Consider the following 283,407-nt stretch of genomic DNA (forward strand, 5'->3'; position numbering starts at 1 on the left):
TTTTTCTTTAAGAAAATTATGAAGATTTGTTGTAGCACTGGAGAAAAGTAATACAATGTATGCAATAATGTTACACAGACATCATAATCGTAGATGTGGTCTTATTGAAACCCTCCCACAAAAATCATTACAATACTCAAATGAGATGTTGCCAAGAACAAATCCCTAAATCCTTGGAGTTACAGGTGTAACATTGGCATCAATTCACATATCAACCGAGGTTTCAAAGCATCAATGAACCCTGTGACTCATTTGATGAGTCCAAATTATATACAATATATCACCCACCAAATATCCAAAACAAAACTAATTGCTTTTATTCAGCTATAGATAAAACACTGAGGATGTTTGTTTGCTTTGTGGGGAAACTTTCAGGCCTGTGTAGACCAGATCCACTTCCCCAGCAATCGAAATTCAGATACTCGGTTAAAATGCGACAGGACTTACTGTACGTCACTAACATCCACTGAACGAAACAGCATAGGAAATTCAAAAACAACGGATAAATTAATTTGACTCATACAAAGACTACCTTGGAATTAGAGGATTATACTTCCTCTGGACTGAAAAGATTGGTCCTAAACTCTTGCCCTGTCACAGTCTGCTTCCCAGTTCCCTTCAGCCCTTGTCTCCTGTCTCCGCTCACTTCTCCCAAGCCATGTTCTCCCTTTCATCTCCCCAGATCTGCCATTATCCATCCGTCCATCATTTGTCCTCAGACATTTTTCCTGTCTACAATTCCACTTTCTCACCTGTTCCACAACTGCAACCACCTGATCGTACCTCCTCACTCACACACCTGTTCCCAGGTCCCTCGTTACCCCAGATTGTATTTAAACCTGCCTTTTTCACCAGTTACTGGTCAGTTTATCTGCTTATGTTCCCTCGTGTTTCCAAGTTTACCTGCTACCTGCGTATAGAATCCTGTTGTCTGTTCATGCGTGCTTGCCTGTCAACTCACCTGCTTGTTTATCCACCTGTCTGCCTATAAACCTGTTTACTTGCATTGTAGCTCCTTCATTGCGTCAGCCTGTCTGAGTCTACATTTGGGTCCTCCCAGCCTGTGCTGTTGTCAGCAAATTTGTGACAAGCTTAATGTTAGAATAGTAGCGGAGACATTTTTCATCTGTCTGTACATTGAACAATGGTTCCTCCATTGGTGCTTTTTTATGTTACATATTAGAATCAGCAGCTCAAGTGTTATATATGATTTTTGTTTCCAACAAAAGCATTGGTTTTCTCCATGTAGTTGTGTTTTTGTTGGGCATGTCGTTCTAGTTAATTCATGGTCTCCAAAATTGTAAATCTGAGACATCAATGATGAATAAATGTGTATAAAACACGTGTACTCACATCAAACTGCAAACAAATAAATTCTCTTGAAAAACCTGCTCATCCTGTTTTGGGAGAACAGTATGTCATCTATACTGTACTACAAATCCATACAGGTGTGGCCCCCAAGATAATTACGCTACATTAGCGGACGATCCCAGCTGGACAAGCACTTGGCCCACCCTTGGCTTGCTAAATGAGAATATGGTGTATGATACCAACCATCGCACTTCTGTGTACTCACAAATTCACAACCTTAAACTAAAAAGGTAATTTATTAAGTGATACAACATATTTAAATCAAATCATATAGCACACAAATTAATAAATGAGTGATAATAAAACCACATGTCCAGCAAATACCAGTTGTCCAGTCGCTGACAAATTGGCGTAGGCTTTTCACTGATGATAAGATGTGCAGTTGATAACCTTCACTGTAAAACTTTAGTCACTCAATATTAGGAGGTAAAGTGCATTGTAGTAAATAAAATTGATTTTACTCAAATGTGTCTTTATCAAGCTGCTGTCGTAGCTGGATTTTGACTGCTTTGCTAATTATGCCTCCACCTAATCACTAAATAATTTCAGAAAGAAATTTTAGTGAAGTCAGAATGACCCAGCCATCAATGGACACACAGTTGTTTAACCTTGAAAAGCTAATTCATTATATTAAACCCAGTGTGATTTAGAAATTCATGTGTACATCTCATAAAGCCTAACTGACTTACTGTTATTCACTATAGTATTAAGATGGAACTTACTAATTCACTCAAGAAACATCAACATTTCTCTAAGAGTATTACTGCTACTATCACCATTAAAGATAGAATTTTTTCTTATGAATGACTTTACCTAATGTTGTGACATTATATTACTCCCAAGTGCATACGTCAAAGGTAATAGTTCTAATGCTAAGTACTAGGGACTGAGACAGGATAAACGAAGCAAGTTGTCAGCAACATACGTATTAATTCTGCATTTAAATACACAGTTTAATTGTTTTCTAATTAATTTTCAACAAAACAAAAATAATACATTTTTAGTTCTCCTGATAGAAACTGTGTTTGTTTAATGACCTCTTGGTTTATGGTACTTTGATATTACTACTACTACTACTACTTGATCTATGTTCCAACCCTTACCAATAGTCATGAACTTCAGGTAGTGATCTAAAGAATGAAATTGTGATTACAAGCAGCCGAAATGAGTTTCCTCTTATGGTTCAGTCGAAAGGAGCCGGTTGAGGATGTTCGGGCTTCTGATCAGGATGCTTCCTGGGTGCCTTTCATTAAAGGTTTTCCAGGCACGTCCAACTGATAGGAGGCCCTGAGGTAGATCCAGAACATGCTGGAGAGATTATGTATCTCATCTGGCCTGGGAACACCTCGGGGTCCCCCAAAAGGAACTGGAAAACGTTACCGGGGAGAGGGATGTCTGGACTACCTTGTTTAACCTGCTGCCACCATGACTGGACTCTGGATAAGTGGCAGGAATGGAGGGATGCAGGGAAAACAAAATATCAATCTACAACTTCAGTTTCAGAGACAAAATCAAGTCTGGTTACAAATCATAGATGATCAAAATGCTGCTGATTTTCATCATAGGCAAACACCAGCATAAAGCAAAAGTTACATTTTTACCTTGGAGTTACTCAGTACTGACCATGCAGAGTGCCCAAACATTTGTTTCTGGCCCCTTTCCTTTTTTGTTATTTTGAGAATGTGAAAGATGGAAATAAAAAAATAATCTTGCTTAAAATATTAAAGAAATGTTTCATCTTTAACTTTATGCCTTTTGGAAATCAGGTCATCACACTTAACTATTCACAGTAACAGAAATTCTGAGAAGGGGTGCCCAATCTTTTTCATGCCACTGTACTGTAAATAAGAGCAAGAGAAGGAGGGACTCTTTCAGTTAAAAAGATTAAGACAATAAGAGGAACGACTTCAGTCACAACAACCTAATGACTGCAGCTATTACTGACAACAAAAACATTTCTGTCAACACTGCGTCTGCTTTTAATAGCTCAGGGGTTACACATGTGGGTTGAGACAGAGATTCACCGTGACTGTATAATCAACCTGCTCATTCAGTCGGTGACCAATCTGCAAAAATCAATATTTCTGGATGTTGGGATTGTAATACAACACACTGACTGTGAAATGTCACATTTGAGTATTTTTTTCTTTAAGAAAATTATGAAGATTTGTTGTAGCACTGGAGAAAAGTAATACAATGTATGCAATAATGTTACACAGACATCATAATCGTAGATGTGGTCTTATTGAAACCCTCCCACAAAAATCATTACAATACTCAAATGAGATGTTGCCAAGAACAAATCCCTAAATCCTTGGAGTTACAGGTGTAGCATTGGCATCAATTCAGATATCAACCGAGGTTTCAAAGCATCAATGAACCCTGTGACTCATTTGATGAGTCCAAATTATATACAATAAATCACCCACCAAATATCCAAAACAAAACTAATTGCTTTTATTCAGCTATAGATAAAACACTGAGGATGTTTGTTTGCTTTGTGGGGAAACTTTCAGGCCTGTGTAGACCAGATCCACTTCCCCAGCAATCGAAATTCAGATACTCGGTTAAAGTGCGACAGGACTTACTGTACGTCACTAACATCCGCTGAACGAAACAGCATAGGAAATTCAAAAACAACGGATAAATTAATTTGACTCATACAAAGACTACCTTGGAATTAGAGGATTATACTTCCTCTGGACTGAAAAGATTGGTCCTAAACTCTTGCCCTGTCACAGTCTGCTTCCCAGTTCCCTTCAGCCCTTGTCTCCTGTCTCCGCTCACTTCTCCCAAGCCATGTTCTCCGTTTCATCTCCCCAGATCTGCCATTATCCATCCGTCCATCATCTGTCCTCAGACATTTTTCCTGTCTACAATTCCACTTTCTCACCTGTTCCACAACTGCAACCACCTGATCTTACCTCCTCACTCACACACCTGTTCCCAGGTCCCTCGTTACCCAAGATTGTATTTAAACCTGCCTTTTTCACCAGTTACTGGTCAGTTTATCTGCTTATGTTCCCTTGTGTTTCCAAGTTTACCTGCTACCTGCGTATAGAATCCTGTTGTCTGTTCATGCGTGCTTGCCTGTCAACTCACCTGCTTGTTTATCCACCTGTCTGCCTATAAACCTGTTTACTTGCATTGTAGCTCCTTCATTGCGTCAGCCTGTCTGAGTCTACATTTGGGTCCTCCCAGCCTGTGCTGTTGTCAGCAAATTTGTGACAAGCTTAATGTTAGAATAGTAGCGGAGACATTTTTCATCTGTCTGTACATTGAACAATGGTTCCTCCATTGGTGCTTTTTTATGTTACATATTAGAATCAGCAGCTCAAGTGTTATATATGATTTTTGTTTCCAACAAAAGCATTGGTTTTCTCCATGTAGTTGTGTTTTTGTTGGGCATGTCGTTCTAGTTAATTCATGGTCTCCAAAATTGTAAATCTGAGACATCAATGATGAATAAATGTGTATAAAACACGTGTACTCACATCAACCTGCAAACAAATAAATTCTCTTGAAAAACCTGCTCATCCTGTTTACGGAGAACAGTATGTCATCTATACTGTACTACAAATCTTTACAGTTGTGGCCCCCAAGATAATTACGCTACATTCCCAGCTGGACAAGCACTTGGCCCACCCTTGGCTTGCTAAATGAGAATATGGTGTATGATACCAACCATCGCATTGCTGTGTACTCACAAATTCACAACCTTAAACTAAAAAGGTAATTTATTAAGTGATACAACATATTTAAATCAAATCATATAGCACACAAATTAATAAATGAGTGATAATAAAACCACATGTCCAGCAAATACCAGTTGTCCAGTCGCTGACAAATTGGCGTAGGCTTTTCACTGATGGTAAGATGTGCAGTTGATAACCTTCACTGTAAAACTTTAGTCACTCAATATTAGGAGGTAAAGTGCATTGTAGTAAATAAAATTGATTTTATTCAAATGTGTCTTTATCAAGCTGCTGTAGCAGCTGGATTTTGACTGCTTTTCTAATTATGCCTCCACCTAATCACTAAACAATTTCAGAAAGAAATTTTAGTGAAGTCAGAATGACCCAGCCATCAATGGACACACAGTTGTTTAACCTTGAAAAGCTAATTCATTATATTAAACCCAGTGTGATTTAGACATTCATGTGTACATCTTATAAAGCCTAACTGACTTACTGTTATTCACTATAGTATTAAGATGGAACTTACTAATTCACTCAAGAAACATCAACATTTCTCTAAGAGTATTACTGCTACTATCACCATTAAAGATAGAATTTTTTCTTATGAATGACTTTACCTAATGTTGTGAAATTATATTACTCCCCACTGCATACGTCAAAGGTGATAGTTCTAATGCTAAGTACTAGGGACTGGGACAGGATGAATGAAGCAAAAGCTCAAGAAGCAGAAATCAGATGGCTTCAAGTAAAAGTTGACAGCAACACAGTTTTATTGTTTTCTAACTAATCTTAAAAAATAACTAAATAAATGTTTAGAAACTGTGTTTGTTTAATGACATCTTGGTTTTTGGTACTTTGATTTTAAATTATTTAACAGCTGCCCTACTGTACTTGCCCCCAAGAAAATCATAATCATTGGTCCATTTCTAGAGGATTAACTGAATTTAACAGCTGTATATATCTGGTCAGCTATGTAACTTCTGTTTCATTTAAAATATTACAATCAATATGGTATAAATTCATCGAGAACAAAAGGGAAAACAAAGTCAGTTAATTGTACTATCCCACTAAAATCGATCTCTTTGCAATTTAATTCGCAGCAGACTTTCAGTCATACTGGACCATGGGGTGGTCCTTCCAGGGAGGCAGGCTGGAGAGTTTCTCTTCAGTGGCTGTTTCAATGGGCCAGCCCCAGGACTTGAAGAATCCACACAGGTTCATCCCTACAGTCTGGGAGAACTTATTGGCATACAGGTTCATCTTTTCCATGTTGTCTCTGGGAAAGTTGCTCATCTCATGGTAGGCAGCAAACACCTTCTTAAAGGCATCCCAGCCAAACTTCTCCTGGAGCTACGTGGTACGGAGAAAATGGTAGAAGGAAATGGTAAAAAAAATAAATAATAAATAAAAAAATAAAGAGGAGTGTTTTCTCACCATTTTTTTTCCAAAATTTTTGTTGTCTGGTGTGTAATGAGCAATAAAGCTTCACTGGGTCGAATTGAGTTAGAGACTTTCAGTCTTATTTGCCTTTGGGGGGGTGTGATTTTGTCTAAAAGGTGACTCCAGTTTGACCCAAGCGTAATGCGTCTACAGGGTGTAATATAGAGTAATTCTCTCTTACCTGCATATATGTCTCCAGGGCCACCCACATTGACCAGTTGCTGAGTTTCTTGCCCCCCTTAGCATACTCCTCTGCTCGTTTTTTTCGACTTTCTAAAGTCATAGCTGGGTGAGCCTGCATTGAACAAGACGATTTGGAAAATATATAATCCCAATGAAAAGCTAAATACTTCTCTCAAGAAAGAATAAAAAAAGAGTTGTTGTCTTCTATGACGTCAATTGATATAAAAATGTGTCATAATACACCTTAAGACTTGGCTTTTCTAGCCACTCCTCTAAAAAAAACAAAACTGATTTACTCCACCTGTGCCCTGTTGATCCCGAGCACCTCCTCATGCACATACACTGACCACAGGTTGCATGTGCACTCTGTGGTGTGTGGTGGGAACTCCCAGCAGCTTCTCTGCTGGTTGTGTCCCAGTTCATGAATGGGGCCCCACAGGCCTGTACTCCTAGCACTGTCAATGCTGACTAGATCAGCCGATGTCGACTTGTGTGTCATGATAGGATAACCTGCATGCATCCAACCTGAGCACAGGAAAATCAGTTTTATAGCAGTGCTCTTTAGGGTTTCATAGCTATTATAGAGAAACACTGTAGGACTTCACAGTGTAATGCAAGTGCATGCATTCAGAGCAAAATACACATGTCTATGACACATATTAGCATGTGCCCTTACAAAACACCTTAAACAATTTAAAAAAACCCTAGAAAAAATTGACTGATGCCCCTGAGAGTTCTGCTCATTTATTCTCAGTATATTGTATATAGCATGCACAACATTCTAAACGCAGCGGTTAGAACCGAGCGGTGCCCCCTTTTGTGTGGAGTTAACATGGAAATGCAGGATGGGTGAATTGGTGAACTCTAAATTGCCTGGAGATGTGAATGTGAGTGTGATTGGTTGTCTATATGTGTTAGCTCTGTGATAGACTGGCAACCTGTCCATGCCCCTCACCCAGCATGAGTTGTGACAGGCTCCACCTCCCAGGGATTCTCAACAAAATAAGCAAATAAGAAACAGGCATTTACAGTATCAAACCCAAATACACTGATCAGCCACAACATTAAAACCAGTTACTGGTTTTAATGTTTTGGCCGAATGGTGCTTTATTGGCATTAACATTTCAAAAACGCTGTTGAAAAAATTAAATCTATCCAAAAAAAGAACAATAAATAAACACCAAGATCGATACACATGTATGTATTAATTATACATTTACACTCTATTGTATGCATGTGTGTGTTCAGGTCATTCACTGTCCCTCAGGTTTTGGCATGTTGATATATATAGGGTAGCAAGATATGCCCTGTCTAATTCTCCTAGGAGGATTTTTATTTTGAGATGTCATTTAGCTCACTGAAATTTGGAATTATAGAATTTAATTGATTAAAGTACATGTTCCTTATTTCATTGAACGATTTACATTTTAGGAGGAAGTGCATCTCTGTCTCAACCTCACCTTTTGCACAGTTACCACATGTTCAGTTTTCTTTCGCCATGATTTTTTTGGCTGAATTTCTATGTGTAATATATTACACATAAAATTCAGCCAAAACATTGAAACCCATAACTGGTTTTAACGTCGTGGCTCATCAGTGTATACATACCATGGGAAATCTGCACATCTGCTACAATGCGTTCTTTGCGGGGAAATTTGGGTGGTATGACTGCCAGGTCAGCAATGCCCCTCATGATGGCATCCCAGTGCGCAGCTAACTCGTCAGGGCGCTCCAGGTCTCGCACAAAATCTGATGGTACAGTGAGGATGATGTTGTCAAACTCCAACTCTGCCCAGGGTGAGGGAGCAGTGCGTAGTAAGGACCAGTCAGCTGCTTTTGTCACGTCTGAAGAAAACAAAGGGATGGGAATATTCAAAATTGAGCTTTGAATTATCACATTATTATTATGTAAATGCCCCATGCTAGGAAGAGTACAAACCTGTCTTGTCAAGAACTAAATGTCAAAGAAAACATCTGTACAATGACTGTGTTTTTTGAATAGCTAGACTGCTGAAAAACGTACTAAGTACTAGGTCCATACAAATGTAAATCTACTGTTTGCTGGGTCTTTGTGTGAGGTATCAGTTCATTAGATTTAAATGGACATCTGCTCAACTGAAATTATTAAATTTGAATTATCCCAGCACACAAGTGATGTTTGATAAGAACTAATGAGATATAATGCATTAGATTTTAAACAAGATGTTCTTGCTATATATTTCCCTGAATCCCAAAACAACCCTACTTATCTCATACTATATTGGCCAAAAATCCCCAAACATCTTCCTTTAATCCCATGGGGACACACAAACACACATCAGCAAACACATACCACAGTTCCACCCACCGCACACTTACCAGATTTATAATATGGTGCAGGTACAGCAATCTGCACTACGACCTCTGCCTCCCCCACTTGTGTTTTGGGTGGGGCCACCAGGTAGATGAGTCCCCCCCAGAGGTTCCACACCTGCATCATCTCTGAGGTTATGGGAAATTGTTCATGAACACACGGTGCTCTTTTTAACTCTGCAGCATTGAGTTTGTCTGTTTGACAGCCTATCTGGATCTGAGGAAGACATGGAATTTGTGTTAATCCCCTGGGCTGTGGTCAAATAGTCTTTTTTGTTCAAGAAACTTCCTAACTGACTGTAATGACCCGGAAGTATCTAAGTGGCAGCCATGTTAAGAGCTGGTTGAATTCCCTAAATGTTAAGGAAAGGAGCTTCAGTGCTTCCTTTCTTATCAAAAGGAGAGGAGATAATGCCGTCCCACAATTCCTTGCGGCAGCAACATTTAAAGAGACCCATGTCAATGACATCTGCTGTCCTATAACTACTTAGCCTACTGTAAGTGCAGTTGGAGTCTCTTAGTGCCACGGTTGTCTTTTCCTAAGTCCTTATGAATTCTCCTTCACACCTTTTCTTGATCTCATGACGTCTCCCATCAAGGTCAAGGGAAAGTGGTTAGGAATGGAGACAGGATGTAATTTTTTGACCACAGCCACGGACAATGGAGTAGTAACAGTTGTCATGACTCCTGCCCCTGTTCTGTTGATATTGGCCACTCTGCCCCTGTCTGCTGCCATGTTTCTATCAAGCCAGCAGATGTCCCCAGACTTTCCCTCCTGTCCCAGTCACCTGACTCCCTCCACCAACTTTCGCACCTGGTCATCATTCCCAATCACCAGACCTGCTTCTCCCACCTACACACCTGTTCCCATTTTCCCTCATCAGCTCCCCTGCGTATATACTAGTTAACTGCCTTTGTGTCTTGTCAGATCTTCTGCCTTTGTTTTGCTCATGTTCCTGTTGGTTTCCTAGTGTACCTGCTACCTGTGTTTATTTCCCTGTTGTCTGCACCTGGATTCCTGTCTGCTATCTTGTCCACTGGTCTGACTGTAAGCCCGTTTTCACTTAGTAAAAGTTACTTCAATCATCCAGCCTGCCTCTGTAAGTCTGAATTTGGGTCCTTTCTTGTGTTCTTGGCTTCAGCCTTGACAACTATATTCTTTGATATGTGGTTGCTAATAGCTATTACCAGTCCTACTGCATAGGAAGCACACAGCTACTTAATGGGATATGTATTACTGATTTTTGCTCTTTTTGTTTGTTTGTAAAAATCTAAAACCCTTAACTTCATGTTCAGCCTTCTACCTACTTTTATCAACTGTATCACACTTGAACTCAATAACCCTAATATTTTATTTGATTTTTGGATTGTACCTTCCATCCATTGTTGATGATCTCTGCTGGTATGGCCATGTAGGTCTTCATCCCAGGAGAAAGGTAGAGACCTGTACTGATCAACTCCTCCCCTCCTAAGAGAGAGAGACACACACACACACACAGCAGCTTTACATCCCTACAAGACATATTTCACCTTTCTCCTTAAGAGTGAGGTGTGTACATACAGTATTATATACAAGTTGAACTCATAGCAAGTTCATATATTTGTTCAAAACAAGGTCTGACCTGCTGTGTTAACATTGATCTTGATTCTGTGATTGTAGACAACTGGCATCAAGGGGTTATCCCTGATGAGGTAGGGCAAGAGGGCATCAGGATCTGGGCAAACCTTATATAACTCAGACCCCACACTGAGGAGTAGATGGTCTTTGGGACTCTTCACAGGACAGCTGTCACACACCTTTTTTAAAAAAAAAAAAAAAAAAAAAAATTAATGATGAATATTATAAAAGATGTTCTAACACATCTGACTCGCTGATAGCTGCAGTATAATGATATACGACATCTAGGATCTACAGTGTAATGCTTTGGCACAGCTGATTATCACAAGAAAACATCAGCCAAAAAAAAGCTTTGTGCTGCTCTATTGGAATATTTTATAAAGAGTTCATTTTTATTTTGTACACACACCTGTGGCATGCCCGACCTCATTAAGATGTCAGCGAGGGTGGACACAACCTGTTTATAGGAGAAGCAGTCATGAGCCTTCATGTTCAAGTAGGAGCAGCAGTCCCTGCCCAGCTTTTTAAGACATTCCTCCTCGTGCTTCGTAAGTTCTTCACCCACGGTTACATGGCCAGCAAAGCGGCGTAGAAGGTGGCGGAAGTGGTAGGTGTCTTTAATGGCCTGGCTGGGTACAGGGGCCTTGTATAAACCCCCTGTGATTGTTGATCCCAACAGGCTCAAGCCCATTTGGTTCAAGATCTTGTTCCCTGAAAGACATTGGAGCAAACCTGACTTGAACTACTGTGTTAGAGTATATTGTTGAAACTATTTTGGTTAGGGTTGGATTGATATGAGTTATAAAAACACTAGTACCAATATTTTTGGTTTGAAGCCCAAGATAACCCAAATCTGTTTCTGATATTCAGCAGCTTTTAGATTTAAGTTTCTGCCGGTCTGTTACAAATACAAAGCCGTAGCCTACTAATAAGAATTAAATGTTCTTTGGCAACATCACAACACCTCTTCTGCCTCTGAATATTTTATTGTATCTGCAAGTCTTGTCATTCTCCACTTGTCCTCATGATGTCCTCAGTGTCTGTCTGACTTCCTCACCAGCTGAAGTTCATATGATTAATTACACTCCCTAGCGTAACTGCTGTACATGTACAGTACCTTACCACAAATCACTATCTGCCTATTTACTGTATACTTTCCATATCCATGTCTTATCTGTCAGTATTTCTTTCTGTCAGTTGTCAGCCACAATGTTTTATTTTCAGTTTAGCTATGCATCTTTAAGTCTGCTTTTGTAATTCTACATCAGCTCTGCCCATAGAAAAAGTTCTGGCCTAAGTGACATCAACCGATCCCATCTAACCTGATGTGGTAGAGGTGACTGCAGGCCATTTTTTTAGAATGACTTTGTAGCAACTGAGGTAAAGTTTGTGAGAAAAGTGATTACCTTTGCAAAGAAAACATGAAAACATTCTACTTAAGGTAAAACTTTTTTACATATCCTGTTTTTGATCATTTACCACCATTGTCCATTTTTGCGAGGGGGGGGGGCATCTTGGCCGCTGCCTGTTTTTCTGGTTGGTAGTCTTTTCTGCAACTATGTTGAACCAACACTTTGAAGCTTTTCCCTGGCTCTGTTCTGCAGCAATTCAGCCCCCCTTGCATTGTTGTGAGGATCCTTTCTCTCTACCCAGATGTTCTCTGAACCCACCGTTTCTTCAAGTTCAGTTTACACTGGTTTCTTGGTGGGTCTGCTGCTGTCGGCTATTGGCTTGTCATTTTCAAGGGTTTAGCCTCTTCTCAAATGTATTCTGCTTCCATTCAACTGCCACTGTCGCATGAAATTATCCAGCCATCAACTGCTCCAGCGGCCCTACCTTTGGCCCCTCCTTCTACAGCCACTGAACCACCAACTCAGCTGATGCACTCTTTACAGTGCCAACATCAGATTAAGGGAGGCTGTGTCTGACAATTTCTGTAACTTTCCAACAGGGTTTGAACTTCTCTCACAAGCTCTCTTTTTCATGTTACAACAGTTTGTGACACTTCGTGCAACAGTATGAATGCCTTCAGGAGAGACTGTCTGTCTGAAAATGCGCACATTGTTCCCATATTTAAATGATATCATGCACCCCCTCTTTATCACGACTGGCCCTGCCTTCAAATGTGGGTGTTCAGATCAGATATAACATAATGTACAAGCATCATGTTCGAGCATAACCTGACCCTTAGTTAGGAAGCCTGCCAGCCCTGCAGGACCCCGAGACAGCAGACTCTCCTGTATCTGTCTCTAGTCCCCCTGTTGATTCTACCTGCCCTCCTGTCTGTCTCTGCAGTAATTCAGTCCCTTGGATTCTTGAAGGCACATGTCCCTGTTTTTCTAAGGCAGTCCAGCAGCTCAGTCTCCCTAATCACCTGCAGGCAAATTTTTCTTTTTTTAGTTTGCCGGTACCTGATTTCCCTGTGCTTCATTTGTATGTACAGTACCTCTATGGAGTATTTTTTTTTGGAGCCTGGCCAATCCTGTTTTCTGAGAATTCCTGAGCTACATTGACCTATTCGCTGGGGTATGTTTGTCCCGAGCAATATCTGTCTGATGCTAAGCCTATTTTTTTTTCTTAGATCTCTGCTGTTGCAAATTTACAATTTTTTTTTTTTTTAGAATTACTCATCTATATTTTAAACCCCATACCCTTCCTCCACCCTTGTTCCTGTGCACTATCCTCGACTCCATATTGTGTTTAGGACTTCAATTGGGTCTCTCACTTAGCTATGTGGAATTCAATGTATGGGGATGTATTTGTAATAGTCTCGATTTGTGTCTTATATAAGTCATCACTTAGTACATTATCACACCACCTTGTGCATTTAGAGAGGAGTATGTGGAATATGCTTAGAATGCATCATGTTATATTATAATGAACTGGGCAGGTAATGCATCATCATACCTGAGAAATCTGTCATTGGGTTTTGCCCACCATGTGTCTGTGCCCAGTACCAGGCATGCCCACCAATCAGCAGGCCTCCTCCCGCTGCTACAAAGTCTTGGATTTCCTCCACATGGTCACCGCTGTATGCTGTACACACAAATACACTCAGGTCTTTTCTGAAGTCTGTCTTCTCACACTTGAACCCTGACTTGCTGAGAACTTTGAGGGCGTGATCAGGAACTACCCCAACTACCCCCTGCCGGCCTTCATCCAACCAGTGAATGACATTGTTCCAAAATGGAGCCAGTGTCTGTAACGAATGGAAAAATGGAATGGAAAAACAGACAGTAGTTAATCATGTAAAACAATTTGGCAAATCATCACACTATTTTATTACACTACATTATTTACACACTCTTGACAGCCAACCTATGGAGTTCAGATGTTTATATGTTACAAAATAAATATGGAAAGTAATCATATCTGCTGTCTAAATGAGATCATACTTGCTATAAATCATCATTTCATACCTAGACTATATGACCTAATTCTCATTATGTGCTCAAATTAACTTGTGAAGGCAGAAATTCTAAGACCAATCATTAATGTAGACCTCTACCTCGCGTCCAAGAAGTCCTTCATGAGTCACCACAATGACCCGTCCCTGCCCATAGTAGGTTCCTGCAAGGAACACCCGTCCATCTTCTGTGGTCCCAATGGGAAAGGCTAGCGGGCCGTGGACCAGAGCCTCAGAAGCCAATAAATTACCCTGGAGGTCAAACTCTGAAACCCCCTGGAGTAAGAACTCCAAGTCATCCTCAAAATCCTTACCAATTCTGTATTTGAAAGGAGGAAGAGTAGAGGGAAAGAGAGATGCCAAGAATGAGATATACAGTGTATTAAGCGTATTATAGAATTATAGTAATAAATAAATTAGTCACAATTTTTAGTCTTTTTTTAAATTCTCAATTACAATTTTTAAGGGGCCGGTTTTGCTTCAGTATGATGGAGTCTAATAAAAAGATGTAAGTACATGCATATGTTAACTGACAAAAAATTCTTCAAATTATTTTTTTTAGATGGTGACATGCACTAAAAGCTTGAATCTAACTGAGAAAAGTGCAGTTATATGGTTTGCATCTTCACAAACAATTGTTCTGAAAAACAGCCATAATATAGAGTTATGTTATTTTAATAGTAATTAAAATATAATTTATCATTAACAGTTTATTATTAATATAATTTCTTACATTTAATAAACAATACATTCTCTGAATAATTGAATCAAATGGCTTCAGTGATAAAATGAAAATTTTAGTATTAATATGTCATATACAGGATGGCCAAATGTGTGGAAAGGTTTTCATATTAAAGTTGCCACTGAGCGAAGTGGAACCTTTCTAGATGTGCAATAAAAGAGAAGTATAGTATACACTCACACTACAGCCATCCAGGAGGATGGGATCTGAGGATACACAGGCAGGCACTCGGCCTCACCCTGATGCTCAGAGAAGTAGATCCCTGCCACACCAGACACCTTATTCCCTTCAAACTGAAGCAGCGTGTTCTCTTTAGGGTGATGTGCAGCCCAGCTCCATGCCTGACCTGCTATTAACACTCCTCCTCCAGCTTTCAGAAATGCCACCAGGTCCTTTGGGTCTGCACCTACGCTGTAGGCATCTGTCACATACACACCGACCCCCAGACTGTCACCAAAGGCCTCCACAACATTGGCTTGGAAGCTGGATTTGCTGAGGTTATCAACAACTGCCTTGACGTTCTTGTGGACCCCCACAGACAGGTTGTCAGATCCATCTCCTCTCAGCCAGGTCAGAGCGTTCTCTACCAGAGCAGGGAAGGCGGTGAGGTAGCCCTCATGACCCAGGACCACAATCCTTCCACGGCCATACAGAGAGGCAGCCATCAGGACTTGGCCTTGGCTATTCATTGCTAAAGGAAAGGCATGGTCTCCAGTCAGCACCAGGTTGCTGGGAACACAGGAGCCGCGGAGGTCCAGCTCTTTCATGCCTCTCATCAGCGACATGTAGGTCCCTTCATGGTGGTGTTGGATGGGCTGGTTGGACATGCTGAGAATGATTGATGTTCTGAAGATTGATGAAGACAGTGGAGGGCAGGAAGGCAGAAAATGGTGTTGACTCAGATGTAAGTTGTTTAGGTTAAACAGTTACACATAGATGTCTGTCATTTCAGTCAGGCTGTCCTATGGAAAAAGGAGAGAAAGAAAAAACAAGTACCACGGATGGCTTATACATTACACTTATGAAAATCAAGTTAAAACAAGAAAATGTCAATCACCAACTGGATCCGGGACAAAAAGATTATCAGCAACTCTCCACATGATTTCAACAAGACCCCAAACTTTGCAGTATTTACTACAACCAAAGAATACCTAAAAGCAGTGAATATTATTTACCTGAAAGTGAAGTTGTCTTTATGCTTGTATTATTAGAATTAGTTTTCCAGACAGGCACTCCACCAAGAACATTAGGACAGGACAGATGAGAGAATATAAATGAGAGCAGGAACAAGAGTAAGTATTTAAGAGAAATAACAAAAAGAGGAGGGACAACAGGCCAATAATGGCAGCCGAGATCAAACATCAATGCATAGTTTGAATGCCAACACCCCTCTGTCAGCATTCTCAGTGTTTGAATATTTCACTATTTACACATGCAGTATTGGATGGAGGTACACCCTGGCTGAGAGAGTATAGGGAAGCTGCTTTTCCTATTGGTGTAAGTCAACATTTTGGCTGTAAATAAATAATAAACCAATCAGCACATCTGTGTTTTTGTTTCTTAAAGAAACTTGTGTTGACTATTTTACAGAAGTCTTAGAGAATCTGTGTTTTCAGTCTGTATTTTAGTCTGGTTTGGAAAGTTTAACTTGGGTGACAAGTGTTTGGGTATTAGTTGTAAGTCAGAGGGAAAGAAAACATAAATTACACGAAAATGTGACAAAAACAGCATCTTTACGGTAAAACAAATAATGAGATCTGTCAAAAAAATGATCACTGCCAGCAGAGGAGTGTATCCCAAATGTGCATTTCTGTCAGTGTATGATGACATATACATTTTAATCTGGCTACATCAAAGAGAACCTACAAATTATCAGATGAGTCGTACCATATGCTGAAGAAAAAAGCTGACTTGACCTATAAGTCAGAATTAATTGGCAGCAATTTTGATAATCAGTTAACTGTTTCAAAGCTTTTGTATATTGCATGTCATTTTTATCTGAATATATTTGTTTTGGACAGTAGGTCGGACAAATCAACACATTTAAAAAAGTCGCCTTGGGCTCTCAGAACTTGTAATGTGCACTTTTCACTTTTTTCTTTAACAGTGAATTATTAATCAATAAATGTGATCCCCCGTGTCTGTTTGTCTGTTTGTGTGCTTGTTTGTTTATTTGTCACTAGAATTACTCAAAAACTACCGGACCGCTCTGCATCGAAACAGAGCAGATCTGGATCATTAACTATGAATTTGAATTTTTTCCTCTGAAGTCTGGTGTATGCTGTTTGACACTGGCCTTGGCAGAGGTCTGCGCTCTACTGAACACATTTTCTGGTTTAAAAAGTGAATCTATTAGTCAACAATGATGTAACCTCAAACGCTACAGCCATATAGTTCAAGTGTATCATATTCTACTGTTATAAACGATGATGGTGAAAATAGAAAAAAACATGGGAAAAAACATTTAATTTTTATATATTTTAACAGTATAGTAAAAGGGAAAGATAACAAATAGGTAATTTCCTCCTTATTCAACGAAGCAGATGCACAGAGAAGCATTTAGCCCAAACCAGGTAAGGACATAGCTGCGAAATGTATCATCTTGTCCTGTTTCCCCTAGTGCCTCGATCTTACTTTTCCTCTTTGGCTCTTTTTTTGCCTGACTGGGTGAGGCAGGACATACGTAGGTGTTTCACCCACTTACAGTTCTGTGGTCCGTTCAAAACCGAAACCATTTAAATGTACATGAAATAACGTCTTACTACCAAAAACTCATTGAATAAAAACAACTACTTTACCAGGTGGACGTCCGTTGAATTAGACGAATCCAGAAATCGAAAGTTGTAACACTGAGCTGGGTTCCCTTACATATGGACTCCTGGATAAGTGGGAGCGGAACCTTCAAGCGGAGCAGGTTGCTCGACGAACGTATTTTTCAAATGGACCGCGGGTACAGCGCAAAACCAAGTCCCCGCTAGTTTATTTTAGTGCTCTTGAACAACCAACTCAGATACAAAGAAGCTGAGGACAAAGTAGTAACTTATTTATAACACACGCAGACACTGACGTGTGAAGACTGTTCTACTTTTTATGTCCCGGTTCATTGGTTTATGAAACGAGTCGTTCACAAGCACACCGCTGGGCTGAAAGCAGAGTTGTCTCGCTGCGGTTGCTCACTGCTCAGATGTCGTGCACGCTGGTTGGCGCCTCTGGAGCTCGGGTCCCTCTGGAGGATGGACGAGCTGTGATTCTGGGCCGGGGTCCGGTCACAGGGGTCACCGACAAGAAATGCTCCAGGCACCAGGGTGAGGAAGCGTTCAACATACTGTTCTGCGTTATCTTAGTACAACGCATCTTAAAGCTGCTCAATAGTTTGGGGAAAACAGCTGTAATTCATAAGTCAGAGAGTTAGTTAATTGTACAAAATTATGTTACTGGGTTTTGTCTCCTTAGCATGACACAAGACACGCCACGAGGAGCATAAGTTACTTATCCATTTCCAATAATAAACAATAAACAAACAAACAAACAAACCAAGCCCCCTCCAGAACTGACTGGGATTCAGTCGAATCATTTGTAGATGGCACTTTGGACTCTGGGAAAATGTGATTGACATTGTTTTCGCTGTTTTCTGACATTTTATCAACCAAACAGTGTTATGTCAAGATAATAATCATAATAATCGAGAAAATAATCAGCAGATTAATCTATAATGAAAATAATTGATAGTTGCAGCGCTATAGATGTAATTTCCTACAATTTAGCAATAGTCATAAAAAGGTGACAGAATGATCAGTAATACCTTTGTAGGCCACAGTGGTTGTATATGTACTAAGCTGCCAGTTTCTTAGGTACACCTAGCTAACACTAATGCAGTCTAATACATCAGTCCTGCAATAATGCAGGGCGAGAGGGATCAAATAAATCCATCAACTGTATGGTCATTTTGGAGGATGTAATTTGTTGGACTGGTAAACAGTGTGGCATTAATACAGAGAGGTGTGTCTGTTATTTATCCTATCCTCTTTGATATACACTTGTCTATAAGTATTTGGACATTGACACAGTTTTTGTAATTTCGCCTCTTTACACCACCACAATGGATTTGAAACAAAGCCATCAGAATGTGACTGATTTGTAGACTTACAGCTTTAATTCAAGAGGTTTAACAAAAATATCACATTAACTGTTTAGGAATTACAGCCATTTTTATCCATAATCCCTGCTTGCTGCTTGTCTGTGGGTCATTTTGCCCTCAGTTTTGTCTTCAGTAAGTGAAAAACGTGCTCAGGTGGGTTGAGGTCAGGTGACTGACTTGGCCATTGGAGAATATTCCATTTCTTTGCCTTGTAAAGCTCCTGGGCTGCTTTCGCAGTATGCCTTGGGTCATTATCCATCTGTACTGTGAAGCATTGTCCTATCAGTTTTCCAGCATTTGGCTTAAATTGAGCAGATAGTACAGCCCTTTACACTTTCAAATCCATCCTGCGGCTTCTATCAGCAGCCACATCATCAATGAACACCAGTGACCCAGTTCCATTGGCAGCCATACATGCCCATGCCATAACACTGCCTCCACCATGTTTGACAGATGATGGGGTTTGCTTTGGATCATGAGTTGTTCCTTTCCTTCTCCATACTCTTCTCTTCCCATCATTCTGGTACAAGTTCATCTTGGTTTCATCTGTCCAGAGAATCTTGGTCCAGAACTGGGCAGGTTTTTTTAGATGTTTTCTGCCAAAGTCTAATCCAGCCTTTCTGTTCTTGAGTGTTACAAGTGGTTTGTACCTTGTGGTAAACCCTCTGTATTTACATTCATGAAGGCATCTGTTGATTGTGGACTTGGACAATGATACACATACCTGCTCGAGAGTGTTCTTGACCTGCTTAGATGTTATGAAGGGTTTTTCTTTGCCCAGGAAAGAATCATCCACTTTAGTTGTCCTCCGTGGTCTTCCAGCCCTTTTGGTGTTGCTGAACTCACCAGTGCACTCCTTCTTTTTAAGATTTTACCCAATTTTCAATTTGGCCACTCCTAAAGTTCCTGCTATCTCTCTGATAGGTTTGTTTTGTTTTTTCAGCCTAACGATGGCCTCCTTCATTTGCAGCAACACCTCTTTGGACCGCCTATTAAGAATTCCCAGGATCAGCCACCAAATACAAATTCAACACTTGGAATCAACTCCAGACCTTTCATCTGCTTAACTTGTCATTAAATAATGAGGGAACAGGCCATGAAACCGATGGTCAGTCAACTGTCCAATTAATTTTGAGCCCCTGAAAATGAGGGACTATGGATAAAAATGGCTGTAATTCCTAATCAGTTGATGTGATATTTTTGTTAAACCACTTGAATTAAAACTGAAAGTCTACACTTCAATCACATCTGGATGGCTTTGTTTCAAATCAAGGCATGATTACGAACATTGTGTCAATGTCCAAATACTTATGGACCTGACTGTAAAAGGTGTGTAAATAAAAAAAAGTTATTTTCCCGATTAATCGTGTAGTCTATAAAATGTGAGAAAATATTGAAAAAAGTCGGTTGTGATTTACAAAAGCATAAGACGACATTTTGAAACTTCATGTCTTGTCCAACCAGCCGCCCAAAGCCCAAATGTTTTCAGTTCGCTATAACAGAAGACCAGGAAAACCAGTGATTATCCACATTTGAGAAGCTGGAACCAGTGATACTTAAAAAAAAAAAATTAATTAAAATATAAATTGGCTTTCAAAATTGTTGCAGATTAATTCTCTGATGATCAGTTAATCCATTTCCTTAAATAATCGTTTCAGCTCTAAATGAATATCGAAATGTGTGTGTCTGTGAGCATTTGTTCTTGATGGCATTAATATTTGTGTTTCCTCCAGTGAAGGCGGTGGCTTGCTATGCAGACCAGGATGTGGTCGTCACTCAGGTATGAAAACAAACAGTTAAGCACAGCCCAGTATCATTGTTTGTGTCAGTGCCAAACTACTACCAGAAGACACCACAGGAGATTTAATACTTGGCACCACACAATCAAATATCAGTGCTGTCATTATGTCCGTAAAACTGATGTCAGCACTCTTTTCTCTTTACTGCCTACACCCACCCAGGTTGTCATACAACCCATAAACTAACTGTATAAATGCTAAAGTACAGTGTTCATACATGTCTTTTTTTTCCTCCATAGCTGGGTCCCAATCCCAGTTTCCTGGATGGTGAGAAGCTGGGCAGGGGCCAGTCTGGGAAACTCAGCCATGGAGGCACTCTCTACCTGGTTAACCAGGACCATCCATTTAAACTGCACTACTCTCTGAGCTCCAATGGTGCAGCCTCCAGCACTGCACAGAAAGGGCTGAAAGCCAACGATAAGACAAAAGGAGGAAGGAACGTGAAAGAAAAAGAGGCACACTCGAGTCCAACACCTAAACGCAGTATAAAGGATTTCTTTTCTACCTCCCCGATGAAGGTAACACATTTGGCACTGTTTGGTTATTGAGTTAAAATCTATTTGTTGTATTATTTTATGTATCGTATTTGTTCATTCCTGTAATGTTACAACAAAGATGACATTTATCAATTGAAGCCTGACAGTGTATTTTATATTTTTCTGTTTAGTCATCTAAAAGACGACTGAGCCCGGAGAGGGGTCATCCTGAGGTGAAGCGCCAAAGGATGGAAGAAGAGGCCTCAGGTCGATGGAGGAAGGAAGAAGAGGAAGATGAGGAGGAGAGACTGGTAGAGGATAAGCTCAAGCAGCTGCAGGAGTTAGCTGAGAAGTCTATGGCAGAGAAGAGTAACAGCACCCAGCCTTCATCGTCATCATCATCATTATCATCATCATCAAAGGCCTGTCTAAAGAGCAGTTGGCAGCAGATAGGCAACCTGATGTTTTATACCGCTGCTGGAGTCAGAGGGAGTGACAAGGTGGGAACAATTTCAGTGGAACAGCTAATGAAGATTGTCTTTATCCAACTATCTTTGTTTTTTTTCCAATTACATGGCATTGTCATAGACAAATAAAAGCTACAGCTATGACTCCAGCTTATTTAATTGTGATGATTTGCTGCTTTTCTCTGTTTTTAAATCAGTATAATCTGAATATCTTTGTGTTTTGTACTGTTGGTTGTACAAAACAGTAAAATGCAATAAACATGAGCTCTGGGACACTGTAGAAGGCATTTCTGATATTTTATATATCAAACACTTCATTTTTCGAGAAAATAATCAGCAGCCTCATTTTCTGCTGCTAAACGTCAGTGATTTATCATTCTTTGCTCTTGTTAACTTTTTCAGTAATCACAAAAGTGCCGTGTAGGGCTCTACTGACATCACCTTACATGATTTCTGAGAGATGAAGTTCAAGGATTTCAAACAGTGATATTTTCCCCTTTTGGAAGTTTGACTTACAAGTTATTAAGCTGGTGAGATCATGCAGAATATGTGAAGATGTCTGAATATTTCCCCTTCTCTTCCACACCCCCAGATTGCTGGGTTTGACATAGATGGCTGCATCATTACCACCAGGTCTGGGAAAGTCTTTCCCACTGCACCTGATGACTGGAAGTATGTCTACACTCCTGAACGTTCCCTTTAAAATTGTTTGCTATTGCTAAGACGTGTGATAAAAGACTGTTAGTGGTTTATGTAGATTATATCTCATATCTACATGATTTGTCGTAATTACCAGGATTCTGTATCCAGAGATTCAGCCCAGGCTGGCCACTTTGCTCAGAAAAGGATATAAGGTGAGTAGGAGTAACACAACAGCTGTTAATAATATTTAGTTAACTTTGCAAGATTAAAGCCGGTGAAATATTATTGAATTTTGTGTTCTCTGGCAGTGTTTGCCAGTGAATTTCCCCAGTCTACCCTTGCTCTGTCATCGTAGGTGGTGTTCTTCACCAACCAGATGGGCATCGCTAAAGGCAAACTGAGACCAGAAGTCTTCAAGTCGAAAGTGGAGGACATCCTCGCCACGCTGCAGTTACCTGTGCAGGTTTGCTATGTTGCAGATTGACTCTTACCATTTAAGTAGATATTGAATGTAAAGCACATATTTGCATCCCGTCCGTCCTGTGTTTCAGGTGTTTGTAGCAACCGGTCCTGGTATCTACAGGAAACCAGTTATGGGAATGTGGAATCACCTGTGTGAGAAGGTCGAGATACTGGGACACACACCCATAGTATTTAAGAACCACCTCATATTCAGTATTTGCAGTGAGGCAAACTGTACAAATTATGAATTACCCTAATACAACTGAGTCAGAGAAACCGGTCTTTTATCATTCCTCATAACATTGTTTACTTTTGTACCGGCATGTTTGATTATAAACAGCCTATTTTTGTTTTAACTGAACATGTCTTTTTTTTCTGCTCAGGCAAATGATGGTGTCACTGTTGACAAAACAGAGAGTTTTTATGTAGGAGGTGAGTACACTTGATAAAACCAGCCCATACTTACAGGTAGCTACTGTATGTGTGCTCAATTATATAATCTGATATCACAGATGCAAATAATGCATGTTGACGTACAATAAAAACCAAACTTTTAACTCACTCTTTGTTCAATCCTTTTTCCCTTAACCCAAAAAATGAACTCAGATCTTAACTCTGATCAGTCCCTAAAATTCTAAACCTCAATGTTAGACCTAACCCAAACGCTAAACCTCTAACCCCAAGTCCAGATATGATTTAGCACAGGCTCCCCGCTCGGCTCTCTTGAGTCTTGGCAGGGTTCCGGATGGGGTTCCGGGTTGGGGTTAGGAGGGCCATCCTCCCACCCTCTTAATAAATAACAGAGAGAGAAACAAAGAAAACAAAGAATGTCACTCATCCGTGGACAGACTCCCTCCCGAATGGTCTGGGATTGACACAGGACCTGCAATGAACCAGTGCCCTCCTTAGGCCTTCGGCGCAGCTGATAGCAAGATCTCCCTAGGACTAAAAACTTAAGGCTAAACTAACAACAATATATATATATATATATATATATATATATATATATATTAATGCCATCAAAAACAAATGCTCACAGACACACTCATTACTGTATAAATGTAATATTAGTTAATATAATTTTTACTATTATATTGTATATAATTATTATAATATTATTATACTACTATCATTATTTTATTCTGTTATTATTATAATGACACTGTTACTACACCATATATTCTTTATCATGATAATATCAACACTGTCTTTTTCTACTGCTCCCTCCACACATGCTGTATTCAGTACTCCACACGCTAACCTGTCCAGGATCACTAAACAGTGATACAAATCACTGCCTCTCATACAAACATCCAAACACACACACACACACACACACACACACACACACACACAGACACACACAGACATACACAGACATACACAGACACATACACACACAGATTCCCCACACATAACCTTATTAATCTAATCTCTACTCCCTGACTCCTATCATATCCTCAGATACAGTACATCATTTTAACTGCTTTGTGTTATTTTCTGTATCTTCTTTATCTTCTTTGTCATTATTTGTCTTCTTTGTCATCATATATATTTTTTATTTATATAGTTTTTAATGTTCTGTCACACTATTTAAAAAAAAAAAAATTAGAATGAACCTCTTTGAAGTGCAGAAAAGCAACAAGAAAAACCCCATTTGGAGGCTTTTTGCTAATCTTAGTATTTCGATAAGAACATTTGATCCTCGGCTTATAACTTTACCTATGTGCACAGATGCTGCAGGTAGGCCGGAGAACTGGGCTCCAGGGAAGAAGAAGAAGGATTTCTCCTGCAGTGACCGACTGGTAAAACCTGAGATTCTTACTCTGGTTAATTTTTAACTTTTTTTTTTTTACCACTTTGTGGTAAAAACCTTCTTTAAATCTCCTGCCTCGACTTGTTGACTGTTGTGCTAATTTGTATGAAGTACGGTGTCATCTTAAATGTCATGAAATAAGTCTTAACAACGAGATGATGTTCCTTAGTGATACTTAAATGGGGACAAGGTGCACAAAACTGCTAAAATCTTAACATTATGTGTACCAGTTACTGTCTTCCTTCTCGTTTTTGTAGTTTGCTCTGAACATCGGGTTGCAGTTCCACACCCCAGAAGAATACTTTTTGGGCTGGAAGAGCGCCCCCTACAGGATGCCGGATTTTGACCCTGTCAGTTTAATGACCAATGGCTGTGTACTGTGTTTTTTAATTTAATGTATGAGAATGTGTTTGAGGGTTTTGTCTGTGTCGCCATTTTTGTATATGTTTTCTTCATCTGAATTGCTAGAGGAAGCTTGACTCCACTGCCGGGCTGTACGACCCACCATCCGCCTCCCTCACGTCCAGCAAGACGGAAGTCATCGTTGCCGTGGGTTTCCCTGCGTGTAAGTGAAAGAGGACTGTATATCACCTTTTGTTTTGCTGGTGTCTCCCCCCGCCATAACCCTTCTGATCTTGTTCATTCTTCCCTTTCTCTGCAGCGGGTAAATCCACTTTCTTCCACACCCACATCATTCCAAAAGGCTATGTGTATGTCAACAGGGTGAGTGGATCTTATATGAACAAGACTCCAGCTCCAGTTCTGCACGTGTATTTTTAGTTGTTTTTTCTTTTTTTATTTCATTTTTTCATTTACATTTTTAACTACGGAAAATAGTTGCAGCTAATGCTTTACACTGATATTTGCGTTCCTCTTCTGTTTTAAACTTTTGAATGTTGTAATAATGCTCATAATTACCAAGGTGATGAAGATAATGATCATTGGGGGATTTATATTCCATTTGGACCCTGTCCTTAAAGCCTTAAACCTGAGTGTTTTATTTCTGTGTCAGGACACACTCGGTTCATGGCAGAGCTGTGTGTCGGCATGTGAGCGTGCTCTGAAGGAGGGACGCAGTGTTGCCGTAGACAACACCAACCCAGACGCTGAGTCTCGCAAACGGTAAAGCACAGTTGTATCAGTATTTACTGTGTGGATGCATATCTGTGTGTCCTTGCATTTTTCAGTATGCATATAAGTCAGGTAAGAGCAGAGAAATGATCCATGGATGCACAAAAACTGTATCACTTATGAGATGGAAAAGGTTTTAGTCCAATAGATATTGGTCTCTCCGCCAATGTGCCAGTGGCAGGTTATCATGTAACTGTATTGGAGAATACTTGTGGCTCATGTAATCCTCTCTATAACTTTTAACCTGGCTCTAAGTAGCTGCCTAGCACTCTGAACATTAAAATAATTGATGCCCAAAAGAAGGAGAAGTCTATGGGAAGACAGCAAAGTGTTTTCAGGTAGCCGTTTCCTCAATTAGTAATGTAATTAAGAAATGGCGATTAACTGGAACGGTGGAGGTGGAAGAAAACTTTCACAGAGAACTGCTGGTAGAAATGCTAGAAAGGAAAATCAAAACCCCTGTTTGACTGCAAAAGACCTTCAGGGAGATTTAGCAGTACCTGGAGTGGTGGTGCACTGCTCTACTGTGCAGTGACACCTGCACAAATATGACCTTCATGGAAGAGTCATCAGCAGAAAACCTTTACTGCGTCCTGACCACAAAATTCAGCACCAGAGGTTTGTACAGGAACATCTAAACAAGCCTGACGCATATTGGAAACAAGCGCTGTTAACTGAAGTTAAAATTAATGAAGTTAAAATAGAACTTTTTGGCTGCAATGAGCAAAGGTGTGTATAGAGAAAAAAGGGTGCAGAAATTCATGAAGACAACACCTCTCCAACTGTTAAGGAAGAAGAATGGATTCAATTAAATACCTGCAAATTCTAGGAGCAAACATCACACTGTCTGCAAAAAAGGTGAGATTAATAATGATCCTAAACAAATCTCAAAATTCACAATGGACTACCTGAAGTGGTGCAGGCTGAAGGTTTTGCCATGGCCCTCACAGTCCCCCGACCTAAACATCATCAAAAATCTGTGGATAGATGTTAAAAGAGCAGTGCATGGAAGACAGCCCGAGAGTCTCACAGAACTAGAAGCCTCTTGCAAGGAAGAATGGGTGAAAATCCCTCAAACAAGAACTGAAAGACTCTTAGCTGCTACAAAAAGCATTTACACGTTGTGGTATTTGCCAAAGGGGGCGTTACTAAGTACTGACCGTGCAGGGATCCCAAACTTCTACTTCGGGCCTTTTTCCTTTTTTGTTATTTTAGAACTGTAAAGGAGGAAAATAAAAAATAAAATAAAACCCTGCTTATAATATTAAAGAAATGTGTCATCTGTAACTTTATGCCTTTGTAAATGAGATCATCCTTTTCTTTGTTAGCTATTCACAATAACTGAAATTTTCACCAGGGTTGCCCAAACTTCTCCATGCCAATGTATGTACTGTATAAACTACTGCTACGTGTATGAGCCTTTATTTTTCTCTGTTTGTGTAACCAATACTCCATTCCTGAACTTTCCAGATATGTGGATGTGGCCAAAGCGACAGGAGTGCCCTGTCGCTGTTTCCACTTCTCAGCCTCTCTGGAGCAAGCCAAACACAACAACAGAGTATGACTCACCTCTTCACTCAGTTTTATTCTGGCTGGTGATAACAAATGTTTTTCTTAAACCTTTTTTTAAGTACAAATACTGTTGTTCACAGTTCCGTGAAATGGCTCCATCAGACAGTAAACACGCCAAAGTCAATGACATGGTTTTCCACAGCTACAAGTAAGCTTGTTACTATATTGACTCAGTATGCTTTGAATCCTGGCAGTAACAGCTAAACATTTTAGACTTTATGGTGTCAGCTGTGGGTTTCTTTTGAATTTTCACTCAACATGACATTTTTCTGACCTTTCTAATCTTTTTCCCTTTCTGGACAGGAAACACTTTGTGGCTCCTTCTCTCTCTGAGGGATTCTCCGAGATCCTCCAGATCGACTTTGTCCCAAACTTCAAGGACATCCAATCAGAAACCTTGTTCAGACAGTTTTCTGAGGGCTGACTGGACAGCTGGCTTTCGAACACCAGCATGATTTTTTTAAATTTCAGCTCATTGACTGACCTCTGTGTAGTGCCTGTACATCCTAGCGTAAGAACATACTGTATGGCAAATGGCCGGTAATTACAAAGTAAGACCTGTGATGTTAAATAGACTTGCAGCACAGAATCAGCTCTTTCCATTCAGTTTTATAAGAAACAAGTCAACGTAACCACATGAATGTACAGGTATATTTCTGTTGTATATGTATTTGCCTCATGACCTGATTATGTGTGCATTTTACATGTTGGGTTGAGAAGGAATAAAATGGAAAAAAACAAACAGAATTACCTTAATATGTAATGTATGATTTGTTAACAGAAAAGTCTTCCTTTGCAAGTGAGTGCAACACAGCTAAAAAAAATCATTGGTCTTCCATTTGACTGTTACGTGTTGGAAAACACTTGATATAACTATCTATGATTGGTTATGATCATTCCCATGTGTGATGAAAAAAGACGTCACCAAATCCGTATGAGCTCTATTGAATTCTGCACTGTGTTATTATGGCTTAATCCAAGTGGATCACTGCAGACTGATTCTGGATCCTCTCAGTTGATCTCAGGCAGGAATTGGATCTGCTCACCCAGATGCTTTTTCAGCCATGGCATTATCTTGAAGAGATCGATGTGAAAGTCTCGAGCATCAGGAGGCGGCCTGTCACTGTTGTATCCTCTCACAGCTGAGTTGAGTGGGTCACATACATCTGTGGTGCCCCAGCTCACTACTGCCACCTGGGGATTAAAACAGGAGAAAAGACACTGTGATACTGATCACACTGTGCAGGATCAGGCTCTTTTAAATGAGGAGAATCTTTCTGACCTGAAAGTAGCGCTTTCTTTTTTGCAGAAACAGGGATCCACCAGAGTCTCCTATCCAAAAAGAGACAACATGTAACTTTACTGTGAATCCCATATTGGTCGAACTGTGGTGGCTATCAGCACAGAGTCCAGACCTTTGCAGGTGATTGCATCCTGGTATCCGGAGGTGCCCCCAGAGCAGAGGAATCGGTCAGGTATGTACTCATCCAAAGTCACATCTGTGGGCTCTGTCAGTGTTTGCCTGGCCTTCTCCACACAGCCAGGCCTCTGCAGACAGCCAAACAATACAGCGTAGTAATGTTTATATTTAAACGCACATATTTCCACCACATTCTTGAGTGTAAGCATGAAAGCAGCCTGCAGTCTGGAAAATCGCCACTCTCACCTGACTCTTTGTGTGAATATGTGTTTCTTTACGTTCCAAGTTCTTATGGATGAAAAAGGCAGCAGTCTCCTCATGATGAAGTAGTTCCTTCCCTGTAAAAACGCATTCATTTTACATTTCACATGAGAATTTATTCAGGATTTTCAGTCAGATTTTTATGTCAAACTATATTATTTAAGAGGGCCAAAATATGTCCTTGCATTCATAATATTAATGCTTTTGCTAAACAGACTCAACTGCTGTCCCAAAACAAATTCTTGCCTCATTTATTAGAGTGTAAAGGTCAAAAGGTCACATACTGTGCTCCTGACAGGTAGAGTTGATTCTTTTCATGGCTCGGCTGGCTGGTACGGTACATGGCAAGCAGATAGGTCTGTTGTATGACATGTGGCATACACACACTCAACTGTGACGCTTAGGAATATTTATGTTAGTTGTGCACATTTTTCCCTTGTCTAGGTTACACAAGGATGGAAATACAAGAATGCACACTTCCCACAGACACCTTCTCCATGACAAAAAAAATGTTTACCCTTAGGCTGGGTGAATCCCGAGTGGCTGATAGTTAAAGATTTTTTGTTGGGCTTTCTTACCTGGCCTTCCAGGATAGAGGGATACTCCTGTTCACCTTCACCAGAGCTACATCGTAGTCATAGAACTCAGATACATTTCTGTGTTTAAGTGAGTTGACGTTATAATTGGGGTGCATGATCACCGTGTTTGACCTCGCCGTGCCATCACCTGGGAAGCAAAGAAGCAGCCCCTTGTTTCAACATAAAAGGTTGTGATGTTAACAATATTAACAGGAAGAACTTTAAAACTTAATTTAGAGCTGCCATATTCTACACTGTAGTGTTGTGTATAAGTGAGCTGAGGAAGGCATGCTAGAAAAGTGCGCCTTTGGTGCATTTGTGATTGAGATTTAAACATCCAAAACAATGCAACAATGCAATCAACACTGCTTCAAACATTTAACGGCCCCAACACATCAAATTTTCATAAGCCCCCCCTTTCCACTTCCCTCTTTCTCCCATTAACTCTATTTTTCTTTCCATGAATCTCAGTCTCCAAAAATATTTTCCCATACTGACACTGACCATGTTCTATGTCCACTTGGTAGGGGACTTTGTCTGTGCTCGCTCTGGCAAAGCAGTGAGCGGCTGTCAGCACCCAGTTCTGGCTCACGATGGATCCAAAACACGACTTCTTAGGCCCCCACTCAGACTGTAAGGGAGGAAGGTGTTACCTGTGTGTGAAAATCCCCTCTGAATATCAAACGGATTATGATTTTAGTGACTGAGTGTGTGCAAAGCTCTTACTGCTTTCAGAGTGACGTGCCAGGGCTTGGTGTAGACTCGTGTCCCACCCTTCTCCTGTTCCTTGGAGACGTCCTCCTGAGCTACCCCACACATTGTCACACTTTTGTCACCTGCATCATGAAACATGTTAAACTTCCATAACTGAAATGTTAGAATTAGCTTTTAATAAGCAATAAATGTGAAAAATACTGATAATTTTTGTGTTTTAATGTTTATGTTGAAAAAATGTTTTGGCTACCTAAGATTCTAAAAAAAAAAAACACTGATTGTCTTTTTTTTGTCTTTTGTGTTCTCCAATTTTAATTTTGTACCGACAAATTGGCAGCTGCAAACAGAGAACACCTCGGCAGTTGATGAAGGTTTTGTACCTTAGAGTTCAGAGCAATCTCTTACTTACTAATGATGCTGTTGAACACCTCTCCCAGTGTTTTGAAGTCTTTCAGAACAAAGAAATGCTGCTCGCCACGTTTCTTTGAGGCTAAGGAGTTCAACTCATCTTTGTTCACTTGGTCCCCCACACCAAATACATAGACATCTGAAAACCAACACACAAATACACTGATAATGAATACATGTACAGCACATAGGCAAGCATGTCAACACACATTAAACACATAAGAAAGAAATACATATATATATATATATATATATATATATATATATATATATATATATATATATATAACTATTGATTAAATTGTCTTTTTTGTTTGTTCGTGGTTTTTGCACGATACCTAGCAATGTCTCATCTGTGTGATCTTTGAGTGTGGTGCTGTAGCCCAGCAGGTGCCGGATCTGGGCCAGAGTGAACTGAGGCTTGGTGCCTGTGTTGGAGTAACCTGCAGGCAGAATTCCCAAAAGAAATATTAATAATATCAATAGAGCTCTAATGGTTTGTTAAAGGTTTTTTACGAGCTGGAAATGCTCGACAGATGCTTCTGAGCATGAGTTTGTGAAACACTTTCTAAGTCTTTACCGTCTGTTTCTATGATGATGATGTTCTGAGTCTCATTAAAGTGGTTCTTGGCACTGTTTTGCTTCAAGAAGCTGATCACCTCACTGACACGGAGCAGTGCAGAGTGGAGATTGGTGCCTGTCTTTTGCCCGTGGCCTGCAGATGAACAAATACAAAAGACTGAATGATTGAAACATAAATTGATCAGTAATTCAATTAACTGTTGAACACATTGGTGTGTCATTGTTGTCTACTTCAGGCCTTAATGATTGAATACTGTAATGGAATTCAAGAATAAAAAGAAGAGTCGTACTATGGTAGTCGAAATCCATCAGATTCCATATGACATCCTCGGTGCTACTACTTATATCTGTGTCTCTGATGTCTACAATGTCTTTAGCTTCACTGGCAAATGACAACACATGGAACTTCAACTGTACCTCGTAGCTGTCCAACTACAAAGTAAATGAAGAAGACATGTTTCACACCCATTGATGGAAGATGACAGGAAAACTAGTAGACCCATGTGAATTATTTTTTTGTTTGTTTTTAAATCTCTGCCTTTTACCCACATCTCTTGTTGAAATGTCAGATCAAACCTATCAAATCTTGTTAAATCAAACTGAGCTCATTTGGTACAGACCTTTCTGATAAGAGCAATGGTGGCATTCCTGGATAGTTCAAAGTCCTGCTTTTTGATGCTTCCTGATGTGTCCAGTAAAATGTAGATATTCATACGACTGCCATCAGCCACATGGATGGTTCGGCCAAAGGATGTTCTTGCAGCTATCACACAAACACAAAGTAAACATTTTTTTTATGCAGCTGAGTTCAACTGGTTGTTCTGTGTCTTTGTTTAACAAGTTTATGTACATGCACATCAAATTTCATGTTGTTTGTGCAGCAACATTCACAAAACTGGCAATATGGTCAAGAGAGATACAAGTTATACCCACTTTCCTTTTTGGAGTCTAATGAGACTACGTCCATGATTCCTGCAAGTGACCCTGCCATGGCTTCAGCCACAACTTCGGGGGAGTCAAAGGTATTCAGACCTGCAGTAAAGCACAAAGATAGCACGCATGAATGTTTTAGCATAATATGATTATTCACTGTGTACTTATTTGGTACTACTGTGATGGCCAGTTGCTGTAAGTGCACAGTTGGTTATAATAGTATTGGAAACTAACTGAGGTTTTGTTGTTCATATCAGATTAGTCCCCTTTTTATTTTTTTTTGGTCTTAGAAATGAATCGTCTGATGTTTTAAAGGAAAGACACGTATATCTAAAACACCTTGGCACCGTGGTGTTGAGCCGCTCCACTCCCTGTTCTCCAGGCAAACCCTTTCAGCCGACCCGAGCAGATCCAGACCAGCCTGGCACCGGTAGACCACCTTCTCTCCAGTGTTAAACCGACCTGCTGACCTCTGGGCCCCTGGTGGGATCCCTGGATCGTTACATTCGTCAGCTGCATTTAAAGACAGAAGGGGTAACAGTAGACTAAATATACAATGCTAATTAATTTTTTGAGGTACTAGCAGTTTTTAAAATGATATTTGTGTTTGCGCTATATAGAGGTGTTCAGAATAGAACCCTTTTTTGTATTAAAATATAATTTTAAAATCTGTTCATAGGGATCTTTTTTGTATTCATCAAAAGCTGCTTTACCATGTAAACCTAAGTAAGTATGAGCTTAGTCAGTGCATACTCCCTCTAAGACTCTACTATATGCTCTACTACATCTGATGAACTGGGCTCAGGGCGTTATGTAAGTGGATGCACTGATGTAAAATGGTAAATTATAGCCATATATTACACATGATTTATGCTTTATCGTGAGGAAGGTTTGTAATCGTCTCCTTCCTCACCATGGTTGTCACAGACAGGAGTGGTCCCTGTCCACTCCCCAGAGAGGGTGCAGTGCCTCTGGGCTGACCCATACAGGGTGAACCCTTCCAGGCAGGAGAAGGTCTGCGCTGTCCCAACACGGAACCACTGATTCCTGGGCCAGAAGTCGCCATGATCAAGCTGGATCTGAGCTGGACACAGAACGTCTGAGAGAGGGAGAGAGAAGGAAAGACAGAAAAGAGGATGAAGGATGAGGAGAAGCGTGGAGAACAGGAGGAGAAAATCACAGAGTGGTGTTTTGAGAGAAAACTCAGATTGCGAACAGCAGTCCTTTTGTGTACACATCATAAAGAACCCGTCGTCATCTACAACATTACCTTTGCATGTGGCCCTTGACACCGGTCTGCCATTGGCTATTCTCATGAGCGACCACTCCCCATCAGCACCACAGAGCCTGTAACTGACCGGGAAAGGGTACTGCCCCGGGCCACAGTGATAGGTAAGCACACTTCCCTCCAGACCTCCCTGTAGAGGAAACATATGGTCAGTTTTGGAGTTAAATTAAGTACCACAAAGCTTTCCAGTTAAAAGATGCTTGATTTGTTTCACTTTCTAGGGCTTCTAGTTCCTTTTATAACATGACAAGAAAGACCTTCCTAATTCAGTGTTGCCCCTCAATACACATACACTTTCCCATTCACTTGAATGTTACATCAAGACTAGTAACTGGTTTTAATGTTGTGGCTGTTGATTAATCTGATAGTTTTTTTCCTGATCAATAGATTATTGTTTGGTGAGAAATAATTGAAAATTACCCATTGTAAATTTAAAGGTTCCAAGGCAATGTCTGCAAATGACTTGTTTTTCCTGACCAACAATCCAAAAATCAAAAAGATATTCAATTGAAAATGACAGATCATAGAAAAGCAAAAAGAATGGTCGGTGATTAAATTCTTTGTCAACTGAATTAACATTTCATTGTAATAATTATTTGAAAGTAATAATTTCAGCTCTAATGTACAGCATATTATTATATATATATATATATTTTTTTTTTTTAACCTGTGAGTAGGTGACATTTCCGCCTTTGATGCTCTCTGTAGTTGAACAGTTAAGAGGCTGTGGATCTATGTACAGTTCCTCATAATAATACTCTTCCTCCTGCAGGGACACTAGAGCACAAACAATAAAAGTGTTGCATCTCTGCACACAAAAGAAGTAAACAGACTTATGCGTCAACAGAGGCATATGGCACCGATCCATATAAATTTGACATAATCGCACAAAAGCAAATGTACATAGAATTGAAATGCTCACCCTCCTGGGCAGAGATGAAGACCAGGATCCAAAGTATAGACTTGACATACATGACAAGCCACTATATGCGCTGGGTTTGTGTCTATGAGTGACAGAAAACACAGCAAGAGTGTCTGTATCGACCTGCAGTGAGCTGCTTTATTTGATGACTGATTACCCATTAACGTGGCAGCACCAAAGAGAGAAGGAGGGATTGAGCAATTCAGGACAGAACACAGATTTCAGCTGTTACTTTCATTTCTGATTGCACCAATGTTAGCTTTTTCTCTTGCTTTAGGATTCTCTGCCGTCTGATATTTCTTTGGTAACATTTTTATATCTCTTACTCAGTCAAAGCTGCTCCGAAACTTTTAAATAAAAATCTATTAGGACACTCAGCTGCTATGTCATGAGCCAGCTTTGTGTAACTAATGCAATTTCAGATCTCACAGTCTCTTCAGCACTTGTAGCCATTATTCACCCTTCCCAAACCAAAACCTCATCCCAGTCTCTTGTTGTTTTGATGCCTAATTACCCAGAATTATTTTCTAAATGACTCAAACCCTGCTGTCTTCGTGCCAATGTTATTTCTTTCAAAATGGTGCGTAGTGCTCACATCACTTGTATTTGCATTTCTGTTTTTGTGTTCCTGCTCACTAATGTCTGGGCATGCAAGCGTGCGTGTGAATAAAGCATTTTAGGAGCTTAAAAGATAATTATGGGGATTATAGAGATTTAACAGGGACCCCCACGTCCACCTCCACCCTCACCCCTTCTCCCCCTCCCTGCCAGCTCCCTCCTCCTCCTCCTTCTCGCTGCTCAGTCCTCTCAGCTGACTCGGCTTTGCTCAGAACTGTGAAGGAGTTTCTAAAACTCTTTTGTAACCACTCACACACCATCACAAAACGAGAGTAATATAAGTCAATGCTGCTTGTGCTACACTAGAAAAAAGACGAAGAAAAGCAGCAAACATGGATATTTTGATAATTGGAGTTTGAAAATTCTTTGATGTGAATTATGTTGTGTTTTTATTTTTCATTTTTATCGGGATTATGTCTATAGATGGTCAACAAAGGGCTCTACTTTGCTGGAAGACTGAAGGCTGTAAGGTTTCTACACTACAGTGGAAAAGTATAGTCTGAGCAGAAAGTGAACAATGTTAAGAAAACCAAGGAAAACATCTGCAACACTCCCCCATAGAGAAATGGCTCCCTCACAGTGTCATCCTGGATGTAATTATCACAACATCAGGCTCTTTGAGAAGAGGAGGACTGACCAGATTTCCCTGTGAGAGGGAACAACAGATAAAGATGTCTGACCTCAGCCAAGTCGCTGTGTACTCAGACTCTTCAGATATTTATAAGGTGAGTAAGGATGATAAGATGGATAATGCTGGTTAGTGAAGGTGCTGTGTTGTAAGAAAACCTTATACATTTAAGTTAAACTCCATTTAGAGCCCATTAGTGAATAACATTAATAATGTTAAAGGTTCCTTCTCTTGACAGTGCATTGATTTTTGGTATAAATGATGCATTAAAGTATATTAAAAAAAAAAATAGCTTAATGCACCATTTCAAACCGTATGGGCCTGGAACCCTGCTATGCCAGTTGTACTTGTGTAGACTTAACAGTCAAGGCTGGATTACCGCAAGGGCCTAGAGCCCCATACCCCAAGAGACCCCAAAAGTCACTTGAATTTTTTTTTTGGCCACTGTGGCCAAAAGCAGCACTTACATGACCATAGCACAGATACTTCTCTTTTGCTTTAAAGCGTCTATAATCCATATTTTTATAATTTCAATGTATCAAAGGACTGTGTAAACAATGTGACAATGTGAAAGGGGTTACTCATAATGATGAACCTACAGCAAATTATCACCCAGATCTGCACCTCCCCTCAGCTTTATGAAGCTTTATAGTCAGTTTCCGCTCACTGTTTAGCTGTTCAGTCCATAAGTCTGATGTTTTGCTTCACTCTAACTGCTCTCATTGTGATGTTTTCAGCTGCAGCCGGCAGCTGTTTTGAGACAAAAAGCTCTGAAATCCCACTGCTTTCAGGCATCCCGCTACCAGCTCAGCACAAAACAGCAGACACAGTTAGCATCTAACTTGTGATTATAGTGGTTATAGCAACAAAACCCCCCCCAGATATTTAGTAGTAGAGAGCACAAACAGAGCTAAAATTGAGTGAATATTGGACTTATTGTCACCAGCAGGCCAAAACCATGACTCCAGACAAATGCTAATTCTGGTCCATAACTGTTGGATGTGTAAATAAGCAACTGTTTGCTAAGACGTTCACCGTAACAACTGGAACCATAAATAAAGTTAGCAGAATCACTCAGTAATGACTCACTCAGAACAATATTTAGCTGAAGTTTGCCAGTATTAGCTAACGTTAGCAATCACGAGCTACTGGTTATACCAGGCCAAGTAAAGCTGTAAAAGCAAAACCCCTGGATGTGTTCAATGAGTAAAGGTGGAGTTCATTGCTTATGAATTCAACCGCTCATTGCAAAGAGGAAGAATACAGTTATCCTTTCAAGACTTAGTTTCGCTTTTAAATCAACATTTGTACAAATCTTTTGTGAGTAAATTGATGAAGTATTCCTCTTTTTTTTAAATTGAGAGTTTGTCATTTTCATTTCCACTTTTTTCCTGTTCTGCTCCTCACAGAATGTTTTCTGCAACCCTGCCTTTGAGCTGGAAGGGGAGCGAGAGGAAAGGGTGGAGGGCTTCAGGACATCCTCATCCACCCCTGAACCAATCAAACCACCAGCAGCTAGTGAGTCAGCTAATCAGCTTGCTTTCTGTGACTGAACATGAGCTGTGTGTATATATGTATCGGATTAGTAATTTCATTGCATCACTAGAACTCTGCTGGCTTTTTCTGCAAAAGTAGTAAAGACAGACAGGTAAAACGTGGTTATAATAGTTAACTGTAGCCAAGGATTAAATGGAAAATCCACCAGTTTTACATGTCAAAATCTGGTCCACTGGTTATGGTTTGACCTATTCAGCCTAAGCCAGATCTGTCTCTCACAATCCCAACACCCTGCCCTGGCAATAAAAAAATAGTTGGAGTACCCCTTTAACTGAAAACAGTATCATAAATATGTGATTTGAATAAACACGTCAGTAAACTAGAGTTAAAAACATGATCAAATTACATTACACAATCACTGCAGTTTTTCTGGTTGCAAAACCAGACAAAGTCCAGTATTTGATTTTTAGCTTTCATTTTGATTCAATTGAAAATGTAAGAGAGGAGCAGTTGCTGACATGGTGGCAAGCTTTCTCTAATCTTTAGAGATATCACTCTAAGTCTTCTTTAATACTACATATGATGCCATTTTAACACCAGTTAGGTGTTGAATGAAAGGAGGGAAAGGAAAATAACATCTAAATTACATGCAAAAAAATAAAAACCAAGCAGAATGTTAAAACTGTGTTTATTTGTACATGTATGCATGCTCTGTCATTCAGCCCTAGGCTTGGGTCTGTTTGGGGTGTGTGTAATGCGTCTGCGGAGTCCGGGCTGTGGCTGGTGGGTGGTGTTGGTCTCTGCTGCTGCCCTGCTCCTGTTAGTGGCCCTCGGGCTGGCGCTAGCCCTCATCCTCACACGTGAGTCACTGTTGCACCTCAAATTAGTCATTACAATAACTTACAATAAATAAAGTACAGGGGTTTTTCGCAATGAGTGAGAGAATAAGTGACTTTTCTATTTAGAAAGAACCTCTTCTCTGACCAGACATCCTGTCATGTCTCCATCCTGTGTTTTTCCTTTTCTCCCTGGTTTAGAGATAAAAGGCCAGGCAGTGGAGGATCAGTTGCCGTCCACCGGCCCTCCAGACCTACTGATCGCAGGAGGTGGACAGCCCCATAATTTACCCACAATCCCTTCCAACAGAACTCAACAGGACAGTACAGCCACACCACAGCCCACAAGGATCCCCTTTTCTGAAACACGTAAGCAATTCGAAAAATATGCCCACTTACTCTCTATCATATTGTAATGTGTTATTCAAAATTTTATTTTTGAATAACAATTTTTTTACGTCTTCATCTTGAGGCCCTTTCCTTTTTGTGGAACTGAGACTAGGTATTCCTTTCTTTCTGTCAGGTTGTGGAGGTGTATTGACAGACTCAGAAGGCAGTTTCAATTCCCCAAACCACCCTGGCTCCTACCCCCCCAACTCACTGTGCGTGTGGGTTATCCGAGTCCCACCCCCCTCCTTGGTTCAGATCCATGTTTCGTTTTTGACTGTGGAGGGACCATCTCCTTGTCTGTTTGACTGGCTGGAGGTGCAGGAGCAGACAGAGCAGAGCTCTGTGGTCACCAGGTTGGTCAGACCCCAGCAAGATCCATGAATCAAACACTTTCAGGGCTTTTGTCACTTTTTGGTGGCCTGTAGATTCTTAAGTTGCACTCACTGTTACTCTTGAGAAGAATTTCATAAAGGCCTGTGAAAGTAATATGGTTCTACTATTTGACCCAGGTAGTATAAGTGTTGGAAGACTTTAATATAAAAGGAGGGGCAAAGCATGGATGTGTGTTCTGGCAAAGACACATCTGAGTGTATAAAAATGGCACACAGACCTGAAATTGAACTAAAATTAGCTTGTATGCATGTTTCCATCAGTTGATTATGGAAACTAAAGTGAAACTAATTTGTCAAAGTATCATTTTTGTACATGTTCTGCCTGAGGGAAAATTATAAGGGTTCATGTCGCTACCTCTATTTGTTGGTAGATGGCACTAAAGGTCTGTGCATGATTATAGAGTGCTTCTTGGTACTGGAGGTTTCTTGGAACGATTTCAATACATGTGAATACTTTGACCTTTTTGGTTATTTGCATTCTTGGAAAGTGTCATAACATGATCCATGAAATGGTAAAAATGTTATATAACTCCTGCTCACAAATCCTTTTAAGAATCTACAGTGCAAAGTTCAGACTCAACTGGCAACTCAAAACCTGTAATAGCAGTTAAAAAAAAAAAACCACTACTATACTAAAATAAAAAGTGTATTTATCTCCTGCAGGTTTTGTGGTAACGTAGCACCACCGACAGTCAACACAAACAGCAGCACGGTGTGGGTCACCTTCCGCTCTGATGGCAGCATCGCAGGCACCGGCTTCACAGCTCAGTACAGGGCCATACTGCCTGGACACAGTCAGTAGTCTGCACCCGGACGTACATGTACACTCTCGTGCTCGTTCTCATGTGCATTCATGTGCATCTGTGCATGTATCTATTATATGTTTGCACAGGGAGCTGCTCCAGAGAAGAGTTCATGTGTGACAGTGGCCGCTGTCTGCTGCCTGTGTCTGTGTGTGACGGTCATCCACACTGCCACGACCAAACAGATGAGGCAAACTGCAGCCATAAACACAAGGGTGGGAGACTGGAAACTAAGTTAAAAACAGAAATGTAAATTAAACACACTTGAAAAGGCCCTAGGACTCAAGAGTGAACTCATGGACACTGATTTTACTTGCAGAATGTGGCGGGCAGAAGACTGGTTTTTATGGTTACCTGTCAAGTCCAAACCACCCAAAGCCTTATCCTCACCAGCAGGTACATTCACAACCACTCTGGGCTGCTAAACACACTCTACAGTGGTTTGCTTTGTTGTCTAAGCCCAAGTTCTTCTGTTTTCCATTAGTTGTGTATATGGTATATATCCGTTGAGGAGGGTCACGTCATCACACTGAGCTTCAGGAACTTCAGCCTGGAGACTCAGGATGTGTGTGAGTTTGACTATTTGGAGGTGCACGACAGTGTCAACACTGGATCTGGAAGAGTCCTGGGAAGGTGAGACCTACCTCAACCTTGATTTTTGTTCTGTGCATGTAAGATTTTATATTTCATTTTTTGATGATATTTTCCGCCACCTGGACAGTTACTGTGCCCTCAACGATCCTTTCCTTTGATGTGTAAATCCTGTATATTGAGGGTAAATATGTGTGTCTTCCTCTGTGTGAGTTATATAACCACGATGTTCTGAAGCATCTGTTGTTTCCTCTGCCTGTCTTAGGTTTTGTGGTACCACCTTTCCGCCAGATCTGACCTCCTCTGGCCCCCACATGACTGTGGTGTTTGTGGCAGATGAGGGAGTGGCCGACAGCGGCTTCAATGCAACATACCAGGCTGTGTCTGTACTGGACAGTGAGTTTTTGCTTTTGTGAAGTTAATTCATTTTAACCGAAGTACTGCTGGTGCCCTTATTATTTCCTTTGGCTCTAATCTTTGTTTTTCATATTTCCTTCTTTTGTTTTCCTTCCTGTCTCCCTTTTTCTTCTCCTTCCCTCCTCTAATGCCTTTCTTTGGTCCTTTCTTCAAATCTTACTTCTTCTGACCATCATTCTGTCCTTTTCCCTGCTTCCTTATTTCTACATTACCCCTACATTTCTTCTTCCAAAATTGGCAGTTTACACCTGACACTTTGCTGAACTCCCTTAAACTTCTTTAGAGACCAAAATTCTTTCCTATTACTTTCTTCCTTTCCCTCTCTCCTTTACTTTGCTCTTCACAGTCTCCTTTAGCTTTCCATAACTCTCTTGTGTGTGTTTTTTTCTTTATCTAAAGGGACATGTGGTCCCAGCCAGTTTGCCTGCAGTACAGGGGAGTGCCTTCAGCCGCAGTTGTTGTGTGATGGATGGAATGACTGCCCCGACGGAGCAGATGAACAGGGCTGTGGCAACTCCACCTACCCTCCCTTCAGTGAGTCCGTGTTATCTCTGACCCCGATCACATTCCTGCTAGACTGTCACAGATACAGCAGTTCTTTTGGCTCCAAGCCAGAGTTCCACTGTTGAAATCACTCTTTAAAAAAAAACAAAAAAAAACCCTATCAGAATAAAAGTTTGTAGGATATAGATGATTTGTCACTAGCAAAAAAAAAACCAAAACAAAAAACATAAACGTTAAGGCATTGGCCTTAGATTATATCATAATTTCCTTTGTGTATTAGAGACTGTGGATTCTGATTCTCTGAATGCTTGAATGATTTCTTGTCTCCATGCCATCAGCTTCATCATGTGAGTTTATAGAGGTAGAGATGTGTCAGGGCCTCAGCTACAACCTTACCTCATTTCCAAACATCTGGCTGTCCATTGCTGATCAGAGAGAAGCTGCGACACTCCTGCGACAGTACCGAGTAAAAGCTACCTTCATAATTGATCTAATTTACCTTTATTTACTTGTTGCTGATGTATAATCTTCAAAGACTGAGCCCCTGCGCTGTCATCCAGGTGCTGATGGAGCTGGCCTGCTTTGAACCCCTGCAGGGGCTGGTGTGTGGGATGTTCCTGCCCCAGTGCAGCCCTCAGGGTGGTGTCCTCCAGCCCTGCCGCTCAGTTTGCTCTTCAGCCGAGCAGCAATGCAGCCAAGCCCTTGATCTCTTCTCCTTCAGCTGGCCCTTCAACTGCCACCTCCTGCCCGACTCACAGGACCCCATGGAGTGCTCGATGCCTTGATGCTTCGAGAGTTTTAAGTTACAGCTGTGCTGCTAGTGAGACAGATGCTCATCTCCACTCCACTATACTTCTTCGGAAAACATTTCACATCAGATTTGTAGCAGTGTTTGAAGACCAAAAAGCCTGCATTTTACAGAACGGGAGACTAATTTTCTGGACTCAGGGCAGCAAGTCCATAGCATTCGAGTGCTGTTGTAGAAAGCAGTATGACTTGTAGTATGACTGCAACCCTCACTACACATTCCTGCCCATAAAGCTTCTATTGTACATACAAAAAAAAAAAAAGTGCCACAGTAGTATTTTAAAAGAAAAGCTGTAAAGTACCAAGACGAAAATTTTTTTCAAGTTTTTGTGTGATTCACAAGCCAAATGAAACTTTTCTATCTCCCACTCCCATAGAAAATCAAACCGTTGTAAATTGTCTTTTTGCACTATTTATGGCTTTGATGTCATGTAAATCATGTAAGAACATATCTGGCCTATGAAGAAAGAATGAACAATGCAGACAAAGAATCTTTTAAATAACCTTTATTGCATTGTTCTTCAACACAACACACTATGATGTGCCTCTATTGTTATTGATACTATTATTGAGAGTGTTTATAACAGTCCAGTTATAGTGTGAGATAAAATGGGAAACAGACATGGGTTGAATCAAACTGGAAATAATCAAATCCGTTACAGCTGTGTTTCTCTCTCTCTCTGTCTCTCTCTCTCTGTCTCTCTCGTGTGGATTCCTGACATGATATGCTACACAAAGATTGATTGCACATTTCTAATAATCAAATATTTGAGTCACATTATAGGTGTGCTTTAGAATTGTAAACTATAAAGTAACACTGACTGAGCTGCTAAGGAGGAACAATGAGTTTCAGGGTATGGGCTAAAGCAACAGCGGTCAGGCCCCACACTCGATGCTTCCCGTTACGAAATACTGGGAGTGTGTATCCATACTTGTCACCAGTGCGGAAGTGTGTGTAGCCACAGTTCTGGGGGTTACACAAGTGGGACAAAGACAAGGTGAAGATCTCCTCCACCTGGGGGGAAACAGACAAAAGAAGCATATTACGTGTTTGGTTCTCAATGAACCTAACCATTAAAGAGGTGTTTTTATGGTATTTGTCCAATTAATTGTCTGTTTATGTGTACTTTTATGTTTTAGTTTAAAATTTCAGAAAAGACATCAGAGAAGAAACAGACGATAAAAGCAGCAGGCTGAACTGAAATTAGTGTTTCAGTAGATGATATGAATCCAAGTCACCCCAGAAGATTGTTTGGTGCAAACAGTGACAGTGGTGTGACTTCATACCACCAGAGAAAAAAAAAAAGAGTCTTTTTAAAACTGCAATGTATTTGTTATGGGAAAATACAGACATAAACTGTATAAAACATGACTTAATAGATACAGAACCACCTTGCCCAAAAACAGAACCTTTTTATACTTTTAGAACCCTCCCCATTCCAAGTAGATATAAAATGTAGGAATGTTTGTACCTCTCCGGGGTTTGGTTTAAAGGAAAACTCCTCTAAGGGACCAAGGTTAGCCAGCACAGGAGCAATCATCATCCCTGACTAGAGAAAGAGCCAAAAGACACAAACAGAACAAAGATTCTGTATTCAAAATGATCAAATTTAAAAAAAAAAAAAAAAAGACTGACAATTAGACAAGTATAATGTTTTTTCTCTATTTTTCAGATAAAACAATAATATAACTGTAAATAAAAATAAAATAATTGTTAGTTGCAGCACAATTTAAGACAATATAAATCATTTCAAAGCTAATGAGAACAAAATATAAAGAACAACTTTGAAATCAAAATAAACTGAACAAAATATATGCCCTACTTCTCCCACATAGAGCCATCAGTGGTGCACAACCACAATTTTACAATGCCCACCATAGATTCTTGAATACCGGCATCTGTCTGTAAAACATTCTCTGTAAAGCTTACATCCTGAAATTTTATATCGACTCATAAAATTAAAGAAGTGCATGTAAGGACAGCTCATCACTTCACCACATGGCTTAAACTCTTTCAGACAAAACAGTCTCACTCACCATGTCCCTGAGAGGCTTCAGGACGCCCCAGACCTTCTCTGTTGCCACATTTACACCCAGCTCCTCCTGGGCTTCCCTCAGTGCTGTGGCCACCACATCTCTGTCTGACGGATCACTCTTCCCTCCTGCAAAGCTAAACATAAATGGAAATAAGAACACACAGAATGTTTGTAACAGAGTTGAACCTTTTTCTAGCCTGTCACTAACCTGACATCTCCCTTGTGCCTGCCCTTCAATGTGCTGGAGCGCAGGGTGAAGAGAAATGCCGGTTGCCCCTCGACAGAGCAGAGAGAGACCAGAACGGACGCCCATCTCCCTTGGTTCTTTCCTTGGCTCTGACTTGTTGCTTTTCTCCCCTTGCCCACCTCGTAGAGCTTTAAGTTTGGCCCCAGCTTTTGCCGACACCTGTTTTCATTCTCTGGGGATAGACAGTCTCTCCAGGAATCTACCAAACGAGGGGCAGCCTGATGAATATCTCTGATTTGCTGAGGAAAGAGGCCGGAGGCTTGTGGTCTACCATAAAAGTGATTTAAAATCCGTGGCATATGTGTCGACATGCTGAAAAGTCTGACAAAGTACTGTCTGTAATATAAATGGATTTGAAGAAGGTTACATTGAGTCTTGTTGGTGAAAGCGAGTGAACCTTGACGAAAGTTCTGACGCCTTCTCCAGGGTTGAAGGCAAGTGGCGTTGGTTAGACAGTCCTGGTAAGTGCTCAAAGCTTTAGGGTGTTGACCTGAATCTTCCACTACAGTGCATTTCCAAGGATCAGACACTTCCTTGGCTTTTGCAGAGGCTGAAACCTGAGGTGTGTGATGATGGCTGGATAAAATGGCTTTGGATACGAGGTTTTGAAATGAAGCCTCCGTCAGATGATGATTATCACAACCAGAGCTAAATAAAGACAGCTGTATTGCACAGGACACACTCTCTGTGGACAATGATGACCCCTCCTTGCTTCTGCTGTCGTTCACATGTCTTGCACCCTGCCATACAGGACCAGTGTGCACAAAGAGAGCAGAGAGGTGGGACTCTTTCAATAGCAGCAATGACCTTATGGGACAAGACCAGGTCAGGATTTGAGGGCCCCTTAACATTCTATGAAAATAAACAGAAACATTCAAAGACAGACTTAAAGGCATCAGTCAATGAGGCGGATACCAGCATGTGAAGATCAGTCTATCTCACAGTTCAAGTAAACGTTAAATGCCACTGTCTCCAGCGGACGAATGATTACGTCTTGGGAAAATGTTAGCATGAGCTGGTGAACAGATGGGGTTTGTCTCTCTTGAAACTGTCAAAGTGTACGCACGCTATCTAGCCAGCTAAGGCATTAGCATAAAACTGGAAAAAAACAACGGAAAGCTAAATAATGTCCATCGTACCGCAATGCTAAAATTTAAATCCCGTGAATGGCAGGGATTCGAACATGTCGCACGCGAAGTCGGAAGTACGCCAATGACCGAGATTCAAATGTAAAATGTAATTTGAAAGCGGAAAACACTCACCTTGAAAGTTGGATCAACGGAAGCTCTCTCGCTCCGCTAGCCGGCTGCCCCTAGTCAATATGGCGCAGAGTAGCTTCATGCTCGTCATTGTTGCCCTCACTGCGCATTGATGACGCCAAAATTCCTGTTTCACAACTCTTCCATTCAGCTTGTTGTTACTGCAAATAAATAGAGGGTGGGGGTGAGGTCGAATATTAACATTATTCACTGATACATTATTCAGGAAAAGTAGCCATTGTTTTAAATTTACTTCGCTAGTCACGCCCTCAGGTGAAAAACCAGTTTAGCCTTCTTTTGACTCTGCCTTAACCAGGTCTATTTCCTTTACTGGTAGACTAAACCAAATTATCATTACAGTTTTAGTTGATAAAGAGCCTAACATCACCATCTTGATCAAATTCTGAACATTATATGATTCCTTTGTTGGTTATTAGTTCATTTTTGCATTGACATAAAGTTACCATTTGTTCATGAGGCCTAACATTTCTGATTTGACCAACTGGGAAGCACCTATGACATAACAGAAAAACTCCTCACCCCACCTGTTTTACCAGCCCCACCCTGAACCCAGGTTGCTTCAGTTTTTAAGCAGCATGTGATTCACGTGAACTGGCATTTCAAACTTGCCGTTTGTGTGCTTTTCCTACTTCTTTAGCCTGAACAGGGAATCTTCTGGTTATCCATCTATATCCAGGTCTGACCTCTGGGAAAACTGACTCACCTTCTCTCCTGCAATCCAGAAGCATATGGCCTCTGCCTGGACCGAGGAGGAAACCTTTGTCTGCTCAGTATGCCTGGACACCCTGAAGGACCCAACCACTCTACCCTGTGGACATTCATACTGCTTGGAATGTATCAAGAGCCACTGGGACAAGAAAAACAGCAAGGGTCAGTACAGCTGCCCCCAGTGTAGACAGGTCTTCAACCCTCGGCCCCCGCTGGCTAAGAGCACTGTCCTTGTGGAGGCTCTGGAAAAACTGAGAACCAACAGCCTCAAGCAAAGCTCCTCCACAGCTGCCTCCTCAGCCCCACCATCGATGCCTGTCTACCTGAAGGTCCTACCAGATACAGGGCCGCAGCAGGGCAGCGTGAACCCTCAGCTTCCCACAGTGGGCCCCAGACCCTGCCCTAAACACAACCGACCCCTGGACCTGTTTTGCCACGAAGACAAGGAGTGTGTTTGTGAGGTGTGTTGCCAGCACGGACACAAGGGACATCATGTACTCACGCCACAGGACGAGAGGAAGGAGAGACAGGTGTGTAATGGAAAAGGACAATTATCACCAGGATGCTCTTTTGTAGTTTTTTTCTCTCATGCGGGTCTTGGTGTATAAGATGAGGTGCAACTTAATCTAAAACTCTGTTTTCACAAGTTTAGCATTTCCAAAATGTAGCAGAACTTGAAGCACTGGTAAAACAACTGTCTTAAGTGTGTATTGCTGTCACATGTGTGGAAGGGTTCCTCCTCTTCTTTAAGGGGATTTTCTGCCCAACAGATTTTGTGGTGTCACAAATTACAATGTACTGTCTTGGGCTATTACTGCCCTCAAGGGTGTGTGGCCTCTTTCGTATACTAAGCAATGGATTGATTTTGTGTGTGTGTGTGTGTGTGTGTGTGTGTGTGTAGAAAGAGCTTGTTCAGATGCAGACAGAGGTACAGAAGAGAATTCAGAAGACTGAAAAGAAGCTTAAGGAGCTCCCACCTGTTGCTCGCCAACACAAGGTAAGTGACAATTATAAAGGTTTGGTGTAGAAACCTTTGTGCTAAGTCACCATTTCTGATATGTTGCTTGTAGATCTATTTATGACATACATGTCTACCTTCTTTGTACCCTCTTTTCATCTTTTCCACATCTTATTTGATCCTTGTCTTCCTCTCTCTTTACCCCCAGGCCCTGGTCAAGGCTGTAGAGCAAGAGAGCACAGATCTATTTTCAGAGCTAGCCAAGACAGTGAGTCTAACAGGCACCCAGACTGGTGAGCTCCTCAGCACCCATGAGACCTCCTTAGGCAGCCAGGTTGAGGGGCAGATCCACAGACTGGAGCAGGAAGTGGTACAGCTCCGCTGGAAGAGTGAAGAGCTGAGCAGAATAGCCGACATACAGGACCATGTATGCTTCTTGAAGGTAATGAGTGTGAAGCAGGGTGTTGCTGGAAATTGATTCCATTCGAATCTCACAGGATAAATAAAGGATAAGCTTCAAAATCAAGAAAATGAGAACTGCTGCTGTTTTTGTATTTTAATTCTTAATGTCATTTGTTCTCAAGAGTTTCCTAACCATGGAGCCGCTGGGTCAGAAGGGTGCCACAGGAGAGTCAGTGCTGAGTCATGAGGAAGCTTTGGTAGCCTCTATCCGCTCAGCCATGAAGGAGCTACAAATGTCAATACAGGACCTCTGCAAAGCCAGCCTGGCCAAGATCGTCTCATTAGGTCAGTGTTCTTCTCTTCTCTTCTCTTCTCTTCTCTTCTCCTGTTCAGACATTCAAGACTTGTCTTTTCTTTTGTAGTGAATCATGACCTTGTGGCTTCAACACCCAATGATGCAGTAGCAGGCGCTACAGCAGCTGCTAACTGTGCTCAGGCCAATACGCAAAACACAGGTACAGAAACTTAAAATCATCCAGTGTTTATTTTATTAACTATATACTGAAGAAAAGGAGACACCCAGACGGGTTTCTCACAACTTATCCACTCTACTCTGTAGTGTATGAAATGACAACGGAGCTTCCACCGTTGCCACCACCACAACCCCAAGGTAAGTTACTTTCGAAAACTAATATACAGTACAATCTGTCTGTGGCTGTTAAAACAAATGCTCTTGAATAAAAACTTTTACATGTGGCTTCATCTGTTTTGCTTCATCTGTTCGTACTTTTTTCCCCAGGGCATGAGTCTTCATTCAAATATCCAGCTTTATATCCTGCATGTCCTCAAGGTAAGAACAAGAAAGCCTGCCACACTACACGAAGAAGTTTCTCTGATATTAGATGTCATGTAGTTGAGATTTCTTTGGTTTACCTGTTCCCTTTGTTGCCTCTCTCCCCATCTTGCTGGACATGAAGCTTCAGCCCCGCCTCCACCCCTCCCTCTTCCTCGACCTCAAGGTAAATACAAAAGCTTTAGAGACTGCCCGCACATATTAATAAACTACTTTACCTTGTAGAAAAAGAGAGTGTGCTGTAGATGAGTTTTGATCCCTGATTTGATATACTCGTTTTTGTTGTTTTGTTTTTTTGCTCTTAGAACCTCCTGTAACAATGGTTGGACATGGGAATCCAGAGCCGTCTAGAGAAGAATTGTTTAAATGTGAGTCCACCATTCTCCACAATATGAAACAGAATAGGGACCACAGTGTCAAAGCCCTCAGGGGTTTCAGAGTATTCACTATAGTACATCCTCTCCCTTCAGTTCGCTTTGAACCCACCTTGGACCCTAACACGGTGTATCGCCACGTGCAGCTGTCAGATGGAGGTCAAAAGGCCACAATGCGGTCTGAAAACCTGAACCCACCAGACAATCCTGAACGCTTCCACTTCTGGAGACAGGTTCTCTGCAGAGAAGCCCTGGCTGGGAGCCCTTACTACTGGGAGGTGGAGTGGACTGGCCAGAAGGTGGATCTTTAGATATCAGTGGGGAAATGGGTGATTTCAGATATAGAGATATGCTTCATACAGTAAATTAATGGAAATCAGTTGTGTAAAAATACACTAAATGGTCTTCTGATTGTAACGTCCCATTTACCCAAATTACAACTTAATGGTTATGAAACCATTCCATGTGCAATCTGAGAGCAAAATAGAAGTGCAACAACAATAAGCAGTCTGTCCAAAGAAAGCCCCAGTATTATATCTCTCAGCACTTTGCTTGAATGGGTATGAAAATGCTCATTATTTTTGTTTTTTTACACATTTTCACCAAAAAAAGACTCATCCGTTTCAACTGATTTTGACCTTGATTTCACATCCTGTTTTTAATATTCAAAATAAACATTGATATACATTCCCTCATATTTAATTTTAGCCATGCTAGCAGTGGGGTTCTAGAACTGGCAATGCTGGTTAGTCCACCACTTTGGTTATCATTTCAACAACTACTGGATGGATTTTCATGAAATTTTGTGCAGACATTCATGGTTCCTGGATTCATGGATGAACATTACAGACTTTGGTGATCCCCTGACATTTCCTCCAGCACCATCATAATTTATAGTTCATATTTGTGGATTTGAGTAAAATGTCTAAACAAATATCTGAGGGATTGCTATTAAATTTGGCACGCACATTTGTGTTACCCTAAGGATATTGTCCTTCAGAAATCCCCTAACATTTCATCTAGCACCATCATTGGGTCAAAATTTTAATTTGTCTGATGTTGTGTTTAGTCTTAATTAGCCAATATTAGCATTTTTAACAAACTAAATTAAGATAGTAAACACTAACTGCAAAACATTAACACATTAGCATTGTCATTGTGCACGTTAGCATGCTGACTTTAGCATTTAACAACTGCAACGCCATGCCTAAGCACACCTTTGCATAGCCACTACCATGACTGTTGACACTTAGTCCTGTTAAATTAAAACCTAAAAATAATGATCCCTTGGTATAAGACTTGGAAAACAAGTCTTAAACCAAGTCTTTTCACTGACATCTGTTTAAATGTTATTTGTAGGTACTGAAGAAGAATTTTTACGCACACACACACACACACACACACACACACTGCCATTTGCAGCCACCAGGACTGGCTTCCTTGCCTAATATAGTATTCTCTGTCCCACCATGCAGATCACCATTGGCGTGGCCTACAAGGAGATGGAACGTAAAGGTTCTGATGACAAAAGCCGTTTGGGCCACAATCCGCTGTCCTGGAGCTTGTACTGGTCCGGGACTGGCTTCTCCTTCTGGCACAATGGGCAGGAAAAACTCCTCGGTTCACCTAAGGCCAAACGGATTGGCGTCTATCTGGACCAACATGTAGGGATTCTGGCCTTTTACCGCATCACCAAAAACCAGGCTGACCTCATCCATCGGCACCTGACCCAGTTCACTGGCCCACTGTACCCAGGTTTCAGGTTCTGGGCAGGAGCAGGGACCACACTGACTGTTTGCAAGTTGGATTAAGTTTCATATGAATGATGGGCTGTTGTTTTTGGATATAACCTGCTTGTCTGGTTTTGAGCATTCGACACTGAAATTCTGATGAGGAAGTAAACGTCTTCTTGCTCTGGGCATACAGAACTGTTCAGGAATGTCTGGTTTTCATAATATTTTTTTTCACCAACTTTTATTGATCTGATGTAAATCTTCTAAAAATGACTTTGTAACTTAATAAAAGAGTACTAAACACACATTTCCTCATACACCTTTTTAAAACATATTTCTTTAAATGACCGTTAACATCTCATGAGTATCATGGGGCAGTTTTGAATGTTGGTTCAAATAGCCCTAAGTATCTATTTTGTTAGTATGTATATCATAGGCTACTACAAATTCTGTGAGCTTACTTCTTCCTTCTCATATGACTAAAGGAATAACCAAAGTCCTGCTGATCTTATCTTTGAGCCCGACACCTCAGTGACCTGGATGCTTTTTAAGCCCCTCTCCATTCTTAAGTTAACTGTAGTATCTTTAGTATTCCCACATGGATATGGAAATAACTATTTGACCTTCATAGGTTTTTTTTTTTTGTCCACCCATTCCTTTCACTGGACACAGGTATGATGTTATTCATAAACCTGCAATGACAAGTCATGATTTGTGTTCAACCAAAAATTTATATTGACTCATACTGTATTCCTTAACCCCTTACTCTCTTGGAGAAAATGTTTTTGTGAGTCTTTTCTCTTTTATTCCAAACATTCATAAGCTTTGCTTCGCTTTGTGCTAGTTATCACAAGTAATTTAACACTATTCACAGTTGGACAATGAAACTCTCATTTTCCACATGGTGGCAACAGCTTGTTGTGTCCTACCCTGATTGAAAAAGTTGGGAAAATTTAGAAATATATAACGAACACTGGGTTTCTGGGTGCAAAATATCCACCTTGAATTTGAGGTTAAAAAAATTAATCTGGTATAGAACACGACTGTAATTTCAGCGGTAAATATGTAATGGATTGATGTGATGGACACAAACCTCAATCTCAGCTCATACAACTCTACTTTAAAACAGGTTTAGGTGAGCAAAACTGCACAGTATTTTGAGCACTGCAAACTGACGGACCACTCAATCTTTGATGCACAGTAAAGCTTTTCATGCCTTCATAAACACAGTAAAAAGACTATCTTTGCGTGCTGGTGGGAACGCTGACCCACGTGGACAACTTGCCTGAGAGGATAGGTGATACCTGACCTACATCTACAACACAAAGCCTTGGAGGGTGTGTGTGTGTGTGTATGTGGGTGAGTGTCTGTGAAGCCCCCACTTAGAAAGAAACGAGTTAAGGTATACAGGGGTATAGGTTTGCAGGTATGAGGGCAAAAAGGGTGGACTGTAGAGGAAACAGGGAGGAGCTACTTGAAAGCCAGAATAGAACTGATGGGAAACACACATATATATATACATATAGCAGTGACTGTTGACTCCATATCAGTCTATCACACCTTCTGAAGACCTCATCAGCTGCCAACATAACCATGCGAGGTAAGACTAGATATAATTAGAAAAACTTTGCAACAGTCATCAAGTTGCAAATAGAGGCAATGCCTGTAAAGTAGGGAAATGGATGAAAATCTTGAGATGCATGTAAAGATGTAAGAGTAAAAATATATCTGTTCTCACAAGAGTCAATGTTATTAATCTTTCTGGGTCTTGTGCTACACGCCTTTTCTCTTCTTCTCCCAGCTGTTGTACTGCTGTTTCTGCTGGAATCAGCATTGGTTCAAGCCGTTGACTATTCCTGGAGTGGACCTGGCAAGAACCCAGAAAATGGAGGTGTCGATCCCAACACAGAAAATGGTGAGATTTTTACTAAACTAAGTCGAGTCAGAGGACCAAGAGGACACGCAATGTGTCCGTACATAATCTGATCTGAAAAGCTTCAACCTGCAAATGTGTATGTGTTTGTGTTCAGTGTGCGTGACAGACCAGGCCTCATGTGGCTGCTGTCTGATGCAGCAACATATACACAGGATGAAGATGTTCTTTAACATGAGCCTCAATGAGCTGGAGAAGGAACTCACAAAAGCAAAGACCGTCCTCAACAATGTCAGAGGTGAGACCAGTGCATGAGTTACATTATATAACGCATTTAAGGGGCTTTTCCCATTGCACCTTCATAACATGTCTATTTCTTTTCCACTGCACATCAAGCCAGCCGAAGCGCCTTCTCTGTGGCTCTAACCAGTGACAGCAATTTGAACTGCTTTGGCCCCTTCCGTGATGACAAGCTCATCGTCTACAAACACGTTTTCATCAACCTGGGAGACGGCTACAGTGTGGACACTGGTATCTTCACTGTTCCCCGCTCTGGTGTCTACAGCCTCGCCCTCACTGTCTACAGTGATGCTGGTTCTCCTGGTAACAGCCTGGCTGCCTGCGCCAGTCTGCAGATTAATGGCCGGTTGGTGGCAGGACCCAGAGAAAAAAATATGCAAGACCAAGAGGACAGTGCCACTATTGTTGTGGCTCTCCACCTGAAGGCTGGGGACCAGGTGGCTGTCAACCTACCCATCGGATGTTTCCTCTGCGATGACAACAGCCACTATAACACTTTCACTGGTTTCCTGCTGTATGCTACTGACTAAGTTAGGGAAATGTAGCTGCTCTGGATTTTTGCCAAATGTTACCATACTGACAAGGTTTGAATCTGCTAGCAGACATCTTTCAAAGGTGGCAGTTGTGCCATGTATCCCCTAATTTATCTCATCTTTTGTACTCTTAGCCATCCCAACATAATGCTCTCATATTCATATCAAGTGTTTTATTTCATCATAAACTACTATCCCCCTATGCTCAGTATAATCTTTTGACAAAAGCAAGGTTTTAATCCAAGTCCAAGTGCCTTTGAAGCCTATTCAAACATAAAAAATCAAATTTCAAAATGTTGTATGCCTGCGTTCCTATTGTCCATGTCCTGACCTTCCTTACACCTGATTAATGTCCTACAGATTATTTTGTTCTTTGTTCTTGTAACTGTAAATCTTCCACTGACTGATTTTGTGTAATGGAAATTGTGATGGAAATATGTGGTCTGAAAAATTACAATATAATAAATCAGGATTTTGAAAAAAAAAAAAAATACCAGCATTATGAGGTATTTTTTTAAATCTCCACAATTTGAGAGTTAAAAGAGTACTCTATTGATTTAGCATTACACTCCTATAGCATTGTTGGAGTCATGATGGACAGTTTAATAAGAGGATAAAAATAAATGCAGCAAAACAAGAGATATCATCTTTTTATTCCATGCATTCTTCATTCTTGACAAAACCCTATTCCTGCATTACCAGAATGCAACTCAACCACCAACAGTTCAGTTGGAGATTTGGGGGTTTTATGCTAGTAGCATCTAATGTAGCTTCAAGCAGAGATGAGGAGTGGGCTTTAAGGGTCTGGTAAGCTCACTTCTTTCTAACTCCACATCTCCATATATTTTTCATTTTCAGATTTGTAGTCTTTCTGGTTTTGGGTAAAACATCTCAACAACAATTGGATGGATTTCTATGACAGTGTGCACAGATATTCATGTTCAAGATGAATTGTAATAACCTTTTTTGATCCCTAACTGTTCATCTAGCACTGTCATCAGATCAAAATGTAATTTTGTCCAATAATTTAGTTTATGATCAAATACCTGCAAATCAGATGACATTCACATCAGCTGCACTTTGTGTTTAGTGCTAATTAGCAAATGTTAGCATGCTAACATGCTAAACTAAGAGGGTGACCATGGTAAACATAATGCATTCCGAGCATAAGTGGGCATGTTAGCATTCTGATATTAGCATTTAGCTAAGAGCATTGTTAACGAAATACAGCCTCACAGAGCTGCTAGCATGGCTGTAGACTCTTAGTCTCATTTGATCATAATAAATGAGACACTAATAAGTATGTCTCGTCATTAAATGGAGCAGACACAGCACTGACTACTGTGGGCCTCCTTTCATTATGCATCCTGCAGATCTGGCTGAGATCTGGCTCCACACTCTCAGAGAGTTTTTTTTTTTTATTTCAAGAAGGAGAGTATGTTCTTATGAAACCTTGGACCAGGTGGTTGGACTGGGTGGTCGGATCAGACACAGTGCACAGCTAAGAAATCATCTATACCACCTATAAAAAATAGTTTAAGCTATGCAGCTCTATGAACCATAATGCTTGGCTGCTGATGAGAACACTGAGGTCCATATAAAGTGCACCTCATCTCTGTTGATAGATGATACCTAGGTGGCATCAGTAACAAAGCGCTGGAGGGTGTGTGTCTGCTTGTGTGTGAATTTTAGAAAATGAGAACTCCAAGTGATGAAGAAATGCATCTGCAGTTATAAAGTTATAAAGGCTAATGGGGCAGACAATAAATCAAAACAAGGAGGAGCGATGTTAAAAGAGGAGGAATAAAACTGAGAGGTTACAAGGGAAGGGCTCCTAGAAAAATATAATCCACTACTCTTCTCTTTTCATCACTCTACGTACCTTCGGTCTTTGTGAAGCTTTCATTATTTACCAGCATCAACATGAGAGGTGAGATTAGATACAAGTTGCACTTACAGTTGCATAATACTCAGGAAGAAGATAGTTGGAGCTTCATAGACAACTTGGACTCCAGAATGACTTTTCAACAGAAAAGTCAGGCATAATAGAAGTAGTTCAGGTTAGAAATGTCCTGACTGAAGGTTGCTTATCAGTGATTGATGTCAAAATCTTTTACAATGCGGTAAGATAAAATGGTTGAAGATAATTGCCTGAGCAAAGGAAAGGCAACTAATGCAAAGCTTTTTTCTGGGTTTAGTGGTCTATAGCTTTGCTCTTATCCCCCCAGTTATTGTATTGCTGTTTCTGCTCCATGCATCTTTTGGTGGGGATATGCGATATACCTGGGACGGACCTGTCCACACAAGACTGCAAGCAGACCCCGATATAAGTGCTGGTGAAAGATTGTTAATTGTCAATGTATAGTCAGTGTGTCTGCACACACTCTTATCTGCAACCTAATGTGTTAATGTGTGTGCTGAAGAACTGTACAAGGACCTGACAAAATCAAAGACAGCCCTCAACAATATTAGGGGTGAGTGAAACATCCATGAGTCACACCAAACCAAGAGACAGTGCAGAACATTATCAACGTATCTTAAATAACAAGACAGATTCATTACTTATACCTCTCACCTGAGTGTTTCTTCCCTGCTTTTCCAGCCAGTTGCAACGCCGTCTCCCTCGCTCTAACCAATGACAAAATTTTCGGCTGTTATGGCCCCTTCACCAATGACAAGCTCATCGTCTACAAAAATGTCCTCATCGACCTGGGTGGCAGCTACAATGTGCAGACAGGTGTCTTCGCTGTTCCCCGCTCTGGTGTTTACAGCCTTACCGTCACCATCTACGCCACTGTTACTTCTCGTAGGAACGTGGCCACCTGCACTAACCTGCAGGTTAACGACCAAGCGGTGGCGACACTCCTCGAACAAAATGGCCAGGATGTAGAAGACAGCACCAGTTTCGTTGTGGCCTTGCAGCTGAAGGCTGGGGACCAGGTGGCTGTCAACCTGCTCAAAGGATGTTTTGTCTGTGATAGCAACAGCCGCTATAACACTTTCACTGGCTTCCTGCTGTATGCTACTGACTAAGTTAGCGAAGTGTAGCTGCTCTGGGCTTTGTACTAGCCAGTGCCCTGTACTTACAAGGTTCAAGCTTGCTAGATGAAATCTTGCTGTGATGACAGTCATGACTTGTAGACCCTAGTCTCTGTTTGCTTTTATGTACTGTCACCCATCCCAACATAATGCTCTCATTCTTTTATTTTGTCCTGAGATCATGTCCCATCAGTTATCAATATTACCTCTTGAGAGAGGCCAGGTTTTTAATCCATTTTATCTGGATTCAACCCATGCTTTGTGTGAGCTTGCAAACTTTAAAAAACTGCTTTTATGTCTTTTTCATGTTAAGCATCAAGTATCTTGTTTGTAATAGCTGTTGATCTTTAACTTATTGAAATGATGTGATGTAAATTGTGAAAAAAATTCTGCGTTTGAAACTTACCAAAAAAAATAAACCAGACTTTTGAAGAAACTAGCTGGCATTGCAAATTGTTTCCATCCCCATCAAAGAAAAAATGAATGTGCAAAAGTGATGTCTACATTAAACACATTGTTGTTGACAAAATTGGATGAAAAAATAAGCTACTGGTTAATATGACTTTAACATTTCTGAATTGCTATTTTTAGGAGCCAAATCTTTTTCAGTCACATGAAAAAAAGATTTTATTGAAGCCCCTTAGTTACGCTGTGTCACTTCCTTTCTCATAGACCATGAAGATTCATTTAAATGAATGCCATGTGTATCACAACACAGATGAAATAGAGTCCATAATAAATCAAGTGTGACTACAGTAAGACATGGTTTAAAATATTTATTTAAAGGCTACTGCCCAACAGTATATTGTAGACTTTTTCTGTACTTAATTCTGGACATCCCATATCTGTAATGAAAGCAGTGAAGAAGACCGTGTCAGGGTCAAGTGAGATATGACCTATAACATATCTACAGATTTCCACTTTTTCTTAAGTCATATTAAATATGCTCTCTTCATTATTTAACACAGCAACAGGATCTAGTAAGATGAGTGCGCTCAACCTTTATATCACTTTGGATACATTGGATACATATAAAATGACAGCATAGCCAACTGAGACAATGAAGCTATTTTTTGACTTTTTTACACGTCCAGAAAGAATCATTAGCACAGAATTAAAAAATCAATCTAACGATTAAGAAACTCTTCAAAGTGTATCCTTGTCTGTTAATGAGACTACACAGACACCTCTCCCCAGACAACAGATGATACCCAGTCTGCATCAACAGCACAAAGCCCTGGAGGATTTGTGGTTGTCTGCTTGTGTGTGATATTAGAAAGTGAGAGCACCAGGTGATGACGATAAAATATCCCCAGTTAAACACTTAAAAAGGCGAATTGGGCAGATGATTTAAAAAAAAACAAAACAAGGAGGAGCGATGTCAGAAGAGGAGGAATAAAACTGAGAGGTAACAAGGGAGGAGCACTGAGAAAATATATATCCTTGAAAATTCCTCTCCTGATCAGTCTATCACACTTTCCATCCTTCTGAAGCTGTCATCATTTAACATCAACATGAAAGGTGAGACTGAATACATTTAGAGAGGTAGCAATGGTTCAGATATATAACAATACAGAATAATACGTATCTAATGCAAAGCTCTTTCTGGTGGTACTTGCCTTTGCCCCCCCCCCCCCCCCCCCAGCTATTCTATTGCTGTGTCTACTGCATGCAGGTTTTGCTAATTTTACTAATCCCTGGGATGGACCTGGCCGGGCAGCACCAGATCCGGACCCCAACGCAGGCAGTGGTGAGGAATTGTGGGTACATAATCAGTGTGTGTGTATACGTTCTTATCTGCAAGTGTATTTATGTGCGTTTGTGCTCAGCGTGTCTCACGGACCAGGGTTCTTGTGGCTGCTGTCTGATCCTGCAAGAGGTGAACAGGCTGAAGACATACTTTAACACGACCCTGGCTAAGCTGGAGGAGGAATACTTACTAACAAAGCAAGGTCTCCGTAATATTGAAGGTGAGTGACACAAAGCAGGAAAGAGTGCAGATGACAAAAGCATCTGAAAGAATGCACACACACTTTCGACTTTTCTTAATGTTAATGAGACAACACTGATCTACTTTCTGCATTGTCTTCTCTTCTCCCCTCTGCACCTCCAGCCAGCCGCACTGCCTTCTCTGTCGCTCTATTCAGTGATGATCGTTTTAAGTGCTATGGCCCCTTCAGTGTCAACAGCAACATCATCTACAAACATGTCTTCCTTAACCTGGGTGGTAGCTACAGTGTGGACACTGGTTTCTTCACTGTTCCCCGCTCCGGTGTCTACACCCTTACCATTACCGTCTACAGTGACGCTGGTTCTCCTGGCAACCCCTTGGCTGCCTGTGCCAGTCTGCAGGTTAACGGCCAAGTGGTGGTCGCATCCCGCGATCAAAGTAAAGATGACCAGGAGGACAGTGCCACTATTGCTACAGTCATGCAACTGAAGGCTGGGGACCAGGTGGCTGTCAACCTGCCCAGAGGCTGTTTCCTCTGCGATGACAACAGCCACTATAACACTTTCAGCGCCTTTATGCTTTATGTTACTGAATAAGTTAGGGAGGTGTAACACGCTGGTTTGCGTACCAACCTTTTCCATACTAACAAGGTTAGATGAAATGCTGCTAGCTGAAATCTTTCTGTGGTGCCCTCATCTCCTCTCAATCTGCCCTTTTTGAGTAAAGCCAGCTCTTAAATCACATCACATCTGGATTCAGCCCATGCAATTTGAAAGTTTAAAAACCTCAAGGCATAAGTATCTTTGTTCTGGAACAGCTTATATTTTTCTTGCTGAAATGTTGTTATGTAATGTTTGAGAGAAATACGCTAAACATGCATCCAACTCTAAAAGTCACAAGAAAAAATAAATCAGGATTTTAAACAGAGTAGTTGATATTGTTTCGACTGTAAAGATATATGATGTCTACATTGAAGAAATTGTTGACGAAATTAAAGTATTGAAATCTTACCCTTACTTTGCTGTCTATTTTTGATATAGTTTTAAGGTCTTGGATTGAAATGACCTACTTATGGTATTAAATTGGAATTTTAGTTAATAACACACATGAATATATTTAAATCAAGCACTTTATTTACAGTTTTGGTTACTCTGTGTATGAACCCTTCTTACAGATCACCATGAGGTGAAATTAAAATGATTTCACCAGCCAGGTGAAGTAGAGTCCATACTAAAGTGTAGATTACAATACAATACATATAATGAGATACATAGAGCATGTTAACGTTCAGTTCAGCAGTAATTTTAATGCCTTTTACACCACATGCTCACCACATTAAAAACACTGTAGACAACATTGTCTATAGTATTTGTGAAACACTCTGAGAGAGGTGTAGTGTTAATATGATCTTTTTTTTTTAAGTTTGAAAGTTTTTGGTGACGTTTTGTTGTAATCAGTTGTCACTTCAGCAAGTGAATTTGTTTATCCAAAAATATAATTATAGTGCCAGTTTGGATACCAGATCCTAACATAGTATGTTACGCCCCAGGTGTTTTGTAGCTTCCAAAGAGGGAAATAACTAGAAAATTGGTCCAGAGAGGCTCATCAGCCAAAGAGTGCAAAGGGACAACAGTTCTAGACACTTAAGCTTTATGTGTGCACATCCGAAAACATTTTAACCCCAATTCTCTGGAGACCCTGGGCCCTCTTAACAGCTCAAAAAAATTACTTAAGAGAATTGCGTTTAAATCTTATTTTGAACCAATGACATATCTCAGAAGTCAGTGACAGAAAATTATACATCATAATTGTTTGGGGTCTCAAAGACCCCAGCTATAACACATGGTTATAACAATGGATTTTCCTTGCTCTACATCTTTGGTTTGTGTTGACAGTGCTACACCACCAGAATCCCACATAAGTCTGTCAAGATTTCTGTTTACAAAAAAATTTTTCAGAAGAGATCTAGCAGAGAGACAAATTTCTTCAGGGTCAATAAGAGCCCAAAACATAAGTAATGTCACTATGTAGAAAAAATACTGAACATTTTGTGTGTGAATGACATTTTGGCAAACACAAGGAATGTATATTTCTTCATGCATAGCTCATATAACTGACGTATGATTAGGTGTAATAACCCAAACACCTTCATTAAATGTTCAAGCTCAGTTTGTGTCAAAGACAGAGATTACAATTTATCGACTTTTCTACATATTGTGATTAAATAAGGTCAGAAAAATTAACAAAAAACATAATTCAAAAGAATGGTTGCTTTTGCATTTGTTATCACTGTTTTTACACATACACCATCAGGATTTGAAAAACCCCAAACAATGAGAAAGGAAGTAATTTTCCTTATAGGAAGAGCTCAATCCTCCGAGAGCGATCTTTAATTAGTAAGATACTTTCCCGACTGGCTTCATCACACTGAATTGAACCCTGGAACATCTTCATCCCTATATCAGTGATATGACGACCACTCTTTTATTTTTACTATTGTGCAGTAATTCAAAGCTGTGGTTTGAAATCACATCTGAAGTCAGGGCACAGCGCACATCACATTACTTTTCTCCCATGCTGTTACGTGAATCAGCTCGAGGACTGGTCTGTTTTAAAGAGATGTGTGCAAAGCAGACATAAAACACCTGATACACCGTGGCCTCCATCCAGCAGATAAGACTGTAAAAAACCAGGTCAGCTGACTTGGGACTGCATACATGCAGGTGGCTGTCAAAGTAACAGACAATCCCTCTGTCCCAGGGGCCATGACAGCTTTAAAGGTAGCTGTCAACACAGGAAACACCTTGTTATCTAACAGGACTGGAGGAAAAAACGAGCACAAATGACAATGAGTGCAACTTTAGGTTACGAACAACAAGTAGAGCTGAATGAGAACATGAGCAGTTGTACACACAGCCGACTGGCATTTTGCTTTGACCTTCGTAAATATGTAGACCTCAACAAACCTCCAGAAACAGAAAACCTCCAGTACTCCTACGAAGACTCTACGAAGGTTTGTTCTTTATCACATAACCTTATGAATGCCAGCAGGCTGTTTTGTGTTAAAACTGTTTTTCCTATAGCAATATTAGTGGTAATAGATTTTATGTAATACATTTGAAAACGTCTGCATGTAAAATTGCCGCCATAATTTTTTTTTTTTAAATACTGATGCCCCCTTTTTTTTTTTTTTTTTGTCCTGTGCAACACATTTTGCACAAACAGCTTGGTTGTCTTTCCTTGAATCTGTCATTGAAAAACAAGATGAGCAATGGCAACACCCAGCTGTTCCTGATAATGGCTATGTGTCCTGTGATTGATTAAATATTATACCACAACAGAAGATCATTTCAATCACATGAATATGGAGTGAACTTCATAGCCAAGTAGCTATGGCGTATCTCAGCGACACAACAAACTACAATCAGTACATCTGGGTCTCCTACAATATCCAAAGGGAAAGTAGTCATGGGAAAATTCACTATCACCTCTCTCTTCCTTCTGTTTCAGCATGAGAACCAGGAGACGTTTTACATTGTTGTCAGATCTAGGCCTTTATCGATGGACCGATAACACTTTCCTATCAGCTTCTTTTGTCTTCTCATCTGTAGACCATTAGGTCCCCAGGGACCTGACCACAATGTTCACAGTATCAGCATCTCTGAGCAGCCAGTGTCCTCTGGAAGAATGGCAACCCAACACCACTGTCCTGATTAGGGATATTATGGTCCCAATAATACGGTGCTGAAAGGTGTAACAAGATCAATTCTTGTTCTTTCACACTAAAGGAAAACCATCTATTGTGCTCTATTACTAGGGACACACTTGGATGCCTTGGTGGAGGCAACTGGACTGTGAATATTTGGCTGTGAAACTTGCGTGTGTGTGTGTGTGGTGTGTATGAGGCGGAGCTTCTGTCGTCCATCTCCTGGAGGGGAGGATCACCTGTAGTGCATCAATAAGAAGCTAAAAACCATCGACTGCTCAAAAACTCTTACACTCAGTTTCACAAACTCAGAAGAACTTGACACAGTCTTTCAGAGCAAGGAGAGGGAGGAATAAAAAACAGTAAGTTTCATGTTTCTATCCTTACATAGTTCTAACCAAACAGCGTTTAAAAAAAACACTCTGGCTGTAAACCACAAACCAGTGCAACAGCCTTGATAGAGATTGTGACAAATGAATATAGATTTGTCTTTTCTCTCTTAAATATTTTCACTAATTATTGGGTTTAAAGATTGAGTCATGTGGTTTTGTGAAACAAAACAGTATGGACAGGATGGGTTTGAAAGCTATTCTAACACATCTATTGATTATGTACCTCGAAGCACAATTAAGTGATCAAGCACCAAGTCAGTTGTGTGACCTATACTTCCTGTTACTTTTGGATTAATTTACCTTTATATCAATTACTTATTATTTTATGTATTTTAAGTGACTTCTGACGACTAGGGTAAAAAAAAACCAAACCTACCCAAATGAATATAGCATCTCATCTTTTATCTCTGCATTGACACAGACAAATATCTGGCTTTTTAGCTGTTAGATGCTTGAATTTCTTGAACAGCAGCAAGTTAACCTGGTGTGTTGTTGTTCAATGATGGACATAACCTTATTCAAAGCAAGAGCCAGTTGCTTTGTTTAAGCCAGGAGGTAAGCACTGATTTTGGCAATTTTTGGTAAATTTTGTCTGGAGTTTTAATTCAAAACCAGGGTAAATTTGATTTAAAAGTGGAAGTTCAGTAGAATTATAGGTTACATAAACTATTATTCCCTCAGCATTTAAATGAATATAACATTATTTCAGTGTGAACAGGTTACACTCAATTAATTGCATAATGGGCAATATTGGACAGTTATTGAGAGTGGAAATACTCAACCCTACATGGTATTTGTGATCAGAGAACCAAAACAATGGGCTGAAAGTGTATAAAAACTGAGCAGAGTTCTGAGGTACTATACATTCAACCTTTTAACACTACATAGAAACACTTGAGTCAATATAAATATAAAAAATATTGCTTAATTTAGATTTAAACAGATTTAATTATGAATCGACATACAGACAGCATATCTGCAAAAGTTGCTTCAAACTCTGTGCCACAATTTCACCTTTAAATGTGAACCTGACTAGTCCAACAGGTGATAACAAAGATGTGTAATTACTGATTTGAATTCAGAAAATGGAAGAGATTGTAAGTCAAATGTTATTGCTCTACACGTCCTGGTTATGACCTCTTGACACTGCACTGCATATATTAATCCATGACTGATCCAGTACCTAATACCACTTTTTCAGATGGTTGTAATACCAGCTTTGTTCCTGTTGGGGTCACTGTTTCTCTGTGGTCCTGTGGAGGCCCAATCCTCCACCAATGAAATACTGAAACAGGCTGCACGTAAGCCACACAAACTGCCACATTTTATCCATCCACACAGTATATTTGATTATATTTCATGTTCATGGTTCATATTATCCAGCTGTATGTTTTTTGTCAATGCTTTGCAACCCCAATATGTTCTCTTTTAACTTCAATTTACTCATATAAAGTCAACAGAGCAAGCATGTTCATCTGCAGCAAAATCCTGCTTCAACGTGGCAAAATTACACACCGCTGAACCCAGGGGTGAACAATGTAACCTTTTATGCCCTCTTCTCTTTTTCCTTCCTCACCATCCCTCCATCCTATCCTAGTCCAATGGAAGGGAACTCTGACCTGTGACAAGTGGGACTGCAATTGTACTTTCTATCGCCAGCGTGGCTGCTGCTGTGCAGCCAACGACTTATACCAAGTAGAAGAGGATACCTTCGTTAGGATTGAATATTTGTGGCACGATATCAGCACACTGAATAGCAGAGTAAAGGCACTCACAGGTAAACACACTTACACTGGTGGATGGGAGACTTAGACCAACATGTATGGCAATACATTCAAAATGGATATTTCGAAAATCTTTTTTGGACACTGAGCTCTGTTGGTCAATTAATCTCTCTCTCTCTCTTTTACTCTCAGCTGGCGCAAAGGTTGCCTTCCAAGCCACCATAGACCCAAATATTGCCATTGCAATTCCTGGATCTACTGAACTTTGCTTTGGTCCTTTCAATACTAATGTGCCAGTCCCCTATGCCTCCATCACTCTTAACGATGGCAGGGGATATAACCCTTCCTTGGGTAGGAAACACAAACACACACAAGCAGAAGAAGTATATTCAAATGACTTATGAGGATTCACCCATCCTTCTAAATTAAAGGCTCGTGTAAAACATACACACCTGCAGGTCCACTCACTCTTCACCTCATTCTCCAGGTGTCTTCACTGCCCCTCGTGCTGGCGTTTATGTCTTTTCCTTCACAGTCTACTCATCTGTGAAACAATATGGGCGCCTCTACCACAAAGTAAACAAACCAGACAGACTTAACAGATATCTGATTTCAGAATACACTCAACTGGTTTATCTACATAGTAATATTGAGTCATTTGCGTCTTAATTTTGTTTTTTGTTGTATCTGCAGGTCCAGTTGATTTGGAATGGGAGGCCAACGGCCAGTGTGTGGGAGAACAATCGAGAGGATGGTGAAGACAGTGCCAGTCAGGTAAGAAGTGAAAGCAAGAAGTAACATGAGAACACAAATGGTAGCTGCAAACAAATCTAGTGATCTTATATCACAATTATTAAATTTTATTGAAAATTAAATCAAATTGGAAACTGGAAAAAAAAAAAGCCATTTCCTTGTGACTTTGACTTGATTTTGTAATGGCTATCTGAAACATGATAATGTTTACTGTGTATGTTCTCAGGTTGTGGTACTGGAGTTGCAGAGAGGTGATCAGGTCTACGTGGAGCTAATATCTGGGAGGAAGCTCTGTAAATACCTGGAGTACAATATCTTTACTGGTTACATATTGTACCCTTTCAATGATGAGTAATTAACCAGATGGAGATCCAGGCTACTTAACCTTTCTCATTCCAGGAACTTCAATGAATTCATTTTTGCTTGCTCAGCTGAGATCAACAAACTAGTGGTCTTCTTTGCATGTTGACCCACCAGATTTGGGTGTGTGACGTCTACAGTAGATATAAACAAGATAAGTCAGACAAACATGGACTCATCCATGTGTATGCAGGAATATATGATACAGAGAGCCACGTGTTTGGAAATCATTAAAAAATTATATGCTTGTGAATAAACTACCACAACTGAAATGATGGTCTATGTACAGAGGAAGTGTGAAATTGATTTGATTTTGGTGAGTTATTTTCAATGAGGATATTTTTTTCAGCCCGCTTGCCACGCACACACATAAGCATTGTCCATGATTGGAAATAGGTAGCAGTCAGAAGCTTTGATATAATTCGGAAATGATAATAGTGGATTGTAACGCTGCTGCTGCTGCTAACATTTGGCCTATGACAGTATTGTATAACACTGTAAACAAGTGCCTTTCATGGAAGCTCATGACAAATGAATATAAACCACTGCCAGATTAAGTAAATTCTTTCAGTTGAATAAACACATGATGTAGGAGCAGCGTACACACACACACGGTGCACACACTTTCACACACACAAGCAAACAGGCACACACACACACACATGCGCACACTATCAGAGTTTCCACATACCAGTCTTTCCAGTAGGGAGTTTCTATGTGGCTCCATGTTGTTACTTTAAAGGAATAGTGTGACATTTTGGAAAATATACATATCCATTTTCTTACTTGAAGAGTAAGAGAGAGAAGTCCCATAGCACTCATTACTGTCTGTTAAATATGAAGCTAAATGTTAGCTTAGCTGAGCAGACTGTGCTCAGCTAAGCTAACATCATCTAGAGGCAGCAGCTATATAGTTTACATTGTAATTTTTGTATCTATTAAACAAAAGCAATAAAGCATGTTAATTGGTGAGCTTAAAAAATGCTGGTATGTGGATTTTGTTACCTTGGGAGAGAGCTAAATTAGATGTTTCCCTCCGCTAAGCTAAGCTAAGCTAAACTAAGCTAAGCTAAGCTAACTGGATGGTAGCTGTAGCTTCATGTTTAATGGACGGATATAACAGCAGTATTAATCTACTTGTCAAACTCTCACCAAGGAAGTAAATTAATGTATTTCCCAAAAAGTCAAACTATTTATTTGAATTGGCTATTATAAGCTAATTTCAGCTGGAGGACAAAGATATAATGGTCATGCTCTCTGGATGTAAGCAAAGGATCAAATCGGGGGGCTCAAGGACTTCACGACAGCGATAATATAATGGTAACATAATAATGTAAAACTCGTGACAACAAAATCATGGTTTCTTTCACATGCAACATTGCTTTGTAAAAATTCTGAATGTTTCAGCACGCAGATAATGCTATATTGTCGGTATTTAATTTTTTTAGCAAAAAAAAGAAGATATTTTTAAAACACTTACATCTTTGGTTTCTAACCTCTGCTATCTGCTATCCCGGGAGAAGAAAAGCAAATGGGCTACAACTTGGGGGTGGCACATCATGCAAATGCAGAAGATTGGTTAAACATTTAGCAGTTCATAATTTCACCAATGAAAAATAAAGACAGCAGAGACATGGTCAAATTAAATAAAAATGACATAACAACACAGCAGAGGAGGCAGCACTTGGAGCAGAATAAGGTCATCACAAAGCAGGAGCTCCTGGTGCTGGAGGGGGAGCATAATTTCCCCTTAATTGGCACAAAGTGCATGGAGGTAAAAGACCTTTTTTCAAAAAGCTACCTGATTAAAAACAAGACCTCAATCAACTAAACAGCTGCTTATGGAAAATGCATTTGTGCATTATTTATGACACAGTAAATGCATACATAAAAAGAATAACATATAACAATTTGCACGGTATTTCATTTTATTTCTCTGTTTGATTTGTTTTTATTTAGGCATTTTAAATCTTATGGTTTCCTCAGAGTCAACTATCAAAAGAAAATCCATCACATAAATACACAGCCTATAAAATATATGTGAATGTGAACATCTGGCTCTGCTCTTGTTACAGCTAACTGATGCAGATTTACAGTACAGTATGTTACTGCTACAGATGTAGGATGAAGTCGAGGAGGACCGATAACTGCTGCTGCAGTCCCAGTGACGAGGCCTTTAGACCTTTTGTAGACTCTTGGATGGAATCAGTAGGCCAGCCAGCTGGGCTGCAGTGCCAAGTCAGTCGCTCTGGCAGTCAATCCTCTCCAGGAGCCTTATGCTCGTTGGGATACTTGACTGAAGTGACGCAGTGTCCCCAGGCATTTGAATAATGCATGTCTGACTCTCTAAAACTGCAGCTTTTTATACTATTCTTACTGTCCCTTTGGGGATATCCTACATTCGATCTTTTGTAAGTACCTAAAAGACAACTCCCTATTTCGTCGTCCTACGTTAGGTTATTTACAATCACCAGGTAGACCAGGTGGCGCTAAGGATGACATGATTGGGCTTTGACACACATACAAGTGGCTACGTGACACAAATTTTCGAGTTCTGCAGTTCTGGTTGGGTTATGTACTGAGTGCTCTGGGCTTGCTCTGTCATGAACTGATATCTAGGCAATTGTTATCTAAACACCCAGTCAAGGTACTTCCCACTTGTCCAATCATCTGTGTCCACTCGGCCTCTCTGGTGTTTTGCACAGTGCTTTCACTAGCCATTTTACCATTAAACGGCTATATTGAATCAAAATTATTATATTTCATAAAGCATATAATCAGCAACAATTTCCAAAATCATTAGTCTCATAATTCTAACTTGCGTATGATTATCACAACATATCTATAAAACAAACATCAACATAATCATTTCATCTTATTACTCTTAAGGAGTTAATCATACAGTTTCATGGTTATATGCTGATTAAGTACTTATGTTTCTTACTTTTAGCTCATTATATCATTTTTCTGTTTAGCCTCCATCTACTCTTACTGTCAGTGTTCTTCCCCTTGTGGTTGTGAAACCCTTGTTGTAGTTCCCAGTTCAGGTTCTGGTGACATGTTGATGAAATAGTCGTCGGGCAACTCTGGTTCCCTCCAGTACTCTGGATTCTCAGTGGCAGAGACGGCTTGTGGAGATTCTATCTTCCTGTCTGCGGCCTCCTCTTTTGGACTTGCGTGGACTTGTTTCTCCACTTTGACTGGGCATGGCTCTTTTTTCCATGTTAGAGGCCTATAAGGTTGCCTACATCTGGTCTCATGAGGCCTGTAAGGGTCCGGTCTCATTGGCGATGAGAAGAACACAGCCATTTAACTCGAATATCACAGAACCAAAAATATAAAGACAGATGAAACAAAATATATTAAGATTTTGTTTTTTTTTGTTTGTTCGTTTTCTTGTGACCATGAGAGAAATGTTTTGTGATATTGGCAAGGTTGTGTTCTTAGTATCAGAAAGGAATGAATGATTATGAGGCAAATTTTCATCATTTTCTTCGCACACATGCGAATACAGTTGCATACACATTGCAAAAGGCCAATGATAAAGACTTGTTATGTTGAATTTTTAAATGGATGGTGGTCAAGAGAAAACAAGAGGTGGGAAATGATTGTGTGTAGTTTTGATACGTTTGCTGACTAGACAGTAAGCCTGCCAAACCCTAACTGTCAGCGACCTTTTTTTCTAAAGATTGCTCAGAGATTGGTTATTTGTCCTTGTGAATCCCATGTAACTGTGTTAAAGTATGGATGGTTACATATGAGTTTATCATCCTGAGTGTGATCTTGCTTCAGACTTTCCACTGAGGTAGTACACTGCAGTTTTAACTGTACGTTCAACATCGCTCATATTCAAACAGGAGCGCTGTGCCAAAAAGTTTCTGTAATGGAAGTGATGGAAATGTCAAGAGTGTTGGTGGTGGGGTATAACTGTACATGTGCGCGCACGCACACGGACACGCACACGCACACGCACACGCACACGCACACACACACACACACACACACACACACACACTCATAAAACACAGACACACAAACACACACATTGGCCGCAGCTACTGAAGAGCACCCAGGACTTACATGGAATTTGCTGTCTGAATGATGACGACTTACCCCTTCTCACTCTAATCCATTTTTGTGTCTCTGCCTATTCCTCTCCTTTTTCTCTCCTCTCTCTTTCTTCTTCTATCTACTCTTTCTTTCTTGCCTCTCTTTCCCTCCTTTCCTCTCCTTCTCCCTCTTCCTCTCTTCCCCTCTCATCACATTGTTTCCCCTCTCTTTTATTTGTTCCTCTCCTTCGTAATCTCCACTCTCTCTCCTCTCCTTCTTCCTCTACTCTCCTCTCTTTCTTTCTCTCTTCCTCTCCCCTCCCCCTTTATTTCTCTCTTCCTATCCTCACCTGTCCTTCTTCCACCTCTTGCTTCCCCCTCTCCCCTTCCTTCCTTCCTCATTGTGCAAAAACATTTGCACAACGTCATTTTTGACATTGTCCCTTCCCTGCAATGTGAGGTAGAACTAATACCATTGTATTTCTCCTTTCCACATCCAGTGTCTCGTTCTCTATTTTCTCTCCAAGTCTCATCTCTACTCCTCCCTCTTGTTCTCCAGCCCCCATCCTCTCCCTCACCATCTTGCAGCTGCCTTGAACGAGGAGGGATGTGGTGAAAGTATTTGGAGAATTCCCGCTGACCAAACCAACACTGGCTGGCTGCTGTCTCCCTCCTCTACATGGAACAGCTCTACCCAAATAAGGCTGGGCTTTTTAACTAGACGTGAGGCTAAGAGACGCACAGGCAGGGAGAGGGAGCTGCTGAAAGGCCATGCCCTTTTAAGGATGAAGTTTCCTTTTTCACTGCCCCTCGGTCCCTCCTATTCCTCCTTCCTACTCCCTCCTCCCTCCTTCCCTCCCTCCCTTTCTCTCTCTCTCTAGGTAGACTGTAGTGAAGTCATCTTGCCTCATCTGCTCCTTTTAAGCCGGCATTTTTGAGAGGGAGGTCCCTGGGAGGCATATACAAACACTCAGTCAAGCATCCACGCTCACCCCACAAACTGCACTAGTGGCCAGCAGAGAACTGACCTATTCCTTCACACGGTGAGTATACTTTTCTTGTATTCCACATATGGGATAAAGCTGCTGAAGTGGATCTGGTACAGTCAGTAAGACAAACCGGCTGTGGCTTGTCAACAGGCCATCACCTTATAGATTAGTCAGTCAGTACTTTTGAAGCATGAGGCCTATCAAGCTTCTTAACAAAAAAAAAAAAAAAAAATGCATCTGTCTGCACTACACATATTTGAATATAAAATGACATTAGCAGACGTAGTCATTTCAAATACGAGCAATGTAATCAGTCAAAGGTTAAAAGGAGAGGTCTGTATGCAAATACACACCTTAAGATGTATCTGTGCTTGATCTGTGCATGAGTGAAATAGTTAAGCAATGGTTATCACATTCAGTATATATAGAATATCAAAGGTTATTTAATATATGTAAGTATGAGTTTTCCTAAAGTTATCTCTGTGGATGATGATATCTTCTGTTTGAGTTACTGTTGCGTCCAGTACTGTGTGGATGTATCTGTCGGTAAAAATAGTTAATTTCATTGTGGTAGATCAGATATTATTCACTTGTTCTGTATAATAATAATTATCACTTAAAACTGCCGTTTTGATATGGAGTCTGGTTGAACTCATGCTGTCTGCTTTTTATTGTGTTTTCTACATATATTGACAGATAATTGTCTCATTGCAAATTGACTTACAAATTACTGCTTACCCTTAATACGATTCAGATGTTATTTGAGAGTTAATATGTTTTCCATGTGGAGAAAGGAGCAGAGAGGTGAGCCAGACAGTGTTGCACATCTTAGTCAGCGAACATTCTTTTATTTGCACAAGCAAATGCTCCACTGCCATACATGGGCTTTGGAGGCATGAGTTCACAAGGCATGAAAGGACATCACACTTCCTAATGGGGGTACAGATGCAGAGAGACTAGCAGGTATAACAAAATATTTCATAAAGGCAGATACATTGTGAGAGACATGCAGAAATAGATTGTCTCCACAGAGAGCATTTAAACTCATCCGAACTTTCATTCTCTGTTCATTAACATGGGTGTTTTATATCAGAAAACTACTGTGAAGTCTAAGAGCTTGCTTTGATGTTTGGACTGACGATAACTAATGAATCATTAAAGATGGCAGCGCACCCAGTGGTTCCAGTAAAACCAGGCCAGCAGTGGCAAAACGGAAGAACCAGTGGGCAGTGCGGCTTCTAAGCAGCAGCAACAGGGGCAGATAACACTATCTACACTGCCAATCCGGTGGCAGCACATAAACAAAGCCGAGCACGGAGGCACAGTAGTTTATAAAGCCAGGAACTAACCACAACCATGTAGAGGTGCAGGGGCTCTGGTAATGAGCTCAATGAGACAGCACTATCTACACCTCAGTCAGTAGAAATACATTGGTTCAGTCACACAGCAGCTATAAAGTTTGTCAGAATAATCAGAACCATGAAGGGTCTTGGCAGCAGTTTCTGTAAATGCTTTCGGTGCTAATAAAAGTCAAAGCGAAGCTGCATTTTTCTGTGCAGCTGGCATAAAGCAGAGCCATGTAGCAAAAGAGCTCTGACAACATAGTCAAACTACAGTACATCAGCTAACAGGGAGAACATCCTTCAACCAGATGACTCAACGGACATCAACACTGCTGAACTGTACTTCAGTAGAGATGCCTAATCTAACCAGGCGTTAGTTTCTTTATGACTAACCCAAACTTCTAACAACTCCTAATGCTGAGGAATAAAATTATTCAGTGACTATCATCCTTAAAATTATTCAGTGACAGAGTGACTATTTTTTGAACACATCATTTGAATTCATACCAAATCATTATATGGTGGTTAGCTGATAAACTGTAGAGGAGGCAAGGCTGCATGACGCCACATCCCCTCAGGCGGCCACAGTTGCCAGAGCCCTCATTCTGGTTTCCTGTTCTGGCATTAGGCAGATTTACCATGGTAATAGAGAAACAGAGGCGGAAAAACACAAGATGGATGGATGGAAGGACGGAGGTAATGAAGTCATGTTTGTGGGATACAGCGCTTTGGGAATTTCGAGAGGAGGCATTATAGGCTTTCTTTTACTTGAAACCTGTGGTTTTATCCCATTTTTGTCCTGATTTTTCCTAATTTTCCCTTTTGTATTGTCGTCTTTTCTCTTTATTTTTCATGTTTGAGGCTATTCCTTTTATTTTTTTTCCTCACTCACTTTTTTTGTAAAGCTTTAACTAAATCTTTTTAGTTGACATTTAGCAGCACTAGTTGTAGCAGGTGTAGTAGTTGTAGTAGGCCATAGTTGCGAGGACAGGTTTTATGCATGAATAGTTGGGTTTTTGTCCTAGCCAGGAGGAATGGCTGTTAATACAGGAACAAAGTTGTATCGGCAGTAGCAGTAAAAGTAGCAAAAGTTGCTTTTGTACTCCTGAAACTGTACTAGCAGCAGCAGTAATTGCGCTTTTTTTACTTGTAGCAGGAGTAGTTGCAGAAACAGTAGTCGTAATGCCATGGAAAGTTGCAGAATTAAATGTAGCATCCCTTGGTTGATAGATAGCTCATGCTGTAGGTTGTTTACCGAATATGCAGTATTATAGAGAGTTTGCAAAAGAATGTTTTTAATAAATGCCACGTGAACACGGCCTTAAAGAGAGGCATAAAGACAGCACAGAAGTTTATTTATCTGATCATCCAGAGTTATTGGTCCTGGGCCAGGTCCCAAGCATAACAACAGGTCCCTGGATACATATAAATACCAAACATAGAGACCCGGCCCTAACAGACTTCTGTTCTCTTCTCTTCTCTTGTCGTCTTCTCTGGACAAGACACGAGAAGGCACTGAGTGCACAATATGGTGAACATAGCTTCTATTTCTTTCCCTACAAAGAGTGTAGTGTGGGTGATTTGCAATTGCGGTCCAGAGAGTAGTTCATGAGGCTAAGAACTAAAGGCTTCCAATGGCAAAATAAGGAGTTAACGGCATACCAGACAAACATTACTCTGTAATAATGATTATATAATGACGCATGTCAGTGGGACATATAAAAAGGGTATGAGTGTGTGTGTTTGCCCGAGCAAGAGACAAAGATAAAATATAGTATCTGAACTTGTGGTTGTATATAAGTGAGCGTGTTGCCCATCATGTGCATTTGGTTTCTTACGGCCTGGAAAATGACTGCAGGGAATGCAAAGAATATTAAACAGCGTTGGTGGTAACACTCTGCGGACAGTTCTGGGCAGGAATCCATTAATGTCGTTGGCAAGCAGACTCTAATATGCAGACATGCAGCATATCTATTTACAGAGGTGGAACAAGTATATGAATGCTTTTTTTAGTAGTACCACAAGGGGAAAAAATACTTCACTTCAATTAAGTCCTGCATTAAAACAAATATTTTACTCACTGTTAGTAAAAGTAATATGTAAAAGCATTAAAATGTACTTGGGTATCCAAAGTAGAAGTACCTACAGCACTCACTGAGAATATCTATAATCAATCTTTTTAAAATAAAAATTGATCAGATGACTATGGTAATGGGAAAGGAGTCACATCTTGTGATAATTATGAACAGACTTTTCAGTTCCCTTCAGCTCTATGAGGCATTTTAGTGTCTTTCAGCTCATAGTTTTACGACTCTCATCAGGCTATTCGGGCCACAGAAGACAGCTGTTTTTAGTGAAAAGGCTCTTATAAACCCACTGTACACTACCTGCCCCGCACAATCAGGAGACAGACACACTTAGCAACTAGGTTTTGACCAGCTAAAGAGACAGGTATTTCCCTTAGAAGTTGGTGGAGACCAAAAAAAAATGTTGGACTTGTATTCATCAAGTGGACACAAACATCACTTTAACTAATGTCTCTTTGATGTGTAAATAGGCATGCTAACAAATTGAGAATTGAGAATATGCCAGCGTTGTTTTCACACCTTGGTTCCGCCGTCATACTCCAGGTTTAAGTTTACTTTCTGATTAAACCCTTGTATCTCCAGTCCTAGGTTAGTTGAAGAAGAAAGGGATGGAAAGGAAAAAGGAGGGAAGGATGCAAGGGAACAAAGGAGAAAAAAGGGAAACGAAGAAAGAAATAAAGATAGAGCAAAGAAAGGACAAAACAAAAGTATAAAAATAGATTACTAGTTACTTTCCATCTCTGTCAGTGTATGTACTTGTTGTTAGTAGCTTGTACACAAACCTTATGATGAGACAAGCTTAGTTAATTGTTGCCATGGTAAATCTGATTCCCCATCCTATGCCAGAGTTGAGCATCCTCCAGTCAACTTCCGGGTTTAACCTTTAACATTTGAACTTTGAACCTCCCCAGGAACAGAAAGTTGAAGTGACCTGACATCAAGATGGCAACAAAGGTTGGATGGTGCAGACAGCACTTTGATATGGGTTTTGCACTTGGCTGTTGGCCCTAAGGCAATACAGAAGCATAAAACAAAAGAAAAAAAAAGTGCTGGCAGTGACATGTGTGTATGTGTTGGCAGAGACCAAAGCAGAGAAAGAGAATGTGTGTGTAAAAAGAAAAAAATATGCAAAAAATAATCTGGCTTAAATAGAGCTCCAATTGTACACCACTTTGCCTCAGACACAGGTCCTGATAGGGCCAAATGGTGTGCCTTAGGAGACACAACGCTGTTAATGCCACTATTCTGAGAAAGGTATTCAAATTAAGTGCTGAGCATTTACGCTTATATACACGCTTTTTACATGCATGCCTTTAATGTTTGTATTGGTGTAAGTTATATACAGTATATGCGTGAAAGGGGTATCTGTCTTTGTAAGTGAATATGCCTTCATCTAGATTATTCACAAACCAATGCATGTTTGTGCATATAGGATATGTTCAAATTTTACTGCAATTTGAAAAATTTGGGGTGTCTTATACTGCCTACAAACAATTATTCTGGACTAAATGGTAGTTGTGCTGGGATGTTAATTAACAAGAAAACAGTAAGTTTATAAAAATCCTTCATGAATACAAACATTGCTGTAAATTGTCAAGATGGGAGATAAGGATGATAGCAGTGAAAATCACTTACTCAGATTTCTGTCTTTCTCCAGAGATGATATTTCCCAACATTTTTTATTTTATTTGACTGTCTCCTTTTTTCACTGTATTCCTCTTGTCTCCTTCCCCACTCACCCATATACCTCCACTTTTTGTCCCTCTTTTCATTCTATCTCTCCACCTCTCTCAACTCACCTCTCAGGGAGTTGGCATGGCTAACAAAGGTCCATCCTATGGCATGAGCCGGCAGGTTCAGGATAAAATTGACAGCAAGTATGACCCTGACCTTGAGCAGATCCTGGTGGAATGGATTTACCGTCAGTGCGGCTCCGCTGTGGGAAGGCCAGAGCCAGGGAAAATGGCGTTCCAGGCCTGGCTGAAGGATGGATGTGTGGGTGCAATTAGTCTGTTTTACTTATTGTTTTTCTAGAATTAGCTTTAAGATTAATGACCGTTTTGTGACTCTTCTCCCTTTCTACCTTCTATTCAACCCTCTGTTACTTCATCTCGTCTCCCCAGGTCCTGAGCGAGCTGATTAACAGTCTGTTTTCCGGAGAGAAACCTGTGAAGAAGATCCAGAGCTCACCCATGGCCTTCAAACAGATGGAGCAGATCTCCCAGTTCCTAAATGCTGCTGAGAAGTATGGGGTCATCAAGACTGATATGTTCCAGACCGTGGACCTCTGGGAAGGTCAGAGGGGTTCTGTCATTCTCATTTCCCAGTTATTATAAACATTTACTGCTAGAAGATAAAACTTGGCTTGGGTTTAAGTACATGGTTGTGTGGCATATGCTTGGATATGGCAATGCACAGGTATGGAAACATGATAATGTGAAGGTAGGGTTAATAAGACTGGTTGTATGTGTGTGCTGGGGCAGGTAAGGACCTGGCAGCGGTGCAGAGGACCCTGTCAGCTCTGGGCAGCTTGGCCATTACCAAGGATGAAGGCACATACAATGGAGACCCTAACTGGTTCTTCAAGTAAGTCAGAAACATGAAATTAAAACTGCTTTATCTAGCTGATCCCGATTTGAATAAGTTTAGTTTTATTTGTTTAGTGACATTTTCAATGATGTGTTACAGGAAAGCACAGGAGAACAAGCGAGAATTCAGCGATGAGCAGCTGAAGGCGGGCAAAAATGTGATTGGCCTACAGATGGGGTCCAATAAGGGAGCCAGTCAGGAGGGCATGAGCTATGGAAGAGCCCGGCAGATCTTGTAAAATCACTGAGCCCACAGATACCCACAACCTCTGCAGTCCCCGATACCCTCTTAGAGCCTGTAAGCGTCTAACCAGCCCACTACAACTCCCTTTTCATCATAAAGCCTTTTCTGCTTTAGAACTTTCTTTAGTTACTTTCTAAGTTTCCCCTCCTCCCTAATCTTGACACTTGCCCCATACCCCTTACGTAGATGCTTGCACTGGTGACCATTGCAGAGCTCACCATGCTTTGTCCTTCCCACTGCAGTTAGGACCAGTGCAACTGAATGTTTGAAGTCTTGAATAAATAGTAACCATAAAAATAACCAGTTAATTGCCTTGGAAGTAAAAACACCAAGATGACGATGTGACAAGTCTTGTTGTTCCTTCTTAATATGAAACAGCACTCATATTACAGATAACTGACGACTGTCTCATCTGATACATAACAAATGTCTGAATTTACGGCACCAGTTTCCTACATTTTAAAAATATTGGTTCTGGATTCTGACTCAAAGATTGATTTATTTATGTAACTCACAGAAGGGACATTCTTTTCAATTTGAGTGGCCACACAACCCCTGGCATACCAGTACTCCTTAATTTTACTGTTACAGTACTGTTCATTACCTACCACTTCCCACAATATTTTTGTACATTGTCTTATTAAATAATGACTTTGAAATATATCTCTGAATTGACTTTCTGATTCTTGGTATTTCCGTTTTGCCATTTGGGGAAATTGGAAAAAGTATCTTGCAATGTTGAAACATAGGTGGGTCATCACTACTTATATTTTAAAGAATAGGTTCAGAGTTTTTTTTCATGTCTGTCTTAAATGATACTCACATGCCCATGTGTACATTGCGAATGTGAAAAATGGTGGGAAAAATCCACAGTCCTTCCGGTTCCTTCTGTACAAATCTGCATGCCAATCTCTTGCATTGAAGATGCTCCAAGAAGGGATCTCTTCACAGCCAAAATGATTGTAAAACCAGTGCAGTTTTATTGTGTCAATGTAATTGTACCTCTCTTTGTTTTTTAGCCACTAGTGATGTGGTTCTGAGGATGGCAATGTCAATACCATGCTGCTAATTCTTTACTTTATGACCAAATATCTGCAAAATGCATGATATTCCCAACAACTCTAGCTTCCCTTTGTGTTTAGTGCTAATTAGCACATGTTAGCACACTAACAGGCTAAAGCAAGATGGAGAACATTGTAAACATTATACCTGCTCAACCGTCTGAAATGCTCACATTAATATTTAGCTCCTAGCATTACTGTGGATAAATACAGTATCACACCGATGTTGTCTCCTAGTCTAACACAGCAAGAAAATCTTGTTAATATCCTTGTTTGGGTTTAAATTATTTATTTATTCTGCCATTTTTACCATCTTGGATGAATTTCTTCCTATACCACATGTACAGGCACCACTATACATTACACCTGCTATGGTGATGGTAGCTTTTAGCTCAAAGCTCTACTGTGCTGAAGTACGGTCTCACAGAGCCGTTAGCAAGGCTAGACGTTTGCGTTAAAAAATCTTGTTAAAATTTTTTTTGTCAGTTTTTCCATCTTAGGTACATTCTTTGCTATACCACACACAGAAACCACAATCTTCATACCACCGTACTTATTGGCAACTAACAGTTATAATAATATTGTGAGTTGCACAGATTTCCAAAGTGTAACTGTGTTTCATAAACCCTAAAAAAAAAAATCTAAGAGATTTTCAGTCAACAGTCTTTTATTATCATTCACATCACCTGTGACTTGCACAGCAAAACACAGTTTCAGCCTTCACCCCAAACATTCCTTTACATTAAAAAATTAAACTCTTTAATACATCCTTAAAAACACTTTGTACAAATCATTAAACACAACTGGTATATATCTGTACAGCAGGCACACATTGTGTATATATTACACTTTATATATAAAAAAAAAAAAAATACATATGCAAATCCAAAACTTGAAAATTCCACTTCAAGTTTATTTCAGTAGTTGAGTGATAACCCTCAAATAACCCCAGACTTAAAAAGCAAACAACACCTAAGAAAATAAATCATATTCTTTAAAATACCATACCCTCTTAAAACCTCACATTTGAGGACACTTCTTCATGGAAGACCTTGCAAATTACAAGCACCCCCACTCATGTCACAACACACACAGGGCATGCTCACTCACTCACACATCAGATTTGTACCTTTTTCTTGGTTTAAAGATCCCTCAGGGGCATCCCATCAACCTGTAAGCTCAGTTCTTCTGTGGGTGCACATACAGACAAGCCTGTATACACACTTTCACACATGCAAACATGCAATTATACAGGTCCCTCTCCAGTTCATGCCTGAACCTTACTCTAACTTAAACCTAACTCTGTTGGGAATTTTAACCCCAGGACTGGCAAAATACCCACACTTTTGAAGGACAGGTGTACAACACACACACGCACGCACATACGCACGCACGCACGCACGCACACGCACACGTACAGATTTTCAGACAAGGCCATATGTTTGGGGAATGCAGAGGACAAAGAGTCCACTCTTAGTTTAAGTTTATCTGCAGTCCGTTCTGTGACACCCCATCACCACAGTTAATGTTGACAGGTCTCAGAAGTAGTAGAAGAGTCTGGGTGGGTGGGGAGGAGAGCGTAAAAAGCCTGAGACGTCCCATGAGCACATGAGAGATTTTAGACCCATCGTCTGGCTCACTGCTATGTTACCAGCCGCTCACCATTTAAAAGTGGTGCTTTGGCCTCGGAGTCCAGCACTGCATGCAACTCCACCCCTGAGTCCGCCTCCTCTTCCTCCCCATCCTCCTCCTCCTCTTCCTCTACCACCGCATCCTCCACTCCCCTGCCTCGGCGCCCCCCCCTGGCCCGAGGACCTCCCTGTCCCCTGCGCAGACAGAGAAGGCCCCGGAGGTCCAGGTGGGCCAGCATGACCTCCAGTGTGTAGTAGAGAGACCAAAAGAGAGCAAAGCAGCCTAGCAACAGCAGGAACTGTGGGGGAGGGAGAAAAAAGGAGAGAGAGACAGAGGAGGTTAGCTCCCTTAGCTTTGGACAAGGTCAGAATTCCCTCCTTTTGAGTGGAGCAGATACTAAACCCATAAATATACAGATATTTAGGAAAATAGCATACAGGTAACATTAACAGTAACATACATTAACATTACATATGTAACTTCAAACTGTACCTCGAGACATTACAAAGACATCTTGCTGCAGGAAACATAATCATGTATTTAATCTAACTTTATCCAATTTCATTGTATATTCATACATCAGAGAATTTATCAAATTCCACGACTTCCCTGATGGGAACACGGATTGATATAAAAAGTTTCTTAGCAACAGGGAGCGTAGATGGATGAAAAACAACCATGAACGTCGGAACATGTGAACATGTAATAGAGACCGTGAGACACAGAGGACGTCAACATGGTAAACATGTGGTGTGTTTTTGGGTGTGTTACTGAGTTTACCTTGAGGTTGTTGGAAGTGAAGGGGCTGACGATCTCTGGAGGGATGTCCAGGCCTGGAGGGCAGGGCAGAGAGGAGCTGTTGTCCAGATACTTGCCACTCATAGCCTCCTCCACCAGCCTGTCAATCAACGAACAGCCAATCAGCATTCAGAATATCTTCCAAACTGGCATGTCAGTCACAACACTGAGCCAATCAATATCACTGCATTAAGGTTACAAGTATTTGTCTCAATTAAGTATGAGAACCTAAGATGAGACTCATGTTATAGACACAGCTGTATCATTAAAAAAATAATGGCAACAAACAATTAAAATGGCAATGAAAACAGAGCACAGTTCCAATGAAAACAGGATTACCAGGAAGGAAACCACAGCTTTCAACAAAAAACAACTATTTCTACAGTGTCTTACTTCTGTCTGTCCTTGACCTCACTGAAGGTCATAGAGGAGCCATACAAGGTCAGCTTCCACTGCTTTAACACTCCCACAGCAGCATACTGCTTAGATGACGGCTCCTCTGCAGGAGCACAGAGCAGAGTCAGTGTGGGCAGATGAAGTACATGAGGTCACAACAAAGCAACAAAAACCCAAACAATGACTTCCATAAAAGACATAGTAATGTGTGTGCTTGTGTTTCTGACTCTTGGAAAGACATTGCCATCCCTGTGCTGACACTTCGTAGTAGTAGACACCTGTGTCTGTGCGTGTAGCAGCGTCTTACTATGGTCAGATATCTTGAGGGTGTACTGGCCTTCAGCTCTCTCTCCCCAGCAGCGCACAGTGGAGAAAGTCCAGTCCTGGTAGCCTGAAGGGTCTCTGTATGCACACACACACACAAAAAAAAAAAAAAAAAAAACCCACACACACAAACATCTTCATTAGACAACAGTCAAAAATATTTGACATGAAATTGTAATGGCTAATTTTTAAGATTAATACTCTTACATACATTACAATCATTGGTACCTCTATTATAATCTTTTGCTGATTTCCTTCGGTGAGTATAAGAACATCTAAATTCATGCTCTACTTAATTTCAGTCACTACAGATATGCATGTGCACCTGTCAATGGCACGGCGTGCCCCGATGACTGACGTCATGCCGCTGGGGCAGACCAACACAATCTCCAAGTTGCCACGGCAAGGGTGGGATATTGTAACGGTAATGGCCACGTGTTCCAGTGTCTCCATTCCAGACTGTCTCCGGTCAGCAGCAGAGACTGAGGGTGAGGGGAGAGAAGCTTATTCTGTATGTGTGTGAGTGTGTGTGTGAGTTTGACGATTTCCTGGACTGATAAGGATAGTTGTGCGTCTGTAAATGGGAAAGTTTGACCCATCATTAAAACAAGTTAAAATGTTTGTAGCCACGCTAGTAGCACGGCTCTTATGATGGCAGATAGTTGCCAAGCAAAACTTGACCACTTTCTTTAGACCACCACTTTGGTCAAGCCTGAAATATCTCAACAGCTACTAGATGGTCTGCTGTTAAATAGTAGACATTCATGGTAGATTACATTCATAGAGGATGAAGCCTAGTGATATTGGTGATCCTATGATTTTTCCTCTAGCAACAGGTTGAAATGTACTGCTTTCAGTGAAATACCTTGACAATTATTAGATGGACAGACATTCATGTTGTCCTCAGAATGAATTGTAAATTCTTGACTTTCTGTCAATTGCAATCATGAGGATAAAATTTTAATTTGCCTAACTTTGTCTTATGACTAAATACTGGCAAAACTAATGTCATTCCCATCACCCTTAACTGTACTTTGCATTTAGAGCTAATTAGCAACAGTTGGCATGCTAACATGCTAAACTACGATGGTGAACATGGTAAAAATTACACCTGCTAAGAATAGCATTGTTACTGTGAGCATGTTAGCATGCTGGCATGAGCGACTGTATAGTACAGCCTCACTGATCTGCTAGCTTGGCTGTAGACTTAGTTTACAAATGAATAATATGTTTAAAAAAACAAAAAAACAAAAAAAAAAAAACCTTTTGAATGACTCAAAAATTTTTTCACATGATTTGTGTTAGAACCCATATAAAGTAATAATGGCTACTTAATGTGCTAATGAGATAGATAGTATTAAAAAAAGAACTTTATTACGTTAACATCTTTTAAAATCAAATTCAGTTTTAAATGATTACATTACTGGTTAATTTTATTTAAATTCAATCTTCCATCAGACTCTGGATATCTCCTCTCCCCTTTTTCTCCTGGCCACCTCCTGCCCTCCCACTGCGAGTGTCTGGTAATTTCTTGGCATTTCCTGGGCTCTGACTACTGATGAGCCGTGGTGTTCCCTGACCATGTAGGGCTGCACACATCCTCTGGGCAGGGAAGTACGCAAAGGGACGAGAGAGTGGGCAGTGTAAACAGAGGTGTGGAAGGAGTGACAGAGAGTCAGGGGGACATATGTAATGGGGGGATTAAGAAAGAAGGGAGAGATGGACAAAATCTGACTGTAGGGAGAAGGGAAATGAGGAGCAGAAGTAGAGGTAGAGAAGTGCAAAGAAAAAGATTTGGTGAGGCTGCATTTCTAACTCTGATGCTGTGACATAGAAGAAACTCCATTGTGGTGGTGTGTCTGGGCTTCAAGTGTATGTTGAAAGCTCTGATACTTGTGAGTTGGCTACAGAGTTTCATTCAACTCTTGATTAAAGGTCATGTGTTCAATATGATTTCCTGGTTTTGCACTTTCAACAGCTTTTCTATCCACAGTTTATAAAGAAAGACAATATCCACTGTTTTCGGAGACAATGTATGGAAAAATACCTTCTGCTCCTCTAAGAACCCGAACCAACAGCTTATTGATTTTGAGAATTAATAAGGCAAAATCCTCCACTTTGGAGATCACATGCAATACGTTTGAATTTGTACCTGTTGTTTGATCTGCATTTGCAAATAAAACAATTACAAAAAATCTTCTTGAACTGAGGGCAAATCTATGTAGGTGGGTTGCTAAAATAAATTCTATGTGAGATCATAAAGACTAGGCATGCTTTGTTGAGCTTTGTTGACAAAAAAGGAGGTCTAGTGCTTACTGTAGATGTAAATTTTCTCCTCTCATGGAGAGAATGTTTTTTCCCCTTTTTCTAAGAACAATTCCAGCAGAATGCTGAATGTTTTCACATTTTTAACCAACCTTTCTCTTTAATCACAATCTTTCTCTTTTGCTTTCCCTCACAACAACCAAATGCTTCAGCTCTTTACTGGCAAGAGCATCTACTGTCTGTGCGCGCACACACACACACACACACACACACACACACACACACACACACACACACACACACACACACACACACACACACACACACACACACACACACACACACACACACACACACACACACACACACACACACACACACACACACACACCTACCTTTCACTCATAAACTCTCAAACACACTTGTGCAACTGCTGCATCTTTTTATAAAACAGCTTGACCCAATTTCCCTGAACTTGACTGAAAGTACCATGGGGATCTGACTAGTCATTATTAAGTCAAGGACAGACATTGCATGCATGTACAAAAACACACATTAGTGGCAGAGGTGTTCGCATGGGAAGCCAGCAGTTCAAAATACTTAAGGGACAGGACATTAGCCAATAAGGCAGCCAAAACACATAGAAACAACAACAACAAACACTGTTAAGTTTGAAAGACAGACCTGAAAACTGTCAGTAACAAAAAGCCAGGGATCTGACCAGACTTATCTAACAGAGCTTTAAAGGACATAAAGGCATATTATTGTGTAGTTTAATGTGATTCATTTCCTTTTTGGAATTAAGCCCAGACACACTTTTTTTTTAAGTCTGCTCTGTAACCGTCAGCAACTCTTTGCTTTGGCCTTAAGAAACTTGTGTACACACACACACACACACACACACACACACACACACACACACACACACACACACACACACACACACACACACACACACACACACACACACACACACACACACACACACACACACACACACACACACACAGACACAGACTTATCTCTGGCTGTGCTCCTGACTGAGACGAGGCCATAAAAGTTGGAAGATACAGACACAGAGGGAGGAGAGGAAAGGAGACGAGGGAGAAGGAAATGTTTCTGCTAGAATGAGGTCATCGTGAACATATGTGAAAAAATGTGTGTGTGAAAGAAAAGGACAGATCACATACACAGACAGTTGAGTATGAGAGAATCAGAGTGGTGAGAAGTGAAAAGGAACAAAAAGTAATGAGAGGAGTTGTAAAATGCAGAGACAGATTAGGGAAAAAAATGAAGAAAAAGGAAAAAAAGAAACAGCAGCAATCTGGAAAAATCTCACCCAGTATTTCAATGTGGACGCAGGAACTCACAAACAAGAGAACTTTACCTAATATGGACAGGGAGTCTGACTGAGGAGCAGGCAGGGAGGGAGGCAGGGAGTCAGCTACGGAGTGCAGTGTGTAAACTCGACAAATAAATGTCCAATACAGAGCTGAGAGAGTGAAAGAGGTACAGACAAGCAGACAGAGTTACCTTTCCAGGTACGAATCAGCTCGTCTGGATAAATTGGGATGGACGCTTCCTCTTTAATTACTGAGCTCTGATAGGACACAAGGAACGGCACTGACTCCCACACCTGTGAAACAGAGAAAAACTTATGGCTCTTGTGGTAATCTGTGGTGTGTGAATTATTAAAACATGTTTGTAACTTCCTAGATATTATAAATAGTGAGGATAGCTAGTAGTTGCAGCCCTAATGGTGTGTGCTGTATGCATGTACACTGGCAGCATTGACAAGTCTCCATGTGTTGAGCAGACCGAAGCCATGCTGGTGGCTGTGATGGAAACCAGCTCCATTCACCCTCCAGTCTGCACTGTTGTCACACTGTAAAAACAAATATATAGAGATAACACACAGCCAAGTTTACTTTTTGCTTTTATGTAGGAATATAAATTCACAAATAAACAAAACAGATTGACATTTTCTCTACTTAGCGCCAAGAGAACAGCCACATTAACCCAAATTTTAAAGGAATGGGGGGGGGGTGTTATGTCCTGCAATACACTGAAAAATTACATGGGACTGAGATCAGTAGCGTTGAAACAATTTGTCAATTAATTCAGTAGTGGACTGTCAAAGAAAAAAAAAAAAAAAAGGGTTATTTATCAAGCAGAAGTGACAAACATTTTAAGTTTTTAAGTTCCCAGCTTCTTAAATGTTAGTATTTGCTGCTCTTCTCTGTTTTATTTAATTGTAAATGGAACATCTTTTGCTTTTGGACAAACCAAGTACTGGCACCATCATGCGTGACAACTCTCTGGTATGCCAAACTGTTCATTCTGATCAAATTTGGCCCTTATGGTCAGATTTACAATGTAGGAGTACGCAAAGGCGGGGTTTTCCTGAAAACTTCTGATTCAAGTACAGCTATTCCAGCCATGTAGAAGGTTTCAAGCGACTACACTGTGTAGTGCATGTATTGGAGAGGCTAGTCATGTTCATCCAGAGCAGCTGTTTATGTGATGACCGTGATCAAGCATCATTACAGACTCCTCTGCAACTCATGTCCACATATCCATTAGTAAGAGTCGCAGTGTATTAAACTCTGACAATGCATCAGTTTCATTAAATAGCTGTATCTGGAATATTAAATCCTTTGTCATGCTTCAACTAGCCCCAGCTATTACTAGAGACTTACAAAATCAGGAATCTTTGTTGTATTAGCCCTTAGAATGACCTAAATCAATCAGCAGAGAATTTTGACAGGAACACTTTAAAAAGTGTACAAACTGCCATCAAATATTCAAAATTGATCGCTGGATTTCCCATTTTCCCAGTACTGGCACTGTCGTGAGTGACGACTCTATGGTATGCCAAACTGTTCATTCTGATAAATTTGGCAATTGTGATCCGATTTACAGTGTAAGAGTACCCAAAGTTGGGGTTTTCCTGAAAACCTCTGACACAAGTATCCAATCAAATGAAGCATTTACACATGCATGTATACAGTAATGACTGATGCTGCAGGAAATTTCATCAGACCTACCTTGGTGGCGGTGTAGGTGATGATGTGCTGGACGTCCCTCCAGCTGAGGCAGGGACGGACCTGCAGCATGAGGGCCACCATTCCTGCCGCCAGGGGGGCTGCGGCAGACGTGCCGGTGTGGCCCTCTGTACAGCCCGTCCCCTTCTGCATGGACCAGTCTGATGTCACCTACAGAGACAGACAGATGGGCTGAAATTCATGTACAAGCAGTACCATGGTTGTAATAGTTCTGGCAAGTAGCCGAACATAAAGTGTAAACGAAAGACACTTACATATTTAGGTATACATTAACAGATGTGCACAAACAAACCCCTTAGATGGTATATCCAAAACAAATGATCTAAGTCATGAGCATGGAGGCTTGGTAACTAAACTAACACTTTCCTCAGGCACCAGTGTCATCGATCCATCTCGACAAAATGACATATTTAAAGCGGGTCCAACATGAGTCCAACACTATTTGTCTACAGTTAATGAAGTACATGAGGACTGTATAGCAGGGGTTTAAGGCCCTGGGTAGGTTCATCTTTAGGAAGATGAAAGGAAGTAAAGAAGAAGAGAAAGCCATTATACTATTAAAAAAGAATGGGAAATAATAAATGTCTATACAAAAGAGACTGGTAATGCAGCATAGTTTGAAATCGTGTCAGATAATGGATGACCAAAATGGAGATAGGAGGGAGAAGGATTTATAGAGAACATTAAGTTTTATGAGCAGACATGGCAACAAAAGGTCAACTCTTAATATTCTTTTATAACTTCCTCTCTCATTTGTATATGGGAAGGTTCTAGTGGAACAGAGGGCCCACACACCATCAATTACCATATACAAGGCCCACAACTGCAAACATGCCTCGTGTCTTTTGCGTACACCACCCGCTGGTACACACAGTAGTGACAGCTTGTCTAACAGAAGCACCACAGCGATTTGGGCAGAGGAATTCCAAGCCCTCTGTGTTTACATGTAGAGGACATTTGGGCCTTTTCCAACAGCTATTCCAGCCATATAGAAGGTTTCAAGCGACTACACAGTGTTGTGCATGTATTGGAGAGGCTAGTCATGTTCATCCAGAGCAGCTGTTTATGTGATGACCGTGATCAAGCATCATTACAGACTCCTCTGCAGCTCATGTCCACATATCCATTAGTAAGAGTCGCAGTGTATTCAACTCTGACAATGAATCAGTTTCATTAAATAGCTGTATCTGGAATATTAAATCCCTGGTCATGCTTCAACTAGCCCCAGCTATTACTAGAGACTTACAAAATCAGGAATCTTTGATGTATTAGCCCTTAGAATGACCTAAATCAATCAGCAGAGAATTTTGACAGGAACATTTTAAAAATAAAGTGTACAAACTGCCATCAAATATTCAAAACCGATCGCTGGATTTCCCATTTTCCCATGACTTTTCCTGACTTTACAGACTCAGAACTCTGTGATATGAGACATTTGTGAAGACAGCTGTTCTTGGTAGACTCTAAATGGCTTCTACAGGATAATACACTAATGGGCAGTGTGTGGTAAGCACTTGGCCTGTGAGTTACACTGTGTTCGATGGTGGATCAGTCTTCTCCAGAGAGAGCCCAATCCTGGCTAAGCTCTTCTCCCCAAACTATGTTACCATGGTGACACCCGCAAACAGCAGCAAATAGAGGCCAGTAGCTTTTAATGGGCCCTTACTCCCGTCACCATCTGTTGTTGTTTTCAGATGAAAATAGTCTCTGCTCCTCCTGATGTGGAGTTGCTCTTTCACGAGTTTTCAAACAGTTGTCACCAAACTGAAGCTTGCAGAACACTTCAGGTACCACATATGCAGAGCAATCTAGATGTATTGTTTTGCATGTCATGTTGTGGAATATGGTACCTGCAAGGTTCAGAGAAATTTCAAGCTGAAGGAGAATTTAAAAGTTTTTGCATTCGCATTGGACAGTTAAATTTTAACTGAAATTGCACAAGACTCTCCTTAAGCTGAACCACAGAGAAGCAGACTGTAGCAATAATATCATCTACAGACAGATCCTATAGCTGATCCATAGTAAATAACGGAACAACTTAATTATAGGACACTTCGCTATTATGTGGTAACATTTGCAAAAACACAAACAGATAAAACTCATTTGGATTGATACACGAAAGTGTAAACACGAAATCATACGGACTGACGGGCAACTCAGTCATTGAACATTCATTGACTGTCATCCCGCAACATTAGAGCTACATGGACCCAAGGGAGGAAAATCGAACTCTGATGGCAAGTCATTCAGCCCATTACTGCAACCTATGTGTCTATCTGTCTTCTCTGGCAGTCACAAAGAACCCATGCAGGAATGTCTGATTATTAGTTAAGACTGTAACTGGACCTTATACTATATGGCAAAACTACTGACAGGTAGAAAAAAGATTTTAAAAAAAAGAGTTGTCTTAGATTTTTATTTTAAGCTAAAATCAAATAGCTACTATCAAAGAATACTGTGATTGGTCTGCCTTGCTTTCACACCGCAAACTGGTTCCAGTCAGGCTGAGACTCTTCTTTTTAGACCTCAGTACAGTTGCTTAGTCCACACCGGAGTACATTTACAGCCTTAAAATCAATTAAACATGTTAGTTAGACTGCTTATTCACTGTGATTGGACCAACTCCAGAAAATGTTACTTGATGACATCATCTATTCAAGTCTTTCTTCCTGTTTAGGACAACTCATCTTTTACTTCCTACTTTCCTGATGTGCCTTGTGCCGACATTCATGCATTCTTTGAATCTAGTCATCAATAGTGTGCTTCTGTGTGTGTTTACGTGTTCCAGTTCGACCTACAATGCTCCTCAGCTTGCTCCCCCCGCTGCTGAAAGTAACAGCAAGCATGGCCGCACACTCTTCAGCATAGAAGGGCATCCTGCCATTCTCATCAACTGCTCCTGCAAAACACACACACACACACACACACAGAAACAAAATAATTATTTATGTGCATATGGTCACACCCAAAATACAAATGAACTTACAAAGGCACACACTCACACACCAGTCTGTGTGTTTTACCGATTGTGATGGTGTAGATTGAGTTGGCGTAGCCGTCATAATTGCAGTTGTCATTGAATTGACCTCCATTGCCACTGGCAACCACGAAGATGCTGCCGAAGCCTCGTCTGCCTGCAATCACCCCGTGCTGCAGTGCCGCCTGTGGAGGAAAAAAAATTTCATGCCATGATAAAAAGTGGGACGATTATAGCTAAAACAATCAAGAACAAGAGAAAAATCAAAGGAGTGAAAGCACTTCTTTTACTAGTCTACTCCTCTGTAACTGATCTGTTACAATCTACTGCCATCTGCAGGACAAAAAGAATACTGCACACAAACAGGCTTTGTCTCACCTTGCCCAGAGGATGAGGTCCATCCACAGTGCGTCCGTCATCATCTGGACCCCAACTGGAAAACACAAGAATCTAAATTGTAATCCAAGCAAGACTTTCACAATATCGTATTACGGCACAATAAAATATTACACTAAATTACACTATACACTACACTACCATTATCACTAAAACATTAAACTGCAAATAAGCTGTCAAAGTATATTTTATTTTATATTTTATAAAAGCCACTTTCCTGATGGAAATACCTAATGGAATCAGGGAGAGATGTGTTTGTTACCTGCAGCTATAAATGTCATTGACCTGGTAGTGCTTATTGAAGGCTATGGCCTCCAGACTGTCTGTCAGTGGGCCATCCAGGACCCTGATACCTGATGACAGAACAAGCATGTGTTTCACCACAAATATTTAACCATATTCTCAACCTTTACATCAGGAGTTCTTAATTCTGGGACTTCCAATCATTGCCAAATTAAATTCCCCTGACTGTACCTGCCACTTTGCTGCCGTAAGCCACCCCCACGGCACAGAAGCTATTGTTGGGAACGGCTGCAATCTCTCCAGCACATCGAGTTCCGTGGTGGTTGTCGCTGTTGACGTCAGGGTGAGGCATGGGGTCCGGGTCGTTGGAATTCAGGTCAAAACTGCCCTCTGGACTCTGAGATGGGCACAAAATCATTGTGAGTAAATCAGTATGTGGTTTGTAAAACAGTAAAAGCAAGCTTCACTGATTTAAAACTAAGAATACAACATAAATCCTTGTACTTGAGAAAGACGCAAATGTTTTAAAGAAAACTGAAAACAATAACACTTTGAATGTTTCCATCTTTTGCTACAGCACAGTCTCATTGGTAAACATCCAAGCTGTTTCCCTCCTTTAGGATTATACTGTTTATACTTCAAAATAAATTCAGCCATGAGAGCACAACACCGTTCATGGGTAGATATGACTGTTAGTGCTGACGTACATAGTTGGGCTGAATGTCCTGGTGCGTATGTTCCACTCCGTCATCTACCACGACCACTGTGACTCCTCGGCCAGTTATGTTGCGCTCCCACACACCTGTCATGTTGATGTCCATACCCTTATTGATGTCATTATGCTGCAAGAACAATAAATGCTGAGTTAACGTAAAGGGGAGGAAGAGAACAAGTATAGGCTTACAACGGCAGGTCAAGGTTAAGCAGTCTGCACAGAGCTCAAGAATAATGTGTGACGCTTAACAGTATCTGTGATCAACTGCTTTTAGGTTGTATCTTCACCTTTAGTTGATCAAACCTCTATGACCATTTAAAGGCAGTGGAATAGATCTGTGCTTTCTACCTGCAGCTTGTAGAGTGCCGTGATCATCCACAGTGGTTATCTTGATTAAATTATGCACAGTCAGCTAAAGGCTGCTGCAAAATAACCACACAAATGTCTTTGCTTGTGTGAACATCAACTACTAGCCACTGGCGAGGTACTCTCTCCCTTTATTTGCTGTGAATCATTGCATGAGGAAAATGTGACAAACTATTTTAATCATGTAAACAGGATTTTTTAACAGGATTATTAAAACTATACAACATAATGTGTGGAAAACAAGGTTATCAGACTACAAATAAATCCACAAACATAGATTCAACTACTGCCTTTGCCTCGTCTATTTAGGCTTTGCCACCTGGTACTCAGTCTCACTTTAGACAACAATATTACTTTTCAAGAGAAGCTGTCTGCACTATTGTTTCTGTTTGGTAGGTTGTGCTGATCATGCTCCTGTGTGTCTGGCACAGGTGGGAAAAAAACTGATTAACTGCCATAATTCTAACATGTACACGCCACCTCATCCCGTGTTTTATGAACCCAGGATTCTGTGTGTAAATAAAATTAAAAATAGGTGTGATGGAACGCGAAATTAAAACTCTGTTATATCTCTTTGTTACATCAAAGTTACATTCTCACTGAGCTGTTAAAATAGTCTTCAGTGCCAAATGTCACAGTTTTTTTAAATGAGCATCACCACTCACATTTGTTGGGAAATGTTTGAGGTAACATCTTAATACCTTGGCTAGATAAAGTGTTTGGTTTGCGACTGTTCTTAAACTTTACTCCCGCAAGGTACTGTGACCATGAGCAAAGAAAATCATAGAATAAAATGGCCCTGTGTCAAACAAATGTTTAAATGGTTAGGCTGACACTTAAATGAATAATGCATATTGATTATTTTATGAGTGCTGTAGTGAGTAAGAAAGATGACAACAAAGACACACAGTCATCTACATGCTCACCAGGTGCCACTGCTTAGGATATTGGGGATCGTTGAAGGCCATCGATCTCTTCGAGCGGCTGAGCACTCTCTCCTGGGAGTACCACAGGACATGAGGGTGGGCTGCTAGAGTATCCTCAGGCTGGACACCTTTTCTCAAAATATCTCCCAGGGATCCAGCACTGGGCTTTACAGAACACAGCAAGTAGTGGCCTTCCAGCTGGCCAATCTGGCCCTGGTTCTGCAGTCCAGCCTGCTCTGCTACCTGCGATGGAGAGAATACTGATGAGAAGTACAAATAAAACTGGGACAGTACTTGTAAAAACAGGCAACATCTGCAAGAAGTGTGGAGAAATAGAGTTGTTGTAGAAAACAGGCTATAAAGCACAAAACTAAAGAATATATTGAATTAAAAAGCTAAATGGTAGTGTTATGAATACTTACTGAAAGAAGCTGATTCAACAAATAACTAAAGGTTGTGTATGTCTCACAGTCACTACTAAGTAAATAAATATTGTAACCCTTAGGAAATTCTATTATGTTTTGAAATGCCAGAACAAAAGAATCAGTCCCTGAGCTTTGAGAAAATTCATAAGAGTGAATTTCACCCTATAAAAAGATTAAAATGTAAGTATTAATGTAGTACTGTACCCTGTTGGCTATTACGTCAAAGAGCACAGAGCTCTGTTGACCGTCTTTTTCCACATGATGTGGGCCAGCATGGAGCTGGACGGCCCAGGACTGACCTGGACCACAGGACTGTGATGGCCAAGGTGACGGGGGAGAGGGGGAACGAAAAGACATCAAAGGCAAAACAGAGGGCAGGAGGGTCACCAGCAAGAGGGTGAAGGAGGACAGAAAAAGGAGGAGGAGGAATGTGGGAAAATAGGATGTTGCCATAGCAACGGGGGGTGACACACAGGGTCAACCAGGCAAGTCCTCCTCATCTGAACAGCAACCTGGACGCGAGACAAGGACACGGACAAAAGAAGGTCTTGTTAGTAGTGAGGACAATCTGAGAATGAGTGGCTGGTTGCTTATCACTGGTGTGCTGTATTCAGAGGGCACTTATTAGATTCACAGCATCACACTAACTACACACCTGTTCAGAGAGCTGTTGCCACAGCACATTTGATTAACACTATGTGTTACATCAAAGTGCTTGCACTTGACTACTGTCAGGAGGTTTTTACAGAAGATTGAGTCTGTATTATCACTGGTAGGAAAAAAAATTAAATAACAGAATATAAACAAATACCTCTGACTTGAAGTGAAACCTCAACGTGTCACTTAATGTCCTTACTATAGTCCTGTTTTGACATGAAAAGGTGGAGAATGCATGCATGCAGTACACTTCAGCTATGATTATAGCATAACAGCCAATGAAATATTAAATAAGTACATAAGTAAATAAAAAAGCCCGTCTTAATTAACCTGTTGAGGGGGTGTTTGTATCCTGTCACTCCCAAGTACAGTGCACACAGCAGATTATACATGGCAGATTTCATAATTGTTCAGACACCCAGACACCAACCAGTACAACTGTTGTGGAGAGCTACCCGGCCTCAGCCTTTCTGTGTGTAAACCAATGCCTGGCAGTATAATTAAACACAGATTCATCCAGGGATATGCACCATGTGAGCCTGAGGGTCTGGCGCGCCACGGCAATTGCTAACTCTGGCCAGTTGGTAATCCAGCCTTGACTACAGGTACTACTCGGTGAGATAGACACTCTTTGAGTGAACTATTTGATCTTGAATTTAAATGCATATAGTAACATAAACTTGACTCAAGAGTCAAGAGACAGCAAGAGGGTTTTCAAGATGTCACCGTTGCCACACCCATAGTCGAGGGTTAGAATTAAAACCGACTTTCATAGAACCGTAGTAAACTGTATTATTGGTACAACTACGAACATTCAAACAATTCATTATTTCCTAAATACTGGTGTATAAAATACCACGAATGAGGAGTTGTTTAGTAAGTGAAAATAATGCTGCTGTGTAGCCAAATATCTGTCCCCGACCACGTGACAAGGGACATATAATATGTCGATACCAGATAGTGTGAAACTTTAGATGGAAGTGTTATCAACAGATCCCCATTCAAACACCTGGATAACGTTAACATTAACGACAACAGCTCAGATTTTAATGAAATTCAACTGCTTAACTTCAGCGTCCTTGTAAGCGACACACGGTGAAACACCTGATGTGTGCCAGACGAGAATTTGCTGCCTCTGCTCTGATCACACATGTTCGCTGCCTGGCCAGCTAATGTTGGCTAGCTCTCAATTTTGCTGATTGCTTAATTTTTATTTCACGTTAGCCAGTAGGTCACCTAGCTACCTGGGCTGTTACCTTAGGGTAGCCAGTTAAATAACTGTGAGTGTGACACTCGAATACAGCTAGGATAAAATAAATAAACCAGTGTAAACTAAAAAATAACAGAAAAAAACTGAAGAGTAACTCGAGTTTCACTCGAAGCGTTGTTGTTGTCATAGCTTAGTAGGTTAGCTAGTGTATTGACGCTAACTACAGACATTGCTGTTATGTGAAATTAGACTTTACGAATCAATGCCCACGAGGATTTTTGCGATAATACAGTTATATCTTACCTTTCCACTGAATTTGTTCTTTTTACCTGTTCCTTGTGACATTTATGACTAATGTTAAGCTTGTCATTTCATTTCCGTAAACCACTAGTCACAACCCAAACGTCCTGCGTCACGGCTTTTGCGCGAACGTCGTAAGTGCCCACTGATTGGTCCAGAGGAGTAAAGGACAGATCCTGCAACCCAGTCCAAACCAGAGCGGACACACCTGCTCTGAGAGAGGCCAAGATCCGGGCCTCTGATCCTGATCTGTCGTCAGCTGGAAGACCTGTTGTCAGCAAGGGCGGGGCCACATTTCCTGGTGAGTTTTCATGTCAGGTCCAGTACTTTTTTGTTTTTTCATACATCTTCATGTATTATCTTCCGCCGGGTAGGTTATTATTTCGCTCGTTTTGAAATAAAACGGAAGTGAAACTGTCTTACGTAAACATTGGGAAATGACATAGATGCACATTTTTTAAACATCTTAAGACATTTTCGATGTTACAGTAACATATGCTATATATTACATTTATTTATATATATTCATTAATATATTAAATATTACATATTTTTTCTGGCCTGCCCATGAAATAGATTTGCCCTTAATCCGAGAAGAAAAAATGAGTAATAACAGTATCTAGGAAATTTAACAACTTTTGGCAGGATTACAGGAGAAACACGGTTGGAGGCAAGTAAAAAAAAAAAAAAAGTTTGAAGAAATCAATACAGTGATGGTTTTTCAGCTTGATTCAACTCACGCTCTGCAAGGCAGACAATGTAACATAATGGCCTTTCATTCTTACTTGAGTTTGCACAGTTCGTGTCATTTTAAAAAGGGTCATTAAAGTTTTAATTCCTCTTCGTTTTACACTGGAAAATCTCTTACATAAAAAATGGGGCATACATAACAAAGTGTTTCATTGTGGAGTTTCTGCCATTAGTATTTAGACCATGTTATAACCCTCTGTAAAATCTAAATTTCTCAACATTACATGGAATTTATTGGGGAAGACACTTTACCCTTGTAATTTTTTTTAGCATGCCTTAACACTGAACATGTGCAAATCCAAATATGGGAGTGTACGATTTAGCGTTAGTGGGTAATGTTTTGTACAAAGAAATGAGAATCACATTTTACAGTTACAGTAAGTACTTTATTGGTTCAACAGTGCTGCCAGCGCCTGACAGATAAATATACAGTTTCGGGTTTAACTATTTACAGCTTTCTGAGAGACAATGCAAACTGTCCCTTGTAGACATACATAGTGTTCTTTAGTGTATAACATACTTTGGGCTGGTTACCTTGTCCAAGCATATATTGTCCCCACTGAAAGATGTGGTGAGTTAGGCTGTTTCTGTGGCTGTGAAAGAAGCCCTATTAAGTCTTGGTTTGTTAACATGTAATGTGTTGTTACATGTGCAAATCATCAGATGGTGCAGCAGCAGGATTAGCAATGTGTATTCTGTGTGTGTGTGCCTGCGCAAATAGAAGATCTGGAATGCACACATTCTCTGTACAATAGATTTAAGCCATCAATATAAGAAGAAAAAGTGACATCTGATATTGACTGTGCTCCAGTCTCAGTTTCACACTAAGTGAAACTGATTGTGTACAGTAAATGCTACAATAAAGAAGCTAATTTGATATTTTATCAAATAAGCCTCTTTATTCTTTCTTGAATTGCATTGCAGAATTCTTTGCTGCAAAATAGTGTAATTTCATAGATGTAAGTATAATTTTTCATCTTCATAATTATCATCTTCATTTTCAGTAAATCTTTCTGTATACTCTTCAGTTACAGTACAGCTGTGCACACATACAGGCATGCTCATACACATCAACTTCATTCACTCACAAGCCACAAACATAGATCTATCACACCAAAGCAAAAACACATTCGAAAACACCATGGTTTCACATCTTGTATTCACATCCAGATTGTGAGTTTCTTCATTTAGCCATGTTTGTAAATTATTTGTTTGCTCATTAATTTTCCCCAAATCCCAAATCACTCTGCAATGTTAAGAGACACATTTTTCAAAATTCCAAATCCAATCCTTCTTTGTGGTCTATTTATACACTATTTATATAAAAGACAAGATTTTTTGTTTTGTATTTGACTTTGTTTTCCCACGTCTGTTCCTCTAACCATGCTGTTCTGCATAGATAGCTTAACCAGTCAAAGTTGATGCTGATGACATCAACTTTCTCTTGTTTGTCCTTCAGGCTAGTAATGGCTCTAGTTATCCTCACATGCTGTAAGTCAGCATGTTCTAAACTTTATACATTATATTCCTGAAAAACCTTTTCAAAGCTCTCCATCAACAGCACCAATATTTTGTAACATCATACATCCGTCCCACCACAATCCATTTCTGTCCTGTGTTTCAAGTGTAGGTCTCTGTGACCCCCTTTGCCTCCCACTTCTCCGCCTTCACTTTAGGAGCGATATGTCATCAGCAAAGTCCCCGTGTGGGTGGAGGCAGCGGGCAAAGCGCCACTGGCACACCATGAGACACAGCGGCAGCATGAAGAGAGCGCAGATTCCTGCCATGATGTAGGCGATGGTCATAAGAGTGGACTCGTCCGTCTGAGGGATGTTGTAGCCGCAGTCCTCCAGGTCGACGCCGTGGAACGGGCCCTTCACAGAGGCTGTGCGAAACTCGTCGTGCACTAGAAATGGTAGAATGGGATTGTAGGTACTTTAGAAACACAAAGATCAAGAAAACAGATTCTATATGTTACTATTACTGTGCACAAGTTAAGGTTTTAAGTTAGATACCCTAAAGACTTATCCTGCATCTTCTACTTTAATATTTTCTCGCCTTTTAGGTAGTCCCTCCATCCCAATTCCTCTTTATGTCAGTATTCATGTTCCTTTTGTTTCCCACCATAAACTTTATTCATACTATGTTCCTCATCCCCTCTCTACTCCTCATCCCTCCTTCCTGTCCTCCTCACCATGGCAGGTGCTAACAGCAAAGCCGATGCGTTTCTTCTCACGGTCGAAGACCACATAGAAGCCTTCCATGATGACAGCCCCCATGACTGTACCAGTGCTAGACTGGGATACGGCAAACTTATAGCAGTCCTCCTGGTCTGAAGCCACATCCTCCACTGGTCGCAGATATTGCTAAACAGAATGAGAAAGAGAGAAACGTCAAGGATGGAGGCTTAGAATTGGTACATCACAAACACGAAAGAGGCAAACACACAGTCTTGTCAAAGTTCTCGGCCTATCTTAAAGTAATGCCTAAAATACCAGCACAGCTCTCACTCTGAGCTTATTGTGTATTTGTGTGTAAGATTTTATAAATCCCTGTAAAATCTTATGTGGATTTAGCGAAGACTTTCAAAAGGTACACGTTAACATGCCCGATGATATACTTCCAATTTTTTGTATGTTTTTGTAACTTTGTTAAATATTTTCATGGGATTGGACATGTTGTAATGTAGAATTCGTACACTCCCCTATAGAAGTAAATAATCTGTGCTTTAACTGGGAGTCTCTGTTTCAATGTTTTTGCTGCATGTGTGTATATATGAAGCACAGTTCCTTTAAACAAGTGTAAAGTAAATGTATTGATGTTTTTTACATTTTGAAACAGAATTTTTTATTTTATTTTATGCATAAATCAGAAGAGAAGTCTGTCAAGGCATGTGTGTAGCTTTTCTGCTTTTTAGCTTGCATTTGGTTATTTATTTATTTAGAGAATTTTATGTATCTGTATATGTTATATGTTATGTTAGTATGCATAATGCTCTCTTCCTTCCCCTCTGTCTCTTCTGGACTTTTCCCTGATAAGGCACAGAGAGCATTTATGCAAGAAACACCTTGTGAATCCTTTGTTTCTCTGCAATTCCACAGAGAATATGCTGTTGCCATGTAACGCTGCCTTGTCATGAAAGACAGTCCCAGGTATTGTGGTCCTTGCCCACTATACAACGCAAAGAAGATACTATATAGAGCTGGAATGCCTTTCAGCAACGGCCCCTCATCAAGTTACTCAAGGCACCCTGGGGAAAAAGGTGCAGTGGAAGATGGTGATAAAGAAAGAAACTAGCTGCAAAGCACAGTTCTCAATTTAGCTGGTAGTAGCTTCCTCTTTGGGCTCATGTGTGTGTTCATTAGCAGCTGATCTGAGTTTATCATAGATGTATCTGTATTGGCAATATATGTCAGTCAAAACAGTACAGTAATGCCCAAAATCTGTTCATAGATTATTTATAAATTGTGTCACCGTTACATACTTTGTCCACCAGAGAGCACCAACAAGTCTATTTTTTCAAGTGTGAAATGTCCTGCTCAACACATACTGTATGCTGTATTGTCAATTTTTCATTTCTTTATGTTATGGTTTTATGTTAGAATAAACAAATACCGACAAATGTATCAACTCAACCTCATAAATACAATGTCAGTCAGGTTTTAGTTCATTCTGCATTTCCCTGTATATCTTCCAAGCTTTCCTGTAAATACAGTACATGGACTCTGGGTACGTTGTAAATGGCCTTTTTTACTGTCAGTATGTACCTGCTATGGAAATTAGAACAGAAGGCAAAGAAAATAAAAACTTTTCTCAAGCTGTTGGCATCAAGGGCACAGCGTCCCATAGGTTTACGGCACTGAACCTCGCTTCTAAATCTCAGTGTCCAATCCCATTCATTACACCACCATCAAGACCTCTTTTAGTGGCTTTATATAAAAACCATTTAATGACTTTTCAGAGCTTCATGAAAAGCTTTAGAGAATGTATTCAATGGTCATTCTCCTTGAAATGTGGTCATGATTTTTTTCCTCACAGTACCCATCCAGCCTTTCATCTTTTGAGGACTATATAAAAGTGGCAGCTGAAGGACAGGGTGACAATCTGTAGGAGTGCACAGAGAAATTAAAACTCTGCATTTACCCACAATTACAGGCCCTCAATGAAATCACCTAAGACTTCAGAATCACAGAGGAGGTACATAACTTTTTGTCACGGTAATGACAAAATTATTTCAATTTTCCCTTAATTTGAAACTTCTTATAGGCTGAGAAGTAGACATCTGTCTCTTAACAGTATTTAATGCTGTTACCATAGTTCTTTTAGCCCCGGTAAGAGAGTATATTTAATTTTTCAATTATGAATCTAGGTAAAGTAAAACAAAATAGCTACTGACCATTTGGACAGAATTTAAGGCTTAAGTGGCATTAATTAATAATGTCCCATGGGACAAATGTTATCACGAAGTCAATCCCAGACATGAAAACATTTGTGAACTCCTCTTTGTGAACTCCTGTTTTAAACATTTGTGAACTCCTGTTTTATGCAACCACATTCAGATCCAGTATGACATAGTGTGTATTACCTGTGGCAGGATGGAGATTCTGAAGGACTGGTTGCGGTTTTCACTCATCAGGTAGAGGGAGATGACTGGGAAGATGTGCCAGGGTGTAGTGCCAGCCTGCCAGCATACCAGCTGCTCCCCCAGCCAGAACCCAGAGGGAAACTGTTCTGTCTGAAAAACAGGGTCAGGAGGACATTCATTCTTTCTTTTCCCATTATTGCTCATTACTAACCAGGGTCACAAGGGGAGGCTGGAGCTTATTCAATAGGAGTGGAAGAAAAATAGATTAACTTAAGAACTGTGATTGTTATATTCTTTGATTCTGAATCGAATCAAAGATTCCAAAAGTTGATTTTTGAAGGTCATTAAAGAAAAGGGTATGTATGGTATAGTGAGGACTGACCGAAGAGGCTGCCTCAATAGCCTTGACTGCAGCCTGGAAGACTTTTCTAGGCAGCCGAAGGTTGGTGGTGCCGCTGTCCACAATACTCTTATCATAGTTGTACTGTAAAAGAGTCAAGTAATATTCACAAATTATAAATCTCTTAAATAAATTGTAGTATCAAAGACTGATCATTAAATCATTCTTGTCAGTCAGATCTCACCTCTTTACAGTCCATACTGAGGTCCTGTCCATTTACCTCAATGCGCACGATAATGACCTCATAGTACCATTCCCTGCGGATGGGAGTGTACCAAAGCTCTCCTACGAACAGTGATGTATCCACTCCTCCAATGATCTGAGAGCACAGAGGAAAAGGCAATTCAATACTGGATTCAAATATGATATTGGATGCTGTGTGTGTGCGTGTGTGTGTGTGTGTGTCTCACCATGCTACCGCCGACAGTAGCACTGCCCAGGGAGTAGTTTTGGGTGAAGCCGGCTCCACACAGCTGGAGAGAGAAGAGGTTGGGGACAGGAGTCTGACGAACCAGAGAGTCAAAGAAAGGCTCCAATGTCTCGTCAGGCTGGAGAGAGAGAGAAATTGGGGGGGGGGGGGGGGTAGGATAGCTTTACTTCTGAATTGCCAAATCAAGCTGCTGTTATTAGCCATCAGTTTTAAATTTCTAAAAGACTAAACAAACCACATCCTCTTCTAAAATATCCTTTTCTAATTGCTAACCTAAATACCTATTACAATTTCAACAATAATAAAAAGATTTTAGTTACGTATTCAAAAATACAGTGTTACTAGGTGTTTCTTTTCTTATTAGATCCTCCAGATGGCAGGTTGAATTTTGAATTATTCAAAAACTATATCCTATATTCATCCCCAGATCCAATGTCAACAAAGTATAGCTGTATCATCATAATAGTATCATCCTCTTACACCAGATTAGGAATTCAAAAGGCTAGGAAAAGGGGAAAAAGTTTATCTAAGACACAAGTATTCTCACTAGGCTTTTAACAAGCTCAGTGCTTACAGGACTACATTGGACATCTACTATATTTTGCTTTCTTGATCCTCCGCAGGAGATGTAATTAACAGCATCTTTGAAAGTGTGCTAAAGTATTCTAACTGCCAATGTTAGTGATGCCAGAGAAAAGTGATGTAACAAACATGCTGAGTAACAAATTACTGCTATGGAGGCATAATGAGGAATATTACTTTTAACACTAGCAATGAGTGAATATATTAAATCATCCCAGATTCAGTTTCCATCAACAGCTGACAATTTGCTGAAGCGCCCTTGCCCTTTAGGACAACAGCTAAATATTCATCTAAACTGTGCTATTTAGCTCTCTGCCACTTCTCCTCTCGTGCCCATATTCTTCTTTATATACTGTCAAATTTGATATATTTCACAACATGTTACTGTAAGTGTATTCATTGTACAACTAATGTTACTTTTAGGCCCTCAATAAGGCAGTAGGCAAGGGGATATCTAATGTAAAATAACACCCAATTCTAGCAGTTTACAGATGAGATTACAACAGAGAAGAGCATGATCTCTGGGTACTGACTTCTGATGAATTACCAACCGAAGTGCCAAGGTGTAAAACTGCCCTGTGCAGCTAGAAATTGAGATCATTTATTTGCGTATCTTTTCAGATTTAGAGGGGCCATGCGATATGCTGCTCTCACCCGGGCTATATCAGCGTAGGCCAGTCCCAGGATTCCCTCCCAGTTGGATCCATTGATAAAGAAGCGATCTGACTGGGTGATTGCAGCAATGTTGGCACGGAGTGTGGTGTTGGGGCCATGTGGGACAGAGACCAGGTCGCTGCCCAGCTCCCCTTCCCAGCGACCCTGGGTATAAGGAACGTACACACTCCTACCAAGGTCACGGTATGAACTGGAGCTGTTTATGGATGGTAAAACAGCAGAGAGGGAAAAAAGTGGAGGAAGTGAGAAAATAATGGCAGAGAAGATACAGAGGTATTAGAGTAAAAAAACCCAAAAAAAACAGGTTAACAACTATAGGGTTTCCAGTCAGGGATCGTAAGGTGAATGTGACGAATTATAAACAAAAATTAAAAAGCATCTATTAATTTTTCCATCTTTTTGTTTTCTCAATGATAAAATAAAAACACAAAATGTCATAAAAAATAAACCAACAACAAAGTACTGCATGGTAAATCATGGCAGTAAACAGAGACTGAATCTGCATAGCATCCTACAGTTAAGAAATCTGAAATGTTTAATCTAGGGGGGAAAAAAAGAACTGTTTCTGATGTTTTTAAAGTTGTGTCTCTACTCACAGTGAACGATGGTAATATCTGCGCAGAAAGGGATGAGCAGCCGCCCCGACAGCAAAGTTACTGCTTCCAGTATCCACCAAGATGTTCAACTAATGAGATGGAGAGAAAATTGGAGAGAGAGAAGGCAATGTATTAAATATATATGAACCTATTCCGCTTTTGCAGAATAGGTTCAATGGGTTCGTAAAACTGACGCTTGGTTACATTGTGAAAATTGATTATGTTCAATCTCTGAAGGGCAAGTTAAATCTGTAGCTCTGCTACCTTGGAAACAGACATGTCCATTTGTAAAACAATCTTCTGTGCGAGGGCACTTGATGTCTGCTACTGACAGTTTTATCTTTTTTATACTTATAGTCTAGTTTTTGGCAGCCTGTCTTAGTTACAACGAGTAGTTAGCCTCACCTCTCGCAGATTTTCCTTTTTCGACTCTCATCATTCTCTAAATCTATTTCTCTTTCCTTATAGTGTCCTGTGCTGTTTCCTAGTTACCCTAGATGTCCTTCGGTGTCCCCTATCTGTCTCCTCTCTAGCCCTCCACTCTTCTCAGGTTGCCCATTCTACTCCCTCTCTCTCCGATCTCCCCCTCTTCTGTCTGCATCTCGATGCGGGTATCATGTTTTGCACAATCAGTCAAAAACAGTGAAAGTATGAATGGAGCACAATAGCAGACAGCAACAAGGCAGAAATATACAATACTTATACTTTATACATATATAACTGTATGCTGTTTTATCACAGGTACAATTTGTGATTTCTATTTATTTGTAGCCCTTTCTTGTTGCACTGCTGTTTTAGTGCACACATTGACAGAGAAAATGGATGGACAGAGGATAGACAGATAAGACAGACTGGCACAGGAACACACAAACAGATGAAGAGACAGGCAGCCATAGAGCCACAGCAAGCTGTTCAATAATGGATTGGCTCTTTAAATATCCACAGAAGTGCTACTGTCTCAAAGGCTGGGCCTGAAATCCCAGAATAAATACTGACTCTGTCTACCTCACTTTTGCCTCGTGCATAAATCCATGTCAATGATACACACACACATGCCTGTCTCTACAAACACCACTACTGTCAGTAATAATGCTGGACACACTGTGTATCCCTTTCTTAGACAGAATTTTGCTGACTGCACAGGATAAATCTGTTGTTTTTTAATTTTTTCTTCATGCATGATCACGCACATGCACATGCACACGCACACACACACACACAAACTGAGTCACCTGGCTCTGGACAAAGAAAGGCACATGACCACACACAGAAACACATAAGGCTGCATCCTGACACACTGAGACCTCTTTCCCTCGTCTGTCTCTCTCTGTCTTCCTGTTCTCCCTGGCTGCTCCAGTCATTACATTTGCCCTTCCCCCTCCACTAAGAAAGAGAAATCACCTAGTGGTTACCAGAACAGAATGCAGAATAAGTGAAAGTTACTGTAAAAGACTTGGGGTCATTTCCAAAACTTTTCATCTACCAAGCATCTCTAGGTAAATGCAAGGCATTGTATCACTTTTCATGTTAATTACAGTTGAAGACAATCTTGCTCTTGCTGAACCACTGAATCACACAGTACTTTGACTTAATTCCACTCTCAATCTATTTTATGTACAGATAGATACAATTATTTATATGTAGCTTAATCTATCTGGGTGCAGAGGCTTTTAAAGCCTTAAACAGAATTAGATCATTTGATTTTAGATATCTTGAAACTTATTAAGGGCCTGCAAATGGCCTATTGTTTTTTGTTGTTAGGGATATGGTTATCCTGACTGATCATTTTAGCAAATAAGATGGTCACTGACCCTTAACCAGCACTTTTGTGCTTGGTCAATTTACACAAGTCTGGGATCTGCTGTACATTAGGTCAGTGTGCTTGGTATTACAAAAATGGTAAAAACGGTGTGGCTTTCAAGACCTCTTTGTGAATTCCACGATATATTAGAAATCTATAATCTCTTTCATATGGTCTACTTTTATAGTCTCATTTCTCCTGAAATTAAACCCCATCTTTTGCCATATTTTTTAAAGTAGCTTTGTACTATTAGCTGTGGAACTCTACCTTAACACTCTACCTTTTTATTGATAAAGCCAGAATTGTTGGGTTATATCACACAAGAAATTACTGTATTTGTGTTTTTGTCCTTGTTTTTCACATGGGTTTGAAGTAGGGGGGCTCAGCTGGAGGAATGTAATGTTACATACATCCATGCACCAATGAGGACTGAACAATATTGAAATCAAAATGTGAGAAAAGTCGTGGGTTTGTTTGCTTATTTTGCCAGGGCCACTGTCAAACAAACCACAACCCCACAATCACAGTCCTGATAAAGCAGATTCGCTTTTTGAGTGTTAAACTATTAATAATCAATTCGACATAATGTTTTTTGCTGAACTTAAACTCAGATTTTTGGTTAGTTTTACATGAATATTTTATGTTACTAAGAAATACCCGCCTTGAAAGTTTTCACAGTTTTTTATGTCAGACTGGAAGGCAATAAGGGCAACAAAAATTAAAATGGTATGTACACCTTTGAAATCCATTGAATATAATTGGGTAGTGAACTAAATGGTGGTGAACTAAAATAATGTGATAGCCAGCTGATTCTCAAATTTAAATTAACTTTTTTATTGTCTTTCATTCAGAGGCTCCATGGAAATTGTAGTGATTTCTGGCTGTGATCAAAGATTATATGACACCCTCTGGCCCATAAAGACCTTATGTCATACACGTCCATTACAAAAAAAGTCCTGAGAATCAATCAGGTTTATAAAAGACTCTGCATCACAATTCAAAATATTCAGGCAGACATATAATACTTATTTATTTTATTTAACTTATTTAACATTTACTGAATGTTTACTGAACGTTTACTCAGAGTCGGCTCCATACTAATTGGCACAATGTCAAAGAAGTAGTCGGTGTGGCTGCATTTTGTTAAAACGGATGACCAAAAAGTCAAGTGTAAACTTGGCAAACAGCATTTTGCATATAACAGCTGAACAACCAAAATGGCATATCATCTAAAAACGGTAGGCAAACGCGTGTGCGTTAGGATGCTTCGTCAACGTTTGTGTTTGATGCTTGAGGCTTTGGCTGTATATTCTTCAATAGTTCTTGTGCTGGGATCACGACTTGATACAAATTCTATTATCACAAATCATAAGAATATGGGCAGGTGCAGGCTGGTCGGCTTTGAGTCTGTTGTTATCGTTTTGGTATAAAATAATTAGGTTAAAGGGATTTAATATGCTCTAAATACTAACTTTTTATGTCTATTTATAATTAATTTAGGCTGATAAGACTGCCATGTAGAGTGCACTCAGTGCACTGTGGCCAATTTAGTTAATCTAGAGCAGATATTTTTTTCCCAACAGCCAATCTATTGGTTGAAGAGTAGGTACGATTTCAGCCGACCAAGATTTTCTTTGATTGACTAAAGCCCTAGACACCCAGGCCCCCAGCAGGCTGAATAATTGCTGACAACTGGTTGAAGGACACTCACTTTAGCCACCAAAACATTGTGTCATCTGTCTTTGCTGATTGGCCCAAACTGGCTGGTAGTCACTGTGTTGCCCCAAGTAAGCAGATCTCTCCCTCTCTCCTTCTGTCTCTCTCTTTGATATAGGGAGCATCAGTGTCTCTCAGTGGCAGAGTAGCACCTTAAGGCCCTCAATCACAGTCACCATTTCTCTAAAGTTTTTCCTTTCATTCCTGAAAGCTCCTAGTCTCATTTCCATATCCTCCCTCTGTCAAACACTTGGTTTCTCTCCTCCTCTCTCAAACTTCCTGTCTCCCAAACTTTCTTTCTCTCCATCTTCTCTTGCTCTAATTCACTCCTTGCCCCCCCTCCTTTATTAATTAATTAATTAATTTATTTATTTCTGTGTTTCACTCTCTGTCACCTTTGTCCTCTCCATCACTTTCTCTGTCACCGACCGTGTGCCAGCCTGCACACCACAGCTGCACCCAGCTGGCACTCCTCACTTAATGGTCCCATTATCTGTCTGTATCATTCAGTCCTTTCTCTCACTTTCACTCACACACACACGCACGCACGCACGCACACACAGGCCATCTGTCACAGCAGGGCCATCAACAGTATATGACAGTCAGACAGTATATTTTAAGGACTTTTCCGCCAAACTGTAATTTCTAATCCTCTATCTAACTATAGAAATCTTATGTTTGAAACATTAAAGTATGAGGATATGTACATTAGTAAAGGACACATACTGCACGTGTTAGCAAGGTGTGTTACAAGTTTATGTTGATGCCACCTCCCATTGACGGCTATAGTGTCTTCTATACTGTGATTATTAATACTGCTGTAGGCCCTCAATAGCATGTTTGTGTTACTTTGAAGATGAGTTAAATTTACCTGTTATTGTTTTTTATGGTGTTATTACCTGTTGTGTAGCTGGTCGAAACATGTGAGAGATAAACGAACACAAACACACACACACACAATCACACACAGAGACGCACTGCTACAATGTTGAGTCCAACAAATGCAAAGTTGTATGTCTTCAATGTCAATTTTCTGGCAATATTGTGCTTTTAATGTTTTCATGTCAATAAATAACACTTGATTTAATGATTATTTTCAGGTAGTACCATGGAGTTAAGTGTACCTGGTATTTAATGCAACATTCCTGCCAATAAAGCAGAAAAATTCAACTGAGAAAGACGGAGAGACAGGGAAAGAAAGAAAGAAAGAAAGAAAGAAAGAAAGATGAAAATTGCATTTTGCAAAGACAGCGAGATACTATAGCGTAATAAAGACTAATACTGACCAGCCCCACTGAATGCCATCCTCAAATAAATGTTTTTATTTTATTTATTTTTTAAATTTTTTATCATTGTACCTTGTTTTGTTTCATTAGATTTTTTTTCAATGTTAAATCTACTGTCCAGGGCAAGGAGTGTATCATGATATCCGTATACATTTCAGGAGTGCTTTGACAGCATATTAATCACGCCATGTACAGAAAAGCTTTACCTTCTGCGCAGGAGATCCCACGGCCATCTCCACGTAGTATCCCTGTCCGGACTTCCCACGCAGGTTGTCAATCATGTCCACGAAGCTGACACCGCTCGCCGCCGCACCTCTCCGCCTGCGCGCCGGGTACCTCCCCGTGTAGCCGCGCTCGCCCTTCAAGGCAGCGGCTGCGGCGGCAGGTGGCTGCGACGGCGACTGCTCAGCGCGAGCGCCTTGCCGCAGTGGCACGCGGATGGCTCGAGGCAGGCCCGAGGCGTCCGGCGCGGACTGTCCTCTGCTGAGCCAGCACAAAGTCGTCCATATAAACAGCTTTGTCAACCGGCGAGGCTGTATCGTCGACGGCTCCATCTTGAAACACGGTGAAGTTGTAATTTTTGGTAGGTTCGGTTTTTGTCTTTGCGGCGCTCTGTTCAGTTTGACGTCCAGGCGGCAGCGGGAGAGCACAGGAGATCAGGTGGCGATGATGCTAAAATGACGGCTAAAAACATGTTGGCAGTTGAACCTCAAATATCAAGAGGGACGGGTTTTCTTGACATTAACTTGTTGAGAAGAGAACAATTTTAGACGACGACGAAGTAACATGTACATTCAAAATAGCCTACGCCGTAAATCAAATCGCCCTCATAGTTAAGCCAGGCAACTCTCGGTGTCACTGATCATTTGAGGCGACGCGTAAATTGCAGGCTTTCCCTCTGTGCGCCGTGTATCAACAAACCGCAGGGCCCACGTCGTTTTCGCCACACATCCTCACGCCAAACGACCGAAACCACCGTCGGTAGGCAGGCTGGCCGGCGGGCGGGCTACCATAATCCGCATCCTTCCCCTTTCCCGAACCGTTCATTCTGTTCTCCACCTTCCAGCCTTTCACCTCCTCCTCCTCCATCCACCCCGCTGCATCCCTCAGTGCTGCGAGAGCGCGAGCATCACCACCGTCAAGTTAAAAAATACCGAGCAACCACCGTCCTGTAGGTATTTTCAAAATAAGACGGTAATGAAAACATCACTGAAATATCATAGCACCCCATTTAGAGGGTAACTGGCAAACCAATTTGTAAAATGAAGTTAGTTTGCCTTTCTGGGCTAATCATCCCTTCGTGAAATCGATACTCAACCTAATTTCAGTACGCGTAATAAAAATACTGTAATTTAGATTAAGTAATAGATAACCACCATATATTTTTTAATCCCAAACTGAAATAAAAGCTCATTCTTATCAAGGTAGCTTTTGCCAGATCAATTATTCCACCTTGATATACAGTTTCCCAATGCAACCACTCCAGTAGTGACAGTGATTTTTAGTAAAAATTCCACGCAATGACAAGTACAAATGTAGCCTACATTATAATGCAAGTGAATACAGTAGGCCTGCAGTACATTCTACCGCAGAGAAGTTTTAAATTATACCAATCATGAACATGATAATAATAATTTTTAAACTAGTTTGTGATGTTGTTGTGATGCTTTGAGGAAATTTCTTCATGTTGTTGTATGCAATGTGTATTCTTTCCTACAGGCATCACTTTAGTTTGGATTTATTTAAGATGCATTTTTCTTCTCCTCTTTTACTGGATTTTGGCTACATATTTATACCGTATTGCTCCTTTTTCATAATGTCTTTTAGTTTGAAGGAAAAAAACTGTCCGGTCCTGGCTCATGCCACTTCTTCAGGAAATAACCATGGGTAATAACACATTCTGGGTAATGAAGTTTTCACCGTGATTGCTTCGCGGATCAAAGGGGGTCTCTATTCCCACATCACTCTTGCTCTCATCCAGAGCAAATACGGCGAAGTCAATTTTGTTGCATTTTATAAACAGTTAGTATAGCATAAATTTAAGGGGAAGAAATCTGAGTCCCAAATTTCAGAATATCATTTTATTATTTCAGACAACAAACGGTGCATTGCCCTTGCAAGAATGTTAAAAGGACAAATTACCTTGTAATTTTAATAAGTGCGACTTACTATATTGTGTTTCTTGTAGTCAGCTGACAGTTTGTAGGGACTACTAGTATTTTATGTTTTTCTCTATGTTTGAGTTTTTTCTATACCACTTTATCGTTGCTGTAATGTATAGTACTTCACTACTGTCACTGTAGTACTCTTATTGTATGCTCCGGTATTATTTATAGGGTTCACTGCAGTACATCTATAATATTGCCATAGACATTATGGTCTTGATGGAACAGTTGTATAGGATCCTTATAAATTAATTTCGTGAGGAATATCACAAACTATGTACAGTTATTATAAACGCAAAAGCCACATGATATTAAATGAGGTCAAACATAGGTCTGTGACTTTGCTTCTTTTTCCCTATGGCAGGTTGTCTCTGTCTTGAGATGATCCTGCACAGTCCCAGTAGGAAGGGGGAGGAAAGAAGGAAGCAGGTGCTAATAAACTGTCCCCATGTCTCTTCTCCACGGTGAGTCCCACAGTGTCTTTACAATGGTGGAACAGTCCACACTGCTCCACAAGCAAAAGGGCAGGGTCCTCCTGTACTGAGGATGCAGAAGAAAATGGTTGGACAGGTTTAACTGATCAGCATCTAGTTCAAACTTCTTGTATCCTCTATCCGTTAAATCTTAACCATTAGCCCACTTCTGATTGAAATAATCAGATTCCGCCTATTAATTTATCCATCCTCATAAAACTGGAGTATTACGAATATGACTGGAGGTCAAAGAAAGCTGGATAAATGCCTATTGTATTGCACTGGATAAAGGACTTTGACCTGTGTCTGGGAATATTTTCTTTAATGCTAACTCCTGAACATGATTAATTATGTTGAGTTGTTGCAACGAAACATATACTAGAGAGACTCACTGGTTGAAGTCTTTGAGCCCCAGCTTCTCTGCTCCTCGAGGTTGGTGGTGAGGGGCTCTGTTCTGCCCTCTTGTGGACACCACACTGCCAGGGGCCTGGAATTACCCACCCTAAACACACACACACACACACACACACACACACACACACACACACACACACACACACACACACACACACACACACACACAGGTAGGTATTCACCCTGTATGTAATAACACAAGCATAGTAGACAAACATGTATATTTATGCAAATTCCTATAAATCGCCATGATCACATCCCTCACCTGTTTACCTTACATGGATGCCATGTGTGAACCTCCTTAGCACACAAAGGTCAAAGATTAGCTATCATCAAGACTCTTGCCTTATCACTGTTTACGAGCTGATAACAGTGATAAAGATACACTGTGATTTAGTTATGATTTCAACTGGCCTACCTAGGGAAATTTGTGTTTCTTAATCAGTGAAACTGTATTCAGACCTGACCGAATGACTGATAGACACTCACCAGTCCTGGGGGTCTGTAGTCCTGAAGCCTTTAGCAAACGGGTTGCTAGCAATTTTTAGCTGAGTGATCTGAGAGAGAGAGAAGTGGGTAAAATAAATAAGATAAAAAATGAAGCAATTAAGAAATTTTCCTGCCAGGATCAATAAAGATTTTTTGATTCTGAAAAAAACAACGAAACTGCTCCTTAATCCTATGCTAGTTATATCAGTTTATGCACACAGAGTCTGCTTGATTCAAGTGTGTCAAACAGATGTCTGATGGGCCTGGGTAATATTTAGTCAAAGCCGACTGTTCCTGGGTTTCCTACCCGGTGGTTCTGATAGGCGGTGACAGCCATGAAGCGTGTCTCTGGGAAGGAGAAAGAGCAGAAGTTTCTGTATGCATTTAAGTGGCTGTTAGGCGCTGGATCTACATACACCACATGGAAGCGCGGCTGGTAGCGATGCATGGAGTTTAATATCATCTGTCATGGACGAAGTAGGAGAAAACACACAACAAGCAAGTCAAAAAAAAGGGACATCTCTATATGTTCTTTCATTATGAAATGCAAATCAAAACAATGTACTTTATTTCTTAGGTTCTATGCCCCTTTTTTCTACTCTTAAAACCATGTGGGAGTTGCATTAAAGCCATTGACTGACATGTCCATTGTCATCCAGCAAGTTGTTGGTGAGCTTGAGAGTATCAAAGGACACAGTCTGCTTCATCCACTGGGCTCCACGGGCGGGTGAGTCTGGGTGGAAATGCATCCTGCTTGGGGCTGCAACATCCGCTCGCCCTGCCACCAACCAGGATGAGCTGTGGAAAGCATATCTGACACACACACACACACACACACACACACACACACACACACACACACACACACACACACACACACACAAACATATGTAAAATGTTTGAAATAGGACTAATAAGGGAAGATGAAGCTTGCAGAAAGGCTATTATCACAGATCTAGGTGATAAGTTTGCGATCTTGGGCTTGAAACAAATGATAGAAGTAATAGAACAGATCACAAATATGCTAAAAACATTTGCTGTAAATTGGAAAAAGTAACAATCTCTGTTACACAATAAACACTGCACACCTACTCTGAATGTGTCTGACCTGTATCTTTTATCGTCAACAGGGATGAAGTCCATAAGCAAGACATATTCAGCAGCAGGATCCATCCCGGAGATTCGCACCTGGAATGTTGGAAACATCCTTCTGCACATAAATGAAAATAATGTAGTAAGTGACACTACAGAAAAAGGGGAAAAAAAAGTAGAAAGGCAAGATAAAGTAATGAATAAATTATATAAATACGAGTGTTGTTGTCACCTTCCAGCTTTGGTAACAATCATCTCTGTGCCAAGCTGGTCAAACTGCTGCCAAAGTGCATGCATCTCCAGCTGAACTCTGACCCCACTGACTTGAGGGACCTTGGTGCTTGACAGTGATCCCCCATCTGCACAGCAGGGTAGAGATAGTTCACAGGTCTGAGACAGCTGAGGACCTGAGGAGAGGAGAGGAGAGATATATTGTACATTTGTTGACATAAGGATCACATATTTTGCCTGTAATCATCATCACATGAATGTATATATTCTCCATAGAGCTAGATAGTTTTGAACACAACACTTACCATTCATACTTTGAAAGTCTTCAAGACAAACAGTATGAATCAATTTGCCGTTTTGTGTCTTCCTGTTATAATTCTGTTAACTCCAGTATGTTCCTCCTCTTCTGACCACAAGTAGCAACTCCTGCAATTACATCAAGACCAGTGCGGAATCAACAACTGGGATAGATGCGTTATGCGTTAGGAGTGGCTGTTGTGTCCAGGAACAAGCTGGTTTTATACACCAGGAGACTCTCACTGGGGACCTCCATGCCGGCCTCATCCATTACAATAGTCATGGTGCCACTGACATATACTAATCACAGCTGCACGTGCATGCGTGCGGCCCAAAGAATTGTGCGCACACACACACACACACACACACACAAAACCTTTTTGGAGCACCTACAAGTCCCTGCTTGCACTGCCTATTGTTTCATTTAGCCTAAAGCCTTAGATGGAGCTGGTTTTGACCAATCAGTAGAACATTAATAACATTCTAATCAGCCTGGTGTTACTGGGTGTGGACAGATGAAGACAGCAACAAACTGCTTTTATTATTCATCGTCTAATTTCTTGGAGAACAGTTTCAACACCATAATAATTGGAAAGTCAATTATTCCCTAATATCGACTAAGGTTGATATTCCTGGTTTTGTTTAATGGCAACATTCTGGCATATTTATAAAATGCTACATTTCAGACTGTGTCAAGTCCTGGATTTATTTTTGCATTTTCGCCAGCTTTTAATGCTGATAGGTCTCAGAAAGTGTCTTTGTCTCACAATGTGTGTGTGCCATGCAAGGTTTTGTTTCACATGAGGACCTTACAATAATTATTAACACCCAAAATAAGACACAAATAATATGATTTGTGAAGTTGATATATCGAAGTTGTCTGATTACAGATGTGAGTGGAAGTGTTTGGTGGTGTGGTTGATTGTGTGTATGCGTGTGTCTACATCTACATCTACATCCTCATCGACTATGATGGGACAGTGTTGAAGGGTTTCAGCCTGAGGGATCCAAAACAGAGAAGAGGGCTTTTCCCTAAGAAAGCACAACAAGTGTTAGGTTTGTCAATAGGCCAATTTGCACCACTGATCGACTCATTAATCACAGCTTTCAGGACCACAGGCAGAAATATCTCATATATTATTGGAAGCCTGTCTTAAGTAGAACGGATTGTATAGATATTGTTCGTTTCCAATGGACCTTTTGATTAATGATGACCTCTCAAAATGCAGTTTGTGTGATATGACCTTAAAGGCTCATTGAGGCCAAAAACACTCCAATAAAGCTGAAGGTGTACTATTACGTTCCTCAAAAGTGTAATTTTTGTTCTTAAATTGCATTATGTATTTTGGCAGTATAGGTCAAATTATCTTAATTCTAATGTTGGCTTGAGATGAGGCAGACAAGCATGCAATAGCAAGGTGAATTGCAGTGTCTTATAGATTTTTACAGACAATATTCTGTGTCATTACAGTCTGATCATTTAGGAAGAAATGGAAATGAGTTCAATATCTATCTGGCATATGAAACTGTTCAAGTTAGAGTCAGAGAGCAAAGTAGTATAAAGAGTCAGATGTTTATTGAGCTCTATTTTGTCAAAGCACAGTTTTCATCAAACAAGCATCATTACACAGAGGTTCAGGCACTTGTTATAATTCACATATAATTCCTACATAAAATGTAAGCAGCTGGCCATGGCATGTGAAGCATGCGTGCAAAGCATGTGTGTGCTGAATATGTATGTGACTGTGTATGTCTTTGCTTTCATGTGCTTTAGCATGTGCGCATGAAGTTAGGTATTTGCTTGGGAGAGCGAAGAGAGCAAGAGTCCCGCCATTTTGTTGCAAAGAAGTGCATCAGTTAGGCATTGGCTTTATTTTGGGAGATGATCTGTGTGTGCATGTGGGGAAAGAAGGAATGGAGAGAAAGGTGGAATGGATCTAGGAAAGACAGGTAGGTGAGGTTAGTTACAGGAACAGGGTAGAGGATTTAGTTCTTGATGAAGGTAGCCACGATGTTCTGGAAGATAGCTTGGACCTTAGCCACGACGTCCTCGGCTAAAGGTTCGATCTTCGTCTTCAGGGCAGTGATCTCATCGGCGTTCATGGATTGTGCATGGTGGTAGGCCTGCTCCAGCTGGTCCTTGTACTCATCGACATAGGGTTTGATGCTGGATTTCAGACTCTCCAGACGCGCATTGACCTTGAGACGCACAGCCTCCACTATGGGCACCAGGGCTGCCTTGGTCTCCTCCACGTTGGTAACCAACTTGGCAGTCAGAGCCTCAACGATAGGCTCCAGCTTGGTCTTCAGGTCTGCCATCTCAGCTTGGTGCTTTTGATGGTACTCATTCAAGAGGGGCTGAAGCTGGGCATAGTAGTCACCAAGGTGTGCTTTGATGACATCCCTCAGATGAGCACGTTTGGGCAGGAGTTCGGTTCTCAGGTTCTCAATATCATTAATGATAGAGGTACGCAAGTCAGCGGTGGAGTCAGCAATGGTACTGACAACGCTGTCAGTGAGGGGGGAAACAGAAGCCTGCCAAGACTTAATCTGATTGTGCAGGTCCTCCAGGCGCTGAGAAAGGGTGGTCCTGGGAGAGAACAGAGATGGGAGAGAAAAAATAATTTTTGCTGAAGTTAAATTAACATCAATAAGTAAATGATGACAAGAGAACTGTAAAAGTGACAAAGGCAGAAAGTTGAATGAAGCAGGGATTGAGCAAATATCAATTACAGAAAGTGGGACTGACTGAGGAGAGTGACATAGCCTTACTTGAGATCCCTGTACTCAGTGTCATCAAGGTGTTCCAGGACTTTGTTGGCACTTTCCTTCACCTGAGTCAGGTAGACATCCACAGCAGCCCGGACGTGGGCCAGCTGGGAAGGTGCATCAGCTGGCAGGGAAGCGGCCTGAGAGCCTGAGGAAGAAAGTAAAGGAATGGTGAGAAGGAGATGAGCAGAGAGAGAGAAACGGGAAGGAGGGGGAAAAAAACAACACTAAGCAGTCAGAACACACAGTATTTCAAATGTCATGTAAAATAGAAAATATGTTTTAGATATTTTAACTGGTGTAAAATTTATCTACTGACTAAGTAAAGCTGTACATGCAGGTTAAAGGATTTCCCTTAAGTAAGATACAGCCCATTGAGTACTCACCGACGGCCAGCAGAAGGGCGAGAGCGAGAGCCACAAATTTCATGATGGTGGTCTAGAGTGAAATAAGAGACAATAGTTGCTGACTATTCAGTGAACATATTACACCTACTGGGAAGGAGTTTCAATAATTTTTTTTAAATTACACAAATTTAATGAACAAAAATCCAATTTAAAAATGGAAACCCATTCCTTCAGTAAATATTGAATCCCCCACCGAAAGCAACATGAAAGCCAGATATAAGCAGACTTAAAAATTAAAATGTCTTAACGCATCAGTAATGCGACACACACTCATCCCTGAATTGGCCCAAATGCGTTCACACTAAACATGGCTGTCTGTTACTGTAATCTGGATAGATTAGACAGACAGCTCAAGATGATTAGCCCTGGACTGCTATGTAATCCTGATCCAGGCTTTACAGTAGGACATAGTCATAGAATTAGTAAATCAGCTCTTTGGACTCAAAGCCAATCTCAATCCAGAGGAACTTGAGTTTAGAGACATCTCCCTGAAATTAAGATAACTGGTAAAACATAACCACAGGCTAAACAGCATTGTCCCAGAGTTACAGTTAATCAAATGAAATATCTCAAATTCAAAAATAAAAGTTGTTAGTACAATTTATCTTCTTTCCAGAGAAACTTAGTTTTGGCACTAGTTCACAATGCCATTGAATCTTACAGAATGCAGTAAACTTACTCTGGCAGATGAAAAAGTTTTCCAACAGTTATTCTTTGCTGCCAACCTATGTTACAGCCTAAGTCCCAGTTAGAGCCACAGCACTTGCTTGTCTTACCTGGTGGAGTTGGTGACGAGACTGAACAACTTCAGCCACAGCAGACTTTTTATAGCGCCCGGGTGAGGGATGAGTCCATGTGGGACGGGACGGGGGGGGAGCTGTGTGTCTCCGTGGAGGTGGACCTCACCCCCCAACCATCTCCCTCAGCAGGGGGATTGGGTTGAGAGTTCAATGGTCACCTGCTGGGAGGAGATCACTCAGCAAACACACCAACACGCACAGTCATAGATTCACTATGTATTAGCAGTGTCGTACGTGTACTGTAACTTTTACAGAAGTACAAACATTTCTCAGAAAAAGCCTCTAAATTCACCACATTATTTGGGACAACAGGACACTTTACTGGTGGTAGATCTAAGATAGCTATTAGTATTTTTCTGCTTGATATAGACCTTTCTAATTTGTCCTGTGGCCAAGTCTCTCTTGTTGTGTAGAGGACATGAAAGGCATACCTAAATAAAAGGCAAGGCAGTATGAAGACGATAAAAAATTGCATTTTTTTTATAATGTCAAACAAATAGTAAAGAGACAGGAGAGCTGGATTGGGGAAGGGGAGTTGGTAGAAAGAATGGGGAAAAAATGGAGGACAAAAAAAGAGGAATGAAAAAGATGTGAAAAGGCTACAGAGAAAATAGTTAAAACTTCTCCACATAGCCTAATTATAGGTATCTCGCAGGGGTCTGTACTGGGTCCTGTTTTATTTTCTATATTTTTTGTAGCATAAACTTCAAACAACAGTTTAGGTTACCTCCTTGGAGTGGTTTTCTTGCACACCATTTGTTACAGGAGAGTGTTTAGGAGAGGAAAGCCATATTATTAACAGTCCTAGTGCTTCCAAATGGCTGCAAAGAAAAAACAAACAAGAGCAAACAGAAGAAAGTGACCTTGATGCAATCAACTTGATGAAATGTAATCACATTTGATATCCGCTCAATAAATTTGGGATAACAAATAAGCAAACACACATTCACGCACTAACAATACCACACAACAGAATGCGGTAATCTAGATACAGAGAATCGAGACAAACTTATCTCAGTTTACGGATAACAAAATTTGGGGTTGGTGTTTGCGATCATTAATGGGTCAAAGTGTGGTGTGTGCCATGCTGTTGTTTGTTGTCCTATCACCAGTGGACTTTGTCACCATGGCTTCATGTAGTTTGAGGAATAGGAATGATTATACTATACAGAGTTGTTTCTAAATGTACAGATATATGTGCATATCATGGATAGTATAAAGTCTTCTGTCAAACAAGTACTACCCACATAAAATGATTGCCTATACAAATGTTTATGCCTATTCTTTTGAGATTTTATGCAAGTTAAGATTTTAGAATTAACAGATATAAAGTTAAAGTATGTGATAAAGTCAGTAAAATGTTATTATATAAAAGATACATTAAAAAACGCTCTGGTTCAGTAACTATAAGTTTTACTTAAAACAGAAGGTGATGTAATGTACATATTTTCGGTCACACTTTTTTTACTTAGCCCTTGTGTATTAATGTGATGCAGAAATGACTCTGCAGAAGCATCTGTTTGTGCTGATACGTGAAGCATGATATAAGGAAGATATTGCCCTTCCATATATCAAAGTCTGGGTATCTGCAGAGTGAAAGCTAGTTTAATATTGCAGGGTTATTAGGTGCAAGGTTAATCATTGTCGTCAGTGGTCAGTGGCATTCAACTGTAACCAAGAGACCGGTCTATGTTTCTTGCATAATGTAGTTCCAGTGGTATATATAATCAATACATGTTTCTCTGAATACCATTGCACTAAAGTTCTTGTACTGTCAGCACTTGCTCTGTGTGATTGCAACATGCCCAATGAATGCCTTTTGCAACGTGTGGCAAGATGCTACAGCAAGAATTCGAATAATATACAGTAACACAGAGTACATGCAATATTCAAGACATTATAAAATGGGTAATGAACCCTTACAACGTTCTGTTTTGCAAGGACTGTGTGAAAGGAGTTTACTCAACTGGTCATTTTTGAGAATGTAGGTTGCATATTGAAAAGAGTTTGTAATATTTTGTTCTACCAAAGTGTGTAAAGGACAGGTTTAGTGTGCTGCCTTAACTCATTTTAACTACATAATTAGGTGGCAATTTATTTGGAGGAAATAGGAACTGTACAAATTGTTTCAAGGTAGCTTTTCAGCTGTTAGATATCAGCAATTCTCCAATAATGTTTATGTCTTTTGAAAAACCTTTTCAAACATTTTTTAATCAGAATCTACAGAATACATTGCCAGATAGTCATCGGCAATACACTAGTTGCCTACTACAACACAGACTAAATTTGTACCTTAAACTATCAGAACCTAAACCTATATGGTGGATCAAACTGATTGCATATGGTCCTTTGTGGGCACATACAAGCTATTCTGTTGGGTTTCATTACATTTACATTTAATTACACAAACAAAATTCCAGTTTCATCTTGTGACAGTTGAATCTTTGTTTGCAGCAATTCCTCTATTCCTGCTTAAAAGGCACATTTTACCATGCCTTGTCTTTCCCTACTTCCATCTGCTGTTGTTATTTATTATCTGACACGGTGGTGTCTGTCTTCTCTCTCACGCCCTGACTACAAACTCATTCACTCTACCTTTTTATGAGCAGGAGCCAAGCTGAGCCTGATGACTCCTTGAAGACAGAGGGGTGACAGAACAGTCACCTATGCAAGCCTCATCAACGCCTGCCAGGTCCACAATGTTGTCATTAACTCTAGCCATTTGTCTGACACCAATTAGTAATATAACAGTCAGTGTGAAAGATGTAACAATTGAAGCACTAAAAGGTGACTGTCGACATTTGAGAAGTGCCTAATTTAGCCAAGCAAAGCAAGAGAATGGCCCTCGAATAAGTGTTGCATTACAATGGCCAAGTAAGGATGATTTCCATATCCTTGATATGCGGATACATTAGAGTGTGTTACTTTAAAACAGTACTATACTAATGCTGAATTAGTTGCTCAATCAATTATTCAATTGGCAAAAATTGGGTTTTGAAGCATTGGTTGGACAAAACAAGCAACCTTAAGATGCTTCTTTGGAGATTTTTCACTATTTTCTGACATCTTTCTAAACTAAAAAAGTAATTGAAAAAAATTATCAATAATAAAAATAAGCATTAGTTGCAGGCCCCCATTTTACACACCAAGCATAGTAAGAGGAAGGACAAATGAAAGCACCTCTCAATGGCTTCAGTATGTACTGTCATTGTACAGTAGTCTTTAGGGCTTTTGTCCTGGTCTGTGAGATTAAAGGGTTCTACATATCAGCTGCTCAGGGAGAAGAATGACTCTTATCTGGAACAGCAACCTTTGAGACTGCTTGCATTGCACCACGTTGATTCAGCATTCACAGTGAGCCATCTGTCTAGATTACTGCTGTCATAATTGTTATCAATAGGACCTCAGAACTGCTAGCCTGCAAGACAATTAATTGCTGAGGCTATGTAGTTCGTAATACTTCAAAGGCAACTGAATACTCCATTCTTAGGACAGGCGAGAAGAACGTTTAAAATCGAAAAAAATGAACATACAAATTAGAGACCTCTTCAAACTATTTAAATGGAGCAACTTCCTGGTTGATCATTATTTTGGGCTAAATCACAAAGTCATCTTATTGGCAGCACCACCACTGGGATTGCAAGCATTATCTGGGCCAAGCTGAAGACAAAATAATTTCCAAATAAGGACAGTAATGTCTTAAATGAATTTCACTGGTTTGTTTCCCCTACAGTTATGTAAAGCCAGCTAATATCCAGACTTGCATATATGATGGGATTTATTGATGCTCTACTAAGAAAAGGAACTTCTTTGTTGATGATCAACGACCAGCTTTACAGTGACCACCAAACAGCCAGACAGATGTGGGGTAATTGCCTGGAGCTGATAAATATTTAATCAGCAAATCCACCATTTGATCAGGCACTGACTAAGGTTCAAAGGTCACGTCATTGTTCCAGCTGCCTCCATGATGGAAAACTGTTCTCAAATCAGCAGGGGAGGTTATCTCAGCTGTAAGCAACAGTGTGGAGCTCTGGCTCATTTTCTCCAACACACACACCACTTCAGATTGCTATACCCAGTTCTACTTAACTGTAGTGATTTGGTTTTGCAATGTCACATCTGTTGGGGTCGCTTCTGCTTTAATACAGATATTTGGACCGAAGCCCTGGTCGTAGAGTGTCACTGTAGGTTGCATCGCCCTGCGGGTTGTACAGCTTGACAGCAAAGCAAGAAAAGCCACCCTGAACTCAGATAACCTAAATCATTTGAGGAGCAAAATAAGGCTGACAGACAGTCACCAAGAACTATTGTTCAATCATAAAATAATCCACACACTCTGACATACACTGATAAACACTCACATAATCAGAGGATAATGAGGACACAACGGGGCAACTTCGATGCCAACCAACGAGCAAAGAAGTGTTATTCTGACATGTGATAGGGAACATTATCTTCACCATTTACAAGGCTCTGTAACCTTTTTGCTGGCATTAAGACTGTTCCAAAGATAATGCAGTTTATTAAGGTGCACAGTTAAATGTTAGGACCAGCCAACATAAGAAGAATGTGTTCCCTGGTGAAGTGCTTAACATCTGAAAGGCTACAAAAAAAGGATTGTTTAAATAATCAAAAAAGACTTTATTAAACAATCATGAACCAACAAAATGGTGTAATTCTTTACTACAGGTCACTGTACAAGCTTTAGATGTCCCCTCAAGAAGGACACTGCCAGAAAAGGCAATTTTATTTATAATGGTAGAATTGAAACTAATTTAATAGCACTGAAAATGTATTAGATTGTTTCCATTTTGACAGGTTGTATACTGTTACTCCACTATATTTCAGAGTAAAATATGCATTTTACATATTTTTACATATATGCATTTATTTGAATTATGTAAAGTATTTTTGATTCTCAGGTGCACTTTAATGGTAAATGCTTTTTTGCTTCAGTATAATTCTAATTGCATTAGTATTAGTAGAGCACGAGTATTTTAAATTTATTGTAACTATTACATGTAATATCTCAGTGCTTTTTCCATCCCTGGTTTTAGATAACGGCTACACAAAGTATTTGAACCCATCAGGTTTTTGGTGAAAAAATCTGCACACAATTGCTTGGTGGCATCTTTCTCTCAATTTAAAATTGAAATTAAATTTTATCGAATCAAATAGGTCATGATATTGTACTTTTTCGACACCAGAAATCTAACATCCTCCACCATCATAAATGAAAAAGGTGGAGTTGAGTTGACTAAAATTTTAGCGTTAAACGTCTATCATCAGGCCCGTCTATTATCTAGTTTGGTGCGTAGGTGTTGAGTTGATCATCTGAGTTTCAAGGCCTGTTTGTAATGCTAAAGCTACCATTGCCCAAGATGTAGAGGTCATTCACCCCAATGCGAGAACCTAACCACCCACACCATAGACAAAACAAACACGGGATGGGAAGAAGAGTCGTTTTTACCTGAACCCATGCAAGTCCAAAAAGCTATCCAGGAGTTCTGGATAGTTTTGGAACCTATTATTCAGTGATGTATAACTGTTATTAGATAATACATATATTATCAGGTTTGATTTAGCTAATAATTTGTACCTAATACCAAAAAGCAGAAAGTCTAATTAGTGAGAAATACTGTACACGAGAGAGGAAAAAAGTATATGTTGAGTAGTAAAGAATAATTGCAAACTTGGCGCACTACTGGGACCACATGAAGGGAGTTGAAATGATTTCCTCTATTCTGCGCATCACTACAGCGGCCATTTGCCAGAGAGGTGCACCGGGGACTACTGGTTCAGCGAACTAGTCACGTCCCATCATCCCTCCCCTCGTCTGCCCTCTTGTGGTTCAAACCCTGGGTAAAGCGATCACGACAGAAGCCACGCTACCAGAGCGTCAGTCATCTGCAGCTATAATCCTTCCCAGGGCACGTACTGAACTGGATAAAAATTTTGAGAATATTCCGCAAGCTACAGGAGACGGGAGACTTCTGCTAATTTACTGTGTTGCAGACAACAGTCAACAACAATGCGACATCACCCTCTGGCTCCGGGACTTGAACAAAGACATCATTTAGCGGCGCCGTGTTAATGCAGCCCCTAGCTGTGAGTGAGAGGCTTGGGGGTCAGAAAGTGCCATTTGACACACCGCAGGGGTCCTTACATTCAATTTATCTTACAATAACCCATGAAGAACACCTGACTTTTTTTTCCTTTGTGAAAATAAACTCACCCCTACTAAGCTGTTAACGCACACTTTCAACAGAGCAGCAGAGCATTACAAGTCCAAAGAAAGAAATTATACTGTTCAAATGTGGTTTTATATGTAAACCTACTTTTGATGCTTGATGTAGTGGATATACAATGTTCTGTGACATTTTTAAATTAAAAAAAGCCACTGACAACACTTGTTAATAGCTCGATTTCGCCATTATTAGTGATACACGTTGACGAATCGGGAGCTTACGAGGACGCTTGAACGCCCCATGTGTTATCAGCCAGTCAGAGCCACCTTTCCATCGTCAACAGGAAACGGGAGAAGCGTCCTTGGAGATGTTGTTACTGGTGTAACTTTTGCATCTTTCTCCGCTCTGCGTACGCGGTGTCTGTGTCAAACAACGGACAACTAATCGATAGTACTACAAAGGCTAATGAGAAAACGATTAAAAGTTTGTAAGGTAAATCGCTTATCACGAATAAGCTATACTCCAACTACTTGGCTGGTGCAGCTAACGTTAAGTAGCTAGATGGCGCCCAGCTATGTTGAAGGTAGCTGAGATGCTAACTTCATTAGCTCATCCCTCTCCTTGCTGTCCCATGCATTACTGTCCTTAGAATGATTTCATGTCGATATTTCCCGTTTATCGAGATGTTAATGTGGCTTTACTGCTGCACAGTTTTTCACACGTTTAAGAATGCGTTTTATCGTAAGCCCTCGTTTTTTTTTTCTGTCTAGCCAGACGCCAGAAGTTGATTTGTTAAAATTAGTAGCTGAGCCTAACGGCAAATAGAAATCTTCACTTCTCTCAGACAGCAGGGCGCATTTTGCACGGCACAGTGAAGAGCTGAGGCTGTCAACCGAGACGGGCCTGCCACTGTGTTGTAATATAGACAGCATATCTCACTTTCTTTTGCCAGTCATCTTGTTTTGTATTCCCCCTCTGCAGTAACCATGACTGCGGCTGCTCTCATAGGAGACCAGCTGATCCTTGAAGAGGACTATGATGAGAACTATATACCCTCTGAACAAGGTATGCAAGGGCCAAGGTAATAAACCCGGGTATGGTGAGAGGGGGAAACATCATTGTCTCACAGTGCGCAGATCCCAAAATACATCTATAAACTCTGCAGCCACAGCTAAAATTTACTAGCCTCTCATTGGTGGTGGATGTGAAAGCGTCAGCTTGGTTGGTTTACAGTGATGTGTTGATTATTGATGAATATTGTTTAATCCATTAATGCATTGTATTATGGTTTGTCTTGGGGTTCCTCACTCTGCCTAAATGAGCTGTTCAATTCACAAATCTACAGCACTGTATACTACTGGATACTGTAATATACTATTATTACATTCAGCTCTTCTTATATCATTATGTTTCTCTCTTTTTCTCTTTATCGTCAGAGATCCAAGAGTACGCAAGAGAGATTGGCATTGATCCCAGCAGTGAGCCGGAGCTCCTGTGGCTGGCCAGGGAGGGCATCGTTGCCCCTTTGCCTCCTGAGTGGAAGCCTTGGTATGTAAGGGCAGATAGGCTGGGTAATGAAGCCCCGGCAGCGTGCCCACCCACCGAAAGCAAACTAGAACTGAGATCATCATAATCTAGATTAAAGTTGTGTAGTAGACATAGTATGCAACCACATTTTATGTAGTCTGCATGGATTTAGAGTGCTTGATGTTGTAAATGGTCAAGGTGATGCTGGATGAGGCCCCAAAGACAGAAGCTGTCAGAATTTCATCTATGCTGCGCCAGCCAGTTGGATTTATTTGAATGTGTTTGACAGAAATGTAGTGTAGGAGTGTTTGGGTCGTTCACCTACCCATCCTCCCCTCATCTCTCCTTCCCTTTCCTGGGCTTTTTTGGAGGTGCTGAAGTGACCCCCCTCCTCTCATCCCCCTTCCTCCCCCCCAGCCAGGACGTGACGGGGGACATCTACTATTTCAACTTCTCCTCGGGCCAGTCCACCTGGGATCACCCCTGCGATGAGCACTATCGCCTCCTGGTGGCCCAGGAGCGTGAGCGCACCCAGCTCACGGCCGCCGCAGGAGGTGCAGGGGCGAAGAAGGACAAGGACAAGAAGAAGAAGAAAGAAAAGAAGGAGAAGAAAGAGAAAAAGAAGAAGGAGCCACTCAAGACTCCTGGAGTGAGTGGTTGTTATATTTTTCCACAGTTTTAATATTGTTTTTTCTGGTTTGTATGTTACTACTACACATGGGAGCCGATGAAACCTAGTAGCCAATATCTGCATCAGAATATGGATGACAAAGCATAAAAGTAAAATCTGTTTTGTTTATTAACAGAAAAGTGAGAATAGGTAAGCATAAAAAATGGAAAAAGATATTTTTTTACATTGTTGAGTGCCCCAGTGCAGGACCGTTATTTTCTTCTTTTATTGTTGACCTAATGCAAAAATTTAATTGGAAAGTTGTTGGAAACCATGTTAAAAAAGAAAGTAAGAAAGAAAGAAAAGGGTTGACCTACAACAGATCTCTGCCTTAAATGGCCATGCAACATGTATAGAAAGAAGAAAATGAGAAAAAATGGATGTACAAACAATAGGACAGAAAACAATAACAATATATACCCATCGACAACACCATAGGCACCAGACCTCATGCATCAGAACAATTACAAAAATGGATGGAAATCAATTTCTTCATTTATTCCTGGGTATACTGGGGCCTGCATATGATATATACAAAAAGTTCCTCCCTGTAATAATAACTTCAGTCGACCACCCCCCCGAATGTTCTTCTTGATGGTTCCAGGCCTTCAACCAAAAGGCCGCCCGGATTAGTATTATGTACACTATGAAAGTCTTTAGGTTAATCCATAGGTTAATCCAAATTAGCTTTTCCGCTGGCATACTTATGCTCAGAGTCTTTCTGTTGTCTCTAAGTCCAGCCTATATAAAACAACCACAAGTGCAAGATAAACGGTACACTACAGACGTGGTAATTAGACGTGTCTCATTAATTCATGTTTTGATGCCGTACACTTTATAAGTCTTAAAGTCACTGAGTTGCTTAAATTCTTTTATGTGAGCACAATGGTTCCAAAAGCCACATTTGTAAGTACCCTTTAATGGTCGATGAAGCCAAGTTTTTTTAGACAGGAAGATGGCTTGGTATTAAGATATCCCGTAATATGGGGGCCCCCTTCATCAGTGTCCAGAGGGCCCCTGAATTTCACTACGAACTAACCTTCTGAATAAAGGCATTTTAACTTTTTGCTAGAAGACTGCCTTGGCACTTTCTTCTTTTTTTTTTAAACTTTTGTGTTCCCTACTGAAGAGCACCTCCATCATATTTTCTTTGAACTCCTTAGCACTCCAGACCTTTTCTCTCACCAGTGAATATTATGTTTGAAGTTCTACTCAGAGGATATTTTCCGCCGAGCTCAGGGGAATGGTTAGGACACCTGGATACTGTATTGGAATATAGGGGAAGGAGCTTTTCCATCCTACAAGCAGGTGTGGATGATATCATTGGAAAAAATTACCCATTAATCCATCTTAGTAGAGACTCTGCTTTAATCACACCAAAAATGGTTTTGATGTACATGTAAGGGTCCTGAATGAAAAAGGTCTATGTCAAATTACAGCCAAACCTTAACATGCCACGTCGGTGCAGTGTAGTTAATAGCCAAACAAGTGCCAGATATGTCCCATGAAAAAAGCTTTTGTGCAACTGCTGTCTTTAAGACAGCGCTGTGCATGTGCAGAATGAAAAATTCAAGGCAACCAATATTTTCACTGAATACTCACACTTACAGTGAGGCTGATAAACAAATGCTACGAAGCTGATTTGGGTCATTAAAAACCCTAAAAAAAATGCAGCTTAAAATTCTGTTCAAACTTTTGTGTTTTGTCAATTCCGATTATGAATTATTGTTATTATTATATTATTATGAGACGGACCCATTGTCAGTTTTATAGGAACAATTTATTGTTGCTATGAGACGTTAAAATCCGTTGACCCCTCTGCTATTAATATAAGTGGGCAAAAAGTAGTCTCATTCTCCTCTTCACTGGATTGGTTTTGCATTTTTCTGTGGGAATGCTAGAGCTTAGACCGTGCAGCTGTAAGCTAATACTATAACTATTAGACTAAGACTTGCTGTCAACAAATTATCAGTATTAAATGACTCAGAAAAACTTGATCTGGAGATCCCTAATCAACTACCGTGGAGATTCTAAATGTAATTAATTACTTCAGTGTGCTGATGTTTTAGAATTCTTGATCTAGTTGCTTTGGCTGTTTCTCTTTCCCTTTAGGCACTGACTTCAGCCTTGGGACCCTTACCGTCCCCGCTGGGCAGCCTGGCTCCTCTGAGAGGTCTGGATGCCTCTGGTCCAGGCCCAATCTCTGGATCTGCCCCTGCTCTCCGAGGGTCCCTCAGCAGTTCTGGGGGGCTGGAGCCCCTCAAGACTTCCCTAAGGGTAAGATCCTAGTGTTATTTGAAGGACCATATGATGCGCTTTTGAGTTTGTATCCCCTCCCTTACCTTATAATATTTATTATAGTCATTTTTTTTTCCTCTGTCAGGGTCCTAGAAGCAGTGGGGTATCTAGCGTTTTAGGCAGCAGGCAGGAGGAGAGGATGTCCCTTATTCTGCCTGGTTTTGATGATGACGATGACAATGACGAAGATAAAATCTCAGAAAATGAGGTCCAGTGCAACCTGAAGATAAATGCAAGACAATGAAAATAACTGGTTTAGCTGCTCATATATTTTAAACCTTTATCAAACCAGACATTGTCTCTTTTTCAGCCGAGTCCTCGTGATTCAAACAGGCTATTGAAGAACCTCCACCTGGACCTGGATGCCCTTGGAGGAGGCCTACAATATGAGGTGGAAAGAACAATTTGCTATATACATACGAAGACAAACAGCTGCTTCAAAATAACATTTAAAGCAAGGCTTGTGCTGAAATATTTCAAGCTAACTATTCCCTTGTATAAAAATAACAATGCTGGCCCTTCGATGCCGTCTACCTTTGATAAGACTGATACTGATTCAGTTGTTTAATCACGTATTGTCTCCAGAAGTGTACAATGATATTTAGGTATTAATATGTTTCTTATTTAATGGTTTATCAGCTCCAGTGAAACGTTTTAGTGTCCTGTGTGTGTGTGTGTGTGTGTGTGTGTGTGTGTGTGTGTGTGTGTGTGTGTGTGTGTGTGTGTGTGTGTGTGTGTCTGTGTGTGTTTGTGTGTGCGTGCGCGCTTTAGGACAGTGAAGCCAGTGGTAGAGCTCCACCTGAGGAGAGGACAGAGCCAGAGCTGCAGGACTTGGCCCTGTCTAGAGACCACAGCCCTGAACCACTCTCACAACAGGTAAAAACACACAGTTTTGCAACGGCTCCTTGCTTTGTTTTGTCTTACTTGCTCGTACTGCTTTCTATTTGAACATTAGAAATATAGTCCCTCTGCCATTTTTGTGTTCTGTATATAACACTTGTTTGTCATCCTGTGAATGGCTGCTTTGTTTTAGTTACTGTGATTACTTGACTTAAAAGCTTTATATTTGAGTAAGTTACTTCTTGTTATTGTATATCACATGATTTGACAGGAATTTTAAAGGAACAATACTGGCATCCCGGGTAATTTCATGGTTATGGATGTTAATTGTACGTTTTATATTACGCTTATATCTTTAAACCAGAAATTTCGTGCAAGACCAGAATATACTGTGTAAGAAAAGGGGTCTCATGTACCTTTTCTCTGGTAAAACTGAGTAGAAATCACACATACAGTGTTGTATTATCAGTATTTGTTTTACTTCTACTTTATTTAATGGTAAGAAAAATAATGGCAGATATACCGTAGATGCTAATATACTGTAGTTCACATATTTTTTTTGAAGTTGGAGAGAGTCCTAATGTGTAGAACCGTATTTCTACACATCCTCGGTGCATCATCTTGTTTTCTCATGTAGCTGTGATTTCTAAACCATCTTTTATTTCTTCTCTTTCTCTTGTGTGACCTCTTTGACCTTTACACCCTTCACCTTTGCACTATGACCCAGGCTATGTTCATGTAGCTGCTGTGCTGCTGGGATCTGTCCTATGGGCACAGCTGTTACTTTGTCTTCCTCTTTGTCCTGCTGTCTTCCTACCGTCACTCTTACTGCTTTGCTGTCTTAAGCTAAATACCAGGAACATGTTATCTCCATCGAAACAATGATCTCTAGAATTTCTCTCTGCTTTATGTATTTGTCCCTACTGGTTTAGACCAGAACAACTTCCAACTAGGGCCATCACACTCTAAGTAGTCAGTCTTAATCGGTAATTCTTTTACCTCTAACCAAAGTCAGTGATGCATTTATCCTTTGCTCAGAAATTACACAGTGTCCCAGTGCTGTGGCAAAAGTAATGAGTGTAGATTCAATTTTTTTCCCTAAACATTATGGCTTTTTTGTAGGGGGGAAATGCTGAAACAAGGAAATCACAATTATCAAACAAACCTGCCCCTGTATGTGTGAGTGTGTTTGTGTGTGAGAGATACCCGGAACAAGAATATCTGTATATTTTTCATACGCGCATGTTGTTTTTTTCTTTGTCTCCCTAATTTATTTTTCATTTGCTGTTTGTCTAACATGACTAATTTTGTCCTTGCAAAATGCACATGCTAACAGGTTTGCATGCAGTTTTGTCAAGCTCATAAACACAACACACTGTCCTTTTTTTTTGTGGGGGGGTCACAATCTTTTTGTCTACCTCCTTTCCTCACCTGCCCTCCTCCATCCTTTCTCTCCCTTGTGTCTCTGCACGCCTTCCTCTGATCTTCCTATTCCCCTCCACCAAGGACTCTTTGAGGGGTCGCCACTTCCACCTGTCCCCATCTACAGCCAGCAGAAACCATGTCACTGAGGAGGGGGCCAGTCCTGTCAGCCCTGAGCCAGAACACTCTGCTGAACACTCAGAACAGGAGGTAGCAGAGGAGTTGAATGAAGTGGGAGAGGAGGGGGAGGGGGAGGAGGAGGAAGGAGAGTTGGAAGATGGGGCTGTTGAAGGAGAGAAGCGAGAGGATGAAGGAGGAGGGGAAGCAGAGGAGGGAGGCGAGGAGGAAAAAAGAGAGGAAGGAAATGAGCAGAAAGGTGGGGAGGAAGCCGACAGAAAAAGTAAAGAGGAGGGGGATGAGATGGAGGAAGAGCAGCAAGAAAGTAAAGCGGCTTTAGAAAGCAGGAAAGATGAGGAGAAGATAGGGAACAATGAGGTAGAGGAGGAATGCTGTGAAGATGGGGATGAAGAGAAAGATGAAGGGGATGATGGAGTGACAGAAAACATGAAACAAATTCAGAAGCAGGAGAGCAATAAGGGAGAGGAGGATGAAAGCGATGAGAAGGTAGAAAGGTGTGTTGAAAGCCAGGATGATGACACCAAAGACAGAGAGGACTTTGTGGAGAGTTTAATTGAGGAGAAAGAAAAGTTGCAGGGAGAGGTTCAGAAAGTAGAGGAAGAACAGGAATTTGAGGAAGATAGCGATGAAGTTGCGGAGAATTGCTTTAAAAGTGATAAAGATAAAGGGAGTGAGGAGGAGGACAAAACTGACAAAGACAGAGATGAGCTTGAGAGAAGCATAAATGATGAAGAAGGGCAGAATGAAAGTAAGGAAGAAGGGGTAGAGTTGAATAGTGAAGGAGATCACGAGGCGGAAAAAGAGGAGGAGGGTGGGGAGAGTGAGGAGGCTTTGGAGAGATGCTCCTTGAGCCAGGGGAATCTGACGGAGAGTGACAAGGTGTTAGAGAGATTTGTGCAGAGTGAAGGAGGAGAAACAGAGAGGGAACGTATGGATGGTGAGGACGAATCAGACGCCCAACAGCCCCCAACAGCATCGGAGAGTGAGGAGGAAGTCGTTGAGGTGTTTAAGATGGAGGCGGCTCAAGTCCGACCAGCCAAGCTAGGCCAGAAGATGATGTTGAATGACCTTCAAACGCTTACCCAAAAGAGAAAAACTCTTGCTGACAAGATGAAGAGTGTGAAAAAAAAAAGCCTCCTTCCTGCAGAGGTAGGGTTTGGTGTTGCCTCTTAGCGTGCTTACTCCCTCCCATCCTCACCCAACCCCTCCCTGCTCCTGCTTGACCTCTTCAAGCATGCATGGGCAAATGCGGATCCCAAAATCCAACTCCACTGCCTTAGGGGCTGTCTCATCTGCTGTGATTCCCTGACTGGATGTCATCACCTGCACACTGAATTATAAACTGGTTAAAAGGCAGTCTATTTGAGCCCCTGAGGACTGGATTGGACAGTTCTGATCCCTCTTCCCATCAGCAGTGCAGACCAGATACTGGACTTTCATCTCCCACCATTGCCTCCCCCATTTTCAGAGTCCGCTCGCTTGACTGTCTGATTTTACAGTTTGCCCTGCCAGCTCACTGGCCTTGGTTGTCTTTACTCTGCTTTTGCATCGCACTATGTGTGTTTTTGTGTCTCTTTGGAAAAGATAGCACGCTTCGATGTTCGGTGTTGCTTGTGCAATTTTTTGTTTTGTGTACGTTAAGAACTGTTACCTTGTCATTGAGTGTGTTTGCGTGTGTGTGTGTTACTGCAGGAGTCTGAGAGCAGTAAAAACAGTGAGGAGGCTTCATCCTCTATAGATGTCAAGGTAGTCATATCATGCAGTGTGACACCCATCCATCACCATTCATTCATTCATTCTCCTTTTATTGTTAATGGTTAATGGTTCTGGTTTTGTATCCTAAAGCTGTTGGAGAAGGTTCTGGACATCAATGACCTGTCTGGCACTGTCAGTCCACTGGAGAAGGATGACAGAGAGGATACAAAAGAAGAAGAGGAGAACGAGGGGGGGGCAAACCCAAAGGCTCCAGAGGCTGCCAAGAGGTTTCTTGTTGTTTCAATATTATTCCTAGAAAACAGCTATTGTGCTCAGACCATTATTGCATTATTTGCATTACTCTGACGAAAAGTATCTCTTGAAGAAGTGTGTCCATATGTCCTTGTGTGTCACAAGGAATCGGAAGCCTATAATTTTAAATTTTAGTGGCTTTACCCCGAACAAAATCAGCTGTTTTTAATTTACGGTGATCTCAACTGTGAAATTGTCAGTTGTGAAAATTACATATACAGCCACTGTGTCAAAAGAAGGCCACGCTCTTCTGGGAAATATTCACAACTTGTCCATTTATAGAATAACACTAAAAATTGTTTGCAATATTAGGATATGTTTAAGATTTTTCTTTACCTTGAAACTACTATAACACCCCTGTTTCTCTCTCTGTCTTCAGGCATACCCTGGCTGAAAACAAAGGCACCCCTCTAGCCCATAAAGTTGATCGACTCATCCTCCACCAGTCCAACCCTTCGCCCTCCCTCTCCAGCCCTTCCTTCTCAGAGCAAGGTGTCGAGCTCCAACCAAAAACGGAAGGTTTCAGCATGTCTTTGGGGCTCCAGAGGCCAGAAACTGCCAGAGGCCGGCTGATGCGCAGTTCCAACACCCAGCTTGAAGATGCTGAACCCCACTTACAAAACCAAGACAACTCACTGGATGAAGAGCCAAGCTGGGGAATCCAGAAGGACAGAGAGAAGAAAGAGAGGGAGGAGGAGGAGGAGAGGAAGAGGGCAGAGAGAGAGGAGAGGAGTCTGAGAGAAAGGAAAGAGGAGAAGGAGAGGGAGAGGAGGCGGGCTGATCAGCAGGTGGAGGAGGAGAGGAAGCAATTGGTGAGGGAGAAAGAGAAGAGAATGTGTCTCCTCCAGGAGGAGCTGAGGAGAGAAGAGGAGGAGGAGGAGAGGAAACTGAAGGAAGAGAGTGAGGAAAGAATGAGGTAGGCATGGAGAGTAGAACATTGTAGTCCTCACCAAACTTTTACTGCTTTTATTACATTACACCCCCTACCAAGTCACAGAAGTCCATTAACCTTAAATACTACTACTTACTCAACAGGTTTCAAAACTTATCAATGTCTAACCTTACAGCCAAAGAAAAACAAAGTTAGTGTGTTTTCGTACTGTTCTGTACTTAGTGGTTTTTATCACGTGTGTTATGAGGCAAATACACATTAACGTGATGACGTTTTAGGTTATAAAGGTCCTTTAGTCATGTCTCACCGAAACACACCTACATTTTACTAAAATGTGTGTATTTAACGCATCTCCCCAGGGCTCTGCAGGAGCGCCTCCTGTCTAAGAGGAGAGAGGAGGAGGCCAGGCTCATTGAGGAGTCTGATAAGACGCTGGAGGAGTTCAGAGAGTCTGTCGAGAGGGAGAGGGAGAAGCAGCAGCACAAGCTCAGGTCAGATGCACACATTACCACATAAAACAAAGGTGAAGTAGAGCAGCGGTAATCAAAGTGGGGCTAAATCTAATGTCGTCTTCACAAAGTCTGATAACATGGGTAGTTGATGACCTTATTAGCGTCTTATTATTACTCCTTACCTACTTATTACACATTTGAACATGAAACATTTGAGAAGTCCTGCTTTTTAGAATATGGCAAATCAGCTGAAGTTAAATGAGTTTGCAGTTGATCACTTACAGTATAATCCACAAATTAACATTGTGTGTGTGTGTGTGTGTGTGTGTGTGTGTGTGTGTGTGTGTGTGTGTGTGTGTGTGTGTGTGTGTGTCCTGTGCTCAGGGAGGAGAGTGAAGCCATGCTGAAAGAGTTACGTATCACTCTTGAGGAGGAACGGGCAGCGGAGCGCGACAGTCTGGAAGCCCAGAAGAGGCAGAACGCTGAACGTCTGAAGACAGAGTTAGAAGAGGAGCTGCAAGCAGAGAGGAGGAGACTCCAGCAAGAGCAGGGAGATAAACTGAGCTCTCTGAAACAGGAGGTGACTGGGGATGATGCTGGCCTGTCTGGACCCAGCTCATTTTTCATTTCATTCTCTTTTTGACATTTAAACTTTACTGCTTACATTTCTGCATCTGGCATGACTGCCTTGGGAATGCTTTTCAGCATGTCTAATGAGGGCTGTTTCCTTCCAACCAAACTGAAGCTAAAGCTAAACACAAATACTAGGAACAGCAAAGACATGTACAAATAGCTTGGCAAACATCTGTTTGCACAGTTGCCTCTTTAGAAGAAATCAATAAAAGTGAAGTTCAATACATTGCAAAATTCAAATATTGTCACTGTTATTAAGCAATCCAGGGTGACAAACAGATGATTCATGGCGCTTCTTGACCCAGGCTAAATGTTAGCTTGTTGGCATATTAACCTGGATCCCTGTTTTTGGGGGAAAGGTCAGCCAGAAGCCATTCTTGTGAGTGACTAAATGTTGTGTCACAGAAGTTCTTCTTGAAATTATAAGCACTTCTCTCATGAATACCTGCACGCCTTTGGTTTGCCACAGAAAAAAACAGAGAAGCTGTGAAAACAGCTAAATTCTTGTTTATTCTACAGAGATCTTCTAAAATGGCCTGGACAGAATTATTGTTACCCCTTACCAATGGTAATAAATATGTGGGTTGTAGTGATATTTCCAGCAGACTAATGTCTTCAACTTGGATTATTGTGTGCATCAAACTGAGCACGGACAAGAAAAAAAAAAAATGAAGAGAGTTGTCTGATGAAATAAGGAAGAAAAAAATTGCCCAGTATGGTCAAGGCAAAGGCTACAAGACCATCTCCAAGCAGCTTAAAGTTCCCGTGACCACATTGCTAATATTATTAAGAGGTTCAAGGTTCATGGGACCGTAGCCAACCTCCCTGGACGTGGCAGCAAGAGGAAAATCAATGCCAGATGGAACAGAGGGATCGTTTGAATGGTGGAAAAAGAACCAAGAAAAACCTGATAAAACCTGATAAAAAGCTATCCAGTTGCACTATACGTCAGTTTCTGAATGTAAGTGGGCTCCACGGAAGAAGACCCCTCTTTTGAAAGAGAAACATAAAAATCTGACTGGAGTTTGATTAAATGCATGTTGACAAGCCACAATCCTTCTGAATGTCCTTTGGACAGATTAGACAAAATTTAGAGCTCTCTGGTAAGTCACATCAGCTCTACGCTCACAGAAGGAAAAAATGAAGCTTTCATAGAAGAGAACACCCTCCCCAGTGTTATGTTACGGGGCTAGTTTACTGCATCTGGCACAGGGGGCCTTGAATCTGCGCAGGGCGCAATGAAATCAGAAGATTATCAAGGCATTCTGCAGCGAAACATACTGCCCAATGTCAGAGAGCTCTGTCTCAGCCGCAGGTCATGGCTCCTCCAACGTGATAATGACCCAAAAACATACATCTAAAAACAGCCAAGAATGGATGAGAGGAAAACACTGGACCTCTGAAGTTAGCTGCTATGAATCCTCATCTTAATCCAGTTGAACATCAATGTAAAGAGCTGAAAGTCACCGCTGGAAGAAGCAGTTTGCTCAAGAAGAGTGGACTAACTACCAACTAGTCTACTACCAACTAGTGTAGAAGTCTCATTAAGAGCTACAAAAAGCGCTTGATTGCAGTAATTGCCTCAAAAGTTTGTGCTACAAAACATTAGGTTAAGTGTCCCAATATTTTTGTCCATGCCATTTTCATCTGCTGTATTATTTAAAATAATATTGTATGTTACATTGAAAACCAAAAGCAGCTGTAATTTTACAAGAGAGAATAGTGGATGCAGTTCACTTTTGTCAGTTTCAGCTTATTTCAGAGAAAATTGTGTTTTTTCTTTTTATGTAAACATATCTGTAAATAACACCGGAACAAAAAGTTTTTGTTTGTTCCATTTTGATGGTACGCGGTGGCTCTGTGCTTGAGGGACACATTTAATGATCTGTCTAAATGTGTGTCTGTCTCTGTGTATGCACTCTTTTGTCTGTATAAAGGTCAAAGGCATAGAGAGGAGGAGGGAGCTGATGTTGACTCCGCGACCTGAGCAGCACCTGGCAGAGTACCACCGAGAGGTTAGAGCACACACACACACACACACACTTTGGATGGACAAAATTACATCATCATCATCAGGTGGATGTCTTTCTGAGTGTGTTCAAAGGGTCGAGGTTTAAGTTAATTTTTTAGAAGAATATAACTTTTTGTGCTGTAAGCTCACCTTGGCCTCCACTGTGTAGCTGGCTGATGTGCTCCAGGAAGTGCGGGAGGAGGTGCAGCGTGACCACGAGAGGAAGCTGGAGCAGCTGAGGGAGGACCACAGGAGAGAGATGAACAACATCAGAGAGAAATACCTGGATGAGGTCGGACCGTGTTTACATTTGACATTTAGCTGATGCATGCCCTTGGCTTGTACAGCTTGCAGTAACAGAAAAAGTAGAATCTGTTTAAATGAATGGGCAGTGAGAATGGGAGGGTTGACTGGTCCCATTAGAATGGGCGGGTAATGTCTTGTGTAATGCCTTGACTCTTTCTCACAGTGTAAAAAAATACAATTTCACTTTAAATGACCACTCTCATATCTGTCTGTTTAATAGCTTAGCTTAAAGAAAAATAGCTAGCCTGGCACTGTCCATAGGTAAGCAAATCGTGCTTTTGGATGCAGCTAGGTGTTAAGTCTTCATGTTGTTTTTACACTTTGTATGGATTAAACAAATTAAATATAAAGTGTTAAGTAGTGGTCTTTAGAGGTGTTGATGGGTGGATTTTTTTCTACCTTGGGGAATTTCCAGGCTAGCTGTTTCCCTGTTTCCTGTCTTTTTGCCAAGTTAAGCTATCCAGCTGCTGGCTGTAGCTTCATATTTACCAAACAGACATTGGAGCCGCATTATCTCATCCCTAAAGCTCACCTCCATCCTCTTTTTCATTTCGTTTTCGTTCATTTCTCCCAAAGTCTAAACTAGTATAGATTAGAAATACCAACAAAGGGTGCCTTGTTTTTGATGGACGGTACCTTTTGACTTTCAACCAAAAGAAGACAAGAACACTGAGCATTGACAAAGCTTGGCTTTGTGATCACAGGAAAACAAACAAAGGAACTGCTGTTTACAGGGAAGTGTATAGTATTGTTGGGGCACAGTGGAAACTAGTGATAGTGCAAAGAATCGTTATTCTCAGGAATTTCTCTTTGAAATGAGTAAAAAGTAATATGTTCAGTTTTTGAGTAATGAACCTAACAACGTTCACTGACTTGGAGCACCCCTCCTAACTGATTGGTTTTCACTATTCCCAAGGTTTTCAGTTCTCAGTTTTTCTTGTTGAGTAATAGAATGGTCATTGTTTATGGTAATTATAAGATGGGGTGTGTGTATGTGTGTTCCAGGAGACCGCTCAGAGGGAGCGCTTGCTGTCCACTCTGCAGGAGGACAGAGAGCGTCTCCAGGCCTCCCACGCTGTCCAACTGGAGAAACTCCGGCTGCAGCTCGACATGCAGACACAAAAGACACAGCTCACACACTCGCGCAAGGTGAGACGGGAAAGACACACAGATTTATTAACGATGCAGTACTGTACTACATTACACTGCCTCTCAAAGTGTAAAACAGTAACAGATAATGGAACACGTTTCAGTCTAGCAATTGGATGCCTTTCTTTTCTCAAGTCAACTTTGCCTTAACTCATCCCCACCTATGGGAATTTAGTAGTACAGACACACAAAAACACAAGAATAAATCTGTCTTATTTCTTCCTGTAGGAGTCAGAATTGCGGGATCTGGCAGATCAGTTGGAGCTGAGAGCCAAAGAGCTGAAGAGCCAGGAAGCCATGCTGCAGACCAAGGTCTTTGCATCCCATACTGTATGTACAATTAATCACCGATACTCTAACCTGAACCACGTAAACGTATGATTTCTGTCTCTTATCAGGTAGCAGATCTGAGGAGAAAGAGGATGAAGCTTGGAGAGGAAGAGGACGAGGTGGAAAGACAGATAGAGGTGTGAAGTCCCACTGTTCCTCTATGACGAGATTATATTCACTCACCCCTCCATCTACAGTAACAACCTCCAATTTGCCAACCTGTGTGTTTGTTTGTGTGTGTTTAGACCCTACCCCGGCTGATCCAGGAGAGAGACCAGCAGAAGGAGGAGCTGGAGAGGATGAGAGAGGAGAAACATCAAGCCCGAGAACTCATTCAGAGAGCCAGGGAGGAGAGGAGTAAGGCCAAGGAGGAGGAGGAGAGGCTGAGACAGGAGAGAGACAAAGCCAGAGAAGAGAGCAGGAGAGCAAAGGAGGACAAGGAGAGACAGGAGAGCAAGGTGACACTGCTGCAGGAGAGATGCGATCGTCTCAGCCGCAGAGTCAGGTACAGTTTACGTACACGGGACACTGACACACCCTAACAGGAACAGTTCTCTCCAAAACAAAAGTTCACAGAAACAACAGTAGCAACAAAAATTTCAAAAAAGCTGTTGACCATCTTGGCTTGATTTATACTTCTGCTTTTCAGTCATTGACCAAATTACTATAGAAGTAAAACATAAATGTTTAGAACATGATCAAATTGCATCCCCACAGGCTCAAACCGTTCCATTCTTAGCCATGTCTTTCTTATTTTGTAGGTTAACTGGCGTTGCCAGTATGTGACAGAGTAAAAATCATCATACTTGAGTAGGAGGCAGGAGTTTCGCTTACAGCAGACTTATGTAACTGAGAAAAATATGGACATGTTTGCATTTTGTCCGGCCAGTGAGTTGGAACAAGGTGAAGGGGCGAGCGCCTCCCCCAGACCAGAACCTAAGCAGGACAAAAAGAAGGAAGAGAAAACAGAGGTGACAGCGCCCTCCAGTGACAGGAGAGACTCATCACTACATGTAGAGGACCTGGACGACTCACCACTCTCCCCTGTACCTGACAGCCAAAGCAGCGTGGACGAGTAAGGAGAGACAGAGAACAGAATTGCTATACATGCACATTTAGTATTTACGGGGTCAAAAATATACTATAAGTCTGTTTTAGGCCTCTGAGCAAAACAGTTGTCATTTCTTACTGCTGTTTGAGTAATTTATTTATAGAAAATTGATAAGTTTGACTTTAAAAATACAACTGCAGATAATTTCTGATCCTATATTTTCATATTTCTTCCGATTATGTGGTAATATTGTACTGTTTCTTCTTCGAGTAATTCCTCTTAAAAGTACACAATCTTTAAGGTGAAAACGATCCAGGATGAACCACACTGGATCATTTGATCCTCAGATTCTAGCATTTCCTTAGTTTTACGTCTGAATGGGAGTGTCTGGCCATCTTTATACGGCCCACCTGTGTACAGCGGCAGGGAAGGAATAGCCACCGCATGAATGACATTCCGTTGTGCTATTTTTTTGCGGTTTGAGTAGCATTGCTGTCGGATGTTTAGTTGTAACCATTTGGGCAATCTTCTTGACTCATTTAATTAAAAAAAAACAACATTTGGGCACACAAATCAGCTGTAAGCTGCTGTTTTAGTATAAAAACTAAATGGAAGAAACCACTGCAGGTGAAAGATTGATCCAGTTAAGTATTAAGAATTATTAATGTAACAATAATAGCCCACTGAAAGGGGCCATTTCACTCCATGGGTATTTTTACTTTGACTTTAAGTACATGTAGCTAATAATATTTCTCTACTTTTACTCAAGTAGAATTTTAAATTCAGGACTTTTACTTGTATTTTTACATTAAAGTCTTGCAACTTTTACTTAAGTTAAGGTTATGAGTGTTTCTTCCATCACTGCATATCCATCATTCAACGGTGACTGACAGTGACTGGCTGATAAGTCAAATAATGGTAATCATGTATCACTAAACATATACAATAGTTCATTTTTTTTCTTATAAACAGCTGATAGCAAAGATGGCCTGACATTGCTTACATTACTGGTTTGCAAAAATATAAAAAATTATGATAACAATTGGTTTATTGTTGATTAGAGCGTTCAGTGTTTAAATGGGAATCTATGAGTGCAGGGCACAGTGTATATCTACCTTCAGCCCACATTCCCACACCTGTATGTGTCCAGGTTCCGACGCTACATCTCTTCCCACGGCGCCTCCATCCAGAAAACCAAACTCTTCCTGGAGAGGGAGAGCAGCCGGCTGATGGAGCGACAGGCAGCTCTGCAGGCGGCCCAGACCAGCTCCTCCCAGGACCCCAACCATGATGGAGGGGTGACTGAGGAGATGATAAGAAACCTACTGCACGTAGGGAGGAGTGTCGCCCATCTCATGCAGAATTATTATTAGTGTGATGAGTGATGACTGGCGAGGCGGGGTTGATTTTTAAAACAAGTGTTAAGTGCTGGTTGCTTTTCCCCTCGCTCTGTCAGGAAGCCAGAAACGTGGCGGAGCTGCAGCAGACCGTTCAGAGAGGGAACTCTCTCCTGCGTAGGAAAGAGGAGCAGCTTCAGCAGCTGGAGAGCTCTATAGCTGAAAGGGTGAGGAGAAAACATTGGGCTGGATCTGCAGACTTACAGTAAACTCACTTAAAGTGATGCCTCAATTTGGTTGAGCATTCCTATCAACACTTAGCTATACAAACACTTCAGTTTTGTAGTTTTTTTCTGCCTCTGTCATTTCATTTTGATCTCTTTGTGGCAAGAGGAATATTTTTGCTTTAGTAATTTGGGATCATTTAGAAATGTAGTAACATTTTATCTTAGCTTATTGACAATATGACCTGGATTTAGGTGTGCCAAAGTGAAATCTTACTAATAACTTAATACCTACAAAGAATTGGCATGTGGGTTTATTCATTTTTTTTGTGAATGTGTGTATTTACTCCTCACAGTCTTTGCAAACACAAGTCAACCTGCTCATACTACACATCAAGTAATATCTGCTTTTAAGGGCATTGTCTTGTTGTTTTTGTTCATTCAGCCTCTGTTGGAGGATCTGTCTCGACTGGCAGGAGAAAGGAAGGTGACCTTTGATGTGACTGAGTCGGACCTCAGCAGCACTTTGGACCCACCGGACGGGGCAGGTAACACATACCGGTCATTGAGTGTAGAACACAGTAGAATCAACTGCTTTTTACAGTAAAATTTATTAGCTACCCATACATTTCTTTTCATTTATTTATACTATTTTCACTTTGGTGTTTGTGATATTTCATATACTCACCATAGATTGTTGTATGTTTTCAGCTGAGTACTGTAGTGAGGCCTCACCTGTTACCTATTATATCATCTCTACACCTTACTCTTCTCCACCTTGCTCCCTTATCAGGAGGTCATCCCACAGTCCCAGCCAAAGTCCAGGAGTTAGCAGAGTCCCTGCAGCAGATCTCAGGCCAGCTCAACACTGTCCTGAGTGCACTGGGTTCGCTAGCTCAGAGGCAGAGTGCTACACCTTACACAGCCTTCCCTTTGCCTCTATCTCAGCCTCACTCCACCCCAGCTCCCACCTCCACCACCTCCACCTCTAACCCAGTCATGCCGCAGATGCACACCCTGGGCCCCGGCTCCTTAGCCCCACATCCCGCAGTGAGGCTCTCAGAGCCTTCCTGGAACTGGGCGTCTCAGGGCAACCCTGCGGCCACCCCTCTCTACAGCACCCCCATCAGCAGTGGGCTGAGGGCCTCTGAGGACCTCATCAACAACCGATGGAGCCAGATTTTCCCGGGTATGCCAATGTCTTGGCCGTTCGGCTTATAAATAAGTGAAACAGCAATAATTGCTAAAAGTTGCAACCATTGTTGGCCCTGAACTGTTGCTCTATTCTCCAGGAGCAGCTATGGACCCGATCACCTCCAGCACCATGAGGACCCCCTCAGCCTACCCATCATACACTCCTCTTAGGTAACCTGCAATACACTATTCATCATCATTACAGCCTACCTTCACGTTCTCACTTTCTCCGACGTACTTACTAACAATCCAAAAAACTGTGTGTGTCTCAGTGAGCATGGTCGCAGCCTGCAGTCCATGCAGAAGTCAGTGGAGGCGGATGGCCAGAGGCTGCAGGGGCTGATCGACGGCAACAAGAGGTGGCTGGAGATGCGCAAGAAAGACACCAGCATGTATCCTTCTGTCACACATACTCATCCACACACACTAACACACAATAATGTGTGGCATCAACACGAAGGCCACATAATCCAGTGTCTGGTTTTCAACCTCTTCTCAATGTAGTCCATGTCTGTGGAGGCCTGAAACTGACAAAATATAGTAGCCTCCAATCTTGTGGTTAAAAAAGAGCAGTGACTGGTTCAGGGTGTGTGTGTGTGTGTGTGTGTGTGTGTGTGTGTGTGTGTGTGTGTGTGTGTGTGTGTGTGTGTGTGTGTGTGTGTGTGTGTGTGTGTGTGTGTGTGTGTGTGTGTGTGTGTGTGTGTGTGTGTGTACTTTTGGGGACAAATTTCAGACTAAAGACCAGTTTGTTGGGGACGGCTTGTCCAATTGGGGACAAAGGCTATGTCCCAAATTGGGTAAAAGCTGATTATTTTGTCAGTGGCTAAAGTTAGGGTTAGGGTAAGGGGCTAAGGAATGCATTATGTCAACTAGTGTCCTCACAAAGATAGAGGTGCGTGTGTGTGTGTGTGTGTGTGTGTGTGTGTGTGTGTGTGTGTGTAAAATCAATGGAGCAATTGAGATGACTGTGGCTGTCTTCATATTTCTTTTTACACTCCATCATAATCATTTAGCTCTCAATGTTATTTATTGATATATTCAGTGATGCCTTTTTTTGGTCTGATAACCTTTTACTACTTCCCATTATGCCACCATCACGTGTCAGACAGTGCTGGGACCGTCAGTGTCTTTAACTTTACTTTCCCAGACCTCTGTTCACTCGCTATCGGGCTACGTCCTCCAAGAGCGGCCTGGTCCAGCTGGGCCTGGATGATAACAACCAGATCAGAGTCTATCATTACTGAGAACACGACGCACAGTTCAGTCCGGTTGTACTGTGACTGTCACGGAGGACTTTGACTTTAATGGCTGGTCAGAGCTGTGACGTTTACACGCGGGGCCTGACGTGAGAGTCCTGTGCCCTCTTTGATTCATTCCTTTTTTTGGAACTTTGGGTGCAAAGGTTTTCAGGGAAAGCCCGTCCTCCTCCGCTGTGATTGGAGGAAGAGCCGCATGCAATTCAGGGAGCCACATACCAAAGTGGGCTGAGGAGTTTTATTAGATATGGCTGTGAGCAGCAGATCACTTTTTAAAGCAATTCAGTGTCTACTTTAGAATACGTCTTTATTACTAAACATTTTCCATACGTCATCCAATTTGTCTTAATGTTGTCTTAACGCATTTGCTTCTGCAGACAGGACATAACACTTAAAAGCAGAGCTTTACAGATGCCAAGAGGTTCAAGTTCCGTTTCATGACAGGTTACATTTGTATTTATGCCACTGTTTTTGTAAATGACTTGTGTGTGAACTCTGCGTTTTTTTTTATAGTAAAGGTGAAGCCAATCCACTTATTTTACATTACTTTTACATACTCTCACAAACACAGATCTAGCACAGCAGTCATTGGGAGCCGTTGACTAGTGTCAACTTTAATGTGTGCAGGCAGAGAAAAAATGTCCTTTGTGCATAGATATTTGCGTAAATACTGTATTTTTTTATGAAATATTTTAATAAATCTAATTTTCTACATATGTATTAATGAATTTCTCCTGTACTGATCCTGTTATAAGCTAGTATTGTTGAGTGTAGTCCATTGTTGGTGCAAGTGCAAGTGTGCACACGCATTCACACCCTGACTGTATTTTGTTCACAAGGGAACTAAATGGCTCATTTGAGCTGGTCTCTCAAGAGTTTCTGTGATCCTGACACTGCTCGAGTTCACAGACGATGGAGCAGCTCGGTGTCGTCCTCACGAAACGCAGAAAGCAGCAAAAAAGAAAAAAAAAAAGACCACATATCTGAAAACTCAGACCTTTATTCAGTAACCGCTCATTGCAACGTTGGACGTGTTTTATTCAGTACAGTGCAAAAAATACCTTTGCGGTCAGGCTTGAGGGCAGTCAAGAAGTAAATACAATCATTATCATCGATATTCTCCAACGAGAAGGATGGCTAGCTTGAGGAACTGACCAATCAGAGCACAGAATGTGACTTACATGATTAGAACATTAAAGGCCACTGACAGACTGGACGGGATTGATGTTCTCACATTTATGTTTGTAAACAAACACACACACACACACCCACACACACACACACACACCATATAAACAGTAATTTCAAAATGCATTGTTGATTTTTGTTTTTTTTAAGGACAGTATAAAATAAGTTAATTTGGACAGTTTTTTTTTTTTTTTTTTTTTTTTTTTTTAAGCAAGTGTGTACATTTTTATCGTCATCAGTAAGTAAACATCGATCACAACAGTTATTTTGATGGTGGCAGCGGACAAAACACTTCATTCAATGTAGATCCAGTTCTTCATTGGCACATTAGTGTCCATGCAACTGCAGGGGGGGCTACACCCCTTCCAGGACTGTTTGATTGGCTGTGAGAGGTGGAGACACGCCCATCGACAGTCTGGGAAAACCAAGCTACTGACTGTGCTCTTTGAGAACATGAAGGAGACGCAAAAGGAGAGAAAGAAGGGCGCTAAGGCAGAGAGGAAGAGCTGAGCTCGTCGCCAAAGATCCGACAAGTCTAGAAGACGTAGATCTTGTCTCTCTGGACGGTGTCAAGGTCGTCATCCATAGTCAGGAGGACCTAAGATGACACAGGAGAGGTGATGTGTTAGTGCTCATGGGGAGGTTAAAGACGTCCTGCTTGTAGATTCAGATTCCACTCAGATATTTCCGAGTCATCAATGTAACACTGCTGCAACCTGCCAAAGTTTTAGTCCCATTGAGTATTTTTACCTTTATCCACTGCTGATAGAATTTTAACCAGGTAAGTCAAAGAGAATAATCTCACTTCAAAATGTAATTTAACCATCTTTTAACTTGCAGAGTTTAGTAAACTGATGTAAGTCGATGTGACTGGAAAAGAAAAGCTCAAACTGATGTTTTTCTTTATTGCTTTATGAATGTTAAGCACATTCTTAACACACAAAACAATGAGAAATGAGTTATGAAGGTATAAATTAGTAATAAATCATAAACCTGCAGCAACTTCTTAAAGTGATAAAAGTTGCATGTTTCAATTTGACTGTGCTGCTTTCCTTGGCTAAAAGACGCACACATCAAACTTGATCATACCAGGAAGGATCCGAACATGGCGATGGAGGAGAGGAAGTGCCAAATGTCGTGGTCATCAAAGAATGAAAGCAGGATACAGTCCCTGTTGTGCTCACGAGACTCTGCTGGTGTTTTCTGTGCCAGCCGAGAGAAACACACACAATCAACTCTTGCTGTATAATGTAGGAATGAAGTAGTTTCTCTTCCCGTTCTGACTAAGCACGTGTGTGTGTGTGTGTGTGTGACTTGCTGACCTGCCAAGTGCTGAGACCCTGGAAGAAGAAATACAGTGCAAATCCCCACACGACAGCCGTGAAGAAAATACACACCAACGCCAGACACTGGATTCTCTCACCACTCCGCAGCTAAACACACACAGAAAAAAATAGATGTAGATATACAGTACAAAACGTGTCTGCTTTTTTATAAATCGAAATGAGCTCAAGTGAATGGACACACTCAAGCACACCTTCATGATGATGTAGAAGGCAAAGTAGAGCAGCAGGTTGCAGATGGCGATGGCCAACAGGTAGGAGGCAAAGTCATTAGGTCTCTCTATCAGGCCGTAGGCAGCTCTGCAGAGGGGGAGAAAGAAAAAGAGGTCACCTGTCACTTCTGCATTCTAAATTTAAATTTATGTCGTAGCTACTTAACTCCCAGAGAGAGAGAGTGTTTCCTTACAGAGACCAGTTGACTATGTTCCCCATTACGAGCAGAACCATACGGTCCTAAAAGACAAACCAAAGCGACAAGACGATTTACAAGCAATTCATCTGGACTTGTCAATACAGAGTACAATTACATACTGTACCAACGAGTGTTTAAGATGACTTGGGTGTTAATAATTGAGGCACTGGATCCGTGTGAACAATTGTGATGTTACATTACGCCATGACAACTCTTCAGCATAACGACTCACAATATACATAGGTCCACTGCACTGTCTGATGCAATCTGTGTAGATGACGTACACCATCCTGCGCAGGATCCCAGAGTCTGGTCCACACATAATGCAGACAGATATTAGTTGCAGTCAAACACTGGCATGAGGTGTGCTGTGAGGATCAAACCCACAGCAGGGTGACACTTTATAATGACCTCACTCCTATGCATACACCTGTATATTAACCTATGACAAAGCCCTGTACAAACAATAATCAAGAGCTTACTGAAAAAAATGCATTAATAATACATTTAGAGGAACACACCAAATAGTATTCTGTCTGCACAGACGGCAGTTCAATTGTGCTACTGCACATTTAACAGATTTCCATGAAGCACTTATAGCGTTTCAACACACAATTCTTCTTTAGCGTGATCTCTGATGTTAAGATTGTAAAAATATTCCACTGACTCTAAAATGATTATCTATACAGACTTTTTTTTCAAAAGATGCATGAACTGTGTTGAATACGACAAAAGAAAAAAAGAAAGCACTAGTGGACTGATATGAACCACCAGGAACATCTAACAACCAGGACTCCAGCCCGTTTCTTGCTGTGATCTTACCGAGCCTCCATCGGCCCATGTAGTAGAGCTGTGTGCTGAGGAGGAGAGTGGCCAGAATGTGGATCACTGAGAAAACGATCCAGAAGACTGTGTTTCCTTTCCCAAACACCTGCGAACAAACCACCACAATAATTATGAAATGTGTTTCTTTTGCACGTTAAACATCACCGAGGCCTTGTCTGTTTTGTGGTGTGTAGGTGTGCGCACTTACCACTCCCAGCACGGAAAAGAAGATGACTGCAGCCAGGCAGGCGTAGGCAGTGTAAGCACTCGCATTGATGTCCGGGTGTCTCTTCTGATACAGTTTCAACATACAGAGCCCGGCAATCATGTACATGAATGAGGTGTCTGCAAAAGGGGGAAAAGAATATTACAACACACACATTTCCCTTTGATCATCGAAAACAAAACAGAAGGATTAGGGAAGTCATTGCAGATTGTTATCACTGAGTTACAGTTCAGATTTACTTTCTTTAATGCAAATGACCCACTCTTTTCATAAAATGGGACTCATGGAGAGATTGTCTTACATTAACAGGTGTTCCCTTTTAAAATTGTATCCATAAATTTCATAACCAGTGGGATGCTCTGCATGTCGGCCTGAGCATAATAAGTTAAGAGACTATTTCCAACTAGCTACACCACATATCCTCGCAGACAGCTCAGAGAAACTACACCCAGCCCCCTCCACCTTCCTTCAGAGTGACAGTATTCTCCCTCTGCAGTAAGCAAAACTCTTCAAGACTTCAGTTGCCTGTCAGCGTTACAACAAAAACACATTCAAACAGCAATGTTGTAAATAGTATCGAAGAAACAACAGAAAGCTGTGTGATAGATGCCAGCTTTACATCCGATGGTTGGTTAGTGCTAGTATTCTGCCGTCGCACAAAGAAACCCAAAGTCCTCGTGGGAAAAGAAGCACGCTTACCAAACTGGAAGTTGGTGTAGTTGGGACAGACATGGTAGCAGGCACTGAGCAAGCCCTCCATCATCAGAGCAGTTCCCATGGCATAAAACAGACCAAAGTGCTTTGGGATACCACATTCCTTGGGGGTGGGTGAGAGGAAAACTGAACTAAGAGTTGGGCAATGCATTTTCATAAATAATAAATTTGACTCCATGTTCCAAAAGTACTGTGCCTGTTTCCATTTTCCTTTTTCTAATTTATTTATGCAATAAGCTACCTGAGGCTGTGGTTTACGAAGACGTTGGAAGAACAAAGAGGTCTTGTTATGAACCTCGCAGTACCTAAGTAGCAACATGCCATAGCAAATAAGGCCAGTGTTCAGTTGTCAACCACTAGCAATTATAATTCAGTCTAGAAACACACCCGAAAACCATATTTGCTTGGCGACACACACAGTGTGAGCTCATTTATCTGTGCCTTACAGTGTGTGTGCCGTAGAACCGTTTGTGTACATATGCCTTACCAGCGCATGGAGATCGTTACGGACCAGGGCTCGATTGTGGACAATATCTCTCTTGAGGACAAAAAGGAGGAAGAGCAGTCCCAGCATCACGTAACCAAGGTTACTGAGTATGTTGTTGAATGCACTGTGTAGGACAAAAATTTAACATGGGTATGCCACTCATTAGCCATTTTGTTTGCTGTCGTAATACATCGGTCCTGCATTTTAACAGGCTTGCTAGCTACACACCTAAGAGCTCCCAGGGGGTGGGCACACAGGAAGTTGTAGTAGCAAATGTCCTGGTTCCCTGTGACATTGACAACCTGAAGTACAGAGAGTCAGTTTAACATCCATCCACGGTGCACATCCACGTGTTGAGGTTTTGTCACAAAACTGACATGAGAAACAGTCGATTGCTCTTACCGTTTGATAGGTGATGACCAGCTGGATGACTGGCAGGGCGTAGAACACAGCAATGGTGGCAATGTTCCTGGAGAGAAGATTATCGTTAGACTTTTTCATACTTATGATGAAAGATTTGTTGGAGGGATGCAGTGCTTCATTATTCCCCATCTCTCTGTAACCAATGAATAACATTATTATTATTTTCATACTGTAAAAATACTGTATTTTACAGTAACAACCCCCAGAGTTCTTACTATCTTAGTTTTACTGCCACTATTACGCCACTGTCTTGGAGATGCTGCAATTGCAGGGCATATGTGTATAGGAATAATGTAAAAATCGTGACAAAATGTCATTAACTATGAGTTGGTTCATGAATTTATGAGTCTATTAGACCTCGACCTGGATGTAGAGGGATCTTTGTTATGGGATCGTTATATGAATGGCATTTTTCATTCTCGGCCTAACAGGTTTCCTCACCAGAAGTAGATTTGGTATTTCTTGCTGAGGACCCTCTTGTCTTTGCGGGCCAGGTCAGACACACACAGAAATTTCTATGATGAGAAAAGGATTTTATTACTGACAGTCATCAGGTAAAGACGGGAAACATTAAGGAATGATAACATTCACACATCATGACATGTCTAATAACCAGTGTTACCTACATTACAAACATTCACAAAAAACAGGTACTGTGTATTAAGTCGGAGAGGGGAGGTGAACCTTGGTGCGGACAATGTTTTTGTCTGAGTTGATGTCATCCAGCGTGTCATAGTCATCCTCCTCCACAGAGCTCAGAGATTCCTGCCTGCTTCGCCCAACGCTGTCCAATGATCGCTCTGATGGAGGGAGGACAGACAGGAGAGAGGGGGACACGATGGCAAAAAGAAAAGAGGACTTCAGTTTATTGGTGGGACAATCTGTGAAATTTAGACGGATGTCTGGATTTAAAAGAAATTTTTTCAATGAAGCAAAGATTTTCAAAAACATCAAACCTTTTAATTTTTTTTTTTTTTTGCAATTTTTAAATAAATTAAACAGAAATTTAGACTGATTCTTGGTAATTCGATTTTTGCACTATCAACAGTGTTTGCTGTTCATTTCAGCATCATCAGATTAGGAATCTGGCCACTTCCGGGCATCAACCTCAAACTCTCATTGATGTGCAATTAACATAGTGCTGATTGGTTTGGTGTAAATCTCGGAATTGATTTGGCCAAATCCTGCGGCAGGGTGTCACCGATGCGGATGGCTATGTGGTAAGGGTGACTGTGGATTTGTCGACGTTTGAAAGAATCCTGTCCTGATGAACAAAGACACACAGAAAACCAGTGAGGGACTGGAGCTGCTTCCAGAGGAGCCGACTGCAAGCCAGGCTGTGGAGACATACTGCTGAGCGACAGTGGTGAAACAGAAACAACTTGTGTCCATGTTTGGCCATACCCATGTATCCGTAGTTGTTATCGGTTGAGTTGGCACTGTCAGTGATGACCTCAGAACTCAGTGTGCTGCCGTTGTCAGCTGGGGAGGAGGAAGACAGAAAAAGATTATTTAATTAAATCATACACAAAAATAAAGACAAAACCAAAAGTGGCCAAAACTCACCAAAGGAGCCATATTCACACGGCGAGGCTGGAATCTTGCCTGGGGAGACATGACCACACAAATTTAAACTCCCAGCTGAGTACACGTTGATGAAATACACATGCACAGACAGGCATCACTACAACCGACACTTGTTAGTATCTTACTGCTGCATACTTAAACACCACTGCAGCTTAATTGTTAGTACGCAAACACGGGGCATTGGGGAAGGCATTAAAACATGAAGGAATAAAGACAGAATTTTGGTGGCCAACAGTTTTGTCAGGCTCAAAGTGCTTAAGAAAACATTTTTGAAATAACAGTTGTAGTAGATGGGTGATAATGTGAGCGCTAAGAGATGGTGCAGAGGCTGATTTGTTGTGCAGAGTGGTGACTGCTGCAGTGAAAGTGAACTCCAAATTCCAAAACTGTATCCGCCTCCTGCGGTTTAAAATCAAATCATGTCGGCAAACACTGCGGTGAACGGACACAGATACGCACTGAGAGGCGGCCTTGAGCTGAAGAAACACATCAACAGTGTATCCATTTAGCTCAATGATTGTCTCTAGTACTTCATGGAACAACTACTCTTGTTGCTCTATCATATTGTTAGCATTGTCGGCTATGACGTACACACTTATGTGTTTCTTCAGTCGACAAACTGTATAGCAGTGAGAAGAAGTAAAAGGGTAACTTTGTGATGAAATAGTGAAAAGCGTGATTGTGAGAATCCTTTGCGGTTAGTTCCACCTTACAAGTACCCAGATGAGTCCTGTGTATCTGTAGCTCTATGATGCAAGCCGTAAAGCTTAACTGTTGTGGAACAGTGCCACGTTTATGTTACTCCACGGTCCACAAAGCACTATAGCCAATAATATTACTCTATTTTGTTTTCTATAAATGCTGTTTCTGTGACAAGAGAGTTATAGTATATGAGCGAATGCATGCAAAGTATCTGTGGAAAAGCAACACAGTGTGAGAAAAGGCAGCAGGCACACAAAAAGAGGAACTGTGTCGTTATACCATCTCCGTTCTTCCCAAGCAGAGAGGCTGAACCCCACATTAGCATGAGGGAGAGAGAATGAAAGACACATTCAGTACAACACAGACGTGTTAAATTCTACATAAAAGCTTAAAAGTTAAATGGCATGTTAAGTGTAGTTTAACATCTTATATACTTACATATACAGCATCTACTCTACAGTATATGTTTATGACTTTAAAAATAATTGTATGCTCCACACACCCTCTAACGAACCCCTAATAGGCCAGGCCATCATATCTAGTTGTTGGGTTACCTGTCTCAGCAGGCGACATGTCAGCAGGGTTCTGAAACACCTCCCTCTTCTTATTCATTCTGCAGAAACAGAGAGGAAAATATGTTAATGAACGAAATTTGTATTCAGTATAGGGTTGTCTCGAAAAGCAGCTAAACAAATTTCCTCGATCGCAGATTTGAATCTCTCGGTTGAACTGGGACTGAGATTTATAAATCTGAACATTGTAAACTTCTATGAGTCAACCTCATGTAGATTTAAACCTGAAGCCTTTTTGAATGTAATGAGAATTGTCTGTGGCAGAGCCACAAGGGAAGATACAAGAGAAGACTTCAGATAGATAAATACAGACATCTCAGCAGTGACAGGAGCCTTGTGTATATGAAGTGGATGTAGTAACTAACTTTTGTTTTGGTCGCAGAGAGTAGGGGTGGGCGATCTGACGATTTGATTTGATTTTTGATTTTCGTGATCAATCTTGAAGATGTCCATGATCTACTTCTCAAGTAAATCGTAGAGACTGTGACATTTTACGGCATTTACACTGAGTCTACCCTAACAACGTGGATCCACACTACGTGCACAAACCAATGGAATGATTGCCTACTAGATGGCTGTGCTGATTGGCCAAATTATATCATGTGTCTCTATTGTATTCAACGTTTTGTTGTATTCAACGTGAGCTAGCGGCATGGCGGATGAGGAGCTGGTGTCAAAATAGGACTCAACGTCAGTAGTGTGGCAATGGTTCGGCCATGCACAGTCCAATATTTCTCAAAGCAAAGTTATCCGTAAACTTTGTCGGGTAATGTTTGGCACTTCCGGAGGTACAACTCCACTCATCTGTACCTCACAAGGTCCCGAAAAATAAACAGCTACCACTGACCAATGCATTAGGGCAGTTGAAAAAAATACGATTTAAAAAAAAAAAAAAAAATGATGGAACGAGGTGACTATCATATTCAATATAGCTAAGGATATGGTGCAGTTCAAAACTGGGACACACTTCAAATGCAAACTATGATCTGCCAGTGTCTTTAATGCACTACTGTGTTTTAAATGGTACAAATAGATAAAGTCCACTGGCTGGTTTGAGTGTGGCTTTTCTTGAAAGTAAATCTCAAAATTGGGAAGAAGGATTGTCATTTAGATCGTGGATCGTGATTTGTGTGGGGTTTTTTGGGGGGAGGAAGATCGCCCACTACCAGCAGAGAAAAGTGCAAAATCTTACCGCTTGTACTCCAGACAGGCCACCAGGAAGGTGAGCAGGTAGAAGGACAAGAAGATACCCAGACAGAACAGCATGCCCGTCACATACACCTTTGCTGTGGAGTGTGGAGGAAGATATAGTTAAGCCTATTCACACGTGAACACCGCAATGACTTTGAGTGGACTGCATAATATTAGCTACAGCTTACAAGTGAAAGAGACATACATAATATGCAGCACTTGCTATCTGTTGCTTTTGGGAATCCAGGGTTTGAAACAATGTTGCTTCAGGAAAGATGCTTGTTTTCCCGCAGTTGTACGGTATATTTTGCTGGCATACCCCAAAGGAGTTTCGAATGCAATGACACAATCATAAAACTGATGATTTCAGGGTTTTCCCCAGGGCTCCGGAGAGCTTAAAGGCAATGTGAAAATATGCATTTTCACATCATTTTTGACCATTATCAGTTCAATGCTGATTAGGTGAGTACTATGTCCTGAAGTAATCCTGCACATATCTGCGAGGGATCACACTGTGCGCCATACACAATAACATTGGTAAACAAGACTTATGGCCATCTGGCAATGTAACAGCATTTGGCTGCTTACCAAAATTTTTGCTCAGTTGGACGTCTGCAGACAGTTCACTTTCCCAGAGGCCACTAGTCAGCTGACTGAATTACTCTAGCGAGTTGATTCCTCTCTCACTGCCATTCCTCTCGCATTCCGCTAATCATTTTCTCTGACAGTTCCCTTTCTTCAGTCTTCAGTCTTTTTGAGCTCATCCCCTGTGACAGACGTAATTCTTGGCTGTTTGACAGATTTTATCACCCGTGTATCTCTGCAGTAAAGACGTCGGGAGATGCCAGCAACCAATTTTCGCTTGTCATGAATTTATTTCCTCTCTGGCAGCAGAACATGTTACACTAGCCGTCAAAAACTCCTCCAGGTTAAACTGGACTAACGAAACGCTTTTAAGGATGATTAACTCTGAAAGCCTATGAACCCATAATGCAACACTCTGTAAAAGACCATAGTTACACTGGTACTCTCCGTTAAAAAAAGAATATCTGTTGAAATGAATGAACATGTAATTGTCTATATATTCCTGAAATATAGGACAACACCTACTTATTTAAACCTAAATTTCAGAAAGAAAGTCTTATATTTGGGCCAATACAGTATCCTTTCTCTCCAGAGCGGTAGAGAACTCGCAGCATAGATTTTCCATCCATTTGGTTTAGGTGCTGTGCAAAAATGCTTATAGTCTTATAATGGTAGGGAAAACCCAAGATTTGGATCGAAGATTGGGATTTGAGGCACTGCCCTCTCTGCATCCTGTCAGGAACAGCAGGTAAATTAAGCAAATAGTGCCAGAACAGACACATTAGCTTTTTAACTGTGGATGTGTAAAATTCATTTTAACTCTGAAAAGTTCATGTGCTGTACATATGTGACTTACAGTTGATTGCAGGGGAGACTATCACGTCGAGGACCTTGCTGCGGTTGCCAGCATCGATCAGCTCATCAGGTCGCAGAGGGTAGAAGCGCAGCGGACCGCCACATGCCTCATCCTCTGTTTTTACCACTACTACCACATAGAAACTGTTGCTGGGAAAATCCTTCCTCTGGAAAGAGACAGAAAGACATAATATGACTCTGTTCATGTGGGAATGGCTTCTATATTCTGGCTTTGTCACAAAAGCTTTCAATATGTTCTGCATTTCAGCACAATTCACATGACTGTGTGAAACACTACCTGCACAGTGATAGCCCCTTTTTTGGTCATAGTCTGGTACATCCCAATGAAGGCCACATTGTTGTCAAGGTCATAGACAGGGCACTGAAAAGAGACATGGAGAAAAAAATGGAATGAGAAAGATGAAGCATCGAAAGATTAACGGCAAGAGGGAAGAGATGAACAGCATTACACAGAACGTCATAACATCGAAAATGTTTGCACTGCATTACACTGACACTGGTGCAGTGAACTCAGTAATGCCATCATGTGGCCCAAGAGTGCTACTACATGCTGACAACAATGACTAGGGCCACTTAAGGACAGCAGCAGTTTGATTTGAGGCGACAGGGAGGGTGAGTAATTGTACCTGGATGTCCTGGATGGACATCACGGAGCAGGGGAAGTTCATGACTGAGTTGACCTTGACGATCACTGTGTCCACCCCGTCTGGAAAGATATACTTGAAGTACTGAGAGAAAGGGCAGAAGGGAAAGAAGAGGGAAAAAAAGGGAGTCAGGCAGAGAGTAATTAGAGGGGTCAAGATCAGAAAACATGTATTGCATTTGCTGAGGGCATGAATAACTGATTTCACAGGTTCAGACAAGGTCGACCCTTTTTCTGTTCCGTCTTTCTTCACTATCTATTACACTGTATGTAGGAAGATGTGATAATTTCCATGACAAAAAACACAAAAGGAAGAAAAAAATCATGACTGACTTGATGGATTACAAGGTTTATTTGAAAGGCCAAAAAGAAAACAGAAGTTAGCTCTCTTTTACATGTGTTGAAAAGCAGAACTAACCAGACATACGGTGAGAAAAAAAATGCTGAATTATTGTGTAAAATCAGAAATCTCCTCCTTTCGTACCACCTTTTTTTGTGTACTTTCCTCTGCTTCCCTCATGTTTCTTGTCATCTTTACAACCCCCCCCCCACCCCCACCCACCCCACCCACCTTGCTATCTATATTTCTGTGACTGGACGTCCTTGTTGTAAAGTAGCGCTTAATATCATAAACACATAAAGCAATGGTATCAAGCTGCTTACCTGAGGTTGGGATGGTGATGCGGTGAAGCTGAATTTCTTGTCTGTCCTGTAGTCAAAGTGCAAATAACAAGTCAGACCTACCAGCAAGTCATTTGTTGGTTCATACAAAACCCTGTATGATGGCGGATGCATTAAGCTGAGAGTCCAGGCAGCTATTGCACCGTGTGTTTGTGTGACTATATCAAATATCACTCACTGAAGGGTGAAGCTTTCAACACGGCTGACCCTGAGGTGGTAGTTTGTACCCTGGCTGGACAAGGTAGACACGTCCACAAAAAAGTACTGGGTTTCAGAGGCAGCCCGGGTCGGTGGCTGGCACAATGTCCGGCCCACATGATTGTAAGGGTACTTCCTCTGGTAGCTGGAAACAGAGAGACCGAGAGAGAAAGAGGTTGACAAAAAGAGAAAGAAAGAAAAACATAGTTTTCATGCAAAAGAGAGTTTTACAATTAACAAGACCTTAAATTTGTATCTAATGAAAATAAACTGTATTTAATTATTTAGTGAGAGCTCTTGTCCATTGCACACAGTGTGTAGACACTTTAAATGAGGTAGTGGGTGATTGTGTGAAGAAAGAAAGAAATCTACACACAGAAACTAACTTTTTACACAATGAAGGAATTTTTTCTACTTGATTCTTTGATGACCCAACTAGATAATGCATCTTCAATACTCTCCCAGCAAAAATCAATAAAAACCCAAATCTAGAAAAATGCTGCGAAAAGCGCACAGCATAGCTCAAAACACGGAAATTGTCTTTTAAAGAGAGCATGGGACCATGGCCACATGCAACAGTAATTTCACTTTAAGGTTGCTCATTTACAGTAAGCTGGGCTTCTCACATCTGCACTGGGGTATCTCAGAGGAGGAAGTGAAAGTCCAAGGGTTATTACAGATCTGCTAAAACATGCCTTTCCACAGGACTGTATAAGCAAAACTATGGTTAGGTCATTCTAACATTGCACAACCACAGAAAGTAACACAAAGTCTGGAAGACACAGAACACATCACAGATGGGCAATTGGCCAATTGCTAATAAACAGTTGAACTTCTAACCTGTTATGGAATCCCACCTGATTAAGTCAGGCTACAAAAGCTGTGTATCCCCATAACCATTGAGGTACAATCTAGGGCACACTGAAGGCTGTGAATTTTGCTGTTTCTTTGCTACAAAGTACAAAGTTCTTTGCTACGAAGTACATGACCTGAAGTCTGTTTACTGAAAAACAGCAGGGACACTCCCAAGGAGGAACCAGGGATCATTACTTTATGTACAGTCTCTGAGTGTGCAATAAGTTACAAAGACAAACATACATGCCAGGTATAAAACTAAGTTGGATGACACAAGCATCAGTGTTGTGGAGAATTACAGTCCACTTACAATTGATTTGGTCAGTTTAGGCACTGTGACAAAATGTCATGATATATAACTAGTCTGTATTTACGGCTAATGTGTTCCCCTTTGCTTTCTCATTCTCTATGGAGGATGTGTAGATTAAATTCCATTTGAGTTCCAACAGCTTAATGTGTCATTGCTCAATTTGACATACATAAACCACCAAAGATGAATCATTGGCGTGTGTTCAGCATATACGGTATATAACCCACAAAAAAACAGAAAAGCTCATTCTTCCAGACAATTCCAGTTTACAACTGATTTATGTAAAGTGGGGATACTCACAGGCCCCTTAGGATGAGGGGGACTTGGAAAGACAGCACAGCTTGCTTCTGCCGTACCACAAACAGGATAGGACTCTCCAAACCCTGTGACAACACATCCACAGACACGTGCACTCCCTCTGTCTGAAACCCAAAGAAAGGATAGAGAGGAGATATCATTTTACACTCCATATTACTTGACATCATTAAATGGGAAACAAATCTACTAGTCTGGAAATGTAAACTCACCTTATTCCTGGAGACAGTGTGATTGAAAGCATAGATGGTCTGGTTTAAACTTGTAACCGTGTCATTATAGGTGACATCAAACTCTGCATCTTTCTGGATCACATTTTTGATTTCCCCCACCGCCCCACTGCCGCAAGCTAACTGGGTCACACATAACCAGAGCAGGGCTGCCAATCCGGGCCGGATCAAAAAAGGAGCAGGTCCAGAGCTGTCTTTATGTCGAGATTTCCAGCAACTCCTCAACAACATTTTGTCTGACACCGTCTTCCTGAACTGTCAACTGATACTTCACTTTATTCTAGTCTGTGTGGCAATACTCAAGAAAACTCCACTCCATTCAGCAACAATTACTCGGATAGCAACCTAGCTAGCTTAACTGTGCCATTTCCAATGGCAGCAGCTGCTAATTGACAAGCGTAAGAGACAGCGGGATGTTTACATTAAATAAAGACTCGTTCCTCGTCCTATTGACTTCCGTATCAAACGCGAATCTGTCGGCTATGCAACCGCAAGTTTCAGGACAACAAGATGAGAGTATTCATCTGAAACGCCAAAGCCTGGCAGGGTGATAGTTAGCCGTGCTAACGTTAGCGTTGTGGGTTTAGATGCTGGTAAAGCAGCTCCATGTTTTGATATCCGAGTTCAGTTCCAGCGTCGCAGGACTGTGTTGAAATAAAACAGCACGAAGTGTTTTTCAAGTCTGCCTAATACGAACGGATGCCACAGCCGGTAGTCGCGGAGCTGTACCTCGGCACAGTGCTGTTACTTCGTGTACGGAGGATGAAGAGACTGTTTACAGTATGAAAAATCTGTACCATTAGCGCCCCGCCACGCTCAAGACAGTAAACAAACCTAGTGCGACGTCATGACGCCATGACGCCATGTCTCTGCCCACGGCTACTCAAATGAACAGTGCAGGGACTGATATGAGGAGTTTATCAATAGGAAAAATGGTGTTAATGTGCAGATTTTATATAACTGATGTGATATTGTACCTTATGATTTATTGGGTGGAATGATATATTTCCTACATAGTTCATTCTGGGTAATCTTCACATCCACAATTCTAAATGGGTTGGCTGCAAACCAGTTAAAGTTTCGAAAAACAAAGAAGGTAAGAAGCATTTCAATATTTTTGATGTTTAAATTTGAATTTCCAAATTGACTTAAGCTGACTTAATGTTCCCTTGAATACCTTGGCTTGTACAAAGTTTGGACTGTGTTTTTGACACACCTCGTCGTTGTGAATAAAGACAGTAAAAAAAAAAAAAAAATGTCATTACACTGATAAAAACTGAAATTTGAAAAGATAACTCAAACACCAAATTCAGGCAGCGACCAGCCAGTACCATCACCCAATTCACAGGATCTCTTACACAGGCCGATGGACATCAAAAATACTGCTTAGTTGGTTCAAGCCAACTGTCTTTTTTTTCATACTAGCACATTGCACGAGTTTTTCCTCTTATTGACATGATGACGAAGCCTTAATAAAAAAGAAGTACAGCTATAGAAGTTGTCAGTGCTGTCAATACATTTTGGGATAGGCAAGTAATAATCCCAAAGGGAATAATGTTGCAATTGAATGACCAATTTAAACAATTCACATAATGAGGTCACAATCCACTGATAAATATATCTACTGTATAAAAGTGTTTCCTCACAGCTGTTCTTGAGACATGGGAACATCCCACGGTCTTTGAGTAGGTGCTGTCTTTATGCATCATTTTCCAAATGACTGTTTGATTTTGACATTGGATATTTACTTGATATAAAGTTTGAATATTCGGACTATTGTTTGGTCAGTAATCTCTCTATATAACCCTGTACTAATTGGGAAAAAGGTCCGTGGGGCCCCTCTGATCTTCCTGCCTTTGACTCTTTGTGCATTATGTATCTTGTTGCCTCCAGGCACTCTTCAAGTAGAGAACATTCAGCAGACTACAAATGGCAGCTTTGTAATATATTTTTAGACCCCCAAAAACACACAGTACTCTGATGCTGGCCTTCTTCCTGACCGCAGGCATTCGGTGGGTCGATTAGTTTGTTTAAACAGAATTATTTGAGCATATGAACCATGTTTCCTGAAGAATACATTTTGTCACAGGGCCAATCTCAGGGCCCCGAGTTAATAATGCAGGACCGGCCTTTAGACACGTATAATTTCACCTGTAAGGGTTATTTAATTGTGCATATACCAAACAAGTTAGCAATTAATCAAATGACCTCATACCAACTGACACATTGTGAACCTGGTTCTTTGTGGGGGTCTGGGTGTCGGGCACTCAGGGCAGCTGCCTACTGCACTCCATCTCGGAGTAACAGGATGCAGGAACACCTCTCTAACTAGGAGTGGTGCTGTCTACCACCTGGTGAGAGGGCCATAGACTAGAATTAGAATAGAATAGAATAGAATAGAATTAGAATAGAATAGAGTAGAATAGAATAGAATATCAGTTTTGCCAACATACTAGATCCCAGTTAAAAATCTGCCTATTCTACAGCATTTCTGCAGAATAAGTTAGAATAAACTGCTGCATGATATGAACTCACCCCTATTATTTTATGTAAATAATTCTTGTATTAAATTGTGTTGTTGGTGAATTTTAAGTTCTAGACATTTGTGGTTTTGGTGTGTTTTTAACCCATAAGCATTTCATTATTTATTGTTAATGTCTGATTTGATCTTTTTTGTCCTTTTCATAATTTTGATTTCTCTGTTCTAATGGATAACTTCAGCATGTATTATTTACTTTTATTTTCTTACAGGGCCCACTTGCAAAGTTACACCCTCATAAATAAATATCGAAAGAATTAATCAATTCGTTTTAGAGGATGTCAGTTTGATAAATCATAGTTATTTCCCCCCCAAAGCATTGTTATATTTATTGTTATTGTTATTGTGCCAGGTCGTCTTCCCCTGGCAGATTTTCAGGAGCATAGCTGGGAACGAAATGCGTGTGTTCTCTGCGACGTTTATTCTGCATGTGCACGTGCTCGTGTGTGTGTGTGTTGTGTGTGCGTGCGTGTGTGTGTGTGTGTGTGTGTGTGTGTGTGTGTGTGTGGGTTGCAGTCCCCCTCTTTGTGAAGAATTTAATTACCGTGGAAACAGAGTCGCTGCTTTTAGTGTTCACTAAGAGATCTCAAAGAGTCTTTACCCTCAGACGGTAAGGACCATTTCTCAGCACACTAGTGATCTTTGCCTATGCAGCTAATCTACAGTAGTACAAGGCTAAAAGATTTGAGAACGGGATATTATACACATAGATAGCGTTTTATCAAGTGAAACATTGCTTTGAATCATAATAGACAGTTGTGCACAATCAGTATTAATGGCCAAGATTTGCCTGGACCCCGCAGACTCGAACGCTGGAAACTGTGTATTTCTTTGAGTAAATATTCACAATGACAGTCATGTGCATTCGAGCACTATGATGGAGTGAAACTGCGACTTGAGAATGTCTGTTCTGCTCAACGCGATTATTTGAATCTGTCACTGTAATGTTGGCGCTGCGTACACCTTTAAAGCCTCGTGAGCCCTACTGATTATACATAGTGCTGCAGTTTGCAAGGAATCACTGAATCATGGGAACCACAGTGATAATGCGCACTTCTTTATCGTCAAGGCAACCAGAATACGTTTGTGTGGATGAAGTCATTTGTTACGCTGATCGTTACCATGGTTACAACCTAAAGAGGGCGCTGCGGAGGAGCGTTCACGTAAAATGACGCAGGGCGGGGGCGTGCCCGTGATGCGCGCTGCGCAAGGCTGCTTGTTGTTCCCGCAGAGAGGCGAGAAGATGGCGGCCGTGTCAAGCGGAGGTGCTGGTGGGTCCGCTGCGGCCGGGATTACGCACTCTGCCCGACCGACCCACGCAGTAATGGGCTCCCAGAACCGAGCCCAGCCATCCTCCGGGATCAGCCACTCCAGTCGTACCAGCACGGCCACTGGGTGCATCACCAATCCTGGCCACACTTCGGCCACCAGGCCCCCCCCAGCCCGAGTGGGCCACTATGAAATCGAGCGGACCATCGGCAAGGGAAATTTCGCGGTTGTTAAACTAGCCACACACATCATTACCAAAGCAAAGGTAAGGCAACTAGTGTCCAAGCGTTAGAGGTGAACAAGTAGAAGTTGTCACTGTGTTATTTCAAGCCTATTCGACCATGTACTCAGGAATCCGTTGGGGCCTCCAGGCTCCGGAGACACAACGGCGAGCCCGCTTTGGTGACACCGCTGCTTGGTGTTGGGGGGGTCCGTTCGACACGGGGCATCACCTCTAACTACTGGATACAAACACATTTACCACAAGATATATTAGATTTCACATACATTAACTAGTAGTATATTTAAGGGGAACAAGAAAGGCCCGAGGTTAATTTGTGGCAAAGCGCAGAGGACGGAGGGAAGGGTATTGACGAAGATGAAAAAGAGGAGACACGGAACGTTCCGACTGGAGTAGCTAGCTTAGCTTCATAGCTAATTAGCTGTTTGGCTAGATTCAAATATCTTTCAGACAGATACCAAGGCACAAGATTAAAAGTTTGCAGCCTACTGGATAACTTTAAATTAACCATGAACTTTCAAAGTTGATAGGTGTAGGTTGGCCAAGTATCGAAAGCTATCTGTAAAATTCACCCCAGAAGTACCACCGAAAACTGCTTAAAGCCAACTAAAGCAGAGCCAGAGACTGCCTTGGCTTTTTAATTTAAAGCTCATGGATAATGATTGTAAATAAACAATTCGCGTTGCTTTTATCATTTCAAGTTAGGAAAGTTTCTTACGTCCTTCTAATGAAATACATCCATTTTTTTCGTAGTGTAACTTAACTATGTTGTCATAGCTGTATTTCAGCTTCGTGTACTATTTTTTTGTGGTATTTAAGTATTTCAGTTAACGGTCAGGTGACATTTCCATGAAGCTTGACAAGAAAACATTTATATGGCAAAATTAGTGTTTTCAGAACTTCCACCATATACTTTGAGTGTAGATAGATGCTTCTGCATAGAGTTTAGCACAAGTTTGCAGTATACTGTATGATTGACACACACACTAGTAGACACTACTCTCAATAAATAATAATTGTGCAAAACTCTTTCATTCTTGATGAATAGATGCGGTACATCGAGGTTTGCCAAAAGTCAGACCTGTGCTGCAAATCTCTAACTTTCTTCATGACACTTAGGCTTTTTAAAATTGGCCTTTCCGTGTTTTTGGCAAGCAGAAGGTTTGGACCTTGATGGTAGGTAGGGGAAATTTGGGGCATTACCAGAGGAAGGGATCGCTCAAATATTCCAAGTAGTGGTTATATTTTGTGCTGACCTATTGGATCAGAAACCTCACTGTTTCAAGGTTTTATTTACTTTTAAGTAGTCTCTTGTGACTCCAAATCTGTTGGCTATGTCTTCTTGGCTGGAGTGGTAGCACCAGCCCAAAAGGGCCAAAACAAATAACTAATCAGAAAGCCTCACTTGAAGCATTTGACTACATCAGTATGATTTCTGCTATTAGCCACTTAGATTTCCAGCCTGTTGGAGAGCCTCTACTGAGGACCATACTTTCAGTATGGTGACAGTAGAAGCCTTTCTCTGATGATATGACTATTGTGACCATGCACATCCCTTATGATGGGTGCTTGGTTCGAATGCACACTCAAATAGGGCTAGCCGAAGACTGCACATACAATATTTACTATAATAGTTTTTTTGTTGTCGTTTTTTTTTAACTTAATGAAGAGCTTTTAATTCCAATGGTGCAAATAAAGGTGTGTCAAGGCAGCTGACTGTGTAGCTTTACCTCTATTCCCTTGTTGACATACACACAGAGAGGCAGACATGGGTCAATTGTCTGCTTTGCACCACATAGCCCAGGGAACCTACCATTTAGTTTCATGAGCCCAACATAAACTTGGGTAAGTGAGTGCCATGGAATGGTTTTCACCACTGCCGAAGAAATTTTGTGAACTGTGTTCATCTGACTACAATATAATTTAAAGACTAATAGGTATGAGAGCAGTGTGTTCAGTTGTTTTCTAGGAGCAATACAAAGACAGTAGCGACGTAATAGTGAGAGATTGATGAGGTGGTTATTAGGCTTTATTCCTTGTGTGTGAGCTTGATTATGCTTGTCTGGATGTGTGTGTGGGTGTGTGTGTGTGTGTGTGTGTGGCTGTGTCTAGCTGTCTAACTGAGAGTGAGAGACAGGCAGAGGACAAAATTGCAGTGGAACATGGACTGACAGAATGAAAGAGAGGCCTTGTTTGTTGTCTGTTGATGGTGGTCTGAGACAGACCAGTCAGCTCATGATTTTCGTCAACTAGTGCAGGGGTTTCAGTGTCCCCAGTTGCTCATGAATATCTGAAGAATAGGAGTGTGCTTTCACATGCCTGTGGATATCATGAATATGGAAATGATGATCAGTCATCAGATGAAATGCATTTTGGAGCCTTGTTTTATAGCCTAGGTTTTATAACAATCCAATGAGAAATGCTAACTAGTCAAAAAATAGCCTAACAGCTCTTTCAGTTGTTAGATGGAGCTGAATGATACCCTGCACTGCAGGGTCCACACCAACAATGGGGCGTACCCTGCCACCAACACCAACTATAATTTCAGTGTCTCTGCTATAACGTAGGAAAATATATATGTTATTTATTTTTTATTATTTCTTCGTGGGGATATCCCTGGGGATCAAGTTGAGCCGGAGAACTAATGAATATGCATTTTAAGGAGTGTCAGTCAGAGAGCACAAAAATTAAGGATGGGTTTATTCTAAACATTATAATATTTCTTTGTGCCTGATTTACTTAAGGAAAAACAGCTTGTTTAATCACACTATTTACCACCCAGTGAAAGCATGTTTTAAATTAAGTGAAAGCATGTTTTAAATTAAGTGCAAACATTAAAATTCTTTTAAAATCTACCTATTTTGTGCCTGCCATAGTAAATCAGGGGGTGAGTCTTTATTTGTATCGAAAAACTGAGGATTAAAACTTAACTTCAGGGCGAAAATCTGCCATTCTCTGCTATACCAGTCTTAAACATCGTCATATGTCAATTCAGCAGACATTGTACAACCCTACTTTATATGTCTCATTTTCTATATGTTGGTTTTTTAAACCCAAAAGATTCAGTGGTTTCAAGTGGTTTCAAGTTTATTTCTCCAATACATGTTACTATTTCAAGAATGTATGTTGCTAATGCTCGTGGAACGGGGTCTGGTTGTGTATATTCTTGCTAACTCAGAGCCAATCACACAACATAAACCTTCAATGGCAGATAGCTAGTGTGCTGCACCTGGATCGTGTAATAGTGAAAGTTCATCTCCTCCAGACAAAGGTCAGTTAGTGAAGTTGAAGTCAAAACAGGAGTTTTACACTCACGCCTATGCTAGAGGCAGTTGGGCCACACTTTGCTGTAGTTTTGATAAATGTTGATTTCATTGTTCAGTCTCTCAATAAACTTTATTTCTGGTCATGACCATCAACAAGGGACTCTAAACAACTAATTTAAGGTGTACCTCTAATGCTTATTACTGTACAAATTTGGGGACTTTATAGACTATGAACAAATTGTCATTGGTTTTGATATATTGTTAATTGTGATAAATTTGATGTTAATGCACTAATCGTTTGAAGACTATTTAGATTAGAAAATGCCCAACTGAATTCCGTGTCTGTTTCCATTCTTTGATGTAACCCAGTCAAAGCCAGTATTGTTTATCTCCAACACTCACTGATGTCTTGTGAGTATCCAACACATCTTCATAGGAAAATGTCCTTCAAAATATTCTCAGATTTTATGAAATTTTGAAATGAGATGTAAGACTTGTACAGAAGCAAAATGTTCAGGGTATAAACATATGGCTTCCTGGGTATGATAGAAAGATAGCCAAGTTGTTGAAAGAGTTATTTTCCTGATGATTAAGGTTAAGGAACTGATCCCCCTGCATTGCAATTTGATAGGCTATTTTATTAGGCCCGTAGTCGCCTGTTGTTTCAGTGTGCTTTACTTAAGATGACATTTCACATCCCGACCACTTAAACAGGTGGCAAATTTTCACATTCTTTTGCATATCCTTTTAACAGCCCATGTCAGCTATTGTATCAAAGTTTTTTTTAATGCCCAATTAATTAATTAGAGTCATTGAAGTCCTTTCATCTTTCATTATCATTCCAGCTCTTAACATTTTAGAAAATGTCCATTGCTACTGCCCAGGTATAATGAATCATCTTCTCTCCTGGCTGGCCTCTAAGTAAATGGTCTCTACTAATTTTCAGTGATAATGATGACACAAGGACATGTGATGCAACCAGTGTGCAGATCTCTCCTTGCAGAACATACTTGTAATGCCCTTCTGCAGGGCAGCAATGTTTTTTCGCTACTGATTAATACAGTAATTTTACATATATTTGTCAAAAACATAAAAATAATAATCGGTGATTATCATGAATGTTCTGTCACGTAATTGACTAATTGTGTCCACCTTAGTGATCCCCTCCAAAAAATATGCAGCTTTGTGTCTTCAGTAATGTACCTGTATGCCAGCAATGTACAATATTTGAGTGGATATTTTTCACACAAGCTCCTAGAGAGTGTTTGTCATGTTTGATAAGCCCACTAAAATACAGTGAATGTTTATGTATGTACATACTTGTGTAATAGCTTGAAAAAGTTGGCATGGTCAGTGCCCTTGTATGACCTCACTAATGATCAAATAAAGACAGACTTTTGAAAAGCCCTCGGTCTTTTTGTGCGCACAGCAAGGTGAGCGTGATTAGTAAAAGATGGCACTGTGCTGCGTGTCCTGACCTGTCTCTCTGTGGGGAAAGAGTTTTTTTTCCCAGTTCTTTTTCCTGTTCTCTCCCCTTTCCTCTCGAGGGTTTTTTAGGCAAGAAAAGGATGAGCGGGAGGAAGAGGGCAGGCAGGCAGGATGGCAAGCATTAGGTAACAGGCCTAATGTACTGTGTAACTATTTCACTCAATCTCTCCCTCAGTCACACTCACGCACACTCACGCACAGCTCTCTAACATGCAGCACCCCCTTTCTGTTTCTCAAAAATACACATAATCACACTCAAGTGTGAGTCATTTGGGTAAATAATACGACAAAGGCTGCGTTTCTGCTTGACTTATCCTCTTGCCCTCTAGTTGTCTGCTGCTGCATTCTCAGTCGTGTGAATCTCCGTCCAGCCGGCTTCGAAAGGGGAAGAACACAGTCCAGACTGTTTCTCTCTCTCTTTTACATGACATGACGGAGTACATTGTAAGCTTCATCAGTATTATCCTGCTGTGCACCTATGCTTGTACCCTAGACTGATGCCAGCAGTTTGTGTCCATGTGTGTATTTGTCCATGCGACCCCCCCCAGCGTCCTGTAGCCATGTATGAACAGTCACTGTGGCAGTTAAAAATCACAACTCTGCGGCATCATCATCCACGGCACTGCTTGCTGTTAGAGGCGACTGTGTGTTGCCAAGGCTCCTAGTTGGGGAAAGGTCGCTCCATTGAAGTCTTAATGGTTTCCATAGCAATGATGATGGTTCCAGACCCCAACTACCAATTCTGAATGGAGGTGACTATCCATTGGCTGAGCTTTTTGTCTATCATGAAGACTGTGTGTATTATGTTTTTTATTTACCAAAGGTATAAGCTGGATGCAACAGAATTCATCTAGTGAGTTTGGCTTTCCCACCTTAGTGTCCCAGACAAGCTGGGTCCTAGACTTCTCTTCACCATTGAAATGATCGCTTAGTGAAGATGGTTGTAGCTCTGCTGATGCAGTTCTTCCAGCCAGACGAATTGCTGTGATTAAAAAGGAGCGAAGATATTTGGTTGATGCTGCTGCTTTGGAAAAAATGCCCTCCATAGTGTTAATAACATGATCTGTGCACCAGGAGTGGGCAATATGGATAAAAGCCTCTATCACAGTTTTAATTAACTTTATGCGCCAATGACACTACACATTGTGATATAGTAACTTGTCTAGAAAATCAGTTGAAATTGTTACTGGATTAAATAACCACATAGGTTTGTTTTTGGCTGATCCAGAAAATTAAATCAAAGTCCAAAGTCACTTAAATGCAAAAAATCCAATACTGTCAGTTCTACTCATTGATTTACAACATTGCACACAATGGTCTACTACATCCAGAGATATTAAAAGGGATAGCTAAAATGTTAAGAAAAGCCAAGGCAAAATTTTTGATGTCTTGCAATAAAGTCACTTTGCTCACTGTAAACCAGGCCTTAAGCTAATGTTTATGATCACTATGTATTAATCCAGTGATTGTTTTCTCTATTAATTGTTTAGTCCATGAAATATTAAAAAGTAGAGTAAAACGCCATCACAACTCATCACCAACAAATCCTCACATTTGAAAAAGTGGAACCAGCAAATGTTTGGGATTTTTGTGTAAAAAAAAAAAAGTGACCATTAATTGATTGTCCAAATAGCTGCCCATTCATTTTCTTTTGATCGACCAATTAGTTAATCAGTTAAGCATTGCTGTCATACCATGAATATTTGGCATGATCCCAGTCGACAGGCAGAGATGATATGATGTGATAATGAAGGATGAATGAACACAAGAACTGCTACAGTTGTTGAGGATATAGTTCAAGTAAAGCAAAAGTAAGCAAATTTTTAAATTTGAGTTTTTTCCTTGTTGTTGAAGACGTGTTTATGATAAAATGGAAGGTAGCATGATATGAAATGTTAAGTCTTCCTCAGTTCCAACTTTAGTTGGTAATATCAGAATTCGGACATATCACTACAAAGGTAAATCCTTGTAGAATTTCTCAAAGAAGAGTATGGATATGTACCTATCCTTATTTTCGTCCCAATGGAGATCTGTTTGTTGTATTGTAAAGCCAGTGCCAAACTGGCAGAAGAACAGCTGGTTCTTCTTTGTAGGCACCACTCAACAATCAGTGTCAAGATGGGAATTAGGACCATGTGGAGGAGGTCAGTTGGTCATGTGGCGACTGCACTGTGGGGCTTTTGACCCGTTGTTGTCATTGAGAAATAGAATTTTATTTTGTGAAAATATTGTGGGGAGCCCTACAATTCCATATTAAATTTGTTATTTTGCTCTAAAAATAAAATGGTGTTGAATTTCGGTCATGGTGGCACTAATGCAACTAGTTGTCAGATATTTGTTCCCCTATGCAACTGGCCATTGTGATATTACGTGTTCATCAAAACTAGGTACCAAATACTGGTCATGGTCAGGTCTGTGTGTCAGAATTTACTTGAAATAAAGTGTGTCCTCTGCTATGCAAGAAGGAAAAAAAAAAGTATTAATGTGTGATGTCCAGTTTTTCCACACTGAAGCATGTCCCCAGTCTTGTACTTTCAGCCTGACACCTTCAATCGAGTCATTTCCACACACAAACTCATACAAGTGTGCAGGACACGAGCAGAACATCTCTGAAAGGCATTGTGCTGACTCATACTGTATGTGTGCTTGCATATTACAGTCACAAAGTGGTGCCGACCTGCTGCAACCGTGTCTTGTGTGTATGTTTTTGTGACTTTTTCACAGACACACACAAGCACAACAATTTTAGCTTCATACCAAGAAGCTTCTTGTTAGCTATTCTAAAGAGCAGGTTTAAAGATAGCAGTGATGACATGTTTTCGACCTGAACAGGGATGTGTGTGTGCGCACACGTGTGAGTTTAATACTCTCCCATGCTGATATGGGTTAATCCTGAGCATTACACTTCCTGGGGGTGTTGTAATCTGTGTCACCTCGTGATGAAGGTTAACCTCATACATTATATCACCACGCCACTTTGTGTGCGTTTGTGTGTGAACACGGATGAGCATGCAACATGGACTTGCCCCAGCTTCCCATTGTAAACGTTGCCCCATAGATCCTATACTCTGTTTCAGATTAGCCACATTATAGTTGAGTCAGGGATGGATGTTTTGATTGTTAAGTTTACAGTGATTTTCTAATTTTTTGGTACACAGTTACAACTAATGCAATCTAATACAACAGCCCTCCTAAAAATCATACCCCTCATGAAGGTGATAATGTTAGTTATGTTAAAGCTTTTTACAGCAGGGGTTGATAAAGCTTTATGGTCATTTTTGTGGCTGCCTCATGTGTTACTGTTGAATTTAATTGAATTATACTGAGAGGGGCTTTAAATATCTGTAAAAACCTTTTACATCAGTGGAGGTTGTCTTTGGAACCTGCCTTTTCTTCATGGCAGGTTTAACCACAGTCAGTCGCATGATTTTGCTAACGTGAATTTGAATGGCTGATTGTACAACAGTGCAGTTATTTTAGCAGATGTAAACATGTTTATTTATCAAATTGACAAATTACTAATATTTTCACAAACCATACTGTGTTGCCCTTGTATGGCAAATTGCTTATGTGCAGTTGTAACTTGAGAAAGCCACTTTATGCTTTGCTATCTTAACAGTTTCTTAGAGATGAGCGACATGGCAAGGGTATGCCCTTACTGTATCTGACATATAGTGGTACACATTTAAGAAGTGAGTTTATTTTTTCAAAATACTATACTGAAAATATTAATTTTTCTTTCAATTCAGTGGCAGTGAAATTTCCCTGTCTCCGAACAATGTGTTGAGGTGTTAATGTGTTAGTATGTTGAAATAGCAGTGTTTACCGCAGCCAGTCAATACTTTGTTGTGTCCAGGTACAGTGCTTTCAGAAAGTATTCAGACACCTTCACTTTTTTCACACTTTTTTATGTTGCAGCCTTATGCTAAAATCATTTAAATTCATTTTTTGCAAAATTTATTAAAAAGGAAAAACCAAAATATCACATTGACATAAGTCAAGGACATTCACAGAGTTCTCCTTAAGCCACTCCTCTGTTGTCTTGGCTGTGTGTTATTGTCCTGTTGTAGGGTGAACATTTTGCACAGTCTAAGGTCCTGAGCGCTCTGGACCAGGTTTTCATTAATGATATCTCTGTACGTTGCTCTGTTTAGCTTTCCTCAACCATGACCAGTCTCCCTGTCCCTGCTGCGGAAAGCACAATGGTGCCACCCCCATGCTTCACCGCAGGATGGCACTGGGCAGGTGATGAGTGGTGCCTAGTTTCCTCCAGGCATGACACTTAGAATTGAGTTCAAACAGTTCAATCTTAGTTTCATCAGAACCGAGAATCTTGTTTCTCACAGTCTGAGAATCCTTTAGGTGCCTTTTATTGCAAACTCCAAGCGGCTTTCATGTGTGTTTCTCTGAGGAGAGGCTTCCATCTGGCCAATCTGCCATGAAGCACAGATCAGTGGAGTGCTGCAGTGATGGTTGTCCTCCTGGAAGTTTCTCCCATCTCCACACAGGGTTCTTGGTCACCTCTCTTACCAAGGCCCTTCTTCCCCTATCGCTCAGTTTGGTGAGGCAGCTAGCTTATGGAAGAGTCCTGGTTGGTCCAAACTTCTTCCACTCAGAAAATGTGGAGACCACTCTGCTCTTGGGAATGTTCAATCTAGCAGAAATTCGTTTGTAGCCTTCTCCAGATCTGTGCCTCGACACAATCCTGTCCCTGAGCTCTGCAGGCAGTTCCGTTGACCTCATGGCTTGGTTTTTGCTTTGATATACATTGTCAGCTTATATAAACCGGTGTGCGCCTTTCCAAATCATGTTCAATTAATTGAATTTACCACAGTTAGACTCCAATCAAGGTGTAAAAACATGTCAAAGATGATCAAGAGAAATGGGAGGCATCTGAGCTAAATATCAAGTGTCACAGTGAAGAATCTAATACTTACGTCAGGGTGATATTTTCAAGTTTTCCTTTTTTAATAAATTGGCATTTGTCATTATTGAGTATTGAGTGTAGCTTGATGGGGAAAAAATGAATTAACAATATATGAAAAATGTGAAGGAGTCTGAATACTTTTTGAATGCACTGCATATGTTTATACAGGGGAACATTTGCCTCTTATTTAAGTGTTGCTGTTTCATTAGCTTGTGTATAAGCTCCTAACAAGCTCCCAGTAATCTCAGTCTTACTGGCCTCTGTATGGTAGGTGAATTGTTGTTGTACAACTTGCATTAAATCTGGCAATAACCTGATATGTTGTGATGTGTGTAATAATCGATTGTTTAAAATGGGTATTTTATTTTAAAGGCTTGTTTTGTTGCCATCAACTGCTATTATTTCTTGTGTACTGTGAAGCGAGAGGTTGTGTGTCTGTGTTAGTCTGTGTGTCTGTGTGTGTGTCTGTGTGTGTGTCTGTGCGTGCGTGCCTATGTGCGTGCATGGATGTTGTGTAATGTACAGTAAATGGTCCTGACTCTTTTGCTGCGCAACAGCTGCTCTGACATGGTGCTGTGTTGTCCTGAGGTCACAGTCTTGTGATCGGAGGGGCTATGTGACACTTAATGTCATTGCAGCTGGCCTCTCAGGTGTGAGTGAGTGATTGAGTGAGTAAGTGAGAGAGAGAAAGAACCTGGATCTTTTGACAGAAAATTCCACAGTCATGGAAGCTAGTGCAAAGCAGATTGGACACCTTGAGCCTGCTAAGGTGCACACACTTAGTCACAATACATTTACTGTACCTTGGCTGGTGCTAAAGCATGGTTGTTTGTAGAGTACAGCTTGGTAGCTAGCATTGCCACTCGCCAAGTACCACACACAAACCAAGCCTTTATACAATTGCAGCATGTGTCCAGAGTAGCCTTGTTTCCTCGTTTTCATAAGGACTCACTATCCTCAAAATGAGCATAATGTTTATGTGTAGATGTTGTAATAAGTATGAGTGTGGGAGTGTGTGTGTGATCCAGATGTCCTGTTGTTACCGTCCAGAAGATGCAGAGTTGAGTGATGACATTAACAAAAATGGATAACTGCCAATGCCAAGAACAGATTTGTAGAACTCAAAGTACCACATAGACATCTAACAGATGTGTACATACATAAAGAGGGTTTTTTTTTTAATGTCACTGGCATGGAGACATAAAAACAACCCCAGGAACGCTTTTGAGGGATTTTCTTAAAATTTCACTTGGACTAAAGGATGAACTCATTAGATTTTGGTGGTCAAAGGTTAAGGTCACTGACCTGACAAAACACATTTTCAACTTCATACCTTAATAACTCAACAATTCATACACAGATTATGACAAAATGAACATAACTTTTTATTAAAGTCCTTCAAAGTCCTCACTACATGTTTTCGGGTTATCCGTTCAACCATCCCATTCTGGTGAACATATAATCTCAACGCCTTGAGGGAATTTCTTCAAATTTGGCCCAAATGTTAACTTGGACTCAAGGATGAACTGATTAGATTTTGGAAATCAAAGGTCAGGCTCACTGGGACTTAACAAAATCTGTTTTTTTCACCATAACTCAAGATTACATATGCTAATTATGACAAAATACACTTAATACCTTTTTATTAAAATCCTTCAAGATCTTCACTACATGGCATTTATTCAACAAAATAACTTTGGAACAGAAGGGGATATTATGACCATATTTCATATTTGGTCAGGTACTGAATTGGTGACCGTAATCTTGGTTGCCCACCTTGAAAATGTGGTGATTGTATAAATCTTGTGTGCTGCCAGATCGAAGATGTGTGTGAAACATCCACAACTTAGATTTTGTAGATTCATTGCAGCAAAATCAACACAGTATTTGAAGCATTGAGTAGTGTCATAGTTACAACCTTGTGTTCTATCAAAATCCGCAATATTGGCTGTTTTATGTCTGTTTTTAAGATTTCAGAAGCAGTATGCTACTACAAACGAATACAAGTGTATTTGTGTTAGGTGGGTTAGAAAAATCTAAAAGCTCCTGACTCCCCACTCCACGTTCGAGTTCGGTTTTATTATCCTTTTTACACATATAAATATAAATGTCAACATACAGGAAAATTATATGTTGCTCCTCATGGGCCACAGTGCAATATAGGACAGAATCAACAACATAATACATCTAAAACAAAATTCCCATAACGAGTAAAAACTATTACATTTTAACTATAAAGAAACAGGATGCATAATTACCTAAAATTAAAAACTCATCCAGAAAAAATGCTTAATTTGCTAAACAAATAAACTGTACAAAAACCCAACTTTGGTCAACTGACATCAGTCTTTGTATATAATTACATATAAAGGAGACACTAACTCTACCAATATGCTGTTTTCCACAACTGTGCAATGCCCCGAAGGAAAACACAAAGAAAACACGCACACTGATCTGGATTAATGCCACTCTTAGATGTGGCTCTGTACTCTCCCTGGAGCCTCTCTTTGCTCTCCCTCACTTCCCCTTCCTGTCTGCAACAGGAAGTCAGCCTTGTTGGGCTTTAGATGGACTCATCTTGTTGATGTCTGTTATCAGGAAAAGGGGAGCTAGAGATGGCACTTGGGTGTGTGGGGGTGTGTTTTTTTTTTTTTTTGGATACAGAACACATGCTTCATTTTTTTACACACAGATTGTTCTCACTCATCTATTTTTGGCTGGACCTGTGTTTTGGGGCAGTCCCATTAGCTTCGCTTGATTAAGTCATTAAAATCATCTACCCATTTCTAAGTGGCAGAGCAAAGCTCCTGTCACTGAACATCACCTTCCACACTACTGGCGCCATTGTCGAGGGCTCAGCAGTTATGCAAGAGTCATGCTTGCAGTCGAAGGTCATGGTATAGGTCAGGTTACCGAAACAAGCTGGAATCTAAAGAAAGCACTGTGTTTGGCAACACACAGTTTGGCTGTTCATCTTAAGAGGTGCAAACAATCAAATGTCTAGTTATAGTATCTTGATACTGTTATTTTTCTGGTTGTATTTATAGTGTTTTTGTTAATGGATTTGCTGTGCCAGGTCATGTTAGATTGAAACTGTCTGACTTAAACCTTCCCCTTACCTCCTTTGCTTGTTATTTTCTTTGCACTCTGCTGTTCTATGATTATTGTGTCATCGCAGCAATATTGCACAGGCACTGGGGCCGTGCCTCGGAATTGTTGCCTGTAATTTAAGTGTCAGCTAAATACCATTACCGTGAATATATTGTCTGTTTTTAGCATAGCTCAAGAGCTAGTAAACACATTGCATGATTTAAAATGAATTGAATTGAATGAATCCTTTTTTTTTTTTTCTCTCTCTCTTTCTATCTTCCATACCCCCTCCTTCCCTCACCATTTCCTTCTTAATCTTGCCCTCTCTCTTCACCACTTCACGCTCTCTCATCATTCATCCTTATCTCTTCCTCCATCCCTTTCTTGGCTCTCTGTCTCCAGGTGGCCATAAAAATAGTGGATAAGACCCAGCTGGACGATGAGAACCTGAAAAAGATCTTTAGAGAGGTGCAAATCATGAAGTTGCTGAAGCACCCCCACATCATCCGCCTCTACCAGGTACACACTCACCCACAAACCCGACAAGATACTCTGCTCAGATCTATCACCTGAGATTCGTGGCCCAGTAGGGAAAAAGAACAAATAAAATATGTGTTGCTTTAGCAGGACCTGATCTTTCCCACCATTGTTTTTTTGACTTGTTTGTACAAAAATGCTGGCTCTACCTTGGAAATTACCATTGCAGTCTTTAACCAGGGAAAGTTTCACATTCACTGGTGTACAGCTGGGGGGCTGCCCAGTACAACCACAGTCCTCTGACTACAAACTTTGCTCTGGTGAGACTCAGTGGTAGAAGTTGAGGAAAGACGGAGTTTCCTGTTTGTTTTCCTCACCTAGACTTTTCCAGCTGTATGGGGATTGTAACACCAAACAAACGTGTCACACGCCAACTTGTCCAGCATCTTGTCTGAAACAGCCCCCAATGTTTTAAACATGATCCAGTCTAATTTGCCACTTAATCACACAAATTATCTTTAAAATGTGAATACTTAATGTTGAATTTAAATCCTCTCACATACATATATTGAACACTACACTGACAGTTTCTGTTCTATATAAATCTTCCTATTTGTATGCCAAACAATGCTTACTCATTCTGTTGCGTAACGAGTGAACCGCCCATCACTAGATGTTGGTCTGTCCAAGGGTCTGTCGATCCTTGTTGTTATCGTTTGTTTATGTCTTTAGGTGATGGAGACAGAGAGGATGATCTATCTGGTAACAGAGTATGCTAGCGGTGGAGAAATATTCGGTAAGGGAGTTCCCCACTGTTACCTTGTTGTGGATTAACTTTTTGTAATTGCTTCTGCTCTTTAGTTTGTGTTTCTGGTTCCTGTTGATTTTTAATTGGTGTCAAAATATGCAAATTCAATGAAAACTTTCTTCAGAAATTTTAAAGCCAGTTATCTTTAAAATGGCTTGAAAAGTTGCTAAATAAATAGTCTAAATCTAATTAGACCTTTATTTTATTTTTGTCCCTCAGGATTGGTTTCTTTGCACTGCATATTCATTCTTGTATTGCAATACACAAATTCATGTTTTACTAAACACTGATCGGTTTCTTATTTTGGAATTATTTTCATTCTCTTATGTTGTTTTATGCAATTTGTTGAGTTCAAATGTCCCTCTCTGAAGCCCTAAGTCAGGTACAGTCTGTTATGTCCAATTTCTCCATCGTGACTAATGTAGTAAATTAATAAGCCAAATGCAAACAAAATTGTAGAATTTACTTACAGTATATTCACTTAGTTAGTCTCTTGGGAAAAGCAGGGTTTCAATTTATCGAAACATGTAGGACAAGAGCCAGTGTACTGAACACAGCAGATACTCCGTGCTTGAGTACCATAAATCTCTGAACTGTACTGTGTGTGTGTGTGTGTGTGTGTGTGTGTGTGTGTGTGTGTGTGTGTAGACCACCTGGTGGCTCATGGGCGTATGGCAGAAAAGGACGCAAGAAAGAAATTCAAGCAGATTGTGGCAGCAGTCCATTTCTGCCACTGCCGCAACATCGTCCACCGAGACTTGAAGGCAGAAAATCTGCTCCTGGACCACAACCTCAACATCAAAATCGCAGGTGTGTGTGCGCTTAAGAATGTATGGGTGGGTAACTTAATTTAGTGGTTTTGGGCTGTCTTGGTGCGTGGACATAGGAAAGTGTCAGCATGTGCTTTTGGAGCATTTTCCTTGTTTGATTGAATTTACTCATTTACTCTGTTGAGGAAAGAGATAAGATTGAATAAAGTTCTCCTCTCCCCCTGTCAGATTTTGGCTTCAGTAATCTCTTTTCTCGAGGACAGCTGTTGAAGACATGGTGTGGCAGCCCTCCCTATGCTGCACCAGAACTCTTTGAGGGCAAGGAGTACGATGGACCGAAAGTAGATATATGGGTGAGTGGACTTCTAGGTAAGCAATAGGCCCTGTTTGGCCGCAACACAAAGTGTAGCTGACTGGCTTGAAATTTCCAGAAAGAAAGAAGAATCCTGAATGAGCAAGAGGCCCTGATAGGTTTTTGTCCGGAAATAACGTACCCAACTCTGGATGAATTGATAAAATAATAATAAATTATATATAATTATTTTTTGAAGCCTGTCTAAAAAGCATGTACTCATAGCTTGTATCCTGATGTCTTTTCTGTAGAGCTTAGGTGTGGTGTTATATGTGTTGGTGTGCGGTGCCCTGCCTTTCGATGGCAGCACTCTACAAAATTTGCGGGCACGTGTCCTCAGTGGCAAGTTCCGCATCCCTTTCTTCATGTCCACAGGTAAGACTTCTGTCAACTCTGACTCCCTCTTTCCATTATCTCACCACCTTCTCCAGCTCAAACTGTAACTAGTGAAATAAGCTTTGTTTGCATCTAAAGGCCAACTGAGCAAGCAAGTTATACTCCACCAAAAATCTATTTAAATATTAATCACTCATCGCTCTAGGCTTTAAAAGTGGCTGTTGACAGTGGCTTTGTTCAGCTTGAATTTATGTTACATTTAATTCCAACCATCACAAAATTTCATATTGAAAAAGGTATGAAAACATTCCTTGAAACCACTTCTGCAAAAATGGAAAAAAAGCAACAACAAAAAAAAAAAAAAAAAATGCAACGTGCTGAGCAAGTAGATAGATAGTGGAGAAGTGGGTTATGCTGTAGGATTGGTTTAAAACATTTTTTGTGGATGTGGAGATATTTATTTATTTATGCAATTAAATAACATCATGATTAGACTCAGTTGTAACCAGAAACAACTCTTCACAGTCAACAACTCTTACTCTGTAATGTTCTCTACTACAGTTTTTTTTTTTTTTTTTTTTTTAAAGCTAGCATTCGAGCCTATCACTAGCCTTGGGAGTAGCACTTTAAGTGACCTTTTAAAATGTCATAAGAAATACATATTCGGTACAGTATGTTTTCTTTATTGATCCGCACAAGTGGACCTCTTGAACATATTACAGAACTACCATAATGAAGAAAACAATGTGGGGAAAAAATGGCTGTTTTTCAGACTATTTAAGCTGATCAACACTATTGCTGGTAATTTTTACTGTCTCTTTGTATGTTTGCCAGACAGTAGTTTTAGTGTACTATATACTCTCCATGTTGTGTTTCAAGTGGTGTTGCATTTGTCAGAAAACAGCTATATGTTTGTGTGTTACTGCAGACTGTGAGTACTTGATCAGACACATGTTAGTTCTGGAGCCCAGCAGACGGTTGACCATGGAGCAGATCTGTAAGAACAAGTGGATGAGACAAGGAGACCCAGACCCAGACTTCGATAGGGTGAGATCCCTTTAGAAGTATTCAACAGTAGATATCTTCACTCAGTGTAGAGTCATGTAATGACCATTCACCTAAAAGCAAAATAATTCTTTACCTGTCATATTTTCCACTCAAATGTTGGGTAAGTGTATTCCTCCCATGCTGTCCATTGTGTATCATTTTGCTAATGTTAGTAGAATTGGACTATAGGTTCCTCTTGAGAGCCCTAGTTTGCAAAGATGACTCCTGTTATATTAACAAAATGTTTTTCCTGATCCGTCCCCCCCTCACCTCTTCTCCCCATTTTGTTCTCCCTTCCAGTTGATAGCAGAGTGTGAGCAGGTGAAGACGGAGAGAGAGACCGAGCTCATCAATGAGCAGGTGCTGATAGCCATGTCTGAGATGGGCCTGAAAAAAGAGTGCACGCTTCAGGTTGGATACAAATACGCAGCTGACTTACTGATGTATTTACATTTTCAGCATTACTTTTTGTCATCTTATTTTATCCTCTTTATCCGCTTTAGTCCCTACAGACAGATGCATATGATCACTACAGTGCCATCTACAGTCTGTTGGCTGACCGCCTCAAGAAACACAAGACCCTGCGCGTTGCACAACCCACACCGCGCTCCATTAGCTATCCCCTTAATGCTGTACAGGTGAGTCATTGTCCATTGGTATTGTCAGCATATGATAGAGACTTTTACAGTTGCGGTTACCATTCTGACATAGGTTGAGAGTAATGTGGAGAGTCTTGCATTCTGTGACAAGTTTTAATAACTGTAAACATGGTTTCTGGAGCCAGTGGGTCACAGCATTGTTTTAACACTCCCTGCAGTTTACTGATGAATCGTGTATCTGTATATACTGTGAATTGATTTTTATTTTTGTGGATATAATGTCATTATATTAAGAGCTTCTTCATTGGCATAAACATAAAGGTTGATTGTGAGAGCTTGAAGAAAAGTGGATTGGTTGAAGCTACCTTTAGACTGATTTCTTCACTCTTTTTGTATTCAAGAAACATTGGGCTTTTTCTTTGATGGTCTCCACTGAAGAGTGGAGTGTTTCACATGACTGTTTCATCAGTCTAACCTACATTAGTCATCATGTCTATCCGGTGAATGGAGTTGATTGGCTTTAACACACATCTGCCAATCCCACTGCACTAAGAAGATTGTTAGAAAATTAGTGCTATCCTCACATGACCTTTGTGCATGTGTGTGTGTCTCTCTCTCTGTCTCTGTGTGCTTTTGTGCATGCCCAGCAAACGGATCCGCAGGGTAATCCCGTTAGCATGACAGTTCCCCATGTCCAGCTCATCAACCCAGAGAACCAGATTGTTGAGGTGAGTTATCGAGTTGAAATACCAACCATCGCTTCAACTTTAACTGTTTCTAACTTAGACTTTGACTAGTAAAACATTGCGGCAACACTTCTTTGCAGCGTAAGTCAGTCAACACAACACCATCTGGTCTTCCTATATTTGATGATTTGCATGTTTGTAGTCACTGGCTATCTGTCCATTATTAACATTTACTAGTACAGTTTACTACTGATAGTGTAACCCAGGATTCATCTCATAGACTATGATCAGAAACACAATCACACATACATGTACACACACAGAGCCTCAAAGCTGACTCAAATGCTGTGAAACACCAAAATGTGTCAGATCACTGCATTGCAGCAGAAATTTTAATGGAAGACCTGGACTTTGAAGCGTGAATAGTATAAATGGAATACATTTCAAGATGTATGCTCTCTTTAGATAAATTGCCTGCAACACACACCATAATGACCATATATGTGTGTGTGTCTCTCTCTCTCTGTCTCTGTGTGCTTTTGTGCATGCCCAGCAAACGGATCCGCAGGGTAATCCCGTTAGCATGACAGTTCCCCATGTCCAGCTCATCAACCCAGAGAACCAGATTGTTGAGGTGAGTTATCGAGTTGAAATACCAACCATCGCTTCAACTTTAACTGTTTCTAACTTAAAGACTTTGACTAGTAAAACATTGCGGCAACACTTCTTTGCAGCGTAAGTCAGTCAACACAACACCATCTGGTCTTCCTATATTTGATGATTTGCATGTTTGTAGTCACTGGCTATCTGTCCATTATTAACATTTACTAGTACAGTTTACTACTGATAGTGTAACCCAGGATTCATCTCATAGACTATGATCAGAAACACAATCACACATACATGTACACACACAGAGCCTCAAAGCTGACTCAAATGCTGTGAAACACCAAAATGTGTCAGATCACTGCATTGCAGCAGAAATTTTAATGGAAGACCTGGACTTTGAAGCGTGAATAGTATAAATGGAATACATTTCAAGATGTATGCTCTCTTTAGATAAATTGCCTGCAACACACACCATAATGACCATATATGTGTGTGTATTTGTTGTTTAGCCGGATGGCAGCATGGCACTGGACAGTGATGAAGGAGAGGAGCCATCTCCTGAAGCCATGGCTCGCTACCTTTCAATGAGGCGGCACACTGTGGGGGTTCCAGACCAAAGGTAACACATCAACACACAACTCTCCATTCTATTATGAATAATGTTTCTGTTGCTACAGTATTACAAGTAGCAGCTGACCGGTCTGTAAAATCAGGTGACAGTCAGGTCTCTGTCTTGTGTGTACGAAAAAGTGACCTTTAGTACTTTTTTTTTGTTTTTGTTTTGTTTACCATGAATCTAAAATTTTCATGTCATCACCCATCATTTCCTTGCATTACGGTTTATTCACACGGGTATGTTTTGTTAATGAACCAGTACATTGAAATGTGAGATCTTGTTTATAATACTATAATAAGACCATGCCAGGATGCAAACAATATACACTCACCAAGCAGTCTAGTAGGAACACCTCTACAGCTGCGTATTCATGCAACAATCCAATCAGCCAATCATGTGGCAGCAGTCCAATGCATAAAATCTTAGCGATAAAGGTCAGGAGCTTCAAATAACGTTCACATCAAACATCAGAATCAGGAAAAATGTGATTTCAGTGACATTGACCGTGACATAATTGTTGGTGCCAGATGGGCTGGTTTGAGTGTTTCTGATACTGCTGATCTCCTGGGATTTTCACGCATAACAGCCTCTAGTGTTTTTTGTTGTGAAAAACAAAAAACATCCAGTGAGCAGCAGATGGAAACACCTTGTTGACAGGAGAGGTCAGACGAGAATGGCCAGAGTCGTTGGAGCTGACAGAAAGGCTACGGTAACTCAGATAATCACTCCTTGTGAGTACAAAAGCATCTCAGAATGAACAACATGTCCAGCCTTGAGGTGAATGGGATACAACAGCAGAAGACCATGTTGGGCTCCAATCCTGTCAGCCAAGAACAGAAATCTGAGGCTGCAGAGGGCGCAGGCTCTCCAAAACTGGACAAGTGAAGACTGGAAAAATGTTCCTTGGTCTGATGAATCTGGATTTCTGCTGAGGTACGCAGATAGTATCGTCAACAGCATGAATCCATGGACCCAACCTACCTTGTGGAAACAGTCCAGGCTGGTGTTGGTGGTGTAATGGTGTGGGGAATGTTTTCCTGGCACACTTTGGGACCCTTAATGTCACAGCCTATCTGAATATTGATCCTGACCATTTGCATCCCTTTAAGGCCACAATTTGCCATCTTCTAAAGGCTATTTCCAGCATGATAACCTCACAAAGAAAAAGTTGTCTCAAACTGAACTCATGACAGTGAATCATTGAACTTCAGTGGCCTCCCCAGTTAGATCTGAATCCAGTAGAACACCTTCGGGGTGTGGTAGAACGGGAGACTGGCAGCATGAATGTGCAGCTGATACAGCTGCAGAAATTATGTGATGCAAGAACTGAGGCTGTTTTGGGATCGGCTGTTTTGGGACCCAGTATCAGTATGGTGTTCCTAATAAAGGGCTTGGTGAGTGTATGTAGTTAATGTTAAGTTTTGGGCTCTTCAAAGGCACAGTTTTGTTACAGTGTAGTCTGTATCTTTCAGCAGTTCCAATTTTTCTCACTTCTTGGGTTAGGATCACACTTGCAGTGTAGTCATTCACATTATCAGATACATTTGGGTAAAAGACTGCATTACAATTGCCAAAATATGCTAGATATTGTGTTTCTGCCAACTGTTGAATACTGCTACTTATTCAGGCCGTGGTGTCAGGTTGTAAATAAGCAAATGTAGTAGTATTAAATTATCAGTCACAACAAGGAGGTCTGTAATGGTGGTATCTTGATACAAGGATAGTGGAATGTGGGTTATTTAAGATGCATTTAAATAATCTATCTGAAGGCATTAACTAGTGCATGAGGTCAGTTCAGGCCACAACCAAAACCATTGACTCCTTCCTACCATTCTCTCTCCTCCCACCACAGGACAGAGATGCAGGAGGACCTCCAGAAACTGCCACCGGGTTTCCCACGCGGTGCAGTGCCCCAGCCCCCTTTTCCCCCACTGGCCCCCACTATGGGCCAAATGCACACTCTCATGCCCACACAGAGCCTGCAACCCACACAGCAGCTGGAGTACAAGGTACAGTGAGTTGGTTTAGATTAGGAGTGGGATCTTTCAGTTGGCATTAGAATCCTGCAGTGTTTGCACTAGTAGGGTCTACGTATCAGTTTTATTGATTTTCCTCTCCAATCTGACTTCTTGTGTCCGCTGATCCTCCAGGAGCAGTCGTTGCTGCAGCCACCCACTCTGCAGCTTCTCAACGGTATGGGGCCTCTGGGTCGAAGAGCTTCTGACGGCGGAGCTAACATTCAACTACACGCTCAGCTCCTCAAGAGGCCCCGGGGGCCCTCACCACTTGTCACCAGCCCAGTTAGTATAGATGTTACTCCAGAGGATCTGGATTTATGTATGTGTGCAATTTGTCTATTTTACCACCATGTAAACCATGAAGTGCTGACCAGATATCCCTTTGCCTCTCTCAGCACCCTATCCCTGCAGTAGCTCCAGTGGATGAGGAGGGTTCGGACGGAGAGCCAGACCAAGAGGCGGTACAGAGGTAACCCACGGTGACGGTTTTGTGTGATGGGATATACTGTACAGAGGTGCTGTCTAAACTGGATGCTCTGGAAGGCCCGTAGCCTGTGACAATAGATTGATGGGTTCTCTATGAATGTTGAGTTAAGGATTTGGCTAGCTTGAAAAGCCTAGCCTCAATGTTTTCAACAGGCTTGATCTCACATTATTTAAACTTATTTACCAAATTACCAATTTTAATTCTGAATACACATCTGCATCATGACTTTCTATGTAAACAAACTTTCTACATGCCTTAAATACATTAGGCCAGTGACATGTAGACCATACTTAGATTTTTTTACCAAAACATTAGTCTGTAAATTTTTAGAGCAGGGCAGACGTGTTAACAAAAAAACCACAAAAGATAAACAAACAAATAAAGTGGATTAACACAATAAATAACAGAACTATGCAGTGGAGGTTTTTAGAAATGTTAATGCAGCAATTTAGAAAAATTGTCCAAAATAAGAACTTTGATGGAATGAGCAGAAAATTTATCAGGGTTTCTGAAAGAATAGGTGGAACCAATGTAAAGATGGCCACAGGTTTGGTATATGGAGATGTGATTTTGGATTGGAAGTCCAGGTTAGGGTTTCCATGATGGTCCTCTTCAGACAGCAGCCTCTGTAGACTTCGCTAGTGTCCTGGGTTGCTGGGAGTGAGTGCCTTTAGGCTGCTCTGCTTTTTCCCACGGGAGGTGACCACTCTGCTGTGGTGCTTATCCCATCTCTCCTCCTTTCTCCATCGCGCAAGTGCCTTCTGCCACAATTCCAAACGGAATCTGCCACCAAATCCAGCCCTCCTATCTCTCAAACTCTTTGGCCAAGAACTTCTTTATCTCTCTCATTTCAGTAAGTGCCAAATTATTCTCCCGACTTTCTCACTCTTTCTCACACAGCTTTGCTAACTCTGAAGCTTGCAAAACCAGTGAATATAAAAGGCAACCAGTCCAGTCCTTAAATTGGAAGCTGGGAGGTTGTGGGATACCCATAAGCTTTAACATCATCTATGGTGTAATTCTACTTTGTTTTTCTGATTGGCTAAGATGATATGAATGATGGCACCCATTGGCAAAGGTGGGAAGGGGCGGGCCTTCCCCCCTGCCACCGTCTCCATTAGCCAATGAGGACAGAGAGCTGACCAGCGCTGCTTCCTGTCTCCCACCCCTCACCCCCGTCCTCCCCCCTCCCTGCGGCCCAGGTACCTGGCGAACCGCTCCAAGCGGCACACGACGCACGCGCTCACGAGCACTTCGCATGGCGAGCCCTCGGCAGAGTCACAGCGGCCCCAGGGCCCCCGCCAGAGGGGGGGCTGGGCCCCCGACACACACACCCGGTGAGGGGACACGCCCGCTCCGAGCTGTATATGCACAAACACACACACACAAACACGCAGACCCATGCATTAAATGAGGGGCATATCAAGCCTCTCTCTCTCACACAAATCTCTCTCACACGAATACTCACACACAGCTGACCTCACACACATTGCTGATGAAGTACTCGCACCAGGTGAAGGTTGTGTACCTTCCAAAGTGGAAGGAATATTTTTGTCGATGTTGGAGGTGGAGGGTGAGGCCAGGGCAGACATATCGCCACCTCATCCGTAAACCATGAGTCAAAATAACTGTTTCTTGCCTACAAACTGGGAAAGTGCAGGTATGTGACAGGTTCATGCCAAAGATGTAGCAGACCGTTTTGTATAAGAAACCCCTAAGAGCTAAATTATATCTGTGTATATTCTCTCCAATATTGGCCATAATATTTATGTTTTTGTGTTGTCCATGTTGTAATTCTAGCTGTTGTCCCCCATTATCATCTCCCTCCTACTCAAGTTTCGAAAACTGGGTGTACGTTTTCTGCAAGTGTGAGTTTTTTTATTTAGAATCAGTGGTAGGTAGGACCTGTTATCTAAGAGTACATTTGCATGCTCTTTTGAGGTAGAATGAATGTGTAAAGCTAGAATCTATATCTTTTTTTCATGGAGTACTTTTTAGAGAAAGTGTAATCAGCTGACCAATTTTTGATGAAAAATGTAATTCTTGATGAAAAAAACCGCTGTCAACTATCTATCTTGTCCAGTAATTTAGTTTTCTTTGAAGCATTGCATGAAGTAGTTGTAGTAGTGCCCTTACCACACAATGAAAACTAGCATATCTTGTAAGCACCGCACGGAGTCTGTCATCAATGGTAAGTTGAGGAAAGAGCTTAACTGTAGAAAAAATCAGCAAAAAGCATTTCTTTGATGTTATATTGGCGGTGTTGCCCTTAGATGAACTTCCATTAACAATGGTATGTATCTAATGTAACTTACCTTCAATTGATCATCATTCTGTCATGATTGAGAGCATGGATGAAATCATTTAAAGATAGATTTTACATGAATTCATTTATCATTTCAGTTGTGTCAATTTTGAGGTCCGCTTTCCTACACATGAAACGTTTCCCTGTCAGATACTTTAATTTGTAATATTTTATGTAAGTTTGAAGAGCTCATGCCTGTCATGTGTTTGTGTCTTGTGTGTCCATGTGTCTGTGTTACGTCACGTTGCGTCTTTGTTTGTGTGTTTGTGTGTGTGTGTGTTTTTTTTTTGTGTACACGTATGTGTCTGCTCCCTGTGGTGCCCTCCTCAGATCCAGCTATAAGGACTGTAACACCCTTCATCTCCCCATGGAGCGCTTCTCACCTGTCAGACGGTTTTCTGATGGCGCCGCCACCATCCAGGCCTTCAAGGCTCATCTAGAGAACAGCAGCCTCATTAAGCAAATCAAGCAGGTACATAGCTCTACTTAATGTCAAGACATACAAGGGGGAAAACATAAACAAGTAGCTGGTAGTGATATACAGGAAAAAATAGCTAAAAATATCCTCATTAATCACCAGAAAACACTGGCGTAACAATGACATTTCATTCTTGCTGAAGACAAATTAATTGGTCCGCATCCCTGACTTTGGTCACATGTATTTGGTATGTACAGAATTTTTTATGCCTATGTATTTGTTTAATTTGGAGAGATTAATTGGAGAGATAAATAAATTGAGACCATCTGGGAGGGAAATATTGTGAAATTGCCAGTTTTGGTAGGATCACATTCAAAGTGAAAGGTTGAGAATGGAGGTGAATGGCATATACCAAAAAAACTTTTTATGAGAATCTAATATTAGGATATCAATAAACATGCCTTTTTTCTTGCTCACCAATCTTTATGAAAAGATACAGAGTTCCTTTTCCTGTCAGTGGCTGTAGGAGAAAACAAAGCATTATTTCTATGGAGGGTTGATAGGCTTATTGATCAGTACCAAATGACTCAACACTTACTTCACCAGGTGCTGAGATTTCAGAAATTCCCCTCTGGTCCGAACCCTGCTTGGGTCTAACCCCTCTGCCTTTTCGACTGCTCATAGAAGTACTACTTCTAGACAGTGCAGAAATGGTGATAGATTGCAGCTGTTCTGATGCAATTCTGACTCTGGGGGGAATACAAACCAAGATCCCTGGCACTGCAAGTCGGTGCTTTAGATGAGATGAGTTAAACTCTGTGATGCAGCACATAGTCTAACAGCCTGTTGCATTCTGCCTCATCATGTTCTCTCCTATGGTCTCTGTTACCATTTCAGTGTAGAGCAGAAGCAGACAAGCTACAATAAAAAGCTAATGATGAAAACCCCGAATAGGATGGGTGAGCTTGCTACGTTTAAATCTCATCCTTGTCAGTTCTGATTCATTTGAGGTTTTAAAATAACCCATTTTGTCACCTTTCTCCTTTTTTATTGTAAGTTTTTAGAATGCTAAATTCTGTTTGCGGTATTTTAAAAAAGAATTACAGTGTTGTTTAGAGGAAGCTGAGTGCCTTATTTTTATCTGACTAACTATGTTTGCCCCTGGAGTGGAGATCAGGCCATCAGGAGTTTCTGGTGTCCTAGGTCAAGGATAAGGTCTTATCCTGTGAACAGCACTGTAATGATACATTAAGACCAGAACTGGGGTTAACAAAATGAGAGATGAAATAGGGTCACAGCATCACAGGAGAGAAGCTAGCAGTACTGTTTCAAGAGATATTCTGAACTCATTTTGCTGGTACAGTGATGGACCTAAAGTAGAAATTTTTTTTTTTTTAAAAGATACACAGACAGCAGATTTGGCAGAGCAGTGACCTAGCTTTGGGTAGTATTGACAGTACTGTTTTTCCGTTGTTAAAGATTATTTTTTGCAATTTCCCTTTATTTGACAGTCTGAGCATTGTTATTAAGACGCTGACACAATTTAGACTTACTGTAATCTTGACGCACAGCGAACAGAATATATTAAGGTGAGGTCAAATCGAGTCTTGCGCCTGAGAAAACCTCAAGTTGCTTCCTGAGACATCACATCATTTGCGGTGACACTGCAATAAGATTACTTCACCCAGTAGGAGGCATAGGTAGGGAGAGAGATAATCATCATGTTCACAGTGGGTGCTTCATTTTAGGCATGTACAGACATGCTGGGATCAACTTTACTGTCAAGTGTTAAGAAGAGGTTAATTAGGCTAGAGGAGAGGTTAACACACATGACCAACACCCAGGTACGGACCCCTGAAAAGAGAGTAAACAGAGTTTACAGCTGGGAAGAAATTTGGAGTAAACAAGTGCCGGGAAGATTATACGACCTCAGAGTATATTACACATGTTGTAGCCGGTCATACAAGCTGGCAAGCCTGTTGTTTTCATAATTTTGGATCTCTCAAAGTGTTTATAGACAGTAGGTTTCGACATCTCATTCGTAAGTAGCAGGAAACCGGTTCAGACTTGAGTTCTGTTAAAAGAAGTGCTTATAGCAATTGTAATTGTATTAACTAAATGTGATTAGTATCATTAGCCAAAGCTTTAGCTTAGTTGTATGAGTGCACCTGTGTTGTTCATGCTATTCGAGGAGCTTTAGGTTTCCAGTCAGCCAGGTGATGACACATGGGTTTAAACTTTGGTTCCACTAGGAGATTTAAAGTAGATGAAAGTGTTGCCTCTGAACACTAAACCTCATTAACTAATTACACAAAGCAGAATGGTTAGTCCTGAGATTTGCTGCTGCAGGAATTGCTAGCAAGATGGGGATTACAGTGGTCCATGTCTGTTTCCAATAGGAGTGTGAGCAGCTCCAGAAAATGTATGCTGCCCAGCAGGATGACCGACTCCTTGAGCACACCCAGCAGCAGCATGTCCTCTACCAGCAAGAGCAACAAATCCTCCACCAGCAAATCCAGGTATTTGAAGCTGACAAAGAGGTGTCATAAAGATATTATGACAAGCCAAAACTACACTTGCCACACATAACACCATGATGTATGCAACAGTTTACAACCTTTCATGCACAATAGGTTAAGCTGTGTTACTTGACCTTTTGAAAGCATTGTCATCATACATGCATTGCAACTCATACATTACTCTTACTTTATGCTTGTATTATATTGAACTATGTTGGAGTCTATATGGCACAGATATAAACATCAAAGGAAATGCTATTGATTTGTTGCACCTGAGGCTTGGATATCCTGCATTGTGGCCTCAGTTGTCTCCTCAGCTTGAGTCCCTTCTTTTGGACACACATACTTAATATTTGCACTTGTATCATCTGATGCAGTCAGCCTATAATCATAACCACATTAACAAATCATGTTGTATTAAAGCTTGAAGGTCAAATTTAATTTTTCTTTACCTGCAGGGTCTGTCTTTAGGCCATGGAGAGAGCCAGCCTAGTCACCTAACCCACCAGCTCCAGAGGTAAAAAAAAAAACAAAAAAAAACACACACACACACAGAGAAGTTATCGAACAACAAACAACGTAATGTTGAAAAACTTTTTCTAGAAAAAGCACTCTGCATCTGGAGAAAAATATCCAGCTGAGAATGATTTTTGTAACTACTGCAGGAGCAGAGCAGAGCAAAGGTAGTTTTTAAGAAATGGATCAGAACTCCAAACTCCACTATGGCTGCTAGTTTCATGGAAGCTTACAAAATAGTAAGGCGTAGAAAGCCGTTCAATAATGGTGAATAAATGAAAAAATCATTTATTAAAATGTCAGAACAGCTTTTGTCAGACTTCAAAAACAAAACTGAGGTAGTTCAGAAAATTAAAGATATGCCCGTCGCCGCAAAGACCATCAAAGACAGGGCCATAAAATGGTAACAAATATCACCAGTCAGCAAATCAAGGACATAAACTCAGCTCCAGCATACTCTATTGCCTGCGATGAGTAATGCTATGCGAATGATACTGAGCAGACAGCGCTGCTAGGCAGATATGTGAACTCTGATGGGCCACAGGAAGAAATCGTGGAGGTAATACCGATGAAATGCCAAACACGGTGGGGGGACGTTTGTGAGGCTTTTGTGAACTGTTTGAAAGCCAAAGAAATGAATACCAGCAACAGTGGCTACAGATGGGGCACCTGGTATGAGAGGGACACAGAAGGGGCTTTCGACTTTAACACAGAAATCGTTGGATCGAAATCTTACTTTTCACTGCATTTTGCACTCAGAAGCACTTTGAGCTTAATCAATTAATTATGTTTTAGCATTTGAGTGCAAGTTGTCGGTGCTGGCGAGACATGTGCATGCTTTCTCACTTCCCCTCTCTGAGAGAGTTCAGGGAAAGACACAATCACATCAACAGTGATTATTTACAACGTGCGATTATCGAAATGCAATCTGCATTTGGGGAAAGATTCCGCGTGTTCCGAAAGGAGAAAACTACACTATCCTTCCCTGTCATACCCCTGGATATTGACCCATCCCTTTTAAACATGTCCACGTTCACAGGAATAAGTCTACCTGACCCTGAAATGGAACTGGCTGACATAGCCAACAAAGACATATGGGTATCTAAGTTCAGAAGGCTGACAGCTGAGCTTGAAGATGTCGTCCGTCAGAAGGCTGTTCTCACTCAAAACCACAAATGGAGTGACATTGAAAAACTCCCAAAACCCGACAAACTTGTGTTTGAAACATGGAACGCTATTCCCGACAATTACATCAACATGAAGAAGTACGCAATTGGAGTCCTGTCTATCTTTGGATCAGTGTACTTGTGCGAGCAAGTCTTTTCAAGCATGAACTACATAAAGACCAAATATGGCTCCCAACTCACAGATGGGAGCCTGCAGTGAAGATAAGTTACATCTTACAGCCCTGATATCGAGAAGATCAGCAGTGATGTTCAGAAACAGAAAATCCCATTAAAGTGGTGATGGTAAACTGTTATTATTTTGCAACAAATGATCTCTCTTAGAAAGTTGTGATTTTTCTCAGTGAACTGAATAACCTTGAGCTGATATTATTGTTTTGCTATGTTTGCTATGTCGGCCTTGTTTTGTTGGAAAAAGCATGCTCCAATAAAAATAACAAGTGTCAAATGTTTTCTTTATTATAGTAGTTCTATAATTTCATAACTGAACCAAAACATTACATTATTGTAATGGAAATGCAAATTTACACTACCACATAATCATAAATAGGCTACCATAGCCACCTTGTGGTAAAACATATGAATGAATGCTCCTTTAGACCTATTAGTAATGCTGATAGGCTGATTCAGACTAATAGGCTGTGGTACCTGCATTTAAAGAGCTTGAACATTTTTTGCGGCTCCAGACAGATAGCTCTTTTTTTTCCTTCTGGTTCTTCAGGTGTTAAAGGTTGCCGACCCCCTGCTGTAGCTCCTTACCCCTTACCCATCACAACTAAATGCCTAACACCAACCCCAACCCTAACCCTAAACTTAATTCTAACCTGAACCCTAAACCAAGTCTTAACCCTCAGTCAGCCCTTTGAAGTTGTGAGGACCAACCAAAATGTCCTCACAATCATGGTTTCAAACCAGAATTTGTCCACACAATCATAGAAAGACATTTATACACACACACATATTACTCATCAGCTATTGAACGGTGAGCAATGAACTTGATGCTGTGGTGCAGTGCTATCGACTGAAGTGTTACATCATTGTCGTATCTCTCTCTTCTCCTCTCCTACTCTGTCCTGTCCTCCCGCAGGTTGCGTATCCAGCCCTCCAGTCCTCCGCCAACACATCCCAGCAACCACCTCTTCAGACAGCCCAATCAGAGCCCTCCGCCTGGCACTGCAGGCATAATGCAAGGGCATGGTTAGTAATACCAATGCATTTAACTATCCTCTAATTCTTTAGCCATACATTTGTTTTGTTTTTCATGGTTAATTACTACTTATTACATTTTTATTCATTTTTTTTTTATTTTTTAAATAGACTCCAGGATTCAGAATAGCTGGTAGTAGTGTTCACTGTTTTCAAAGTGTTTTACTCTTGATTACTCACTGACTTTGTATACAAACACGAACATCTGACATAGTTCATTTTTGACATTCTGTTATGAATAATGTACTAGAAGGCGTAGTTTATGCAGAATCAATGAAAATGCTTTTTTAAGTGCAAACAGGGGCAGCAGGTAAGTAAACTTGTTGGTCATCAAGGACACAATAACTTCAAGTACTTTGTGGAGAAAACTGATGTCATATACTTATTGTAGTGGTACCAGTTATGATACTTAGTTATGATGCCAGTCCAGACCAAGCCCGACAATGAGTTGAAAAGTAGTAATGGAAATTTAGTTGGCACATCTCTAAGCAAGCTTAAATAGATAGGAGACAAACATAAGCAAGGGTTCGTGACTATGCTTTGAACTTTGAAGATGTTGAATTTTCTCTGGTTAAATTTTCTCTTTGGGAAAAACGTAATTTGTCCCTTCCCTCAATGAAAACTCACTCTCATTGCCAGAAGGATTTTGGTAGTGCAAAGAAAACTTGTATGATATCAGATTGCAGTTACTTTGGCCATAAAATTAACTTGACTCATGACTCCTCTCCTCTCCTCTCCTAGGAGGTCCGTCACCAGTGCAGTACCAGCACGGTGGTCCAGCGCTCTACCAGGGCCAAAGTGGCAGCCCGCCTCCAACAGGTCTGCCTCGAGTCGCTCTACCGACCAATCAACAAGCACCATCTTCCCGCCCCACCGTCCCATTGGCACAGGGTGTACCTCAACAACAGCAGGTGACTACAAAGAGCTAATTAAATTTTTTGTTGTCATTTGAGTCTCTGCTCAGGTGATACTCTCATCAATAATGAATATCAACATTGACTGTTTTTACAGGTGACCATTCAGGTGCAGGAAGTGGAGCTTGGAGGTGGGGCACAGAGACAGGGCAGCTTTTTGTCCACGCCAGGGGGACACAGAGTCCTTGGGAAGCAGCTGAGCGCAGACAACGCCGAGATGCACAGGTGACCCCACCCATCCCGTCACCACGTCCCCTGATGGCTGCCAAACCTTCCCAACAATACCATTGGACTTTTTCTGTGTTGTCTTCTTTGTTTTATTTTTGTTTTATTAATTTCCATGACCTCACCACCCTAAACAGACCTCTGCATGCTATTTGTTGTATTTTCATGTCTATCATTGTATGTGTCTCATTGTTTTTTTGGGGGTTTTACATTTCTGCCATGTCCTCCGATATTTTATTTATTTATTTTTTTTAAATTGTATTTTGAAACTTCAGACAGTAATACTGTTGCTCAGGCCAGAGCTTTTATGTATGTGGGGGCAGACAATGAGGACATTATTTGTTACCAGTATTGAAAAGTAACACAAATCCTACATCGACTTTGCCCGAGATGACATCCTCAACAAATTCTCCGCCTCAGAGTAGCTGGGTGAGTGGTTGGATGTAAGTGTTTTGGAAGAATAGTATATGTAGAGGTCCCATCAGTTGGAGTAGGAGAAAAGTCATCCCGTGACCCCTGATATTATCATCCCATAAACAGTCCCCTGTAACCAGGACTGCCTGCACTGAGAGAATATGTAACAATCTTCAGATACACACTAATCGAAATGTATCCTTAGGAAATGTCTTTACACCTCTTAGTGAATACTTAAACCTGGACCCAACCTGAAGTGTTTGCTAGGCTGTCTGTGTACTCACATCCTAAAGAGTATTGAGAGCATGTTGCTGTTAAACAACAGATAGCTAATTATCCTCTGCATTCCCTCTTCCTATCCAGTCGCAGCCTTGGCCGCTTCACATCGGGATATGAGCAGGCCCAGTTCAATCCCCACCTCTTCTCTGGCGACGCCGGCTCCCGGGGCCCCTCCGGGGTGGTTGGCTCTTTCAGCCCCTTTCTGCAAGGAACCTCCCTCAAAGTCCCCAGCCTTGAAGGTTACCAGAGTGGGACAGTGGGGACTGGCAGCTATGGCACCCCCTCTACACTACAGCAGGCCCTGCTCTCCCCAACTCCTTTGGACTACCGCCCCCCACAACAGCATGTCACTCCCACCCTGCAGGGCCTCCTGTCCCCCCGCCACTCTTTAACAGGCCATGCCGATCCCAGGCTGCCCCCCCAAGACCTGGCTGCCCTGCTGAAGAGGCAGAGCCCCCGGCCGTGCCCAGCACCCCCCACACCACCCAGCGGTCCACCCCAAGAGTATGGAGAGATGCTGCTTCTCCACCAGCTGAGCCAGGGTGAGAGCTTGGAGCCACCGGCACCGCAAGGTGCTTCCGGAGGCCAGCACTACCTCCACCTCCTCCAGATTCGACCCCCGGAGGTCCAGCCTCAGCAGCACCCGGCCCAGGCACCTTGCCCCAGCTTACCTCACTCAGAGAGCATGGAGGAGGATGAGGTACCGGCTGGTTACCACCATCCACACGAAGGCCTTCTGGCCAAGGCAGGAGAAGCTCATGAGCTCCTGGGGCCACCCCGAGGAGGCACCCCACCCTACAGCTCCCCTACACACAGACATGGTGGCTACATAAGGAGTGCTCCAGCAGCTAGAGGTAAGACCTGTTGACACGGCTGTTATATTACTCACTACATAGATTTAGAGTCCAGTGTCTGTCCTGACTGACTGAAATACTTTTGTTTACCTTAACCTTTGTGTTGCCCGCTTGCATTAAAAGAACTCGGGCATTAAAATAAGAAACAGAGCAGTTCATTTTGTACTTGTCTTGAAAATTGAACACACAATGTGTGCCTAATGTTTTCTGCCAGAATCTGAGCATGTGGAGTGCAGGCCCCCGGGGCAGGCCATGGAGGTGCCTGATCATAATGGTGTGGGCTATTCACGAGGTCCCCAGGGTGACACCTATCGGTCTCGGGGACAGCTACAGCGCCACCACACCATCCAGACCTGTGATGATGCCTATGTGAGTGAAAGTCTTCTGATAATATACTTAGAACAGATTGACCACATTCTGTTACTATAAACTGTAGTAAGCCTACAGCATGTAAAATGGCTATTCAGACTGGGCTTTTCAATCCAATTTAAGTGCAATAGCATGCAGAAGTGTTGGCATGTTGATATTTGTTGGGTGTATATTAGAGACTATCAGCTCATTTTCCAATACCAGTGCAGTGCTGGAGAGAGCTCATTTAGGATGATAGCTGAAGGAAGAAAGCAGATGTTTGCATGACTGAATGAAACCAAAGCACATTCATTTAGATGGTTTTTGGAGGCATCAATACACTGTAAGCATACCCAAACATCCAAACGAAGTTCTGAGTCATCACGGTTGCTAGCAGCTGTTCATTAAGTATCAGGATGTTTTTTCTATTCTAAAACTGTTATTCACTCTCTGCTCAGGACCAGGCAGAGCCCATGTCTGGAATGAGCCTGTTGGCTGGGAAGGCATTAAGCTCCGCTCGCATGTCAGACATCCTCAGCCAGACGTCACTGACAGGAAGCCAGCAGCTGCACCAGCGGGAAGAGTCAGGTCAGCAGGAGACATGTATTTGCATGAAACACGTGTGGAGTTTCTTTGTCAGTGTCACTAAAGGATGTGTGTTTCTCATGCAGCGTGTGACGTCGAAGGGGAGCTCCATGCGGCAGCCTGCTACCCCTCCTCCTGCACCAGTGATATGCTTCTCAGCTACAAGCCGCCTGACCTACAGTACAGCATGGAGCAGGCTGGGGTCTAGCACAGGTACACATACAAACAGTTCTTATCTTCACTTTTTATAAAATAATAACTTAGATAACTACAAAGACATTTAACAGCTACATATACAATCACAAATTCAAGAATTTTCCCTTGCTTTAAGGCCTGTGTGTGGCCCCAAGATGTATCACCTGTTCAATCCCAAATAAGTTGGATTGCACCCAAAACTTGTCAGGCCGGTTCCTTTTGGTACCACATCACCTTATAAATTACTCTGTAAAAAATGTTTTTATAGTTTCTTTAATAATCAATTAGTAAGTGTTTTTCACCTTGCTTTTATGGTTTACTCAACATTTATTACATGGCTTTCATTTCATCCCTCCATTTGATCTGTTTATGTTGACTCCTATGCAAATTTCTTTATGTGCCTACCAACAGTATTAATCCTCTTGGACTGTTTCATGTTTTGATTTTACAACACTGAAACCCAGTGGTTTTTTGGCATCAAACCTAAATGATTCAACCCTAAAATACTATCAAATATCAAAATTACAAATTAATCTAATTTATTTAGAAATAAAACACACAAGATGAAAGATTGAGTCAGTATTTAGTAGAGGCAGTTTTGGCAGCAGCTGTAACTGAGAGTCAACAGTAATTTTCAAGTCCTACATGTTCATATCAAAATTGAGACCTAAACTTTGACTCGCCACTCTTTATTTTTATGATTGAACATACACCTCAAGGCACTGTGCCGTGAAAATCTTTGTCGTGAAGTTTAAACATTTACTCTTTGCAACACACAAAGATTATTAGAGGGTAATTTTTCATTTAGTCTTTGATCTAAGATTATATTAAAAAAAATCAAATAGTAGAGGCAAAACCATTTAAAATATTTTTGCTTCTTTCCCTGTGTCTTCCTGTAGGAAAGGGTGTATCCTGTGTACAGCGATCCATATCAGCCATCCTGAGTTGTGTTGACTTGAGTTGAGCAGCATCACGCCAAACCACCGTCGTCTGCCTAAGCGGGGGGCACTCTGCGTCCATCTGTCTGTCTCCATCTGTCCTTGGGAGGGCAGTCTGCGCGAGAGAGGAGGAGTGTGGGTGGGTGTAGACATCAGAGGGGTGGGGGTCACAGGTGTGGGGCCTCGGGGTTCAAAGGTCAAAGTGCCAGCATTTTCTGCACAGAAATCCAGAATTCATTGCTGCAGGTTGTCTCCTCTTTTTATCTCCCATCGTGGGTAGATTGGGGTTCCACTCCTCCCTCTTTCGACTTGACGACCTCACCTCTTCCCCTTACAAATCGGACCCACCCTCACCCCACACCGACCTGCTGCCCGTACTTAAACCTCCCCTTTCATCCTTCATCTTCTATTAACTGTTGGCATACTTCATTATGTGCCTCATTGGCCAACGCATTGATACAGTCACACTCGCAAGAACATGGAGTCCAACATACACACTGCTGCCACAAACCCAAAGTATTCACATTTGTGTGTGTGTGTGTGTGTGTGTGTGTGTGTGTGTGTGTGTGTGTGTGTGTGTGTGTGTGTGTGTGTGTGCGTGTGTGTGCGTGTGTGTGTGTGTGCGCATGACTGAGAAGAAGGGGTGAGTGAAGGGGAAATATGTCTATGAGGTTCAGTCTGCTCCTCCCTCTCTCCCCCCTCCTGCTGGGCTGCAGCAGATCATTCCAGAGCGGGCTGATATCTCGACAGCGGCAGCCCCTTTTTAGCCGAGTGGCGGGTGTTTTGGGTCAGGCTCCAACTGGGCAACAAAACCTAAAGATGGAGCTCAGTGACATCGCACAGGACAAACCAGCTGTCATTGTTTTTTTTTTTGTTTTCTTTTTCTCTTCTTGTTCTGGCAGTCTTTTACTTATTATTTTATTTTAAAATTCATTTTTATGGCTAATGTCCATGAAGGCATTATGCTTAATATTGTTATTCTTATTGTTATTACTGTTTTCTGTAAAAGAAGTTTTATTATAATGAATATTATTATTATTATTATTATTATTATTATTATTATTATTATTATTACAGTTCTGTGTTGCAAGGATGACAACATTATTCTTTGATTACTTAAGTAATTCTGCACTTTCGGTTCAAGCTATCCTCTCTCTGTCTGTTTTACACCCCTCCTCACAGTTACTCGCTCTCTGTCATGCTGTTACCCCGCCTTTCCGTTCCACTGTCCCCACTCCTCCGACCCTAACTTTCCCCGCCTTGTGTTACTCCTTTTCTCCATCCTCCTTCCTCCTTTCCCATGTCAGTGACAGTGTATTGCATTGTGGGTAGTTTTACCAGACATCTGCTCCTTTCCTTGTACAGTGATGCCATGTATAGAACGCTATTGCAATTTCTGTATCAAATCTTTTCTTCTTTTGTTACTTTTTTGTTTTTAGATGTTGTTGGGGGGCCTTTTTTATATTGATATTGTTTATCATTTGTATTTTTGGATGTCTTCAAAGTGTTTTCTTTTTGTTTGTTTTTGTTTTATGAATCTTTGAGATTTCTAGCCAAAAGAGGACAGAGAGAAGAGAGACAGTGCTCTTTCTGTCTCGTAAAAAAGATTGTTCCTATTTGTTTTAATATTATTATATCGAGACACTTGAATAAGAGGAGAGTAATTATTTTGTGTTGCTCTTTAAAGTATCATTTCAGTCGTTGATGTTGTGACTGTCATTCTTGTTGATGTTGGGCCTGTTTTCTGTTAATGAGGTAGTTGCGGCAGGCTATACAGGGTCAGGCTTCGGGCTTTGTCTGGGTTGGTTCGGGTGCTACAGAGACTTGATACTCAAAAAAAAAGAAAAAAGAAAAGACAAAAAATGAGGGAAGAACTTGTAAAATAGCTGACATATCATCCTCAACATCAAAAGTGTGGAGATGGACAAACCCACTTCTTTCTCTCTCTTGCTGCCCTACCTGTCTGCTGTTCTCCTCCCACCATCTTTTAACACATCGGCTTCTTTTTAGATGAATCATTAAAGACATGGCCCCTCCTCCCAAACTGACCTTGTTACTATGGCAACCAAGGAGGAATCTGCAACTGCTATTACTCAACCGCTGTCTCCCCTCTTTTGGTTTTCTTTAACTTATGCCGTTTTGCCAACCCCAAGCCTGGAAGGAAGGATCGGAGGAGGCAACGGCTGCGTTTCATGAGTGCTTAATGGATCCTGTTGTAGTTGGATATACCTGGACACACTTCCAAACCATAAAAGGGAAACATTTCAGGAGGTGACCATAGGAATGAATTCTTCCACAGCGGAGGAATACAAGGTGGTGGTCAGAGCCGGGCAAGGTGCGCCCATCTTAAACATGTCTACCAAGGTCTGTGCAACCTCAGCTGAGTCAATCTAAAAGCACAGCCAGATGGAGGCTACAGCAAACTGGGGACCACAGCAGAGGATCGAACCTCCCCAACCCCACCCCCCTTTTCTTTTAAATTTTTTAAAATTTAATTTTAATGTTTGACCTCTATTTATCCTCCCATATACAATACCCCTGGCTATTGAGTCTATATTGGGCCAGCAAGAGACTGGTGCAAAGAATATGGCTCCACTTGTATGTGTTTATACTGGCCAGACTTCACAATACCTGGCTGCATGGTTGACATATTGTTTGCTATATACATCTGAGAGCTGTAGATGGTGTCATGCAGCGCCCGTGCTTCCCATTCGCATCATGTCACTACCTGTTTACCAACATTCACTCGTACTCAGAGTTGATGTGATTAGCTTTAGCAGTAAATCTGAATCTTTAAAACAAGAGTGCATACAGGAGTGAACGGTGGAGTGGGATAGATTCATGAAATTAACTAAATCTGATGCGTTTTCTGTTTCTTACCAAAAGTCAGTCGACATCTCAAGCTTTTCCTCATTCATCAAACTTTCCCTCCAGCTCTCATTTGTACCTTTTTCAGATCTTTTCTGCCTGTTTTCTCTCATTGTTTACAGCAAGCCAAAACTGAGATTGGGTACTTTCAGGAATTGGAGAGGAAATGGCTGGAATGGAAGACTCTGCATGTTCTTGCTCTTGTCCCATGACAGGATAGAAACTCTAAAATTAAGATCAGAGGCTCCACTTTGTCTGATATTGTGACCAGTACCAGAGCTGTTGTTTCAGATCCTTGTGTGGGGGGAAAGAGCAGAGGCACACAGGAAGGGACAGCTCCAGTGAATGGAAAGCACTGCACATGATTCAGAGGTAATGGGGAGGAGAGAGTTGCTTCGGACACATCTTCTGCCTGATCAGACTGACCCCTCTCCCTCCCCTTTTCCTTTCTGTCTTAACTCTTTCATCCTTGACTTCTGTCTTTTCTCTCCTTCCCAGCATCCCTTCTCAGCAAGCCAGCTCTCTGTTCCACTCATGTTACCTAGGTTCATTTTGTTTTCTATTGGTTCATTTTTTGTCTTTTTTTTTTTTTTTTTGGTTTTGTTTTTATGTTCATTTCTGTTGAGTACAAAAATACTAAAGTGCAACAACAATGATTAAAAAGAATATCAACCAAACTGAGATGAATAAATAAATATATATAAATAAAGAAATAATTTAAAAAGGTCATGACTTGTGTGTCTTGTGTTGCCTGATATACGTAGGCCTAAATTGATAGAGCAATGCGTGGTAGGCACATAGACACTTTTCCCCCTTCAGCGGATGAATGTGAAAGCAGCTCTCTAGTGTCAAACTCTGAACATGCATCATTCTGCAGTGAACTAACAACAAAACACTTTTTTGAGTGTAGAGGGGGTCTACAAATTTGTCAAAGAGTGAGATTGTGTTGTAATTATACTTCAACCAATACTGGATTTTTGAAAACGATGCTGATATATATTGTGAAAATGCTAAGCAATATGTTTTTGTTGTAAATCACCTCCTACCTACTTTGGCTTTTCTGTTCTGCATTTTCTTGTTACTGACTGACATATACACCCAATATAAAGATATCCGCAATAAGCTTATATCAGCTGATATATTGCCCAGCTCTAGTTGCAATGAGGTGGGTTTTATACCACAGCTGAGTTTCCCTATATCTGACGGAGAACTGACAGAAAGTAGCTCTTGGAATATGCAGATGATTTTCAAAATTTTTATCACTGAAACTTGGTTTTAATAGTGTTCAGAAATAAATGGATGGACAAATTCAAAAATCTACCACATTAAAGATACTGTAGAGGGGTATTAACAATGCAAAGATCAGATTTGTTATGGGTGTGTGTGTGGGGTTATGTTTGAGGTGACTCTTGAGTTTGATCCAGCAGGTTTAAAAACAGGAGTTACCTGCCTGTGTCCAGCACCAACCAGTGCCGTCAGGAGTCTGAATAAAGAGGTTTGTGCTGCATGCTATCGATTTACACAGCTCTCCGTTTGCATTCACTGATGAGTGTAAAGTGTCCTTAATATGCAGCTTGTTTCATCGGCTCATGAAGTCTAGGTGTTTCCTAACCTTCTGTTGACCTTGTTCCAAAGATGACTGATGTTATGAGGGAAAGGACCGAGCATTTGCTAGATGCACAGCTTATTTCTCTTCCCACTTTAAAAAAACAACAACATAAGATTAATATGCTTTTTCTTCAAAAACCCTCAAGAAAACATGTTTTAATATGAATAACTGGGGTAAAAACTAAAAAGGCATTGTCTCCTTCAGAATGATGTACTGAAGAGTGACATATAAGTTACAATTTTAGCTTGATACTTCCTGATGGAAATATACCTATTCTATGAGCTTGTTTCTTTTGTCCGCCTTTTGGCTGCAGCACTCCGCGTCCTGCTGCTCTGGTCTGTACAGCTGCACTGCAGAGGCTTTCTAATCTGAAGTAACTGAGCCCAGACAGTGTAAGCCTTGTAGTGTGTCGGTGTTGGTATATCAGGGGTTAGTTTAACATGCCTGATGATGGACAGGAGTGATGGGTGATAGGAAAAGATGTGTTTATATGAATTATATGAATTGACAGTTTACTCTCTTCTATCCACCACAACGCCATCTCCAGCCTTCTAGTACATTGTTGAAGATTGATGTTTTGCTCTGAGCTCCTCCTCTCCTCTCCCATCTCTTTTGTCTTCCCTCACGACTCTGTGCCCACTCTCCTCTCCCCTCTCCTATTCTCATCACTGCATCCTGTGCTCCTTTAACCCCCCCCCCCCCCCACACACACACACACACACACACACACCACCATTCCCTCCTCCCTTCCTACTCTCTCCGAGTGGCGACGGCGTGACTGCCTGCGTCAGCCAGCCCTGCCAGCCCCTGCCAGCTAGTGAACGCTGCTACTGGAGCTGCCGTATACCCTGCAGAGAGCCGTGTGTGTGTGTGTGTGTGTGTGTGTGTGTGTGTGTGTGTGTGTGTATGTGTGTTTGTGTGAGCGTACGCAGATGGTAAGGAAACTGAGTCAGGGAGGGCTGCCTCTCATCTCTCTGCTGTTATCACCATCCTTCACTCTCCCTCCTCTCCTCCTCTGCTGCCATGGAGCTCCAGCAGGCTGAATCACAACAGCGTCTGCAGAAAGGGCTGAGGTAATACTGTGTGTGTATTATATTGGGTATCATGTCTGTATTGAAGTGCACACATCTGTACTGAAATGCCTGCATGCAGCCTTGCAAAGCGCAGTATGTGTGTGTGTGTGTGTGTGTGTGTGTGTGTGTGTGTGTGTAGATCTCCACTGCAACGTATAGCCCCTTGCCCTGACTGTCAGTGCAAATCCATTATCCCCAGCCTGAGTGCAAATAGCTGTAACACCTTCTATCATGTGTGCATGTGTTGAAGACAATTTTTGCGGTTTGGCCCCATATGTGTAGATTTGATGGCACAGTTTGTGCTTTCGTCCAAGTGCTCACACTGATCACTTGACCCAGATTGCAAGCAAGCACCAGACATGACTCATTCCCTGCACTTGCTATCTTTATGTGTGTGTGTGTGCATAATCACCACTGATCCAAACAGACCTGGGAATGTTTTGTATTATAGTGATGGGACAAGTCTGCAAATCAAAGCTGGACAGGCAGCGAATTATTGAAAAGTGAGAGGCATGTCACCTTTCTGTTGTTTTTACCTGCATTGCTTGGAAAGTTTCAATTCAGTAGCTCTGTCTGCTTCTTTAGGCTTCTCAGAGATTTCTGCCGGCGATTACTCAGGATAATCCATTCACCTCATTATGGTGATTCAATGTTGCAATGAAAGCGGTCCACATTGGGCTCTGTTGACTATCCAGAGTAAGAGGGTCATTAAAAGAGTACTCCACTGATTTAGCATTGGACTCCAATAACACTGTTGGACTCACAATGAACAGTAAAAAAAAAAAAAAATTCAAAATCAATGCAGCAGAACCAGCGATATCATCTTTTCCGTTCAACACATTCTTTTTTTCTTGTCAAAACTTAGCACCTACATTACCCACTATTTATGCTAATTGGGGCTAATGTAGCCTGAAGCCCCCTAGCCCCTAGCCTCTAGCAGAGGTGAGGAGAGGACTACAGGACTCTGGTTAGCTCACTTCTTTCTAAGTCCACACCCCAGATTTTTTTATTTTATTTTATTTTCAAATTTGTAGTCTTCAGACCCAACTGACGCTGATACAAGGGAAGTAACTCCATGCTGCTTCCTCTGGGGCCACGAAAGGCCTTATGCAACTTTTATTCACACATACATTACTACTCCCCAAGACCTGTATACAGACTATGATGTGTAAAAATTGGTGGAGTTCCCCTTTAGGACAGCATTTTCAAAAACAGACATTCCATAACCTCAGCTGTCAAAACCCAAACTATGTCCAGGGGGTTTGGGGTTTTGCTTGAGGTGAAGTGAAACTTTAACCCTATGTTCTCGTAGTCTGTACCCCATTAGGAAACATGACTTGCTTTACAGTAACAATTAAGTAATTTCTTCTCCAAGCAGGTAGATGTGCATGTGTATGTGGTGCTCCACTGGCCCAGTATGAAGTGTGTGTGTCTGAGGAGGTGGGCATCGGGCTCTGCCGTCGTGTTCCTTCACACACTGGCCTTATCCTGGACAGGTAATGTACACAGGAACTGTAATCTATTATACATGACCTCTTTCTTTTGTTTGATTCAGAAGTCAGCCAAAATTGATGTTGAGGTTATTGCACTGCACCTATTTTATCGTAGACGGTGTTAATAATAGGTCATAAACATGACTGTTGTCTCATCCAATTTCAAATACAGCAGTTTAAATAGGTGTTGAAACTTGGTCCTTCATTTTGAATTTTGATCTAAAAATGATTTAATTTCAGGTAAAATGTCTTCTTTTGTAGAATGACAAGTTAAACATTAACTTGGGGAGTTGAAGATATAATTTTACATGGATGAAAGTTTATTTAAACTATTTATCTTTAGAAGATATTCTTGCCTAAACCAAAAAACGACAAACACACAGACCCAAACCACAAATCATTTCACCAACAACTTGGTCAACAATTTTGAGGAACACCTCAAAATTTTGGGAAATACAGTTATTAGTTATTTTAGAAGATTATTTTAGCATTAAGACTAAAAAACCAGGGGGAAGCAGCTACGGTAGCTTGGCTCTGTTCTAAGGTCACAAAATAAACCTGCCAGCACCTCTAAAGTTCTCTTATGAACAAATAATATTTCATTTTTAAAAATCTGTACAAAAACATAAAGTATATAAAAACATAAGCATAAAAATTACATGTGGTTTTACAGGGGCTGGAAACGGGGAAAGAGCTACATTGACTCTGTCCCCTATCTTCCAAGAAGTATCACAAATCGTTGTTTTTACACTTTGGATTTTGTACAGATTAAACAAATTAGATCTAACATGTTGATTAGTGAACTTCAGAGGTGCCGATAAATGGATTAGGACAGAACTAGGCATGCTGTTACCCCTTGCTCCCATTCTTGAGGCTAAGCTGCGCTAACTGGCTTACCTGCAACATTTATGTAGAGGGACACTTTACATATAAAGTCACACATATAGAGAAATTAATTTGCCACCTTTACAGACAGGCTAGATAGAAATTGAAATGTTTTAATTTGTCATATTCCGCCCCAAATAGTCCAATTATATCTACATCATGTACCCACAGATGCAATCGAGCCCGCCCCCAAAATTGATGGATGGCACCGGGCAGCAGTGACACTTCAGGAGAACACCACACACCGCTTTAACTGCCAATCAGATGGCTGGGATCCTCATGCCCCGCCCTTGCTGACCTGGTACTTGAACGGGGAGCAGCAGGGAGAGCCATCACCCAACCCTGGGCGCCTGGTGATGACACCGCAAGAAGATCCTGAGGTCACGAGACAGGGGACCAATCACAACAGCACCTTCTCTCTGCAGGCCAGAAAGTGGGACAGGGAGCTAGTGTGTGTTGCATCAAACCCCTGGACAGGAAATAGCTACAATGCAACAGTCACACTCAACGTACAGTGTGAGTCTCTGTGAAACGTTTCAGGATTTCAGCTATTTTCTGTTGATACAGTGAATAAAGTGCCGAGTCGTTCCACTCCTCTGTCTCCCAGTCCAGCCAGAGATTCTCAGGGTGAATGCCCGCTACAGTGAAACCTCAGACCCTGGCCTCTCCCTGGTGCTCTTCGCCTTGGTACGGTCCAACCCGCCCGCTACCATCACCTTTGTGGACCAGTTCGGCCAGCTGGTGACCAACACCTCTGACTTCCTCATCCTGGACTCGCGAAGCTACCCCTGGCTGACCAATCACACACTGAGGGTGACACTCCGCAGCCTATCAGGAAATGTCTCGGTGAACGCGAGCAACAGTGTGGGGACGGTGCAGAGCAACCTCACACTAGCAGGTCAGTGATTGGTAAAGGCAAAGGCGAACCGATAAGGCCTTTCTTATGGTATGCTAACTGTCTCCTGGCTGTAGCTTCAAATGTACTATAAAGATATGAAAGTGGTGTCAATCTTTTCATCTAACTCTATCAAGACAGTGAATAGGCATAACTCCCAAATGTTGAATTCTTATCCTCTCTTCATCTCTCTACAGAGTTCCTGCAGTCTCGTGTGGAGGTGCCCATGCTGGGAATAGTGACTGGGGGAGCCATGGCCTTCATGGCCCTCCTCATCCTCAGTCTAATAGTTCTCTGCCTCATGCAAAAAAACAAAAGCAAGTCAGTTGGTGAGACTACAGTGTGTTTGCCTGTGCAGTGAGCAAGTCAGCTGGAAAACTTGTAGTATGTAACACTTATTCAGCAGGATGATTCATCTCCTTGTCTTATGTTACAGACGAGCCAGTGGAGATTCTGATGACCAAGAAAAGGTAAAAAGTTTAATCAAACTTCTGTCATGTAAGATATGTAGTGGTAGACAGAAAGCAAGTGTCACTTTTTAACAACAAAGTGGTGATTCCTTATGTCTGAGGTGCTTAAGTTTCCAGTGTAAGTCAACCATAATTTTCTTGGTGGCAGATATGTGGACCGTTGTGTTTTGCTTTGCATCCATTAAGAAAGAGGTAAAGGAAGGTCTGATGGTGTTGGGTAACATTTTGAATGTTGAACAAGACTGACTAGGGGGAAAAATACATTTCATTCCTAAAAAAATTTTTTTTTTCATTCTCTACATGTGACAGATTTATCAAACTCTCCTTGGAGGCACATTATAAAAAAAAAAAAAATAGATTGACATTTTTTGGGAATACATTCATTTGCTTTCTTGCCGAGAAAGATGAGAAGATCGATGCCCCTCTCATGTCTGTACTTCAAATATGTAGCTACCTTAAGCAGCCGGTTAGCTTATCTTAGCAAAAGGGGAAAATAGCTTGCCTGGCTCTATCCAAAGGATGCAAAAGTTACTGAGGAGCAATGTCACCACCGTGAGGATGCAAGGCAACCAGCAGGAACTCCAAGAAGTGAGTGCACGAGTCCAAGAAATAAGGGTGTTGGTAGGTGGATTTTGTTACTTTTGGACAGAGCTGAGCTAGCTGTTTCCCCTAAATTAACTGGCTTACTTGTAACATCTGCTGGCAGTGGCACTCAGCAAGAAAGTGCATACGTTTATTTCCCCAAAAACTTGACCTATTCTTTTAACAACCGCCTTCCTTTCACTGACAGTACACTGACAGTGTATCACATTCCTATTCCACATCTCATCTAATAAATTCCATCCCAGCACATTAGTAAATTGGAAGGGAAACATTGATGAAAGCAATTTTGTTCTCTCATGAATACTTTATGTCCATGCAGTAGGCCAATAACACGTCCAATCCAAGTTTGATATCTCTCTTCCATATTTCCTGCACAGTGACTCTGCCAGTCTGAAGGCAGAGAAAGCAGATAAGACCTACATCCCCAGAGAGAACATGTCTCTGCCTTCCAACATGCAGCTCAACGATCTCAGCACTTTAAGAAAAGGTAAGAGTTCTCCATACTAGGATGCTTTGCATGCTGGAATTTGATATGAATGACAACACAAACGTTACAGACAAACTTCCATCCTGGTGTGACATGCGATCAGTTGAGGTCCAAGTTCTTGTTACAAACAAGCAAGTTATTTTGCCCATAATTCCTGCATGTCTTGAATGCAGAATATTATTACAATTGCTGTTTAGTCAGGGCTGGATTACAGCAACTGCCAATGGGTCCCAGACTCTCTGGGGTCTCAGTGCACTGCGTTTCTGTAGTTTCAGATGATTTGTTTAATTATGAATTTGTAACACGCACCCTGTGTTACAATCTACATGCATATTCCTTAATAAATTTGTGTTAAACAAAATTACTACAAATATGGGTCCTACAACACATTTTTGCCCCCTGGCCCCCTAATGGGTTGATCCATCTATATACGTTTGGTAACGTACAACTTTATCAGAGAAGAGATAGTCACAGAAATGAATTTGCCCAGTTTCAGTTTGGGTTCCTATGCGTACTGTGTTCTCCATTTCAAGTGCTGTGTTGTCTTACAAAAGGAGAGGGTTTACTTGAACTCCAGCAACTGGAATATTAAGTACAGCAATAACAAATGGGACCCCTCCAGATTCAGTGAAACCAAGTCAAAACAGCACAATTGTCTCGTCCTAAAAATGACCATGTACTGTATCCTTCCTCACATGGAGTTAAGGAAGCATACAAGAGAATGGTATCAATTTCTGGTACCTGGTATCATCAAAACAATAAACAAATAAAAGTAAGCATATTTCCTAAAAGCTATCCCTTCAAACTCATCGTGGCGTCTCTCTTGAATTCTCCCTTGTCCTTCATCTTTCCTGCATCTCTTCTCGTAGCCCGAGAGGCCGCCCAGCAGAACAGTGTGGGAGAGATGAAAGAGAAAGAGGAAGAGGAGGAGGAAGATCTGTCTTTAGCCTATGCCGCCAGAGGTCAGGGTAGTACACTTTGATACTGCTGCATTTTTCATTATTTATACTTTAGTTTCAGTGTGGAGCAACAGCGGAGAGTGCTTTATTTTTCAGAGAATTCTTTTCCCCCGATGATTCCCAGGTTTTGCCAGATATCCGATGGTGGGCTATATCTATAAGGTGAACAGCACAAGCAGCGAGGAGATCTGGCTATGACTTACCTCAAAGTTAACGCACAGAATCTACACGCATGCACAACTACTTCCAACAGCGCAGCTGTCCGAGAGGAAACCCAGAACAACTGCCAGTCAGTCATTCAACCAATCATCGGTCACCTTTGAGCTGGACTAGGATGCACAGGAACCACAGGCTGCGTTGTTGTGGAGCTCATATCCGTTTCTGGACCACATACAGTATCGACACACTCTCGGACTCAAACATCAACGTGAATTTCGTGTCCCACACAAAACTTTTGATGTTTTCGTCTCTCCGAAAAGAGAGCTCGGGTATTTACACTGCTAATGTGTAGTCTTAACAATGCAAGGTGTGATCTTTACATAAAAATGCTCATATTCTGAGATGTGTTGACATGATTTCCTCCTGTAACCACAGGCTCATAATCTCGTTGTCCCTGTTGCATTATTGGAATGCATTAGATGTTCCATGCTAACAACCGGAATGTTAAAATTAATGTACCGTATGCGAGATTTTACATTTTGACCAATAATACCTAAATAGGGTGGTACATAAGTATAGAGTATGAATTTGTATATGGACATGTAACATGTCATGTACTGAATATTTGTATGCATATGTATAGAAGAAGATGTCTAATAATAAAAATGATATTGAAATTGTATGAAGCAAATACTGGACTTGCTGTGCTTTTATTGGCACTCACAAGGGGGCACTCTAAGGTGATTTATAAGATGGTGAACTATATGGAGAACTTTCTGTTAGTCAAGAAGGTGACTAACTGTTTTTGGCATGGTGCTGGGGATGATGGTGAAAGCACTGTTGCATTTGGGGTTTTTTTTTCTTGTCGTTTTTTTAAAACTGGGAATGATACAGTACCAGGTGCATGAAGAGAATAATGTATGTTTTTATGTGTATGTGTGTGTGTGTGTGTGTGTGTGTGTGTGTGTTTGTGTGTGTGTGTGCCAGGTGCTAGCTCTAGGTCACAGGTTGTTGTGGCTTTTCTTCAAACAGGAAGCAGAATTGTGTTGTGGGAGCCTCTCTTTGATCGCTCTCTCTCTCTGCTGCTTCTTCTGCGCTTCACAGGGAAAGTAGTTTGTCACACACAGTGGGACAAACATTTACAACAGGCAGGGAACTATTCAAATATTCATGTCTTTGTTTTACAAGATGGAGCTGCTCCACGCATCTCCCAAAGCAACTACACAGCAAGTAGCATTCGGTGTTAACAGACTGATCGGTCATTTCGCTGATATACATCTGGAAGTGACTTTCCATAGTCAATATGGAGATTTCCCCTTCAAAGATTGCTGGTCGTGTCTTTTGGAAAATGTAAAAGCTACTTTGAAATAATGAAAAGTGTCATGTGGGTGAAATTTCCACTTTTAACTACCTTGGTACATTTTAAATCCATTAATATCTCTACCATGAAAAGCAAGTCCTAGTTAGTGGATGCAAAGTGAATGAATTGAACTGTGGCGTTCCTGCTGTAAACATACTACATATTACATACCCAGTTTAATTTAATTCCATTTACAGTATATCCTAACATTAATCGTGGAGGAAGTATTCAGATCCTTTATTTAACTAACTTAAAAACATTCCATTACAAGTAAAAGTCCTGAACTGAAATTGTTACTTTAGTAGAAGTATGCAAGTATTATTAGCAGAATGCACTCAAGTTATCAAATAGCTAATAAGTAGCCTTTTACTGAAGCATTTACTCAGTAATTTAACTATTTTATGTAGTATTTTAGTGGTTTATCTATAAGAAAAAGCATCATATTTAGTAAACCCATCTTATGTTTTTTTTTTTGTAAAATCTTAATTTGTTAGCTGTCAAATAAGGGTAGTGGATGAAGGAGAAATAGTCAAGTAAAGTACAAGTGGTTGAGTAAATGCACTTAGTTATATTCCACCCGTATGTAACATAGGGTAGACTCTGGAAGTCACAGAGACACCAAGTCCTCCAGATGTACAAATTAAGAGAGCCTGCAGAGACGGATAATAAACCATTCACATGTAATCCCTCCCCCTCATACACACACGCACAGATTGAGACACTTTGACAGACGGAGACTGGATGCTTTGACAGCAGAGACAGGGCAGCTCTCTTTTTTTGAGGTCAGTACTTTTATTTAAATGTGTCTGTGGATGTCATTTTGTATTTGTCTTTCATTATCAGTTATCTATCATGGTAAGTGGAATAAAATGGTTGACTGGGAGCAGAAAATGGCACCCTTCCTGTTTTCTGTTATATTCTCGCTTTTACTTACAGCGATCTGAAATATTTCCATCTGTCATCAGCAGAACTCAGAGGAGTAAACACACAATGCAAAGTCAAGTATTTTTGCCTGCCTGTTTGCTGCTGCTTTGGACACTGACAGGTAGGCCTTTGTCATGATTTTTGTTTCTAATGACACGAAAACAAAATGAGGACAATCTATCTTCAAACATCTTATATTATTTGGGTTTTAAGACAAAGAAAACCTTTACTTATGTTAACTGCAGCAAATTTTGTGCCAAGTAAATTTTTTTCATATTTTCTTTGCAATATGATTAAAGCAGTCTTCTTACCGTCACAGCATTTGTCAGATGTGGAGATAAGAAGACTGCTTTAACAGTTAAATGGCGTTGCATAATAGTGTGTACATGAGTTAAATTATGTTTACATTCGTCTTAATGAAAGGATGCCTGCGGGTAATTTTCAAGATGCAGTTCAATAATCAGCACATGGTTCAGGTTTAATGTCTCGATTTTTTAAAATGTTTCTTTTTACCCAGAAAATGCCCTTACGGTAAAAGTAACAACAGTAGGAGATGGGATTAAGCTGGTGTGTGAAGACGAAGGTGAATTTCTAAACCATGATGGTTCATCACTGTATTTGCCATACAGTGATGAGAATTCACGGGAGTACTCATGTAACAACACCACAAATGGAAAACTGCAACAAATCTTTGTGAAATTTCGGAGTAAGTTCTGCAACAAAACTTGTGTCTTGTCTATGTTATGAAAGCACTCATGTATTTTGTATGTTTTCATGGGTTTTAAATGTACTCTTGTACATTTAGTACTTGCATTTACACTGTATTATAATGTTTATAATGTAAGTAAAGAAATTTCTTGACAGTAATTGTACCGACAAAATGTCAGATTCTCAGACGGTGTTTGTGTGTGTTTGTGTCTGTGTCCAGCCTGTGACAACTGCGTAGAGCTCGACACGGCTTCGATTTTTGGCTTAGCTATAGGAGATGTGGTGGCTACAATTGCAATCGGACTGGCTGTCTATCTCATTGCGTCTCATGCTCAGACTGGTCCAATCACCTCTCACAAGAAAAGTAACTATCTATCAGTCTGTCTATCTCGCTATCTATCTACATACTATACACAAATATTACAGCAAACAGGTAAAAACTGTCTTCCTTAGCAGAGATACAGTATAGGTTGAGGTAATAGCAGATACTTCCTGATTGTATTAGGTAAGCGTGATCTTTGAATTTCAGTGTTTCCCTCATATTTATTTCAGATACGATGAATGAGCCTGAACATTCATATCAGGGAAACTAAAATGCTCCACTAACAGTCTTGATTAAAATAAAAATCCACGCACATTTGTTGCGGAACATAATCAAGATTACATATTAAAATGAAATGACGTCAATTTTTGGGTGGTATATTAGTCAATGAATGAGTAGCCTAAATGATAAGAACACGGCGTCTAATTGTTGATAAATAGTACATACAGTATTATATCATAATGCAGTAGGTTTTTGTAAGCTGTTAATTTTTAAAATAAAAAACAGTATTGTATGTTGAAGTACTAGGAACTACTTTCTGTGCAGAGCAGTGGATGAATACATGATTGTTCCTTTTAAATAACTCCCAGAATAATCATGGCCACATTAGTGTATACTGAGTTAATGGAATTTTATTTTAATTAATGAAAACAAATAAACCTTTTTAAATAAAACTGCCATTTTTTTAGTTTAAATTAATAAGTCAGCTACTATATTATCACTGCTCATGGTATGTGCTAAAGTGGTGCGCCAAGAATTAATGATGTATCGTAGAATCATGGATGGCTGTGCTATCTATAGGGGATAGATAAACACCACATCAGTAGAACATTATTAAATGCTGCTACTTTTTGAATTTGCGATCATTTTGTTGGCTTTTTCTCATGGTCATGTCTGTACGGTAAATTTGAAGCGACCGCAAGCAGCCGATTAGCTTAGTTTAGCACAAAGACTGTGGACGAGGAAACTGCCGAGCCCCCAAAAGGCCACAGTGGGATTTTTTTTTCTAAAGTATTAGAATTCACAATTAGTTTTTCCATTCCCTCACAGTACTTTTAGCATTCTCCCTGATCCGTAGGAACAGGTTAGTGCGGCGGGTCAGACCTTCCGAGATATAGGCAACAGTGCCAATTTAGGGTAGGTTTCTGCAGATACAACGGAATGCAGAGATGATGTGACACTTCACATTATGCATTTATTTCTAATAACTCTAATTCTCATTATTATGTTAATATAACTTAGTAAAATTAAATATAATTTTTAGGATGAGGGGTTGCATAAATCCAGACACTCAGGGGACCTTTGTTGCATGTCACACCTCCTCTCTCTTTCCCCATGTTTCATGTCTGCCTCTTCACTGTCAACTGTCAAGTGGGGGCAAAAATGCAGAAAAAACAAAACAAACAAGCAAACTAACAAAAAACAGTGTATACCAATATAGCCATAATCACAGCAACAGCAAAGTGTCCGACCACTCACGCTGTGGACTTAATTAGCTGTAATATATTATACATCCGTGGCCTTCCTCTATGAATCAGGGAGAATGCAAAATATATAGCGAGGTAACAAAACTTGATGCAAAGTAACGCAAAAATTATTGCAAGGGAACACAAAAGTACTAGGTAACGAAATTTGCCTACCAGCACCTCTAAAGCTAACTAATTTACATGCTTTACTTTGTTTGTTTAATCTGTACAAAAACCAAAGTGTAAATATAACACGTTGCTGTGGCAGGCAGATTTTGTTGCTCTTGGAAAGAGCCAGGCTAGCTGTTTCTCCCTGTTTCCAATCTTTATGTTGGGCTAAACTGACCAGCCGCTGGTTCCAGCTACATATTTAGCATACAGGCTAGTGGTACAGATCTTTTCATCTAAAAGCGAACAAAGGTCAAACTATTTTTTCAAGATTGTATTTGTGTCTGAGGTGTTCCTGTTAGATTTTCAACCCATTTACTATGTTCTAAACATTTAGGAGATAAATTGACCAGTAGACCAATCTCTGTGTATTATTTTAACTAGTTCACCTAATCTGGGCACAAGTATGACATTTTAACGTTGTAAATGGTAGCAGATCCTTTACTAAAAGCCGCGATTCCACATAAACAGTATTTAAAAAAAAGGTACAAGAAAAAAAATCATAAAAGTCGGAACGGGCATTACCAGTAAACATTTACTCATTATTAAAAATGGCTGTTCAAGTCTTAAATAATACAAATACTAATACTCCTAATGATAGAAATTAGTATTAATAATAATTAAAATTGTAATAATCAGATTAGCCCCTTTCTGCATCTTAACACTGTTTGTTGATATATCGATATTGATATTAATATTGACACCGTCTGTCCTCAGGCTCTGATAGACAGCATCTTGTTCCAAATGAAGTGAGCAGCAGAGCTCCCAATGACCATTACCAGGTAAGATGAATCGTGAAGGCTGTTCAACTGCCATATGTTATTATCATTTAATTATAAAAACTAAATGATATTTAATTTTCTATCTAATAATTTATTTTTTAAATGTAATTTTAATATTTATTTTTATAAATTTGATATTTAATCCTTCCTCCCTCAGCGTCTGAGACACAAAGGTGGTCAGAGAGACACGTATGACGTAATTAACAACAAAAAATAGAGGGACGGTGGCTCACAGCCCGCGACCCCCGTTCAGCCTGCCTTTATATAATTTCCTCTGTATGATTCTGTTTTAACGCTGGATATTTTATCATTTATTCTCACTATGCCTGTAACATGAAGCTCTGAACAGACCACTTACATAACAACTGATTTGTTAACTTGTTGCTGTATGTCATAGTTCAGTATCAGTCCTTGCTATTTTGTTGTTATAAAATGTAGTACTTTCATTGATAATCTATGTCTTTCTCTTCATATACTGTAAGCAGGGCTGCTACAACAGCCACCTAACATAATGGCTTAAAATGAAGTGTTTATTTTGACAAACAAAGTTGACATTACTGTGTTGCAAAATTAAAGACTGGAATAAAAACTGTGTTGTGTTGTCTAGTGATGTCTGCAGCTATTGCCTGTGGTGGGCTATAACTAAGTACATTTACTCAAGGACTGTACTTAGATAAAATATTAAAGTACTTGTAATTGACTTGAGTATTTCCATTTTATGCTAGTTTATACTGCTAATAATCTATACTCACTACATTTCAGGTAAATATTGTACTTTTTATTCCACTACACTAGTTAGTTACTAGTTACTTTTTTCTTTTCATATTAAGATTTTAACCACAAACTTATGATAATGAAGTGTTAAATACTAAACCAGTGGTTTCCAAACTGTATGAGTTGTGACCCCTTATTAATAAAAAAAAGTGTCTACTCGGGGCCCCTTGTCCCATATCAGACGTCAATGATTTGTTAGCAGTTCCACCAAAATTAGATTTTCCCTCTACACTTCTCACTTTGTCAAATTCGGTCAAATTAATCAAAATATCACAAAAAAGCAAAAAATCAGAAAAAACTACAAAGAATGAAAAAGAGAAGAAAAAGGGACAGTTTTTCTGCTCTTTCACTTTGACACTTTAACACTATAATCCTCAAAATTTTCATGAAATCAAACCCAGTTTTTGATACCATTTATGGCTGCGACTTTTTCAGCACAATCAATTCAGTGTAATTATCCCTCTATGTAGTAGTTCCCATTTTAGTGGCAGAGTCTGCCATTCCTGTGCTGGATTCAGGCATGCCTGTAATCCAGCGTTACTGTTTCTAATTTTATCTCACAGGTATCGGCCTCACTGTTTACTCTTCACTCTCCTATATCCATAACAGAGCTGCATTAACTTACCTGTTGTGATAATAACCAGGACAAACATCCTAAGGATTGTAACTTTAAACTTTAACATTTTGATAATAATACTGTACTTTTATTTAAGCAGGAGCTTTATTTCAGAATTTTTACTTGTAATGGAGTATTTTTACATTGTTGTACTGGTACTTTTACTTAAGTAAAGGATCTGAATACTTCCTACAAGGATAAAGAGAAGAGCAGAGAGAAAGGTAAAAAAAAAAACAGGCCAAAAGGTTAAGGAGGAGGCGAGAAACCCTTAGATGACTTTAGACGAAACCTCCTCATGTCAGATAATCTAATAACTTAAATTCTTTGATCACTGCTCAGAGTTTTTTGCCTTCTTCCTAATGTTGCTGTGACAAAGCTACAAACTGCAGTTTTCTGCTGGAGCTGAGGAAGAGAAGAAAGATCAAACACCTGAGCCTAGACAGCTCAGCTCAGAAACACAACCCTGATCAACCGACGCACACACACACACACACACTCAACCAACTTCTGACTGAAATGCATGTGCACACACTTTCGTGCACTCACACAAGTTCGTTTGACATTCTTGCACCATACAAATCTGTACGTTCTTGCACGGATGTTCACTCACACAACCACACACAAGCAGATGTAGGTCTGTGTGTGGGAGTGGTTTCACTTAAGACAGATAGAAGAGTGCAGTGTATACACCCCCCCCCCCCCCCCCGCGCCTTTACCTCTTTGTTACTTTGTCACACGAACACACAGTAGATGCAGATGAAGATATCTGAGCAGTAAGTGTGGTAGTGTTTCCACTAAGCTCTACACCTCTGAGCTTCTTACAGTAAGTTATCAATCAATCATTAGCAGTTTGCATGAAGAAGAAATAATATGTGACGTTTTGTTTCCCACTATCATTTCCATCAGTGCAGCTGTGCTCAGTCAATGCTGGGAAAAATCACAGTTGTATAAACAGAGAGCTAAAACATGACACAACATTTCCATGTTGTCTAACAGTATGAAATATATGTATAAGCATTGTGAAATGGTTCAGCGAAGACAGAAAGGCATGTCACTCATACAAAAGAGACCTGAATGATGAAGACACGTTGATGGTGTTTGTGTGCTTGTGGGTGTGCTACGGATATGAGCTGTGGCTTTGAGGCCCCTTTATGAACTGCATACAGTCATACTAGCTGTAGAAGCCTTTCGGTATTGTTTCTAACCATGAGCGAAGAAAATGAGAACATTGTTGTCTGTGGTTTATTAGTTACACATCACCCATTACAGTAAAACAACAGATTAGAATGAAAAAAAAAAAAACAGTAGGCAAGTTGATGTGGTGAGCAATGATAATGAGTCAGAACATACACTGACATAAACGTGTACATATGATCATTTTGGAGGATGTAGTCTGTGGTGCTTTTGAGCTATTTTGAGCTATTTTGCATTATCCAGAGAGATGCTTGTGTTATTCAGCCTACCCTCATAGATATAAATGGGGTGGACAAAATAATCGAGAACACCTGTCCGTGTAACGCAATACAGTTCAACAGCACCACAAACTGCAGCCTCTAAAATGACCATAAGTTAGATCAACACCTCTGTAAAAGAGTTCCAACACAAACCGAACATTATAACCATCATGAAGGTAGCATTTATAGCAGAGCTGTTGTATTAGACTGCATTATTTTAAGCTAGGTGTTACTAATAAACTGCCAACTGAGTGTATTTACAGAAAACATATGTCTCTCTATTCAAAATGACAAGTTGTGATTTTGACAGTACTCTCTACCAATGTTTTATATTAAAGGATCAGTACACTGAAAGCATAAAAAATATCTACACACTATTAGGTACACCAAAAAAACCTGAACATTATTGGCACCGTAAAAATAGACTTCATGACAGAACAGTTGTATAGGATTGCACTAGACTTTACAGCTGAACATAATAAATTGAATACTGAGTTTATATTTATGTCTCTAAGATTTCTGCCTCCACACCAGTACAATAAGCGTGAGCGGAAATTTGTGTCGCTAACAGCATTCAAAGATAATATTCAAATCAGTCTACAGCAGTAGTTCTCAACATTTTTGTGTCTGAGATACCCCACACAGCCCATTTAGATGGGTTCAAGTACCCCTTCATTGTGCCCCTTCCCTTTGATAGCGATAGATGAGATGGCTTTGTGGAATTCTTCAATTGCTTTTTACAGCAAAACCGATGCTTGCCTTTTTTTTTAACTTGTCTTTGGTGGTCAATCAAATCCGACTTCAAAATGGACATTTCAGCTATTCATATGTTACTTTTAGCTTTTTGTAAGCATTTCGCTTACTAGTTTACACGCAGTCTCAATCGCGGCACTTGGTGTCAAATTATTAAAACTGATTCACTAGAAAACTGTCAAAATACAGTAGTGGGTAGATTGTTGTGAAAAAAAAACATTCAAGATGTACTATACATACATACATATATACTTACATTTTGTTATCAAATCATAATCTCTACATTTTCAAATTAGCTGAGCTACACAATCTTTCCACAGACCACCTGGTAACTGCAGATGTACATCCAGGTTGGGAATTACTGATCTACGGCAACTTACAGAAACGATGTCCACATTACTCTGAGTAATTCTCTCTTTAAGTAGTTTTTCAGTGTAATTTTTAAATACTGTGAGCAATACAAACTAAAATCCAGTCACCACTCTTGTGCTGCGATGGTGGAAGACTACATGGACAATTGAAACCTGAACTATTTTACCTGGCCAGGTAATACTGGGGATAAGTGGGAAAATTCATCTTTTTGCCATTTTTGGCACCTTTCAAATCCATAAGAGCAAAGGCCAGTGTTGGCATACTACTGGGAGCATGATGTACGCTCTAGTAGGACTTTTGTGAATATTTGCCTTTGTTAGTGCAGCCTTTAAACCAGTGACCTGGCGCAGTCAGGTGACTTGACTCTATCCCGTCCTGTTCACGATAGAGTAAGTGTCCTGGGAGCGAGTGTGAGTGTTCAGTTGCTGCCAAAAAACAACATAAACAGTGTTACTGTGGATCACAGATTCATATAACTACTATAAATGTGTGACAGGTTTTGTTTTAATATGGTTAGATTGCAATATACAATTTAACTGTAAGTTAGATCATAAATCATACTTGGCTTCCAGGGGCGCAGGGAAGCTTGCTGATAGACCAAATTTACCTTGTCAAGAAGCAGATTTTCAATGACATTTCCCATATTAACTTTGAAAATAAAATAGTTTTGCTTATAATAAACAAGTAGTTTACTCTAAGTCTGGAGCCAAGCCAAATGTTAGCTGGGATTGGCTCCAGCCCCCCTGTGACCCTCAGGATAAGTGATGTAGCTAACCAATGAATGGATGGATGGATAGTCACTTAGTTAGACAGTTTGGGAAATATGCTTTTTCACTTACTTGCTGAGAGCTAGATGAGAAGATTTTAGCTTTTACAGGGGGGGTTACACGCTGCACTATTTCTTGGCCGGGAACAGTGACTTCATTTTTTTTAGAGTTTAAACAAATAACATACAACGTGTTAATCAGTAGCAGAATTTGTTTCACATTTGGACAGAGCCAGGCGAGCTGTTTCCCCTTGCTTCCACTCTTTATTCAAAGCTAAGCTAACCGGCTTCAGCTCGATATTTAAAGGACAGACATCAGAGTGGTGTCGATCTTTACATCACATTCGGCAAGAAAGCGAATGAGTGTATTTCCCACTACGTTGGACAATTCTTTCATACCCTAATAAAATCAATAGATAAAAAGTACCCTTTGTTATCTGAAGGACGATGGGAACTTCACCGTTTTTTACAATTGCTAACTCACATTCCTAAATGCTGAGTTCACTTTTTCAGGACTGACAGTTCTCTTTACCGACATGCAGCTCAGCACAACAGTTAATGTCATGGCCAAAATGCACTAAAGCAACCACAACACTTCATACACCTGTCAGGATCAGCTCTTGTACCAGAAGACTGACAACATTTGTCTCCCAACAGGAAAACTTTGTCACTCAGAACAAACACTAAAAAACACTAACAATAGTTGGCATTACAACATTTATCACTATTTTCTTTGCAGCAGCTTTTGTTTATTTAGTTTGGCATAAACCAAGATTTAATTACAACTACAAGAAAGGGAAGTTCTTTTTGTGCTAGCTTATATGCTGCAGTAGGCTTTTATTTTACCATTTTAGATTAGAGTAATTCAAACGGTACAAAATGAAACTAAAGTAATTCCAGTAATGCAACACAAAACTATACATTACCACTGTACATATAGTACATGTATAAGACAGGTACAGATATTGAAATACAACAGCGCTAATCAACCCTGTCTTCTGCATTGGGCCACCATCTCTTATGTACATCACACCTTATGTCCTCTCTTCAATACACCTGGGAAAGTATCTTTTTGCAGCCTGAACCATCCCTGGCAATGTTCTGCAGATATGGCAAGACCTTTAGAGGGACATCTGATCATGTGGCTGGTTTCACAAACTTTCCACCTCCCTGAGGAAAAAATACCTCCTCTGTGGCCCTGATAACAAAATGGTTCTGGTCTCACCCTCACCTGGCACAATGCTTTCAGAGAGGTCGTCAAGGAATCAAAATAGGCGCTCCGTGTTCTATGTCCGAATTAGGAGTAAATGATCTTTTTTTTTTTTATTTCTTTTTGGATTTAGATTTAGCAAAATGTAGCAAATGTCAGTCTAATTTACAGTTATTTGTTTCATGTTAGGTTTTGAATGTACATGTAACAGTTTTTTCAACAGTATGCAAACATGTACTAAATGGAGTGTAAATGCACCACATTTTGATGGTGGTTGAGGGTGAGTGACAAAACAGTTCGTGAATTTTGAAAGATAAATGATATGGTAAATGAAGGCACTTTGTGTCAAAGCAATGAAAAGTTATCCGCAGTTTTTTTTTCCACATCAACTGCTGTTGTGCTGATTGCGTGAGGAGTTTGGAAAAAGTGAATGCAGTACTGAGAAACGCGTGTTAGCGATTGTTAAAAAACAAACAAACAAACTATAAACTCTTTATATTTGGTTAAATGCCCATTTCTGCCTTAAAATATAATTTTAGATTACTGCTGTGCCAATTTTACGTCACCTTCTGGGCAAGAAAATCAGTTGAAAACAACAAATGCATAATGGAAGGTGCACCCTATTAGGAAAATAGTGTTATTAAATACAATACCTACCTCATAGTCAGGAGATGGGACAGGTGGAGCTCGGCCTCCTGAATGAGCAGGTGCTACAAGACAATGACAGAGATAATGGGACCAAGTACTTGTGATATCAGACTCAGTATTTACTTAAAAGGATGCTTTGTGGTTCATTGTGCATGCATATAGACAAATTACATCAAATCTTATTATGTCAGGATAAACCCCTTGATATTAATCATATTGTTTTCAAGGCTGCAATACTTTAAGAATAAAAACCAAGTCTATCCAATGAGTCCACACCCCTAAGAGTCAGTTTTAACACTTCAGATAGTACTAAATAGCTGAAATGGTATTTGCAAGGGCTGCATCCGCTGCATGAGTGAACACACAATCCCATTAATCAGTTGTGTTATTTGTGGTTTGCTTGAGTGTATTTTTACCTTTCGAAGAGTACGTAGGTCCAGCTGAGCTCTTCTTCTTGGTGCATCTGTAGATTAGAATCATCAGAAGTGCTGTCCCGAGCCCGTCCACCATCATGACCAGCAAAACCAAGGTCGCGTCCAGCTCAGTACAATTTTCACATACTAGGGAACAGAGAACAGTGGGTGGACAAGTGTCAGCTCAGTGAGGACAACTGACTCACGTAGCACATCATGAGAACTCAAAAGATTTTTTACTCACCCTTTCCTTTCACGTAGAAATAATACTTTTCACCCCCGTTCTGACAGTAGTATAAGCCTTTGTTATCACTATTATACTTAAGTGAATACAATTCAGTTTGTCCTTCTATTTTTTCATCATTCTTGAACCATTCCCCGTCCCAGGGACAGAACATCGTGAAATTCATTCCACTGAATATTACTGAAGAAAAAAGAAAAACACAGGGACAGATATTTAGTTGCAGCTTTAGTTTTTCACTTCATCAACGTCCTTTTTCTCCATCACTTTTCAGGGGGAAAGGGAGGACGATCTGAGAGCTGAGGTGAGTTCCCAAGACTAAACGCCTCTTATGTTCATCTGAGTCTGATAATTTTTCCCTTAGGTACCGTGTATTACATCGTGCTAAAGTCTTATATACACAGAGACTTAATGTATCAAATAACAGCCAAGAATAAATAAAAAAATGCAACTAGTGATCAAAATAAAATGCCTTTATACATTACAATGAAGAATAAAGTATATCAAAGCATCAGAAAGAAAGAAGAACACAGTTCAGTGTGTTGAATTATCCAGAAAAATACATTCATTCAACACAGCTGTTAGAGCAGTTATGTTGCATAAATGAAACAGGAAATACAGGAAATTGAAGTTTCGGTGAAAATGCTCTTAAATGTCATATTTTTGTCAGAATAATTGTCGTTCTAAATCCAGACAAGAATACTGAAACATTACTCATTTAAAATATGATGTAAAATCAAAAAACAACTGCAGAGCAGTTAGATATTTACCACGCGTAGCCTTCACGGTACCTATGAAAAGGAGGAGGATGGCGAACACACTCGGAAAACCCATGCTGTTCATTTTCTTAAGATGACCTCTGTTTTTGTACTGAGTTTCTAGATCTTATTATCGTATGTATCAGATTTGTGAATGTCTCTTCTACAAGATACAAATAACATCAAGCTGCCTGCTCAGTACAATAGAAAGATGTACACAAGATGGTTCTCTCTGACTCTCTCTTTCTTGCTCTCTCTGTAACACATGCGCACACACAAACACACGCAAACACACACACACACACACACACACACACACACACACACACACACACACACACACACACACTGCACCCCACAGGAAGCATTTTTTTTCAAGATGAATTCACAGTTAAACCTCAAATTGAAGTAAAACTGAGTGACTTCGGTGTATAGAAATGCTCTTATTCATTTTTATTCATTTAGAAACATTTGTCTCCCAACAGAATAACCTAAAAAACACAACAACAGGTGGCATTACAACACTTATCACTATTGTCTGTGCAGCAGCTTTTATTTATTTATTTGGCAAAACTATACATATCCACTATGCATACTTATCAAGGACAGCTACAGATAGAAATACGACAGCGCTTAGTCGACCCTGTCTTGTCAATGTCCTCTCTTCAATACACCTGAGCCGTCCCTGGCAGTCTTCTGCAGATATGCCCAGACATCCAGCGTTCCTCGCATCCACGAGGGACATCTGATCATAAACTTTCCACCCCAGCGAGGAAAGGAATTTCTCTGTAGGGCTGAGGAAGGGAGGGTAAGGTGTAAGAAAAAGTCACACCATCCTGGGATGAGATGTAAACCACACCGTGACTGGAAGAGAATGGTTAAAACACCACATCCTTCCCTTCTCTCACCTGGCGAAAGACTTTCATAGGTGAAGAATGAATGTGTATGTGAACACGTACCCAATGGGGATGTAAATACACCACATTTAGATTTGTGTTTGGGTGAGAAAACAGTTCATGAATGGTGAACATGTGGTAAACAAATGCATTTTGATGTCAAAGCAAGGGAAAGTGATCCACAGTTTAGTCCACATTTGAATGCTGTTGTGCTGACTGTGTGAGGAGTCTGGAAAAAGGGAACGCAGTACTGAGAAATGTGTGGTAGCAGTTGAAAAACACTGTAATCATTGGACTGTTTGCTTTAAATGTTGATGCTCATTTGTTGTAGTAAAACTCACAATCATACTTACACATACTGCGAAAGCCAGAGCAGGAAATAATTGCTAAACATGTATTTACAAAGATGGTCATTGATGGTATTCATTTTTATGAGCTCTGTTTGTACAGTGTTATAATCAGTCAGATTTTTACAATATATATTTTTTTATGTGATTTGAATAATTAATAAATAACTTACCAATGATTTATAGATTAGTTATACGCCATTATTGAGAAAATGTTTGGGTTGCCAGTTTGTGAAAAATCTCTTTGGCTGTTAAGTCATTAATAAAGTTGTTATCCATCTTACCCTCACAGTTATGGTCTGAGTCTGGCCGGGGGTTTGTTGCATATTGTTCCCCATCTCTGCCCCCACTTATTTCCTGCCCTCCCTCGACTGACAGCTCTCCAATACAGGCATGAAAAAATGCCAAGAAAAAAAAAAAGTTCCTGGCCTCCAAACGTTGGTAGGTCATCTATAATTATTATTACAAATGATAATAAAGGGCCCCCACGGTAATCCACCGATTGTGCAGTTGTAAATGTTAATAAATTGATAACAAATGGATTTTGGTCCAGATGCCCTGTAGCTGCTCTCCAGAAGGTCAGAGGTCAAACAGTCCCCTGGAGGAGTCTTCATGATGACCTGAAGAGCTGACTGAAGATACGTTCCGGACACAACTTTTTCTTAACAATGGCTCATATTTGAATTGTAAAGGATCAGTAAATTATGTGTTTACCATCACTTAAGCCGTTACAATTTAGACCCCTGACTGCTCTTTTCCTGCTTTCTTGGCAAAATGTTCTTTTTTTCAGCTCATCATTTCACGTCGCAGCTCATGAACTTATGCATTGGCACGTTATAAAGCTGACATTTACTGCAGCAGTTCATATTTAAAAATGTCAAACATCTATAAGCTACAATTGCGAGCCTTTCTGATCTTTCCTGACGGGCCTCAGACAGAGGCGACGTACACCAAAGTGCGGCTCTGCCCCCAAGTGGTGCAAACCAGTAACCGGCCAGTTTGGTACAGTGACTGCACAGCCCTCCGCTGCTCTGCCATTACCCTAAAAGGAAGAACCGTCACGTCAACTTCTCACCATGTGTCCGCGCCCGAGAAGTTGCCTGATCGGGTCTCAGCTCTCTGGTGTTGTGAGCGTTCATTGATATTCACTGGTTCAAGTCCATTTTGGTAAAGTGGACTTCTCCTTTTACTGTCTGATAAAAATGTATCTCTGTGAAGAACTGACAGACTCATTTGAATTGATTTACGGTATCTCACTTTTTTTTTTTTTTTTTTGGAATTTAATTTGAATGTTAAAGTAACACACTTAAATGAACACAATTTAATCCAGGAGGGACCACATCTTAAAATATATTTTATATCGGTCATTAAGTTCTCACAGGATGGCTGTGTGTTTCGTGCTGTTTTATTATAGCCTATCATGGCACATCAGATCATATAACATCACATCCTAATTAGATGATGTATGGTGTCTTCACAATGCCACCTAACCTTCCTGGGCACGTGTTTGCGCAACAGCTGTGGTATGACACCACACTTGTGAATGTACTTTACGCAGCAGCAGAACAGGTTGGGTGACCGTCAACAATTTGCCGGCTTCGGTTTTAACATGTGTAAGAGAGAGATAAGGAGGCAGCGAGGAGAGTGGATGACTTTGTTACTCCGCCCGAAAATGGGGTGGGAGGGTGTTGCAAAGAAATGTATGAGGGCAGCGGCGAGTTGGGACGCGTCGTTGGAGAGACGGGGTGGTGGAGAGGGCTCACCGTAAACTCGCGTTTTTCCATCCCTCTCGAAAGGGCAGCCAAAGACTTGTCGGTCGGGTTTCCAGTCGCTGTGAGTCGGCGGAGGAGTCTCAGTGGGTTTGTTGACTCCCGGTCTGTTGGTCATCGGACAGCCTGCCGTCCATCCAATGTGCGTAAAGGGGCTCTATTTCTTCACCGTCCTGTCTGGACTCGCAGCTTCAGGTGAGATCCTAGTTTGGTATGAGTGTTTAATCTGAGTGAAAAGATTCTTTTTGCTTTAATATGGGCTGCTGTTCAACACTCTTTGTATTGGAATGAAGAGTTTAGTGTGATTTATCCAAGTTTGTTTTCTGAAATTTTATAACTCAACCACTGACAAATTATTTTGACTCCTTATATACATCCTAGGACTCAGAAGCCTATAAAAAATACAATCTCCAAAAAAGTATAAATTGCAATAATGTACCATCGTAGTAATAAGTAGTATTTTTGGATCTCGGTTTTTCCAACAGTTTACATTGTTAGTGTTTTTTTCACATCCCGAGATTAATCTTAAAACGTAACAGGATGACGCTTCAGAGACTCTCTCGACAACCGATTCTCAGAGTCAAAGAGAAAAACCCTGATTGTGTGGCCATGGGTCCAGTGAAAGCTCCACAGGGACCCCTAACCCCCGTCTCTGAGCGCCCGTCGTGCGTCACTGGGAAGTGGAGAACTTGGCGCGGCGGCAGCGGGTGGGCCCCTAACGCAGCCACAGAAGGGGGCACTTCTGACAACATAATGACTTTACAGTAGGCTGATTGCCGGCAGCAAATCCTGGCTGCATTGTGTTTAGGTTTTACGCAAACGCGCTCCTTTCCTGCCTGCTAATGTGCATCCGCGCTTGCGTTCACAGAGACGGTGAAGTGGCCCGCTGGACGCATATAAGTCCACCTGCTTCCCGTGCAAGCGGATCCAGGATATGTCCTCTGGATCATAACGATTCATCAGATACACACAACTATGTACATAAACACTAACAGATCACACCCGTTTGTTATAGCTGCTCTCATCCAAATGCGGTAGGCCAATGGCACGGCTAATGGAACATTCATTAACATCATGTTTTGGTGCATCAGTGGCAATTCATTCCGCAGGCACCAGGTTGTTTAACCTTGAAGTAATCTGTGTCCATTCCAGTTAAGTGGATTATATTGATTGAACTTGTCCATCCAATGCCAAAGCACCATGTAGGAATTCCCTATAGTAGCAAGCTGCTTATGTTTACAAGGAGCATGTGCTTGCAGACCAGTCATAACACAGTCACAGGCTGATACACACAGAGCAGGAAGATGATTAAATATACTCTGTGCATATAGAAGGGTGGATGATCAAATAACAGCATGCAGATGAAGAAAAGCGTGCTGGAACCAATGACAGCTCAGCGGCATCTCAGTTCTTCTGTCTCTTATGCTGTAATCACGCACATTGCCTCGCGGCTCTACTGTGTTGGCAAACCGGCACAGCTCGATGAAACGAGCCAGCAGGCCCATCGTGCCCATCTTCACGAGACACGTAGGCTATGGTATGCGCTTGCAATAATTTGTGCAAAAGAAGTCATTCCTCCCTCTTCTCATTTCTGTCCCTTCGGGTAGACAGATAAATGGCCTCAAAACAGCACACAGCTAACACATTTCCCTGTCAGCCCTCCACTGTTTCGACAAGCATTGCACTGATCAAAGACAGTTAGTATTCATTTGAGGAATTGCTGTAAGGAGCCTATTTTTAAGGATATATGACCAAACAGAATAACTCCCTTTCGTCTTGCTGCTGCAAACAACCAAAGCATGTGTTTCAGTGTAAAAAATCCTTCATCACTCTCAAAGATAAACACTACTGTACTACTTTCTATTCTGTAAAGTGTGTTTAGCATGCATTTTAAAAAACAGCAAACTATAAATCCAAATTGTCAGGATACTTTTGGGGGCAAAGTTTTTGCTTTTCACAAAACCAGAACGGAACTGCTTTTTAGAGCAGATGTCATCATGACCAGATTTGGCCTTTTTTATATTTGTGTGTTGTGATAGATACTGGATTTTTGAAAAGCTCTTGTGTTTCATGACTCTCATGGAGGTGAAGTCACAGCGCAGTAGTCAGAATGAAACCAGAAACATCCAGTCACTCCAAAAACATGTCAGTGTTTTGCAAGATATTTTCTGGATAGTTTAAACAATAATAGTTCCTTGTTTTTCTTAAGCTGCCCAATCAAAACGTTATTTTACTTTTTGATTTTCGGCCGGATTAATGGGTTGTCGGGTCCCTATTGAGGCCGCTCCCACACTTTATGCTTTGTGTTCTTACCCTGTCCCCCACAAGTTCTCATCAAGTACAGTCCATACAAAGACAACAAAAACCAACCATTATTCTATTACTGGAACAAAATCTTTAGCACTCGGTTTTTGTGTGTCAGATTCAGGCAATTTAATTTAAAACAACCTTTTTTTCAGAAGATGTACCATGTAGACAACAAAGATCTTAAAGCAGATATAATTTTCGTTCCATTAGCTTAACTACGTGTTTATTGCTGAAACCATGATGACCAAAGTCTGGTATGCCCGACAGTAGGGGCGCTATTTCGGGAGACAGTGCGATGGGTCGTATCAGAGGGTAGCGGCAAACAACCTTTATGGTTGTGTGGGTTGGAGGACTTGTCTCTACCTGCTCAGCGCCAAAGGACAGATAGAATTAACTAGCAACTACCTGGTGAACATAGTGGAGCATTTAACAGATAAAATAACAAAATATTTCCCCTGAGGAGTTGGTAGAGACCAAAAACAGAGCTAAAAGAGAGTAAATATTGGACTTTCATCTACCGTTTCTCCGTAATTGCTGGATGAGTAAGTAAGCAACTGTTTTCAAAGTTTGCCATATCAGCTGAGAAGGTGATGATATGTCAATGTTTTTTCTGCTGCCCCCAAGGGCCAAAAAAATGTTTTTTGCAGGTTTAAGCTAAAAAATCATGCAGGGACAGGTTGAGTTGATATTGTGGCTTTGTGGTACAAATTCAATCACAATGAACATGGGGTTTTTTGGCCCCTGGTTATCTTTTGCCCACTTTGCCTGGGCGATGATCAAGCCTTGATCAAAACACATACTAAATCGAATTATCAAAAAAGTCAATCCATTAATTAATGAATGACCTAAAAATACAGTAGTTGTTGCTGGTTTCTAGTGAGAATTTTGTGATTTGGTCCACCATATCCAGAAACTGTCTTTTTTCTCTTGTTTTGAACTATTGAAATATTTAAAAGGAGACAGTGATGTTTGAACAGTAAGAAATAATAATGACAATAGCCAGACTTCCCTTACAACGTGTCCTTTTTTTTTGAGAAAATACCACAGTAAATAGACAGAATCTGCAGGTTCTTCATTGTTCTGTAAGGGTTTTTTAAAAAAAATCATTGTTATGAAAGATTGTGTAATTGGGTAGCAGATTACATTTAAACACATTCTTTCCTGTGTCTGATCACTTGGATTACAAACTGGCAAAATAACAATTCAGCCACACTGTGAATGGCTAATGAGGAAGGGAAACACACTAAAAACACTAGATTGGTTTAAACAATTTATATCAGACTGCTCTCACAGACAGGAGACGAAAAGTCTTCTCTTAACATTTTTCATCCTCTGCTGCTGTCGATAAATCTGTCTTTTTTGTTTCTTTAGTCTAATTCTTGTTGTCTTCCTTAAACATTTTCTTCAACCGGAAGCATGAAATGTTCACAGGCTGACGTGTGCCAGCCTGTCCTGACTTACAGGTTTAGCATACACATAGACACACACGTGAACAAATAACTGTTGACTGCACCTTACCAAGTGCTTACGCTGGTTGTTCAGACTTCATCTTAACTCTGTCAGGTTTACTGTAAACGAGCATCTTCTACTTTCTGTTTGCTGGGAATTATCTCTCTGCCATGGTGTCTCTAATATCGCCACAATAATAGGTCAGTGTAAAAAAGCATGGCTGTTGTTTGTGACAAACTGTACTCATGCGGTTTCTTGACACACCTATGAGGACGTCTGGCCTTTGTGTTGGGTTGATGGGATTGCTTTGGGGTGTGTAGAGTTGAAAATGACCCGTTCATATTGAAGACCATATCAGTCCCGAACACAGAGGGCTTAAGGGCACATCTGGGAAGTGTTGGAGTGTGATGGCAAGGCACTCCCTGCGTAATGTTTAAATCATAAGACTGTGCTTGGCTCCAAATATAAACAGGGATTTGAAATACATTCTCACTGACTAGAAAGGGTTTGTGTTTGTAGGTTCATCTGAGGTTTGAGTGTCTGTGCACATACCCACACACCCATGTTCATCTGCATCTATACAAATGCAAATGCTGCAAATTTGTAAACATGGGCTTCTGTTTGTATATTGACCTTCTTACATACTCTCTGTTGGCCGGTAACTCGTAGATCTGTTTAGTGGTAGCTCTTCCAGTGAAAGCAAAACCTCCACTGGGTCTAGAGAGCCAAGAGGAATTTCATCATCTGTTGCCATTTGCTGAATAATTTTTGATGAAATGCAGAGGAGCCATGATGAGAGAATTTCCCAGGCTGGGAGAGTACAGACTTTTGTATGTCCTCCTGTAAATCCAGCCATTGTTGTTTAAAATGTTGACTAATGAAAATGAACTCTAGTATATTGAAAGATTAGCAGAGGCAGCTACTTTTCTGGTTTTGCTCACTAATTATCTGACACTGGACTCAAAAAAACCTTCAGAGCCAAAGAAATTATACAACCGTTTTCACAGGTAGAGTAGTACTTTTCTGGACAACTAAACTGATCTTCATTTGTAAAACTGGTGGCCTGCCCCTTTAGCGTGAAAAGCAAAGGGCAGATGTCTGTACCTCCTCGACAGTGTGGTTTCTGATCTGTGTATACAGTATATAGTCATTCACTGTCTTATTAATCTGCTCAGGAGCACAGTCGGAAGTGGGGGCTTGATTCTCCGACTCATACCTCTGCAGGACACTAAACATACCGCTAGTCTAGCTTCATAGTAAATGTGTGAAACCAAGACTGTCTTTTGAGGGCTGGATTGTCCGTCCAACAGAAGCCTGTGGTCTTGGAGTGAGGTGGATCGAATCACACGCATTGGACCCCCCCTCAGGAGTTTCTGCTCCTGCAGAGAAGTTGTTGAGTCAGCTGCGAGGTGGGAGTGGAAGAGGTTTGATGGATTAAACTCTTATCCTCTCTCACCCACTACATGTTACTCCTGGACGCCGCTGCCCGATGAACTCCCATTGGCCTGGAGGAAGCAGGTACAGGGTAAAAGAAGGAGAGGAAAAAAGAGTTTAAAAAAAGAGTTTGATGCTTGGTCTCTGGACTGACCTTTAGAGTGTTTTCACTCTAAACTTTTGTAGTTTTCTATAGTTTGGTATAGTTCATACATCTGTAGGGCTGAAAGTGTAAATGTGAAATGTAAATTTTTTTCTCTATATAAACAAGAAGTGAATCCCCATAAATCAAATGAAGGCTTTTAGATTTGCTGTTCAGAACACCCGGTGTCTGGTTTGTCTCACTGGCTGCGATGCATTTTATACCTCAGGAGTAAGGATAGTCAACGTGGATGAAAGAGTCTGACTTTCTGCACCGCCCCCTGCAGAAAGTCAGACTCCTTCAACAGAACATCCAATAAAAGTCCTGCCTGCTCTATGTAATTTACAAGTGATTTGTGGGTAGTATGCGTGCAAACAGGGAGGTTAGCAAAAAAACATTTTTTTCAAAAATAATAAGAAAGCAGCACTTTCACATATGAGGGCTGAATATAGCGTTGGAGTGAAAGAGAGGGAGCCCTTATGTTGCCCTTATTTTTATCATTCTGCATATGAACAAAAGTATGCGGATGCTTGAATCTTACACCTGTATGTTATAGTTGCACGTCACTCCAAAACCATGTCCGTAAATCTGCTACTTTAACAGCCTTCACTCTTCTGGGAAGCCTTTACCACAAGATTTTAGCGCCTGGCTGCAGGGACTTGCTCACATTAAGCCACAAGTGCATTAATAGAGTCGGCTACAGATGGACGATGAAGTCACCGTTTACATCCATCCCAAAGGTGTTGGACTGGGTTGAGGTCAAGCTTTTCATTCCAAAACTTAGAAAACAATTTCTTTATGAACACGGCCTTGTGCACAGGATTAGTGTCATGTTGAAACAGGAAAGGGCCTTCTACAAGTCTTTGCTGAGAAGTTGCAAGCACAATATTGTGTAAAATATCAGTGTGTGCTACAGCATTAAGATTTTCCTTCATTGGAACAAAGGCGCCTGAACCACAAAATAAATAGATACATAAAAACAAAACAAAAAGATAAAACCAACAGCCCCAGAACAAAAGTACACAAAAGTATATGAGCACATACCTTCGGTCTCACAGTGTTTTTGCTTGTTTTGGCAGTTGTATCGTGTGTATGATACACACAGCTGTGTCCATCTCAGGGGTTCCCTCCAATTACACCACTCAACACTCACCCTATCCCCCAACTCTGTGTCCTCCTCCTCTGTGAACATACTGTTACCTGAACCTGCTATTCCCAGCCCTCAGTCTAGCCCTGCATGAAAGACAGACATTGTTAAAAAAAAATAAGAAAGAAAACTAACCTGGGCTTGTGAAACCTCTCACAAAGAAGAAAAGAGGCTCTTTGTATTCCTCTGAGCTTTTTGTGTATTTGGTCCTTTCCTAAGTGTTTCCTCCAAAACCGGTGCAACAGAAAATCGGGTTTCCTCTGGTGGCCCCTTTGTTTGTGAGCCATAATGAAGAGAGGAAAGGCACAAACACACATCGTCTAGGAAATAATGTAATGAAACCAATTTCCTGATTCAGAGAGTCGGGCCAACTGCTTGATTTCTCCTGCAGTGTTTCCTCCCTTTTCTTGAAGACCAAAAAGACTCAGTATCCCCTCGGATAAGACTAGATCTACGGTGTACATCTCTTAAAGAGTGATTGGTAAGTGTGTGGTATCCCCCTGGTATCCTCGGATATCATGATGTACTATCTGATCATGGATATTATCATACTGTTTTACTTAAAACAGCTCCGTTTCCTCCTGTTTTCCCTTTACAGTTTATAAATCTGCATATTTATGATTAACTGCGTCAACAAGCTCTCGAGCTAAAAGGTGACACAAAAACCTTGACAGAGATCTGGATTGTGCAGTGAGGCAGGCATGGTTTGTTCACTCTGTGGACTATTTTTAAGATATTCGAAGAAAATATTTAGAATACCAGAGAATGTTTGCTGAGCAGTAATGACAAGAGTTCAGTATACCAAGCATGTCTCTCTGCAGTGTGAAACACACCCAGAATGGCTGAAAATCCTAAAGTTTTGGAAATGCTACCCCTTAGTAACGGTTACTAAGTTGAATAAGTGAATCGGTAGAGTTTGCTTTTGGCAGAATATCTCAACTAGTTTAGAGATTTATAGTGAGATGTGGTGGAAAGTTTCAACATGGTCCAAGGGAGACGTGAGTATTTTTTGCAGAACATATCAGAGGATTGTTCATCAGCCTTGACGTCCAGTACGCTTTCCGGGTGCATTGTTTAACTAGATAATAAAAATAGTTTCAAATATTTTAACCCCTCCAGTGATTGTCCAATCATAGCTTATCAACCTGAACCAGGCAAAGCAGAAATCAGCAGCAAAATCAATGTCAGTTAGAAATAAGAAACCTGCATTTGTCCACCTCTGCCTGAAATCAAGGACTCCCTGTTTTGAAAATTACAAGACCTCTGATACCATCGTAAACTGCCTATGTGCTAGCTTTTACAGACTTAGCAACAGTTACTAAGGGGATGGGGCTTAGTGGATAATCAATTCTGATTAGCACAAAACAATTTTTTTTCAGCTATAGGCGAATAAAAACGACTTCTGCCAGTCATTTGCACTGACACAGCACATGCATAACTACGGTACATATCTGTCATTATGGGACTCAAGACATCGTAAAGCATTTATTGATGGGGCTATGCACTTTAAAACCTACCGGCACTCTTTGACATTGGTTGAAATAATATATGGGCAGGTCAAACACCACTTGAAATTTTTTCTGCCCCCTTGGAAGGTTTATATACAATCTTGGGATGACTGCCAAGCCAAGCAAACCTAATCACACTCGAGAGGGCTTGGTTTGATTATTTTACAGTAGATGAAAGTATTTGCCCTCTTTGGCTTCAGATGGCCAAGTGGACCAGTGCAGTTTGTACTAAGTAGTGTTGACAGGTAGAAGAGAGCGCATTAAAGGTTCAGCAAGTTCATTTAATTCTGATAGATTGGATGTATTGACAGATATTATGGACTATCGCCAACACTGATGCATCTAATGGGGTTTGTATGGGGGTGTGTGTGTCTGTGTGCGTGTGAGTATTTGGACTTGTGCCAATAGTGATCCCCCAGAGAGATGCCAAGCCCAACATGCACACACACACACGCCAATACACATGTACGAACAATGGAAGGTAATAGCTCATGACCTATTCCACCTATTCCCGCTGCTATATCTGTTCATGAATACAAACATCTGGAGTTTGCATTGACAAAAATATTCACCAACGCACACATGCAGAAGTTTGTGTTAGGTAAGATGCTCACCAGAGGTCTTTTTAATCACCAGTGTAGAGTGTAATAGGTGTCTTTTACATGTTTCTCAGCATTTAATAACTTTAATAATGGAAAAACGGAGCAGGGACAAAGTCTGAATAAATACAAAGACTAGGGTTTTACTGATGCTTTACATGACCTGAAATTTGATTTTTTTTCTCCTCGCTCTGACGCAGCAGTACCTCTGGGGCAAACTGAGAAACCGGAGCAAAGAAAATATAAAGTACTGAAAAGCCTTTGCACCCTTTAAATTAATATCCCCTACTCATATTACTACCGATTACACCAAAGAAAGCTTGCAAGAAAATTCATACTAATTGTTTTTGGATACAGTTTGGAGTTGTGGAGTAAAATCTCTAATAACCTTGTCTTACATTGCCCTGTAAGTATTTTTGCAAGACAACTACAACATGTCAGGCAGTGTCCGCAGTGTTTGAAACATAATTAGGGTAATTCATACGTTTGTCTGCTCTCTGGCCTTGCCCTCCTCTTTAGGGTACATAACTCCATCTTAATAAGCCGTGAAAGCTCTCTATCTCTGTCTCTGGATGCTAGGTGTGGTCAGCACTGGCCGGATGTCCAGACATAAACAAGGAGTCACTTAGACTGGACAGAGAGACAGGTTGGAGTAGAAAAATGGACGGACCGACTAGCAAACCACAAAGCAGTGTTATCTTATCTCCTCCTTACAGACTGCACTTATGTAGAACAATACATTTTCCATCATTTTGTTATCCATACACTTCTTACTCACTCATCTTCTCAGTCACTCTGCTCTTGTTTGTCACTTAAGCTCACTGTCCCTCTTTACTGCTTATTTATCTCTCTTCTGCGTGCTTAATGTCCTCACTCATATAATGGCACGCATTCTCCTTTACCAATTAGTGCCTGCTAGTGACTGATCTCAAAGTGATCATGTACTTTTAGCGACAGGGACACATTATGTCGTAATTGAGACACTGTACATAGCCCTAACTGGTCTACCATTCCACTAATATCCATTCTGCCTTCAAAAAGGCCCAATTAACCTTAATTCTTAATCAACTCAGTTTCTGTCAGAATAAAGCGTTTTGTTTTTTTTTGTTACTGTTGTTGTTACTGAAAGGAGATTAGCAATGCTTCTTTAAATTAATGTGCTGTAAATAGAATGGTTAATTTGAAAGGACGTGTTTTGGCCGGGAGAATGTGCTCTGTCTCCTGAGTGATGAGGCATGATGAATCATTTCAGCATGAGCGTTTAAATAATTTGGGAGAGGAGGATAGGCATTGCACTGTATTGCTAAGCTAATCGTGTGCACTATACGCTCTGAAATAAGGATGCTGAAATACGGGGGTTCAACTGTGCATAGTGATTTGATGAGCAATAGATATTCTCATTGTAGACACCGGACTAGAGTGTACCATTACACTAGCAGCTCTATGAGGCTGTACTACAGCAGTGCTTTGGGCTTAATATGAACGCCACCATGCTAACATGCTCATAACAACGTTAACATGTTGATGTTTTGCAGGTATAATATTTACCATGTTCCCTGTCTTAATTTAATGTGTTAGTATGCAAACATTTGCTAATTAGCACTAACCACAAAGGGAAGCTCAGGTGAGACTCATTCATTTTGCACGTGTTCGATTACAAACCAAAATACCAGGCAGATTAAAATGTTGACCTGATGATGGTTCTAGATGAAAAGTAAAGAGATTCCCAAAGTTAATACAATTCATCCTGTGGGCGACCTAATTGTTTTATTTACGTCAACCTAATTGTGGTACTAGAGGGAAAGTAAGGAAATCACCAACGTCATTAGGACTTTCTCATCTGGGCACCATGAATATCTGTTCAAAATTTCACACCAATCCATCCAATAGTTGATGAGATATTTCAATCTGGACCAAAGTGATGAACAGACTGAATGACGGACCGACATTGCCATGTAACCTATACCGCTAGCATGGCTAGAAACAGAAAACCAAGTATAGTTTGAAATAAGACCCTTTTGTAACAGGACCAGTAGTAATCTTTGTGAGACATGCAATTCAATATACAGTAGATTCTTCCCCCACTCCTCCATTCCCTCTCTTTCTCTTTGTCAACCAAATATAGAATATGAGATCTTTACCTGGTGGCTCAGACTCTTCTGCTGAGATTTGACACACTCACACACACACAAACACACGCACTCACGCACACATGCACGGAAACACACACCTTCAGTCGAGCCAGCAAGGGAGTCATTACTGGCTGTACTGATATAGCCAGCGCTGATTTAATCTGTGTAATGAATATCCTAAACACATGCAGTTTAATCCACTAATTTCAGTGTTTTTATACACTGCCAGATAGACGGGGAAGAGAGAGATTGGTGGGAGAGGAGGTTTGTTCCCTTTCAAGTTAAAATCTTACTTGCAAGAAAAATATCTGCAAGTTGGGTAAGAGTTGTTGCATTCTTTACAAAGCAAACCGAATTTTTTTACACCTTTCTTCACTTAAACAGCAATTGGTTGATACAAGTTGAAGTACCTGCCTTATTTTTAAGGTACTGATGCAGAATAATCCCAAAATAAGCATATACTGCAGTGTCACTGCATTGGCACATTTTTTTTTTTCACTCAAGAAAAATACGGTTTTAAATCTGAAACAAGACCCCAAGAATTGCAAAGATGGACTTTTTTCTCGCAGTGTGTACTCTGCGCCTGTATCATTCACTCGTTCACACTCCTCCCAGGTTTCATCAGGCTCATTTAAAACACATTAGGGCCGTTAGAGTGCTTACAGGGCCCGGCGATGAGAGAGAAGGCTGTCTGTTTAATACTGTGCGGGGGCTGTCTGGTCAACCCGTTCTCTCATCCCAGCCCACAGGAAACTCTTTCCAGCCTGATAAGGAACAGAACATATTGCTGGAGGAGCCAAGACCCCGCTGACATTTTCCCAGTTAGCTCCTGCCTTAATTCTCGCTGTGTAGAGGAAATTATATGACTCAATTTGCCTTCTTTCCTAGACTTTTCTTATTCTATGCCTGGAGCCTCATATTGCCATTCAACACTGGGCAAACCCACCTAAGTTAACCCACATTTTTAACTTGCAGAATAGAACTTAATCTACCTTTTAAGTGCTGAAAATCTTTATGATACGATTCTTATCCATCATAGTAAGCACTGGGAAACTGTTGCATGTATTGTGCAATCCGTTTTTTAAAACCCTGATACTACCTGTCTGCATCAATCAAAGGTGAAGCCTGGGATGACACCTGCACTCAGGTGAATGAAAAGCTGACACCCCTTCTGTCAGACTCACGTGTCCCTGATAGTCAGATCTCTCATCAAGTTTTTGGCTTGTTCTGCAGGGTCCTCTTGCTAATGATGTTAGGACAAGTTCTAGGGACCCTGACCACACTGTGGCTTCTAGCTCTGCAGACGGACGGTCTGCTGTGCGCTAGGACATTGACTTTAATAAGACTAGACATGGTCCCTGATATCAGTAGGGCATATGGAGCTCTCTCTATTAATAGCCAAGGTGATTTGGACTAGACAGCCTCCACATAGACTTCCACAGAGACTTAGACTCACACATACATTCTCGCTGGGTGGTTTTAGAATACGGTTGGCTCTGCCTTGATAAACAAGACTCTACAATCTTGGGGAGAGGAAAGACGTGATCGTCTGGTTTCTGATATGGTTCTTACCGGCTGCCAGGCAGGAACTCTGCTATAAGCATGGGACTGCCTGGGACAGTGCATTGCATGTGCGTGTGTGTCTCCGTGCAGTGTCTGTGTGTGTCATCGCAAACTCCATTCTGGGGGGGCTCCATCCATCATAATGTGGAAGAGCCAAATTGTTGCCAGTATCTCTCTCCACTCTTCCAGTCTATTCATTTTCCATCTAATAGGTGTACCACATATTGTAAAGATTGATATAGTCCATATCCACATAACATACAGCAGACAGTCAATTTCAACCCTGTCTCAGCGCCAGCAGTGTAGCTAAAGTGGCTATTATTCATAAAGTGTTGCAGATTTGGCCTACTGATCTGAAATCAGTTTGGACTTTCAGGATGTAATGAAGCAGATATTTGGAGGGAGTTCACTTACTGATTGCAGATCTAGTCTTGTACTTATCTAACAGCTATAGTGAAAACTTAGAGTTAGTGATTTTTCTCGCAGCAGCTCTGTGTAGGCAGAGGTAAGGTCACTGGGTACACTGCATACACTTACAAGGCAGGAAATTACTCTGGAGGCTGAATTCAAACTGCATCTTTTGTGCTTTATTTTTGTATATATATTTGTGTTTCTTTAAAAAAACATTCATGTATGTATGAATGTATTGATTTTGATCTTTATGCCAGGCATTCTGCTTTGGAAGTAAACTCTGCTGCTGTGCCATGTTTGTGTTTGTAGGTGTGCTGCAGGTCAGTGGGATGCGTATATACACATCTGGGGATGTAGAAGCAGTCAACGGGACAGATGTTCGTCTCAAGTGCACATTCCAGAGTTCCTCTCCTATTAACACCAACTCCATTGTCATCTCCTGGAGCTTTAGACCCCTCAAACCAGGCCGAGAGGAGTCGGTAAGTGGGTGTGCGTGTGTCTGTGTGTTTCGGAGACAGTGTGATCAGACCGCAAACCTCCCTCACTGTGTCAGGGAGCATCCATCCCTTCAACCAACTGAGAGAGGAGTTGGTGAGTCATTAGGCTCCCTACGGAGCATCCAAGACAGCCTGTGTTTGTTTGTTTGTTTGTTTGTGTGTGTGTGTGTGTGTGCATATTGAGAATAGAGCGAAAAATATGCAGCATATGCCTGTCTTTCCTTTCTCTGAGAACAATTCCATCCTTCCCCTGCGTCTCTAGTCTCAGTTGGCTATTACTTTCTATATGTGATAATCCAACCAATCAGTCTCATTGTTGCTCCAACCAAATCTACTCTTCATATTTTCCCGGTAGGTGTTCCACTACCAGCAGCGACCCTATCCTCCTCTAGAGGGCATTTTCAGGAAGCGTGTCGCTTGGGCTGGTGACATCATGGGGCGTGACGCTTCCATCATAATTCGACAGGTCAAGTTCACCTACAACGGCACTTACATCTGCCAGGTCAAGAATCCACCGGATGTCCACGGCACGGTTGGAGAGATTCGACTCCGTGTCGTCACCACAGGTCAGCAGATTCATTTTCAGGCACAACTCACATTAATATATATCATGAATATTGTCCTGTTTGATCAGTGTCTCTGAAAAAATCAAATAAAAGGGGACAGCGCAAGTAACTAAAGCCAAGGAAAATACAGTTAAATGTCAGAGAAAATACAAGACTAGATTCAAATTATTATTGAGACCTGTGTTATTTGGTATGATGTAATATGAATTTGATATTATTATATTAATGCAAATGTTCCAGACATATTGAATTTTAAAAAATCAATAACAATTAAAAGGTAATTTTCCCATTACTATTATTGTCTGTGAACAGTAGTTGAAAAAAGAGGTTGCTGCAGAACAGGTCTCTATGCTGGGACTTATGATTATCATATTAATGATTAAAGTACCTTTAATGAGTTGAATTAATTCATAAGATATTTTGCTGTGGCTTTCTGTATGACTTAGACAAATAGTACTAATAACCAGAGCTACCCATTTTACTGCTTACATTTAATTTTGTTATGTATATACTGTATATCAGAAGAGGCAACAACATGTCAACAGACTAGGCCATGCGAGCAGCTCTGTGAGACCCTTTTTAGTCACATTGGTGCTTTGAGCTAAATGCTAATGGCCACATGCCAACATGCTCATAGTGTAGATGCTAACATGCTGATGTTTAGCAGGGATAATATCTACCATGTTCACCATCTTAGTTTAGTGTGTTTCCATGCTATCATTTGCTACTCAACACAAGTACAACTGAGGCTGATGGGAATGTCATTAGTTTAGGTGTATGGTATGGTAATACTGGTACTTGTGTCCTTCTCACCTACAGCCTCTTTCTCCGAACTTCTCCTTCTGGCATTGGCCATCGGAGGCGGTATCGCCGCTGTGGTCATCCTCCTCATAGTCATCGTGTCGTGCAGGAGATGCAAGAGGAGGAGACAGACACAGCTGGAAGGGAACGAGGAGGCTCCCCGCAAAGAGAGAAAAGATCCCACTGCGTGGTAAGACCAAGAGAAAGACAGAACAGGAGAAAGAGGAGCAGGAGAACCACACACTTCCTCTGTCTCTCTCTCTCTCTCTCCGTCTGACTCTGGGGATCGGGGCATGTGGTGCTCCTTCTTGGCGCCTGGGGCTCTTTTCTTATTGGACACTTCATTTTTTTCCCCCCTCTCCAACCGCAGCCCAAGACCAGGACCAGCTGATGGACAGCTGTCCTTAAGAAGAAATAAAATGAGAATGTGCCTTTGTGTAGAAAGCTGTAGATGCAGAACTTTAGCCAGACTGCTGTGTATCTTTAATGATATCACAATATGCCTTTCATGTCTTTAGAAAACCAACTGTTTTATCAGTTCCTCTTTTCTTGTTCAGCTAAATGGGCTTCCAAAAACATTTCCTGTTTAGAGAGAATGTTTTGATGATGGAGAGGTAGAACAATGGTGTATTCCTGCTGTTTACTTCCCTACTAATACATTTTGAACCCCAACATACCAGTGCAGTACAAGCCACGTTTGATATATTTTTTCAACAAACAATAGAAACTGTGGAACAAAGAATGAGCAGTTCCATAGCTTCTATTGAAATTTAATTTGAATTACCAGATAAAACCCCATACAAAGCTCTTAACAACTCCAACCCCAGTGGTCGTATATGCTAGATGTCTATACTGTAGTTCATCTGAACCTGCAGGAGGATGCTGTTATACATTCCTATTTTGTTTCGATGCTGAAGTTATATGGCTGTTTTTTTCTTAGATTCTGTGGTGTTATTAGGCTGAATTTTGGTGCTCCTGAAGAAATAATCAAGATGCTATCAAAGAAAATCAAAACCTGATGTTGAGCACATGTTGGAAACAGACATTTCATACTTTTATAAAACATTTTACAGGCACATAATCAATGCAACATTAATTCTAAATTTCAGTGACAAAGTGGCATTTTTTAAAACCATATCTGATGGCCTATTGTCTGTTTTGAACAATGAGCTATTGTGTCAAAAGCATCTTTTTTTCTTGGTATGCGGGACTTCTTTGCCTCTCTCTTGGGTTTTCAGATCTCTCTGTAATAGGTGCAATAACTGGTTACTGTGAAAAATGTGTTGCGATAACATACGCACCAAGTTGACAACTTTACCGTCATCTTGGTTGAGCATATTTATTCAGACTTCAAGCCAAATCTGTCACTGAAAAACTTGGCGAAGGAAGGAAATAATTTTACCCAAATCAGATGCAGATGGATAAACAGATATTTTAAACCAACCTTCGCTCTCAACCCGGGACAACTTAACCCTGTGTGAAGCTAATCCTTTGTCCCTGCTTCTGTTTTTATGTTGCCGTCTGCTTGTCTTTTTCCTCTCCCCATTGTGTGTAACTTACGCACATGCATGTTCATAAATAATTAATGAATATGTCATGCATGAATGCATATCCCCGTGTGTGTGTGGGTGTGTGTGTGTTTGTGCTACGTTGCTCTTACCTCCCCCTGGTGCATGTCTCCCTGTGCCCTCTGTGTGTACGTGTGTGTGCCAGCCACCCGTCAAGGGCCGTCCATCTCTACCTATCAGAGACGTCCATAGAGATCGACAGTTCAGATGGCATGATCTCAGAGGCCAGCACCAAAGACCCGAGCTCCTCAGAGGAGGAGGGCCCGAGCTCAGACGACGATGACGGCAACGGTGATGACTCTGACTGAGGAGGTGGGGACAGACAGAGAGACAGCAACACTGATGTGAAGCCAGCTAGGTAGCTTGCTGGAGGGCTGCCCGGATGGCACCCATGGATTAGGTTCAATGGTTCCACTGAGTGGAAGCTAGAGAAAGAGGGCGCTGCTGCTGCTGTGTCGGAAAAAGTCCTGAATAAGAGAAAGTTCAGGTTCAAAGTTTCTGAATCGGAACAAAAAGATTGGGGCGATGCTTTTGATACTGATCAAGGCTTTGAAATAGACTCAAAAGTACGGTGACTTTACTTTTGAGAGAATCCAGAAATATTCATATGAGGGAAGAAATGCTGGGGGAAACCCACGGGGCTTATGAAGTGAGAGGCATTAATATGCTGAAAGTGGCGTGGCCATTGTCATGAAGGGAAAAGGGGTCAATTCTTGTTCAATAACTGTCTATTCTTCTAGTCATGGATCTTGTTAAGTGTAAGAAGTCAATATTAAAATCAGCTGCAACAAACAATTGACTTCATCAAAGATATTGGCATGTAAGTAGTTGGAGTGAGGATAGTGTTTGCCTCTGTGATGAGCCATACACAGACCTTTATGTTTAGCTGGGTGTCTACAACTTTCACAAACAATTATCTTGTGACAATATCAGGCAGAATCCGTAGGATCAGCTTACATACTTTGGTTTTACAACTCCTCCATTTTAGGCCGTTATGCACACCATCATAACACCTGCCTGTCTCAGACTACTTGTTAAAAGCAGTTTCGTCCTCCACGTGTAGGCTGAGGGGGTTTACCATATGTCACATCAGATTACTTGGATTGAAAAGCATAAATGTGATGCTTCTTTAGTCTGAAGGCACAATACTTGAGCAGTGAGCGAGGAGCCGCATGGACGCAAGTGTCCTGCGTGTCGTTTTGGAGCGACAGTCAGATCTGAAAACCCTTTGATTGCAAAAACGTCCTTGAGAGCCTGTTTTCTCTCCATGTGCCTGTGAATGCATCATGTCTACTAACAAATGACTGTAATAACTGTCTTTATTCCTTTTGTTACAGATTTTTTTTACTTGTTATGCAATACTGAACAATATGTTTATAGATTTTTCTTTTTTCCAGATTTTTAGATGATGCCAGAAGTATTTTGTTCTGTTGTTTAAAAATGTCACTGTATTTGTTTGTTATAGAGCTTTTATAAAGAAGATTTTCTAATAAAAATGCCTTTAAATCTTTTACCACATTGTTTCAAATAGATTTCTCCACACAAAGTTGATCTGGGCAGACACTAGTTGGCATGTGAAACAAATAATCAAACACAACTTGGCATGATTTGACAGAGCTTATCTATTATGTAAGAGCGGAATCTTGTTATCCAGCATTTATTATGCATCATTATTTTTAATGCACTACCTCCAGTTGTGTGCTTATGGTGTGTCTGTCTTCAGAGTTCTTCACTTGTTTACCTGCAAGCATTACTGCAGTGAATTGTTGTTTAATTTGCTGCAGGTTCGATATTTATTACATTAGCTATGCTTGCCTTTGTGACTTCAGAATGGGTTTACTTGTTTGTTGGATGAGATTGTTCATGACCATGCATATGTTTGTGTGTGTGTGTGTGTGTGTGTGTGCCTATTTGTGTTCATTGATCAAATTCTGTCCCTCTGAGTGAAGCTTTAGTTACTGACTGACAAACCTTTGTGTGTGTGTGTGTGTGTGTGAGAGAGAGAGAGTGTGTAGATGGGGTCAGAGCATGCATGACTAACACTAGAAAAAGGGACGGGGTGGGTGAAAGGCAGAACCTGTTTATTCAAAGCTAAATAATTACATTTAGTTGTAGAGAATGGACACTGGTGTTGAACTGATAAACAGTGTGGTCTCTGGAAAATCTTGTTTGCATCACCGAAGCTCCTGTTAATTACTCTTTTAGAGCTTAGACACTGGCCTTCATATAATTCTCCCACTTCAGTAATCCTCTGTGGGTGTTGATATGAACATGTTCAGGACTTATTGTTACGAGCGTTTATTAGAGTTTGTTGTGCTCGGAAACAGTATGACAGTCAGATATGGTAATGATGTAATGTGGCAAAAAATTTTGTGGCATAGCCTGGCTAATTTGATCTCAGAACAGCTATCCAAAACACCCAAACCATTATGATTTGCGCAAATGCTCGACAAAGAAAAAACACATATGCCATTTTCTCTGGTGACAGCGTTCTGAATTGACCAGAATGCAATGCATCATGCAGAACACTTTGCAATTTGAGTGAAGAATATGACTGTTTTCTTGATTGGAACTATGTTATGATCATTGGTATCACTCTGTCCACCAACACAAACGGAACCACACCTGTGTGTGACATATTCTTGCCTGTTTTTTGGTGGTTGCCAGAAGGCATTGTGGGAAATGTAGGAAATAAGTTGATGGAAAAAAAGCAGCCATCGACTGGCACACCAGCCAGATATTAGCTGTTGCTCCTGATGATGTTTTTGGCACTTTATCAAGTAAAAAAAGAAACTTATTGAATTGTAAACATAACTGATACAATCAAGAATGATTTTTATGTATACCTACTGTACATGTAACTGTTTTACTGTTACTTATTCACAATGATAGCAGGCAATGCGAACCACCCTCAACCGTGTTCTCAACCATTCCTTGTTCATGACTCATTTAATAAGCCATTCTCTGTCACAATATGTTCATTAGTGCCACACACGTAAATCATTTTGCTAAAGAATAGACTAACATGGGCTTTGTTTAGTAAAGGAAGTAATTGAAACACTGTGTGCTTTCCTTACCAAAGAGGAACCTATGTTTATTTCTTTCCTGCTCTCCCTCCTACTTGTTTTCTATCTTGATCCCTCTCTCTCTCTCTCTCTCTCTCTCATGTCAGTCTGCATTCCACACCTTAGGATGGGTTGTACCTGGCACAGTAATGTGGAAAGGCACTACATTCCTTTACACACACTTACACACACTCACTTGTGTGTGTGGACACACATGAAGCCACAAAAACATGAGCTTTGCACCACAGTTTGCAGAAAGAGCAAACAAATCACCTTACTCGCATGTACCAATATGACCGAATGTTAGACTGTGAGTGACTCATAGTGACGGGTGGAGCTTTCCACACACATATACGCACCCGCACATGCACTCAAACACTTCAGTTATTAATCCATTCACTCTAAAGGTAGAGAGTCAGCCTTGTTTGCATCAGCGCATTGTATAGAGTAAGGCCTCCTATAGCTATTGAGGCAATTGAGTAATGTTGTTGTGCTCATTTGTGACAGGCCAGAGAAAAGTTTCTCTCTGCAAGTGAAACCTTTAAAATAGAGTGAGTATATTGGAGTGTAGCAATACAACTTTTCATCAACTATTCAGCACACAGAGTGCATATAAACTGATGAAAAGACTGAATGACTCTCACGTTTTTTTGATGAAGGGTAACGGTTACGTACACTGTCTGGCCGCAGCAATTTAAATCACCTTTATTAGTCCCCTCCAGTGTTGACAACAGAAGAACAGGTCTCTTGTTGCCCAGAGTCGCCAGAAAGCCAGTAAGCGGGGAGCGCTTTCATTGTGCCTGAGAAGATTTCAGCTGAAACTGAGACCATGCTACTGTGGCCCGACAGAGAACCCTTTTGTTCACTCGCACAATACAAATCACAACACAGAGCTGTGTGTGTGAATGTATCCAGGTAAGAGCCATAAGACTTTATCTTCCATCAGAGGATGGGGAGTCTCTATCAAATTAAAGCATATTATATGATATGGTTGACACAATACAATACTGTGGAACACAGAAATGATGAACTCCCATGTTAGGCAAACCCCGTAACTAAGGATCCATTGAAAAAAGGAAGTGTAATCCCTTCCTCAGTGTGGGAACTGTTACATAATATTATTAACAGATACAATATAAACACTGTACTTGTGAATGGATGCAGGGAGGAGGAAGCCTGTGCCTCTCCACCACATCTTTATCTCATATCGGAGAGGGCATCCATGGAGAGTTGCAATAAATTTGGATTTTGCACAGAGCCTAACATAAAAAGAAAGTAGGGCCAGGTAAGAGCATGAGCCAAAAATAATGCGCACAGTGTTGCACCTGTGACATAATAGCTGGATCTCTGTCAAAGGGTAAACGGTGATAGAACATAGACGTAATTAATTTTACCTCTACTGTCACTGTCCTGGCATCTTGTATAAACAATTCACACTGGAATAGTTTTCACATGGTCTGTAGTGATTAAGAGTTTGCTATACAGTTATTCACATACAGTAATCTCTATTTCTTGTGGGAAACCCCTGCTTTTCATAGTATTAGCGGGTCTCTAGGCAAAGCTACTTTAAAAAAAAATGAACTCACTAACTCTTACAAGACTTCAAAATAGTTTGTGCAATACAATTTGCCTTTTTCAGAATTGCTTCAAATTTTTCTTTCCTCTAATCGGGCCATACCATTATTTATTTAACTCCTCATAAAATATCTAGCTATTGTGTTTCACTGCACACAGTAGACCTAAAATCTGTCAAACTGATTTAAGGTCTACTGTAAATCAAACTCTGTCAAATTGAATTTGATTACGGTACACAGCTGATACATACAGAGTAATAGAGGACGCTGCTCTCATTCGATATCCTCTGATGTGTCATGAAATTAAATGAGGTTACGTAATGCATCTCTGCTGTCAGAATTGAGGAAACGCTCCTGGCAGACTAGATGGATGTAAGGATGTAAGTGACAATCCAAACCAAATAAAGCTATAAATAAACTTCAAAGGGACTCTGTACAAACATGAAGTTGAGAGATAAAGCATTACACCAGAGTGAAACCAAACTAGCAAAGGCTGGAAAAACAAATTCCTTCTCCCATTAGGGATAATTACGACAAGTAAAGACAGGAGATCGGGGACAGGGATAGTGGAGTAATATGCCTAGATATAGCAGGGGAGTCCCACTAGAGCATTCATGGTTTTATACAGAAGCTGGCTGGGGAGATAACGGAAGGACAGGGCCTCGGGCCTCCACACAGAGGGTTCATATGAGGTGATAGAGATGAGAGAAGAGAATGTACTATATTTGAATATGGTTTTATTTTGGCACAGTCCATACCTGTTTTAGCGAGTCTCTTGCATATGCTCCCATGCTCATTATCAACATCCCTATCTGGAAGTTGAACTGCCAACAGAAAGAAAAAAAATAATTTTCAGAGAAGAAGCTCTTTTCTATAACAGTGAATTGCAGAGGCCCTTTACTTTGTGAGTGCAGCGGAAACATAGCAGTGAAACACAATTTACTAATTTGTCTTCAGCAGTGATTTATATCAAACCATATGGAACCATACTTTATTATTATTATTATTATTATTATTATTATTAATACCACTGAGTATAAAGCTCCAGGAATTTTCGATAGCATTTATTTACTTTCTACTGTACTGCATTATACAGAAAGGCGTTTCTGTTATTTAGCCTACTCTCACTGATATAGACGGAATGGTCAAAATAAATAAAAAAAACCCAAAACAACACACCTGTCCATGTAATGCAATACAATTCCACAGCACCACAAACTGCAGCTTGAGTTAAGACCTCTCTAAAACAGTTTCAACAAAAAGTGAACATTACAGCCCCTCATGAATGGAGGATTTATTGCAGGACTGCTTTCTTAGACTGCGTTAGTTTTAGCTGGGTGTACCTGATAAGTTGGCCACCGGCAACTACTACAGTGAGGCATCACCTCGTAGACTTATGGTTGCACCACCGACACACCGTTGAGTCGCTATGAACACCTTGGTTGTAGGGTGTATCACAACTTCAGTCTTTCGTTGGGGGGGGTTTTTCACTTCCTTCATTTCAGCTCAACAGTTCGGTGTCGTTTTCCCGATGATCCCGCAGCTCCACCTCCCGATACACCTGTTTGTCAGGTACGATAGTCCGCGGGTGGAACGGAGACACTGAGTCACGACGAGGGAGACTATGGACGGAATTTTCCTGAAGCTTTGACGCCTTTTTTTTTTTTTTTTTTCCCTTCCTCACGCGAGTGAACCCGTTTTTCGCAGATTAAAATGCGTCGAAAGCGCCCGGGAAGTGCGGCTCTGAGTGCGGCTTTGCTGCTGTGGTCGCTCGGTTGTTTGGGTGAGTAAACAGGCCGCGGCCGAGTCAACTCCGGGCTGAACAGTGCGGGACCTGCGTCCGCGTCTGGCTCCATGTTTGTTCAGGTAGCCCGGTGCTGCCGGCACCGCAGTCCGCCTGGTTTTCGATAACAGTGTCGAGCTCTTATTGAGGTATAGCTAGAAATTTCTGTAAGGCCCCTTGTTGCGGGCCATTTTCATAAAAAAAAAAAAGACTGGGTCTACAAGAAAACAAGTCTACAGCTCTGTCAACCCTCCGTCACATACAAATACCCCTGCCGGAGCAAAACGTAGGGCTAAAATCTTGTGCATTCCGGATGGACGCATACAGCAAACACAGACAGTCAGTATGTCGGTTGCATTTTGCGGGACTGCGACCAAAGGGCCCGCAGAAGTGAGCGGCCGAGTTGCCTCCGGAGACAGGAGCAGTCCATGATAATGACGGGGCGGCGTAAAAAGCCAGGCTTGGAGGGACTCTTGACAACTGGTATGCAGTAAGGAAAGAGCGCTGTCTTGTTTTTGCCAAGTACAGTACAAACATGGCTCTAGACTGCGGGCAGTTCTTTGCCTCTGTTTGAAAGCTCCTGACCTTTTATTGACGGAATAATGATGAGGGATAAATACAGTACAGTCCCGTGGGTCTCCGGCCTCGCCAGAACACAGGCGACATGAAAACGTTGGGGCAAAGTTAGTCTCATTATGGTTTGTCTTTCTTTGATAAACACTTGAATTTTGTCTTACATTTGTGCTGACAGCAGTGCCTGCCAGTATGACATAAAAATGTTGCCAGTTATATTTATTTTTTTAATCATTTTTTCCCCCCAGGGTTACATCAGGATAGCACAACATGTTGTTGTCTTCCTTCCTTTTTTTTTTTTTTTCTCAAATTAAATGTCCAGGCATCTTGTTGTTTAAGAATCCAGATGTCAACATCCCCACTGATGAGCTGCCAACTTTCCAGTCCCACCATAATTACTCCATTGCCAGCATCTGTCCCGTTTTCAAGTTCAAGAGCGGTTCAGCTTTCAATGCTCCTCTGCTTGATTTCCACTCTTATGAAGTGATAGCTTTGTTCATGCTGTCAACCCACTCACCCAGGGGGTCTTTGTAGATGATTCAGGCTGATCACATGATATCTCACACTATTTTGTGGAAGATAAACTTTGTCCTCATCATTGCTGTTAGGGTCTTTGATGATCTTTGATATATCTGCTGACGACCAGGCCGATTTTGCTCTCACTTAGTCCTTCGAGAAAAGGCAGTTTGAGGACTTTGCTTTGAAATGGAGAAGGATGCTTTCATTTATGCCCAGAAAAAGCAGTGTATGAAAGTCACTGATGGGTTGTTGACATTCAAATACAGAAGTTTTTTTTTTTATGCTAGGTTCACCTAAAAGGCCAGGAGGACAGTGATACATTATGATAAGATTATTATAATTAAATTTCTGCCGTGATAGCGGTGTGGCTCTGTCAGTTAATGAGTCGGTGCAGTAACCTGGTCCAGCCTGAAATATCTCTACAACTATTGGATGGATATCTGGGAAGTTTGCCTCAGATATTCAAGGTCCCTATAGGATTAATTCAGATGACTTTAGTGTCCCTCCAATGTCTCATCTAGCTCCATTAGCAGGTAAAAGATTTTTGCTTATTCAGTGAACTAACATGACATCCACTTGATGGACTGGCACATTTTTCATTTTTATTTTTTTTTACAGACATTCATGGTTCTAACAGGATGAGTCCTCGTGACTTTGGTGATCCCCTGGCTTCTCCTCTAATGCCAGCATGAGGTCGACATCTTTGGTTTTAAGTGAAATATCTTGACAGTGATTTGATGAATGCCATGAAATTTGCTTTAGGTATTGAAGGTCCTCAGAGGATGAATTCTGTTGATTTTTTTGAGCCCCCTTACTTTTCATGTAGCGCCACCATTAGGTTAGAGTCTCAATTTGTTCAATACTTTGGTTTATGACAAATACTTGCGAGACTAATGGGATTTCCATCTTCTTAGCTGTGTTTAGTGCAAATTATTAAATTTTACTATGCTAACACGCTAAAATGAAGATGGTTGAAAATGCTAAACAGTATAATGCAAGTGCCAAATGTCAGCATGTTAGCATTGTCACTGTATGCTTGTTAGTTTGCTTATATTAGCATTTAGCTTAAATCACCACTTTTGCACTTTAAATAGTGTTACAGAGCTGCTAGTGTGACTGTGGACTCTTGTTGTTTCCCTATTTTCCATATGGTCTGAATACAGAATAACTGATTTTTATCCAATAACAGTTTGTTTGTAAAAGAAACTGTCAGTTTTCAATCCTTGTTCATGGATACAGTCTGGCGAGCCCTTAAGCATCTACTATTGTTGTAGACACCGCTCTGGCTGGCCTCCCATAGCATACTGAATGAAGTGATAACAATGAAAAAACATCTAGTGTGAGACACAGGGACATAGCTTTATCTGCAGTTTAAGGTCCCTGACAGACAGATGTGTAGCAAGTCTGTCAAACACAGCAAGAGAGGCTAGTGAGAAACTTGTAATAGAATGTCACTCAGGTCAGTGTCTGATAGGAAGAATTTGCTGTGCCGACACTTTCATGTTACTGCAGTATGGGCACTTTTGCAGATGCTATCAGGTTTTTAATTTACTATTTTGCTTTCAGTAAGTGAGTAAAATGTCACTCACATGTGTCTTCCTTTTTTCATTTGTCTGCCTCTACTCCATCCCCTTTTGTTATTCTCCCTGAACACCTAAACATGTAAATCTTCACCTTTTTCTACTGTCATCCCTGACCTTCTTTCTACCATTTCACTTCCAGCCCCTTCGCTCGTCTCCTCCATCACAGTGAGTTCTCCAGCAGAAGTCCATGCATCTAAAGGGGATACTGTCACATTGTCATGTACTTTCACTTCCACCAGTAGGCCAACCAGTAAGATGACTGTCAGCTGGTCTTATAGGCCCCAGAGCGGAGGGCCACCACAGTCAGTGAGTATACATTTGTCAGAGCTACTGTTGGAACAAGGCTGCTAAAATGAACATGTATGTCTGCTGTTGCAGTCCATTCAAAATTCAGAGATGCTCTCTCTGTGCTTTACTTTTTCCAAGACAATTTGGGCAAAAGATTTTCCATAAAATGCATGCATTGACTGGTTCTTGGATTTGATGCATTCACTTACTCAGTCAAAGGTAAATGTACAGGAAAACAAAGAAACATATGCAGTGCAGTGCACCAGTTGAATACTGATGCTGTGCAAGCTGCCATTTGGAAGTGTTACTATTGAAGTTACAAACATTGATAATTTTTCAGAAATTACGCATTTCAACTTGACCATTAGTTTCATCTGGTTACAGATTTAAGGGTTTTTGTCTTTTGGTTGGTTTACGTACCAATGGCAAAAACCAATATATTCTGTGGGTGTACTGGATTGCATTATGACATCAAAAAAGAGCTCAAATGATTACTTGATAAATTGATTCGTTGATAGAAATACAATTTATTGGCAATTAATACATGTTGAGGATCAATTTATCATTTCAGTAATTTTTTTTTTTTTTTTTTTCAAAAATACCAAAAAGTCTCTACTTCCACTCTCTCTTCTGCCCTTTCTTAGCCTACTATGACCATTAACTGAATATTTTGGGATTTTGGACTGCTGGTCAAAAAAAAAAGTAATGTGAAGACATAACCTGGTGCTCTTGGAAACAGGGTTGGACATTTTGCACTATTTTCTGATGTTTGTTTTCCATTGTATCTGTTCTTTTTTTTTTTTTTTTTATCTGTCAGACTCCTCCATTGGATTATTTTCCAGGAAATCTGTGAATGGTCCCCACATCTTTTCAAAATCCTTGGATTTTCACTTAAATGCAAATGATAATTTTTTCATAGATAAATTAACTGGTCAAAAGATGGCATTTGTGAATTTTTCCAGAACGCAGCCATTGTGTTATTGTCAGGCAGATAACAAAAATATACCATATTTTTCTTCCTGCACCTTAAATTAAATGAAGTAAAACACAAAACACAAAATATTGTTTTCTTCCAAAAATCTCTGATAGTAGGACATTCCCATGTGCATGTCCATGTCACTTCATCTTCTTTACATTTAACAAACTGGTCTGGGATATTTTGATTGAAGATATGAAAAAAAGGTTCCCATTAACCACTTGTATTGTAAATATGTGACAGTAAACAAATACTTTCTGAAATTTTAGAAACTAAATGATTAGTCAATGATGATGAAAAGAATCAGCAATGAAAACAATAATTAGTTTTGGCCCTAATCAGTTTTAAATGATATAATGTGGATGGAAATTCAAGTGACAATAAGTTACTTCATTTTTTTAAGACCTCACACAGACTTTGTTCTTTGTACAGGTATATGACTCACTCACTCTGTACAAACATCACCTGTTTGAATATCTGGTTGCTATGTTTGCTTTCTTTCCAGAACGTACATGTACAAACTCAGGTCAGCCTCAGTTTCAATGTATATACTGTGTGTACCGATAAATTTGATTTACCAACACCACTGTATTAGTAATCTTCAGTTTTTATCCAGCCACCCACCAGCCCAGCTTTGGTGTCTTTCAGAGGCTTCCCCCAGGAAACCCCGGCTGGTCAGCTACCATAATGCCCCTTCCTTTGTGGTGGTATCGTGGTCTTGTTCGAAAAGCACTCGGATGTATCCATCCCAACCCATAAATTGCACTCAGTCCACTAACCCCACACACTCTGGGTTAAGTTTCTTCGACCAGTCCACTAAAAATCCACCACATAATTTAAGCAGTTCCATTTGAACTTGAGGATAGCCATCGAGTGCGGTTCTGTGAAATAGCATTTGGAGCATGGGAATCCACAGTGTGGTAACTGCAACCCTATATGCCTTGGTTTCCTATAGGAGCACTTAGACTTAAGTGGAAGCTAATGTTTTGTGGCCCCGCTGATATGGAGTGCTGTTGGTTTAGTCATTAAGATGCTGTTGTCAGGTCTCACAGTGTGTGGGGGAGGAGAAGAAAAAAGAACTTGGTGCCCTTTTATATCGACATGGTGTTAGAGTGTATATGCACGTGTGTGACAGTCAGCAGATAGTGTGATATTACCTCACAAAGTCGCACAGCTATAGTTAAAAGGTGTGTCAGCAAGGGAAAGCCACCCCAGTGCCCATATTTCCCTCTACCAAGCCCAGCTAGTTTGTTCTCTTTATCACCGATAAATAAAGTGTGGCTGTTTCCTGATACATAGATGGAACCAAGTCTGGAAGTTTCTAATTAAAATTTCTAAGCCTTCATTTACTTTCCATCCAATTTCATTAGTAGCTTTGGCTGGTTTATTGGCCTGTGTGTCCCCGGTCGTATATCACACCAGGAGAGACCATGAATAAGCATGTGAAAAGCTCCATCAGAAAATATCATTTTGCTGCCAAAGCTTTAGTGTCAGTCTGAATTGCTGAAGTGCTTCAGTGACTTGCATAATTACCTCAGTACTGATGAGAATTAATTTTGTAGATTGGAGAAGAGAGGCTGGATGTTCAATCAAATATCAGTGGAAGCTGATGGTAATTGGAGGATTTGGCAATTGAATACTGCTGAATAATGCTCAAAATAAATATATTATGAAGATCTAAAGCTTAAGTTAGACACTGTTGTTAAGTTTGTCAATTCGGTGGAAGCTTTTGTCTAAAGTGTCTCAGATTTGTAGCATAGGTGGCCCCAGTTTATAACAGTCACCATCCTTGGTCGTATTACTGCTTTTTTCACAAGTTTAAAAGGAAGGTTGAGACTGTTTGTTTCCGGACTGAGCGGACTCTCACATAGTCACTGACTTCAAGCTGCTCTCATGCAGGCTGCGCTGTGCCAAGCCCTCAGACAATCAGTCGTGGATGAATAATAACAATAAGTGCAGGTAGATGACTGGGTTTAGCTCTGCCAGGCCTACAATCAGTCTGTCGGAGAAATGCAGCAGATAGACACACAGCTGCAAAACCATAAAGCTGTATCAGTGTCAGTGATTGTTCAGGTGACTCTATGTTTGCTTTTGAGTTTTTATTTTTTTTGCTTCAGTTTATTGGGAGGCCAAACGCAGTTATCCTTGTTGGCAGTGTTTATAGTGTGTAAACCTTTAGGCAGTAACTATAACACGAGGCATACATTTTTGCATGATCTTGATTTAGGCTGCATCAGTAAGTGGTAAATATTGCTGTAGGACTGTTGTTACACATTTCAGTTTTTGTAAGGAACATATTTACACTTAGATCCTGTACATTTTACATCGCCATACAGAGACCAAATTATGCAAAAACAGATTTTACACTCTCTAAATACGATTGAAGTATCCTTATTTTTCTTCATATTTTCATATACAGATATTTTTTATATACAATATATTTCGTAAAGACTTTGTTTTTTTTATATTTATATTATCTTTAGTTTTACCATTTTCATATTTTAATTATGAATATGTTGCCTATTTGTGATATTTATGTACTGTAATCACAGATTTTTTTTTTTATCGACAAAAATTTATTCAGTGTATTGTTCAGTCCTACCTCAAACCTGGGTCAGCTCCCCATATAATGCTTCTGTTCATTCCGTTTCTCTTACTTTGTCATATGGTCTTTCTTTCAGCTTTCATTAAAATAAAGTTGGATGTATAGGAATTAAACAAAGGGTAAAATAACAACATAAACATGCTGCAGCACAGAAACCGTATCTAAGACCCATAGAGAATAGGTGACAATACTTTTAAGACTCAACTCCTCTGTCTCCTTGCATAACTAATCACTTGTCCTGTTCCTGTTTGTCTTTATATGCTGTTGTGTTTTTATTTCTTTCTAGTGTGTGGTTACTGGTGACTAATCAGTTACTGACAAAACCTATTAAAGCACACACTCTCCAATCTTAGTTTACACATATACTGTAGTAGTTCCACATTTTCATTCCCCCTTCTCCGCCCACACACACAACACAATTATACTCCGGATGTCGTATTTCGGAGAGGTCTGGGTCAGCCTGACGTGGGAGTAATGAAGAGATGGAGTTTGTCAAAAACAGACTGTAAACTAAAAGTCTGTTTGATTTTGCTGCCTTGTGAAGCAATATAATATAAAATTGCTCTATACATAAAGATAATAATTATTATTATTGTTATTAAAAAGGTAGTCAGTTTTGAGATACCTGTTCTTTAAATTTTCTCTCTCTGCAAGATTTACGCACACGTGGAGTATTTTTGGCTGTTGCTTGATGAGATTTTTATTTGTATTTCTTAGACTGAACACGGAGCTTTTGACAATATTGCAAAAAAGAAAATGTCCCACCACCATCTGCCCCTCCACCTGTTGCTCTAGACACTTTCCCCTCAGGCAGAAAATTGTAAGTTAGATTTAGGAGTGATGATTCTTATTATACGCTCTCTTGACAAGAGAACTGGTCATTAAGCAAAATTATTTAGACAGTCAATAAGAAATGCTCAGTACGTCATTGTAAATCACTGTTTTTCTCTCTTCCTTGAATCGTACCTATCCAGTTGTCAGTCACTGAGGGGATACATTTTGTGTTCAGTATCATTTTACACTCTTGCTCAGGGCACTCTCCATCCATTTTAAACAATTAAAATGTAATTTCTTTTAAGCTTCTCTCTTCTCCTTCCAGTTTTTCCACTTCTCCTCACGGGCGTTCCCCCCACCTCACGGTCAGTTCGCTGATCGTATCCAGTGGCAGGGAAGCCCAGCGCGTGGGGAAGCCTCCATCTCTCTGATCAATGCCACGTTGAACGATAATGGGACCTATACATGCTCAGTCAGAAACCCTCCTGATGTCCATGGGTCCCCAACTTCACACACTGTCCTCACCGTCACACCAAAGGGTAACATAGCACACGATGTAAAATCATGTTTATCTTCTAAAACATGTTCATGCTCTGCTCAATGCTTGTCCTGATTTCACCCTGAATACTGAATATATGTAGAGACTGGGCTGAGAAGGAGAAGTTTCCACTGCCAGCCACATATTTTTATAGCAGGCTAATCCAAACATCTCTTTAATGTTTGTCTAAGCCTATCACGATGTTAGCTATATTGAGTCATACATATTCGCCCGCCTCTGCTCTCAGCAGACTGTTGATGTTTAAAGGAAGGGTCGTAGTGGAGGGCAAATCATCAGATCTAACTTACCTACTTTTGCAGACTGATTTAAATAATTTTCAAATGAATTTGTAGTAGTCATCATAATAAACAGTATTAAACTATTGTGATATTAATGGAGACAGGGGTTCTTTGAAGCAATAGTTTGTATTTTGGGAAATACACTTACTTCATTTACTTGTAAAGGGACAAGATCAATACCTCTCTTATGTCTGTGCAGTTAATATGTAACTGGAGCGCCTACCAGCACTGCTGAAGCATACTAACATGTTCTATCTTTTTTCGTTTATTTCCTGGCTGCCGCGCAATGAGGAAGTCACTGTTCCAAGTCAGGACACATAATCTCATTTATAATAGCAAATTGTTGATTTCACACTTTTTGTACAGATTACCAAACACGATATAACATGTTAATTAGTGAGCTGTATAGGCGCTGGCAAGTGGATTTTGTTATCTTTGGATAGAGCTAGCCGTTTCCCCCTGTTTTCAGTCTTTGTGCTAAGCTAAGCTAACAAGCTGCATATTTACTGTAGAGATGTGAGAGTGGTATCAATCTTTCCATCTAACTCTTAGTAAGAAAGCAAATAAGTATATGTCCCAAAATCTTGAACTGTTCCGTTAATGTTTTTCTGAATTTGTAATAGTTTTGTCTCGTTCACTACCATTTAAATTGGTGAGAAGTGATTATGTACTGCAAGTGCAGAGTGCGCATGTAAAATTGCTGCATATACTGTATATGCCGTATATGGTGTGTACGTACAGTGTATGTCTGTGTAATGTATGCTTTTGTAAATGTGGATGGTATAACATCATTTGTATGTGTGGTCATAAACAGCCTGTTAATGGGAATCCAATGACCTCCCACCTTCTCCTCCACAGCCCCCAGCATTCGCTTCTCTGATGTTGTGGTCCTCCTCGCTTTCATCCTCCTCCCCTCCGCTGTCATCACTCTCATTCTGATTGGACGGATGCTATGTCCCAAGAAACAGCGCAACAAATCGAAGGTCTACAGATCACCCATAGAGGTCACAGAAGGGTGAGTAGATTTATGCAACCAATCACTGCTGTTGGTCTTCAGGGGGTAATAATAGTCATTGCAGGCTCTGATAGTTATAGATGTGCTTCTGGATTGCTAGTTTGATGAAGGTTAAAGAAGAATCTAAATTTGAGTCAGGGGTTTAATTTCAGGAGGGTTTGCTTGTTGCAGAAAGGTGCTTCGAATCATCATGAAATCCAGCACTAAAGTCTGCAATTAGCTGACTGTATGTTTATAGTGTAGCAATCTCTGTGATTTGAAGTCAAAGGGGAGCTGGTATTTTGCTCTTTTGACTGGTGTTATACAGGAATATAAATGTTTGACAAATGTATAACTACTCTGTAATACATGTTGAACAGATAGCAGATTACATGGACAGGATTATACTGTATAATCAATGTGCAGCAACTCGAGTTCACTTTAGCCTTTTTTTGTTGATTATTCAGAAAAAGTCAATTTTATCATTATTTGTTTTGACCACTCTGGAACTACATCATCACTTTTTTTTGATTTTTTTAATGAGTGAGAACGCGTCCAAATCATTGTACTAAATTTAGGCATTTTTGGTAAGAATGCTAACATTCATAATTTGTTGTTGTTCAAATGACATTTTCCACATTCAGACAAATGAAGCATGTGAATACTGCGTCAAAATGTCATGTAGCAGGCTTTTTCATCGTAGTTGTCTATCGTCATTACTGACCATCTTTTGTGTCCATTCTGCATTCATCAGAGAGGAGTATGGTATTCACCCACCAGGGGCCGAAGTAAAGAGGGCAACATGCTGTGACCTATATTTGATGGTACCGTACAGAACGTTTCATTATAGAACAATGTCTTCCAACCCATAAATAACTTAATGAGACATGTCACCAGATCTGTTTCCCATGTTTAATTTCATATGCCCTCTATGTCTGACAACAGGACTGGATGGTTTAATATAGATTTTTTTTTTTTTTCCCCCCAATGTAGTTATTTTGTGTCTGGGTCTATACTGTATACACGTGTGTGTCTGTCTGTTTCTATGTATTCTCATTTGATTGTCTAATTTTCTGCTCCTCTGTGTGTCTAGGACTTAGAGGATGAGGAGGAATATTACAACCTAAAAAAGGGGCCTCCCATAGATGAAGGCTATGCTCAGTCTCAGTGCTAGAGAACCCTAGTGGTTTTGAGATGTAACTGCAACATCTGGACCTACTGGTGCCTTTCATATGGGAGATACTGAATGGAAATCAGTGCTGGATTCAGGTCTTCTGTGCCACCGTCACCCACTCACCCAATCACTTTGGTGATGCACTTTCCTTTTTGTGGTGACTCCTTTGTATTTTTCCCTTGAGATAATCTGAATCATTAATCCCCAGCATGATATTCACACTGTCAAATACAGCATGTCAATAATTTGATTTACCTTTTGTGTACAAGCTCCTAAGTTTCTCAAGGCTTCCCAAGAACCAGTTCACGGCTTTTTGTACCAGTGTGCTGTGAAAAGACAGGTATTAATTCCTAAATTTGAGAGCTTGTGGTTTTGATGAGATATTATTAGTTTATTGTGCCTTTCCAGGTAAGCAGCTGGTATCATTCTGTCAGGTATGTTAGGTACCAACTGACCCTGTGCATTAAAAAACACAAACACACAGATAAGCACTATACTGTATATATTTTTATATCTTGATGATTTGAATATTTCCCTTTCTTATTGTGAAGGAGATAGATATGATTTGTCTAATTTATTGCTTGTGTCAGAGCAGCTGTATGAAATTTTTCATTGTCTTTGTTGAGCTGTAGTGGAATATTTCTGTTATATCCTTGATATTTGGAGAGAAAGTAAATGGTTTGATTTGGAACTTTACTTGTGACCGTGTAATACTTTTTTTTTTTTTTTTTACATAACACTGTATATACAGTATATTTGAAATGTTTTCCTCCTGTATATTACTGTACCACGTCAGCAGTAAATGTGTGTGTGCCATCTTACTACTCAGTATACTTGGGAGATGTCTGTATGGTCTTTTGTGGATGTGGAATGAGACTTGGTTTTGGATGCATAGCTTGCTTGTGTTGATGAATGTTTTACTAACATCTTTGCCTAAATAAATTGTTGATGAGCAAATTCTTAAAGCTATGTGAGAGGATGAACATGACTTTTTAAAAAGATGCTCGCAGTAGGTCAATATAAAGAATTTGTTCATTACATTGATGCAATCTTTGTTAGTAAACAGAGACCATTCGTTGTTAAAGCTGATAACATATGGCCACAATTTTCTCTACTGCTCTCTTTGTTTGGTCTGTTGCACTATTCATGAATGGGTCTCTTCCACTATTCATGAATGTTCTTCAATATTCCTTTAAAAACTCTAAGGACAGGCTGGAGTCTCAGAGCTTCGTCCGCAAACTGCGGCAGCATCCGTCTCATTTATGCAGTCGTGGGACTTGAGTCATAAAAAGACCTAATAAGAAGCTGCCAATGGAAGGCACAGAAAATGATAAATCCTCATTCTGTATCATTTCTTCTCTTTTTCTCATTCAGCTCAATCATGCCCTTTAGGTTTTAATAATTCACAACACAGCTATGGTGAAACAATTATCATTCTTGCTTCATCTGAACTACCATGGCAACTACTTACTGACGGCAGGCAGAGAAAAAAAAAATTAAAAATTGATTGAAGAAAGAAACTACTGAAAGCTGACTGTCTGGACTTGATTTTCTGGATAAACTTTGTTGAGGAGAGGGTTATTCAGATTTGTTATTACCCAGGCTGAAGGGGTAGAATGTTATTACTGCCAAATAGTGTATCGCTTGCAGGTACAGATTTTACATTCCAATCCAGATCTCTGCTTTCCAGCTGTTGGGTATTGTTACTGGCCTGGAATCACAGTAAGTGTTGGAACAAATCTTATCAGTGAAATCCAAAACTCTCCCAGGGGAGAGGAAGCCAGACCCACCAACAATGGCTGAACTTCAGACCAACTCCACCCTCACCATAGAAAATTTATGTCCAGAGAGTGCACTGATTTGTGATTTCAGCATGTGTGTAATACCTTGGTATGTAGCATGATATTCAGTTTGAATGACCATAAGGTTATACATATGTTTAGTCTTTGAGTTGCCAGATTTTAAAGATGCATCCTTCCTCAAGCAACAAGTTACTTGTTACCAATAAGAACTAATTTATACCTTAACACAGTGTTTCCCAACCTGTTGGTAAGGACCCCATGAGGGGTTCAAGGATCAGGATTTCTATCATATTAAAATATTGTAGTTTTAATTAAATTTTTGAATTTAGGGTCACAAGCCAAAAAGGATGGGAACCACCACATCCGAAGTTCACAAAGTACAAAGATATGACAACAAAATTGAGAAAAGGGCAATAGAAATTAACACCTTGAGTCTGTGAATACCAGAAAAGCACAAGCCATACTCAAGTGAACTCATGCTAATGGAGTCTCTTGTTTCAAGTATTGCAATCAATAACCTTACAATGTTATTGATTAAAACATCCTTTATGCCATCCTTTATGAACAAAAGTTGGTGACTTTAGTCTTTGACAATATTGAAAAAATGTTTTGGGTGAAAACCAGACTGTAATTTCTTTGCAATCCAATTTCTTGTGACTTAGTAAATTGAGTCTTTATGGTAAAACACCTGTGTGACTATTGTTGAGTGCAGCTTTGTCAGATGTTGGAGTCATGTCCCGGTTAATGAGTGGACACCTGGTCCACTTTTATTTTAGTGTCTAGTTGGAAAACCTTTGATTTTCTCCTCTGGGTCACTATCCTGTCTAATTCATCTATACAGAGAAGCAGAGCAGGGAGGGAGGAGGGGAGCTAGTGAGCATCAAAAGTGATTTTTGAAAGTTGGTTATGGTCAAACTAAATGTTAGTGAACTTTGTAGGTCCAAATTTAACAATGTTACCTTAGAGACCAATACTAAGGTAAATTTCAATTTGTGCTTCATAGAACATTGTGCAATGTCCTTCATCATTTGACCCCAAGAGAAAAAAAAAGGAATTCAAAGTAAAATGCACCTGGCAGTTAATATTATTTATTTGTCAGTTCTTTTTGTGTCTGCAGATAGATATGAGCTGTATATCAACTACTTCTTAGAATGCACTGGCACAATCCATCTGCTTCAGCTGAATTTCAGTCAAACATATTTAGTCTACGGTGAACGTAGACCAGACGGGAAGTCAAATACTTGATGCTCACATAGCCCATCAGGTGTGTTTTTTCTGAAGCATTCAGCACTGATGACGCACACAATACCCAAAGAACAAGAGCTTGCAGGGAAGATGTATTGGTCCAGCTGTTTTGAGGGGATCACTGCACATAAAGAATCTAATGGACAACTTTGGCTTAATATTCTGTATGTGCCTAAAGTAGAATATTAAATCTACATTACACTAACAGTAAAATTTGACAATAAAATAAGAATAAATATAATGGATGAATTGCGTTAAGAATATTCCTACTATTTCACTGCAAAAGGCTGATTCTATACTGGTGTATTCCTGACCAGTTGGCCTGTTCCATATTCCAGCACAATTTAATGCTCTGTCTTCTAGTTTGGGATAAGGTCTGGGTGCACCATTGTTTCCCCTGCGAATTTTATATGCTACACAAATCTTGAATGCTTTGGGAAAAAAAAAGATATCCGACGGAGGTGTGAGCATTAAGGATTTGACTTCTTGCCATAAGCAGAAAACCTGTCCCCTGCAACTTCTGGCTATACCACAATGGAATTTAGACTTGGCTCTATGAAGACTGACATTTGATGTGCCTCCTCAGACTATTACAGCATAAAATGTAGTAGAAGCTGCTTTAGGCAACCTCTGGTGTTGATTTTGGTGCGCCATCAATTAGCTATCCAGCCTACAATCTTTTACCTGGGAGAAAAGACAAAACTTCCAATCCTTGGTTTGACTGCAAACCACCTACTGCCCCCATGATCCTGCTTAACACCCACTGCTTCAGTTACTATCATTATTATTATAACATTTAGTCTGATTATTATTATTATTAGCCCTATTATTATTATAATTATTATAATTAGTTTTATTATTATTCTCATTGTTATTGTACATCTTTATGTGGAACCATATGTGAAAAAATATACCCTACTAAAACAGATTTACAGTCATTAAAACTATAATATTAGTTTTATAATTGCATTTACACTTTCAGGGAGAAATGTTTAAGGTAGAGACATTTTCTAAAAATCAGTATGCAAACACAGTATGTAACAGGTAGATTTATGCTTTTAAATCCTTTTTTTCACACTCACCTAGCAAAGGTTTCATTGTAATATTGGGACAGTGAGGCATACACATCTTAGTGGCTTCATTGTGATGCCTCCTTTTGACATTTGGCCTCATTGGCGCACACACACATTTGCTTCTAATATTCACTACTCATTGACTGGCGGCTGTGTTTCCTCTCCAGTGATGCTCAGTAAAACCGGTCAACAGTGAATCACTTTTTTCGTGCCTGACATTCTTGCAGCTTCCACTTCCCCCCCCCACAGGTATTATTGGTGTTGGGCTGTAATAACACCTGTAATGTGTCACCTAGTATGAAAAAAAGACATGAGTGCAGGTCACTCTGCAGGTCATAAAAATATTTAGAGTAAAAAGGTCACTTGTGGTAACTGTTTACTTTCCATTCATTGCTTTAACATCTCTATCTGACAGTGTAATCAGGTCCTTCTCACATTTCTCTATTAGATACACACATCACTGCATAGTACGTTTTAAGCTTGATGTTCCATTTGTCCTGCCTGTGTTTGTGTTGGCATCATATCTATAACATCCAGTTTCTTTTAAAAACTAAATTAGATCCTAAGCAACACAAATTTTCTACAGCTTCATATTGGCCAATTCATTGATTACAATGGTCACGGTAAATTTTGATGTAATTGCCTTTCACCTTAATATTTCTATTTAACCTACATGTGAATCTCATTGTCTTCCTCAGATACAGTGACCTTTCACAGTGCAAATGAGGAGCTTCATCACCGTTAATCTGAAAGGACAGACGGCATTGTTGATGTACAATACAGCAAGCTTTATCATACAAGACATGAATGTATTCAAAGATGAACCAGTCAAGAGTTTCCTGTGAAAATAGATGTCTATTTTTTACAGGTGCCTTGTTCATCTTAAAAGTGAAGAGCAAAACGAGTAAATTACACTACTACACTAGACCATTGGTTCACACACTACTAATGTAAACTACAGAGAATTAAAGGCAGTATAAAAATGAATGTGGTCTGCATCATTTCTTCATTCTCCAAGGTTTTCTTGCGCACTTGCAGTACTACAAATGCAACACTTACAGTATGCTTTATTGAAATATAAATAGTTCATAAAAAGTAGGACAACTAACACTGCTCCAAAAGGAAGCACACTCAGATAGACTGAGAAACAAATAATCCATCATTAGATGATGCTGTGACAAAGTCTTGCAGGTAGAATTGAAATGGAAAAGTGATACCACATTGTAAACTGGGTGTCCAATTTTTGTGACTTCATTTTCAATGATAAACCACACTATAATCACAACAATTTATTTTGTTATCACAGTAAGTAGCCCACAGTGAAGTGTTGCCAGAACATACCTTGACTTTTTCTCGATACTGGCAGGACACTGTGACATTATTGATCTCTCCGGTCTGTACAGCAGCAGATTCAGCTGCTTAACACAACAATGAAAATGACTGGACATAGATTAGCATGCTGAGACGTAAAGATAAGGGGCAGCAACTTTAGGCTGGGTCAGTCTGCAGTCAACTGATGGCCAACCTGCCACCTTTGCAGATGGATTGTAATCAAAGACCATCCGGCACGCTCTCTCTCTGTTTCTTTAGCTACCACTGCCATGGCCTCAGCTTGATTTGGCTCTTCGGGATTTGAGGGTTTGGTTTTTTATTTTTCATTTAGAGAACCCCAGTCATTTGTAATAGGATATTATTATTGTGCTGCTTTTTTAAAATTTTTAAAAAAAATTTTTCTCTCTGAAACGATTTGATGTAAGTGATTTACCACTAGATGTCTAAATGTTGATATTGTAAACATTTTCCTCAATGTGTAACAAATAGTATCTATTGAATCTGTACAAATGCCTGTGGATCAAAATCTCTAAATATATGGGATGGGACAGTAAAATACATAGCTATATATAGATGGATGACAAACAGTGTTTTAATAAGTTCTTCGTCCACCATGAGTAACCAGAAAATCCACTGCTCCCTGTCATAGATTCTCCAAGTGTCTCAAACTCTACTGAGGGATTTGGTGTTTTAATAACGGCAGTGGAGAGTGCTATCTAACATTCCACTCTAAAAGCTCGCATTGGTGTTCACAGTTATTTTTTTTTTGAGTGATTATTGTTTTAATTATTTTCTCAATTATTTTCTAATCATTTGGTCTAAAACCAAATGAAAACAGTATAAAATGCCCATCATAGTTTTCCAGGGCTCAAGATGACAGACATGTTTAAATTGCCAGATATTATGATAAAATATTCAATTGGATATAATGGGAGATTAAACCAATGAATATTTGACTTGTTTACTACAGAAATCTCTTGAATGAATATCACATTATCAAAATTGTTGCATTATAATTTTCTATAAATTAACTGGCTAATTGACTAGTTTCATCTCTGTTCTGGTGACTAATGAAGGCCATAGCATATGATTCACTACAGTTTCATACTCATCAGACTCAGTGTTTTGTTTCTCCACTCATTTATTAATTTTTCCCTTTAGCTCTTTGGCACAAGCATTTTACAAGTGGGGTCTCAGACAACTTTGTAAAATCTGGACAGAAAAAGTCAGTTCCCCTGATCGAAGCACTTATCTGCTAGTTACTCCAGTAGAGAGTCCCAGTATAGGACAGTGAAAGGGCAGCTGTTCAGAATGAATGTGCATGGTTATATAAAATTAAAGCAGTGCTGAGAAAGATCATGCGTACTCAGCATTACCCTACATTATTACAGTTTCTGTGTCATACGGTCTGCTGTGGACCATGATGACACATAGCGATGATGTAGTACAGCCAAATAATGGTGCTAGATTTGCCTGTGCGCTATCAGCGACCACCGGGAAGGCTGTGGCTCAGCAGAGCAGGTTAATGATTTACCCTCAGTGAACTGGATGTGGAATAATCCTATAAAAGAGAAGAATAGCAGAACACAACCCCTGAGGACTCTTCCTTCTCCCCTCGCCTCCATCCATCCTTCCCTCCATCTATGTCTGTCCTCCTATTCTCCATCCCTCCCTCCATGCTCATTGTGTCTGCTGCTGCTCGCCGGTGTCAGAGCGGGGGTGGGGACTCTTCTGACACCACAGTGTGTGTGTCTGCGTGTGTATTATGAAAGACAAATACACAGTGTGGGTGTTTGCATGAGCATGCGCCTGCCTGCCCCACTGTATGGTAATGGTTATAAATGCAGTTGTGGGGATAATGCATGCGTTTTGCCTGCCCATTAAATTAGACTGTGTGCAAATGTAGGCACAGAGATAGAAAAAAAGGGGGAGGAAGAGAGAAAGAGAAGCAGTTTGCTTTGCGTGCCTGTCTGCCACACCCAGCCCTCTTGCTTCCTCCTCCTACCTTCATCCTTTCCTCTCCCTCCGTCTCTCTCTCTCTCTCACACACACACTCCTCCTCCTCTGCTCTTCTGGTCTATCTGCTGGTGTTTCCATGAGAACAGAGAGCGCTGGGTATGGAGGGTGGGTGGGTTGGTGGTGCGAGTGACGTGTCCTGAGAGCACAGGGAGTGTGTATATGTGCACGCATGATGCATCCGCCTAGTTCATCACTGCTCTCTTTCACACGTCTCTCCTGGCAAGAGCTGCTCCTGGCTGTGCCAGAAAACATGCTTTTGGCATCGCTGTTGAAATTTGGACATGTAGCTCACAGGCTCATAACACTGATCTGAGATCCAGCGTGTATAACACACAGTCTGAGAGGGAGGCTGAGCAATCAGATTATACCACTTCCATTTGGGAACCTCTTTTTAAAAAAAGCGCTTCCTTATGTGTGTGTGGAAGGGGAGTTAATATATCAGAGGGGTAGTGAGTCTATGGAGTGGAACAGAAATAGAGCACAATAAAAAATGATCTATCAGTGCAAAAATTGGAGGTATTCAGTCAGTTATTAAGGGAGAGCCTTTTTAGGGTGGGGCCGCAGCTTTTGCTGGAGCCAGGCTGAAAGAGAGGAGGAGGAGGGTGAGAAGATGTAGAAGAGAGGAGTGCTGATCTGAAAGAGGTGGGGGGGTTCATCACTGTGTGCGAGAAGAGGAAGAGGAGGGGGATAGTGTGAAGGGAAGAGGGGAGGAGAGAGGGATGGAGGGAGTGAGGGGAAGGGAGGGGTTTTAAGGGTGGGCTTGTAGTCATTGTCAGGCAGCGAGTAGGAGGGAGAGAGAGAGGTGCGTCCAGGCAGACCGACTGAAGAGCGTGTGTGTGCAAACTGGGATGAGTAAATGCACTGAGCGGCTTAGCTGGTGATACAGCCAGAGAGAAAGAGAGAGAGAGCGAGGGAGAGTGTGTGTGTGTGCACGAAAGCGAGAGAGAGAGAGCGGGTGAGAGAGAAGAAGTGAAAGGGAGGAAAAAAGGGAAGAAAGAAGCAGAGAAGAAAAGGGAGGATACTACAACTACAACTATGCTGTGCTGCATAAGAAGAACCAAACCGGTAAACTGCTCTGATTTGATTTATCAACATTTTCGGGTCTTTTCTTACGATAAAAATGCTGCATCTCAACTCTGAACTTTGTGCCTGTTGGTTTTTAGTCAGATCCGGATGCTCAGGCAGAGATTAGAGAAAATATTGGTGTAATTTCCTTTGACTCGGGGCCTGGCTTGTCTTTACAGAAGTCTATCCACAGAGCCCAGACACGCCTAGTTAATGTGATTATCCTGCATGAATGGATGTTGCCACAATGCCTCTCAGACCTCACACTGTACTTGCAGAGAGGCACAAGACTGTAACTCGATCTTGGGCAGCTGGGCATTCCCTCTTATTGATCAAGCACTTGAAAAAAAGTGAGATTATTGAAAGGCTCCTGATAGATTCTGTATTATCTCTGCTCTTAAAGATGGAATACTCCCTCATTTATTCAGCAGCTCTACTGAATTTAGCATAATCTGCCATTGTTAATGATACTTCAGATTAACTAGGGAAACCTATGTGCCTCTAATTGATGCCTCAAATGGGGATATTGGTATCTATTGTACTTCTGTTATCTAGAGCAGAAATGGGTGACACAGGAAAGTAAATTTCCACAGTGAGGAGAAAAAAAGGGTGGGGTACGGATTGAGTGAGCAGCACCATCATGTCAGTGGCCTCGGGGGAATACAATGGGAATAAATGAGTCTAAATGGATTATCATAGCCCTCCAGCTTTATAAGTGGATGCTGTCAATGGAGGGTACTATGAAGTGTGCACTCGTTTAAAGGGTGTGAAAGGGTGGTGTTGGGTAGTCTATAATAACCCATGGCTATTCTCAGTGGCACAGAATAATAAAAAAAAAGGTGTTGCATGGAAACGGGTGGGTCTGGACAGTGGAGGTGAAGGTGGTGTTCTCCTGTGCTTCATTCTCTTCTATTCCAGCAGCTATCGTGGTGGTTTTGTGTGAGATCAGGGCCGGGTTCCTGCTGCTATCTCAAAATAATTATGATGTTATAGAACTGATAACACACTGGATTCTGATGGCACTTGACTGCTTCTTAAATGTCAGCCTGTATGAGTCATATCAGGTCTGGCAGGGAGGAGAGAGAGAAAGGAAGCAAGGTTTGCCAGTCGAAAGACATGCAGGAAGAGCAGGATGCAGGGAGGCAAGCAGGAGAGAACGAGTGGCAGGGTGGAGTGTGACTGGTGCACATGGAGGTAGATGGGGAGGGATGCGAGAGGAAGGTAGAGAGTGAAGGGAACCTGGTGGGCACAGAAATAGAGGTGGAAAAAAAAGAATTGAGACAGGGAGGGAGGTTGCAAGGTATGGGGGAAGGTAGAGAGAGGCAGGCATGCAGCAAAGCAAAAAGGCAAAGAGGGAATGAAACTGCACGGTGGCTACCAGCAACCAGCAAGAAATGTGGTGACAGAGTGAGGGATGATGGTTGGAGGAGTTGAGCAGGCGCGAAGGTGAGAAAGATTAGAGGGGGTGGGAAACATGAAGGAATAGAAGCCGGCGTGCTGCACCCCGCAGCCATGTGGGTGAGGCACCGGCTTTTCCCAGAGACACTGTCGCTGCCTCGAGCGTGAGCGTCTCACCACAGGGAAAAATACACACCCGACCTACAAGCACTTATCTTCCCGCTCCTGCTTTTCATGAGCAGGGGCATAAATTAATCCAGACAGACTGTGTTTGGTCTTCATGGGTGGATGAGCAAAGAGCATGGTTTTCTGCTTTAAAACATGGCGATATTGCTGTGGGTGCTGCCATTGTGGAGTGTTAAGTGCTGTTGCAACATCTTCACTATTGGAGTGGCCACTAGCACTTAATTTAAGTCTCCTCAGTAGCCCCAGAGTTCTATGTTAATTTGGAGCAAAACTCAACCCCATCTTAAACCGCATGCTCCTTGTCCTTGCCTCAGGGTTTGGGGAAAGAGCAAGGATCAAGTTCTTAAGTCCAGGTCCATATAAAGTCCAAGTTATTCTCAAATTCAGGTCTTCCTCCAGCACCAGGCCTACTCAAAGCTGCCATTTTCCCCATGAACCAGGACTTATCAAATCTCAACCATGTCTGATCTCCTAATTGTCTAAGTGTCTCTAGCTCCACCCCACCTCCATTCCCAGTTTTCCTCCACGCACCAGGACCATACCTACATTCAGTTTGAGCCTAAATCCTTCTAAACTCAAATCAAGACCCAGACTGCTACCGTATGACAATGATCTCCTCTCATACATTGGCTCCTCATGCACTGAAAGCTCAGAGCCTGGCTTCAGCCAAAGCATCAGCCACAGCCCACATTTTCAGTTCCTGCTTCCACCAGCCCCCCCTTCCAAGGACCATGTCCAACCTCAGCCTCTTTCGTCCAGCTCCTCTCCCCTTCAACTTGCCCCTCTCGTCAGCCCCTCTCCCCATCCTCATCCCCGGCCCCTATGAGATCAGTGGCTACTGCAGAGCCTTTGTTCAGGCAGAGAGCCGGTGTAATTGAATTAAAGGTTGCTCTAGAGGATGTAATGACGCTGGCATATGGCCGCTTATTAGTTGCTGCGGAGCATCTTTTCCCGGGCTGTCGTAAAAGAAACAGTGCATCCTTTAACATCGCTCATCAATTCACCGTCAATGGAGAGAGAAAAAGAGAGAGGGAGATGGCGCGCGGGGGCTTTGGCAGTCACCACCTGAGCCCCCCTCTGCAGGAGATAGCTGGCTAAAAGGGTGTGGTGCTCCGCTCTGTCTGTATGTGTGTGTGTCTGTGTACGTGTGCGTGTGTGAGAGAGAGGGATAATGAGTGGGTAGCAGTTTGCTCAGTGAGTAAGAGAGTGAAAGACGGCAGAAAGAGAAAGGAGATATTCAGCAGTTGCAGACAGCAGCCAGTCCTTGGTGTCTGGTGGATGGTTCCTGCAGAAAGCAGACAGCCATTGAAATGCTCATGCTGGAATTTTCAGGAGAGAGGGGTCGTTGCAGGAAGTTATGTGCCACCAGCAGGGTGGCTAAAATTATCTCTCTGCCTGCTTGAGAACTGTGGTAATATGACAAATGTTTGGAGAGTTTTTCATTTTATTTAATTTAGAACATACACTATATAATTCATTACTTACCGTATCTTCAATAATTACTCTTTAAAATGACTTACTTGAAATGAAATCAGCAGCTCCATCAGTTGGGTTTGTGATAAAAAGGGCTTCTGCAAAGCAATGTTCTGTAACTGCACCATTATAAATGCAAATATTACCTTTAATATTTCTCTCTCCTCTTGCTAGAGGCATTCGATCCAAGGCGGGGCGGAGCGGCGAGGTAAAAAAGGAGTGTCCCTCTTGAATGGATCAGAATTAAAAAATAAAAAAAAACTTAATTGTATGCACGCCTGCTGTGTGCATTGGCGTGAGCTGTGGTTCTGTGGTAATTCAACCAGCACCATGTCTTCCCCCGTTTCTCCTCCCTCCCCCTCCTCCCCCCTCCTGAAACAAGTCCCTAATGGCACAGGCAATGAGGCAGTGGGAAGGTGGCCGATTGTTACTGTGTGTCACCATGGGGGGATGGTGTGTGTGAATGTGTGTGTGACTGTGTGTGCGCGTTTATGAATCTGTCGGTAAAGCCATTGACTCTGGGGTGTGGTTCTCACGACAGCCGGTGCCCACCCAAGGACAGAGACCGATATGGAGAAAGCACAGACTGCAACTGATAGAAAAAGCTGCAATACACACACATCCAGCCAGATAATGTACAAACACATTTTAGCACGGCCATTAATTACCTTTGCAGACAGGACAGGCATAGGGGTTTGTCCTCTTGTATTTAGATAAATTAAATGTACATGTAGATTCTGAACACGAAGATGGCAGTCCTTAGTTGTCACCTACGGATGAAATAGCATCGGTGTGTCCTTCAGCAAGTATTTAATGTTGCAACACTATACTGTAGCTATTATAATTGCATGAGAATTGCATAATTGTTTTGCAATCAGGCATGAAAAGCAGTATTATATTGCAAACATTCTGCTTTTTATTGGACAACAGTTTTCAGTGTTTAATATGGTGTACCTATGGTAACCAGAAAGACTGTAGGCCTGGAAGCACTGCAGGCTAATGGTGATAAGTCACTTTATTAACTTGATAATGCAAATATGTTGTCTCATTGCAAATTAATCAAGGAAGAGTTTAAACGGATGTGGAGTCTTAGTGTGAAGACTTAAGGGGAGTGTACCTTGTGGTGTGCTGTACCTTTGGGAGGTGCTGCTGTATTTATGAATGAAAATGTGTGCTGCACAGACACCAAGTGGAATAGCGCCTGCAGGAGGGTACGTGACCAGAGTTCAATTATCAGTTAGAGTCTTTGAGAAGCAAATCTTTTCCAGCGCTGTTTCTGTTCAGATAATATGAGACTTAATAAATTGTAGCAACTTTCTCAACCATTAACCACTGGTGATTGTATATTACAGTCAAATTCAATATGACAAGTCGCTCTGTAGTGAATCATATGGTCCATGGAAACAGATGACAGCATTCAGAAAATCACAGCGCAGCACTTTGAAGGGTGCTGCACAGGCAGATATCAATAATTCAAATGATGATGATGCTACAATTGTGGTCAAACCATGATGGTGATCTTTCTTCATACACTGATATGAGATCACACTGCACTCTGCTGGTATTTTATTACATTTGAGTTCATACACACCCAGATCTCTAAAGTAAATGACAGCCCCACCGTTCCAATAATGATGTCATACACCCATATTCCCAAACACCCTCATCCACCGCTTTCTCTTTCTCTCTCTGTCTGACTCATTGCAGGCAGCCAGTAAGTAATTCTATTTGGAGTTAAGTGCTTGGGTCAAAATTTTGGCAATTGTAAGCACCCATGAGATCAGACGTAATAAAAACCCAATAAGTCAACAGGGACCTGCATAATATTAAGAGCCCAGGGTGTGCCAGTCTGTCTGCCTCCATGTTGGCTATCTGTTCTAACAGCAGGACACTTGCTAAAGTTTATTTCCAGAGTTAACAGTTAACTGTTAAAAAAACAACTCTAGTTTTGGTTTTAAACATGAATTACTATACTCGAGGACCAGTGTTAAGTCCATAAAAATCTACCGTCCCTTTCACAGCTGGCAGTATTATAGTGGATTTTAATATTACATTGCACAAAATTGCTTCAGGAAAATTGTGTATATTAAGAATTGCAGCAAGGCCCAGGACAGGATTTACACCCCGAACACAGGCGATTGCATGTAAATAAAGGTGGAGGAGTTGAATAAACCAACACAGCTGCACCTTGGCCCCGCTGCTCCAATATTGCACTGACACACTGACCCTGAAGAAGACATGTCAGTTTAGGGCCTCTGGCTCTTAAATCATGTCACACAGATGCGATACTTCACACAGGCAGCTGTCCAAGTAAAACCTCATATCCAATATAATGACACTATTAGAGACAGAATGTATCAGGAAAAAGACTGTTGGATGCAGCTACCAAGTTGCATCTTGAAAACCATTTCCACTCAAATTCACTGACCTTACACAGGATGCTACTGTGTAAGCTCGGTAACACAGACCGCCACTACACACACACAATTACATACACACATATCACCCCTTCATCCCCCCACCGGCCCTGCACCGCACCCTGCTGCTACATCGCCTTAGCCATGCTGATTGCTCCGCCTGATTTACGAGGTTCTATTGGCCCATACCCCTGAGGGGTCAGGTGCGCTGCCAATCAGGGTGACATATTGTCTTTCATAGCACCAACCAGCAGACAGCGCTGTGATGAGTTAGCACTCTGGTTGTCAAGGTAACCTTTGAGGGTTGGGAGGGGTATGGCAGTGAATGCTGAGGAGATTCTAGCAGGCAGCTCGTTCCCTAGCAGCCAGAGATGGAGCCGTAGAAAGCTACTGTATCTAGAGAATAGAGATTGGCTCATTATTTTAGAGAAAGAACCTAAATTTTTGAACACTTACATTTTTCTGCTTACAGTTTTGAGGATAGCCTGAGCAGAGAATGCAGGGAACACTGATGGATGCCATGGAGCAATTCTACATTTAAGTTTAATTATTCACTGAGTCTATTTCAACAGCATTGTTAAGAGAACAATACCAACCTCAAGCCTGGATTGAATAACCACAATAAATGCCTGGAGTCATTTCTCGTACCCCAAATCCCAGTGTATCCAAGTCATTATGTTCAGACAATCGATGTGAGTTGTTCTCATGATTCACAATGGCACTAAATCTCCCTTTTCCAGCACATGAAATGATAAAATACTGTCCATTCATTCTATTGTCAAACCCACTGGCTCCTGACAAAGCCTTGATACCTAGAAGGAAAAAATACTCAAAACCATTTAGATTCTGCAGTTTTCACATCATTATCATGTGGCTAACTGATGCTACACTGCCTGCATGCTCTTTGACAATTTGTTTTTGCTTCATGTTGCTTATTCACGTTCATTTAAGGTGCACATTTGAATCTTTCGATTAGCTGAACCTTGGCTAGAAATTATTTTACCTTGATTTGTTTGCCTGTTCAGTTTGAATGTACTGATTCATTTTGTTTGCCACTTTCAGTGCTCATCATTCATTCCTTTATTTGATTTGATTTCTTTTCATTAGATTTATATGACTCATAGCACAACCCACTATTTGATGGACAGCTATGGATCCAGTTACTGAAGGTAATATCATGGAACCCCTTTCAATATTACATTGTGTACTGTCCTATTCCTAATCCTGTTCCTTATCAAGTCCTACACGTTTAATCCATTCTAAAAAAGTCCTGAAACCCTAACCCAACTTTCCCAGTCTACATTTCTCCAGTAATGGATATAAATACATCAATTCATAAGTTAACTAACAACTGCCTCTCATAGCAAATACTTTTGTCTCTTTCTGTCTTCTGACCTTTCAACTCATGACATATTGTACTTATCTTTGGTGGGGTTTTAAGCCCAAATAAAAGTATTCCAGCATGATTATTTGGGATCATCATCCTCAAGCTACATACCACCACAGTAGAGGGATGCTCTGCAAGTTTTTAGCATAACAACCAGTACATTCCCTTGCTGGTTTCCGGTGCACCTACAAGATGGCTTACAGTAGATTTTAACCAGCTGTATTTTCTCTTGGCTACCAGGTGGAGAAAAATGAGGAGGCGGACCAGAAGATTGAACAGGATGGTACCACCAACAAACCCGAGGACAAGGCCCACAAGGCTGCCACCAAAATACAGGCCAGCTTCCGTGGACACATAACTCGGAAAAAGATGAAAGATGGAGAGGAAGAGAAGGAGGGAGACAGTCCTGCTGCTGCAGAGGAGGCGACAGAGGGAGGTGAGGAGGCAAAGAAAGCAGATGGAGAGGAGGCACCTGCAAAGGAGGAGGAAGCTGCAGGAGAGGAGGCCAAGAAGGAGGAGGAGACAAGCCAAGCCAAAAGCCCAGTGGCAGACAAGCCAGATAATTCTCCAGCAGCAGCTGCTGCCTCTCCTGCAGGCGCAGCGACGTCTCCTGTAGCGGCGGTTCCAGCTGCTGCTTCTCCTACGGCCACCACAGTGCCCTCTGATCCCCAGAAAGAGGAGCCAAAGGTGGAGGAGAAAGCCGAGGAGAAGCCCAAAGAGGTGGAGGCCCCAGTGGCGGCAGCCAAGAGCCCCACCACAGCCACAGCTGAGGAGAAGAAGGAGGAGGAGAAGAGTGAAGAGAAAAATGAGGAGGCCAGACAAGCCGACGTGCCTGCTGCTGTCAGCCCGACAGCTGAGAAGGAGGAGCCTAACCAAACAGAAGATAAACAAGGTATGCAGATTATTCTAAAGACTTTCACTTCCGTTCATTACAGTAGGACTCATCAAAAAAACATTACATGCAAACAAGTACATGCCAAATAAAATCCACTCAGTTGGAAAGCATCTACAAGAAGGTTCTCAAGAAGTCTCAACCTAACACTTAGGTGTGCACGTGTTTGCGAGGGCACTGAATTCAGAGACAATAATAATTCCACTCACCAATCAAGAAGCAATTTACTTGTAAGAATCTAAAAAAGATGAATAGGTAAGCTTTCTCATACCTCAACACAGAAAATAACTGTTTGTTGAGTCTTTGGGATTTAAAAATCTTTGGCAGAGCTCCACCATACACTGGTTATCACAGAGACACAGCTCAATATTAGATTAGACAGACTTCTATCTCAGCCTCTGCAAGACGGGAACTCCATACTGATGAGATGTGGAGATTGGGATTGAAACGCAGGGTTAGTGCAGGTCAAGAATGATGTTACACAATGGGCTAATTTCTTGGGAATGATCATATATCAAAGTTATTGTCATGAGGCGAGGTTGTATTGTTTTCTTAATGAGAAAGCAACATGTTTTGTGAGTCATAAACGTTCATTAACTTGTCAGATGGGTTCATAAGATCTTCATTATACCAGTACCAACATATCAACCTTGCTGCTACAGTCATGTATTCGAAAGACAACACAAACAGTGGTGGATTGGTGACCCCATTAAACCCTTGTAACACATAATAGCAAGTCAAAACATTGATGACATCCTTGCTGTCTGGACCTCAAACGCCAGGTAATAGATTTCAAAGCAAGCCACCATTTGATGTCCAATTATAGCAGAACATGTACCTGAGAAGAAATGGGACGGCCATGAAATTACATTACAATGTTGATAAAAAGCACTGCCACAACATACACTTGACATGAACTCATATTTCTGGTCCAAGGACTCTCAGACTGGGTCAGACAGGTAGTTAATGGAGCATGCTCAGTTTGGAGTTGGTGGGGGTATGAGGTGGGAAACACACACACACACAGACACACACACACACACACACACACACACACACACACACACACACACACACACACACACACACACACACACACACACACCAACTGGAGAACTACATTGAAACTAGGTCATCTAGACAGCACTTTCTCCCTGTTGTCATAGTTACCACCTCGCTGGGATAGCTGGCCTGCATGGAACAGAACGGGGATAACAGGTGCTCTGATTTAAATGAATGATTAATTATCCCTACTGGTCATGATCCTCACCAGGGAAGTCTGTCACAAACAAACACTACTTGACAAAGAGCTGCTAATTAAGAATCCAGTGCTGGCCAAAGTCTGCTTTATCAACTGAACTGACTCAGAGAGCAAATTAATATTTATAACTAAGTCACTTGTTTAAGGTTTTTCAGCCCACAGACTCTGTTACATACACAAGGACGCCAGGTACTCTAATCTGACTGAATAATTTATGAGGTAGCCTGGGTATGATCCAGATTCTCCACCAAGGATAGTCTGCGTTACTGGCTTCATTAATTACATCTGACCAAGTTGGTAACTGTCATAGCATAATGACATAGCACAGTGTATTTCCACAGAATAAAAGAAACAAGAAATTTAAACAACAGTTAAAATATTAAAATGCATTCACAAATACAACTTAAGTAAAATACTAAACAGAAAATAAAAGAAAAAGAAAAAAAAGCTTCACTCTTCTTGTCTTGATTGCATCTTAAGTGATTTGATCATATCAAATCATGTAATCAGGGCCTTTAAATACATTCATAATCAAGTACAACAATCTTATAGTTTATCTTAATATTAACTCAAAGCCAGTAATGTGAGCTCTTTTTTGTATCAGTTAAAACTCTGGCAGCTGTGTCCTGTAAGAAATGTAAGTAATTTTTAGACTATTTGAGAGACATGAACAGTGCAATGCAGTCGTCGAACCTGCTTGTAATGTACTTGTAAAATGCATGTACAAGGTTCTCTGCATCTCTGACAGAAACCATTTGTAGCTGGAAAGTTACATTAAAGTTTTTTATTTCTTGCCTGAAGTGCAAAGTGCTGAAATAGCGTTGTAAGCTGTGGGCACATTTTGAGTTTTGCTCTTTTTGACCAACAACACAGGCCTTTGTTTTGTCCTGAGCTAGGGAATGTTGTGCAACCCATTAAATTGAGGTTTGAGATGCAGTTCTCAAGGGAGTAAACAAGCTCAGTTCATTAGAATCAAGAGCTATATATAGTTGTGTGTCATCTGCATAGCAGTGAACATCAAAACTGTGCTTATGGATGATGACCCCTCGTGGTAACATACAAAGAATGAAAAGTACTGGACCCAGGACAGAGCCTTGCAGCACTCCATGTGGAATATCTGTTCTTTATGAGACAACATGCCTTTTGTTACAAAACATAATTAGAAATGCAAATGGTATTTGGAAAAAAGCAGATTATATAAATACAAAATACTGATGCCAGGCCTACTGTTTTCCTACACTCCAGTTCTACATACTTTCTAACTGTGTTTAAAGTTCCACAGAAAACTATGTGTCATGTTCTCATTAACATTGTTTACTGAAAAGAATCGACAAACATGAGAAGATAACCAGTGTGGGGGTTTGTTTTCCCATCGCCAGTTCTTCTTTGCAAAAGCATCATCAAAACTAAACTAGTATTTCAGTCAGTTGTATCTCTGGTGTGGCAAGTATGTCAGAAAACCAGAAATGATGGGCTTTGACAGGCACAGTTAATTGGGTGAAATTGTATTTGCATTACACAGTTCAGTGACTGTAGAGAAGGACATTCTTAAGTCTATCATACTAGCTAACAAGCTAATTACCTCTTACCTGGAAGATCTGCTATGACTCATGCTGTCTTGAGTCACACACACACACACACACACACACACACACACACACACACACACACACACACACACACACACACACACACACACACACACACACACACACACACACACACAGCCTCACACACACATTAGTACAAGAACTAATACTGACATGATCGGCCCACTTCTCTGTCTTTCTCTCTCTGCCTCGCTTTCACACACTCACACATACACACACGTCCACACACATGCACTCCATCACCCCACTCTCCAATGCAATGATGTCATTCTTTGATGTCTCCTCTTTCTATTAAAAGAGTATGAGATCACCGGGGTATGACATCACCGCTCTTAGGGTACTTGAATTATAGGTTTGGTCAGAAACAATAAAAAATCGCTACAACCCGTATACTGTATGATGTAGTCTTATCCAGATATGACTAATGTTTACGTTTGATTTTATAGACATTGGTAAATATAATATTAAGAATTTTTTTGCGCAAAAAAAAGGCACACAGCACAGGATTGAAAAACAAAAATAAATAATAATACAAAGAAAAATATAAAGCATCAGAGCAATTTTACTCAGCCATCCCGATTAGTACTGGCTTAATGATGTATCATGGATTGTTATTCAGCAATATTCACCTCTAAGTAAGCCACCATAGCCACCACATGTTATTACAGTGCAGTGCACTGTCGGCATCACGACATTATCAGATGTGACAGGCAGAGACGCCGCTGTTAGCATTGTGATGTCTGTTAAAATGCTTTATGGGTCCATTAGGAGCGCTCTCTCCCTTTATTATTTACACAGCCAATGTGGGATTTTAGACATTTAGTTGCATCTTATGATTGACATGCTCTCAGTTTTAGCAGAGTTGACATCTTGTGAACAACAAGAAATTACATAGTTCCTTCTGTGTATTTTTTTCCAGAATTAAGATATCCACATTTTCATGACTTTTAAATGTTAATTTTTTTTGAAACAGAGGTGAAATATTTAAAACAACAAGAGTTGCAGTTGATATGTGTCTCCACAGGCTAATTTTTTTCTCTTCCTCTGTCCAACTCACCTTTTCAACCTTACATGTTACCCCCCAACCCACCCCACCCCAACTCAGATGCTGCAGTGGAGTCAAAAGCAGAGGAGGCCACCCTGGCAGATGAAGCAGAGGAGGCCACCGAGTCCAAGGATGACTAAGGCAAAGTCTAACCTAAAGGAAGCAGAATTAAGAGTATGAAGAATAACACAAAAACAAAAATCTAAAAGGTTGCTCTTTGCCTTCCCAATGTGAAGGCAGTCCGTTTCTATTTGTTTGTCATTTTTTGTGTGGCAATGATTTTCTCATGTTGGGGGAGTTTCCAGCGTGAAGTTTTTTGGCTCAAGCTAATATAATGAGGAAGTGGTGATGATGATGATGATGATGATGATGTTGATGTCGTTGATGTTTAAGGAAAAATGATTGTTACTTTCATGATGATGATGATGATGATGATGATGATGATGATGATGGGGTGGAGGATTTGATTTGGTACATCTTCACTATTTAATGTAAGTGAAATAACTGTGGAATGAATGCACCCAACTGGATATTTACACATTTGAATTGCATTGCCAATGCACCATACTTTATTTGCATTGCAATGCACTTTCTTTGACACATTTTGCAAATAAAATCCGTTCTGCAAATGCACGCACAAAAACATACTGGTTTTAAAATGCAACTCTTGTTTTCGACACGGCACAAGTGTATTGAGAACACAGCAAAATAGGTAAGATACAGACACTCTGAATGGAAAATAGAATGTATGATTAAATGTGTGACATTTCCAGTTGGGCAGCTTTATCCCAAATCCAAAAACCACATATATGATAAGACTATCACTCTCTCTCTATTGTGCTTGAGTCATTCAAGCTTGGTTTACACCCCTTTTACAAACTCTCTGTTTACTCACATTTACAGTAAAGGACCTGTTGCCATTTGAATGACATGATCATATAATAAACAATAGAAATCAGCTATAGTATTGATGTAACTGGCTCTTACATGACAATTTGTGTTCTGCCATCCAAACGTGAGAACAGTAGCATGAACCATTGAACCAGATGCATGATGGGAACTCTCCCTCTGAGAGGAACTTTTTCGCAGTCACAAAATCTTAAGAGGTGTGGCGGCTTCTTTTTGATGTCTTTGGTGTTGTTATGATAGTTTATATGAATTGGAAAAATACTCTTGCACTGATGTTACGAAAAAAAGTAAAAAGAAAAATCAAACAAACGAGCAAACAAAAATACTTTTCCTATGTTCCAGTGAGTGCAATGTCCAGTTTCAACCTTATCAAGGAGTTCAAACTTGTGAGAAAAAAATATGAAAAAATAAAAATGGTTTCAATGTCTGTTTTCAAAATAAAGCAAATGTGCCAATTACCATCATAAACTGTGGAGTTTGTTTAAAGCTGTGTTCAAATTTTTCATTCCAGGGCAACAAGTGGCCTATTGGTTAAGGTTCATATCACATAACCACAACCTTTGTTGCACACCTTACCCCCCCATATTTCTCTCTCTACCTCTCTCTGCCCTTGTTTCCTATCTCTCTCTAGACTGTCAACTATCAAATAAAGGCAAGATGAGTGTTTAAGTATCTTCAAGATAAGGCAGTAACACAATCGTGGGCGTGGAAGTCGAGACAAGTTTCTCCCTGTGATGGAGACATTTCTAAAGAAGGGCCAAACACGTGTTGTTCATTAAATAGGTATGCTGGATCAAGGGAAAAATTAGTAACCACTGTTTAAGACATTTTATGTAAATTTATTTGAAAGGGCTGTCGTTGATCAACTTACTGCCAACTTATCAAACAACAATCCTTTTGATAAATTTTGATCTGGCTTTTGGTCCCGTCATTCCACTGCAACTGCCTGAGTATACAATGATCTATTAATTACTGTTGATGCTAACTTCACATCATTGTTGCTGCTTCTTAACTTGAGCACAGCTTTTGACACCGTGAACCTCAGCATATTTTTAATGTGCTTGGAGAAGAATATTGGTATTCAAGGGACGGTGCTTTCAGGGTTTCATTCATATTTATCAATTAGAAGTCAACATATAAGCTACAATAATACAAGCTCTGAATTTTTGGAGGTAATGTTTTGGTGTACCCCAGGAAATTGGTCCTTGGCCCTCTGCCTTTTTCTATCTATATGGTTCCCCTTGGTGACGTGATCTGCAAATATGACACACAGCTATACGAAAGATGCCTGTAAAGCCAAATGTCCTTTCCCAACTCCTAAATTTAGAGGCATGTCTTATCAGAAATAAAAAACGGATGGGTATGAACTTTCTGCTGTTAAATTCTGATAAAACATAGTTGTTAGTTGTTAGACCAGCCAAGTATGGGTATTTATTTGAGAAGTTGAGTGTTAACATTGATGTACTATTTTTGAAAGCTTGACCTTCAAAAACCTTAGAGGGATTTTTGAATCTTGTGTGACGTTCCGGTCTCATATGAAGGCTATTACCAAGGCAGCATCGTTTCATCTTAGTAATATTGCTAAAATCTGATCTATCATCTATTTATTTATATTTGTTTCTTCCAGACGTTATTATTGTAATGCCCTTTTCTCTGGTCTTCCCAGTTGTGCTACTAGAAGTCTTCAGCTTGTGCAGATTGCTGCAGCTAGAATCTCGACAAAAACGAAACTTGATCATACATCAAGCTTTCTGGCCTCTCCTCACTGGTTACCAGTGCAAGCTATAGCTGAGTTTAAGGTTTTTATTTTGATTTACAAGACCTGGCATATACTTGCACCACCTTATTAATCTGAGCTAATTATACCATAGACACTGACATGCCCTCTTAGCTCTCTCAATGCTGGTCTCTTGGTCATTCCTTCAGTTAACAAAAAAGTCTTTGGCTTCAGTGTATTTGCCTCTTGTGCCCATTTTCTCTGGAATTTAATTTAATCTTCCATTTAATTTAATTTAATCTTCCATTTAATTTAATTTAATCTTCCATTTAAATCAGGATGGAAAACCTATCTTTATTTCACTTCATTAAGGCCTACCATAGAATTTAGAAGTCAGGTCCATCACCGTTTCAAACATACCTTTAACATTGATGTTTTTAATGTGGTTCTTTCGTTTTAATGTTTTGTTATTATATTCAATCATCCTTCAAAAATTGATGTTTTTAATGTGGTTGTTTTATTTAATTTTTTTATTATTATATCCAATCATCCTTCTAACATTGATGTTTTTAATGTTGTTTGTTTTATTTTTAATCTTTATTAATTCATTTGCTTGCTGTATGCTTTGTCCCATGTATACAATGTATACATTGTATACAATGCATGCAATTGTAAATTGTATTGGGACCATGCTGCATGGTGATTCTGCATTTTAAATTAAATGGACTGATTGATTGATTGATTGATTGATTGATTGATTGACTGATTGATTGATTGACTGACATATTTTATTAGCAGAGGCAAGAACTAACATCTATACAGATTCGAAACACACATTATTATTTTTGATTTTGAATCTTTTGTGATCTGATTCAGGAAAAGATGTTTACATGAAACATGAGAGACCTGGTCTGTATACATGATTGAGATAGCATTTAGGTTATTGATCCTCTGTATGCATGTGTGTCTTGATTAATCAGCCATTCATTTCTTCACCAGCATAAAATGGCCAGAAACCTGGACAAGGTGTTCACTCTGTCTGGCATATCAAGGGTTCGTTAATTGGAATTTGATATTTACATGGAATTCTCCAAAACCCTGATCATACTGTAACAGGGATACAAAAGTGCATGTAAATGTACTCACACATTACATCCAATTTCAAATAGTTAATCTTGTATATCTGTAATAAGAATGAGATCATCATTGAAAGATCCTATTGAAAAAGAATGCACAAAGAACACCACATTACCATTATGCAAATGAACATGCTAATGCAGGGAGTTGAAATGGGACCCAAGTGGCTTCTGTCAAGATAACATGGTTCAGTGAAAATGTAATAAATAATAATAACCTCAAGGTTGACATAAATACCAACTTGTTGTATGACCTTCTCACTAATGAAGCTAGTTTGCTGAACAAGCAAGTCCTGGAATGAGGAACTTTTTCTGAAGAGTTCTTTTTATGGCCATCTTCTCACTGAGTCGAAAACTCTCCCATACCCTCCTTCCCTTATATATACTCTCATCTTCAAGTTGGAAAAAATCCAGTCCTCCTCTTTCGAAATTTCTTTTCTCAAACCCCTTTATTTCAAGGACTATTTTTAACTTTTGTGTGCAGCAAAAGTGAAAAACTGAGGCTGGTTTCCATGTTGCACCTTATTTCTCTTGATAATAACATCAGCTACAGTGAATATATAAAATACAACATCTGCTTTCGGCCATTGAGCAGCCCCCCAATTCCAGATACTCATGGAATTTCTCAACAGCTGTTCCAGGAAACTGTGTTCCCCTTTTGCTTTCCTTGGCCACGTTTTCCAAAGCTGCTGTGGTGGTTTGAGCTGGAAACTGTGCAGCAGCAGGCTTGTTTTATTAACCTTTAACAATGTCACATCCCCTGTTCATTTTCAGAGTCAGAGGCTAATAATGATGCAGAATAATGTGTTTGTCCTCATTCTTCCAAATACCCCACCACAGTGGGGCTATAACTTGGTTTGTCATGACACCTAGTGGAGAAACTTTTTACTGCAGCAGTTCCCATGGCATTATGCCACACAGTGATGTGGAATAATGAGCTTGTGCCATATTGTTGTTAATGTGTATCCATATGTGGTGGTGTTAACACCAGTCATACCTTTAATCTTTGGCACAAAAGAGTGAAACTGGAGCATTCTCTTGGTGATGAGCTGAATCTCAGTTGCATTTCACACTTTCTGAGGGGAAAAATGTCTTCCAGAGAGAATATAACAATACATATATTATTTTATTTGCATGTTACATGGTGATAAACACAACGGTGCCATTAAGTTTCTGTGTGTTCCAAGCTATCTCCAAAAAAAAAAAAAAAGAGCATACTTGCCCCGACATCTCAAGTCACATTCAAATACAGAACACTGAATTCAAACAACTTCATTTTGTGTCGTGAACTTTTTCTCATATACCTTTATTACATATATTTTTTTAGAAACTGACTGCAATTACCTTATGCCATAATAAAGTAAAGTCAAATAAAAAAAACAAAACAATGCTGTTCCATAATCCATGACTGACTCTTAATTTCCCATGACAAAGGGAAGGGAAGTACAAACATGATAGTTACATTTGCTCTTTAAATTTTTAAATGTTGAGTTGTATAAACACGATCTTATGGATCTGCTGACTTTATAACATTCTACTGTAGAAACTTCATCCTGTATATACACACAAAGGCAGAAAAGAAAAAAAAGGAACCTAAAGTTATAATAGAGGGTTACCACTGTAACCATAGCTCAGGGGAGAATAGAAAGCTAGCTGTTTGCCCAACTCATTATGTATCTCATGCCTAATGTATGTACTGTATGTAACTCCTCAGGTAGCTTAATAATAATGAACAGAATCTTATGAGCACACACACGCACATACACAAGCCAGTTTTGTACAGTAAAGCAATGATGATGTTTTGAGGCAATGGTCAATAGTAAACTAGAAAGCTGTATGTACAGTCTTCGGTAGATATCCAGGTCTATCTACATGGGGTTGGTGCTGTGTCCATAGGCTGGCTGTTGGTCTCAATGAGCAATGGAAATACACTATTTCTTATTCCTGTCTGCTTTATTGATAAGATGGAGCTCCATGGCTTTTACATAAGTGGTCTTCGTACATTAGTCAGTGCTTATTGGCTGGTTTTAACCTGCATGGACATCCACCTTGGTGAGGTTTGCCTCATATGAAAATCACCTGAATGGTAGGAGGTTTACACAATGTATGAAAGTCACTTTACTGTCCTTTAAAATTTCTCCTCATGTTATTTGCCTTGATGCACTGTACTCTACCCATCATGCATCCCAAGCAGGGTAAAATAAATGTTGAGCACAATTTGAAGATATTTGACCCTGCTCTGGTAATCTGCTGGGGCCTCCTCCAGCAAAAAGCACATTTTAGTCTGTCTGCGAGTCTGCCCAAGCCCAGCCTTGCTATGCCCTGAGGTTTTTTTTCTTTTTCTTTTATGGGACAAAGACTGAGACAGACAGACTTACTGGAACAGACATGTAGCACAGATTGCTCTCATGCCAACTGATCCTAAAGAACTATTTCACCACAGCTTCCAGATGATTCTCTCCTTATGACAGTAAGATAGCCGTTGCTGATAAACTAGCATCATCAAGTATGGGTTAACGAGTGACTAAAAAGTGGTAGGAGAGCCTGCAGAAATACCAGTGTAGTACAAAAAACATCAGGAGTCAGGTTAATCCACATTAAACTGGATACATCAGAATTACTGGTTCAGTTGTAAAAACTAAATAAAAAAAGCATGTGCAAGATCATGAAAGCAGAAAAACAAGCAGCTGTCTTATCATTGCCTAGACTGAGAAATCAGATTTAAAGATATTGTTTTTTTTTGACTGATACGGATTATAGAAATGTTGATTTAACCGTTTAAATGCTTCAATTTTGATTGAAATCGTGGTCTGTTTCAGTTTCTGTCCAGCTCTACATCTACCGTTTCACCTACATGAAAATGAGACTGGATCAGATGGCATTACCAACACTACAATGTCACATAGGCCTGGCCTCAGAAGCGTTTACAATGAAAACACTGGGAACAAGTCTTTTAATGTATGATGACAAAGGATGACATTAATTACACGTGTTTTACAGTACTGGTGCTATCGCGACTTGGTTGTTAGAAAAGCAGAGACGTGAACACACATCCAGTCTAGGAGCTGAGCTGGGTGCTGGACTCCATATTCTATTAGTCACCTTACAGTAGGTCAAAATAAATGGGAAAAAAAATGCTGCTAATAGTTCAGGTTCCGCAATTCTCATCGCAACGGCAATGACCTTTGAGCTGTTTCCTGAAAGATTTGCACCATTTGAAAGATCTTCTTCGTGTGAGTTTTACAAAATATTGACTCATGTAGTATTCATTTTGTTTGTATAGAAATAAATTGATTGGTCACCCTAAGTATTGGCAAAGGTGTAAAAAGAAATATTTACTGTAGGACATGTAATATAATAGTATTATTT

The 283,407-nt window shown here is 40.7% G+C and overlaps 22 protein-coding genes and 2 long non-coding RNA genes across 39 annotated transcripts; 15 read left to right on the forward strand and 9 right to left on the reverse strand.

Moving 5' to 3' along the window:
- Positions 1-5,119: 5,119 nt before the first annotated feature.
- Positions 5,120-17,753, reverse strand: LOC120792526 (TRPM8 channel-associated factor homolog). 4 transcript variants are annotated; one of them, XM_040131767.1, is made up of 12 exons: positions 17,609-17,753; positions 14,991-15,656; positions 14,171-14,387; positions 13,570-13,861; positions 11,072-11,373; positions 10,667-10,841; positions 10,418-10,512; positions 9,051-9,261; positions 8,301-8,537; positions 6,994-7,217; positions 6,691-6,804; positions 5,120-6,419 (listed from the first exon to the last, which is right to left on the reverse strand). In XM_040131767.1, exons 2-12 carry the CDS (start codon positions 15,635-15,637, stop codon positions 6,177-6,179), a joined length of 2,757 nt encoding a protein of 918 aa, XP_039987701.1. In that variant the 5' UTR covers positions 15,638-15,656; positions 17,609-17,753; the 3' UTR covers positions 5,120-6,176. The 4 variants fall into 4 exon arrangements, 3 of the variants coding, with proteins under 3 accessions (XP_039987701.1, XP_039987700.1, XP_039987703.1); XM_040131766.1 differs by having other exon boundaries at positions 14,991-15,772; positions 17,609-17,698; XR_005707828.1 differs by lacking the exons at positions 6,994-7,217; positions 17,609-17,753 and having other exon boundaries at positions 6,303-6,419; positions 14,991-15,662.
- LOC120792569 lies at positions 9,984-10,803 on the forward strand. Its single transcript, XR_005707833.1, has 3 exons — positions 9,984-10,144; positions 10,461-10,593; positions 10,705-10,803. It is a non-coding gene; the product is annotated as an uncharacterized LOC120792569 (long non-coding RNA).
- Positions 17,703-27,768, forward strand: LOC120792538 (polynucleotide kinase 3'-phosphatase). Of its 2 annotated transcripts, XM_040131791.1 has the most exons (18): positions 17,703-18,115; positions 20,682-20,728; positions 20,987-21,265; positions 21,415-21,483; positions 21,514-21,723; positions 22,283-22,362; positions 22,487-22,544; positions 22,688-22,795; positions 22,884-22,955; positions 23,178-23,226; positions 24,529-24,599; positions 24,868-24,960; positions 25,079-25,175; positions 25,272-25,333; positions 25,623-25,732; positions 27,212-27,299; positions 27,394-27,461; positions 27,617-27,768. In XM_040131791.1, exons 1-18 carry the CDS (start codon positions 17,995-17,997, stop codon positions 27,735-27,737), a joined length of 1,803 nt encoding a protein of 600 aa, XP_039987725.1. In that variant the 5' UTR covers positions 17,703-17,994; the 3' UTR covers positions 27,738-27,768. The 2 variants fall into 2 exon arrangements, with proteins under 2 accessions (XP_039987725.1, XP_039987724.1); XM_040131790.1 differs by having other exon boundaries at positions 21,415-21,723.
- Positions 27,769-28,037: 269 nt separating this feature from the next.
- si:ch1073-280e3.1 (complement C2) lies at positions 28,038-34,549 on the reverse strand. Its single transcript, XM_040131775.1, has 19 exons — positions 34,420-34,549; positions 34,165-34,274; positions 33,480-33,627; positions 33,123-33,308; positions 32,549-32,722; positions 32,210-32,308; positions 31,897-32,039; positions 31,567-31,708; positions 31,275-31,409; positions 31,033-31,137; positions 30,696-30,833; positions 30,299-30,408; positions 30,077-30,203; positions 29,573-29,720; positions 29,279-29,352; positions 28,980-29,071; positions 28,729-28,861; positions 28,596-28,645; positions 28,038-28,507 (listed from the first exon to the last, which is right to left on the reverse strand). The coding sequence occupies exons 1-19, from the start codon at positions 34,469-34,471 to the stop codon at positions 28,325-28,327; spliced, it is 2,349 nt and encodes a 782-aa protein (XP_039987709.1). The 5' UTR covers positions 34,472-34,549; the 3' UTR covers positions 28,038-28,324.
- A 1,032-nt stretch (positions 34,550-35,581) lies between these two features.
- Positions 35,582-42,159, forward strand: LOC120792545 (membrane frizzled-related protein). Its single transcript, XM_040131804.1, has 13 exons — positions 35,582-35,762; positions 37,075-37,183; positions 37,885-38,022; positions 38,200-38,367; positions 38,522-38,741; positions 39,444-39,574; positions 39,673-39,798; positions 39,903-39,979; positions 40,068-40,216; positions 40,440-40,570; positions 40,991-41,125; positions 41,434-41,561; positions 41,656-42,159. Exons 1-13 carry the CDS (start codon positions 35,709-35,711, stop codon positions 41,878-41,880), a joined length of 1,791 nt encoding a protein of 596 aa, XP_039987738.1. The 5' UTR covers positions 35,582-35,708; the 3' UTR covers positions 41,881-42,159.
- Positions 42,160-42,391: 232 nt separating this feature from the next.
- On the reverse strand, positions 42,392-45,428 carry nudt8 (nudix (nucleoside diphosphate linked moiety X)-type motif 8). Its single transcript, XM_040131803.1, has 4 exons — positions 44,147-45,428; positions 43,940-44,072; positions 43,375-43,452; positions 42,392-42,917 (listed from the first exon to the last, which is right to left on the reverse strand). Exons 1-4 carry the CDS (start codon positions 45,079-45,081, stop codon positions 42,732-42,734), a joined length of 1,332 nt encoding a protein of 443 aa, XP_039987737.1. The 5' UTR covers positions 45,082-45,428; the 3' UTR covers positions 42,392-42,731.
- On the forward strand, positions 44,533-50,800 carry ftr86 (finTRIM family, member 86). 4 transcript variants are annotated; one of them, XM_040131786.1, is made up of 12 exons: positions 44,533-44,646; positions 46,103-46,703; positions 47,075-47,170; positions 47,340-47,573; positions 47,716-47,878; positions 47,956-48,048; positions 48,153-48,203; positions 48,333-48,383; positions 48,511-48,552; positions 48,692-48,754; positions 48,857-49,059; positions 50,236-50,800. In XM_040131786.1, the coding sequence occupies exons 2-12, from the start codon at positions 46,194-46,196 to the stop codon at positions 50,569-50,571; spliced, it is 1,842 nt and encodes a 613-aa protein (XP_039987720.1). In that variant the 5' UTR covers positions 44,533-44,646; positions 46,103-46,193; the 3' UTR covers positions 50,572-50,800. The 4 variants fall into 4 exon arrangements, with proteins under 4 accessions (XP_039987720.1, XP_039987722.1, XP_039987721.1 ...); XM_040131788.1 differs by having other exon boundaries at positions 46,188-46,703; XM_040131787.1 differs by having other exon boundaries at positions 44,535-44,646; positions 46,142-46,703.
- A 1,286-nt stretch (positions 50,801-52,086) lies between these two features.
- Positions 52,087-53,196, forward strand: cbln20 (cerebellin 20). Its single transcript, XM_040131227.1, has 4 exons — positions 52,087-52,093; positions 52,295-52,408; positions 52,524-52,664; positions 52,763-53,196. The coding sequence occupies exons 1-4, from the start codon at positions 52,087-52,089 to the stop codon at positions 53,194-53,196; spliced, it is 696 nt and encodes a 231-aa protein (XP_039987161.1).
- A 7,936-nt stretch (positions 53,197-61,132) lies between these two features.
- On the forward strand, positions 61,133-65,685 carry cbln18 (cerebellin 18). Its single transcript, XM_040131821.1, has 8 exons — positions 61,133-61,202; positions 62,007-62,257; positions 63,489-63,588; positions 63,885-64,064; positions 64,204-64,362; positions 64,499-64,587; positions 64,705-64,785; positions 64,991-65,685. The coding sequence occupies exons 3-8, from the start codon at positions 63,489-63,491 to the stop codon at positions 65,117-65,119; spliced, it is 738 nt and encodes a 245-aa protein (XP_039987755.1). The 5' UTR covers positions 61,133-61,202; positions 62,007-62,257; the 3' UTR covers positions 65,120-65,685.
- Positions 65,686-70,044: 4,359 nt separating this feature from the next.
- Positions 70,045-77,095, forward strand: tagln (transgelin). 2 transcript variants are annotated; one of them, XM_040131826.1, is made up of 6 exons: positions 70,045-70,216; positions 74,504-74,546; positions 75,399-75,587; positions 75,716-75,887; positions 76,076-76,178; positions 76,281-77,095. In XM_040131826.1, exons 2-6 carry the CDS (start codon positions 74,535-74,537, stop codon positions 76,417-76,419), a joined length of 615 nt encoding a protein of 204 aa, XP_039987760.1. In that variant the 5' UTR covers positions 70,045-70,216; positions 74,504-74,534; the 3' UTR covers positions 76,420-77,095. The 2 variants fall into 2 exon arrangements, with proteins under 2 accessions (XP_039987760.1, XP_039987761.1); XM_040131827.1 differs by lacking the exon at positions 74,504-74,546.
- Positions 77,096-78,146: 1,051 nt separating this feature from the next.
- Positions 78,147-94,459, reverse strand: pcsk7 (proprotein convertase subtilisin/kexin type 7). The gene is made up of 17 exons (XM_040131777.1): positions 94,184-94,459; positions 92,218-92,525; positions 91,589-91,831; positions 90,289-90,423; positions 89,813-89,978; positions 89,601-89,691; positions 89,321-89,375; positions 88,989-89,127; positions 88,764-88,864; positions 85,948-86,115; positions 84,681-84,785; positions 84,434-84,536; positions 80,961-81,117; positions 80,619-80,713; positions 80,309-80,414; positions 79,898-80,015; positions 78,147-79,415 (listed from the first exon to the last, which is right to left on the reverse strand). Exons 2-17 carry the CDS (start codon positions 92,464-92,466, stop codon positions 79,128-79,130), a joined length of 2,319 nt encoding a protein of 772 aa, XP_039987711.1. The 5' UTR covers positions 92,467-92,525; positions 94,184-94,459; the 3' UTR covers positions 78,147-79,127.
- On the forward strand, positions 93,778-97,249 carry LOC120792568. 2 transcript variants are annotated; one of them, XR_005707831.1, is made up of 4 exons: positions 93,778-93,950; positions 94,272-94,481; positions 96,607-96,858; positions 97,133-97,249. It is a non-coding gene; the product is annotated as an uncharacterized LOC120792568 (long non-coding RNA). The 2 variants fall into 2 exon arrangements; XR_005707832.1 differs by having other exon boundaries at positions 96,607-96,845; positions 97,133-97,219.
- bace1 (beta-secretase 1) lies at positions 95,324-108,083 on the reverse strand. Its single transcript, XM_040131795.1, has 9 exons — positions 107,208-108,083; positions 102,199-102,287; positions 101,582-101,798; positions 100,326-100,463; positions 100,100-100,234; positions 99,898-99,999; positions 99,516-99,665; positions 97,125-97,296; positions 95,324-96,836 (listed from the first exon to the last, which is right to left on the reverse strand). The coding sequence occupies exons 1-9, from the start codon at positions 107,553-107,555 to the stop codon at positions 96,598-96,600; spliced, it is 1,590 nt and encodes a 529-aa protein (XP_039987729.1). The 5' UTR covers positions 107,556-108,083; the 3' UTR covers positions 95,324-96,597.
- Positions 108,084-109,178: 1,095 nt separating this feature from the next.
- LOC120792160 (T-box transcription factor TBX1-A) lies at positions 109,179-112,445 on the reverse strand. The gene is made up of 8 exons (XM_040131228.1): positions 112,406-112,445; positions 111,867-112,041; positions 111,651-111,752; positions 111,184-111,355; positions 110,850-111,005; positions 110,543-110,610; positions 110,032-110,141; positions 109,179-109,706 (listed from the first exon to the last, which is right to left on the reverse strand). Exons 1-8 carry the CDS (start codon positions 112,443-112,445, stop codon positions 109,522-109,524), a joined length of 1,008 nt encoding a protein of 335 aa, XP_039987162.1. The 3' UTR covers positions 109,179-109,521.
- Positions 112,446-112,695: 250 nt separating this feature from the next.
- On the reverse strand, positions 112,696-124,279 carry apoa1b (apolipoprotein A-Ib). The gene is given in 6 exon segments (XM_040131814.1): positions 112,696-114,752; positions 114,935-115,079; positions 115,318-115,369; positions 116,115-116,168; positions 116,170-116,959; positions 124,182-124,279. Coding segments are annotated over 5 exon segments (879 nt in total). The 5' UTR covers positions 116,194-116,959; positions 124,182-124,279; the 3' UTR covers positions 112,696-114,148.
- On the forward strand, positions 121,648-143,281 carry LOC120792525 (centrosomal protein of 164 kDa-like). 2 transcript variants are annotated; one of them, XM_040131765.1, is made up of 27 exons: positions 121,648-122,249; positions 123,311-123,394; positions 123,766-123,877; positions 124,274-124,505; positions 126,639-126,803; positions 126,910-127,032; positions 127,135-127,215; positions 127,596-127,700; positions 130,917-130,970; positions 131,070-131,206; positions 131,611-132,147; positions 132,483-132,614; positions 132,960-133,155; positions 135,146-135,223; positions 135,389-135,511; positions 136,531-136,674; positions 136,903-136,986; positions 137,073-137,141; positions 137,250-137,509; positions 137,894-138,079; positions 139,206-139,386; positions 139,512-139,619; positions 140,062-140,164; positions 140,410-140,805; positions 140,909-140,981; positions 141,083-141,202; positions 141,958-143,281. In XM_040131765.1, exons 2-27 carry the CDS (start codon positions 123,316-123,318, stop codon positions 142,052-142,054), a joined length of 3,975 nt encoding a protein of 1,324 aa, XP_039987699.1. In that variant the 5' UTR covers positions 121,648-122,249; positions 123,311-123,315; the 3' UTR covers positions 142,055-143,281. The 2 variants fall into 2 exon arrangements, with proteins under 2 accessions (XP_039987699.1, XP_039987698.1); XM_040131764.1 differs by lacking the exon at positions 121,648-122,249 and adding an exon at positions 122,574-122,821.
- A 152-nt stretch (positions 143,282-143,433) lies between these two features.
- sidt2 (SID1 transmembrane family, member 2) lies at positions 143,434-157,292 on the reverse strand. Of its 2 annotated transcripts, XM_040131771.1 has the most exons (26): positions 156,412-157,292; positions 156,185-156,306; positions 154,700-154,864; positions 154,504-154,549; positions 153,824-153,925; positions 153,475-153,558; positions 153,178-153,343; positions 151,738-151,831; positions 150,528-150,586; positions 150,253-150,279; positions 149,251-149,289; positions 149,089-149,166; positions 148,369-148,484; positions 148,126-148,199; positions 147,664-147,730; positions 147,490-147,563; positions 147,262-147,385; positions 146,760-146,877; positions 146,043-146,179; positions 145,832-145,940; positions 145,242-145,318; positions 145,004-145,050; positions 144,792-144,897; positions 144,577-144,687; positions 144,344-144,457; positions 143,434-143,852 (listed from the first exon to the last, which is right to left on the reverse strand). In XM_040131771.1, exons 1-26 carry the CDS (start codon positions 156,658-156,660, stop codon positions 143,790-143,792), a joined length of 2,568 nt encoding a protein of 855 aa, XP_039987705.1. In that variant the 5' UTR covers positions 156,661-157,292; the 3' UTR covers positions 143,434-143,789. The 2 variants fall into 2 exon arrangements, with proteins under 2 accessions (XP_039987705.1, XP_039987706.1); XM_040131772.1 differs by lacking the exon at positions 150,253-150,279.
- Positions 157,293-160,179: 2,887 nt separating this feature from the next.
- sik3 (SIK family kinase 3) lies at positions 160,180-198,498 on the forward strand. Its single transcript, XM_040131831.1, has 26 exons — positions 160,180-160,502; positions 173,652-173,768; positions 174,459-174,522; positions 175,183-175,344; positions 175,533-175,657; positions 175,908-176,031; positions 176,921-177,039; positions 177,340-177,450; positions 177,543-177,677; positions 178,286-178,366; positions 179,443-179,552; positions 181,402-181,558; positions 181,700-181,849; positions 181,963-182,036; positions 183,257-183,391; positions 184,690-184,831; positions 187,177-187,296; positions 187,755-187,813; positions 190,084-190,193; positions 190,944-191,113; positions 191,214-191,341; positions 192,119-192,888; positions 193,103-193,257; positions 193,695-193,824; positions 193,908-194,034; positions 194,916-198,498. Exons 1-25 carry the CDS (start codon positions 160,212-160,214, stop codon positions 194,027-194,029), a joined length of 3,861 nt encoding a protein of 1,286 aa, XP_039987765.1. The 5' UTR covers positions 160,180-160,211; the 3' UTR covers positions 194,030-194,034; positions 194,916-198,498.
- Positions 197,238-207,137, forward strand: LOC120792161 (transmembrane protein 25). The gene is made up of 8 exons (XM_040131229.1): positions 197,238-197,289; positions 203,054-203,398; positions 203,490-203,780; positions 203,975-204,106; positions 204,214-204,247; positions 205,228-205,337; positions 206,207-206,299; positions 206,421-207,137. The coding sequence occupies exons 1-8, from the start codon at positions 197,238-197,240 to the stop codon at positions 206,492-206,494; spliced, it is 1,131 nt and encodes a 376-aa protein (XP_039987163.1). The 3' UTR covers positions 206,495-207,137.
- Positions 207,138-208,456: 1,319 nt separating this feature from the next.
- LOC120792558 (T-cell surface glycoprotein CD3 delta chain-like) lies at positions 208,457-212,788 on the forward strand. Of its 4 annotated transcripts, none has more exons than XM_040131824.1 (6): positions 208,457-208,597; positions 208,752-208,860; positions 209,257-209,445; positions 209,668-209,811; positions 212,121-212,185; positions 212,343-212,788. In XM_040131824.1, the coding sequence occupies exons 2-6, from the start codon at positions 208,806-208,808 to the stop codon at positions 212,400-212,402; spliced, it is 513 nt and encodes a 170-aa protein (XP_039987758.1). In that variant the 5' UTR covers positions 208,457-208,597; positions 208,752-208,805; the 3' UTR covers positions 212,403-212,788. The 4 variants fall into 4 exon arrangements, with proteins under 4 accessions (XP_039987758.1, XP_039987759.1, XP_039987757.1 ...); XM_040131825.1 differs by having other exon boundaries at positions 208,781-208,860; XM_040131823.1 differs by having other exon boundaries at positions 208,459-208,597; positions 208,784-208,860.
- Positions 212,789-214,888: 2,100 nt separating this feature from the next.
- On the reverse strand, positions 214,889-220,417 carry LOC120792561 (T-cell surface glycoprotein CD3 epsilon chain-like). Its single transcript, XM_040131828.1, has 5 exons — positions 220,203-220,417; positions 219,436-219,615; positions 219,195-219,338; positions 218,788-218,840; positions 214,889-216,579 (listed from the first exon to the last, which is right to left on the reverse strand). Exons 1-5 carry the CDS (start codon positions 220,273-220,275, stop codon positions 216,520-216,522), a joined length of 510 nt encoding a protein of 169 aa, XP_039987762.1. The 5' UTR covers positions 220,276-220,417; the 3' UTR covers positions 214,889-216,519.
- Positions 220,418-223,155: 2,738 nt separating this feature from the next.
- On the forward strand, positions 223,156-239,787 carry LOC120792566 (myelin protein zero-like protein 2). The gene is made up of 5 exons (XM_040131833.1): positions 223,156-223,397; positions 236,204-236,373; positions 236,747-236,957; positions 237,777-237,948; positions 239,472-239,787. The coding sequence occupies exons 1-5, from the start codon at positions 223,343-223,345 to the stop codon at positions 239,632-239,634; spliced, it is 771 nt and encodes a 256-aa protein (XP_039987767.1). The 5' UTR covers positions 223,156-223,342; the 3' UTR covers positions 239,635-239,787.
- Positions 239,788-245,338: 5,551 nt separating this feature from the next.
- Positions 245,339-257,493, forward strand: mpzl3 (myelin protein zero-like 3). 2 transcript variants are annotated; one of them, XM_040131817.1, is made up of 6 exons: positions 245,339-245,748; positions 248,563-248,729; positions 253,392-253,605; positions 254,762-254,918; positions 255,652-255,721; positions 255,991-257,492. In XM_040131817.1, the coding sequence occupies exons 1-6, from the start codon at positions 245,679-245,681 to the stop codon at positions 256,069-256,071; spliced, it is 759 nt and encodes a 252-aa protein (XP_039987751.1). In that variant the 5' UTR covers positions 245,339-245,678; the 3' UTR covers positions 256,072-257,492. The 2 variants fall into 2 exon arrangements, with proteins under 2 accessions (XP_039987751.1, XP_039987752.1); XM_040131818.1 differs by lacking the exon at positions 245,339-245,748 and adding an exon at positions 245,875-246,231 and having other exon boundaries at positions 255,991-257,493.
- Positions 257,494-264,341: 6,848 nt separating this feature from the next.
- On the forward strand, positions 264,342-277,646 carry gap43 (growth associated protein 43). The gene is made up of 3 exons (XM_040131816.1): positions 264,342-264,607; positions 271,709-272,360; positions 276,337-277,646. Exons 1-3 carry the CDS (start codon positions 264,578-264,580, stop codon positions 276,414-276,416), a joined length of 762 nt encoding a protein of 253 aa, XP_039987750.1. The 5' UTR covers positions 264,342-264,577; the 3' UTR covers positions 276,417-277,646.
- The last annotated feature ends 5,761 nt before the right edge of the window (positions 277,647-283,407 follow it).

The sequence above is a fragment of the Xiphias gladius genome, chromosome 7 (assembly GCF_016859285.1).
Source record: "Xiphias gladius isolate SHS-SW01 ecotype Sanya breed wild chromosome 7, ASM1685928v1, whole genome shotgun sequence".
Taxonomy (NCBI): Eukaryota; Metazoa; Chordata; class Actinopteri; order Istiophoriformes; family Xiphiidae; genus Xiphias; species Xiphias gladius.

Coding starts and splice junctions, on each gene's coding strand:
- LOC120792526 (XM_040131767.1), bottom strand. CDS start 15,637: ATGTCCAACCAGCCCATCCAACACCACCATGAAGGGACCTACATGTCG. Junction 14,388..14,990: donor TCCTCCTGGATGGCTGTAGT/GTGAGTGTATAC, acceptor TTTCAAATACAG/AATTGGTAAGGATTTTGAGG. Junction 8,538..9,050: donor TGCACCATATTATAAATCTG/GTAAGTGTGCGG, acceptor TGTTTTCTTCAG/ACGTGACAAAAGCAGCTGAC.
- LOC120792538 (XM_040131790.1), top strand. CDS start 17,995: ATGTCGTGCACGCTGGTTGGCGCCTCTGGAGCTCGGGTCCCTCTGGAG. Junction 22,363..22,486: donor ACTGCACCTGATGACTGGAA/GTATGTCTACAC, acceptor CGTAATTACCAG/GATTCTGTATCCAGAGATTC. Junction 25,176..25,271: donor TGCCGTGGGTTTCCCTGCGT/GTAAGTGAAAGA, acceptor CTTTCTCTGCAG/CGGGTAAATCCACTTTCTTC.
- si:ch1073-280e3.1 (XM_040131775.1), bottom strand. CDS start 34,471: ATGTATGTCAAGTCTATACTTTGGATCCTGGTCTTCATCTCTGCCCAG. Junction 33,628..34,164: donor GAAATGTCACCTACTCACAG/GTTAAAAAAAAA, acceptor TTTCCTCTACAG/GGAGGTCTGGAGGGAAGTGT. Junction 30,409..30,695: donor GGTGTTCAACAGCATCATTA/GTAAGTAAGAGA, acceptor TTCATGATGCAG/GTGACAAAAGTGTGACAATG.
- LOC120792545 (XM_040131804.1), top strand. CDS start 35,709: ATGTCTGACCTCAGCCAAGTCGCTGTGTACTCAGACTCTTCAGATATT. Junction 37,184..37,884: donor AATCAAACCACCAGCAGCTA/GTGAGTCAGCTA, acceptor TCTGTCATTCAG/CCCTAGGCTTGGGTCTGTTT. Junction 38,742..39,443: donor CAGAGCTCTGTGGTCACCAG/GTTGGTCAGACC, acceptor TATCTCCTGCAG/GTTTTGTGGTAACGTAGCAC.
- nudt8 (XM_040131803.1), bottom strand. CDS start 45,081: ATGCCTTTAAGTCTGTCTTTGAATGTTTCTGTTTATTTTCATAGAATG. Junction 43,453..43,939: donor TGAAGCCTCTCAGGGACATG/GTGAGTGAGACT, acceptor CTCTTTCTCTAG/TCAGGGATGATGATTGCTCC. Junction 42,918..43,374: donor TTAAACCAAACCCCGGAGAG/GTACAAACATTC, acceptor GTTTCCCCCCAG/GTGGAGGAGATCTTCACCTT.
- ftr86 (XM_040131786.1), top strand. CDS start 46,194: ATGGCCTCTGCCTGGACCGAGGAGGAAACCTTTGTCTGCTCAGTATGC. Junction 46,704..47,074: donor ACGAGAGGAAGGAGAGACAG/GTGTGTAATGGA, acceptor GTGTGTGTGTAG/AAAGAGCTTGTTCAGATGCA. Junction 48,384..48,510: donor ATATCCTGCATGTCCTCAAG/GTAAGAACAAGA, acceptor CTGGACATGAAG/CTTCAGCCCCGCCTCCACCC.
- cbln20 (XM_040131227.1), top strand. Junction 52,409..52,523: donor CGATCCCAACACAGAAAATG/GTGAGATTTTTA, acceptor GTTTGTGTTCAG/TGTGCGTGACAGACCAGGCC. Junction 52,665..52,762: donor CGTCCTCAACAATGTCAGAG/GTGAGACCAGTG, acceptor CTGCACATCAAG/CCAGCCGAAGCGCCTTCTCT.
- cbln18 (XM_040131821.1), top strand. CDS start 63,489: ATGGTTGTAATACCAGCTTTGTTCCTGTTGGGGTCACTGTTTCTCTGT. Junction 64,065..64,203: donor CAGAGTAAAGGCACTCACAG/GTAAACACACTT, acceptor TTTTACTCTCAG/CTGGCGCAAAGGTTGCCTTC. Junction 64,786..64,990: donor GTGAAGACAGTGCCAGTCAG/GTAAGAAGTGAA, acceptor GTATGTTCTCAG/GTTGTGGTACTGGAGTTGCA.
- tagln (XM_040131826.1), top strand. Junction 75,888..76,075: donor GACCGTGGACCTCTGGGAAG/GTCAGAGGGGTT, acceptor GTGCTGGGGCAG/GTAAGGACCTGGCAGCGGTG. Junction 76,179..76,280: donor GACCCTAACTGGTTCTTCAA/GTAAGTCAGAAA, acceptor GATGTGTTACAG/GAAAGCACAGGAGAACAAGC.
- pcsk7 (XM_040131777.1), bottom strand. CDS start 92,466: ATGGCAACATCCTATTTTCCCACATTCCTCCTCCTCCTTTTTCTGTCC. Junction 89,128..89,320: donor GACCTCATCCTCTGGGCAAG/GTGAGACAAAGC, acceptor TTTCCTCCACAG/GCGGCACTGCAGCACGGGGT. Junction 84,786..85,947: donor TCACCTACACCGCCACCAAG/GTAGGTCTGATG, acceptor TTGTTTTTACAG/TGTGACAACAGTGCAGACTG.
- bace1 (XM_040131795.1), bottom strand. CDS start 107,555: ATGGAGCCGTCGACGATACAGCCTCGCCGGTTGACAAAGCTGTTTATA. Junction 101,799..102,198: donor AGATATTACCATCGTTCACT/GTGAGTAGAGAC, acceptor ATCCATAAACAG/CTCCAGTTCATACCGTGACC. Junction 99,666..99,897: donor CTATTGAGGCAGCCTCTTCG/GTCAGTCCTCAC, acceptor CCTGTTTTTCAG/ACAGAACAGTTTCCCTCTGG.
- LOC120792160 (XM_040131228.1), bottom strand. CDS start 112,445: ATGACTATTGTAATGGATGAGGCCGGCATGGAGGTCCCCA. Junction 110,611..110,849: donor CCGCCTATCAGAACCACCGG/GTAGGAAACCCA, acceptor TCTCTCTCTCAG/ATCACTCAGCTAAAAATTGC. Junction 109,707..110,031: donor GGGCTCAAAGACTTCAACCA/GTGAGTCTCTCT, acceptor CTGCATCCTCAG/TACAGGAGGACCCTGCCCTT.
- LOC120792525 (XM_040131765.1), top strand. CDS start 123,316: ATGACTGCGGCTGCTCTCATAGGAGACCAGCTGATCCTTGAAGAGGAC. Junction 123,878..124,273: donor CCTCCTGAGTGGAAGCCTTG/GTATGTAAGGGC, acceptor CCTCCCCCCCAG/CCAGGACGTGACGGGGGACA. Junction 140,982..141,082: donor CCATCATACACTCCTCTTAG/GTAACCTGCAAT, acceptor TGTGTGTCTCAG/TGAGCATGGTCGCAGCCTGC.
- sidt2 (XM_040131771.1), bottom strand. CDS start 156,660: ATGTTGTTGAGGAGTTGCTGGAAATCTCGACATAAAGACAGCTCTGGA. Junction 145,319..145,831: donor CATGGGCCGATGGAGGCTCG/GTAAGATCACAG, acceptor TGTGTGGACCAG/ACTCTGGGATCCTGCGCAGG. Junction 143,853..144,343: donor CCATGTTCGGATCCTTCCTG/GTATGATCAAGT, acceptor GTGTCATCTTAG/GTCCTCCTGACTATGGATGA.
- sik3 (XM_040131831.1), top strand. CDS start 160,212: ATGGCGGCCGTGTCAAGCGGAGGTGCTGGTGGGTCCGCTGCGGCCGGG. Junction 160,503..173,651: donor ACATCATTACCAAAGCAAAG/GTAAGGCAACTA, acceptor CTCTGTCTCCAG/GTGGCCATAAAAATAGTGGA. Junction 177,040..177,339: donor CAGACCCAGACTTCGATAGG/GTGAGATCCCTT, acceptor TCTCCCTTCCAG/TTGATAGCAGAGTGTGAGCA.
- LOC120792161 (XM_040131229.1), top strand. CDS start 197,238: ATGAATTCTTCCACAGCGGAGGAATACAAGGTGGTGGTCAGAGCCGGG. Junction 203,781..203,974: donor GAGCAACCTCACACTAGCAG/GTCAGTGATTGG, acceptor ATCTCTCTACAG/AGTTCCTGCAGTCTCGTGTG. Junction 204,107..204,213: donor AAACAAAAGCAAGTCAGTTG/GTGAGACTACAG, acceptor CTTATGTTACAG/ACGAGCCAGTGGAGATTCTG.
- LOC120792558 (XM_040131822.1), top strand. CDS start 208,668: ATGGTAAGTGGAATAAAATGGTTGACTGGGAGCAGAAAATGGCACCCT. Junction 208,861..209,256: donor GCTGCTTTGGACACTGACAG/GTAGGCCTTTGT, acceptor CTTTTTACCCAG/AAAATGCCCTTACGGTAAAA. Junction 212,186..212,342: donor CTCCCAATGACCATTACCAG/GTAAGATGAATC, acceptor TTCCTCCCTCAG/CGTCTGAGACACAAAGGTGG.
- LOC120792561 (XM_040131828.1), bottom strand. CDS start 220,275: ATGAACAGCATGGGTTTTCCGAGTGTGTTCGCCATCCTCCTCCTTTTC. Junction 219,616..220,202: donor TACCGTGAAGGCTACGCGTG/GTAAATATCTAA, acceptor TTTTTTCTTCAG/TAATATTCAGTGGAATGAAT. Junction 219,339..219,435: donor TTTCTACGTGAAAGGAAAGG/GTGAGTAAAAAA, acceptor TCTGTTCCCTAG/TATGTGAAAATTGTACTGAG.
- LOC120792566 (XM_040131833.1), top strand. CDS start 223,343: ATGTGCGTAAAGGGGCTCTATTTCTTCACCGTCCTGTCTGGACTCGCA. Junction 236,374..236,746: donor AACCAGGCCGAGAGGAGTCG/GTAAGTGGGTGT, acceptor TTTTCCCGGTAG/GTGTTCCACTACCAGCAGCG. Junction 236,958..237,776: donor ACTCCGTGTCGTCACCACAG/GTCAGCAGATTC, acceptor TCTCACCTACAG/CCTCTTTCTCCGAACTTCTC.
- mpzl3 (XM_040131817.1), top strand. CDS start 245,679: ATGCGTCGAAAGCGCCCGGGAAGTGCGGCTCTGAGTGCGGCTTTGCTG. Junction 245,749..248,562: donor GTGGTCGCTCGGTTGTTTGG/GTGAGTAAACAG, acceptor TTTCACTTCCAG/CCCCTTCGCTCGTCTCCTCC. Junction 254,919..255,651: donor CCCATAGAGGTCACAGAAGG/GTGAGTAGATTT, acceptor TGCATTCATCAG/AGAGGAGTATGGTATTCACC.
- gap43 (XM_040131816.1), top strand. CDS start 264,578: ATGCTGTGCTGCATAAGAAGAACCAAACCG. Junction 264,608..271,708: donor GCATAAGAAGAACCAAACCG/GTAAACTGCTCT, acceptor CTTGGCTACCAG/GTGGAGAAAAATGAGGAGGC. Junction 272,361..276,336: donor CCAAACAGAAGATAAACAAG/GTATGCAGATTA, acceptor ACCCCAACTCAG/ATGCTGCAGTGGAGTCAAAA.